This window comes from Xiphophorus couchianus, chromosome 17 (assembly GCF_001444195.1).
Source record: "Xiphophorus couchianus chromosome 17, X_couchianus-1.0, whole genome shotgun sequence".
Lineage (NCBI taxonomy): Eukaryota > Metazoa > Chordata > Actinopteri > Cyprinodontiformes > Poeciliidae > Xiphophorus > Xiphophorus couchianus.
The window spans coordinates 13208701-13473864 of NC_040244.1; the positions used below are offsets into that span (position 1 = coordinate 13208701).

The window sequence follows — 265164 nt, forward strand, 5'->3', positions numbered from 1 at the left end:
GTATAGCATGACGTTGTTTTTTGGACATTTTCAACGTCATACTATAGCATGTCGTTTTTTTGGACATTTTCGACGTCATAGTATAGCATGTCGTTTTTTTGGACATTTTCGACGTCATAGTATAGCATGTCGTTTTTTTGGACATTTTCGACGTCATAGTATAGCATGTCGTTTTTTGGACATTTTCGACGTCATAGTATAGCATGTCGTTTTTTGGACATTTTCGACGTCATAGTATAGAGCATGTGTTTTTTGGACATTTTCGACGTCATAGTATAGCATGTCGTTTTTTTGGACATTTTCGAGTCATAGTATAGCATGTCGTTTTTTTGGACATTTTCGACGTCATAGTATAGCATGTCGTTTTTTGGACATTTTCGGACGTCATAGTATAGCATGTCGTTTTTTGGACATTTTCGACGTCATAGTATAGCATGTCGTTTTTTTGGACATTTTCGACGTCATAGTATAGCATGTCGTTTTTTGGACATTTTCGACGTCATAGTATAGCATGTCGTTTTTTTGGACATTTTCGACGTCATACTATAGCATGTCGTTTTTTTGGACATTTTCGACGTCATAGTATAGCATGTCTTTTTTGGACATTTTCGACGTCATAGTATAGCATGTCGTTTTTTTGGACATTTTCGACGTCATAGTATAGCATGTCGTTTTTTTGGACATTTTCGACGTCATAGTATAGCATGTCGTTTTTTGGACATTTTCGACGTCATAGTATAGCATGTCGTTTTTTTGGACATTTTCGACGTCATAGTATAGCATGTCGTTTTTTTGGACATTTTCGACGTCATAGTATAGCATGTCGTTTTTTTGGACATTTTCGAGTCATAGTATAGCATGTCGTTTTTTTGGACATTTTCGACGTCATAGTATAGCATGTCGTTTTTTGGACATTTTCGACGTCATAGTATAGCATGTCGTTTTTTTGGACATTTTCGACGTCATAGTATAGCATGTCGTTTTTTTGGACATTTTCGACGTCATAGTATAGCATGTCGTTTTTTTGGACATTTTCGAAGTCATAGTATAGCATGTCGTTTTTTTGGACATTTTCGACGTCATAGTATAGCATGTCGTTTTTTTGGACATTTTCGACGTCATAGTATAGCATGTCGTTTTTTGGACATTTTCGACGTCATAGTATAGCATGTCGTTTTTTTGGACATTTTCGACGTCATAGTATAGCATGTCGTTTTTTTGGACATTTTCGACGTCAGTATAGCATGTCGTTTTTTTGGACATTTTCGACGTCATACTATAGCATGTCGTTTTTTTGGACATTTTCGACGTCATAGTATAGCATGTCGTTTTTTGGACATTTTCGACGTCATACTATAGCATGTCGTTTTTTTGGACATTTTCGACGTCATAGTATAGCATGTCGTTTTTTGGACATTTTCGACGTCATAGTATAGCATGTCGTTTTTTGGACATTTTCGACGTCATAGTATAGCATGTCGTTTTTTTGGACATTTTCGACGTCATAGTATAGCATGTCGTTTTTTGGACATTTTCGACGTCATAGTATAGCATGTCGTTTTTTTGGACATTTTCGACGTCATAGTATAGCATGTCGTTTTTTTGGACATTTTCGACGTCATATAGCATGTCGTTTTTTTGGACATTTTCGACGTCATAGTATAGCATGTCTTTTTTTGGACATTTTCGACGTCATAGTATAGCATGTCGTTTTTTGGACATTTTCGACGTCATAGTATAGCATGTCGTTTTTTTGGACATTTTCGACGTCATAGTATAGCATGTCGTTTTTTGGACATTTTCGACGTCATAGTATAGCATGTCGTTTTTTGGACATTTTCGACGTCATAGTATAGCATGTCGTTTTTTGGACATTTTCGACGTCATAGTATAGCATGTCGTTTTTTGGACATTTTCGACGTCATAGTATAGCATGTCGTTTTTTTGGACATTTTCGACGTCATAGTATAGCATGTCGTTTTTTGGACATTTTCGACGTCATAGTATAGCATGTCGTTTTTTTGGACATTTTCGACGTCATAGTATAGCATGTCGTTTTTTTGGACATTTTCGACGTCATAGTATAGCATGTCGTTTTTTTGGACATTTTCGACGTCATAGTATAGCATGTCGTTTTTTTGGACATTTTCGACGTCATAGTAAGCATGTCTTTTTTTGGACATTTTCGACGTCATAGTATAGCATGTCGTTTTTTTGGACATTTTCGACGTCATAGTATAGCATGTCGTTTTTTGGACATTTTCGACGTCATAGTATAGCATGTCGTTTTTTGGACATTTTCGACGTCATACTATAGCATGTCGTTTTTTGGACATTTTCGACGTCATAGTATAGCATGTCGTTTTTTTGGACATTTTCGACGTCATAGTATAGCATGTCGTTTTTTTGGACATTTTCGACGTCATAGTATAGCATGTCGTTTTTTTGGACATTTTCGACGTCATAGTATAGCATGTCGTTTTTTGGACATTTTCGACGTCATAGTATAGCATGTCGTTTTTTTGGACATTTTCGACGTCATAGTATAGCATGTCGTTTTTTTGGACATTTTCGACGTCATAGTATAGCATGTCGTTTTTTTGGACATTTTCGACGTCATAGTATAGCATGTCGTTTTTTGGACATTTTCGACGTCATAGTATAGCATGTCGTTTTTTTGGACATTTTCGACGTCATAGTATAGCATGTCGTTTTTTTGGACATTTTCGACGTCAGTATAGCATGTCGTTTTTTTGGACATTTTCGACGTCATAGTATAGCATGTCGTTTTTTTGGACATTTTCGACGTCATAGTATAGCATGTCGTTTTTTGGACATTTTCGACGTCATAGTATAGCATGTCGTTTTTTTGGACATTTTCGACGTCATAGTATAGCATGTCGTTTTTTTGGACATTTTCGACGTCATAGTATAGCATGTCGTTTTTTTGGACATTTTCGACGTCATATATAGCATGTCGTTTTTTGGACATTTTCGACGTCATAGTATAGCATGTCGTTTTTTTGGACATTTTCGACGTCATAGTATAGCATGTCGTTTTTTTGGACATTTTCGACGTCATAGTATAGCATGTCGTTTTTTGGACATTTTCGACGTCATAGTATAGCATGTCGTTTTTTTGGACATTTTCGACGTCATAGTATAGCATGTCGTTTTTTGGACATTTTCGACGTCATAGTATAGCATGTCGTTTTTTTGGACATTTTCGACGTCATAGTATAGCATGTCGTTTTTTGGACATTTTCGACGTCATAGTATAGCATGTCGTTTTTTTGGACATTTTCGACGTCATACTATAGCATGTCGTTTTTTTGGACATTTTCGACGTCATAGTATAGCATGTCGTTTTTTTGGACATTTTCGACGTCATAGTATAGCATGTCGTTTTTTTGGACATTTTCGACGTCATAGTATAGCATGTCGTTTTTTTTACATTTTCGACGTCATACTATAGCATGTCGTTTTTTTTACATTTTCGACGTCATAGTATAGCATGTCGTTTTTTTTGGACATTTTCGACGTCATACTATAGCATGTCGTTTTTTGGACATTTTCGACGTCATAGTATAGCATGTCGTTTTTTTGGACATTTTCGACGTCATACTATAGCATGTCGTTTTTTTGGACATTTTCGACGTCGTAGTATAGCATGTCGTTTTTTGGACATTTTCGAGTCATAGTATAGCATGTCTTTTTTTGGACATTTTCGACGTCATAGTATAGCATGTCGTTTTTTGGACATTTTCGACGTCATAGTATAGCATGTCGTTTTTTGGACATTTTCGACGTCATAGTATAGCATGTCGTTTTTTGGACATTTTCGACGTCATAGTATAGCATGTCGTTTTTTGGACATTTTCGACGTCATAGTATAGCATGTCGTTTTTTGGACATTTTCGACGTCATAGTATAGCATGTCGTTTTTTGGACATTTTCGACGTCATAGTATAGCATGTCGTTTTTTTGGACATTTTCGACGTCATAGTATAGCATGTCGTTTTTTTGGACATTTTCGACGTCATAGTATAGCATGTCGTTTTTTTGGACATTTTCGACGTCATAGTATAGCATGTCGTTTTTTTGGACATTTTCGACGTCATAGTATAGCATGTCGTTTTTTTGGACATTTTCGACGTCATAGTATAGCATGTCGTTTTTTGGACATTTTCGACGTCATAGTATAGCATGTCGTTTTTTTGGACATTTTCGACGTCATAGTATAGCATGTCGTTTTTTTGGACATTTTCGAGTCATAGTATAGCATGTCGTTTTTTTGGACATTTTCGACGTCATAGTATAGCATGTCGTTTTTTGGACATTTTCGACGTCATATATAGCATGTCGTTTTTTTGGACATTTTCGACGTCATATAGCATGTCGTTTTTTTGGACATTTTCGACGTCATAGTATAGCATGTCGTTTTTTTGGACATTTTCGACGTCATAGTATAGCATGTCGTTTTTTGGACATTTTCGAGTCATAGTATAGCATGTCGTTTTTTTGGACATTTTCGACGTCATAGTATAGCATGTCGTTTTTTGGACATTTTCGACGTCATATAGCATGTCTTTTTTTGGACATTTTCGACGTCATAGTATAGCATGTCGTTTTTTTGGACATTTTCGACGTCATAGTATAGCATGTCGTTTTTTTGGACATTTTCGACGTCATAGTATAGCATGTCGTTTTTTGGACATTTTCGACGTCATAGTATAGCATGTCTTTTTTGGACATTTTCGACGTCATAGTATAGCATGTCGTTTTTTGGACATTTTCGACGTCATAGTATAGCATGTCGTTTTTTTGGACATTTTCGACGTCATAGTATAGCATGTCGTTTTTTGGACATTTTCGACGTCATAGTATAGCATGTCGTTTTTTTGGACATTTTCGACGTCATAGTATAGCATGTCGTTTTTTTGGACATTTTCGACGTCATAGTATAGCATGTTTTTTTGGACATTTTCGACGTCATAGTATAGCATGTCGTTTTTTGGACATTTTCGACGTCATAGTATAGCATGTCGTTTTTTTGGACATTTTCGACGTCATAGTATAGCATGTCGTTTTTTTGGACATTTTCGACGTCATACTATAGCATGTCGTTTTTTGGACATTTTCGAGTCATAGTATAGCATGTCTTTTTTGGACATTTTCGACGTCATAGTATAGCATGTCGTTTTTTTGGACATTTTCGACGTCATAGTATAGCATGTCGTTTTTTGGACATTTTCGACGTCATAGTATAGCATGTCGTTTTTTGGACATTTTCGACGTCATAGTATAGCATGTCGTTTTTTTGGACATTTTCGACGTCATACGCATGTCGTTTTTTTGGACATTTTCGACGTCATAGTATAGCATGTCGTTTTTTGGACATTTTCGACGTCATAGTATAGCATGTCGTTTTTTTGGACATTTTCGACGTCATAGTATAGCATGTCGTTTTTTTGGACATTTTCGACGTCATAGTATAGCATGTCGTTTTTTGGACATTTTCGACGTCATAGTATAGCATGTCGTTTTTTTGGACATTTTCGACGTCATACTATAGCATGTCGTTTTTTGGACATTTTCGACGTCATAGTATAGCATGTCGTTTTTTTGGACATTTTCGACGTCATAGTATAGCATGTCGTTTTTTGGACATTTTCGACGTCATAGTATAGCATGTCGTTTTTTTGGACATTTTCGACGTCATAGTATAGCATGTCGTTTTTTGGACATTTTCGACGTCATACTATAGCATGTCGTTTTTTTGGACATTTTCGACGTCATACTATAGCATGTCGTTTTTTTTACATTTTCGACGTCATACTATAGCATGTCGTTTTTTTGGACATTTTCGACGTCATAGTATAGCATGTCGTTTTTTGGACATTTTCGACGTAATAGTATAGCATGTCGTTTTTTTGGACATTTTCGAAGTCATAGTATAGCATGTCGTTTTTTGGACATTTTCGACGTCATAGTATAGCATGACGTTTTTTGGACATTTTCAACGTCATACTATAGCATGTCGTTTTTTTGACATTTTCGACGTCATAGTATAGCATGTCGTTTTTTTGGACATTTTCGACGTCATAGTATAGCATGTCGTTTTTTTGGACATTTTTGATGTCATAGTATAGCATGTCGTTTTTTGGACATTTTCGACGTCATACTATAGCATGTCGTTTTTTGGACATTTTCGAAGTCATAGTATAGCATGTCGTTTTTTTTTACATTTTCGACGTCATACTATAGCATGTCGTTTTTTTGGACATTTTCGACGTCATAGTATAGCATGTCGTTTTTTGGACATTTTCGACGTCATAGTATAGCATGTCGTTTTTTGGACATTTTCGAAGTCATAGTATAGCATGTCGTTTTTTGGACATTTTCGAAGTCATAGTATAGCATGTCGTTTTTTTGGACATTTTCGAAGTCATAGTATAGCATGTCGTTTTTTGGACATTTTCGAAGTCATAGTATAGCATGTCGTTTTTTTGGACATTTTCGAAGTCATAGTATAGCATGTCGTTTTTTTGGACATTTTCGACGTCATAGTATAGCATGTCGTTTTTTTGGACATTTTTGACGTCATAGTATAGCATGACGGTTTTTGGACATTTTCGACGTCATACTATAGCATGTCGTTTTTTTGGACATTTTCGACGTCATAGTATAGCATGACGTTTTTTGGACATTTTCGACGTCATAGTATAGCATGTCGTTTTTTTGGACATTTTTGACGTCATACTATAGCATGTCGTTTTTTTGGACATTTTCGACGTCATACTATAGCATGTCGTTTTTTTGGACATTTTCGAAGTCATAGTATAGCATGTCGTTTTTTTTGGACATTTTCGACGTCATAGTATAGCATGTCGTTTTTTTGGACATTTTCGACGTCATAGTATAGCATGTCGTTTTTTTTACATTTTCGACGTCATACTATAGCATGTCGTTTTTTTGGACATTTTCGACGTCATAGTATAGCATGTCGTTTTTTGGACATTTTCGACGTCATAGTATAGCATGTCGTTTTTTTGGACATTTTCGAAGTCATAGTATAGCATGTCGTTTTTTTGGACATTTTCGACGTCATAGTATAGCATGACGTTTTTTGGACATTTTCGACGTCATACTATAGCATGTCGTTTTTTTGGACATTTTCGACGTCATACTATAGCATGTCGTTTTTTTTACATTTTCGACGTCATACTATAGCATGTCGTTTTTTTGGACATTTTCGACGTCATAGTATAGCATGTCGTTTTTTGGACATTTTCGACGTCATAGTATAGCATGTCGTTTTTTTGGACATTTTCGAAGTCATAGTATAGCATGTCGGTTTTTTTGGACATTTTCGACGTCATAGTATAGCATGACGTTTTTTGGACATTTTCGACGTCATACTATAGCATGTCGTTTTTTTGGACATTTTCGACGTCATAGTATAGCATGTCGTTTTTTTGGACATTTTCGACGTCATAGTATAGCATGTCGTTTTTTGGACATTTTCGACGTCATAGTATAGCATGTCGTTTTTTTTGGACATTTTCGACGTCATAGTATAGCATGTCGTTTTTTTGGACATTTTCGAAGTCATAGTATAGCATGTCGTTTTTTTGGACATTTTCGACGTCATAGTATAGCATGTCGTTTTTTTGGACATTTTCGACGTCATACTATAGCATGTCGTTTTTTTGACATTTTCGACGTCATAGTATAGCATGTCGTTTTTTTGGACATTTTCGAAGTCATAGTATAGCATGTCGTTTTTTTTGGACATTTTCGACGTCATAGTATAGCATGTCGTTTTTTTTGGACATTTTCGACGTCATACTATAGCATGTCGTTTTTTGGACATTTTCGACGTCATAGTATAGCATGTCGTTTTTTGGGACATTTTCGACGTCATAGTATAGCATGTCGTTTTTTGGACATTTTCAATGTTATAGTATAGCATGTCGTTTTTTTGGACATTTTCGAAGTCATACTATAGCATGTCGTTTTTTTTGGACATTTTCGAAGTCATAGTATAGCATGTCGTTTTTTTGGACATTTTTGACGTCATAGTATAGCATGTCGTTTTTTTGGACATTTTCGACGTCATAGTATAGCATGTCGTTTTTTTGGACATTTTTGACGTCATACTATAGCATGACGTTTTTTGGACATTTTCGACGTCATAGTATAGCATGTCTTTTTTTGGACATTTTCGACGTCATAGTATAGCATGTCGTTTTTTTGGACATTTTCGACGTCATACTATAGCATGTCGTTTTTTTGGACATTTTCGAAGTCATAGTATAGCATGTCGTTTTTTGGACATTTTCGACGTCATAGTATAGCATGTCGTTTTTTGGACATTTTCGACGTCATAGTATAGCATGTCGTTTTTTGGACATTTTCGACGTCATAGTATAGCATGTCTTTTTTTTGGACATTTTCGACGTCATAGTATAGCATGTGTTTTTTTGGACATTTTCGACGTCATACTATAGCATGTCGTTTTTTTGGACATTTTCGAAGTCATAGTATAGCATGTCGTTTTTGGACATTTTCGACGTCATAGTAAAAACTATTTTATGTGTATGCTATGTGTATTGTTACCTCATTTTTGACATACTATACTGTCATTTCATGCCGTTTTCGAGGTAAGACAGTGGTATAGTTGAAAATTAGTTAAAAAGATTCATAGAATAATATGAAATGGGGTGAAATAACACATACTATATTACGATCTCAAACGATGTAAAAAGACACTGTATTGTGTCCGAGGCTAAAAAATGAGGTAAAATGAGACATGGTATAGTTTGACGTCTAAAATGAGAGAAAATGAGACATAGTTTAAGTATGACCCCAAAACTGTCATTTAGCCTAATTTCAGAGATCATGCCTCTGAAATGAGGCAAAATGACACAGTATAGTATTTTGTTGAAATGGAGTCCAAATGAGTCTGAAATGAGGCAAAATGAGTCTACACTATGACTCATTTTGCCTCCTTGTGGAGGTCATGCTAAACTGTCTTACCTCAAAAATGAGGTAAAATTACACATAGTATAGTGTGTCAAAAATGAGGTACAATAACATACTATATTATGATCTCGAGAACGAGGTAAAAAGACAGTGTAGTATGATGTCAAAAACGAGGTGAAATGACAAATACTATAGTCTTACCTCGAAAATGAGATAAAATGAGACGTAGAATATGATCTCTCAAATGAGGCAAAATGAGATAATATAGTTTGACGTCTAAAATGAAACAAAATGGGACGTCGTGTAAGTATGACCTGGAAATTGAGGCTAAATGACACATAGTATAGCATGACTTCAAATTGAGACACAGTATGGCATGACCTCTGAAATAACGTAAAACGAGACATAGTATAAGTATGACCTCTAAAATTAGTCAAAATGACACATAGCATAGTATGGCATAGAAATTGAGGCAAAATGAAACATAGTATAGTCTTGCCTCAAAAATGAGGTAAAAACACACACACTGCAACCTCGAAAAGGGGGTAAAATGACACAGTGTAGTATGATCTCATAAATGAGGTAAAACGACACCTTGGAAAATGAGGCAAAATGAGACATAGAGACACATACTATGACAATGAGACTCGGTCTATACCACTTTTGAGGTATAGACCTCTATACTATGTATTAGGGGTCATACATAGTATGGCATGAACTCTAAAATTAGCCTAAATAACACATAGTATAGAATGGCAAATACATTGAGGCTAAATGACCTCTAAAATGAAACAAAATGAGACGTAGTGTAAGTATGACCTCAAAATTGAGTACAAATGACACAGTATAGCATGACTTCAAAATGAGACATAGTATGGCATGACCTCTGAAATGAGGCTAAATGACGGTATAGCATTACTCTTAAATGAGGCAAAATGGGACATAGTATAAAATGAGGCAAAATGAGACAGTATTTATACTATGTCTCATTTTAGAGGTTATGCTATTTGTCATTTAACCTCAATTTCAAAGTCATACCATGTTTCATTTTGTCTCATTTTAGAGGTCATGTGATTTGGCCCGAATTTTGACATCATACATATTTTAGATCATATAATATGTATGATGTACACTAAGTTGAAAATCAAGTAAAATGACAGCATGCCATGATATTGAAAATTGGCCCAAATGTATAGTATTGTATAAAATGACATAATTCCTCGTTAATGTCATTCTGTACTAAACGGGATGAACTAATGTAGCAACACTTTGAAAATTACACAACATATTATAAAGTTAAACATTTAGGTCAAATTACCCAGTATAATGTCTAAAATGAGTTAAATGTCAACTTCATTCATGACGTTGACATGAATGAAGCAAAACACCACACAACAAAAAGAAGGTAAACTGACACAGTATACTCTGACTTAAAAAAGATGCAACATGAAATAACATGACGTCAAAAATAAGGTACACTGCCACGTATATTATACGTATATTATACTGCCACGTAGTATAATATAATGTCTAAAACGAGGTAAGTATGACGTTGAAATGAAGCCAAATGACTTGTAGTATAGCATGATGTCAACAATGACATAAGATGCCACATATGATGAAAATGAGCAAGAGACGTCGTATATAGCATGTCACAAATGAGCTCAAATGATGCATAGTACAGGATGTGGAAATGGTATCAAAAATCAATGACAAATTAAATGATGTCAAATATCAGCTCAAACTACAGAGAGCATGTTGAAAATGAGCTCCAATGATGTCAGCAATGAAGCCTAATGACAGACATAACACACAAACAGAGCAGAGAGCGGGAAAACAGTTATCAAAGGTGCGAGTTGTGTACATTAAAAGGCAGAAGTGAAATTTAGTGAACTTGCTCTTGAATGAATAGCAATATGGAACATAACAAAAGTGCTTAAATTAATTTTTTTCTAAAGTTGCAAACATGTCACCCACTGGGTCAGTGTTTGTACTCCTGCTGTCCTAAACCTCACAGATTACCAGCCATGCTGAGAGGATCTGAACTGTTTTATAGGCTGAAAATATTGGCACTGTAAAAGCATCCTAGTGAGGCAAGCAGCTGTGTTGGCCGTATTGTGTATCGATCCAACTTGCGCTGTGATGGCTGCACTAAATCAGATTTATATTGTAAACAAAGACTCGTAGTATGAGATGTGAATTAGCAGGTAAATGTTATCCATCAAAGGAAATAATAATATTTTGTGCAGCGCGATGCAGTATTGGTATTTCAGAGATTTATCTGACCAGATAGCAGAGGCAGGATCTTTTCTCCTCTGGGCTCACTGCAGGCTCTGCTCACCAGAACCTTTAACTATATGGACACGTGTGCATGGATTCAGACAGCGGGGCACAGTCGGAACTGCAAATGCGCTTTTACTCAGGTTATTATTAACCCTAACCCTAAAATTTAATTAGTTTATCTGATAGGTTTAATTGTGATAAAAAAAGGAAAAATGTAAGAAATCATTAAGAGGGAGAACAATTTTTCAAAGAGAGCCCCAATCTTTGAAATCTACCGATATTCACACTCTGCAGGTGTCTTTCAAAAACATGGATGCAGATAATAAAGGAACCCCACGATGATCTGTCCTCATCAGATTAGAAGATGACACGGCATAACAGTGAACATTGTCAGATAATCCTCAAACATATTGGTGCAGATAATTAGAGTTCAGCGTCATTTATTAAAAAAATATTCCTACACCACCAAGCAGTCAGTTGAGAAATAGAGAGACTATGACTAAGGAGTAACTTCCACGACTGCAAGGTTTATATTGTCTTCTACAGAATATTTCAATCACATCTATGGTAAAGGGGTAAAACCTCTGCTTCCTAAGAATTAAAGTGCTTATTTTTCTGCATCAAATAACTGACATGTTCTGGGGCCTGAACATCTACAGTGACTGAATCAGAAAATGATTCAGACAACATAATGTATCTCTATGATGCTGTTGTGTTTCTAATCTTTACAACCTCCAAACATCCAGTTTGCTGCAGCCCTCTAGGTTTACTTCTCTTAAAGACTTACTCTATCGACTCATTTTATGTTTTCATGTCAAGTATACAGTAAGCAATGAGTCTACAAATTTTCTAAAGATTACCTTGTTTTTATCCCGTGTCCTAGATTAAAAAAAATGTAGTCAGTTTACTATGCTAAAGTGTTTTGCATCATTTTTTCTGCAGAATTAAGAACTGAATTATTTGATATGCTTAAAGAAATCGAATAAAAACAGTTAAATTCCACCCAGATATTTTTTTTCTCCATGGATTCATTGATAATGTTGTTTACCGTTTTGTATGGAAAGCAATTCTGGTCCAGGGCTCAACTGTTTAGTTTATCTCTTTGATAAAGCCATTAAAACTGTGAAATGTATACTTTGTTTTCCATAAAAGGTACTCCATGCCCAGAACATCCGGTTTGTTTGAGGAGGTGTGAATGTGAGATTGAACTCTGGTCCACCTAAAAGCCATTTGGTTGAAGTGAACTTTGACTCTTCTGACTGGAGATGGTTCCAAAATTGGGAGGTGGACTATAGCGCAGGGCATTCTGGGTAAATACAAACAAAACAATTGCATGAGTGTAACGTTAGCTGTACAAATTTGGGGTGTTTTACCAAAGGCAGAAGAGAAACTGCTCAAATCTGATGCCGCTCCATCGTTGTTTACATTTCATGAAGGAGGAAGTTGCTTTCAGTGTCTTCAGAGGTTTTCGTGCCATTTCCTTTCATGGTGCAGTGCAAGGCACCGTACTTTTTATGACTGTAAAATGTCACAAAAAAGTCATGGATATTAATTATTAGAAAATGCTGACATTTTCAGCTGTCTTGCGAGATCTGGAAAAAAAAAAAGATGAGCTGCCCAGGTCTTCATTCTGAAAAGTAATCTACCTGAAAAACCTGCAAAATGAATGAAACACACATTCATGAACGGAAACCAAACCTCCCACCACCAAAACCACCTGCACATTTCCTGTTTTTTTTCCATGTATTTAATTTATTCTTAAAATATTTCATGATAAAAAATGTATTTATATGACTATGTTTGCAGTGCTTCCTTTCGGTACCGTTCCTCTCTGCTTCCTTCATTGTCCGGATTGCCAACGGAGAGAGGCTGGATTTGTGCGAACGAACACAAGCACCAAAATAAATTAAGAGATCAAAACCCGTTGAGGGGGAAATGAATCAGTATTCCACATCGTGTACAATACAATATCATAGCAAATTAGCAGATTTCAATGGCGTCCACTCACTACCATAGATTTACAATGTTCTGTTGGCTGCACATCAGTCCTCAAGAAATTGTGTCGCTCTCCTGTTTTTTTTTTCTTTTCTTGTCGTTAATGGTTCTAATAAGACTGTGACTTTAGATGACCATGAAAAGAAAGCAGCTACCGAGGTGTGAACAGAAAACCATAGACTACGAGCCAGCAGTAATGAGAACAGCGTTTGTTCACGTTCTACTAAACTGCCATTGTGACCACATTTAAGTCCAATAAGCTTCTCTACAAAGGTACAACATATAAAATTGTTAAATATATAACTTTTTAAGGGCCTTTCAAAATACATTTAATGGCAATTCTTTGCTCTTCCCGTTCCGACTTGACGCCATCCGTCCGTACCCTCCTGTAGACGTGTAGCATTTCCTTCGACATGATTCTGTCCGAAAACCATTGCTACTGAAAAATCACAAATCAGATTTTTGTTTTTTTTGTTTTTTTTTTCGTTGTTGTTGATACATAGTTATACGTATGCAGTACCTATAGTTCCAGTTCCAAAATACAAGTTGTGGGCTTCAGTCTGAAGAAAAGAGAAAAAGTCCAGAAGGTTTCAAAAGGACTCCATTGATTCGATTGTTCGCGTAGAGAGATTGTGTAGCAACCCCTCCCCCCCAAAGAGGAATACGTTTCTTTTGCCACCTCTTGTTCTAATGATCATATTTGTTGTGGTTTTGCTCTTTGGTCTATAAAAATAAAGGAGTTTGACTCCAGCAGAAGGCCTATTCACAGCAGAGAGCGCACAGTTTGGTTTTTACGGCCTCGTCAAGTGGTCTGAAGCAACAGGGTTCGGTCTGTAATGATCCCAGCTGTGCTCTGGAAACTCCAGCACTACAGAAAGACTTGGAGAGGTGGCGATGGTGTTTGGTGGTGTGGGAATCCCTTTTTTTGTTTTTCTTTTGTTCTGAAAATGCAGCGAGCAGCTCCTTAAAAATTGGACTTCCAATGACAAAAAGAACGAAAAGCATTTTAAGGTGTCCGGTCCTCTGCGGCGTAATAAAAGTTTTTCATCAAACAGGCAGATGCATTGACGAGGAGGAAGGCGCTGACCCGGTGACAGACGGCGTGAGGGAGCGGTCGGCGACGCGGAGGTGCGAGTCACAGGAGGTGGGAAGTGTTTTAATAGTAAGTTTGTCCGAAACCCCTCAAGAGCACAAACTCCCACCGTCGGTCACTCCCGTGTTTGGCACCTCTGGTTGTGTTATGACACCTGAAAACACACAGGAGACAAATAAATTAGGTTTTTCACCTCACAAAAGAAATATCTCTAAGCATTTATGTGGCAACTTATTTGCATTTTCAATTTTACTGCGTGTTTGTATCAACAACACTACAGGGATGCGCCACTATCTTTCTGTTTGCATTGTTAAACACGAAACGTTTCTCGTTCTATATGGCAGCAGGTGGTTCTTCTCACTTTATAGTTTCAAATATGTCAGTTTGTAATAGGAGACAAGAAATGTAGGAGCAAAACAAAACAAGTAGGCCTCAATAGTGCCTAGCAAAGAAATTCATACCTTTTCAACACTTGAAACTTCAAAAGTCAGAGGTTTGTAACAAACACATCACCCTGAAAAAACCGTTACCATTGTGGCCTATGATGGTCAAACTTTGATTTTCTTCAGCACAGATAGCTGTGGAGTAACTTTTGAGAAGCTGAAAGGTTTACAGGGAGAATTCGTTGAAAGGACAACTACTATTAAATCTGACTTCTGTAATGCAATATGAAGCCACTTTGCCACAAGACATGTCGGCCAAACCTGCAAAACAAGGCGCTCAGACCAGACGGAACCAACCTGCCCTTTGGCAGAAAACTAACACTACTCCTCGCCCTGACTGCACCATCTCCATGGTGACACATGATGTTAGGATGCTCGTTTTTGGGAGTGAAAATAACAGTTGAAACCAGACAAAGATTTTTTTTTCCTCACTGGCTGAAACACCTAACACCAAATCAAACCCCCTTAAATCAGATCAAACCTTTCTTGATTTAGTTTAGTTAAAATTACAAAAAATATTTCTATTTGCTATGTACTGCAAAACTTTGCAAGAACAAAAGTCTACATATATTTGGATAACTGCATTTTATAACTCGGCTCAATTTGGTGCGATTTAAGTTCAGAAAGTGAGAAAAAAACATGTTTGTCTTTTATTCAGTGTATGTAAAATCTGTTTCCAACTGTAATAAGTTTGTATAGCACTTCTTTAAGCAAAAAGGTAGTTCAAAGTGCTTAGATGAAGGCTGCAAAAGACTTATGACAGAGCTGCATTGTCTGTATGCTAGGTTAAGCTATGGGTTGTTATCCTTAGCCTATTAATTATTCCGTTTACAAAACAAAATGCTGCCATTTGTATTTTCTTCCAGCAAACCTGTTGCCAGTCTGACTCATGATCCATCATCTGATCTGTTAGCGTTGTGTGGAAACAGATGGTGTTGGAGTCAACACAGGATTTCCGAAAGGCCTAATGGATATCCGTTTAGGACTTACAGTTCTCCTTTCCACACTCTTGAGTACAAATTACTGAAAAAATGGCTCACAACACAGTGAGTAAATAATTCAATTTCTTTTTGACAATAGCAGACTGTATATTAGTCAGTTTTTAAAATATTATCAGAACTTTATAAAGACAATAAATTAAAATTTGTATCAGAAATTGTTCACATTACAGGTATTAGAGTGATATGAACAAGTTCTGGTATAACTAGACTAAGTGGTGAGGCATGGTTACTTTTTGTGGGATGAGACAAAATGGCAACATCTAGAAACACAGGATGTTTTGAGCTTATTGTGTCAATTGCCATCCAACTTACTGACATTTCATACCGGCCTAATGGAGATGTTGTGAAACTTTTATACTCGCCCACAAAGAGACATACGTCACATTTTGCTCTTTCTACCCATCTAAAACTTTATATTTAAACTACAAACAAAGATTTTAAATTCTTAAATGGCAAAAACTAGAGAATCAAAATTATGCTCAATGTAGTAACATTGTGCAAGTGGGAAGATTGGTTTCAGATGGTTTGTTTATATGTCTGAAATGTTTGGAATGAAATGACAATGCTATGGAAGCAGAGAGCAGACGTTCGCCGCCTACGCTTTTTCTCGAGGTAACGTCTTAATTTTCCGTTTTCTCAAAATAAGTTAATTTCCCAATGGGTTTCTCAAGGGAGGCTAATTTCCCGAGATAACGAGTCGATTTCCCGATGGTTTTGTCAAGATGAGTTAATCTCGAAAATCCAGATTAGCTCGTCACAGTGACAAAACCATCAGGAAATTAACTCATCTCAATAAAGCCATTGGCAAAACGTGTATGTGGAAAACGTACGCTCTCGGCTTTCGTACAATGCATGGGCATGAAGATATTGGAATTATTTTAAACATTTCCCGATGGTTTTGTCAAATTAATCTCGAGAATTCACGAGAAGAGAGAAACCTCTACTCTTACCTATCAATTTAGGCTAGTTTTAAGAATTGTTCTTCTAAGGAAAATTTTAAGTAAAAACTATTGAAACAATATAACATTTTCAAAATCAACTGCATTTTACATTTACTTGTGAAAAGAATGTGGCAAAATAAAATGTAAATCTACAAAATAGGGGCTGTTTTTACATAAAGGTAATTTCCCTTTTATGTCTCAAAGGACTGCAGTCAGGTGAATGAAAGGAAAAAGCAAGATAGTTTTAAACTTGCAAACAGCTTGCTGCAGTCTTTCATCATTTATATAAATGCCATATTGTTTTTTTTTTTTCTCCAACACTTATCTTGAAAACAAAAAGGTTTCTTTTGTTCCATGAAAATCACATTTAGCCATTGTTCCTGTGCAAACGAGGACGTTAATTACAGCCCTCTGATTGCACTGTAAGAGTGTTTTGCAAATCAAATATTTAGACATATTTAGTGAGTCTAAGCTAATAAAAGCAGTTAGTAATAGTGCAGAGACCGTGCAAAAAACATAATCTACAACAGAGAGCTTCTTCCAGCAGCCTCCTCACCATCTGGCCACTGCCAGTCACACAGTTAACTTGATAGAGGTACCGATGCCTTCCAGGAGCGCTGCAGAGCCACTGAAGCCTAATTCATAATAATAAACTCTTGACGATTTCACAGGGTGCAATTTGCCATGAAAGAGGCAGGTGTTGGATAGAGTACTATCATGTATCACAGATGACAATGTCTTATGCTTTGGGAATATTAAACATCCCACTGACTCTCGGTTTATTGGAGATAATGTCATGGTTTTGTTGGACCTGGACATCAAATGAGCCAAATCATTAAAGGTAAAAGCAAAGTCATGACAGCAAACTGCTTGGCCAGGCAAGTACTGAATGCCACAGTGTTCGTCTTTCAGAGCTTCCTAGTGGGCATGATGACATTTAAATTACACAAATCAAGGGAAAAAAAAGGCTGAATTACTGCAGATGTTAGAGAGAAGAAATGCAAGGCTAGCTGCATAGTAGGTTTTCTATGTTCACATACACACTGGCGTAAATAGTTTACTGTTATTACCATACCCAAATCTCATTTTAGGAAAATGTAGGCGCTCTATTAAAAGCAAGAGCAAAATTTATACAAAATTAAAAGCAAAATAAAATTTTATAATTGCAAAAAAAGACCCCTGAAGTAAGAGTTACTGGAGGTTCATCAGATATGTTAATTTTTAAAAAATTATTATTAGAAGAACCCTAACCCTCAAAGATCAGCAGACCAAATGGCCCTAAAGGTATGTCCTTGAATTTGTAAGAGAAAAAAAAAAAAATATATATATATATATATATACAGTATATATATAACCTACATCAAATAATTTTCTATCTACATCTACAGGACCTAAGAGTCCACGGATCTTTTCAATCCAATCAGAATTGACAAAACGGCAATATCTAGGTGTGTAAGTCAAATTGACCCGACTAAAACAGAAACACCCTGGGACAAAGCAACTTGATACATTCATGTGACAGTAAATGAAACTGTTAATTCAGATTCATAACTGCTGGAAGATTCTTTAGGGAATATGACAAACAAAATTCATCTGTGTTAACATGGAATTTTCTCTTGTTCTCTTGTTACGGAGAGGCCAAACAATTCACTCGATTCGTATCAATACTTGCCTGGGAGGATTAGTTCGATGACGAGGAAGACATTCGATTTCAGTTATGTTACTTAGAGATTCTTTTCCCTGGGGTTTTGACTGATACATGGAAATGTGCATACCTTAAAGCATTGCATCCGCAGTTGTTCTGAGTGAATATGTTTGCAAGTGGATGAAAAATGGACTCGCACAACATAGATGTTGACGGGAGTTCTAGGAGTGAAAATGTGCAAATATGGCAGTTCCGGGTTGACATTTTCTGTGTGAACTCTTCTTGACTCCCTTTCAAAATATCACTGTGCCGAGACGCACGGTGAACGTGTGAATGGACACACTTCAAAGACAACAAATCTACATCGGCTCTCCAAAGTATTCATTCTTGTTCGACGTGAATAATGCAACAGCCGAATGACAAAATGATTTTGTACAATCTTTACAGTTGGACAAATCTGACCTTGCTTTTTGCATCACCTCGTATTGCTTCGTGCGAATCCCTCCTTGTTTTATATCCCAAGTCTTTTTGCACTGAAGCACATTCTCCGTCTTGCTCACACAACAGTTTTCCGGATGAATATTCATAAGAGAACAAGTAAGTTAGGAACGATCCACAGGTTAATAAGGGACGGGAAATTGCTCGTTACATGCTGTGATGTTGGGATAATGCCTGAAGCAGATGCCGAGATCAAAATCCATGAACATGTATGCATGAGCCTCCAGACGCCAGTCCCTGTCTCACATTAGGTTGGGGGAGTTCAAAGCTATCGGGGGTGTTATGTCATTATCAGGCCTTTCATAGCGCATTTCCTCAGAACATCAAAGTAAACACATTTCACTATGTGCATTCGACAATAGGATCAGGACTCAATTCTCAGGAAGGAAACATTGGAGCAGATTTACTCCTGGTGGCATGCGACAGTCGCAACAGAATGGCACTGATTTGTTTAGGACACCAAATAACTTCCTGGAAATGTCAAATATATTTAAAAAAATATATAATTTATTGAGTAAATTGAAGGGTCAGTAATTAATTGCATTTGAATCAAAAACCATATATTTGTTAAATGAGAAACGCTTTCTGGTGCTAAATTATATAATAATAAATCTACACAGGAACTCAAAGATATTTATAGTTTTTAATCTGTTATTTAGATTATTCAGCGATCAGATTGGTGCAAAGTGCTATTGCATTTATTCAGCTTTCAATTTTAACCAACCCGTAATTATTTATCTTTTAAAAAAAGATACTTCTTTAGAAATGTGAACTGTAGATGCTGACATTAGCAATGGGGGATATCTCAGTTTTAAATAACATTGTTTTGGTTAAATTAGCTGTTGCTACCATCACTGATGTAGGCATCAGATTATCTTAATCTGAGTTACAGTCAACAAATCAACAGAATAAAGTTGTATTTTAAGCTTGAATACCTCCAGTGATAGTCTACATTTCTGTAAAACGTGCACACAACAAGCGTCTTTTCCACCATCCTATTAGATTGTGTTTTGTAGCAAAATTTAATGTCAGTGGGCTAAGAAGTGATTTACGGATGTACCAGAAACATGAAAATACAAAGGTTCCAGCTTGAACAGTTCTAAATCAAAAAATAATAATTTACATCTTGCAATCTGTTTCACATTTTGGCTTGTTACAATGACAAATGTTATTGTGATTTTAGATATAAGACCAACTCAGGAGGTCCAACAGAAAATGCAAAAAGGAAGTAAAATGATGAATGAGTTTTTTTATTTGTTTTTTTTTTAAGCCCTTCTGAGTTAATACTTTGTAGAACTGTCTACTACTGCAAGGCTAAAATCTAATTAGAGTATGCCACTAACAACTTAGTAGAGTGAACATCAACTCGACACTGGATTTTATTTAGGGGTCTCAGATTGAAAGGGGTTCAGTGCAGGGTGCACATTTTAATATTTTATTTATGAAAATTGTCAAAAACCAAATTATTTCCCTTACATAAAATCCCAATAAAATACATAAAGTATGAAGTTAAAATTCAGAAAATCTTAACAGGTAAGAATACTTTTGCATGGTAGTGTAAACAGAGAGTGACGCTCTTTCCTGATACTCAATTAAAGGACCAAATGCTTCTATCCAGTCTGAGTAAACAGAGTTGTGCACTACAGCTGTAAGAGTCGACAACAGGAATCGAGCTCTGTGTCTAAATATAGTCTGGCATCTGCTGTGGACACACTCGTCTGGACCGAAAAGCAGCAGGACCAAATCTTTGCTTTGAAAGCGAATCATAACACCGGCCATAAATGGCGACAGTATTGACTCAACAGGCGAGGCTGGCTTTCTCCGTGAGAGCGGCCATCTTTACGACTTCGGCCTCAACCCTTTTATTGTGCCGCATGTTAAATTTACAGCGCGGCTACTCTATTTCCCAGTCGCTTGTATTAATATCCCGGTCTGTCTGGCGCCCTGCGTTGTTTGTCAGCCTGATGCAACCTGTCGCAGCAAGGCAATTGTAAGGGAAAATATAAGGTCTGCCTATAATAGTTGGGGGGGAGGGGGAGATAGGGTTATTAGATTTGCTGCACACATGGATTTTCAGTGACTAAACATACACAAGAGAAAATGAGGAAGCCAAACAAACAATCAAGCAAACACTGTTTGTATGCTTGATGTTGTACTTCTTTCCAAGCTTTTAGGATAAGGCTATAAACACATCCATATGAATAAAGTGCCTTGTAAATGTCTTCAAACACTGATCTCTATCATATCTATAGAGAGGAAAAAATATACCTGCTTTGCAGATTATTTTTTTTATTTATTTTTACAATTTAAATTCTAAAACGTTCATGCAAGCAATTTCCTCCAGTGCTGCCGTAGCCCACTGAACAAAAAGCATCATGAAGACAAAATAACACAGTAAACAGGCCAGGAATAAAGTGGTGGAGAAATTTAAAGCAAGATTTGGTAAGCTGTTCAATACATCAATTAGAGTTAGGTATACACCTGCTGCCATAAAAAGACAATAAATCAAATAATAGCGTGATAAATTAAAATGAGTGCGATAATTTTCAGTTGCATGCTAGTTTGTTTTCCCACCTGTAGGTGGCAGTATTTCTTATCTCTACTACAGTACACTGCTTCCTCAGTCTTAATTGAGGTCATGTTCAGGGTTTTTCCTGGAAAACCTGCTATGCCCTAATGGTGCTGGTGCAGTCCAACAGCAATCCACCATGTTTTTGTGTTAAAAGTTGCAAAAAATCAGAGGTTCATGAGCAGGCATCATAATTTGGAAATAATAGTGTGAGGCCAATAGGCCTCCCAAGGACGGCACAATTTGTGTCGCGTCCAATTCAATGAATCAACTACAAACCTAGCTTATTCAGTCTATACTGTCACTTGAGTATAAAATAAAATAAAATAAGCAATGCTTATCCTTGCAAATATTTTTAAATTAGCTCAACAACTTCAGTGAATTTGATTGTAAAAGGGAAAAATAAAAATTGTGAAAAGATATTCAGCATTATTCATTTTTAAGAAGAACTTATGGAATGCAGAGATTTATTTAGTAATATTTTACCAGGTTGTTAATGGGTTTTACCAATACATTCTGCCTCAATTGGCCCTTGGCAACATTCAAAATCTTGATATGATTCAAAATTAAAATGACTTCAACACCAGACGTTTATATGCAGAAATGTACAACCAAGGCATCATTTTACTTTCACTTCACAATTTTTAATAATTGCAATGAACTAATTCTGCCTGGTCACTGATTTAAATGAGCTTTCTTTAAAATAAAAACATAAGGGTTTTAAAACAGGGTTTTTATTGTACCTTGCAGCGTCAAAGAAGCCCTTGGTGCTGTGCGATCAGGGTTAGGGTGGGGTTGTGGGTGGTGGTGTTGGTTGGTGGGTTTTGGCTGTCTGTCAAGGGGTCATCAATGCTCTCCATAGTGCAAGAATGTCGAGGGGAACTCTTGTCGCGTCATAGAGCCTGAAGGAAGAGAGGAAGAGGGGAAGGGGGCGATGGTTATTTATTCTATTTTAGACAGTCTCATCCCCCATCAACACCACCACTACCAATTTATTTAGAAGGGAAACTGGTGCTTTTAATTTACAGGTTGTTCTGGGCTTGTGTTGGTGTAAGAATGCTAGTTAAGTCAAATAGTGCAGCTCTGGCATTGTTAAAATGTTGATATGCAGCATTGAAAAGGAAACTATTGTTATTCTTGAAATACCTATGGAGATACTATAGAAAGATTAGAATTAGGGAAACTATGTTCTATGTTGTTCTGGTTTATCATAGATTACCTCCAGAATTTGGGAGTAGAAAGGATAGAAAGTCAAGGATTTTTTTCCTCACACTATTCCAATAAAAGACACCAACAAGAGTCAATAACACATAGAGATGGACTGACATGATTGGTAAAAAAGTTTGGGTTTTTTTGTTAAAATTCTTTAAGTACAATAAAGTCCATAAAGAATGCAAAACACTTGGTGTGGATATGAACAGAACTCAACTATAACAACCTGGCCTTAAAACTCATGATCACAACAGGGTTTCCTGTCAGTACAGCACATAAAAAACTAGGGAATTATTTTATTATTGTATTTATGTCATTACAGATCTATGGAAAATCAATCAGGTGCTGTTCTCGCAAAAATGGAACCAACTCCCTGGAAACCTGAAATGTTCGGAAACTGTCAACTCACTTAAATCAAGAAAAAAAGCTTTTGGTTGTTTTTAAAGCAGTATTTTAATACAACATAATGCATAAATGTATTAATTTATTGCTCTTTTCATTTGTTGTTGTTTGTTAATAGGATTTTTATTACCTCTATTTGAATTAAGCTGTGTATGGCTGGTGCAAGCCAAAGAAACACTGCTTGCCTTTCTTGAGCCATTATTCATTTTCTACCTCAGTAGAAACATAAAGGCTTTTAAATAGAGGTTAAATACAACATTTAGATAAATAGTTACATTTTAAGAGCTTATGACAAAAACTGCAGCGCCAACATTCTGACATGTTGAATTATGTTTCAACTCTCAAAAGTTCTTTTCTCAACATAAACTCCACATCAATCGATGCTTGTAAAGTCACTTTCTTTTCATCCACCCTGATGTTGTTAAAGCGGTAGAGCAAAGCAATGTGGACACTTGGCTGAAACACAAAAGTGGACTTTTCCACTCGCTGCACAGAAGAAGCTTAAATTTAAGCTTACTTAGCAGATTATTCCCCCAGGCTCTTAGTTTGCTGATAAGAACTTTAAAAGACGGACTTTACCATGTCCCTTCCTCTTGCTTCACTCCCTGTTAACACCTCCCCAAAAATGGAGGGAACTTGTTCGCTTCAAGACAAAGCAAAGTGCTGAGTTTGCTCACTGCAGAACGGGATGCCGGCAGACGGGGCTAACTGTTAGCGGCAACAGTGTTTCTTTATCTTTCTCCCTTTCTATCAGCCTGTACAGGGGGCGCCTGAGCGCCTGAGCAGCTGTCTGCTTAGTGGTGAGCCTGTTCAGCCCTCCTGTTCAGCTGGATCCATCTGCAGGGCCCAGAGGGATCAATTACCAAGCCTGGTACCGACCCACAACTGCTGGGGGAGGGAGGGCTGCATGGTGATGGAGGGTGGTGGAGAAGATGGGGAAGATCCCATCAGGCCTGGTCCGAACAGGATCCACAAAGTCAAAGAGTGGAGGAAACAGGCTGTAAGTGGGGGCTTCAACACTTGCTTACAAAACCAAGCCTAAGGAGATTTTTTTAGATCAGATTAAAAACTTTTTTTTTTCCTAGACACAATATTTAAAGGGGCAGTAAGTATTTTCCAGGAACATATTGCCATTTTCTAGCACAATCAAGTAACTACATTACCTTCGGTTATAAAAATGCTGTATATATCAAATATGGCTTAAAAGAAATTTGACTTCATAATTTAACACCTTGAAATTGGGTCTCTGTCTCCTTAAAAACTCCTGCTCTTTCAGAAAGTCCTTCTTCATGAAGTCATCATAACATGGTTCCTCTATTAACACTTCAATAATGTTTTTACCAACGTTGCACTGAGAAGTAGCTCGTACAATGAGCTCAAAGATGCGCAGTTTCACCACGTGTTTGCTAATTGCTGCTGGCTAGTCTGAAGGAGCTAAGTGGGGGAAGGAGTGCTCTGTGAGGCAGAAGCTCAGAAGCTGCAGCTGGGAGGAGGAGCTGTGTCCTCAAAGGCGGAGCTAGGTCTACCCAGGCGTTTTGCACAGCTTAATGGTTGCGACGGGATATTATTACAGGATTTCTGAAATAAGCAAGAAAGAATCAAATACACACTCCAGGTATGTTTTTGATGAGGGAATTATAACGATGTAAAACTCAAAAATATTATTTTACATAATACTGCGCCTTTAAGCAGGGATAATAAAAAAAAATCACAGTCCTCAGCTCAGTGCATATTATGCACACAAGAGTGTCCTCCCCCCACACGGCGTCTTGAAAGTCTATGAAATATGCATATGCCAACTCATGAGCTCGTACATTATCAAATATTATAATATCTTCTGCTCACTTGTCTGAGTTGGAGTGTGACAGTTCATCTTGTTTCCTAATTTCTGTCTTCTGCTTTCCTCGCTGAAAAAGTCTTGATTACTGTAATCACCATCTTTCTCTCAGTAGGTGCCACTTTCTGCTCCAGCAAGTTGTTTACATCCTAAAAAACTGACAATCAGAAGCAGCCTAATGGAACATATGATTAAGAACCAGTCAGAGGATTATTACTATGTTTGCTAATGTCCTTCCCGTATTAAAAATGCCGTGTTGTGACATTTGCTTTGAGTAAAAGACACAAAACAGTGACGTCTGCAGCAGTCTATAATGGAAAGTGCATTTTTTTCCATTAAGCTACCTGATAGGGTTTTGCTGCTTTATTGAAAGTTATATAAAAAGGTATAGTGAAGTTTAAAATATATAGTTTTTATTTTACCCATTCTTAAGTCAGATTTTTTCAAGTCCTTTTAAAGAGGCCAGAGAACGACTGACTGAAAGAAGGATGCTCCACTTTTAAAGCTGGCTGTTTGGAAAAAGTTTTACTCTTGGAGAAAAAAAAATTAAACCCATAGTTATAGTGTAGAAACCCAAAGACACAAGGAAGGATGGAAAAAGAAAAGGCCAGGAACAGGAAGGAAAAACAGAAGGAAAGAAGGAAGAAGGAAAGAAAAAAGGAAGGATAACATTTAAGATGGGATATGGAATGAAGTCTTGGACTACAGGTAGTTTTCAAAACTATTTTCTTTCTCCATGCTTATCAAGATATGGAAAGCACTGCAGAAAATTACATAATTGTCCAGACAGTGCTGAAACCTTAAGAATAAATGGCTTCAATAAATGTTAATGGATTTTTTTAATGAGCTAAAAATTTAATTGTGATAGCATAATGAAGCCATAATATTTTTACTCATGGATTATGCTTTTTTTCCAGTTCACCTTTTTTTTGTGAATATATAATATATAAATTTAATAAAGGAATACTTCTTGCACCTTTTTTTAACTCTATATTATTTTTGAAATGAAAATTAATTTGTGATCATTCTCTGACCTCGGTACAATAAAGCCGTTTTAAAACTAAAAAACAGCAAGTGTGTTAATTAGCCATGTCATTATTTATTAGAGCAAATAGAAATCATTGTGAGAAGATACAATGATTCCTTCATTGTATCTTATTTAAGGTACCTTCAAAAACAGAATTTACTTTCTTTTGACGATGTTAACATAAGGTTTACATCTTTAAAAAACATATTTGTACTTTTTATACAGGATCTTGTTTTTTCACAGTGCTATATAGCCTGAAATTATACACATAATCCCCTAGAGTACTGTTGGCTGCTTTAGCAAGACACTGTGTTTAAGCAGAAGAGTACGTCGTCTTCTGCTATACGTCCCCGTCTCAGTGAAAGCCACACTCTCTCCAGAGATGAGCAGCACTGTGTTGTGCCCGCCATCATTTCAGACTGGCAGATCAAACGGTGCAGAGAGCTATCGCAGTCGGCAAGCATGAAGGGAGTGAGAGCTCAGAGAGAAAGGGAAGGGAAAAAAGTGAGAACGGTGTAAAGGGAGAAAAGCAGAATCCCCTCAGGTTATCTGTGGGCCTTTTGTGAAGCACGGAGAGAGAAGCAGCATGGCGGGGAAAGGGTGGCTGTGAGAGGGAGACTTCTAAGGATGTCAGATCTAAAGCAGCGTAAACTGTTGAGCTTTTGAAAGTTGATGTGCTGTCGCTCTTGGGTTGCTGATCAGAGTCTGACTAAAAAAAAAAAAATTTTATTATAAACTGATGCAATTTTACACATTTGATTTTATTTATTTGTTTTTTAAGGACAGGCTGTGTACAGATCTGTCCACAGGAGGCTTTATTTAAAAAAATTGAATCGTTTTAAAAAATTTAATATCCAGAGATCTTTATGTAAAAAAAACAAAACAAAAAACAGTTTAATCATTTCCCGCGAACGTTACGAATTTTAAATTAAAGGTACTTAAGCCGTCAAAAACATACAAAGCAGAATTTGTTTGTTTTTTTTAAGGATCTTAAAGTCTACTCTTAAATTTAGAGCCACAGGAGGCATTGGAATAATAAAGGTTTGAAGTCCTGCAGCTGCGACTGAAAAGGAAGCGCATGTAGGGATGATTATGCTCACCAGGTGGCTGTGGTGGGTGAGGAAATCAAATCAGATTACATTTGCACCTCAAGGGCAGGCCACAGTCAATGATGAATCAGTGACAAGGTTTGGTTTAAAAAACCCAACCTCACACTTCCTTTGATGCACCCTGGCACAAACCTGATGCATTATATTTATTTTCCCATTTGTATTACCTAGTTTCTTTTAGTCTGCTGCTGTACAAAATTTACAAGCAAACACAATTTGTAGATCAATTTGTAGGCTATTTAAATATCCAAAATAAATAAACAAAACAACAGACAACAAATAAAATAAACGCTGAAGTCTCTAAACAAAATTGTCCTTCAAAACAAAAGGTCTAGTTGAGACTCATAAAATAGACTGAGACCTTTTATTATCTGGAGAGAGAAAAGAGAAAACAATAAATCATGCAAATAGAAATGATTGAATTTGGGGGCGTGCTGTGGTGGCGCAGGGGGTTAGCACGCCCCACGTTTGGAGGCCTTAGTCCTCGACGCAGACGTCGCGGGTTCGACTCCCGGTCCCGACGACCTTTACCGCATGTCTTCCCCCTCTCCACACCCCCCTTCCTGTCTGCCTACTGTAGAAAAAATACGAGCCACTAGCGCCGCAAAAACTCTGAGAAAAAAATAATAATAATAATGATTGAATTTATATATAAATTAATAGATTTATCCTTTTGACAGGTCTAGCCACACACTTAAAAGACAGGACATTTATATGAAACTAGTTTACTTTGATCAGATCTTAGTTTCTATTTTTTTTTTTTTATGAAAAGAAAGACTTAGTTGACCTTGTATTGTGTAATATATCCCCCTATGTACTCTGGGAAAATTGACAACTTATATTTTTTATGCTTATTAATAAATAACTATGAGAACTTGTTGCCTTCATACATTTGAATATTTTCATACTGACACTTTCCTGTTGTAGGGCAGTTCAGATTACCAAAATTATTTTTATTTGCTAAATGCAAGAATAATAACTCCCAGATGAAGATGTCTGGATATTGTTAGCTTGTGATTAGTTACTTCATGACATCTGTGGTAAGAGAGGCACACCTCCAACACACTTAATTCCCATCATGGTTCAGATGGCATCAATTCCACAACAGCAGCAAAAGAGCTTATAAAGAAGCAGACTTAAGCTGTTAACAGTAGAATTTGCTGAAATGAGTCCTGTACGTACACAGCCTGAAAGGCCGCTCAGTGAGGAAGAAGCCATCGCTCCAAATATAAGGGGTGCTATTTTCAAGAAGGTATTTCATCATCCATTGTTGGTTGTCTTTTATATATATATATATATATATATATATATATATAAGTCTATCCTCCATGCTAAATAATGCTCAATAAAGCTGAAATTAAATTCTAGTGGTATGTTTTCTTTTTTTATGTCAGATTTAAAATGTCAAAAACAACATAAACCTGGAAAAATCTCTGGTTGTTGTGACAAAATACATTTGCGTCTCTTCGCATTTCATTATTTAGCTCAAAATGTGCTCCAAGATAATTCGTTTAGAGGCTCTTACAACATTTGTTATTGTTACCACATGAATTAATCTGAGCTACTTTTGTTACTGCATGCCCAGTTATTTAAAATACAAAGTTATCGCAGGGCTACAAATTATGTTCTCGGTGGGTCTTGCCCTTTCGCGGCTGCCGTCATAGAGTCCCGCTATTGAACGTAACCTCAGTCAGCCATAAGCCATGAATACATCAATCTTTCTATGTTTCATCTGGAGCTGGCCTTGGAGAAATCTATACGACATGTCTTTATTGACAGCTGTAGCTGTGTGCTCTTCAAAGCAGGGTCAGTACAAGATAAATGCATCACGAGGGAAATGGCAGAAGTACAGATAGGCGAGAAGAAAAGAAAGACTTGGAGGAGGGGGAAAAAAATCAAAAGGAGTCAAGTGAGGAGAAAGCAAGTTTGAGAGGAAGTTATTTTTATCCTGAAACACACAAAACAAAAGCTGTAGAGTGACATTCTGTAGGTTGAGGGAGGACAGGCACATATATCTAATCTGTCTTGCAACTCAAATCCAGCTTGGAGAAGAAAAGGTTAGCAGTGTCATCCTTAAGAACAATTGCCTCCTGTTCAACAGACACAGCAACACTTCATAGAAAATTGACCAATAAACACAAAGACGCACACATAACTGTATATGTAACCATATTAGGACTTTCTATTGATTTTAGTTACTACATTTATGAGTAAACCTAACCTTACACCAGACCATAATCTCACAACATACCTCTATACCAGTGGTCCCCAACCTTTTTAGTACCGCGGACCGGAGGGGGGGAAGCCACGGGGGCGCAAGACTTTGGAAATTCGCGGGGACGGGGGAGGGTTGCGCGTCAAGACGACCGACACCTATGCTGTTGCTGCTGTTTCTAACTCATTCTGCTGCTTGTGGGCTCAATGTTGGCCGGTTAAAGGATGTTCAAAATAAAAGATCCTCCAGACTCAACACATAAAATGGAAGTATTTAATTATTTCTTGCGCGGATCAGTACCAATTGGTCCATGGACCGGTACCGGTCCGCAGCCCGGGGGTTGGGGACCACTGCTCTAAACCACTGTTGGTCAAACTTCTTCAGGCTGAGGACCATTTAACAAACACTCACAGACCACCTAACTTGAAATGGCCTCCGCAAAAACACAGCATCTTAAAATATGCACGCTGAATTAAAAATATTAGTCTCAAAACACTTATTGTCTTCTTAGTTCATCCTAATGAGAAGTGTGGCGATGTTTTGTAAATATGACTGGCCATGACATTTCTATGAACAGGTCTAGAGTGTGGATTCTAAACTTTGCTTTCTTTCAGCTCAACGTAAATAGTTTTTTTAAATTTTAGGTGTTGTACAGATGCAGTTGGTCAGTGTGGGGCGCACTACTGCTCAATGCCTCGTCACCATCAGCGCAGATGCATTATTGCAGCCCCAAGCTGGGCAGACCTAGACCTAGATCTGTGTCCTGGTGGTGTGCAATGTGTTGTAATAGTATCCTAAAGTCACAAGTTTTGTAACTCACCCTAAGAAACTGAAAAACATTCCTGCAGACATGGATTGCTCCAATCATAAAAATAATCCTGGCACTGTTCTCTCTCCACCGGCTTTTCATTTGAATGGCCCGATCTTAAGCTACTTATCAATTATTATTTTTAAACACAATCTGTTGGTAAGCAAACTGTACGTGTCACAGTGTCTCAAAATAACTATTGTATACACGCAGTACCTTGTGGGTGACTAGACTGCTCTAAACCTTATCTAAAATGGGGTGTCCACCTTATTGTTACCAGGTTTTGGTCCCCATAATGCATATAGGTCTTCAGCAACTCAGTGAAATATCACAAAAGAGCCTTACTAGGTTAATATAAACAAATACACATATATACACACGCAGTGCTTCCTGACATTTGTCCAGAATAGCTCTTTATGGGGTTATGGGGCTGAGTCAAATTAACTCGGCTTAGTCAAATGCCCCACGGGATGTCTCTGTTTGTCAGCACTGATGTTTCTTTGCCGAAACACCTGACAGACAGGTCAGACATGCTCAGTGGACCGCGAACAGCCGGGAGTTATTCCTAAATAAGAAGGGCGGTGGGCTTTGGTTCCAGATTGAAAGCCCTCAGAGAAAGGGCTATTCTTTCAAAAGTTCAAGTGAGGAAAAGTGAAGAGTCTCCCTTGAGTAAAACAGTCACATAAAGTCTAAGTAAATTTTTTTTAAGGAATCTGTGTTATCTAATAATTAATTCAGACATTTTTATGGTTTTATTACAAGCTAATACTACACATTTTTGAGCTCAGGAGACAGACACCTTTGGGTATTTAAAAATATTTGTAATCATGAGAGAAACAGACAATATAAAGGAGCACCACCCATTACCAGCCCCTTATTAAGGTAATATACTTACTGAACTACAATTGGCAAGCTATGAGTGTAAAGTTGCTGACTGTGGGCTGGCAACCAAAACAGATGAAGAAGGAACAATCTAACATCAGCTTGTTATGCTTCAAAGTTAGGCATTGAGTACTTTCTGGTATCCAGCTATGTCAGGTTTTACAAATTCAAACCCCTGTGAGTTTCCTTCCCTCTGTCCCTACGGGTTGAGTCACTTTTAATGAGATGTTGGACGTTGAGGTTGCCAGAGTTTTCTTTGACTAACAAGATCAGGAAAAGTGTTGCCCCCTTCCTCGCCTGTTCCTTCAAACTGTTGGTTGGCCGACTGATAAAAAGCTACTACACGTTTCCAGGACATAAAAGAAAGATACATTTGCCGGCTTAGAAATATTTCTGATTGCGAAAACAGCTGACAGTATTGGTGTCAAAACTAAACGTGATCCACCTTTCACTTTACATAAGGTCAACTAAATTAAAGAAATGACATGGCATCCTAGGTTTCATTTACATCTTCCCCTCATGATTTCACACATTCTCTGGCTTCCTCCAACAGGTCAAAAATATGAATGTTGGTTTATATAGACTCTAAATGGCCCTTAAGTCCAAGTGTGTGTATGTGTGTGTCTCTATTACCTCTGTAAACTGGCAACACCTCAAAATGGTTAGATGGATAGATAAAATTAATATAACAATAAGAATAATCAATCTATAAAACTACAGTGGGATAAATCGTTGCTTTCTCATTTAAATTAAAGTTCATACTAAATGTTTATTTCTATTTTATGTAAATACAAAAATCTTAGAAAAATTTGACATTTTCAGTCAAAATTTAAATAGCACGAGAATTTCACAGTATTCCATGCCAGTTGTACTTTCCCTCATGTTTTTCTAATATACAGTATATATAACATTATTTAACACACAAAACACAAAAAATCGATTAACTTTGCAACCAACTGAATATGAGAACATAAATTTAATATAATATATGTTATGTTACATAATACACTATGTTCTAATGCATATTTATGATATAACCAGTTCAGAGACTCCTTGACAGTGAGAGCTGCTTACACACATTTACACTCCCCTATCACACACACACACACACAGCCAGTGGAACAGATGAGTGCGCCTAGCTGTCCAGCCATTTGACTAGCTGTCACCAAGTTTAAAGTAGCCAATGAAGCAAGCAAGCAATACCTGTCACTTTCTGCATATTGTCAGCGTAAGCGGCTGAGAGTTACACTGACTGACACCTCGAGCGGGATGTGAAGTGCGCATGTAGGGCAAAGCTTACAGGGTCCCCTCTCTGCTGTAAAGCGGAGATACATGTCATGAATATGCAAACCCTACACTGGCGTACTCAGAGCAATCAGTGCATAGCACACATGCATTTGATCCATTTGAGCCCATTTTTGCACAATCCACACTGCAACACACACACATTAAGTTGTGTATACAGACGCGCCATGGCAACGCCAGGAACAAGTTGCTAAACAAAAGGAGAAAAAACCCCATAAAAAAAACATACATTTCCAAGGAAATAGTGATTTTAGTTTTTTTTTTTTAAATATACTTGTTTTATAAATCACCACATGCTTTAAATAGAAGTCTCTGGGATTTTAAAATGCTAAACTTTGTGTTCTTATATGACAAAATCCACTAGAAAGAAATAATGCCATGACCACTTGTATGATGGGAAGCATTTATATCTGCAGGAGCATTCCTCAGTTTCTAATGGGGTGAGTTCAGATTTTTATTGTTTATAGAACATAATTACGATACGCAGCAGATCACTGACACCCTGATCTTGAGCTACCTGGAATGCAGCTGTACTGAGAGCACTGTGACGGTGACCAGGTGGGTCTGAGCAGTCCTACGCGCCGTGCCGACTAACTGCGTTTAGCAGCTGTAAAACCTAAACTAAATTAACTAAATTATTCAAGCTGAAAGAAAACATTGTTTGTTATTATCTTCTGCTTATGTGGGGTCAGATTTTGGGGCAGTGATATGACGTTCATGAAGGACCCTTTATCTTCAACTATAGGACTGAAGTCTCAATTACGTAATGAAAGCCATTCTTTGTTTTTCTATGACTTTGCTTGCTTATAATTTTCTGCACACACCAACACCGATTATAATTTTTTTTCATTTAAATGCATATTTATATAATCAGTGACTACATACAAGACAGGTTTTATAATTTATAAAAATACATCAAGTTGAGAAACATAGTCCCTCCAGCTACAATTTAGACATGGTTTAATTCCACTGAACCACTACAGGGTTCACAGATAACTCCATGACAAATATTTACAAGACAGAAGCTCACAGCCTTACAGGAAAATAGTAAATCTGAAAACTAAAATATATATTTATAGCTAGGTAGGCCAGACAACAGCTCACTTTTGTCTATACACTTCCTCTGTCACACCTGTTGACAGCTGATGTTTGGGGAAAGTGGGATTACTGCACAGTAACGTAAATGAACAGCCCTTGTTAACAACCTCAAGTAATCAAGTTTGAGGACAATTTTCTGAAACTTTGAGGGTTGTTTTACTGCCAATGTTGCTGCCCTTCAAATGACAATACCTTCTTTTTAAAAAATTGTTTTAGTGTTTGACATCGCTAAAAAGAATCTACACCTTGTGAATCTGTAAATAACTCAAGACGCCCCCGAGGAAACTTGTTCCTGGTTTTGTCTTGGCCGGCCACGTATAACAAATGGGTGTGAGTGCTCCAATAATAAACTACATTGTAGGCAACATGTGTTGCTTGTTACCAGTCTCCACAGGCAGGCTCATTTTCTGTTTTGTATCATTGCTCAAGACTGCAATTTATATTCATGTATGGGATTTTAGTTGGCTCCGATGTTTAACATATCAAGTCTTCTGTGCTAATGTGCCTGTTTGAGCATACATGTGTGTGTGTGTGTGTGTGTGTGTGTGTATGCAAGACATAAACACTGATGATTACCAAATCATGACAGATGCATTAATGATGCCCCGTTGACAAATGCATAAAAAGCAGCTGCTTGCTGCGGTTTTTGTTGCCGAGTCACATTTAAAGAGATTTCCTAAATTGCCACAGCACAGACAGACAGACAAGTGACAGTTTGGACCTCTGTAATAATGAAGCTGGGGAATGAGAGAGTGTGATGCAAGTTCGTGAAGGGTGAGGAGGAAAAGAAGTGAAGAACGAAGGAGGAAGAGGTTTGGCTCAGTGGATATAAGGTGTGGATGAATGGATGGGCGGAGTTTTAACCAACACAAGCTGCAGCTTCCCATCTGCTGCCATCATTACCATTAAGAGTCTCTAATTTAAACTAATTGCCGCTGATGAGGAAGTAAACAAAGCACATAGAGTTTGTGGGGTTTAAAATGATGGAAGAGAAAGCAAATTCTTTAGGAGGAATATTTGCGACTGTTGCTCAACGATTAACGCTCTCATTGGCATATCTGGTCAGCTACAGAGATTTAAGTCATTTTCCATACGTCACAGAAATATATTGGGAAATATCCACAAGTAAAATATATAAAATGGATCAATTGGAATTTATGTTTTTGTGAGAATTGGTTTGTACGTGAGCGCAATCGGCGTCCGAACTCACCGTGGTGGTTTTGACTCGGCCTCCTGGCTGTGTACAAGTCCATCCAGATTTATTGACTAACAGGTCACAGCCTTCGTCCTCCAAACACGGAACCATCTCACACCACTGCCTTTTTCGAACAATCCCAGCTGCAGAAGGAGACAGAGGAAGAACGGTTAAAGGAGAAACCGAGAAATGACAGGCGGAAGACTGCATGGAGAGGCAGCAATTAGGATAAAGAGGGTGACTTCGGGGAGACTGATGCAAAAACATTGGAAGAATGATGGAAATGTGGAGAAAAATGGAAAACATGAGTGGGTAGAAGGAAATAAAAGGATGCCAGGTGGAGGAGTTGCGAGGAAGAAAGAAGATGAAGAGCAATGAGGTAAAAAGACAATTGAGGAATACGAGGAATGACAGCAAGAGAAATGGGAAAAATAGCCAGACGGAGAAACAACATGGAGAAAGCCGATTCAGGTAAACAAAGTCAGTTAAATAAAATCAACCATCACAAATTGTATTTAGGATGGTTTACAGTCTCTGTTTTCTTCAATTTTTTTAGAGAAATAACATAACCAAGCAACAGAGAGAATATGCAAGTCTTCTCATAAAGGTTACTGGTAAATGTTTGAACGGGATCTTTTTGATAGTACCAGTAGTTAAAAATGATACATTTCAAGAAGTTTAAATCCGTAATTTAAACACTAGTTTTCATTCTTCCATTTTACATTTCGGAGAAAGAAAGAAAAAAAAAACGTGCATAACATCAGCAGTTCTCAGCCCCAAGAAAGTTGCCTTTCAACAAACACCTAAAGATTTATGGGCAGTAATTATACAAATCTGCGACCTTTTCCAAGTTCTGTATAAAGGGGTTTTATTTATTGCTTAAGCATTAACAAATACTTGTTTCACACAGGACTAATAGAGACCTTAGGTCCGGTGGTCAAATAAAGTGAGAAAATAGTAAATGAATAATTTATACAGAGCAATTCAAAATCCTCCATGAAGACGATTTATTCAACAGCCACCCTGTTGAACCTATTTTTATATGTTCGGTGAGTGTTTGCAGGGAACCAATGATTTTTAAAGCCATAAAATGGGAAAGGAAACAGTGAAAATTTTGTGCCCCTTTTTCATATCCATTAAAACATTCAGAAGTGTTGCACCACACTGCTCCTTTCACCGCCTGCTTCTTTTGTAACCGTCTGGAGATTGCCATGAGTTTGGGCCCTAAGCCTTTATTCTGCCGGCCATTGTCTCACTGCAGGCAGTGTGCATGAAATGAAAAGATAACATTCTGGAAGACTGTACTGAACCTGAAATCATCTCTACTTTGTCAAAGTCTGTCAAGATACCAAGAGGAAACAGGAAGAAGAAAATCTGCTTTAATCACAACAAAAGACTTGGGGTACATTAGATAACACGTTTTTGTCTCTTAATAGTGAATAACCGCATTCATTTCAAAAGTAAAATAAAAATACATTGTTTACAACACTGTGCAAATCCATCTCCAGAACGTCACATAGATTCTCAATGGGGTTGAGATTTGCACTATGTAGTGGCTAATCCATGTGTGGAAATCATATCTCACGCTCCTTAAGCCACTTTTTCAGGAGCTGGAAAGGAGTGAAAATCTGGCTTGCCCAAACACTTTTAATTATGTAAATTATATTTCTAATCTGAACTGGCTAAAGTTGGCATTTGCAGGTCAAAGTTGTAGAAAAACGTACATTGGAAACAAAAAAACTCTTATTGGTAAATCTCCACTGCTATTCTAACCGATGTGAAAACTACATCTACCAAAAATGGTAACTTTCTGTTCACAGTACATAAAAAATACCAATAGTACTAAAAAATAATTTCATATCTACAACAGTAATAATGTCAGACACTGTTGAGTCCAAACAGTCAGCAGGAAAGGAAAAACAAACTCCGCTGTTTTGTTAAAAATCAAGAAAATCAAGCTGAAAAGCAACATGAAGGGTTTTAACCGCAACAGCTTGACTGCTGAATATGGCCAAAGATAAAAAAGTAAACCCCAATTTCAAAGAAGCTCTTCAACAGTCTTTAAATACCTACTCCAGCTGAGAGGCAATTGCATCTAAAAAAATATTGTGTTTATGTAAGGCTGGGGGAAAAAATGCAATATGTGGAATGTTGGCCGACTACAAGTTCACAGTAAAACGTTGCCTCTATTACATCATGTAACCTTCAGACCACATTATAACAGAACGAATGGTGATAACACAAAGTATGAAAAGAATTCCTCATAAGTTCTGCGACATTAAAGCTCCCCACAGAGGTTTCATTGTAAACAAACAAGATCATTTTTGCTCTACAAAAGCTCAACAGGGTTCATGAAAATTACGGCTGAAGGGCAAAAACCCATTAGAGAAAGTGAATTCAAGGGTCATTATGTACTGTATGTGGTATAATGAGGTGCTTTTTGGGATAATACGAAAGTTTCTAAAGAAAACATATTTGACTACAGCCTTGTGTATATGGGATGGGTTAAATATTTAATACAAACACAAAAAAGACATTAAGTAAGAGTCAAGAACTTAAGTGACGATGCAGGGTGAACAAAATGCAATAAGACAACTACTCTGCCTTGGAAAAAGTCTTCCCATGTATCCACGTAGCACTTTCATCCATTTTTTCATCCATCCAAACACGCATTTATCCATGCAGCCGTCCTTTTTATAGTCTCTGGTTTTTGCTGTTTGTGTATCCAACTAGTTCATAATTACAATAAATGTGTTTTGCTTTTACTGTGGTATTTTAAAAAAAAATTACCACAGATGTTTAAACATTTCAGTTTCAAAAAGTATGAATTTTTGATAAATCTTCACTTAAAACATTATGCATGACCAGTCACCTAAATTGGCATGCCAGGCAAGTAGAGACAACGATAGGGGTGGTTCCATTACAAATGTGCAGAAATCTTTGTTGACATTCTGCTAACACAATTTTGCAATTAAATTTAGAAATGCAATTCAAATTGCACATGATTAAGTTTCTTCAAGCTATTAGTCATTAAAAACATGGTGTGCCACCATCCTCCGAACACTTCCTGTCGTTGTGTTCGTCTTTTCTCCCAGTAGTAATACCCGGTTAGTGGTAACGACTTGTCTGATGCAAAACAAGTGTTTCTATTGCAGTTTTTTGAAATAATATAATTATACTTTGATTATCTAATTACAGCGGAAACACCATCTCATCCTTGCGCAAAAACCTATCAAAAAATATGAGTTCTTTTTTTAAATTAGAGCATTCCCATTAAGCGAATTTATTTTTGCAATTCCAATATGAACAATTTTAAATACAATGGAAACACAGCTTATCTGGGGTGGGAATACTTTTCTTTACCGAGGACAAGAGGGATGGTCATAGAACCATCATAACCAGGTACTGTTTGTTCTGTGGTGAAGTATGCATCATGTACAGTGAACCCTCGGTTCACCTTTCACGGTCTCGCTGCTTCGCGGACTTGCATCGTGCTTTGTGTTCTGCATTAGGATTGGCTAAACAGTCTCTCCGCTTCTTCTCTACCTGTGTACATATTAAACGTTGCGGTTTAATATGTACACGTACGTAAAACAAATTATAAGCCAACATTAAAAGCATGTCGGTTTATAAGAATCTTTTTGCCCAGAAGAAAAAAGAGCGACAACAACTACAGATAACTATGTTCTTCTCTCGAAAAAACACACCTGCACCGCGGGCTTTAGAATAAAAAAAAACGCTACAGAGCGGAGTCAGGATGCAGCGACTCAGTCAGAAGAGCAGTGAAATAAATTACACTATTTGTCCTACTGTACTTTGTATTTTTTTTTCATAATCATTTTTTATTTTCTCCCGTTCTAATCCAATGACTCGGGTCACGGTGGGGGGGTTGCTGATCTCCGCAATTTGGGCACGGGAATCCGCCTTCAGTTCATATTAAAATTATTATTTTACAGTACAGTAGTTATTTGTAAAAAAAATTGTTTATACAGTACTTTTTATTTGTTAAACAAATGTTTGGGCCTGTAAAAAGGTTTTGTTCTTTGGTTTCAATGCATTATGGAGTATTTCATTGTATAATAATTGTAAAAAAATAAAGGTTTCTTCGCCTATCACGGGTTCTTTTTGGAACGTAACACCGGCGAAAAACGAGGGTTCACTGTATACTTTAAACTCTTTCATAGTGATGGCGTTCTTACACAGTATAAGGGAATAGTCTTCGCCTAAATACCTATAAATTTAATCTAAGGGCACCTTCTACTTCTTTCATCGCCCTGAATGCAAATGATTAGCGAGAGTGAAACTCAAAGCCATTATCTCTTTGCCATAAACAATATGTATATCGCAATCAATCTGTTAAATATGCACACCCTCTCAAAAACTACTTGGCCGAATAATACATGTATCAAGTTCATTGTGTCAGCAGAGTACGGAAAGAGCTTTAAACTGACACCAATATGAAGCATTATTATTGTTGAGAGCATTTTGCTGACATGCTACTTGAGGTTGAATTACTTGGCGGTGCTAGGGTGGTTTGCCTTAAGGCTAGCTCTGCTCACAGAGAGTCAAACCCTTCTCTGCACTGAAGACATCAGAGCAAACACGCCCTACTTAAAGATAATCCTGTGTTTAGAAGAGTAACATACAAGTCATTGTTGTGCTTTATAGATTATGTCATCAAGTCAAAGTGTCAACTTCAGATTGCTCTTTTTTTCAGGATCCTTTAATATCCTTAAATATAATCTCTGTTCGGGTTCCAAATGCTGCAAGGCAAACTGCTTGTAATCACAGTCAACATTTACAGTACATGATTAGCAAATTGGATGAAAAATGGGCCTCCATAATGGTCTCATATTAATTTCCTATAGAGCAGGGGTCTGTAACACCAGCCCTAGCGTGCCTCCCTGTCCTAAATGCGTTACTCAATTTGAAAAAGAAAAAAAGGCCAGATGTACGTAAGGAACTCAGCTAGTCTTTCTGATATGGTTTGTATTCAGTCCTTCTACTTAAATCCCAAATTTGTTGAAATAACTGTTGGAAAATTGTATTGCTGTGAACCATGAACGCCTCTGGGATAAACTGTTGTTCTTCCTACTGACATGCAATTTAATTTCTACTGGTACAAAGCATTTTCAACAAAACAAAATTACCATCATTCCAGTTTGCGTGGGAAAATAGAATCATTAGCCTTCAACCACTTGGCCAGAAGTGGCAGTGCTGTGTTACTGAATTAGCTTAACAAAACTCGTGTCGTTCTAGTGTTTTGTAAGAGACAAGGAGATATTGAAAAGAAAAGGGGATTTAGGTGTTATTAATTTTCTTTTAGAGAGAATAACAAAAAAAACATTTTAAGCGGGAAGGCTAAATGTGATAGCTGTTTTAGTCACAATGCTAAATCAAACTTAAAAATCCTTTTTTCAGGTGGGTTTAATTAGTGCTAGTTTTAAAAGTAATCATAAGGAGTTGTTAATCAGTGAGGTGCTCCAAGATTTTTTATTTTTTGGCAATCTTAATTTTAAGCCCAATCATTTGTCTTCTGACATTAAATTGATTTAAGTATTATCTTAACATATTTGATAGGATGACATAATCACAACCTACAAAAAGAAAGTGCCCACATACTATAAATTTTTAAGCTAACACGCACACTATACCCGACCATTTTAAACTTACCAAACACATTAAAACCTTGTTATTTGCACATTTCCTTAGGGATATATAAAGCATCCATGTCCACCAGAAATGAAAACAACATTCTATGTAAGTTTGGCTCTATGAGAAGCGCTACGTCACCAAATATAAGTGACAGCTGAGGTAGGGGATGAAACACATGCCTGTTTAAATGGAAAAGGGAAGCAAAAATGCACAAGAGAACACTAGAAGAAACACTGAAAATACATCACTGAAGTAAAACGGGGAAAAGAAAAAAAAAAACACTTGTCAGGTGTAATAACCCAAAGTCCGAAAGCGTTTTCAAGAGGTTTCTTTTCTTTTCTTTCATTTTGGTTATTTAATCTGTTGCTGTGAATTCATATTATGAAAGCTGTCAGCAAGGTCACTTATTCATTTCACTAACGGGTTTTGCTTCGCTTCTGAATTGCCATCCAGCAGGGGTGACCCTCAGCTGATGAAGATGTATAGCAATGCCTGGTAAACATCAGTAATGAGGGAATGAGTGCTGTGTGTACAGGCGGTATTGTCTGCACGTCTGCGCTACAAATGTCATTTTTGACATCGAGCCCTACAAACTGACTCCATCAGCCGCGACAGCTGAGAGATATGTTATCACGGCTGCGTCAGATGAGATTTAATAAGGAGAGCGGCGCAGACATTTCAAGCCGACGCAACGCAATACCAGTTGCTCTGAGAAGTGATTAATGGAGATTTGACCTGCTGGTTTTGTAGCGTTTTTGACAATAACGGGGCCCAACTTGCAAACGCTCAAATCAAAAATTTCTCATTAGCAGAAGGTCAGAGGAAGCTGTCTGTAATGAATTGTTCCACAGATTAAAGTCAGCTGTCTAACATATTCGTTTTACAGCTTTATGAAGTGAACATTTGTAAAATTGTTGTTACAGCGTGATTTGATGTTTGCAGGAGAACAACAAAAATCTATTTATGCAACTTTGAGATACTGTTTTCGGCAACTATGCATTTGTTTTGTAAGATATTGGACCTAAACTTGAAAATATAACCAAAAAGCTTTGAAAATGTTGCATTACCAACTTTTAATTCCATCTCAGCCAGATCACTGGCATCTTATGCAATTGTTTTCGCCACCTTTTTAACTAGCATTAGACTTTCAGCAGCTTCTGTTTACGAGAACTATTGTTTAAAACAATGGCAGCATAACTCACTAATATAGAGCTGGCAATGTTCTGACCCAAATGTTAGGAGAAAGAGGAATGGTGACTGCTTTGGAGAACCAGAGCAGAAATTGAAACGTCTGTCAAATTGCTGGAATAATTTTTGCTTTTCTAAATTACAGTTTGTGTCACAGTCATTTACCATTGTGGTGAATTACAGACAGACTGCCAGCCACAGACAGCTTATAAAAACCCTATTTTTGGTCTCCAAACTACCGCAAACATTTCACAGGACTTTCTCCTACCCACTTCACTGATCAACACAAAATCTTCGCCTTATGAATTTAGACGTGACCTGAAACTTTGTCATCACAACTAAGATTGGTCAGAGACAGAGAAGATGTACAACAATGAAACTTTCACAGAAACACTCTGGGTAGAGGCTTGTTACTCTGTACCCCAAAATCTCAATGACCCAAGGGCCGCCCTAAGAGAAGAGTGGGATCTCAGCACACAATGAGTCGACTTGTGAACAGCACGAGGTGTTGTCAAACTGTAATTGATGCCCAAGAGCACACATGATATTGAGAGAATAAAATTTTTGCCATGACATACTCATCACTGTTGTTGGCTTTTGTTTCAATACATTGTTTAAAATGAGGAAATCACAAATGCATGTTTCTACTAAAATGTCTTACTTTAATGTTTTGTCATGCTGACATTAACTTTTCACATTTCTCTAATTTTCACCCAAAAGCCAACTGCCCCTAACTTTTAGTGAGTGGTATTGTATATGTAATGAGGGCAATGATTGCTGGTATGCAAACATGTAAAGGGACTGACTGATTGTAAACAGTTGCAAAGGTGGCAGAGAGCTCAAAAAAGCTATTGTAAGGAGATGACTGGGCACAAGTACAGACAACAATAGAGGGATAATTAAAGCAACAACTACACAAGGTACAATGAATGCACTGAAATGCAACACCTAGCATACAATCTATTCAAGATTGCACTTGCCTGTCACTTTGCTGACAGGCAAGTGACGGTCAATAAAGGATGTTTCTATTCCATCCCCCCAAACAAATCATTTCAGATGACTATAGTGTTAAGGATTGACATCAGAGCTTGGTGGAGAGTATGCAACGCCTTTTGGTCGGTTGCCGTGTGTACAGGCGGTATTGCGTACGTTTCTACATACAAACAACTGATAAGAAGTAGGTCCCAAAATCGTACATACTCTTTAGCCATTCATACAACATGGTGTTTGACTTGAGCCAAACTGTTTTTTAAAAATGCTAATAATTATATATCCAGGAAACTGGTCAAGTAGATAAAGCTATGTACCATTTCTTGAATATATATTTAAGAATACAAATTTTGCAACAAAGCATTTCTAACATTTCATATTAATGTTAGTTTCCATTGCTTTAGACTTTATAGCCAACCCAGTAATCGAAAACGCATCCACTTAGATGCTTTGAAAATTCAATTTCCAAGGAAGTGTAAAGACTGGGGATACTTTTTTTTTTCCGCTAACAGTTGACTAGTCTAATATCACTGATTTACCATACAAGCAATCAGAAAGTGTAAAAGCGAGTTAGGAAAGCGAGCCTTATCTGTCACATTTGGTCTCGCATCACTAACTAAACTCATCTCCCAGCAGCATCTTGGCTCTCAGTGACACTATCTGTTTCCATTTGACCATATTACTGCTGTGCTGCTGGTGTGAGGGCACTGGCTTATGTTGAAACGGATTAGATTCAAGGGAGATATCAAATAAATACATCCCACATGTGCAGGCCCAGCATAGGGAAGCATGGACATGCATAAACACACACACACACGGGTCCAAAGCATCTGTAAGCGAAGGTACCGGCTGTGGTTTCATCAGCCGGAGATAAGAGCGGAGAGGGAGAGAACATTATTAAGCCCTTCTTGGGACATTTGTCTTCCCACCAAATGGTTGATAACGGTCACACACGTCAACAGCCAGCATCTCGGGTTAATAAATTCCATCTAATTCAAAAGCAAGCTTGAGATGGCAGGGGAAACACGAGACTTAAAAGGATAAATGAAGGATAGCTGGCAAAAAGAAAAGATGCTGAAATAACCGATTCAGGTCAGAAAAGCTTCTGGATGATAACAGTTGTACATGAAATAACCCAAACAGGCAGACGCTTAGGACGCGACACCCTCATCAGGATTTTATGAAAGAATATGAATTAAAACATGCAGAAATTATTTAAGACAAGGAAATAAAGGTTTTTACAACTTACTGTTAAGAAAGTTTTCTTTTTCCCCCCCAATGTTTTTCCCACTTATTTTCTTAACTTATTATAAGTCATGGTGACCAGTCGCTCAAAACACCATTCACTACCTTAAAGCTAAACATTTTATACATTTCTACAAATGCATATATTAAAAGTATGACTCACCAGCGGGAAAGAAACGCTGTGCGGACCTGTGCTGAAAAAGGAAACTGACTAATGCTTAGGTTAAATAGTTTTCAGAAAGTGCAAAGAGGCAGTCTAACATACTTAGTTTTATTAAAGTTATTACATAACATTTAGCATATTTTTACATTTTGCTCCCGGCTCCCAAGTTGTGTGCGAGACTTCATCTGCAGTTGTTTATGCCACTGTTTACTTTAAGGCTGTGTTATCTCGATGAGTGCATCTCTGAGTGAATTAGCTTGAAAACTCTCGAGCATTTTAGACTGAATCTAAAAGACCTCTTGTAACTCTAAAGTTTAACAAACACGACATCTTTGTGTTTGTGAGGCTAGGATGGGAAATTATTGTTTGTGACACCAATCCCAAATAATTCTTTTGGCTTGAAAATAGTGTTTAAAAGGGTATTTTGAATAAAGGATAGGTAGAAAACAAGGTAAAATCAAATTTACTCCAGAAATAGGTCCTGATATGGAGGTAGTACTTCTTAAGGTATTAGATACTACTGGATGAGCTTTGTGGAAGAGTGCTAAGCATTTTGAATTGGTTAAATGAATTATTTTTCATTTACCTCACTTTGAACTCCTCCAGAGCTTCAATTTTGTATTAACTTCAGCAGACTCTAATTTATTAAGTGCTGCTTTCAGTACGTTTTATGGGTTTAAACGGCATCTTCCGAGGCACAAATAAAAGCAACCACGACGCTCCCGCGCTGTTATTTTTAACGTAAGAAATGAGAATATTAAATCTCTGTTAACATTAAAAGCTTTTCGTAGACACTGAGGTGATTATAATTAAGTTTCAACCGCTGTGAAAGTATCCTAAAATATGGCTGCAGAACTGGCCAGAGCCCGTTTTCCTCTCCTCAGCGATCAATTCAGAAGCAAGAAAAAAGGACGATTGTGAAATCGATTTAATGGTTTCACAATCCAGTGTTCTGTGGACGTTACGCTTACTTTACATAAGCTTAGGCATAATCACTATGACCAAAGTTTCATAGATAAAAATGATTTCTTATTTTCATTTCTTTCACACGCTGATGCTGAAGACGACATGGGTCAACTATCAGACAGAGAGCAAATTTACCTCATCGGTATGGCAACTCACTTACCTTACCAATATTTATTATGTCATTTATTCATTATTAGGGCAGTTAATCGGATTAATCGATATTGAAATAGTCAACTGATTTTGTACTTGATTAGTCATTAATCAAGACTCAAAAAAGGCAATTAGTTGAATAAACAACATATTCAGAGCAATAAAAATCAGCAAACATGCATATTACATTAAAAAAATAGCAATAAATATTTTTACCTTATAAGTTTTGATTGTTATGATAATAGTACCACAAAATATCGCAATAAATATCGCCCACTTCTTCTTACACAATAATTTACATCAACAATGGAAACATACACAAGAACTCAGAAGAGAAACTGGCCCAAAGCATGACGCATCCTCCACCGTACTTAAAGTGCCTCTATCATTTTAATAATTGATGATCAGCTAAGACAAAAGAAAAACATTTATTTGAAGAAATTTTACCAAGGATTGTACATTTGATGATTAGATTAAAAACAAATATTACAGTAAAACTGATTTATTTCCCTACTAATTAAAAACGTCAAAGGTTGAATTTTGCAATTTGAGCTTTGAAAAAATTAGGCACATTTAATTCACACAAGAGAAAAACGTGGCTCTAACAAGTGATTTTGCCTTTTAACCAATTTAACACCTTCCTTTTTTTTTGTTTTGCTTTGTTTTACAAAGCAGTGGGGCAAATATGCAAAATTGTCCCACTTCAGAACTGCAAATAAAAGCATAAAAGCGTTCATCGTTACTTCCCAACCAATTTAAGATCCCTCTGTGCAGCACTTGACTTCGCCTGGTGGGAAGTACACATCAACGTTTGCACTGCGGATACCCAAACCCACACACACACACGTGCAGAGTAATCTCTTCGCCGACATGTCAGGCAACAAAGTCAAACAAAAGCCGTCTTGAGAAAGGCCCGACTGAGTGCCATTAAGACTGGAAGATTTGCTTTAATCACCAAAATCCCCTCCTATGTCTCCTTTTACAGTGGATCCATTATTGGGATAATTAACCGCACATCTGACCTGCCGTGGTAGGCAGACGTTCTGGAAAACCGAAGAACGCCTTGCAGGAATTAGGAGAGGATGTTCTAATGTGTAAGAAGAAAAAAAAACAATGCAAAGAAATAAATCCCAGTGCTTTGTAATTAGCCACCATCTCTCCACACGCTCACAGCTCAGCTCCTCCTGGCTAATTTTCTCCTCCTCTCTCATCTGTCCTTTCTTCAGTACCATTATTTTCCTTTCTCTTTCTTTTTTGCACCTCTCTTTCCCTTCCTGTCCTGTTTTTTTTCCACCTCTTTTTGCCTCCTTTCCAGTCGGCTGCTTTGCCTGATTTTCATAAGATTATTCCACCCGTTTGGCTGCCTTGATGAGTATCTCCACGCTAAAATCTGTCAAGCCCTCTATTTTAAAAAGCCTGCATTTTCTTTTCCTCCTTTCCCCCCTTTTTTTTGATGAAGTGAATTTGTGTCTCAAATAGCTCCTCTGCACTCATGAAACTTCAAGAGGCAGAAATAATGAGATAGCATGCTGACTGACATTTCCAGACCTTGGCCCTGTGTCTGTGGGTGTGCATGTGTGGGTGTACGCTCCACGTGTGTGTGCACACGCGCATGGCTCACAAAGCCACCTAATTCTCCTTTAAACACCACGAATGGAACAGACATCATACAATTCACAAAAAACATGTAATATGCTATTTATAGCTTCAACATCAATTTGGATAAAACAGACTTTCATGTTAAAATTTGAAGGGAAAGCAGCCAAAAAGTCTGTTTTATTTTCCGTTAACATTAATAATTGCTTCTGTTAAGTATTTTCATGAGCTTAATGAAAATTTGTGATGGGAAAAGGCAGAGCGACATCAGACATTGGTGTTTTAAACTTGAATCCTCTGAAATTTAAAGTTTGATAGAACTGAAATTAAGGTCAGATATCTTTTCAAAAGTGAAATTTTTCTCTTCTTATTTTCCAAAAATTGCTTTTGGTAAATAATGACTTAGGCCATTATTTCAGGAAGGTCACAATATTTGTTCAAACTGTCACCATGTTTGACTGTATAGCATGAGACAGATGATAAAGATCCAGTTCCTTCGCCACATTCCTGTGCTGCGCACACAAGCATGATTGACAATGCCAAGACTCTCCTCGAGGCTCCAATTGATTGTTTCTAGTTAGCACTGGGAGAAGGCAGAGGAGCTTGATTTGTTCACAGATTATCTGTCTCATGCAACAAATATGTAATAAAAAATTTATTTTTTTATAAAGGTCACATACTAGAGCTTTAATGAAATGGTGACAAGCTGAGTTTTCAGTTGGGATTGATGTGAACAATTCCAAACTGCTTCAGACAAAGAAGCAGTTTCTGGACACCGATTGCGCCGACTCCTAAAAATCAAGCCACATCACCACCTGTCAATTTTTAGTTCCTTTGTCTAAGCTACATATATAAGATGATTCTGTTATTTCATAGAGTTCGCAGATTAAAATCTATATTTCTCAAACACTTTAGCTCATACCTTTTCCATTACCTAGCATCAGTAAGACCTCTCTCCATTCCCTTGTCCTCAGTTGTCTGTAGTCCAGCTGTCTCACTGCTGCTTCCAGCTACAGCCTTCTTTCCCTGCGTACTATTTATGCTTGGTGCCACTGTGGTGCATACCTGCCAGGTTGTGGGACATGCCATTGCTTGGGGCTTTCTTTTTCTTCTCTGCAGCATGCAAGCCCACATATGTGCCTGTGTGTAGGTGTGTATTGTCCGCCAGCTGCAGCTGATATCGTTCTTTCGCAGATGGGCTCTGACATTTCCCCTCAGCTGAATGCAACCCCGCATTGGTGGACACGTGCTTTCGCCGCTCACAAACACACACAAAGACAGGAGAGCCCAAAGGCACAGTCAGCCTCAGGATGAAATGTCACGATGAACCGTAGACTGTGGGAAGAGATCATTTACCAGCAGCGTCTGGAGAGACGCAAGCACATCAGCTTTGAGTGGCAAACCCCTGACTTAAACACCTGGTAGCAGCTCACAAACAGGACGCAATACTCTACCGACAATATTTGCATTGTCCTTTGCACCTAAGCCTTGTGTCTCGACGTGTAAAGATTAATACTGCATATATCTGACACCACAATATGGTACAAAGCAAGATTTCCCCTAGAGAACAGGTTAAGTCTGGTGGTGGGGGCGCTGGGACAGTCATCCAGCATCCCACTGTGTTTTTTGAGTTTAGAAATATTTGTATCATCCTTATTTAAGTGTCCAAATTGTTTTTGGTCTTTAATCTGTGACTTGTTACTTTATTTGCTGGAGTTGTTGGAGTGTAGACTGGTATGACAGGAAGTGGTTACATTCCGGTGAAAAATACACAACTCTTAGCCTGGTGGGGGCACCAGTAAAGCATGGAGGCTCAGCAGGCTTATAATGCACTGCAAAAGTGAAAACTAAACAAATTATACCAATTATTTTCTTTCTTTCTTTCTTTTATTTTGCTAAAGCCTTGATTTGATTTTTTTTCCTTTTACAGGAGGTGTCATTTTCTGCATCTCCTCCAAAAGTTTGAAAAATTCCTTGTTTATTCTAGTTTTCAATCCACTAAATTCTGAAAATTTGGCCAAACGAGTTGGGTATAAAACTAGAGTCCCACATCACTGAAGTGGACTCAGTGATGAGTCCACTTCAGTGACTCAGTGGACTCAAAGGTCCACTGAAAAAGTGGGGTACAACCTAATTAAAAGTGTTCATGTAGGGATCAAAGTGGTGTTGTCTTGACAAAAACAGCCACATCTGAGGATTTCAAGGGCCTTTCAGTAATTATGCAGAAGGCACAGCACTAAACCCAACAGTGTGATGCCCCTGATTCCGCAAGTTCATGCAACAAACACTCGATACTGGCCGTTTCAAAAACATTTTTTCCTCTTACTTGGCAGTCATGTGAAATAAATAATAGGGTCTCAGGTCGTACCCTTCAAACTCAAGAGTTCACTTTTAGGAGGTGTTAGCTGAGCTGTTAAAAGCTAATAAGTGTTTGATGTACGCTGTGAGATCCGAGTATGAAACATTTAACACAGTATGTCAATTCAAGTTAAAGTAGAGTACGAAGCTAAAAGAAAAGTATTATTCCTCTGCAAATATTAAACAAACAAGACCTCTTGATGATAAAATGCCAGAACAGTTTTACTTCCAATGTACGTAGAGCAAGTTTTACAAAGCACTATTCAGCATAGCAAAAATAAGTTGAGTCTCAGATGAAGAGCAAAATGAGTGTTTTATCTTGGTAATCCATACTTATGCTTAAAACTTATTTTCAATACAAAATGGAAAATGGAACCAAATAGGGAACACCAATTCTGTAGATATTTTCAAAGTCTGCCTATAATATAAACTAACAATGCTTTCTACAAAAAGATAATGCAACATAAAATGATTATTTTTACTGTGACCAACTTACAAGCAGACAGCTTGTAGAGTAGTAAAACCTGGACTGGAAGCTTTCTTGTGTCTTTGAAAATGCAAAAACAATAAAACAAAAGGTTTTCTTTGTTTTTGTCTTTTCCTCCCCAAAATATTACCAAATTCATATCATATTTTGTCTTGCTTTTCGAGCAGGATGCATACATACACCTTTAATGCACATCAACGTTATATAAGCTAGACTCCTAATCCTACCTGTTTGTTTTGAAGATTTACTGCCTTGTCGGACATGTCGGCACTGAAACAGCCAATCAAAATTGGAAGGAAAAAAAAAAGCAACTCGCCGTTATCAGCAGCTGAGTGAACACGCCATGAACAACGCGAGGAGAGGAAAAAATGACAAATGGACACACACAACAGTAAGGGTAGTGGCAGTGTGGATGGGTTCTGATGATAGTTGTTATCGTGATGTAGCTGACGATAATGAAGGTGACTACATTGATGTTGATGATAAATGACACAGTGACACACATACAACAAAGTAGAACGACGGCTTGAGGCTGCGAGCAAAAATAGGCGGGCTGATATAATTAGTCTGCGTGCGTATAATGCACCTTCTGTTCGTGTATGTAAAGGTTTGTGTTGATGTGGGGTAACGCCACTGCCTGTAAACCGACCTTTGAGCCTGTTCATAAGGAATTAGGTACAGCTGGTGGAGTCCTGGACCCTCAGCATTCAGCCCCCGGTCCTTAGCAGGGGGCATGTTGAGCCTTATTGACCTCTGCATCCTAAGTAATCCACCTTAAATTATGCATAACCTTTTACTTGGCAGAGCTCCCCATAAATCTGTTTATTCCCTGTTTGCTCGCTCACAAAGCCTGCTAAACAAATTCCAATTAAGCAAACCAGCAATACAGCATGAATGATAATTCAAATCAGTGCGGTCCCCAAAGCAGATAAAAGCATAATTATTACTCCAGTTATACGTACGGTGGTTTATACAAGATTGTTAGGTTCTCTCGAATCTTGTTAGTCCTAGTTTTTCTAGGTCATTAGATTTTTATGAATATGAAATGAGCATGTAGTACTGTATGAATGCTGATTGGGTGTACTGTGTGTATTTACAGCATCCTCTGGCGTTCTTGCATTGTATTTTAATGCAATAGTTAAATACACTTTTTCCAAGACATTTTGCTCTTCAGTGGGTCAGAATGTGAATTCATTTCGCTGCATCTCATTTAAAGACCTCGGACACCTTTAAGCATTTGCATAATGTGTGCAAATGCTAAAAAAACAAACAGAAAATAAAACAACAGATGCAAGTACAAAAAGATAATAATTTGGACTACTGTAGAGCAGTTTTAAAATGGTATAATGAGACCAAACAGAGGCTGATGTCAATACCACACTGCACAATAAAGCTGTTTGTTCATGCAGGAACAGGATGTCGCAAATCCCCTATGCATAGACAGGAAATCTGAATTTCAGTGCAGGGATGGCAGAATCCAGCAACAATAATAATAATAAAATAGGTCTGCTGTGCAGAAAGGTAACGACTGACTGTAAAGACTGTGGAGGGCTATTTCAGAGGAACAATGCAATGTATGATATCAGAAATTGGATTCTATATATTTAAAAAATTTACAGATGGGCTTTTGGGGTGAAGATTTTATACAAGTTCATGTTTGAGAGCACACATCTTCATTTAAAGGGGCAGTATTATGTGTTTCTTCAAACACATAGTACCATCTCATAGCACAATCAAGTAACTATCAAATATGACTTAAAAGAAAATTTACTTTGTAATTTCAGGCCTTGGAATTGGGCCTGTGTCTCTTTAAAAACACCTGCCTTTTCTGAAACGTCACCTTCAGGAAGTCATCACGACGTCGTCCCTCTATTAATCTTTTAACATTTTTACCATTGTTGAACTGAGAAGCAGCTCGTATAAAGACCTCAGCGGATGTGCAATTCCACCAGGTGTTTGCTAATTGCTGCTGGCTAGTCTGAAGGAGCTAAAAGAGAGAGTTATGAGGGCGACTGCTCTAACATTATAACATGAATTTTAAAAAAAAGTCAGTTTTACATAGTCCTTAAGCACAGTTGTTTATTTAGTCAATTCCTGTTACTGAATAGTTTTTGCTTTATGTTTGCCCCTATTTATAATAAATTAATTGCACTTTAGAAGACAATACATTTATTTCCTATTCTTGTGCACCTGATATTCACCACTTTCTACAACCCTTCCTGAGAAATCTCTGTATTTACTATAATTTGAAAAAAAGACAGTTACACTCATCCCCACTTCAAAGTTATATTTCATTTTACAAATCCCATTAAGAGACGGATAATTAAACAAAGCATATAGACAACTATGATCTGCTTATAACTTCTTCAATACCATGTAACATCTGACTAAATTTCCCATTTACAGGACTCGCACTTTCATCGCTGCTTTTTTATTTTCTACCTGATTTGGCCCTTTGATTGCACAAGTTTTGTGATGATTCCTGTAATTGCTTAAAAGTGCTTTTTATTCCAGAAATACTGAGAACTAATCAGGTTTTTTTTTTTTTATCCTACCGTGTTTCAACATTGGACATTTTTTTCCACACCTCCTTATCCAGAAGGAGTACACCTTGAAACTGCAGCCTGTCATTAATTTTCTCTGATGAAAGAGCAAGAAGGAAGCTGGATTTTTTTTTTTAAAAATAGAGCACTCAGCTTAAAAGAACATTAGAAAAAAATCATGATAAATCGAACACTTGAGAAAAGAGCGGTTCGGGGTTTGTAAAAGAGACCATGTCATTGCCTTATTATTAACCAACCTTTTATTGCTCCTTTTTTTTAAGCTTAAAAAAGCTTCTCAACCCCGAGTTAAATTATGAAAAACACAAAGTTAAACGGTATAAATTTAGTTCATATCAGACAATAAAGGAACTCAGATGGTGGGCCTTGATTCCAGCACATGTAGTGTGGACCAGGTGTCCTTCAATTGGCCGCATGTGTGAATTTCAAAGGATAAATGCTCCAAATATATCTGTCCTGATACTCTGAATTCTCTGGACCTCTCTTCATTAAGCGTGAGTGATAACGGGGCCCCAGCTGTGCTTTACTGCCCCCCACCACTGTCCCTCCGCCGCCCACCGGTCCTGACCTAGTTCAGACGATGCTGTGACTGATAGCCAATGCAGAAGTCATCAGACAAGCCTTATTGAGACAATAAATGAGCTGGGACTCTAGCTGCTCTGCAAGGGACATTAGTTATGTATTTAGAGTAGTGCTCGGCTGAGCCCCGCTTTTCCCTACTTTTTCTTTCCTCCGTTTCTGTTCGGCCAATTTCTGATGTCATTTCTTCCCAGCAAAGCGTCAGGAAACGATCTTTGTCCTCACTCCTGCACAAATCCTCAGCAACCCTCCTCGCCAAAGAAGTGCTGAACCTCAGATCAGAATCTGGCGAATCCGTCTCTACTCTTGATTTTATCAGGGTTTTTTTTTTTAAAATCTAGATCAAACAAAGTTTAGATTAATGTCTCAGACGGTAAAAATTTTTATTAGGTAGGAAATGAGAGCTGATATTGAGCAGGTTAAGCCGCAGAGGGGAAAAAAACCCCACAATATTTTTGGCATCTTCTTTTGCTCAAGCTTTGTATTCAAACCAAACACTGAAGCACTCCAACAGTTTAGAAAAGGAAATGCACTTTTTGCGCCAAGATTTGCCATTATTGTCTCTTTATTGTCAGACAAAGAGAACGACACAGATTAATGAACAACTGTTGGACTTGCCTCGGTCTCAGAGGTTTTATTAGTGAGAAAATTAGATTTACCATTCTGTGTTGCGCAAATGATTTTTTATTTCCACTCGTAGAAGTCCTCTCCAGAAGATCTTTTAGGTAAATAGATTTTAAATCTGCTTTATTTTTAATGATCAGATGAAAATCAGGAGGGAAAAGAAAAAAAACCTTTTTGCTTTGAGATGACAAAACACTGAATACTTGGTTTGACATATCAGAGCGGCACATTAGCTCACTACTACACCTTACTCTATGAAAAGTCAAATGTGTCAAAGTCTAATGGGGAAAAAAGTCAAATATTTACACATGTAATCATTTCAAGGACATTGGAAATGCATTCAAGTCAAATAAATACACTTTTCATGAATATAAATAATCAAATATGTAAAACAGTTTTTAAAATATAAATGATGTAAATTGACTGTCATCTGCTGCAGCCGGTCAATTTATTTTGTTTGCGTCATGCATGAAAGTCACCAGTGTTAACAGTAACGCTGTAAATATTACGGTTGCTCAACAGCTGACTTGCTTTGCAGTCAGGCATTATAATTTATTTAGGGAGACATGGTGAAAATTGTCATGATGTACCGTACCAAAAGAATATATGAAATAATAGTAAAAAAAATACTAAAATATTTACGTTTTTATCCAGCCATCATTAGTGTATAGCTGTGTATTCTTGAAGGATCCTGGTGGGACTGGTGCCTATCTCCAGAAGATATCGGGCACATACACACATACCTAAGGTCGGTTTAGAGTAACTAACTGAAAGAGAAAATGTTTTGGCTGTCGGTGGCGAGAAAACCATGCATGCAAAGGAAGAACATACAAATTCTGTGTCGAAATACCACAGACCCGGGTTCAAATACCTTCTTGCTGCAAGACAACAATGTAACTAAGTACGTTCTATATTTTTGGTCACATAACTAGTCGGCAGGTGACCAGTACTGGTCAGTATTTGATTGGAAAAGCTTAAACTGTGACCATTAGGCCACCATGAAGATTTTACAAAAAATCCAGCAGACAAATACACAAATTTTCCAATCGGCTTGGGTAAGATTCCATCATTAAGTCAGTCCAGGTAGCCTTGAGGTCTAGAAACTATAAAATTATAAAGTTGTTACTAGAGAACTTCAATTCAATGTGTGGTATATCTGTCATTTAAAAAATACAATAACAAAGAGTCACTGATGTTATCAATAATAAGAATCTCAATTGTACGAACTGTGGAAAATATTAATATGCTACAAACACAGTCTGACAAATGTCAAATTGCAGTCCTTTTTCTGGTTGGTTAACTGGGGACCCTCAAACATTAAGAAAAAATAACTTAAAACTTTAAAACATCCTAAACTAGCATGTTATATTTAACTCCTAAATTCATCTGGTCTAGAGATTTTTCAAAATATATTTTTTACTATATGGTTGCGGTAGTCAATCATCTGGGACCGGTGCCAGAGCGTAAGCTGACCAGTTAGAAAACAAAATAAATGTAACTAATTTAAATTTTTGGTATTTGTTTATTTTTATTTCCTTTACTCAGTGAACATACTAAAGGGTCTGAAACGCTGCAGCAAACACTGGTACAAGTCAGAACATTTTAGAAAAGTTACACTTGGATACCTTCTTTCCAAGGTATGATTTATTTATTATCTAGAAAATATTGCAAAACACTGAAAGCTTACACTGTAGACATATTATCTCTCTTCTCCCTTTACACTGGTGTCAGCTTTGTTTCTTACTTTGAGACTTGCATTAATGCTTAGACCGATATATTACATATTACATCAGTTTAAACGTGAAGAAAGTAACCCAGTGGGACGAGACACTGTGACAGCACCTATGGAATCCATTAGGACAGATGAGGAGACATGTCTCATCTTCCTTCCTCTTGCCTAGTATTTTCTCAGTGAGCTTAGAATCCAGAGACAAAGTCACTCAACTATTCCCATCCACGTCTGACACACACTGTTAATAAATACCACTTACAGCAGTCTCTCGAGAAACCCACATACAAATAAAGCAATGTTGAAGAGTTTTGTGTAAAAACAGCCACTAAAGTAATCTCTTTTGCAAATGCTCATTGAAGGTAATGAACAGCGTTAGAAAGATCTGGAACAATAGGCAGATGATTGCGAGGCTTGTGCATTATTTCACCTTCGCATTTGTACAATACAACAATAGCTATCATAATGAGACGTTATTGTCTAAAGCTAGACAATAACGTCTCATAATTCTACTTTGCAGTGAGCTTTTAAATTATGGCTTAAACTGCTTGAGAGTGTGTTGCCTGTGTGTTGTGTGGGGGCAGAGTATTTAGGAAGTATAGCGGGGGGTGGGGGGGGGGGGTCTTGTGGACTTTTTAACTTGACATTTCCAAGGATCAGCAAGAATCAATAGCAAAGGTCACGGAAGCAATAACCTCTGGCTTGTTGCGGCTTTCGGAACAGGAAGTCTGCACATTGCCGCCCTGTCAATTGGCTAATGCCCTAACAGTATTTTTTTTTCCCTCTACATTGATCAAGGGCTACGGCATGTTTGGCGGCTATGAGCAACTGCATGTGAGCCTGATTTTCAGCTTAGGACTAACGGTAAAAAAGGAGAAACATTTTACAGGCCTCTAGGTCTTAGAGACTAAGAGTCAGATTTTGCAGTCGCTAAACAAATATTCAGACACCTTCTCTTGCCATAGGAAGGACATCTTTTTCAAACCCATATATACTTCCATTTAAAGTGGCTCTTTTTACTGTCACCCTGTACATTAGCACCTATTGGGTAGCCATTGCAAGTTCACAAAATTTCTCCAAATTCACCATGCTAGCAGTAAACCAGAAACCCTGTTGGCAAAATCTTGTTAGTCCTTCTATAGTTATTGTGTGCTGGTATTACTTACACTAGTTTGCATTTCTGTGTGTTTACAAGCGAAGTACAGTTCAATGGTACCATTGCTAGAGGAAGTTGTGTACCTATAAAGTGCTTTAAAATTGCAGCTGCAATAGAGACTCCAGTGTTTGGTGACAGCACTGTCACACCCACCCCAATCGCAAAGCCCTACAAGTCTTTAACACATTAAAATTGGACTGTGCACAATGGGGCCAAGCATAGCAGGTGAGAAGGTAAAGTATTCCCCCATCAGAGTCAGGCCCTCCAGGACGGGACCCATCTGGAAGATTTCAGACGAGCTGCAAGGAGTGATCACCACACCAACAGGAACAACCAGGTCGCCAAGTTGCCCAACCTGCTTGACTGCCCAATTCAAATTCCCACTAAGCCACAAATCCTAATCCACCTCAGTAATGCCCTTTAGCCCCCAAGTCAACCAAGTCACCACAACTAGCAGTTCTAGTGCTAGCCCAAGAACACCAGGAAGACACACTGCCTAATTCTGGAAGATAGGGAGCCACCCCACCAGAAACCGGGCATGGTTGTGGGGCTACAATCTAAGTCAAATGAAATTGATGGCAGTGACATGATTGCCTGTGTATGGGTCCATTGAAGACTGTCTTTTCCTTATTGTTTTGAATATGTGTAAGCTGTTCTTTTTTAGAAATGCTCAATGAGGTGTCTCTAGAGTAGAGATAAAGAGCTGAGCAAGGAGCAGACAGAAGAAAAGAAGTGTCTATGAAGTCAGGGACAAATGCATGGTTTAATATGTTGAACAATATTGAGAAAAGGCACTTCAAAAAAAAATTTCACTCAACGTATATTCATATGCATTTTGGACACATTTCAAAGTCTTAATTTCTGTCATCTTTAAATAAATGTATCTTTTTTTCCCACTGAAATTCTGAGTGAGGTAATAATTCTTGGATGAAAGAGCTATGCAAACTAATCAGAATGAGTTTGCTATATCATATATTTGGACAGCAGATTGTCGCGTTCTATGGTGATCTTTGGCCAAACTGCCTGGCATCGTGAACACTGATGGTAAACCTCAGAGACTCGGCCATTATGAGGTCCATCATGTGCACTGAGGGGGCATTGTGCCCCCCTAGATTGTAAACAACAAATCGATAGCTCATTTGTCATTTGGTTTGGAAGGAAACAAGTTTTTTTTTCATGGGAGAGATCCACTTTTCCAATCCAAATGAACCAATCAATCTTGAGTCTCTCCTGGGGCCTTCTCGCCAGCAAGCAGGGTGAAGAAAGAGCACAAAAACCCCCACTTGGCCTCCCTTTCTCACTCATTTCTTTCTCCACGTCTTATCTCCTTCCTTTGCTCATCTCTTTTCCATTCCGGCTAATACTTGCTCAACCTCTGAAGCATCTCCATGTCTTGTTTTTTCCTCAGACTGTGTCTGTTTCTGCAGTCTTTCTACACCACCACCCACGCTCGCTCGCTCGCTTTCCTGTGGTGCATTTGTGCGCCGAAAAGAGGGGAGGAGGAGAAAGGTATGGAGAAGAGAATGGGTTCCACTGTTCCGCACTGATGGTATTTTGTGTTTAAGTGGGGGGCAGAATGTTCCTGCCAGAGTGCTGCTGATGCTGAACGGGACTGGCAGGTTGATTATACCTTGTGCTGCTTTGTCCCTGGACAAATTTAAAGGCAGCCCAACAACTGGGCACCATGGGAGAATAGGTTCAGAGGGAGGTTTGGCCTGTATTTTTCTTCTTTGCTTCCATCTTTACCTCTTTTCCTTCTCTGCTTTCGAAAGACTGTCTTCTCTCACTGTCTGTTTTGTACTTTTTTTTTTTTTACAACACACATGCACACACAAACACACAGTTTCATTGACACAAACGCTACACATAAAATTTTAATGTCTGCCTGATATCTAAGCCATTCACAGCATTTACTTGGGTATCCTTATAAGAAATCATGAGAGGAAGTTATTTTGGTAGGTAGGTATTTAAATTAAGTTATAATGACTAATGATAAACACAAAAACATCAAAAGATATTTAAAATGTTAACGCATTTTCTTGCTCTTGGTTGTCTGAGAAAACTTTTCAGCTTAAAAATCTTCAAAAATGGTCCAAAACTATTGCAGTAACCAAAACATTGGCCACAGAAAAACTCTTCCCAACTTCTGGTAACTACTCAAAGATGTTCTATTTCGAATATCTGAATATCAAACTTCAAATATCCTCCAATAGAGGCCGTTGCAACGTTCTCCCAAAATACAAGCACACTAAATACGCAACACGAGCATATTTTTGCATGATATACTGAAACTTTCCATTTGTAGAGCAGTTCGTTGAAATCCAGTCATGTTACAAAGATGTTAAGACATTGCATAATTTAAGTGATTACATTTGAGTGGGAGGAGTTTATATTGTATACCTCAGTGAGTTATAACCAACATTATGACACCAATGATATATTAAACTTGTTAAACACAATTACTATATTAAATATTTACTTTGCCGAGGTATTTTAAGTTCGAATAACTATTGGCATTTTTCATTTTTGTGTAGGACATCTGCCAAACAAGACTGTCTGTACTGAAGAGATAGATCCATGTTTTTATGTTCAATGTGTTAATAGTGTTCTTTAAAACACTAAAAGCCCTAAACTTTCTTACAATCACAAACTTCAATTTATTTCTATGGAAACAATGCTCCAGTGAAAAAAATTCTGATGGTGAAGAAAATGACACTGAAAAACAAGAGCATGCCCCTTTATTCCACAAATAGACAGAAAAGTCCCCAAAAATGTATCGCTTGTTATTTGTTGGAGATTTACCATGTATTTTTCTTCATTTATTTTTTTTCAGAAGAACAATTATTCTCTACATTAATAAGTTTGTCAACTAAAGTACTTTTGTTATTTGGTAAATAAAAGCTTTAATTATTGCTGTGAAACCTTTTAGCGTGCTAATTAAGGCCTTGTATTAGCTACATAATTAATCTCGTTAAAAGTAGAAAGTTGCATTTTTGTGAACATTTCAAAGTGTGTCTTATTTTCAATGCAATATTAAATGATTAAAAAATCCATTAACAAATTAAAACTTCCATTATTATGATCACTATTTCAGCAAAGCATTTTAAAACAACCAAGTAGTTGTATTGAGTGCATTAAAGAAAACAAAAACTAGCCACAAATAATTCTTTTTTTATGAAAACGTTCAGCAGTACAACTTTAAATACTAATGGACAAACTTCCAATTATGGAGTGATATAGTTAAAATGAAGTAAAATCTTTTTTGAATTCTTCATCAATCCATTTTCTGAAGTTGTACTTCAGCTTTAGCTAGCTTACTTGTTTTGGAGAAGAACTGCTAAAACCTTCACATTTATCTTATTTACAAGAGAATCTTTATTGTTTGGAAAGTAATTTTGCGTAAATAAAAGGAGATCCACTCATCACTGTTAAGGTAATGCTTTTCTGAAAGCAACGCTCATATTCTAATAAGCTAGCACAGCATTTCTGTTACTTTTAAGCTGAAGACCGCAGGCTAGACAAGTGGGCAAATACTATGGCTAACTATTTGCTAACAGCTAACAGACTCCCAGTGTTATTCTACAAAGCACAGTGAAAAATAAATATTCTCTATGATAAACATGTTTATTTAAACTTATTCTAACTTCAGGTAGATCTTCAAAACTTAAACTTTAAACAGTGATTTCTCAGTACATGTGTCTATGTATTAAAATCACAGTAAAAGGTTGTTTTTTTACTGTAATAAATCCTTGTTATCATTTCATCACATTCCTGTTTTTGTTGTAAATGTTTGTATTAATATCACGGCTAAGTTATATAATCCACCTTGCAAGACTCTTACAGTTGCATATGCAAATAGGAAGTCCTAATGAAGCACATGAATTGGGTTTTAAAGATGATCAGACATAATGAGGAACCTATAGCCAAACACATATTTCCATGTATTGTAAATGATCAAGAACAGTTTAATGGCAACTAAAGACTAATGGAAATTAATTTATGTATTGACATTATTGTAGACAAAATATGGGCAAAGCATCTATGTTTAAAGCAGAACATGCTTTTTGAACGGCCTCTTTAGCTCCTTTGTCCCTCTTGCCCTTGCTTTCTCTATCTCACTCTCTCTCTCTCACACACACACACACACACACAGAAAAAACCCACTGCGCTGTTTGCTCTATCCCTCTTCATCTTTATCAGTCAGTATACGTCTCGCCTCTGGTGGCTTGCTCCCTTTGGGTTTTGTGTAACTCTCCATATTGACTTTGTCCTGTCTCAAGAGATGATCTTGTCTCCCACAGGAGTCATTCTTCTTATGCACATTTATCCTTGCACATCTTTAAAAAAAAAAGAGAGAGAGAGACATCCACCTGCTTGGTGTGAACTGTATCATGTTGTTTTTCACTGGACTTTCCTTATTTTTTTATATCTACAAAACAAAACATATTTATTGATTTTAACAGGTGGACATCATCAACTTTATTAATGTTTTAACAGTCCTGGGGGCAGTGCATGGAGATAGCACATTCTGTGGGGCAATCTGGCTCCCCCTAGTTCTCCTAAAGGGATTTGCAAAAAAAAAATAAACAAAAATCTGCTGCAAATCAAAAATAAAGCAACCATCTGCACAGAGGTAGTTGACTGCCTTCACACCTGACAAACGGTAGTGGATCAACTCGACGAGAGTGTGGAGTGACAGCAGAGCCCCCTGCTTCACACATACACCACCACACAGCCAAGAGACAACTCAGCTCCCTGCTTTGGTGACTGAACTTTCACAAATGGAATATAATTTCAGTGAAGGCGTATCAAGTTGTGCTTGAGAGGTGATGTGTGTAAAGATCTTTGCTCAAAAATTTTCAGTGAGCTGCTTCAGGGCAAAAAAAAAAAAAAAAAAAATCTCTGAAAAGCACAAACAACCAAAATCTAAAATGTTATTTTTGATTCAAGATTTTTAGGAGGTGCAATTTAAGAGAGAAGGTTGCAAAAATATCATACAGTATTTTATATCAATTTGCAAATCCATTTATAGCCCTTCAGTTTTTTTTATGTTATGTAACAACCCTCGAGGTATTTTTGATCCATTTTTATGTTGTAGACTAACACAAATTCAAGTTAAACTTGAAAAAAAAGCCATATTTAAAATCTCCTAAAGTCATGTAGAGGTGCAACAAACATACAGAATTTTGCAAAACTCCGCTTTAGTAGTGATGTGTATGTACAGTATGTCACATGATAGGAAGATGTAAAAAGTTGTTTTTTTTTAACATGTTTTTTTTTTTACTTCCACTCTACAATAATTCACAGCATTTTTCTTTGTCACATTAATTCAAAAGTAAATGTTCATGAATATGAATGCCGTTACTAGGTATAATATTTTGTAGCTCCTTCTCTAATAATACTGTCTTTTGTTAACTTTGGTTGACATGGTCTATGATAAATGTATATCAATATATTAGTAATACTCACTCTGACTGGTATGTATAGTTTCACTATATTTTTACCTCCCTCTCTTCACTCTGCTCCCTTCCTAACTCCTAATGCGAACACATAGCTCATAAATTACACACATTCTGTCACCATGCTAATGAGCTCATTAATATTAATGAGTGTAATTAGTGCCAATGATGAAAGGGTGGGGTCATTAGCTTCATCCAGACACAGCTGGACTCCACATTATAATATGAGGTCTGTTTACTCATACTTTCTTTTATCTTCTCTAGGCCAGTGTTAGCCAAGAGACTAGTTATGGGTTCTTTTAGCCATATAATAGCCTGTCTGAGCACTGGTGTCAGAGCATCGACAAGGGTCAAAAGTAACAGCAAAACGGTCATTTTAAAGATTATATATGGGTCAGTTTGAGATCCTTGTGGAATTTCGTTGAATACAAATGCCACATTTTCACAGTAAAGCAGGAAAAACAGGAAACAAAAATGACACTATTAAAACAATACCACATTATACGTAACATTTTATTTTGACTTTGATTCACCGGTTTAGTGAACACACAACTACAAAATTTAACCCAAGTATGACTATTGCACACTTTATTGGCCTGTTTTATTATTTGTGTTACGTTATGCCATGTACTTTACAGTAGAGCTGATGGAAAGCACAGCTACTGCAGCAGTTTCTCTGGCATTAAATTAAATGGACCCTAAAGTGTGAGAAAGATAGGAAGGGATATTTCAGTTGTTTTAAAATCTGAACTTTTAAAAATATTCATACAGTTGGATACCACAAATGGACAAGAAACTCAAATCTGTGCTGAAAACAACCCTTTTCAGTGTGGAAGTTGTTAGTGTTGGAAGAAGACTCAGGGGTTTAAAAACTAAGTCAAAGGAAGGACAAAAGAAGCTATTTAAAGAGAAATGATTCCCTGGTTTGTGGAAAAATTTAGGCTGTGCAAAATTGGAAAACAGGTAGGCTAAACAGGAAAGAGTAAAGATTTATCCTTTTGAATGTTCAACCTCTGTCTGTCTTGTCTGGGCTTGGATATGTTGGAGTCATTTTGGTAGTATTGACTAGTTCATAGCTATATGAGGTTTGAGCACAAGATAAAATATTTCTCATTGAAGAGGCAAGCAACTTATTTTCTGGTCTTTACACTGCAGGAAAAAAAAATCCTAAGCTTGTCAAATTTTTCCAGATATTAAATATTCTACAAACTAAGTAAACAAAGGGTTAATAAAACAGTGAATATTTCTACTTTCAATGGAAACAGACCCCCCCCCAAACAAGTTTGCATTTCATTTCACAGTTGTCCGAAGTTCACAAAAAAAAAGAAAAAAAAAGAGAGGTCGTATTTGGCGTAAATTCATCGTGATGCGCCCCACCTTTCCCCAGCCCTGGCCTTTAAACTCCTATATCCATGTTAAGTGCTCATACAAAGTGTTGTTCTTGGGACTGAACCTCTGGCTTCACTTTAAACTCGGAGAGATTTGCGGGGAGCAAGGTCGACTTGCCTGCGGGTGTGCGTGTAACACACAATCACCTGATGCGAGGCTTTGCCTCTTCCTCCTCCATCTATCAATCGGGACATGCCCTCTGCTCCCTCAAATCAGTCTAGCCGAGTCCCATTACACCGCGGTGTTTCCACTTTTTCAGGGAAAATAACAGAAGCAGTTTCAGGTTTTGGGATCAAAACAGAAATGTTTCTAAAAGGTTTGTTGAAGTCCTCAAAGTCATCATTTAAATCCTCTATATTTGTCAATCAAAGACGATCTGCTGATATGCGAGTTGAATGTGTGTAATAATGCAAATTGGCTCAAATGGCCAACGTTTAAACACCTAATTGCTGCTTTGAATCTAAAAACCTCTGTTTGTACAGCCGGTTGGTAATTAAATACACAAACATTTTGAAATCCAAAGGCACAAATGGTAGTCAGAGACCTATTTTGCATGTTTTAAAAAAATAAAAAATACATACGCCTAATGTTTGAATTTTACCTTGTGTAGTTATTCCACAATCCATTTGGTTGCCCCTGCATTCGTATTAACCTATTATGTCTCAATCTGCAATGCGTGCGATCCACTTAGATGGCTTTGTATCTGTTTGCTTTTCAGTGGGCATGTGTTGGCTTGACTCCATGTTTCCAAGGCTCAAGTTGTGATTTTCAATCCACTTTAACATCAGGGTGGACAGCTGAGCAGAATTAATCGAATTAGTCGGACACATGCAGATGGACATGGGGGTATCATGTGGATTACTGCTCTGTTCAGAGAGCCAAGGGGGAACTGTCACAACAGGCATATTCTACCAAAGTGCTAGCCCGCTTACAGTTGCGTCGATTAGTAGGAAAATAGAATAGAGCCAAAAAAATAAAATAAAATCAAAATGTTAGAAATGTATAAAAAAAAAAAAAAAAAAAAAAAAAGAATTGTAAAAACAAGAAAGGTTAGAGCTTGTAATGTTTGTGTATTAATCATTTCATGTCAATTACAAAGCAGAAAAACTGACTGATGCAATATCTTAGGGGAGGGTCGCCCAGACTTTTACACACAATCTAAAATCATCAAGTGCAAAGTACTATCAGGCCAAACACCATTTTTATAAGCTGCTGTGACAAAAAATAAATGATCAATTTCTGCTATCTGCACAACAACAAACTAAGTATGCAATGTCTAATAAAACAAATGAATACAATTTTTTTTTCTTTTTGTAGGAAAGCGATCTGTAGATCAATGTTGAGCCAAACCCTGAAAATGAGTTTTGCATCCAGTTTGCTAATTGTTTGGGAAAAAGATGCACAAAAGGTTTGTCTAATCTCAGCACAAGAACAGGATTTTGGTCACCTCTCTCTCAGAAAATGCCTGTTGTCTTTCTTCAAATAAAAATAAATTATTTAAATGCATATTTGGATACATTAAAGCCTGCTTTAAAGTTAAAGTAACTCAACAAACGTGGTCAGACCTGCTATGAAATTAAAATGCAAAAAGCCCGGCTATTTCAGGACATATTTTGTGTTGTGCCGATAGTTTTTTGTCTCTTATCATTTTGTCCTAATGAAATAATTATCCCTGCCAACCAACACAGCTGGTCAAAATTGTTCAGTTTTTAATTGCAGTCAGGGTTTTGTTTTCCTCTCGTTCTGCAGCTTTAGAGGCAGACTTCTGTACTCCCATCTTGTTCTTTCCATTGACACATTAAATGTTAAACATAAATATCAGAGAGTAATGACAACCTGAGAAAAAACTAATTACAGTTTTCAAACAATAATTTGAGAAAAACAAACTGTCTTCAAAGTGATACCGACCTTGTTAAATCATGAATTGCCTACAATGGACGCTAGTTTTTGGAAAGATGAGATCAATATCCATCTGTTCAACCGGGACTGATTACAGTCAGGTGTGTAGACTCGAGACATACTTTGTCCATCATATTGTCCTGTTGGACAACATGATGTCTGCTAAAAGATCTCCAAAAGCAACTCATCATCCATCCATCCATCCATCCATTTTCTGTTCACCCTTGTCCCTAACGGGGTCGGGAGGGTTGCCGGTGCCTATCTCCAGTTAGCAACTCATTATGCTACAGAAATTCAAGAACAGATGAGGCCAAAGCCTTTGTCACCAAGGTGAGCATTCTGTGCACTGTATTTCATAAAAAGAGCAACATATTGAAATCCAATTCAGTTTATTGGTTGTTCTTTTTTTTTTTTAAAAGTACATCCATCCCTTTTTTCTTCTGGAATAAAACAGTTTGGTTAAGACTCTTGATGTGAAAACTGAGTTAAATGTAGAGCCACTGAAGGACAGACTTGAAATCATTATTGAAAGGACTCGATTTGGAAGAAAAAAAATGAATACATGGATATACAGAACCACTAAATGTAACCACTGAAGGTCAAAATACTGGAGATATCAGATTAAGAATGCACCTCTGCTTGTAAAACAAAGTGCGGCTTCAATTATTTAGAAAAGCAGTATTCCACTCAAACAAGTAAACTAAGCGGGAAAGCAATTTACTAGACACCATTGATTTAATAGCTTATTTGTGTTTTCTACAGCAACCTTGCGGACACTATGCAACTGGAACGGGAGAAAAACAAAGATTTTTAAGTAACACTTTACGTTCTGGTTACGGAGACGGCAGAATCTGCTGCATTTCTACATCATGACACCTTGACACGTACCTACAAATACCTCTGCGTTCTTCGCTCCCACAGCGGTTTATTAATACAGAAGGACACTTTGGAAGCTAACTTAATCAGAGGAAGTGAGTCGGGAAATGAAAGGCCACAAAAAAAAAAAGAAGAAGAAAGAGAGCGAGTGTCTTGTGGAGACGATAGGGGAAAAAAACTGTAAAGAGAGAAGGTGAAAGAATTCACCACATTAGTCCACCCATGATTTATTTCCCCCTCTAGGTGAAGGAGACACCATTTGTATTCATTTCCCCTTCTTTTTATCCCAGATTCATCTTGCCTTCACATGCTTGTCACCGCAACGCTAATGTTATTTTGGCCATGTGATGTTCCATAACTGGCTCTTATAAAAATTGTCCCCTTGCGACAGCGGAGGATGGCACATGTGGAGCAGTGGAGGTGTTCTCCCTTAACTTCATTCATCAGTTTTTCCTTCATTTTTTCCCCCCTTTGAACAGCGAGATTAACAACTTCCTCAGGACAGGAGGGTGTGAAGGGTGGAGATAATGATGTCCATCCTACTGAGAGGCACTAGCGTCTACTGTATGTCGCTCTGCTAGCTTTTATCGGTGTGCATGCTTAACAAGATAGGTTTCCCTTTTTCCCCCTCTCATTTTTTAAACTTTCCATGACAAGGTGAACCCGAGGTGCTCCAACCCAAGGACAAAGACAGCCGTGACCATGAGCTTACTTGCAGGGCTTTGCAGAACAATTAGATGAGAGTGAAGGGTGACTGCAGTCAGGTTTCAGGACGGTACACACACATGAACGTAGGACCATCTTGGAGTCCAGGGAAAAGTAAGTAGATCCACATGATGCATTTGAAATTTATTTGCTCTATCAGATTAGCTAAGTTGAATATGTATTGAATCTTTGATTGTGTGTTCAGCATTGAATTTTTAGGTTCAGGTTTGACCAAATTATTTTTAGATTTTGATCAAGGTTAGTTGTCTTCACAATTCCCAAACAAGAATCCAACCCTTAATCTATCACAGAAAGGAAATCTACAAATAAGATACCAACAATCACGCTTGTGTACGCGGTGCTCACATCCTTTCCCTTACTTTCTGCTATGCTACAGCTATTAGCTAGCCTAATAGCTTGTGTGAATGTGTAACTAATTCACATGGTCACCCAACAGTTTTTCTGTAATGGTAAGTTTTGTTTCTCTGCCATTAGCACAATGAGCAGCACATACACAAGCTTGATTGATAGCTCTAAGACCCTCCTCATGGCTCTGATTGGATGTTTCTGACTGGGAGCGGACAGAAACGTGTATGTTTCCATACACATGAAGTATAACCACACGAAAAGGGCAGAGGAGCTTGATTTATTCACAGATTAAATGTCATACAGTCAGAACGGAGTGCGACAGTTTTAACAATTAAAATACTTGTAAAATACTTATTGTTTATAAAAGTTAAATACTCCAGCTTTAAGGAGCTGTTCCTTTAGCAAAGTTACAAGTTTATAAAACAGAGGATACTAGAGACATGAATCTTCTCAAGGCAACTAAGATCTATGTTCACCTTCGAGGTCTTTAGTCTCCAGCAGTTTAAAGGCAAATCTTCATGAAGGGCTTAGACTTCATGAGTCTTACAGAAAACTCCTTTGAAGAGCAAACGACACTACTTTTCTTTCCCACACACCAAATTTTTGCAGTGTTAAATCAACACTTAAAGATAGAAATTTAACATGGTGCCCAAGTCTATTTGGTCCTTAGTAGAACTGGTGTTAATTTAACTCTTTCTACTCAATCTGTTGTTGAAATAACAGTAAAATTTACCGTGTACTACTTTTGCTGCTTCGATTGAACGGCACTCTGGGCGGTGAGTCATATCACCCTATTTAAGAATTGTCACAAGATGGACTTTATGATTAGGCAGTCAAATTTTTTCATTGAGGAGCTACTCTCGTCAACAATGCAATGTTTTCATTAGCCGCAACGCAACAATGTTTTAATTAATATCTAGGAGTGTCGAGCTATTTTATTTTTAGTGCTTAAAACTATAACAACACACAGGGACAGCCACTCCCCGAGGGCCAGACATGAAAGCAAGCAATAGAAAACTCCTCTGTAGCGCAACTATAATGATTCCTTTTTATGAGTGCTCATGCTACTCCTTGATGCAACGGCACCCACAGCATAGAACCATATTACCAAATTTAGATCTGGCCGTTGCATTTCTATATTAAGGAGTTACTCTTTTTACAAAGCTAAAAATGTACAGCACCAGTGTAAGCGAGACATTACATCATTAGCAACTAAGCTTTAGATCAAATTAAGATTAAAGCAACACGGTTTGAAGGAAACAACCAAATTCTCCTGCTGAATCAATTTTTTTTGTTGTCATCATCTTCCTCACCAAGTCCTTGTCATCAGCTGGTGCATCCATCCAGCCGAGTGCACCCAGCTGCAATGCAATTACAGGTGGGTGTCGGAACGGTACACAACAGCGAAACGCATACATTATTAAATGAACCCGTGTTTCTGATGAAATTGCTAAGCCAGCCAATAAAAGGTAAATTACCAAAGACAAAACGGTGCAGAGAATAAGAGCGCGGGGGAGAGAAAGAGAGAAAGGCCTCCCGAAAATTGCATTGCATTAATGAACATCATCATTTCTGAAAATGGAGAGGAAACATAGAGTTGCACCTATCAGGCCAAGACAGAGTGAGGATACGCAAGCGTGAGATGGAACACAACATTGACTACCTAATTATGCATTTTATCATTTCAGTCACAATGGAGTGCCTCCCTTCTTTAGTTGCCCAGTGTGCCCGTGCAGCTGTTCCTCCGCCGCTTTAATGAGGAAGATAAAGAATAATCACAACCGTGTTATATTTACATCCACTGACCAACCAAATTACTTCCTGCTGCAGCGCCACGTGCAAGCAGATATTTTTCCAATCACGCCAAGGCTATACAGTCAAGGTTCCCTCTTATTAGAAGCAACTAAAACACAAAATGCATAAAAGCAATTTATTTCATCTCGTTTTCGTCCATCATTAGGGCTTATGTGTGCTGAAAATGAGCCAACGTGAGCTTAATGGGATCATACAAGGCAGTGGGTAATTGCTTTCACTCTGATGCTGCTTGTGTTTGGACAACATAAAGGCTGGCTCAAATGACCTCCCAATCCTCCTGCTCATGTTGACTTTCTCCACAACATCCCCAGCATTCCAACCGAGTGCAGACTTTTGACTCCACACTGAGGTGTACTATAGAGCCATGCTGAAGCACTCGCACGCCTTGAATCTTTTCATATGTTGTCTCTTTAAAACTCCAAAATTTGCTGCATTTGACAAGCTGCGTTTCCACTGACCATATCATTTTTCAATTTGACATTTTGAAAATAGATTTGCTTAATTGAACACAATTTTGAAAAAAAAAAAATCATTCTATAAAATGTTTTGAGGCTGGGATACGGTGGTTTTTCGGCTGTATAGAAATTAGCAATGGAAACACTTTTCAGCATCACACAAGTCAAATTTATATATATATAAAAATTAACTGTATTTCAGACAAATACCAGAATTGTCTTAGACATTTACAGGCAGAGTAGTTTGCCTGTTCCTCCTGTTAAGAAAAATTATTATTTTCTGGTGCTTAATACAGTTAATCTTACGACATGTGTAAAGGTATAGCCAACACTCTTATTTGGAACAGTTTTCTGTTGAGCATTTGGGAATTCAGCTGAATAAGCAGGCCGAAGCAGGGCCCTTTGCCTCCCCCACACACAGAGCAATAAAATTTACATTCCGATAGGGATCTGCCCGTACCAGACAGAGATGAACACGAAGTGGTCCGCCCTTTTACTTAGACAAAAACCAGACACCTTTGCCATAATGAGGGGAGTTTCCAAGTTTTTCTGAGTCCCTGAGGGAGTTTCTAATTGGTCAAAGAACGGAACGCCTTGACTGCATATATTAAATAGGGAAACACCTATTTGGTATAAAATTACGTACACGGAGCACGCCGAGAGAGAGAGCGGCCGCTATTTTTGCCTTTTTTGTCTGTGTTTTATGTTCGTTTGTCTTCCCCTTGTGTGTCTTTATTCTTATGAGAAAAATGCATATCTCTGTTCCTCTGCAGCTTTGTTGTTCATTGCTTTGTATGAGATTAAACTCTGTGATCTGTGACGTCAACACGCTTTGTTGTTGTTTCGTTTTAGCAGCACGCCGTCGCTGCACGTCGCCCACGGAGAACGTCACTCGCCAAGGACTCGGGAGATTAAAAGAGGAAAGAGCCAAAACTTTTTGTCCAAAGCTAGCATTAAATGATCCTCTTTTTTAATACTCCTTGCAAAATAGACCAAGCTCAGTTAGTTTGGGTAAAGTGTTTTCTAACATCTGTTTTCAAGTCTTGTTAAAAATTTTGATTGGATTCAATTCTGGACTTAATTAGGCCTTTCAAATACGTTGATTTAAACCAATCACTGCAAAAACACAAAATCTTAAGTATTTTTGTCTAGTTTCTAGACCGAAATAAAACACAATTGAAATAAGACAAAACTAGTTAAAGAACTTTTCTGTAACATATGAAATCTTCATATTAGTTCTACTGGCAAATTTGTTCACTTATAACATGGGGAAATAATCTCCCTGTGGAACTATTCGTTCTTATCAAAATCCACGAATGACTGACTTGTAAAAAGCAAATATGTCTTGCAGAAAAGTTCTGTTTAAGCTAGTTTTGTCTTATTTAAAGCGTATAAGGAGATTTTAACTAGAAAATAGACAAAATACTTGGCAAAATTTTGTGTTTTTGCCTTATTCTATTCTGGTTCTGGTCAGGTTTGAGGTTGTTGGCCAACTCCAGCAGGCTTCCCATCCAGGACTGCCCAACATTTGGCTCCATCCAACTTCCCACAACATGAGGATGCCTCTGCCATGTTTAACCATGGTAGTAAAAAGGGTTCTTTTTACCCCAATTTCGTATATTTTCTTTCCATTTCACAATTATGTGCTGGTCCATACAACAATTCAAATAAAAATACATTAAAGTTTGTGGTTTTGAACAAAACGTGGAAAGTTAAAGGAGTATGGGGAACTTTATCACTCTGTTGGTGCCCAACACACCAAAGCATGCATCCAACCAACCGGCACCGCAGTCATCCGATCATCTCTGGCTCTTAAAACAGAAAAGAACAAAAGACTACCAGTAATCACATGAAAGGAAGATAAGTGGGAGCATGAGTGTGGAGATGTACACCGCGGGGCTCTGACACCCATCATATGGAATCAGCACCTCATGAGTAATGGGGGTTAAAAAGAGAAAAGCGGCTCCTGGCTCACGGTGCCAGATGGGCTCGCGTGTGTGTTGGATCGGAGCTGGGAAGTGAGTGAGTGAATGAGTGAGTGAACACTCGCAGCCCCGTCTTGGCAGTTGCCTCCGTCAGCGGCAGAAATCAAATGGCACGCGGGGCTCGAGAGTTGATTGGCCCGCCTCATCTGAGCCTCCATCAGGAGTTGGCAGGAAAAGGCGGCTTTGCGATCCAAAATGCTAACATGCTTCACAAAGGTTGTCACTGACTGACGTTTTGACAAATACAGAAAATTACTTTAAAGAAAGCTGTCTTTCTACGTATGGTATCTCAATGTTTGCCAGAAGGGAACATTTTTACATCTGTGCGAGGCACTAAGAGATTGTAGCACTTTCAAAAATTCTTGATGGCGTCTGAACGACTTGGGGATGACAATGTGACATCCCCGAGGTGAGCTGGGGAAGAAAACATGGGGAAATTGTGCACAAAGTACAGCAACTGCTGCTTTCTTTTTCTGTAAATTGGCTTCACCTTCACTAAAACAGATTCACATTCAATGTAAAAAGTCTAAAATACTTTAATAACAAGGATGCACTAGTACTACGGATATAAACACATAATTCACATAGTATTCACTGTGTTATCAATCAATTTTCAGGCCTCTTGTAAGATAACACTAACCGTTACCTTCCTATTCAGGTCATGCAGTCGTCATATAAAAGGTTTATCTTCGAACATATTTCACATAGTTATTACTGGTCCATCCTGTGCTGTGTTATGAGATTGCTCCAGGAAAACTGTCAATGTAAATGGTTTTCATTTCTCACATTCCAGTGTAGTCACATACAGGCACCTGAGATAAAAACCAAACGACCCTTTATGCTAATTTGATAAAGATATGTGCAGGTATGTGAATCATGCAGACAAAGTGCCAAGGCAAATGGTGGTTTGAGATAATTTTTTGGAGGATAATTTTGAGCAAAGCTCTAGCAAATAAAAATAAAGAAATGATAGTATTTCATCAGAATGTTCAAATCATAAAATGATTTGTTTTTCTGTAGCTAAAGCAAAAATGATCTTTTCTACTGCAGTACTGTTTTATCTATAACATTTATTTCTTATTTTGATACATATATTTAAGTTTAAGTAATATTTCCAACTGTTTATTACAAAAAATATCAATTTCAAGTTGTAGATTTCATAGAAGGGACACGAGTATAACAAAATATTTCCGGTAGCGAATTAAGAGAAATGTTGCGAGTCGGTTTCAAAATACGGGTAACAGGTGGCGCCTCACTGGTTTTCACACCATGACGGTCAGTTTCTTTTTCTTTTCATACCATGACTATTTCCAGACAGTTTTTTAATTTCTTGTAACATAAGTACAGCAGCCATCTTTCAGTCAGTTAAACAGGTAGACGAGGAGCACTGCTTCATTTCTGAAAAAAAACAAAGTCTTTTTGGTACTTTCTCTGGCATCTCAGAGGATTTGAAACCGCAGGACGTGCTTGATGGAAATTTAAGCAAAAATTGCAACTTTGAAACCTTTGTATCAAAAACTAGCTCATCACATAAGCCAACTCACATAAATGTGCACTTTTGGAATAAATACGTTATAATGATTATCAAACAAATAGTCAGTTTTGTTTTTCATCCATAAGTCATATGCATTACTCTCAACAAAAAGGGAACAACCCCTGAACCCCCTGGTCCACATATATTAAGTTACATGCGTTAAATATTATCTTTTAATTTTTTTCTTATTTATGCTGTGTCCTCATGAAACACTTTCGAATTTATATCTCTGGAATAGAGCCAGATACATTTTGTGACGAATGTGGGCATAATGGACTTTGAATTTCATCACGACATTTGTGCTACTATTTTGATAATGATAAAAATGATAAACTATTACGCAAGACCATCAATTCCCAAAACACCACAATAAAAGAAAAAAAACAACTTGTGTAAAAGCGCACGTTGGGTCAGTCTAACACAGTGGGACTGCGCACAGCATAAAAAAACTCCTGGGTTCCAAATGACACTCTCATAAGATGGGTAATGTGCAATTTTAATCACTAAAACACCACTACAGCGTCCTCTAACTTCACCTAATAATTAAAAACATTTTGAGGAAAAACAATAATACATTTCCTTTAATCTATTTTATACCTACTCAAGTTCAATAATTTCTATTAATTCTAACTCGTGTTTTTATATAAATGATACACAAATGTGCTGTTATTTATTCCATTCCTTTGGTCAGTATTGATGGCAAGGATATCCCTACATTTGCTTTATCTTCATCTACAGTTAAGCTTTTTGATTACCAACACTGTTGTGTTTCTTGATGGTTACATAACCAGCGTTCTCACACTTACGAGACTTAACAGGAAGCATAATTTCTGTCAGATGGATGATTTATCTGTTCCTCGGTCACTGTGTCTCCGTGCCGGTTCTGTCTCCCCGACTCGCTTGACACCTTCCTCCTGCTGTAAATCGTAGCCCGGGCCCCGCGTGGGTCCATCGAAGCGGTAATTCTTCATTAATTGCTCACTGCCCGTAGCCTGACGAACAGGCTTACCCTCTCGGACATGCGTGTACGCCAGAGGAGGGAGGGGGGGGACGTTTCCCTTCCAATTATCAAAGGTGAGGCTTCGGTGGAGAGAGCGCGAGCCGTCAACCGAGACGGTGCCCGAGAGCAGACCTGTGGGAGACGCCGAGGACGGGCAGACAGCATTTAGGAAGGAAGGCATGCAGTCATAACTGCTGCCGGATGGCGCTGATGCCGAGGGAGGCGGAGGACATATAAAGAGGAAGTGAAGACATAAAAGACGTAGAGGTGAAGAGTTGTAGAAAATGGGGGTCAGAGGGGTGAGAGTTTGCCTTTTTCAATATTTTCACACATGCTTATTTATTTTACTGCCGTGCTTGTAGGAGTTTCCTGTCTGTACAGTTTATTTCTGTCTGCGGTGCAGTAGGTGGCAGGAGAAGGCCATCAGGATAATTGGAAGCAGTGAGACCTGGTGCTTACCTTCTAGAAATGCCTCATTTCTGACTCCACACCAACAATAATAAACCAGACAAGTATCCTTTCTCCAAATTTTTTTGACTTTTTATTTATTTTGTTACCAAATTTTGTCACACCTCAATAACTCTTGTTTGGATTTAGGTCTGGGATTTGACTAGGTCATTCTAACAGATTTTTCTTCTGGAAGTTCAACCAGTGTTACCGACAAGGAAATGTATCATGAAAAAACAGACGTGTACAAAACAAAACACAAATAAACAAATTTCAAATTACAATGACAACCACACAATTTATAGATATGGAGTGAGAGTAAATAAGTTTGTCTTCTTCCTACTCCTTTTTGAGCTAAATGTATTGTTGTTTATATCCAAATATGGTATTATATGAAACATTAACTGGTTGACATTGTCTTGTCCTTACTGTATGTACAGTATATATACATACAGAGAGAGAGAGTATATTTGGATGTATAGATATATTCTTTGTTGTTTTCTTACTTGTTAAGGGGTGTAGTATGTGCTTTCCTTTTCTAAACCAAAATAACCTTCATTTACACTGCAAAAACTAACCCCTCATTTTTTTGTCTCGTTTCTAGTCTAAATATGATACTACACTTGAAATAAGATAAAACTAACAAGTAGCATTTAAGCAAAATATAGGTTCTTGTCTTAAGTCAACAATTCCTTAGTATTCTTTAAAATAAGCACTAGTTCCACTAGTTGATTTTTTTCACTTTTAACATAAATGAAAAAATCTTCCAGTAGAACTCACTTTTCTTTAAATCAAAAATTAATATCAATATTGATATGAAGTTTTTGAAGTGCAGTCTCAGTATTTTTCTAGTAACATAATGTTAATATAAACTTTAAATTTTAAACATGTAACAGTGGAAATGGAACACATTTTAAATGTCCAAAATAAGTAAACAAAACAACTGAAACAACAAATAAAATGGAAAACTGAAGTATCTGTAAGCAAAACTGACTTTCAAAAAAAGACGCTAGTTGAGACTAATGAACCAAACCACCTACAATAATCAACCAGACAAGTTGTCATCCAGTCTTTGGTAGAAAGAGAAATGAGGACAACAATCACGCAAACAAACATGATGCTGCCACATCCCGATTTAATACACACTGATTTATGATCGTGTTGAGTTGAAATGTGAAAATTTACCTCTCACTCTTTAACTTCGACATTGTAGTGTTACATTAAAAGAAAGCATTTCATGGTTTATACTTTTGTTACATCTGTATTCTGTGAGGACCTTGTGAAAGAAAAAAAATAAATAAATAAAGATGGCGGACAGGTTCGTTCCTGCAGATTTATAAAGCTGCGGTGTCCGGAGGAGTCCGATGGGCTGAAGTGATTGGCGCTCTGGCCTTGCTAAGAATCGTACTTTATGAAGAGCTCTGCAATACTTCAGTGCAATTGCCTGATGGCTCATTTGACATCAGACAAAGCACACGAAGACAATCTACTGAGGCAACATCCCTCTTCATGAACTCTCACTACAGAGTGGGTCTTCAGCAGAGCCATTACTGAACAAATCAGCACAGAGCTAAGCAAAAAAAGGACTTGTAATTCCTTTGTTTTTTTTTTCTTTCTACTGGATAACATTCCCTGTTGCTGGGGAAATATCAAAAGTATAATCTGCAATATAAGGGCTAAAGAAAGGATAGATCACGTTACTAAAAATTTCATGGTAAGTGTTTGGGGCATAGCTAATATGACTGCTTTATTATATCCACTGATGCGTATCAAGCACTTCAAGAGAACTTCAGTGGCCACTTTCTCATTCCGCGTCCATTAATAAAACGCAACATACACAACAATGGCGCGCCGAAGCCCTCTGACGTTATCAACGTCTCGGCTCTTTGGAACACCTGGGCGCACTTCATCACATTACGGCTGCAAATTTATGAATGCAGAGGCTTCAGTGCAGACAGGATGCATGGATAATGCAGTTTTATTAACAGAGAGCGTAACCGCTTTGCCTGAAAGCATTATGGCATCTGTGTGAGCTATAGAGCTGCATCAACGGGGATGTTAAATATTTACTGTTAGTGTGGCAGAGATTAATTATTTCAAGGCGCGCTTTAATGGAGAAGAGTAATCTTCATGACTTTTTGCTCCAAGACCTGGTAGTAAAAGAAAATTGAAAAAAATCTAATGGGAAAAACTAAGAAATTAAAGCATGTAGTTGATTTTTTTTTTTCTGATTGCATGTCAGATGTTTTTTTTTTCCCAGCACATTTGAAACTGTGACATTAAATTTATGTATACAGTCACAACATTAAAATCGGCCTATTTTTTTCTTTTTGTTTGGATAACAACAAAAAAAGGCAGCTTATTAATATCTCGAAAGCTTAAATAATTCCTGAGGAGGAAGCTCAAACCATCTCTTCCAATGCACAGAGCTGAAGTCATAGTCACAGTTTAAAACTGAATCTATAAACTGTTTGCATCTTCCTTTACAAACAGTCATGTATTTTATTATAGTCGAGTGCAAGTTGGGATATTAAAGACCTTTTAAAATGAATATTGTTAAAATAGCTAAACAAAAATATCTGTTGCTATGGAGAGAAATGATTTGTATAGAAACCAAAACTAAAATACAATATATGGAGGATTGGATGTTTACTAAAAGAGGCATTTGCAATGTCGAGACAAAACAATGAGCGGCAAAGAAGCCAAAGTAAAGAGAATTGTTGAAAAATCTTTAGAAAACCTGGAGAACTCTAGATTAAGACTACTTTAAAGAAAAACAGAAAATCTGACTCATTAGAAGGATAAAGATATGTTTTAAAACACAAAGCATTGAGATCCGTGTAGCTTTCCTACAAAAGATTCAGCTCAGAAATGAGCCACACACTTCCTCTTGAGAGCACTGTAGCAAAAATCTTTATACTTACTCACTAATTGTTTTGTTTTGTTGCTAATAAATGCTTTTACTACATCTTTCTGAGTCACCATTTATTAATAATAATGAAAAACAACAGGTTAGTTTCTCAGTTTTTTTTTTCTTTCAAGAAACTGTGAAAAATGGATTTGACTTATTGAGGAATTCAGCAGGGAAGAAGCCACAAAGCAACATAATGCAAGGTTAATGGATGTGAAACTCACCGTAACTCTCGCCACCTTATAAAAGCCAGAGCACAACACTTTGCATTATTTTTATGCTAATGGGCACCTCTTGTCAGCCTTTTTTCACCCCATGGGGAAAACAGAAGCTTTCTTTGTGTTATTATTATTATTATATTTTTTTTTGCTCGTCGCACAGCAAAACACAAATTCAGTATTCGTGTGTGAGCTCGGAAAAACTCACAAAGAGGCGTTTTGATTCTGGTCCCTCTGGAGAGAAAGCCGTACAACAATATTTTCAATAGATTTACATTATTCAGTAACGGGGAAAAAAAGTAAAATATTACAGAAAGAAATGCGCGGTGTTGGGAGTTTCTGTTTTACATGATGTAAAACAGTGGAAGTTGCTTTAGTTTTTAAGCAATAAGCCTGATTTAAATATTAAAAGGAAGGAAAATTACAATTCCTAAGTGTATAAATCATTACTTCTAACTGTAAATAAAGTATTCTCTATCTTGTGAATTGAAATGTGAAATGCAATTCTATACATTTTTTTCATCCATTTTTTCGGTGCATGAAATATTACATACCTGAATTTAAATGGAAGGTATTTCAAAAACACAAAACTGTGTGAAACAGAATGTTTCAAAAACTGGCAAAAATATATATTTTCTAAAATTATAATCAAAATCAGGACCTGTGAAAGTGTTTGTGCCCTTTGAATGTTTCTTATTGGTATATGAAGGCATCATGCTTTTCTTCAAGAATGTAATCAAAGCTAATGCAAAGCTGGACGGAGCTAAATAAACCTGTAAGATGTTACAACAGACTTAAAAATGCGAGTTCATTCTGAAGATAGGACACAGAATTTTAGTTAGAGGCACCATAAAAAAGCTTACTTGTTTTAGATAGAAAAATAAATGAAACTCTTGTGTTGTAGTTCCTTCTACTTCGTAATTAAAATCAACTTTATGTTCATCCAAGTTGTTCCAACGGTACAATACGCGAAGACGTTCACAAGACGGAACGCTAACAGGGGAACCTGATTACAGGGACCATTTTATCCTGCGCGCGATTGGTATATAAAAAGCAGCATGTGACAAGTGACCCCGCTCCAGTTAGGAGGCTACAGCCTGTAAACCAGCACACCCAAGGAGAAGCATCCCACCTCGGGCTGCGGTCCCCATCTGCCTGCCCTCGCGCCCCGTGACAAGGCCACAGCCCATGGTCATCAGTCTTAAGTCGGTGGAGTGTGTGTTTGTGTGTGTTGGGGGGATGTGTGTGTGTGCGTATGTTAGGGTGCATGTGAGGAAACGAAAACAAATTCCAAAAGGGAAGAAAAGGCAGTGGCAGAATGACCTTACAAATGTGTGGCCCTGTAAAATGCTACAAACTTGCTAACCTTTCTTCAAAACTTTTCTTTTTTTTAATCAAAAAAGCTTAATTTTCTGTGGATTATTCAGATTTAAACAGATTCAGTGGAAAGATTTTCAAAAGATTAGTAGTATATCAAAAACTCTCAACTAAAATGAGGACGCATTGACTTGTATGCAAGTATTTTGAGGGTAATATTTAAAGGGATGGTATGTGTTGTCCAAGCACAAAGTGAGATTTTAGATCTAGTAATTATGTTAACTTCAGTTGTTAAAAAATTTCAATATATATCAAATATTACTTAAAAGAATTTTTACTTTGTAATTTACTGCCTATAAATTGGGCCTCTGTCTCTTTAAAAAAATTGCTCTTTCTCAAATTCCACCTTCAGAAAGTCATCACAACATCACTCCTCTATTAACCCTTTAACAATGGTTTTACCAGCATGGTACTGAAAAGCAGGTCCTATAATGAGCTCAGCAGGTGCACAGTTCCACCAGGTGTTTGCTAATTGTGGCTGGCTAGTCTGAAGGAGCTGACTGAAGGAGTCATGGGGGAAGATGTGCTCTATAAGGCTTGGAAACTGCAGCTCTGAAGAAGAGCTGCATCTCGAAGGCGGGTCTAGTTCCATCAAGGCGTTTTCCACAGTTGAATGGTTGCCACGAGAGATGAAAGGATTTCTAAAATATGCATGAAAGAATCCAAGCAACACTCCAGGTGTGTTTTGGGTGAGGGAATAACAAAAATTTACCTCAACACTGAAGGTGTGCCAGATTGGTTGCATGCCTGTGTTTTTTCCTGTTATTGTTACCATTTTCTCCAGTTTGTTCAATGAGAGTACCAACAAATATTAAGAAATTTGAAAATATGACTAAATGGAGTTACTCTGTGCAGCGTATTATAAATGGAAATGTTTTTCATACGTTATGTTTGTTCAGCTATAGTTGCTGTTACAAGGTCACAGCCAAACAGTTACTTAAACTTTAAGTAATAAATAGTTCATATCACATTTGTCGCATTTATTGTTATCAGAAAAGAACCACAAAATAACGTGATAAGACTTTAAGTCCAGACCGCCTATGCCTAGCAGTACATTCATTTTAGTAGTAGCAGGGTTAACTTTACTTTTCAGTCTTAAATTGAACTGAATTTTGTTTTAGCATCTCATCATACGGTATCCCTACCTCAACAACAATCACACAGACCAGGAGTCTGCTCCTAATGTGACTGTCGTCCCAGCAGCCCACTCAAGTAGGTGATTCTACTCCCGCCTAATACTCTCTCTCGGTCTCTTAACCTCCTAATACGAATCAAGATCAGCTCTTTAGAAACTCGTCAAGTAAAGATGTAAAAGGGCTCGAGAGTATGAAATAGTAGTTACCAGAAAATGTACTTTTAGAAACTAGATTGCAATACAGGACATGAATGGGTAGGGGCATGGAAGACATACAATCGGAGAGAAAACAGGGGACCACAGGAATGAGTGTCTGTGTAACAGGAAGAATAGATAAAGGAAGACAAGAGAGGGAAAGAGAAAGGGATAGACACAGAAAATGAAAGAGCACTTTATTCCACAGAGCTGCAGTTCTTAGGGGATTTCTTTTCTTTTTTTTCTCTTATATCCTGAGCTAGTTCCCTTATCGTGTTGACGACTTATCTCCCATTTTCTCCTCCTCAAGGCAATAAACAGACACAAAGGAGCTAGAGGGGTAGGAAATGCACAACAACAAAAGAGCGACTCTTCGGCACTCCCTCTGTTTTCATTATCAGGTGCGGTGTGAGACTTTTGATGGAGCTCCGGATTATCCTCCGTGTGCTGGATGACCGACGCGAACGGCATCTGAAGCATGAAGGACACCGATCATGTCAGCCAAGGCGAAGGCACATTACAACTGTGAGCAGACCTCAAGGACTCCAGCAGATTAAAACTGATTGAAATTCCATTTGTGGCATTTGACGCAGGTTTATTTATTTATTTTTCCTTCCCCCGTCAGGTTCCTCTCTCCTCCCCGCAGTTTAAATGCCCACCACTGTGAGCCGAGCCTGCCCTCCGAATAAACAAATGAGATTGCATTTGTGGAGGCAGCCGACTCCACGTTGCATAGCAATGATATCAAGCTGTGGGATTTTGTAATATCAACCAAAACAAATGAGTGTGTGTGTATCAACTCTAACGTATTAAAATGGCACACACAAGTCCACGGACTCTCAAAATAAAAGACCAAATTCCGACAAGAGCGGAACTTATGGAGATACAACTACAGAGCAGCATGTTGGGCTAGAATGTATTGAATTTCCACTGTAAGCAGATGATAGTAGGCTTTCAATGTGTGATAATGCCAGAGTTTTAAGAGTGACTTCAAAAATATTGCGACCTAAACCATTTGAATTTAACCTTAAATGCCAAAAACAAACATAGGATTCAGTAGATTTGCTTCCATTTTTGCAATCACAGTATTTCCACAAAATAAGAATCTCAAATAAAATCACATGTGAATAAGCTTGTTCACGTGATAAATTATTAAAAAACACGCCATGCGTGTTTATTAATACTACTACTTCCTGTCATCTTCTGAGTGGTTTGTGCCAGCGGCAACATCTGGTTGTTGATTGTGTGACACATAAAAAGTTTCCATTGTGGTTTTACAAAAGGAACCATTTTCGATACGACCACGAAAACAACCTCATCCTAGGCTAGCACTAAAACTTATGGGAAAACGAGATTTTTCAAAATTGGTATGTTTCCATTAAGCCAATTTCTTTTCAAAATGTCAAATTGAACAATTATCTAGTCAATGGAAATGCAACTAGTAATAAAGCGTAACAGGAAATGCTGCTGATGTGTGGACAACCAAGTGTATTCCACGATTCAATAAGTTATACATCCATCTTAGCCGAAAGAATCCAAAGTAGTTCCAAGGACTTTATCAGTCTTTGGTATCTTTGAGGTTTGTACTTTGACTTGACCATTGCAACAACATTTTCTTTTGCCATGTTGTGCATTTGTTGTTGTGCTTGGGGATCATTGTTCTGTTGATTCATTGGCTGTCAGACAGATGATTTCACCTTTGACTTTAAAAACATTCTGTACTTAAACAAATGTGAAAAATACCATCTGTAGGCAGTTAGCCTGAGAAGAGATATGAACTTCACCTTTTAAGACTATTTCCAGTCTTTCAAAGAGTGGATAACCTTAAACGATCAAACTAGATTGCTAAATGTTTACCTCTAAAAAATAATGTTGAAAATTCAGCAGTTTAGAAATATTCTTTTATCGTTTCACAGTTGAACTGTCACCAAAAATGGCTTCTATAATGTCACTGCTGATATTGATATTGCATTAGCATACATTATATGCTCTAAACCAGCTAACTGGCCAAACTGAATAACACTTGTTAATTTATAATTATTCTCTTTTTCAGGCTAATTTTATTTATAGTTAAAGAACTTTGCACATCTCAGTTTTGGTTTTTCAGTGACAGAGTGAAAAGTCTAATGTGTTGCCATTTTTGCTTTTTCTGTATTTTTTTTTTATTATTAATATTTTAAATGTTTCATAATAAAAGCAGCTAAACATTCAATTCAACCAGAGAGAGAGAGAGAAATTACACAATTTAAATTTCCAATTACTGCTCTCTGAGAGAAATTGGAATTGACTAAAATTAGATTCGGCATCTCTAATACACAGAGTAAACATTTTGCAATATGCAGCATAAAACATAAAAATGCCTTCTACTGAAAGCAAGCTTAGTCAGATAACTACAATATTAACAATGCCATTATTTGTTAAAAAGTTTCCTGTACAAAGCAATTATTTCTGACATACAATTTGTAATGAAAATCCAGACATAAATTTGCAACAGTGGTACACTGGCTGGGAGGAAGTGATGGACATTTAGAGGGAAAAGCTTTTGGTGTCAGAATCAGCATAAATTACTTTGACGTATTTTATTTAACTCAATCTATCTGAATGTGACTAGTATGCCCGGAGCCAGTCATGTCTATCACCTCTATGACGCCCAACTCATAAATACTACTTGACACTATTTTGAAGCAATAGAAAGAAAGTAAAGTGAGTAACAGTAATTGCATGTGTATTTTATGTAGAGATGCACTGATCCGATGTTCATATCTATATCGGCCGCGATATTGAAAATAAATTCCAGATTGTGTACACTGACAATCTCCCCAATCCACAAGGGCAGATCTATTCAGTTGAATTCTATGCTTTGTTATTAATTTTACATCATATTTAGAATTCCTAATTGCACTTTCTGAACCATTTTAAAGGTTTGTTGAAGTTCATTTTTACATGTTTCACCAAGGTGGTCAACCTATTGTTTTTGTCAGTTTTAGTTGCTTTATTTTTTTTTTTATTTTGGCTCCTAGTTCCACTGAACAAATCAAGGTTGTTTTTACATGTTTGGCCAAGTTTATGAATCTATTTGTGTATTTAAATGTCCTGTACTGGTGCAGAGTTATCAAATAAATTTGTAATTCAGTACATTTATGTCTGTGTTTATACTTTCCTGTATTGTATTAGTATCGGCCGATAATAAACCTCAGGTATCTGTATCGGTATCCAAATTGGAAAAAAAAAAAAAGTGTATTGGTGTATCTCTAAACTCTATGTGAATTTTATGCTGCTCAAACAGAAAGTAGTCATCTTTTCGTCTGTCTTCCATGCAAATTCCCCCCGCTTAGGCAAGAAGTACAGTGATGTGAGGCCAACTGCTCATGTAATAAGCGGGTAAGATCACTCAAACAGAGCGCCAAGGACAAAAAAACACTTTCAATTGGATGTACAACTGAGAAGTCACAGTTGAATAACAGCCAAAACAAGACATCTAAAGCTACAGCTCACTGCTGGTCCATCTTGGTAATAGAGGCATTTACTCTACCCTCACCTGAGCACACGACATCCCCTCCCACCCTGGGTAGAAGCCACATCACGAGAGAGTGACAGCCTATTTAAAAGGCAGTTGAAGTTGAGATTTTATAGGGTGTTGGAAAGTATTTTCTCCCTTATAGATTTCTTCTGATTTAGCTTTTGGGTAGAGTAGCCAAACATTGCCCTCAAGTAAAAGTAGCACAACTTCAACATATTTTTACTTCAGTAAAAGTAAGAAGTAGCTGTCCAAGAAATGATTAAAGTAAGAAAGCAGAACAACTCCAACATATTTTTACCCAAAGTTAAAAAGTAGCCACGCAAGAAATTATTCAAGTAAAAGTAAAATAGTAGTTGGTAAAAAGGCAACTCAAGTACTGAATAATATTTGAAAACTACATCACAAAATGGAACGAAATATAAAGTTATGCAGACATTTTGGTAAAGACCAATATGAAAATAATTTATGTAAGTAACATAATTACAAAATAACTAAAGTAGGCAAAAGAAACAAATTTCCAAATCAATTTCTTAAAACTTATGAATCTAAACAAAAACTGTGTGTATGTCTGGCGAATTTTTGGTTAGATCAATCTTGTTCTTCATTCAATGAAGTTATTCGCAGTGGGTAAAGTATCCAGGATTTTACTCAAGAATAGTAATACTTCATAATATAATGGCCAAAGTAAAAATACAGCGAAAATAAAAATACTCCTAAGAGTACTTTTTTTCCAAAAAGGTAAATTTTAATCACTTGATTTGAAGGTAGTCTAAAACTGAAATGTTTACATATTGCGGCTGTGCACATCAAGTAAGCCTACCAAAAGGAACCTTAAAATAGGGTCTTGCTTCAGAAGGACTTAAATTAGCCATTTTTCAAATCAGTATTCATCCCAGCTAGCCAATTGGATGGCTCATAAGAATGACAACAACAAGAATGAAGAGAATTATTTCCATCTGTGCAGAAACATATTATTACAGTAATGGTGTCACTATTCAAGGAAAAAATAAGCCCATCTGTTAGTGTGGGATTTTGAAACTCCCCTGAAGCGGCTTTAGCAAGTGACTCAGCTGTAAATAGATTTGGTGCAGGTCTTAGTAACATAAAGGCAGCCCTAGTGATCCACTTTGCTCCTACATTGTTGCAGGTTTATCCAACTAAACCCTAAACTAAATAAGTGGAAAAAAAGAGGCCAAACCTTACAGCAGCTGTGTGAAAAAGTGTTTACACAGTTGAACATTTGGATACGGCTTAGTTTTTACATGTAATCTCAACATGCTTCAAAGCCAACACATTTCTCCGCTCCAGTCAAACACGCCTCGGGAGTAGCATGCTCATGTTTGAGTAATTTTCACTCAAGTGAAACTACATGCTGCATGGAACTACTCAAACACTGAGTGGGCCCTTAAAACAAAGCAAGCAAAGCCAGAATCTCACCCCCGACCTTCTCCCCTCCACCCAACCAACCAACTCCTGGCTCCTACCGTCCACACAGGCAGGTCTGGCTCTTGTAGTTCCGGCGATCTGGCCCTTCTTACAGGCGCAGCGGGCCGTCTGCCTGGCGATGGTCCGTCGTGGTTGGCTGCTGTCCTTGTTCAACGTCACAATCTCACATGTCCCCGCTGCCAGCTGGCCTGGAAATGACATTGCACCACAGCATGGGAGGTCAGAGAGATGCAATCATAAACAGGACAGAATAAACTAGCCTGTTTACTCTGTTAAAACCTCCATTTTGATTCATGTGAGTCCAGGAAGCCCTGGTATTTACCTCCAACTCTACTACAGCTCAGGGAGAAAAGGCGGAAACTTCATAATCTTAAACAATCATAGAGAATGTTAGAAATCTCCACACCCTGGTTAAGTGTAATCTACATAGTATATTTTTTAACTTAAAATCGAACAAATCTCTAAAAGAAGTGTCCAAAAAAAGTCAATTAACCTCGTAGCCTCAGTGTGCAGAATAGGAATACAAGTCATCAATTAATGATTTAATCTAAAGTTGATAGTTCTTATTCTGTGACTAGCGATTAATTGATAAGTGGCCACTTTCCTTTAAGTTTTCTTTAGTATCAAAAGAACCAACCGTCTTTCCATTACATAAAGGGCTGCATTTCGAATATACTGAATTTAAAAAATATATATTTAAACTTTTTTGTGAAGCTGCGTTACATACTGACTGAATGAAAATAAAATTATGCTTTTCTCACATTATAAAACTTAAACAGATCCTCAAAAATCAACCGTGCTTATTAACCCTCTATGGCATGACTTCATTTTTGGGGGACAAAATATTTTTCTGTATTCTTTGAGCGCTTGGTGGTCCCTAATTACATATCAATCATACAAGTGGACCCTGACACCTCCCAGAACCAGATTTGGGTTTGTTGCCTCAGGGCAACTTTGTGCTACCAGGGGTCTGGAACACCAAGGTTTTCTACAGTGATTTTGAGAAATGAAATACAAATCAAACAAAAACTAAATTCACAAAAAAAACTTTTTTTTGACAAAAATAAATCAAACATGGTGCCAACTCACCGAATATAAAATAAACAACCAATGTTCATTAATGAATGCTACATTTAAGCAAATTACTAAAACGAGCATTTGTGTGTTTGTATACGTGTATGTTTGGCGGAGTTAGAATCACTAAGGATGTTGCCATCAGTATTTTCCCCTATTATATGTAAGACATCAGGAAGGAATTGCTCGTTGATGTGAAAAAGAGTGTATATCACATTTCTGGTACTTGATTATGGACATACCTGTGAATCACCATCTGTTTATCTATGGGTTGTAGCAACCAGATTCACATCAGTGACTATAGTTAGGGCTGCAGGTTCCTTTAAGAGTTTAGAATTCTGATTCTTTGGTAGAATTTGAGCCAAGCAAAGGACAACATTTCCACCAGCTCCCATGTCAGGTAGATTTGGTGGTTGCACGACTTGCCCTGTGTAGTTTTAAAGTTGTAAGGAACACTATCTGCACCAGCCATATGAAGTACCCTGCAGCCCCATATTTTTGGTTTTGGCAGGTATAGTCTTTGCCTGCCTTGGAATAGGGCCATTTATTCATTGATGACCAGCTTATCACCCTTTGGGACTGAAGTTAGTTTTGAGGATAAACAAACAATGAAATAATGGTTGTACAGCGGATCCTCATATTTTCATGGAGAATAACCCAACTTATGAACCATGCAATGTCCATGAAATGATCTTGCATCCATTGCTGTCATTAATAAAATTTAAAAAATTGGCTTCATAATTATTTTGTAATCAACTGCACATCAACGCACTACAATAATATTGTCTGAACAAAAGGGTCCCAACTGCATGTTGCCCTGACGCAACAAACAAAAAAAACACAGTTTTATCATATAAATTATATAAAAAAATTGTCTTGAAATGATCTACAATGCTTCTTTACATACTCACAGACATGAAAATATTTGTAGTTAGTTACCCAAAATTTAAACATGAAGAAAAGTTATCTATGACTTACAAGTAGGAGGCAAGGTGTAGCATGCAACACTCCTTCATAAAAAGGACTGCCCCTCTTCCCATACATACATGCATGCATAGATACATTCAGAAATAAATAAAATAAAGGAGCAACGTGAGGTACAGATATGTGGTTTGTTGCCTGAGGGCAACGCCATGCTATCCAGGGCCAATTTGTCAGCGTTTCCCTCTTTTTCCGTCATTACATTCTCACCTTCGCAGCACTTCGCTAATTTTTGGAATGAGAAGTTGACACCGCTCCGTCACGCAGCACGGCTGAAAGAGCGCTAATAAGGTGAAACGTAAATAGTTTCATGCCGAGTGTTTATATGTCAAGACAGAACAGCATAAAGAACGTCTTGTATCTCATACCGGACTCTTGTTTACGTCGTTTGTCTTTCCCGTTCTGGGACCCGCCGCCATCTTTAATTCTGCATTAACCGGTTCTGCTTAAGCTGTCAACTCAGCGGCGCCCTCTGCAGGATGGCGGTCAAACTACAACATTAAAAGAAGGTCAAAGAGGACGGCATCTGTTAAACTAATTTTTATTTAATAAATCATTAATCGACTATTAGTCGTAAATCAATCAATTGTTTGCTTCCTTAGTGCAGACTCATTAACTAATAATTAGATTAAGCCTCTTTTGATTACATTTTAGCACCAGCCATTAATTATAATAAATATGATGACCTTGATATAAAGTACAGCCTAGTTGGATTTTCTTGACTTTCAATTAGATAAAGAAACAGAGAGATTACAAATACTCAAAAGGATATCATTATAATAAAGATACCACTGTTGAACTGTGTTTTCCAGTCGTATGCATTAAGGAGATTAAAAGACAAAGAACAAGTTCAAACAACAATTCCATACCTAACTAAAATCTCCAGAACTTTGTAGAATGATGTTCAGAAACCCACAGAAACTTTGAGGCAGTATTCCTAAAGATAAGTCTGGCACAAATTCAGCACTGCACATAGCTGATTTTCTTCAAGTGAAGTGGGACAATTTGTCAAAGTGGGTGAAAACGTAAATAGTCAGTATGGATCCAAAATATTTAGTGGTTCGCCAGTCAGCTAAAGTTTGAGGGAATTCCCTTTTCAGTTTCAAAGTGAGTCCATGCTTACATTCACGTTAACATAAAGACAAATTAATATGAACATTTTTTAAAAATGAAAGAACAATAGTTTAGCCACTGTGCTGAACTAAATTTGATGACAAAAACACTGTGGGCTCGGTTACCTGTATCTATTCATTATGGAAATACCTCACTTCTTCCGGGAGAGAGTAGAGATTTTTTTAAAACAATAATGTTTTTGAAAATAAGAGACTCTGTTAAATGAATGTGAACTCTGCCACAAAAAAAATAGGAGAATTATTCATTTTAAAAACAACTAGTTTAGGGAACCACATCATGTATGGGTGTATTTTACAAATTAGAAATGTAGACTTTTTTTTCCAGATACAAAGTTTTCTGCTGAGCTTAAAGTATGAAATCATAGCACAACAAGCAGGTTAAAACTTTAAAGAGTCCAGATTAAATCCTTTCTCTTCTATTGCTATTTTAAGAGACTTGAACCACTTGGCTAAGTTGTTTAGAAGCCAACAGAGAACCTCACAAAAGTTGCTTCGCACTTGAAAACACATCTAAAGACAGTAATAGAAAATTGCTTTCCATTTCCAGGGACCCAAACACGGCCTATAAGCTGTTTCCCATAAAAGGCCGCCTCCAATCAGCACACCTATTTCCAGGTAATGTACCCATTACCCATGAAAAGAAACGCATGAATACTGATGAAGTTTGTAATTGCTGCCAAGACCCACCATCTTGCCCACACGCATATTTCCATGTATTCAATCAGGCGACCTTTGACCTTGTAGCCGGGCCCTTGCTGCTCACAAATTAACCTTTGTCTGTGTGTGGAGGCCCCTGGGTGCAATTCCAGAGAGGCTTATCAGGACCTAATTGTGATTGGCAAGAGGATGGAAACTGTGATTAAATCTGGACTTTAGTCCCCGACACTTTGGTGGCTAGCTTAATGAACTGAGCTGTGAGGGGTCACTCCCAGGGTAATGGGGATCTATCAGGATTCATCCACACAGGTAGCTGTGGCCATCGCGGTCACAGGCTAAGAACCGAGCAGTAGAAATGTAGTGATTTATTTTTTATATTTACTTGCATCTCACCAATACAGAGAAAACTTGTGTCTCAGCATTTGAAAAAATCAGAGGAAGGAATTTAATTAAAAACATGTAGATTTAGAGGCGTGCTGCGGTGGTGTAGCGGTTAGCGCGACCCACATTTGGAGGCCTTGAGTCCTCAACGCGGCCGTCGCGGGTTCAATTCCCGGACCCGGCGATATTTACCGCATGTCTTCCCCCTTTCCTGTCAGCCTACTTTCATATACGGGACACTAGAGACCACAAAAGACCCCCTGGAGGGGAGGAACAAATAAATAAAAAACATGTAGATTAGTAGGACAAACATGAAAAATACCAATAGACATACTCCAACAAAACTCAGATTAGCTACTTTTTATGATGTCATAAAAATGATGTCAGAATGTAAAACCTTGGGGAGGCAGTAGTTGTTGTTTGTTTTTTGAGTATTTAAGAATAAATACAAAAAGCTTGACATTTTATTCACTAGGTAAACACACTACATCTGAACTGAGTTTGATTCATTTCATAAAGAAGTCTAGGAAGACTTTTTAAATGTGATTTTACAGAATAAGTCCACATGTTTTACCAAAATGTATCTAGATAACTATGAACTGCTAATTAATGGTTTAAAAGAACGGCATGTTTATTGGTACAAAATGTAAGCAGGTTAGGTTAAAAACAGCAACGTTAGTGTGAAACTGGCAATGGGTTAATTCAGAACAAATCCATCTTCTGATGTTTTCAACAATGTGAACTCTATCAATGCAGATTATATGATTACATTTTTGACTGAGTTTTTATTTTCACGATTAAAGGTTTCACGAAGAAAGAACAAACTTGAAAAGTGGCTAAATGTACTTTAAAAAAAAAAAAAAAAACTCGTTTCAAATAATTATTTATATGAATATTTTCGAAGACAATAAAAACAATCACGCCAAGATTTTTTTTTTTGACACTGGGTGCCTTTTTGTAAATTTCAGACTCAATTTTAGATTATAAAATCTTTAGTGGTACAAAAAATAAAGCAGCTTTATGAATTATTCAAACTTTAAAACACTAAGAACATATCCAACATTGGCAAAACATAGTACAGCTTGAAAAAAGAGCTAATTCTGCTGCAAAATGTAGTCAAGCTACTAGAAATCTTAACATTTCTCTATATGTATTTGTAGCTGCAAATGAAATATATTTTCCTGTTCTGTCGTTAATACTGAATAAGTTGCCGAATTAGCTATATTAGCGTCTAAATCTCTGTGCAAATGGCCCAAGCGGAGGCTTCTTGTTCCTGCTTTCTGTCTCTGGATCCCATCCACTGCGACAAAGTCGACAGACTGTTTGAATGTCTTATGTAATCTCACAGATCGTGTGTTGCTGACGCACCATGTGTGAAGTCAACAGGCTCAAAGACTTTGGCTGATTAGAGACCGCAATTCTCGGTTGTTCTGCTATCTCGAGTTGTTGGAGCTCATTAATAGACTCCATTTTATCAAACACTGGCCTTGTTTTCTGCTGCCACAGACGTAACTACCCGACAACGGCATTCGCTTCTTTTTCATGTTGCTGGATAGCCGGGCAGTCTTTTACACAGAGATGGTAATTAAGCTAATTTTAAACTCGCTAAAAAGCAAAAGAGAAAAAAAAGTCGGTCTGAGCTGTCGCCTTGCTGCTTGGACCTTTTTTTTTTGGAATGAACAGCAATTAAATTTCAAATTAATAATAAAAAGTGATCTAAATTTAAGCCAGTCGACGTTTGTTGTTGTTTTATTACCTTGGGATGTTGAAGTAATTATAATCGCAAACAAAAAATGAAATTTGAACAAATGCGAGACAAACTGTATATATTTTATGGATTGTACAGCCGTGGAGTCCAATTTTTTTATTTTCCACTGCTAGGGTCAAAATTAAGTTGAGAGAACTTGAGGGCCATTTCTTTTAAATTAAAACTGAAAAGACATTTGTTGTTTTTATCTTTAAAAAAAAAAAAAGACAATATTTTAATAAAGCAAAGTTGTCTAAATTTTATAGAAAAGGATTCTGTGAATTATAAACTTGTTCTTGCTCAGTTGCAACCTTAAATGACAGGTAAGTATCAATCAATAAAAACAGAAATATTGTTAATGAAAGAAAAATACTTTGTGTTGTGCTTAAATAAATGCTTAAGATATTATTTAATTGTAGATTCTCTCCATTCTTGAATTGTGGACTTATAGAACCAAATAAAATCATCCCAGGGGGAAACAAACGGGAGGTTGGACAGCCCTGCTTTACTCCACCCCATTGTGTTTATGTGTGACATTTGAAATATGCTGTACAAAAAGAAATGTTATAATTAGCATTAAACAGAAGAGCTCCAACATATCTACACTTAGTTTATGAATTTCATGTTGCATTTCTTAAATCATCCATACCAAAACATGAGTCATAAGAAAATGTTCATCTTCTCAAATACTCTAGATGTTACACAACAGTATGACTCGGTTGGGTTCCATCTGATTTATTCTTCTTGTAGATTTTTTTGTTGTTATTCTCTCCAGTTTGGGATGTGTAGCTGGGAGGGGTTTTGCTCTGCTTTTACTTTTCGGCAGCTGTTATGATGCGTAACCTTGGCAACAAGGTGTATTAAAACTGGGAGCTGACTGGCATCCTGAAACATGACACCCAAAAATTGCAGCAATAAATACATTTCAAGGAGAGAAAATCTTAATGAAAGGCTTTTGGTAACGATGGATACATTTTTAAAAAGTTATTACACTTCTTATTCATTCAGTTTCATTTCATCTCCTGCAACTTATTAGCCATTAAACAGATTTCCATTTCCATGATATGTAGACCAAAAAAAAAAGGAAGTTCATTCCAGATTCAGTTGTGTTATTCCACAGAGTCCTCCGTTTCGGTTAAAATACTCAATGTAACTGTTCAATTCTTTATATTTGAAGGGGGAATTATAAATATTTAAGAAAGACTTCATAGGGGAAGTGCACAATTGAGTGCAGGCACACATGTCTACAACGTATTCCCCTGTTTCAGCATGAGTAAGAACTTCAAGATGGGCTCGTCTTTGTATCCCAGTAATCTGAGAATTGACTCGCTCCTTCTTTTTTTTTTTTTTTTTTAAGTACAAATTGCTCCGAGCGTCCCCGTGGCGCAGCCTCCAGAGCGCAGCGCAAAAGGGGGGCCGCATGCATGCCGAGACTGATATCACGCAAAAAAAAAAAAAGAGGCCAGAATGCAAAAAAATAAACATTAAAAAGGGGGGCGGAAGTGAAACCAGCAGTCGTCCTTCAACCAAAACAGCGAAAGAATACAACCCGAAAAGAGGCCGACCAGATGAAACGCAGCACCAGATTTCTACTAAATTAAAATTGTTTAGTGGCTGTTTACTGCCACTTTTTATTCATGCAAAGTAGCAGGATGTCATCCAATTTATCCACAGCCATCTCATGAATAATTTGGATCGTGAAGACGGATTGAGGGAGGGGCGGAAACAAGGAAGGAAAAAAAAAAAAAAAAAAGTAATCCTGCTTTCTGGAATAGCCTCATGAATCATGGGAAAAATCTACAACTGGCAGGAGTCCTCAAAGTAACCCAAAGCTTGTGCGAGCGGCGCCATGATTTATCATCACCCTTATCGTCTTCTGTTGTTGAGCAGTTGTCAGCTTGGCTGGCCAAATGGCTGATTAAAATGTATGTGTGGCCACCCTAGAGTGAAATGAAAGCTCCGACTGTGGCAGAAGATAGATTCATGTGGTAGAGCATATGGCCTAATACAATGTAATGTTATTGACATGCTCCTGTGCTTTATTATTCCTTCTCCTGTTCCTCGGCGCTGTTGCTGCTCTGCACTACGCGGGAGATTCGGAAGAACATCCAACAAAGTGACATCTTCCCCCACCCCCATCCGCTTCTCGTACGTTTTGCCCGAATATTTCAATTTTAAATGACGCAACGTATCTGATTTTGCAGCCTAATGCGGCCAAATGCAAACAGAATCGGGCTGTTTGAGTCCTAATCTGCTGATTTAAACGCTCGCACGCCGGTGAGGTGTGCGCTGCAGACTTGGCAGGAAAGGTAAGTGGGATTTTTTTTTTTAAACATGTACTTTGAACATCCGCGGCGTGCCAGAGTCATGCTGGGGCGGCACGCTGAGCAACACGGGAAGGAGCAATTTCCAAAATTATTTCCGAGCGTCCTCCCGTATCCGACACAAAGGTGCTGCGTGACGTGGAAACTGCTGCGGCGTGGTTGAGAGAGAAAAACTGTTTAATTATTCCTCATCTTATAGCGATAGTCTTGAGAGCACGAATAAGAAACACACACTGGAACTGGACGACATTTTAAATGTCCAAAATAAAACACAAACACCAGAAACAATAAATAAAAATGAACTTAAAGCCACACACAAGCGAAAACGTCAATAAGATCTATTATGAAGTCTCTGTAAACAAAATTATTCTTCACAATGCAAATTATAAAGCTGATTTGAATTTATCATGCAATTCGTTGATTAGTTACTTATTGTGACAGGCTCATATGGGTTTTTTTAAAAAATAGATACAAAAAATAGTTAGGTTTTTGCTGAAAACAAGACCCATCATAAAAGAAGCGTGTTGACATCATATTAATGTGTTGCAACATTATTTGTCGGAAAGCAAACCAGAGTTTGCAGAAAACCTCTGGTCACGTTTCATAAATCCATGATGGCATTTCCAGCTCACTGTAAACATAAATCAGAGACCCGAGCCGTGACACCAGCTGTATCTACAGTAAACAGTCCCTTCCGGAGAAAAACAGAAGTGGCATTTAATGTCTCAGTTAATTCTTCTCACGGTAATAAACTATTTGAAAAAAAAAGCTTTCAAACTTAACAGTTCGCTTTGAGTGAGAGCGATACCACACACGCAGTCTGAGAGAATACATGAAATATTGACAGATTCGCATGTTAAACTGTAGTGACGCATACATTTAATGCCCTCCATGATTATTGTCGCCTTTAAGAAAAATCCTTAATGTTATCCGATCTTTAATTTGAATAAACTTATTCAACGGGGGGGGAAAAAATCAATTGTAAAGAAGTAATTAAAAAATATATATATTACCAGTGCAACAAGTAGGCACCATTTGGTAACAGACATTTTTAAAATAGAGTTCTAGTTTATTTAATCGTTTCCAAACTTTTAATTAGTCAATAAACTCCCATTCCCTGGAGTATAAATATGACATGATACAGAACTTGGTTTCTTTGAGCACTTCTTCAAAATGGGAGAGACAAGAGAGCAAGCTATTTAAGTAAAATGTCGAGTTGAGTGTCAAACGTCAACAGGAAAGCAGTCGCTGCCCAAAACATATACACATGTCTGCAGTCGGAACAATGGAAAAGCTGAAAATATCTGGAACTGAGAAAAACAATGCTGGATGAGGATCAGAGCACAGTAAGTTTGTGTCACAAGATCTGGTCATACAAGACTTCACAATATATGTTTGTAAAAAAAACCAAATCACAATATTCCTCTTTGAAGTGATTGCCGTCTTGTGATCGCAACTTGCGGTCAATATGGCTTCCTTTAAAGTGACTCTTCATATATTATTCCATAATATATGCAAGGAGGGTCAATTACTGTGGAAGGACCAAGCTAAGATGCAAGCATTCAACCTGTGAAAGTTTAATACAACCAAGCCCGGCTAAAACACTGCACGCTGAAATAAGACATACGTGTGTCGTTTACACAATGCAGCATTAGGTCAAGGAGAACCCACATGACTCATGTAGTTTTGAGTGGCTGTCGCAAAATAGGGACTACTGCAAAGTCAGCGCATAAGTCATTCAAGTTTTTTTGTTTTTTTTACACATCAAAACACACACGTAATGACTACTGCACTGCTAACAGAAATATCTTACCCACATGCTCCCCACTTAACCCAGAAAAACAGCATGGCTGCTTGGCAGAGCTGCAAACAGGCTTCGCATCTGTTCTGCCGGAGAGGACAGAGTTCCTTTGCATGTGTGTGTGTGTACGTGTGTATATTTGCTCATGCCAAACGAAAATGGCATATCGCTACTACAGCTGTTCAGAAAGAGAGAAGGGACCCAGACGCCATGTCTCCCGGTCAGAAATCCCATTTTGGACCCAAACACTGTTTTTACTGGAACCTTGATGTTGTCCCTCTACCCTGGGGCCTTCCAGACTCGTTGTGTTTTTTTTTTTTAAAGAATATTTTTAAACATGCTTAATCAAAGGCTGGAGAAGCCAACAAAACAGCATGGTGGAACAGGAAGAAGAGAGAAGCAGAATAAAATCACAGTTTTAGGGAAGAGGTCAAGGGGAAGATGGAGGGTATTGAATGTATTCTTTGAAATGACGTCCGCTTTAAGGAATCCCTATGCTGCTACTTACAGTGGACCTCAATTTATTAGTATTCTGGACATGTGGATGATTACTGAAAGCAGTCTGTCGATGGAACAATCCGTTCCTTGATGTTTGAAAGTGTGACAATTGACCAATGTAACAGAGAGAGCAGTGTGATGGGAACACAGAGTAAGAGCAAATTAGGGTTAAAAGGGTCAGGGTGGCAGGTGGGCTGTCGAACACATTCCCAGCAAATGCGTTTTGGAAAAGAGGCATTAAAAAGTTTGTGAAATGTGAATACTTTCCTTTTGTCCAAATGACTGTATGAGTCCAGAGGTACTTCATAGTGACTCAGTAGTTTGAAGTCAGAAGCCATTTGGCTTAGAGTTCTAGAAGCAAGTAGCCAAAGTTCAATCGAATTAAATTCACAGCAACACAAAGATAAGTAACAGCAGATACTACAAATACTACTTAAGTGTGTTTTGACATGACTGATCTGAAGAGCAGCTCAGTAGTAATTCAAGTCTTTTAGCTGAACCACTGACTAAAGCTAACATATGCTAAAGGCTAAACCTAAAACGCTGACTCAACCTAAGCTAAAGGTACCTCTAAAAAATATGAATTTTGTGTAAAAGTTCAATATTTTTGTCACTTGCTTTTGAACTCATTCACAGAGAGTGAAATATTTAAAGTTTTTATTATTTGTAAGTTCAATTATGACCATTTATAGGTAATGAGCCATTGAGGATGAATTTAAAAAAATTATATTTTCAACTAAACTCCAGGGTTTCTGCAAAGTATTCTCACTTGAATGCACTTAGTACTTGGCTGGGGCTCATTCTGTTCTGCATGTATTACTGGATAAATGCGGCGTGGCATGGAGGCGATCAGCCTGTGATTCTTCTGAGGTGTGATGAACACTTAGGTTGGTTTCATAGTTGCATTCAGGTCGTCTACAATGATAAGCTGGTTCTGGTGTGTCTTGGCTTCCTCTTGACAATATTCCATAGATTGGCATTGAACAATAATAATGAAAACAAAAAAAATGTTTGTTATACTTCACTCTGTGTGGAATGAATCTATAAAATGCATGAGTTTCACTTAATGAAATGAGTGACGAAAAATATTGAACCTTTTCACAATATTCAAATGTACAATTCATTTAAGGCCAGCTAAGCTAACGGCTTAACTAACTAGCTTAGTAACTAACTAAAGTTAAGCTAAAGTAAAGAGCCATGATACCTATCTTCTTTTTGTATTTGCTGCTTCCCGCTTTTTGCACGTCTTAAAATGAAATGTATGCTAATACAAACCCGGGGAGACAAAAAAGAAAATTAAAAACAGTTTGAAGCTTGCTACATTTAACGCCGCGCCACAGCCTGACACGCTAACAGGTTAAGGGCCCAGAGTAGTGGGAACAGTTTAGATGTCAAGCGAACAGGTGAATGTCGCGACTGAAATTTTATACACATGAAATTGAGTAGCAACATGAACAAGAGAGAAGAATGTGGCGTCCAAAAGAAACACATTACATTGGTTTTTTTTCAAGAGCAGTATTTCTATTTGTGGAGCTATGATTGCTGTGCTGTACAGTCACCTAACGCTACCTAAAAAAGAAGCAATAAATACTTATTATTGTCACTTTTATTATTATCCCAATAGTCCTATAAAGTATTGTGATAAAACCTTAAGTCTATATATTTTTGTTTTTATAAACAAAAATATATATTTTTGACTCAACCTAAAAAATATAGGTTGAAATATATAGGTTTAAATATAAAAATATTTTGTTTATAGCTATAGTTAGGAATATGAACATGCACGTCTCTTCATTCATCATATCACACTTTTTTTTTATTTCATGTCTTAGGATTGCAGATAGTTTGAATGTTTGTATTTAATTTTATTTTTCACCAAGGACTATTCTGCTACCTTAATTTAGCAGTTCCAGATATTGGTTTGACATCTTAGAATAACTTTTGTCCCTGTTAATTGCCTTCACATGCAGCAGCCTTTCACTGTGATGCGAAAACTCATCACACATCTAGCCTTGAAATTATTAGTATCCTACCAACGCTGCCATGACTCAGAGTAAGTTCTGGAGACGATTTTTATTGAGAACCAACCCTCATCGGGCCAGCTCGTCTATTTTGGGTGAAGCAAGCCTCTATGAGCGCTTCGCTTGCTACGTGGGGGAAAGTGATTTGATTTTCTTCTGCTGCATTTTCACTAAAATGCTTGTGCAAGCAGCAGACAGTCCCACTGAAGCACTAACACACACATGCACGCACACCAAGGAATACACACGCATTAAAGCATACAAACATAAGTGCAGCATATAAATGCCAAATATAACCTCAAGATTGACTTCAGTCTTCCTGGCTTTGTCTCACGCAGTACATCTTCCCACAAGATAGTCGACTGAATGTTCCCAGAGAAACCCTGGCAACCTGCTGCCATCTTAGGACAATCGATTTTGCTCTTTTATTTCTGAAGCCAATGTAAATCACCACTTCACACCACAAAAATAAAACAATCTACAAAGTGAATAATTTGGACTCCAAATAAATAACTTGGAAAGGGAAACTGCACGAGACATGCCGGGGGAGGAGGCCTTACTCCTCTTTTAAGTGCCGAGCATTACGTTTGGTTTTGCATCATAATCGACAAATGTTATTCACTTTTCCTGCGTCTTTTTGTATTCAGTAAGAGGTGTTCTGTGCCTCTGATGTACAACTCAAATCTGCTGACTAGCCAGTCTGGCAACAAAGCTGTGGCTGTCTAAGAGGAGGCTTATGTAAAACTGTGCATCTTTTCCCTTCTAAACCAAGATGTGCAAAAGGTTTTTTTTTTCTCAAAATGGTCAGCAGAAGGAATGAAAAGTGAATAAAAAGGATAGATGATTATGCAGAAACATATGATAAAAACCTATATTTAATAGTTTTTATAGCACACGTTTGGTTCATCTTTTGGAACTATTTTCAGACGATCAAAGGAACTGTTCTCCTTTCCAGAAATGAATGTAGTTTGGTCCAAAAAATGCAAATTGACCCTGGAAAAAAAAAAGTCAAAGGCCGCAATGAAATGTGTCATGTGCCGACATGGACTGAAAGGTCACACAGTAAATTACACCAAAAGCCAGATGGCAGTTTGCAATTTACACACAAGGACAAAAATATTTGTCATTTTTCTAGACATATCCTGTGTTCAGATGAAATCAAAGTTTCACATTTGTCACATTTGAATGAAAAAGTGGGATGCTTGCAAATGGGAGAAGTATAACCGAGAACTTTCTTCTGATTTAACTTCGAATGGTGAGGGGGGAAAAAGTTGCTAGATGTAAACTTGTGGTTTCAACTGTATTCAAAGGACAATGAAATATTATTTACCCAAGTTACAAGCAATGAATGCAACAAGTAGACCTGTTACAATAAATTGTCCCAGAAATGATTGGGATAAACGATAATATTATTGTTTTGAGACCATTTTCAAGTGATTTAATGGTAATGGCATAATAATAAAAGTTTGCCCTCCTAACAAGTGTAAAGAACACTTGACACCCAGACTGTAAGATATTTCAAATAAATAAGAATAAATAAATAAATAACATGGAGATCAAAACTGCACACAACCGAAACATGAATGAAATAGATCATCATGTCTTTTAACAAAATTGCCCTTCAAAAAATATTAATCACCAGAATGTACTATATTACTGACCTCATTTAAATTTATCATGTGATTTGTTTATTAATTGATTGATTGGCTGTTGCGACAGACTTAGTGGCAGGATTACTCAGACTAATTTCTATCCATAGTCACTGAAAATAAGAAGATGAAATGAACAAATACAATGCAACCAACAACTTGAGATCAATGACACCAAACCCAGCAAAATTACACAAGACAAAACCAAAACACAAAGCAAAACAAAGGAGCTATAATTACAATGGAAGTGAGGGTATTTGAGAAAAATGCTCCACTTCTTTTGATTTGTGAAGAAATTTTCTTTCTAGCACGTGTAGCCACACAGACTCCAGGATTCTTTTTTTTTTTCCTGCTGTGACCTTGTTTAAAGCACGTAAAAAAAAATAAATTAAAAAACACACACTATTTTTCCCATGAGATGGCCTTTTTTCCTTAGTGTTGGTGTTTTAGGATAATGAACCCTGCTTAATAACAAGCTGTTGCTGAGAAACAATGAATGATCATCAATTAAAACAGCGGGGAGAAAGAAGAAAACGAATGACCTCGGTAACCCCTGGTAGCACAGCAAGGCTTTCAGGAATACCAGACCTTAAACCAGCCGCTTCAGGGCTGCAATTAAGCATGTTTTCCCCTCTCCCTGAGGACACATCAAAACAGGGCAATGATGATAAGGTGAAGTTCCTTAAATTTCACTGTGATTTGGCAGACTAAAGACCTCAGGCTAAACTAGTAGGAGTGCAATCATTTCTCTCCCCCCATAGGCCCCTGGGAGAGGCGAGATCTGTCGGAAGGCGTTAGGCGCCCGATCGGACTCCGCAGGGCACAAATGTGTGCAGATTTATACTAAAGCACCTGTAAGTGCGTCGCGTACGTGGGGTCGGGTCAGAACAAACAAGTTCGAGGCAACGAACGCCACCGTTCGTTTAGAATTTGATTCGTTTGACAACTCACAAGGTGAAAGGACCTGTTGGGAGGAAGAGAGTCAAGTCAAATTCATTTAAGGCCAAACCTTTCACTTTCTTTTCTGTTCTGTCTGGACATATTTTTCTTTTAAACATGACATGAAGGAGCAAAAGATGGCCGGAAGGAAACAAATCTGAAACAGAGAAAGGAGTCCTGAATGGATTTATGTTTGTGCATCTGGGTGTTTCAGTGGCTCTGTTCCTTTGCTGGAGGCGCCTCCGAGTCTTTATGAATGTCCCTGCAGCCCCGGGGCAACAAACCCAACTGCACAAGAACGGAGGGAGTGAAGGGGAAGGGGACCGGTCGACTTCAGCAACTTCCCACTGGCGCCGCTTGCCTAAAATTTTGGCATTAACAGCATCTACGATAATGACTGGGTAATTTCGTCATCAATCTAATATACCAAACCAGATAAAGAAATCTTATCTGGTGAGAACAGAAGGGCATAGCCGGTGCGGTTGTGTACGGGAGTGGCAGAGTGGATGGCTCCTTTCACTGCAGCTCCATCAGCATGCAGGCTGAGGTGTGCAGGGAGAGCGGTGATTGAATACAGAGGCTGCAGGCCCCAGCGCTGCCTTTAATCTCCCCCTGCTCATTTAACTTGGCCTCTGTGCGACCGCTCTGCCGAGGCTCAGCTGGGGCATAAAGGCACCCTCACAAACACACACAAACAAACAGTTATGTCTGCTGGACTTCTACAAGTCCTATCTGTCTTCAGATCCGACCATCCTTCTGTTGGACGCGTTTGTCCGTGCCTCCCCGGGTCACCTTTGAGATTTCCATACATTTTTCAGGGCTTTAAGTTCTGGCTAGCCATCGGTCTTCTTTCAGCCTTATCAACGAATCTGTGCAGAAAGCCAAGAAACGAGCAGGAGAGGAATCGTGTTCCTCCCAGAGGGATGAAGGACGTTTTCTACAAAGTTATCTTTGGTCTCGACTGGAACAAAATTTCCCACCAAGTTGGCGGTCAGTCTCTGCATCCTCGCTTGGTCACGAAAGAGTTCTCGAGTATAAAAAAAATAAAGGACACCTAGTGTGGAACATGAAACTGCTGGCTGCATTAGTAGTGTGAGATTTATTACAGGCCACACACAACACTGTAAAAACAAACAAGCAAAAAAAGATTTCAGAAGGGCATGTTTTTGTCCAGAGAGAAAAGGGCAAGTGCTCTAGCACCACCTAGTGTCTGCTGTGCATGCTCCTCCCTGTGGTCTTCGTAATTAAATAAGGATATCATAAATACAAGTGGATGGAAGGAGTTCGCACTATTGAGTGGCAGGGTTCCCCATTAGCTATCAATATTGTTGACAATTTTGCGAGTCATATCAGCAGTGTGGACAGGAACCAAGTCCTGCTGGAAAATAAAATAAGGATTTTCATAATGTTTGCCAGCAGAAGAAAGCTTGAAGTGCTCAAATATTTCCTGGTAGATGGCTGAATTGACTGTGGTCTTGAGAAAACCAACACCAGTAGATGACACTGCAACCCACACCAACCAACACCTGTTCCACTCAATTTTCTGTCAATATTTCTGAATACACAAATCTGTGAACAACCAGCTTCTTCAGCAATGACCTTTTGTGGCATCCCCTTCTTGTAAAGGTTGCCAACAACCATCTTCTGGACATCTGTCAAGTCGGTAGTCTTTCCATTGATTGTGCAGCCCACCGACCAAGACTGAGAGACCGTTTACATGCTCAGGAAACTTTTGCAGGCGTCTTGAAATAATTTTTGCTGATTATGGTCCAACACGGTAAGTTTCCAACTAACTACCTTTTTTCAGTTTTCTAATTTTCTCAGACTTTGAAATTAGAGTTGGTTTGAAATATCTCACTTTTTTTGAGATGGTCAGTTTTCTTTCATTAGTCCTGATTTTAAAATAAATACGTCTAACTTTTTGTTCACTTATTTTTAGATTTAATCCATAATTTGAACCGGAGTCATCAGGTTCAATTAACACTCATTGTTTTATTACAAGCAAATCAGGATGTACAGAATATGGTGTGTGGTTGAAGACTGGTGTTGTTGACCAATCACAGCTTAGTGATTAGTAACCGGCAGGAAACAACTATCCCACTCGGTTTTCCCGCATTGTACATCTTTTGGATGACAGATGCAAGCATCTAAAAACTGTTGCGTTCTTGTTTTTGACCATCCAGCTACTATCAATGTTGACGGTTAAGATTCTTTGGTCCAGATGGAAAATTACAGGTCTGCTGCAAAACAAATATTAAAAAAGCTGTGGTGAATATCTGGAGGAAAAAAACTAGACTAAAATGAAAGGGCATTTGTGGTTGTTGATTTCGTTTTCCTAAAAATGCTTGTTGACATGTTATTGAAATGCTTTTTGTTTTCCATAAAATTGTGGCATGTTTGTAAGACAAATGTGAAAAGAGAAAAAGAAACGTAAAATAGGGACAACAAAAGATTAAGAAAAACTAAATTTCTGAAGACAGGAATTAGCCTGGAACCGTCTGCCTTGCAAAGTCTTTTCAAGGGTGCCTGTAAAAATCCAATTTGCTGGAGATGGTGACCCAAGAAAGTGCCGGTGGAGGATAACAGTTCTTGAGTGTTTAATTATTCAAAGCTGGCAAGTTAATATATGTGGAGGCAGCAACTTGGAACTTCCTACCCACAAAGAAGAAAACATTTCCCGGATCCAACGTGTGTATCCGAGGAGCCCTATAATTCACTACCCTGTACTGGTAGGAGACAGCGCAATCACACTGAGGACTAAATGCTGCATGATTCTGCAGGTCCACACCTTGAGTGATCCAGCGATTACAATACATGTTGAGATGTCCAAACCTTCAGAAAAATAAATAAAAGAAAACAGATTTACAGTTAGAATCCATGGGACTCCTGTCTAAAGCAGTCCATGTGATGGGCAGGATGTGCAGTTAGTGCAAGAATTTGCCAGCTCCTCCAGACTGAAAGTAAATATTTTTGTGTCCCACAGGGGGAAAGAAAATGGCTATGAGCAGAACTTGGCTTACAGGAATGACAAATGAAACTCGGGCTATCACACGCTGCACTACCGTTGATGGGACTAAGCTTTTGGCTGCTTTTCAGGAAATACAGCTCAGAAGCGGGAGCCTGTATCTATAAGCAATGAAGCTAAGGTTTAGGGGTGGCTGCATGAAAATTTATAGAATGGCCCCGATAGTTGAAAATGTTTTGAATATTTTATGTTTGCAATCAAAACGAAAATCGATAAGAAAAATTATGCGTTTAAGGACTTTGGAAGCCATTCCAATGTCAGGAGGAAAAAAATAAAAGTCAGGGGAATACATTAAACAGCCTATTTATTTCTAACTGAGCTGCAGGAAAAGCCATTTGCATGTTTAGCTAAAAAGACAACAAGAGTTAAAATGTAATGTTTACACAAGTTTCTTTTGGAACTTATGTAGGTTTATAGGGCTAAAGGTGACATTCAACCTTCATTAATTTTGCAGTATGTAACTTTTAGTGACAATGTGTTGTTTTTACATATTTGTTAAAGTTGTCACTATGCCATGACAATATAATACATTAAGATTCTATGCTTTCTTCCTGGAGTCCTAATGCCATCTGCAGAAATACACAGCTTGTTCTTAAAAAAACAATCAGAGCCAGTAGGAGGATTTTATCGCTGTCAATCAATCTTAGCACAATAGAGGATGCTGTGAATGCTTAGGCTCGTCAGAATGAACACCGATGATGGCGGATAAACAGTTTTTCTTTAGTGGTAAGTTGTTTCTCTGCCTTTAACACATACATGAGCTTGATTGACAGCCAAAGACCCTCCTCCTGGCTCTGATTGGTTGCTTTGTGGTGCGATCCTGCAGATAGCTGTAGGAACACAAAGAGGAGGCAGAGAAGTTTGACTTTTTTTTTTTTTTTACACATTATCTCCCTCATGCTATACTGTGATGTAAAAGTTTTAGCAAATGTTTGAACTTTTTTTTAATTTTTTTATAAAAGTTACATACTGTAGCGCTAAGGTTTGCTCTTTACTCAATTTCTGGAAGTTCACAGTTCAGTGGCATCAGCTTGTGTAAAGTATCCAGCTAAGTTAACTCAAGTCAATTGATTTATATTATGTTAAAAGTAAAAACATTTATTTAAAAATACTGCCATCAGAGCTTCTATCTTAGCAGAGGAAAATATACTTTTATCAAGAAACTATGGCTCTCAGACCCCCCCCAAAAATAGCTGGCCTCTAGTCCCACGGTCTAGATAGACCAAATAGTGGAAAATAATTGGATAATGCAAGCTATTAAAATTTTACAAGACCAATGTGTGGCAAGGAAAGTGTGAATCCATTCAGGTCAGATGTTGAGAGTTTGTAAGTCAGTCCTTGCAAGCCAAACCTTCCAGGTCCGGGTTTAGGTATAGAGCTGGCATTAGAAAAGCTCAGAACTCCGTTTAAGATGGCCGACGATCAAAAGTACTGATCTGTAGACATAAGTTGAGACTTGTTCAACCCCAACTGGGTAACCTGGGATATAAAATATAAAATATAATATAATATAAAATATCACTCCCGTTGTGTCTCGACATATAATGTGATGATGTATTCGAAAAGCAAGTAAATAATTTAAAGGAGTTTTTGCCCCAGGAAGAGTCTATTGGACTCATGAAAGCTACTTTGGCTCAATTATCTTACTAACTGAATTAAAAGGTCTTAATAGGAACTTCACCCTTCAACTGGTGCTGGCTAAAAGGAAGCAGACCGATATTTGTTTTCTTCTTTTCCATGATAACAACTGCACTCTATTTTAGTGGAACTGTTGGTAGTAAATGCCAATTATAATTGTTAGATGAAAATTTGCTGTGAACCAAAAAAAAAAAAAAAAACTTGGTAGGCACAGAAACGGAACTAATGAGGGCAGCAATCAGAAAAGGTTTAGTTACCAAAAGTCTTTGGCTGTTTCATGATGGAAAATACTCATAGAGCCAAAACAGCTCCCTTTGTGCTTTGGCTGATTAGCAGCTCACGTAATTACCATCATTGAGCCAAAAAAGCAGGCAGCCCTTTAGGAGGCATGCAACTGTCACTTCACTCTGACTTCAAAAGTTTGTAATTTGTGGGATAGTTTGAGTGTGGACGTCACATTGTCTGAGCAGTAGAAGGAACAACAGAGATAGGCTGAAATGATGAAGGCGAATAAGGAAGTGTGGAAGTAATCATAAAGTCAAAGGTTTCCTGCGATCTTTGGTACCAAGGCAAGATTCATCACAAGTCACGCAAGTCCACAAACCTGGTCGTCTCTTTCCAGACACCCCCTACCTGCTGAGCTGAGAGGATTTGTCTCGTCAGAACAAAAGTCTCCTTTCCTGAAAATCACAAAAGCGTCGCTGACAGCTGAGTGACTGACAGTGAGACTACAGAGGAAACAAAGCACACAGCTCATCTTGAATCAGGCGCTCAGAGTGGCTTTCTTTCATGTCAACAAACTTCTTCTTCTTCCAGCCAACAGTGCAGGCAAGGTTACAGTTTTCAGTTCACAGGAAACTGTTAACCTTCTCTTCTATCCTTGATTTTAGATATATGTATTTTTTGCTTTCATGTTTTACCAACAACCTGCAGAAACACTGAAAATGAATTGAAGAGGTGACAAGCTAAATGAACATCTCCACAGATCCTGATATATTTATATATTTACCAAGCCTTTTGCTCATTAGATTTGAAAGAAAACTTAAAACACGATACGTGTGGATATTTTATGTTTTGTGTAAAACATTTTTATTTAGACGGTTGAAATTACATCTTCTGGTTTGACATTGACTTACCAATATAATTAAAACTTTTATTTACTCTAACCAGATGATGGATACGTCACATATAACCAAAGATACTATTGCTATTAACTGCAACTAATAACATAGTAGAAACAATATTACTATATGTTGCATGTTTATTGTTCACAAAAGGAGTTGAACAAAGGAAAATATGATTTTTTTTTAATGTTAGTAGTGTAGGAAATGCTTTTCACTGGGTACGTTGAACATCCACTACACATCACTACTTTATATCAAAAACTCATTAAATACAATTTTAAAAGCTTGATAATTACTTGAAGGAATGCTTTAAATCTCACAGTAAGTCATATTTAAATGCAATTCACGCATCTGTGTTCTGTAACTCAACTCATGGTATATATGTGGCAACGACTTGTAACTAATAAAAGAATGACAACCCGAGTCTGACAGCCTGTACTTGTGTATGACATGCTGGCATCCAAACTCTTACTTCCTGCGCCCGACATCAGTCTGACATTAGGTTATTCATCTGGAGAAAAGTTACAGAGAAAAAGGTGCTTTTGTTTTTAAAAGGAAAAAAAATGGGAAAAAAATAGCTTTTCTCTCTCCTTTTTTTAGCCTCTATGTGAAATGACATTACAGGTAATAGTCGTCTGCACTATGTAATTTCCATAGTAACAATAGGGCAGCTTTCAACAACAATACACAATTTGTCTTTTAGGATGGAAATATGTAAAGTTGTTCAGGTACCTAAAGAAAATTGCAATAAAAACTACCTTATAACGGAAAGACATCAAGTTTGCTGTTCTGTTTAGGTTGAAAAAAAAAAAGAGTGGCAGTACATCTCTAATTTGTATGGTAATATGTCATTTATTCTTTTGTAACGCTGATACATGTGTGCCATCTCTGGAAAATAAACCTATCAAAACTTGTTACTCGGCTCATTTTTCATTTTCAACAACAAGCCTCGGGACAATTCATGAGAAGTACAAAACAAAGAGGGAAGGGAAAATATGGAAACTACAGCCGTGAAGTCCTCTGCGTAGTTGCAGGAAAACTTCTGCACTCATAATTCTCCTTCCTGGAGACATGCAAATACATAATTTCTTCAAGGAGGAAAAAAAAAAACCCTCTCTCCCCACCCACCGCCACAAACTGCAGTGAAAACAGGCACATAAAATGGCAAACTGGGTCTTATGTTTCACTGTTGTCGAGGTAGGGAGGGGTGGTGTGTTTGGCCAGACATTTGCTCATGAATATTTAGGTATTGCGCTTATGAATATGCATTAGCATGCCAGAGCAGCACTATCAGCACACAGATTTATGAGCTGGGGGAGCAGATAATGATGAGGGAGGAGATAAGCTGCCTACCTTTACTGGGTAGACAGCAAACAGCAGAGCTGCATGAGCAACACAACAGTAACTTTGTGCGTTTTTGTCGATTTAAAGCGGGTTTTAAAGCATGAAAGAGAAACAGAAGAGTGCAAAAATGTAAATGGTAGTGAAAATCGGAGGCTGGAAAACAAATCTACAAAGCAGAACTGTTAATGGGAAACAAAATGAAAAGATATTTCTGTCAATTTTTGAGCATGACTGTGAGGTCTGTTCCCCCTCCTGCCCTAGAGGTGCATCGACACAGAGAGCATCGCAATCTTCTTTATCTGCGCAACACACTACCTGCCCGTGTGCATCGCTCATTGGGGGGGGTAATTGGGGGGCGCTTATGAAAGTGTGTCAACAGCGATAACGCGCCATACCGCCAAACCCCAAGGTTGCAGAGATATCACAAATCTGGCGCCTCAGGTGCGCCGCAACCAGAGAGAAGAAGAAAAAGGTGGCAAGCTGGAAAGTACTGAAACGCCTTCAGAATAATCACCTCCAGCTACGCATCCAACCTGCCTACCCCAACGAGAGGATGGTAGAGATTGACACCGACACCGTGTCGGGAAAACCTTCTAGGATGCAATTTCAGCTTTAAGGAACGGGTTTTTTGTTGTGAGCGGTCTTCATTTTCGTGGGTCAGTGGAAGAACGGCAGATGTCAGCAATTGTGTTCTCGGCCTCGGCTAAACAAAATGTAAATTTTACAAGAATCTGCATGAAAAATCTTTAAGGCAATGGGAAGTATTGCACCATCCCACATATTAAGGTAATGAATTTGGATCACCTCCACGGAGCCTGAATGACAGGTTTGAAAAAAAAATAAAAGAGCAAAATATGGCATACAGCTAATTAAATTTCACCATGTCAGAGGAGGAAAACCTAATTTCTTATGTGCGTGAGTCACTGTGGGATTATTTCTTTAGCTTACACAACCTCGTCGGAGGCAGCCGACCTGGCCTCTCGCTGAAAAACACTTTTCCTCAATCTTTTCAGAGAATTTTGATCAACCATGGCAGCAAACCGGCATAACCTCAGCTCCATCATTTAGTTTTAGCTCTGGGATAAAAAAAAAAAGGAGAAAAAAAGAACCTAAAATGAGATTAGTCTTGCAAAGTTTTACATCAGCAACTTTTAAGAACACTTTTGGGTAATATATCTCAATTTATGGCACTGAGGGAAAAAAAAGATCCAAGTAAACAAAAGTAAAGTTTATCTGTTAAACTGATGGTTTTCTTTAAAGGCTTTTCAGCTTCCTGCCAGAAAAAACGGGAATCATGGCAGATTGTTGGCTGTGGACTCAGCCATTGTTTAAAGTCCAGTTAAAATCACTTGGCAGCTTGCACTTCCACCCTTCTCGTTTTGTACACCACTTGCAGAACTGTGGAAAACGCTCTGGTTCCAAACAGATTTCTTCTCTTTTTTGCTTTTTTTGTGTCAAACTCAAGCAACTTTCAATAACTTCAACAGCCTTTAAATGATTACTGTATGCATAGGAAAAAGATCTGTCAATATCAAATGGACCAATTTGAGGGGGGAAAGTAGCTGCCCAACTTGTTCAAACATTACCTAACTGTGATTATCCATAAGCTCAATGGAATGCCTTTCTCTAAATAGAACCTGCCTGACAACACGAAGTAGGCTGAAAGAACTAAACAAGGCAACATCTTAGATTTCTTGAGAATCAAAGTCTGTAACATCTGGATTCACATAATTAGAAATGTGTCCTCCTTAACCTATTAATGCCTATTAAGCACAATATTGTGTCTTTACCCTGTTTAAAACCATATTCTACTGTAAAGCAAAGCTTTAGTTTGCAATTAATTCATTATAAGAATGAAGAACATCACAGACAAGCATCCCTTTGATGAGACTGTTGTACAATAACAGCGTCTTCAGTCAGAGGCTTCTTCACAGCCAATGTGATGCAGACTACTACAGAAAAATCCTTCCTGCCCACAGCCATCAGCATCTACACCAGCTCTTTGAAAAAACCTGAATAAAATGAGTTTCAACAACCTTAATTTCCCTATGGGATTATTCAAGTATTTTTTTTAATGAAATTGAATGAACTAACAGTCAGCTTGCTTAGCTTAATCCTGTAGCAATGTCTGCATGTTTTCATTCAAATAAACTCCTATTAACAAATGCTAAGTCAGTTATGTCTTCCAATTCAGCAGAGAATGGTGCGTCTCTTCCAAAGTAACCAGATGAGTAGGAGCCAGCTGCTCATCGGCACTTACTTTTTTGGTGAAGTAAGTTATTATTTCACGAAAAAGGCAATACATGGTAACCGACTCCAGAACACACACACACACCACAAAAACAACTATAAAAATCTTGCTTCCTTTGAGAGAAAGAAGGTGTGCAAGAGGAGGGCAAAACAGGAAGAGAATAAAACTCTGCACATCACTGCAAAAGGTGACAGATTGTTGCTGTTTTGGGATTACAAAATAATAATAATAAAAAAAAAGAGCGAGCCGCCTCCTGCGTTCTCCTCTCTGAGGACTTGAGAACATCAACGTCCGTTTCTTTTCTTTATGTTCATCACAACCCGAATTCTCATTCCGCGCCCTCCCCGTTTCCGCTCCTTCAGAGGAAACAGCGCGGCTTACTACGGCGACAGCATTTTGCATAACAAAAGGTAGGGAAAATGGAGATGCGGGGAAAAAGAAGGGGAGGTTGTAGGAAGTCAAGTATGTAGAAGAAATTCTCCATTTGTGAGGGCGCGCCGAGCACACGCGCCCGAGTCTACGCGTATGCGTCTCCGCGTTGTGTGTACATTAGCTATAAAGCCTGAGGCTACGGCTGGAGAAGAGATAGTGAATGTGCTATAATGGAGACTATGCGCTCACTGCGGCGGAGTACGAATGATAAATTATTCATCAAGTTCAAAACCAGAGGTATCATCAGGCAAGTGCTATTATTACCAGCTGATGGTCAGCTGTTGCTTTAAGACGTGACAGCATAGAGTGTGTGGTTCACCTTGTTATGCTTGATTGATCATTGTGGAGAGTGAAAAGATGTGGGTAGAGATATTGTTCATATAGTTAAGAAACAGTTATTTACAGCTCTCTGAAGTTTCACGTTGTCACTGAGTTTCTGCCTCTTGTTTCTTTCTGTCCACTAAAACCTCCGTGGTACCGGAGATTGGGTCACGGTGCTAACAGGTGTTGCTTCCAAGTAGGACATACCAGAAATCCTCAATTTGTGGGACATCCAGGTGGTATTCATTTCAGATACCCCAACCACTTGAACTGATGGCTTTGATGCAGAGAAGCAGCACTTTTTCTAGAGCTCTTTGGAAGATGAAAGGGCTGTGCATGGTCAAGCAAAAACAAGAATCAAATAATTTTGTTATCAACCTGATGCCGTCCGCCCCTTCTTGCCATAACCCCCCTGGTGAAGCTTTTATTCCCCTCTAGATATAAAGCTACTGTGTGATTGGTCTGAATTTCAGGGGTGTGTTTATGCAGGAAACAGCACTACTTAACTTCCAACAGATAGTCAGATGGTCCGGACTATCTGTACAAGATAGGACGGATCGTTGGGTAGCACAGACAGAACACCACAGATGTGAGATGGAAGAACGTCTCACCAACACCTTCCACAACTAACTCACTCACTAACTCAACAGGTTGTTACCTAGCGACAACCTGTTGAGTAACTTGCTCAGCAGCTGTTTCAGGTTTCGCCACCGTGCCTCATAACTGCTTAAAAATATGCAACACCATAGAGTGAAAGCTGTGGATTACAGAGGAAAGGTCACGTCACCTGTTTGGCTGTATTTCAGATATTTGAAACTAAAAAATAACCAATTATCAATTTTAGCTGATATGAAATGCTTGTATCTTGATATGTTTTTCAGCCATGCTGTCCAGCCCAAGGATGGTGAAAGATCTGTGCTAAACGAACATCCGAAAACCACATGACCACGCATCAACAGTTCAACGTTGGTCTGGCCATGTCGCGCCACCGAATCTCTAAGGCTGAGGAAATCCAGCCTACAGAGGAAGTTTGATTGTAACTTGTGAACACATGAAGACAACTGAACTTCTCTGTTTGACACAGATTGACCCACATCTCTGTCAACAAATGCCTGCAATTTCAAGGGGCTGACTTTCATCCCAGGTGATTCACATCCATCCAGCAGAAAGCAGAGATGCTACCTTGAGGCTCCCTAAACAAAGACCCTCCTTTCCCCAAGTATGCTTTAAAATCTTACCCCAGAACGCCACAAACCGGATTAGAGACAAAGGGAACCCTGGGCTCAGTTTAACTTGCACTGGGAGCAAGCTTGACTTTCCAGACACAGCTCTTTCTATGAGCCTCCTTTAAAACATCCCTGGCAGCCAATAATTCAGCAACAGCCTCCACAAAATTCTTTGAGAGGCACAGCCATTATCCTCGTCCAAATCGGCAGAACAAAAAAACTCCCATGACTTCCTCAATAACTCTGAGGGTAAAAAACTGCTTTGCTGTTTTCCAGTGAAGATGAAAGTCAAATTGATATTCCAGAATCCTAGGTTTGACCATCTGCCAGAGATTCCCTGCCCAGTTATGTCTATATAACAGCAGAAGGATGCACTGAAATGTACATAAATCAGATGATGGCAATCTGATGGGGCTGTGTTTGGCTGAAAACTTTGGCTGTCCAGTGTAGAGTTTTACTCATACAAACTGCACAAATAACCACTCTACTTTCAAATTAAGAAAATTATGAAAATCTATGAAGCATTCCATACAGAGCACTTTCATATTTTTGAGTTCTTTGCTTAGACTTGATGACAGTTTAAATATAGCTTTGGTTTTAGAATGGCCTCTACTGAGCTATCAGGACGCTTAGATGCCTTAAGTAGCCCCAGGAACAAAATAAGTCTAAGAAGGAAATCTTTTCTGTATTGAGATTGATTTAGAGATTTCTGTGCATGATTAATTGGTTTTGTATTAAGAAAAAAGAATTAGCCACTCACAAATTTTTGTCACTCCAGAGTTTGTTTATTTTGAAGTTTTCCATTTCCACGTCTGAATAGCAGCGTAAATTCTGCTAGACAGTTTGATCAACAAGTTGTGCTTTGATTTGCAGTTAGAAGAGGTTTTCTTCACAGGTTCAATGTTTCTCACTGGCCCTGGGAAAATTACCACCGGAAGTGTCATCGGTTCAGCATAAGATCACTGAAGATGATCATCTTTCGCATTTTCCAGAAAAACAAACTATAAGAAAGACATATGTAAAATATATGTAAAAATGTTTGCATGTTTCTTATCAATCCTTGGATTTGAGTTGTAAAGGATGAACTTGGTGAAGAGAATTGGGTTTGGTTTGCTCAGTAGGTGTGGAACTGGAGAAGGTTTTAAGACCGAGCTGTTTAATTTAAGCTGCACCAAATGCTAAACCACACTGTCTTAATCATTGAGATAATCATCATGATTTTGAGGACTTTTGACAAATTCATCCAAATGTGAAAAGTTAAATATTATACAACCGAGCGTCCATGCTGAGCAAAAGTCATTTTTGAACTATTTTTGCTGAAGTAATCTTCCAGAGTTCTAATTTCAAAGACTTGTATTCAGTTGCTTTTTGTGTCGACTCTTCAGTTCATAACTTTTGACTTTACTCTTTAATCTACGGAGAACTGGAGAGTGTGCTTTTGTGAAATTTGTTGTAGTCAAAAGCTGTCTGGGTAGTCAGTTTGGCCTAACCATGCATTGAACTGTCAGTACAGAAACGTCAGTAACCTGGCATTGTAGTTGTGTTTGCGGTTTACCAAAAATCTGCAAGTTTGTCATTAATTAGCTACCCAAAAAAGTAATAAAGATTGTTACCTTAGTGAGAGGTGTTGGGTTAACACCACTGAGTTTTAAAGATAATCTCTAAAGTCCTCAGATGTATCAAGATAAAAAATACGTTAATATCTTCACACGAAACATCATTATAATGTATAATGTGTTGCCATTAACTCTCACAATTTTGCTAACAACAGTAAATTGTCTGGGAAATTACATTCCCTGGACAGTGTCAGTTGAGTCTAACAAGAACAATAATTTGCAGTAGTGTAATTAATTTTAATGTGCTAACATTAGTATGCTTCATCAGCTTAGGGCAAAGTGGTTGCAGCGATCTACTTTTCCCGTTTCACAAGATAGATTTTTCCACGTAGTTGATAATAAAATGAATGTTAAGACACCACTACAAAATGGCTGACCCCTATAGTGGACATCTCCAGCAGCATTTGTCACACTCCCTTTTGGTTTAACTATCTAACCTTTACATCTATATACAGCATATGTGCTCTTATCCGCCACCCCGTCCTCTTGTTGCTGTTTATTGCTCCCACCAACCTTATTTTTATGTCTGTCCCAGGTAGAAAACGCAAAGCAGTGTAATTGGTATTCTGGCTTTGTCACAGCCAATGCAGAGCAATGTTAGCAGAATAAGAGAGGAAACATTCTTATCTGGATTTCTGCAGTGTGTGGGAAGCAGTGAGTCTGCTTCACTTGCTTCTCTTACATTTTATTTTTGTCATTTTGGGGATTTCCCCCCCCCAAAAGAACTGCTCCTGTTGTCTGAGGTAATTATTGACTGGTTGCACTGCAGGATTCAAAGTATGCAGGCATACAAACACGCACATTTAACGTCAACATATACAATAAGTGATGTTTTTCATCACACAAAGCCGCGTGTAGGTGCATTTTGAAGAAAATCTGCCTGCATGCATCTGCAATTCCAACACGAACACTGTGCAACCTTGCACAGCCCCCTGGCACACCACTCCCACATCTGCACCTAGCACACTTACTACATGTACACACTGCTCCCTCGGTGTCCTCTCTTCTGTCTCCACAGGGCTGCACTATAAGACACATGTACTTGCACAGCAACATTGTGGGTCTATTTTGAGGATGTTGAGTAAGTGCACCCAAACTCTCGCATCCCAGAGCACTGTGAATTGTGACAGTGGATGGAATGAGAATTAATTAAGGCTACTATTTATATATTTCTTTAAAAACACTCAAAAAGCGGGCTTGGCATGCCGCCGCTAACATGTTTTGTTTTGTTCCTTTTCAAGGGTGCAACGGTTTTTATAGGCCATACACTTTAGGCAGCGTGAATTTACATGATCATTTAGACATTACAATTATTCTCAGCAAAAATAAACATTGACCTATCCTTGAAAACATGAACAACCAGAGGAAGTTCATAAAATGGATTGTTTGGCTCTGTTCACAAAAAGCACACTTAAACATTTGGCACAGGACTCTAGAGAGTTAGTCATTCCTTAAAAGGCAATTTACTGCTATAACAGATACTCAGCTGTAAGGACCTGCTTTGAAGCCGACGTTTTTATGATTCCTAATTTTCTTCGTGGCACCTCCGCCATCTTTTGTAGCATTTTTAGAAGCAACCTTAAAGGGGTGGTTAGCTAGCCCCTTAAAAACTACCCAAAACATTGAGACGGATCTTACAATAAGTCTTTGTCTGTGATGTAATAAACACGCGACAATTTTTGTAGTAAGAAATGTGAAAAAAATGTGAATGGTTTTAACAACTGTTTCTACAAAAAAGGAATTTTTATAGCAGTTGTTTTGAATATCTAGCACAAAAACCAATTAGTCATGCTAACTAGTTAAAGTAATACCTATACGTATGGTTCTGTACAACTTTAAAGGTTAAGTTGTAACTTTAAGTGCTATAGGTATATCTATAGCACCTTAAGTGGAGCAGCTACTTGTGGCTAATGCTAGTAGCCACAAGTAGCTGCTTGTGGCTACTAGCTAATACTAGTAGCATTAGCTGTAAGTGCTGAATAGCAGCACCTATAGTGGCATGCTACTAATGCTACAGCTACTAAATGGCTAGTTTTTTGTATAATTAGAAGCCAAGCCATTACTATTAGATTTGTGGCTATTATTTTGTCCAGATAGATGTTGGACTGACTCTTGCCTTTGCAACCCTTTGTTCATTCTGGAGAAAACAGAAGAAAAGCACCTGTTAGCTTAAATGGCTTTTTAGAATAAACCTTTCTTGTCTTTGACCATTGGGCTAACGCTACACCTTAAGCTTATCTATAGGGAAAAGTACCTTTTGTTGTAACTTTCCAAACAGCAACATTTAACCATCCATTAAGTATTTGTATGCTTTACAAAGTATTGCTTTTAACCATTTTTCCTGAGTAGTATGCCATTTTCTGAATTAAGTAGCTCTTTAGATTCAAATAGATAAAATCAAGTAATGTCTGCGCTTGAAAAGGCCTCAGGGCACTTGACTAAATCTCTTTAAAATAAATGTACAGTTTTTGGAAACATCCTCACATGAGATTGCCTTCAAAATATTGAATGTATTTAGGAGTTTCTCAAGCAAGAAATGGGATATAATTGACTCTGAATGTTCCAAGGTTGTGGGAGCCAGATGGGCTGTTCTGATTGTTCCAGAAATTGCTGATCTACTGAGGTTTCCATGCAAAATTTATCTGTCAGAGAATGAGCTGAAAAAAGTGACAATAGCCAGTGTGGTGAAATGGGAGGTTCGTGTCACGGACGTACTGCTGAAAAAATCTACAGCAAATACGTGAAGCTGTCATATCAAGCTGGAACAAAATGTCGTAGAAAAGTTTTCAACAACTAGTTGCCACAAACAAATGAAAAAAGATACTATTTCTAATAGCCAGAGGGGGTCAAATCCAACACCAGCAAAGTGTACCTAAATGTGGCAGGTGAAGTCAATTTTTTTTCTGCTACAACTTTAATTTTTTGTCTTTGCAATTCACTCAAAGGATGCTTAAAAAACACTATATTGGGTTGTTTGGGGAAAGGTCGATTTTTGTGTCACTTGACATACTTCAAAACATTCAGAAATTGATGCTCTATCATACAGGGGCAACTTATGTGCTCTTATAGCAGTGGGATGTACAGTAAATGTCTGGTAAGATGCTGTACTTTTACGCTACTTGTAGGCTGTAAATAAACACCTCAACATCAAACTTTAATGCAACTTTTTCTTGTTTCTGCTTCTATTTTTAATGATAAGCTTCTCAAATGTTGATTAATTCTCTGTCCAAAGGGAAAACAGTCTGAGTCATCAGCTAACTTGAGAAGAGAGCCAATAAATCTGCCTTTTAATGACACAACACTGACGTCGAAATTGAACAGAATCCTTTCCCCCCCGTCTTTTTCTCTCATTAGTGTTGGTAGAGGTTACTAGCGCCATTGGTCCATGTCTGACGTTACCTGGGCTGCCATGGTAACCCCTCCTTCAAAAAGAAAATTATTTCAGGAAACAAACTATTGGCAAAAACCTGTTACTCGTTTCTTCCTCCCTCTGTCATTCAAATTTCTCCCACACTTTCCTTTGCGTCTCGCTTCCCTTCCTTCCCTCTATTCCTACATTTTATCTGTCTGTCGATTTCCACCTCATTAGCTGTCACACTGTGTCCATATCCAACCACTGGATAAGTTCATTTGTAAGTACAACTGGAGGAAATGGTGCATCAGGCCTGTTCACATCTCTGTCTGTCCTCACTGCCGAGACGGCGTGTGTGAGTGTGTGTCTTTATGCTCAACTGTGGAGAGAAAGTGCAAAATCTAAAGAGTGTCTTGCTAGTGCTAGCACTTAAATGCATGGTCAGCATGTGTGTGCATGCGTGTTGGCGTGTGTGTGTGTGTGTGTGTGTGTGTGTGCCAAATGGGTGCTCATGTGTGTAACTGCTTGTGCCAATTATTTCATTATCGGCTGACAGATTTCTTCTTTCCACTATTAAAGCTTCCCTAGCTAGGGGCAGCAGCAGGAGCAGAGGCAGTGGTCTTTCGCTCTCTCAGACACACACACACACGCACGCCCCCACACACACACCCCTGCACGCGCACACTAGCTAGCTCACTGCTACCAGTTCAAGTCCATCAATTAAGGAGGCAATTTACTCAAGTGGTTCCACCTGGGCCAAAAGGCAGGTGGGTGGCCGTGCTCTGTTTACCCTATCAGAGATTATTAGGGCTGAGATATCACCAGTTTTCCTTCTGCCTCGACTTAATGACGTCAGTTCTGCCCGTGCGTGAACGTGCAAGAGATTATGTCAAGTGTTCGGTTGATAACCAGGAATACCTTGCGTCTGTCAACGCGCGGCAGCGGAGTGACATGTGATGCTAACGTTTCGCAGATGTGATGTGCGCACACGTTTCGTGTCGGCTTATCGAGCTGCTGACGTGGATTTTTCAGTACACCCACCCCCACATACTTGCCTCCAAGCGAAACTCACACGGCTGCAGTGAATTCTGCAGATGCGGATCTTATTCTTCCATCGTTTAGCATCTAAGAAACCGTCTGATGTCAAAGGTAGGTATGTTGTATTTTTTGCAACAGAACTAGTTAGGTTTTCTTCCCAGACTTTAAATCAGGTTGGAGTGCAGCAGAGAAACGTGTGTTTGACCCAGTGAAGCGTTCTGAGGAGCAGCGAAGGGCTCAGGACGATCTTCATTAGGAGGAGGTAAGTATGTAGGGATGTAAGCCTTCCAGCAAGGCGACAGAGTGCGATGAGAAAACCCTTAGCAACAGCGGTGAGAGTCAGGGATCACATAAAAAGTGGGAACAATCATGTGATCTTCCACTTGCTCTCCTTTTATATTCCCTTCTGAGGAACCGTGCTAAGCAACAGCTGGTAAAAGCTCTACCAGTCAGCCACACCCTGCAGCACAATGAGTCCGCTGTGAATCCATCCCTGAAGGTAGCTCAGAGTGGTGAAAAGTCTGAGAAGGTCTCACTGCTTTTTCCACCAACCCACTTCCAGTGCTTTACTGGTTCAAGAGTTTACTAAGCACTGCATCTTTTTCGTTATTTTGACCATTTCTCATTTTCTGCAAATAAATACAAAATTTCTACTTGGAATTTCAGAGACATGTTGTCATTAGTTCATAGAATAAAAGAACAATGTTCATTTTACTCAAACATATATCTATAAAGAGTAAAATCAGAGAATCTGATCATTTGAGTGGTCTTTTTAATTTTTTTGTCCAGAGCTGTATGTTGCAGTAGACACGTGATCAATATCAACTGATAATACGTCTGCTAGAATATTCAATCATTTCACTGAACTCCGATCCAGAACCGCGCTGCATTCTGGGGGATGTAGGCAGAGGAAAGGATTCATCTGCTCAACTGTTCAAAGCCAGATAAGCAAAGTTGGTGACATCAACTAACTCACTCACTCACTAGCTCTTTGGTTACCTAGCAACAACTTGTTGAGTAACATGTGTGGTAGCAGCTCAAGGTTTTGCTACCCTATGTCGTAACCGCTTAAAAAGACACAACAATGACGTGGATAGAACAGGAAAAGTCACTTTACCAGGTCGGTAGTATTTCAGATATTTAAAACAAACAAACAATTATTGATATCATCTGATATGAAACGTTTACATCGTGATACGTTTTTCAGCGACATCGTTCAGCCCGCACTGTGGATGTGAAGGGAAAGTTAGTTATTTGTCTATGCAAGTCGTTTATGAGTCTTCTAAGTAACGACAAAGCAGCAAACTACTGCCCAGTCTTTCTAATGTGTCATTTATGAATAACCTTGTGTACACAAAAGCGATCTTTAGAGCCGCATGCAGAAGCGCACACACACCTGCCTCTGTGGCTGTGAGCGCAAATCGATGCCTGCACTACCTTAAAGAAACCCTGGTACAAACGCATCACAGCACACAAACACATGAACGCATGCAGCATCCCAAACACTCTAGAGCGGCCTGTTAGATGAACTGAAAATGGGGCGGCAAAAATTTGCTCTGCGACGTATCACAGTAAACACAAGACACTGCATACGGTCTGCCACGCTGCATGCCCATATTCATATTACTCAGTGCACCTCCACGTGTTTATGTGCCAACACTCACGGCCTCTGTGCTTATCTTCAGGTAAAAGCAGGCCCATATGCACACACGCCAAGCTCATCATACAGATGTGCTCGGAGGTACGCCACCGAGCTCACGCGGGCGGAAAATTGCGCCACCAGGACCCGTACGCGTCGACGTTTCGTCTCTCCGCCGCTGTTTGATTCAGACAAGGGCATTTTGTTTCCTGCATTCCACAAGCCCCGTTTCTTCCCTTGCTGGATGTGGTTTTATCCTTGGGCTTATGCGGCAGAGAGGGAGAGCAAGAGATATAATTTATTGTCTTGTTCAGCAAGGCAAATGTCCAAACCTGGCATATTTCATTTGTTGAACGTATAATTATTAAAATATGATTTTTCCTCCATCCTTTTTTTTTTTTTCCCCACCATTTCATGTTGTGTGGAGAAATGCCATGTGGGCTGATTCATGCCCTTCATGTGAATTCCATGCAGATAGTAAACTCTGAAACACAAAATATGTTCATGTTGTGTGGAAAAGGTGAAGGCAAGAAAAAGTCAGCGTCGCGAAAGACGAGTGATGTAGACGAACGCGTCAACGCCTACCAAATCGAGAAAAACCTGCATTACTTAGGCTAAGGAAGGCTGCTACCTTCCTACTCTTTTCCACTAGAGCACAAACAGCAAGGAAATAAACTTCAGCTACTTTAGCACCTATGGCAGTGAACAGAGCATGCCTTGTAAATTATTGCGTCTGTAGTGAGGAAATGTGACTGGGAAAGGGGGTTGGGGGCCGCAGAAGGGAAAACAGCACACCATGGAAGAAAGCTTTCTGTATTCATGAGTTTGGTTTTAACAGTCCCTGCAGGTACAATAATGAAGTTCCTCTCTCCCATGTGGAATGGACCGTAATGATTATGATGAAGCAGATTTGCTGTTTGGTTTGTTTTCTTTCTTTTTTTTCATTCCCTGCTGTTGTATCAGCAGAGCAGTAAACAAAAGAATAAAACTATATGTAACAATGATGTAAGTGTAAAAAAAAAGAGCTATTAACTGAGGCAAAAGAAAGCAATGTAGCTGGAACAGATTAAAAAAGAGAAAATCCAACCTACAACGCCAAATTGCACTGCATAATTGATGAATTGCCTCTTGGTTAACTCAAAACCTCCAAATGTCGCTTCCTGACACACAACCAGGAAGTTGCTTAAGATTTGCCTGGATCTGTTGGCGTCCATCTCAAACTCGTTGGTGAGTACAAAAGCACAAGGAAAGAACGATGACAAAATGTGGAAAATAAACAAACAGTTCCAAGTCAACTTGATTCGAAGGCACCATTAGGCAAACTGTGATTCCATGACTTTTTACGTCCTTCAACCAAGCTAAAATAAGTAACTTTTTACATCTAGCTAATGGTATATTTTTGCTTTCCCTAAAGTTATCAGCTTTATCCTCCTAACATATTTTCCACCTGATCTCAAATGAGCATGTACACCTCCGTCCTCTGTACTAAACTCTTTGGCAGCTGCCAACCAGAGAGTATTGAGATGATCTGTACTCATGCCTACTTTAAATCTGTTTAGTCTGTAAAATAAAAGCAACCATGAAAACCATTATTTAAAAAACAACTAATGAGTTATCAAGTAAAGCCGCTCAAATTGTTTGAGTAATCGGCGATACAGCTCCATCCAATATGTCAATGACAATGAGCAGACAAACCTTATGAATTTTCTCACATTGTTGCATGTCTAACACCCATGTCAGCTGTTTTCCCGCTGAACACCTTTAATAGCATTAGAAGATAAATGAGTGGCACTGCCTGTTATGACCCATAATGATACGGCTTGTCCTTTACAGTGAGCTAAACCCATTTTCTTTTACGGCGCTGGGCCCCGCGAACAGGAATTTGGAGACCCACAAGCAATCTATTCAAGGCCGCAACAAGCTAAAGGGATGTGACGTGCCAATGTTTTTTGGTGATTTTCATTATGTGTCATTCCATTCTAATTCGTTTTCAATTGGGCCATAAGAGCTGTCGCCACGAGCGGTACAAAAGGCAAGGAGCGAGCGAAGGAGGATCTCGTTTGGCTCCGAGACATCCTGCGAAAGAAAATAATGATCTTTATGAAATTGCTTTAGACACAATTTGACAGGCGAGACAAAGCAAGAGGCTGGCCTTGTTCGAATCGATGCTGCCTCCATTAGTTTTCTAAAGAGTAGCGTGCGATTTGTTGCGGTGGTGCAGCGTGGCATTGGTAATATTCTGTTGCTCCGACACAAAAAGCTAATCTACTATAGCCAAGCTAATGTCAAATTAAACCTACACTTCTCTCAGATGGAAAAGGAGGAATAGCTCGAACACACTGGATCCATAAAGCATGACCGAGCCTGTTATCACAGGCGCCACATTCGTGTCACAATGGCCTCCGGGGCCACGCTTTTGTGAGGGCAGAAAAACCTCGTTTCTGCATCCATTCAAAGTGACTGTGATCTCATGCGCAGAGAAGATCAGACTTCCTAAGTAGCTATCGATTAGCCAGACGAACAGAGACAAAGCGATTGATTGAACGATGGAATAACCTCATCTCTACCTTTGACACAGCATGAAAGCACAAATTGAAACTGCAGAAGGGTAAACACACTTCTCACCCGACATTTCCTCAAGTACGCGTAGAAGCGTCACGCGCAAGCCTCCCCCCAGCCTCCCCGTGGTCATGTAATCAATACTCAGGAGTATGAATAAAATGGACAGGAGGTTCTGGCTCTAGTCCTTTAAATCGACGCTCTTTGAGATTGTTTATCCCGATGAATCCTGCTGTAAGCTCAGCATTGGATCATCTAAGGGGCGGGACACGCTTTTCTTTGAGAGGTGCCTGTGATGGACATGTTGCCAGTGTAGCAAGAACAGGCCCAACAGAATCTGCCCTCCCTTGGACGAAAATGCTGATCTGAGGGTATCTTTCTCCTCACCGACTGACAAGCCGATAGACAAATGGCCACTAGACTCTAACCTCTCAAACAACCAGCCCTCCTCCCTCTTTTTGTCCTCCAGTCTTTTCCCTTCATTCAGTATATATATGTGCCTGCACCCACATGACTAATTCATACAGCTCAGCTTCATCAGAGCGCAGTGACCAGAACAGATTCCCTGGCTGGAGGGTGAGGTTTTAATTAAAGATCCAGCTGCAGTAACAAAAACCATCCAATCCCTTCTGCAGTTTGCACCGTCTTTCCGGGAACAGAGCAATCCGACTAAGTTTTACTGATTGGTGTTGCAGTAAACTGCACTGGTTTTACATTTTTTATCATTTGCATCTGTGTTAGGTTAATGTGCCCTGCAGATGTAAGACATGGCGTTGCGTGTTCAAGGTTTTACAGAGCGGTTTTAAATCTTTGTCCTCAAGCTTGGATTTGCAGGGCCTTGGGGACTTTAACACGGTACTTCATGGGTGGAAGAGAGGGAATGAAGTGTGTAAGGGCCATGTCTTCTTTGACATCCCTATTTCCGAAGGCCACTGAATCTCTCCAGTAAAAAAAAAAAAAAAAAGCCAGCACCCGCAGAGCATCCACACACGGCCGCCTTTTTATTAGTCTCCCGTTTCAACTGCTGCCATTTTCTCTTTTTATTGTCCCACGGCACTGCCAAAGCAGAATCGATAGAACTTTAGGAAAACTGGGTGCAATAGTGCACACTCTTTACTGTCCCACAATCAATAGGAGCTGTGAAAAACAGATCCGTGAACACACACTGAAGATTTCAACACAGAGGACCCCTGATTGAGGACACAGGGGCGCGGGGGAGATGTTTAGCCCGGTTTAGATTACGCTGAAAAACCACCACAGGTTTCTGCCCCAACTGTGATTGATTCATCAAAGTGATTTAATTAACAAACCCTTTAACTAATGAATCATTAAGGTATTGATTAATGTGCATCGTCCATATAGATTGCAGCTGATACAGGCCATTACAGATAAATTGTGCTCAATTTGAAGCAGGTTACAGCAGATTACATGTGGGAAAAATGCTTACCTACGTGTTTCAGTGCTGCAAGGGGCCCCGAATACACCGAGGACTTTGCCGAGTAAAACACGGAGATTGTGACATTGCGACTGCCTTTTAACGACACCGCCTGAAGTGCGTTCAGCATTCTGCAACTGTGGCACAAACTAAATTAATATTCAGGGGAGAAAAAAAAGAGAAAAAACAAAGACATGGCAACCGCAGATGGCACGATAAAATTAAATAGCTGAACCGAAATCTCTACAGCAGAGGAAAAGGAAGGCAAAACAGAGTGTCGTCGCAAGAAAAAATAGCAACAACTGTCAGCACAATCAGAACTTAGGAGATTTTGAATCTGCTTTTACAATTTGAGAACTCTAGTCTGTCTGGTCGTAAATCCCTCAGGAAAGCATGGCAATGGTGTTGTTCAAGCAGTTGAGTCTTCAATGAAGTTGTTTCCCATTTGCGGAAAGCAAGGAAAGGGGAGCAGTTCATTTTCTGGATGGGACCCCTGCTTTCAGCTGAACTCTTTGGGAAAGGTGACCTGATTAGAAACAGTTTCAAAAGGAGCAAGATGATCAAAGCATGTCAAGAAACTGGCAGAATGTTCCGACTACATCGCTGAAATGTTTGGCATTTGGCTTTTTAGAGGCAAAGGAATGTACCCTTCAATGGGGGTTATGCTCGGGAGTCGAAACATGAGGTGCTTTCCGTTTTAGCTTGCTTTCTCCACAGGCCACAAATGTTCAGCACATGACACCTAGCATTTACCATCGCTTGACCTAAATCTGCCTGAGGCGGCAGCTCTGAGCTGTGCAACCATGCTAAAGGACGTCATTCCAATCCTTAGCGTCTCTCTCTTCTTATTTTTTTTTTAAAAAAGGATTCCCGGGCTAAATTTAAATGAAAACACATTTAAGCTGCCAGAAGTCAGGTGTAGTGTGAGGAAGCACAAAATCTATTTTAGCCCGGCTCACTTTGGTTGACCCTGTGGTTGTACCTGGAGTTAATTACCTCCACTGGTAGAACACAACTTTGGTCTGCCTGGTAAGCCAAACACTGAAAATAGAATTTTTTTTCCCCCAGGCCTAATTTCAAGGTACTTGCAGTTAAACTGTTTTCAAAATTATTTTTAATAGATTTGGCAGAAATTAGTAAAATTACTGTTGACACGACTGTTAAAAAGAGCCGATTGTTTTCCAAAGAAGCATTCTAACAGAGCAGCGCAATCGATTCAAAATTACTTAGCTAGTCCAGCTGTATCAGCCTTCCTCTTATCCAAAGTACTAGACAACCATTAAAAAGGTTAGTGTATGCAACATGAAATATTGGGATGTAATAAAGAAAGTTGCACTCATCAAGGGGGGATGACACTAACTCAATGTTATTTTCCAAAAATGTTTTAATCTAAGTTGATTCTCTATTTGTTCATTCATTTGTAATGAAGCTAACATGCAAAATTTGTTTTTAAAAAAACACAACCCCAAAAAGTTTTTTTTTTCCTCATATGATCTATTCACACAATTTGAAAATGAATAACACTTTGTAGCTGCTTCCTTGGTTGAAGTTTTCCGCCCTTCATTGTTGTCCCTCCAATGTGTGAAAATGACAGAAATCGGCAACCAAATAGTATCCTCCGCTGTGCCCCAGTGTGTTTTTTGCCCCGAGTCTCATGGCCGGTTGATCTGACAGACTGTCTTTCACCACTACATTCTACCCTCAAGCAGCAAAGACAGACGACTTAGCCTTACATAAGACAAACTTTGTGCCGTCACTACCTGTCCTGGAAGCTAAGAGTTGTAGCGGTTTGACTTCAACCCTCCGTACCACTGCGACACTTAAAAATAAAATCTTACATAGATAGCCAGAAGGTGCTTAGGGTTATATATGTCCCTTTATTGTGTTTATTATTTGGGTCACCAACTAGTGATATTCGGTAGGGTTTCATTGACTTAAGGGTATCTTGTTTATGACTAATAAGGCATTGTTTACAGAAAGTGGACAAAGAGTCTGATGGAGAGACGAAGAACAAAGGTATAGAAAGCAAAAACTGCTAATGGGTTTTTGTCTAGTCATTACATTTTGCAGTGATAATTTACTTCATAATTATTAGTTAAAACGGAACAATTTGAATGCTACCAGCTTCAGTATATGAGGTGGACAGAACCGCATTAATAACTTTTTTATTATTTAAAACAAAAACAGCTGTAAACCTCAGAGGACGTAGGGGGCAGGGATTCGAGAATACTGACTTTCAAGCCTCTGATTACAGGAGTCTTGAAGTTTAATCCAATGCTGAACAATTGCCATTAAGAGAACATTTATGTCAAACACAGTCCAAAGCAACCACATTTTTCTTTTACTAAAAAAGAACCAGAATCCACAGAACTTTGAAAGGCATGTGCCCCTTTCAGTTGCGATTGCAACGCCCACGCTGCCTCAACGAGTCTATTTCGGTGAGTAACAACTCAAATTTCCCTTAGATTGGCCTCAATTCGTGAGCAAAGAGGAACAATTCGCCGAGCTTGTCAGGCTTTCCATTACCATGTGACAAATACCTCGACCAATGAAGAGCAAAATGGGATTTGCTCCATTGACTGAATTATTGAAATGGACAGTTTGAGAGAATTATGGTGCAAAATCCCTTCACATTTCAAGACCATACTGTTCCTCTTATCCTCATCCACTATCTCTGCATTTCATGATTGTCTCTCGACAAGATTTGCACCATGTGCAGGAGCTGATTTGATGAGACTCAACACCTGTCTTTTTTTTCTTTCCCACAGCCAATACCCTATTACGACGTATCTTTAGCTCACTAGTCCTGTCTTTGCTAGTTTGAAAATAACTCAGCTGTTGACGGGCTACCATCTGATAACACACCACCCACACACATGCATCTGTACGCTCACCTACATGCATGAGAAACACAGCAGGGGCGATCAATCTGTGACATAGCAAAGAGGAAACTAAAAATACATTTGCTTTTCTCCATCTTTTGTTCCAATTCACAAAGGAGACACTAGCGTCGGACAATCGGGATGTTCTTCAAAAAGGGATGTGTGAGAAAAGACTAAAACGGGTCTGTTCTTTGGGCCTCTTGTGCATGTCTTTTATTATTCTCGTCCCCAAAAGACTGTCACTAATGCAGTCTTTTGAATTCATTTTATCAGTTCGCATTATTAGGCCTCACAGCCAGCTTTGACCTTGCTCATTCTTGCAGCCTAAAGTATGCATTTTCTCAACCCTCCTTTATGTGACTCATCTCCATCTCTCTCCACTGGATTTCAATAAGGGCCATGCTGAAAACCACATTGAAGTTAAAACTCCGTGATTTTTTTTTTGTTGTGCTGCACAGTGACCAGCAGCTTTTCCCCCCCAAAGTTGAAAGCTATTTGATGTCTCGTCAGAAAGCAAAGAAATGCAAGCTTAAGGGGAAAAAACCCTTGGTGTAAAAGCACAACATGATACAGACAAACAACTCAGCACTCAAGGTCAAAAATATTGCATTGCCTGTCAACAAACTCAGCAATGCTGATGGTCTGAATCTAATGAGCACCCGTCACATTTACAAAGCCATGGGCAGCACTTTTTGTACTGCACCATGGTCACAAAGCAGTCTTCCTGACCTCTGAGTAAAACACCAAAATTATCTTGTATCTGATTTTGCCTCTGCCATCGCTACATCCTATCTTCAAACCGCAAAGCAGAGCAAACCTTACCCAAGTCAGCTTTCACGTTGCTGGAACTACCTCACCTTGTGGCTCAAACGTCCAACTGCAACTGGTTGACCAACGATCTTGGTGCCTTGCTCCTATGAGATATATTAGATGCGGAAAGAAGGCATCTAAGACGTGGATTGAAGTGTTCTTTGAAAAATGCTAGATTATAAATGTCCTTTTATTAGTCAGATTTCAGTCCCTGCATGATGGATTAAGGAGCTACATACCTGCTTTTCAGGTATGTAGCTGAAATTACGTTATGTTGTGTTGCAAATTACAACATTATTTGCAAAAGACACGTGCTCAATATCAATAACAAATGCGTACGATAGAATATCCATCATTTCAGTGAACTGCAATCCAGAACCGCACAGCCTTCTGGGGGTTGTAGGCAGAGGAATGGATTTAGCCACTTAATGTCTCACGGCCAGCTAAGTCAAGTGGGTGGCATCAACAAACTTACAGTTGCTAAGCTAGCAACAACCTATTGAGAAACTTTCACAGTAGCAGTATCATCACCATGGCCTATTACAAAAAATAAAAAAGATCAAAATGAAGTGAAGGGAGAAACTTAGTAAAACAGATTGAGAGGAAATTGTGAATAAAAGAGGAAAAGTCACATCACCAGTTTGGCTGTATTTTAGATGTTTCAATCTATAAAACATCAATTATCGGTAGACTGATAAACGCTTGTATCGCGATAAATTTTTCAACCATATCGCCCAGCCCTACTTGTTTTCATTGGCTTATTTAAATAGACTCAGGTGCAATTTGTTCTAAAATAAAGTAATACCAACCAAACATCTAAAGCTTAAAAGGCTAAGCGATCCCAAGGGCATCAAAGGACACATTGCACATTGTCACCATGTTGTTTCACCTCAAGTGTTGTGGGCCGCTATTTTTAAAGACTATCATCGCTACACAGTGCTCTGAAGTCAACTGACTCAACCTTTGTAGCATTGTCAACATCTTTCTTGTCATTGGAAAAGCCAGTTTTTCACTTCTAGCCTGATGCACAGGTCTAATAAAATGGAAGGGTACTACCCCAATCCTTTCATACTTAATGTCTTTTTGAAAGAAAGGGATTCTTTTAAGGTCTGACAGCCGTTATAGCGATAAGGATATGGGGGCCATTCTTGTGTTTAAAGAGTCTCAACAAGAACCCAATTTCTAGGATCATCACAGGCTTTCACTGATGCAATATTTGATGATGAATATGCTGATATATGATGATGAATGAGATGGGCTTACTTTGAGGGAACGGTCTGTCTACAGCCGAGATTGTAGCTTCATAGATAGAATACACTGACTTGGTTGTCGAACAATAGCATATTTTACGTTAGTTTTACTTTGTACCTGAACAAAACTGTTACAAAACCTATATGGAAACAGACCAGACAAAAACAAACGCACATACAGTTCTAAACACACAGAGATGTTTCCAAATCTGGTGATGAGAATTCAGGGAAGCATCCTGACATTTTTTTTTTTTTACAAATCTGCAAAGGCAACAACTGTTTGGTTTTGCCTCCATTTTTCTATGCCTTAAGCCCCTTTTTTTTTAAAGTAAAATCCAAAGCGTTTGCCTGAATATGACCTGAATATCTGCATTATACTGGAGGCGGTAGACTGGACGGCACATCATCTCAAGTCAAGCTTTTCAAAAATTCCACAAAAGAAACCCATGACTGTTCCCTGTAACAGATTGCTTGCCCTCTGGGTGTGCTTCCATCGAGGGAATAATAAGTGGAGTTATTTTTCGGGGATTCTTTTTAGCAAGCTTTACACTGTACAGTAATTCCTCAGCTTTGCGACGTCAGACTTCCATAAGGAGCAAGTGAGCTCAAACCTCTGGCAGGAAGATCTCCCCACAGACAGATGTGATTTGTATTTATTGTGCCGCATTGTAGGTGGAATTAATGACTGGTTGCAGGGAATAATCTGCCAGGCGGAAACATCAGTCAAGTTGTGACTCATTAAACCACATGCCATTCACAGTTGAATGTCAGCAAATGACACTCCATTAATTATCCGATTCCCTCCAAAAAAAAAAAGAAAGAAAAGAAATAAAGGGGACTGAACTGCGCAACCATGCTGTGACCATGTCTGCCAGGCCCAAGTGGACGGGGACGTGAATGACGGAAATAAATATTTGGGTGGTAGAAAGAGGTGAGAAAACACAATAGAGGGTGAACATAAGTACATTAAAACCGCTTGACCTCAATGTTACCCTAAAGCTAGACTCTAGTGCCATCTATTGAAAACGGTTGTGAAGTTTATTGGGCTTCGTTATGAATTCATCCCCAAATTATTCAACGCTTAAAAAACGTGGCGGATTACTTGTTGATGAGGCATGCTTTTTTCTTTCTTTCTTTATTTTTAAATCAAACAACCCCGAATCCCCAATGAGTTGATCGTTTTCAAAGCATAAAAAGCGCAAATCTGACTGCAGAGGACGTCGCACACTTTTTTTTAAGTTAAAAAAAAAAAAAAAGAAGAAACAAATGCGCATGTAGGAGACAGACGAGAGCGTAATTAGTGAGCGGTTTACCTTCTTTGAGCAGGCGTGAGTGGATGAGGAGGATGAGAAAGCAGCAGATCGCCGCTCCGGTCAGTGCCCACGCAACTCGGAGCAGCTGCATCCTGGGCGTCTGTGGGAGAGGGGGCGGGGGGGACGGTTCGTCGCGGACCGACACAGCCGTGCAGCGGTAGTGTTGGCTGGGGTGGTAGTACAGCGGGAGGGTGGGGGCTAGGAGGTGGTGGTGGAGGGGGGATCAGCCCGCAGACACGCACCGGTTCCTTCTCAGATGTCCGTGCAAGTCAACGTTCATCGTGCAGGAGATTAAAAAAAAAAAATTATCGTCCAGTTTTAGATGGGATTCCAGAAAAAAAAGGAGAGAAGAACTAAAAAGAAAACTGTATGATGCGCGCTGGTTTGCGTCAGAGCGGCTTCAAGAGGGGCGATTAACCCCCAATCAGTTGCTGAGCTGCTTGCATCTTCAATTCCTTAGTTTAAAAAAAAAAATCTTATTTAGATAATTCGCCTCTCTCATCGGATCAGGAAAGCGGGCTGCTCCCTCTTCGAGTGCGCACGGCGGCTCCACGGGCGATCATCACCGCTCTCCGCTGCATGTTACGCACATCTCTCCCGCTGCTGGAGAGGTAGAGGCGCACACTGCCAGCCAAAGTCGCCTCGCAGCCCCCCCTCCCTCTCTCCTTCCTCCCGCTCGCTTTTTTTCCGCTCTCTCTCTCTCTGGATCGGTCTCTTCTCTTCACCTCTCCCGCTCTCTTTCCCGTCAGATTCAACTCTTCACGTTTACGCACAGCAACGGCGAGGTCAACATCTCACCTGCATCATCTCCAACGGAGCATCAGAAGCTAAATTTCCCCCCACTTTTTTCTTTTGTTTTCCCTAAGAACAGGTTGTGCCAAAGCTTGGATCCCAGTAGTTACCAGCAGATATTTTGTGTGTGTATTCCTAAGAGGAAAAAGATCCCTCCTGTTCCCCCCCACACACCTCTGCTCTGCTTAGCTCCAGGTTACGTCACGACTTCTCCAAATAATTTCCTCCAGCTATAACGCAAGAAGATCGCGCATTTGGAGCGTTTCCTCCTATAGGGACTCAAAGTGATGGTAGCATTGTTTTGAACGTTCAAAAAAAAAAGAAAGAAAAAGTTTTCCTATCTAAAGGTGATATTCTTGACTTTATACAGGGATGATGCAGACCCGGAAGTAGGGAAATATGGCTCTGATGAACCCAGACTGAGAGACTCTTTTAAAATGACACCCATCACAAGTTACACACGTAGGATCAAAACACAGATCCAAAAACATGGATTGTAAGAACAGAGAACTGTTTGTGGATATTACAACACAATTTTGTGTGTTGTTTTTTTTAAAACAGATCTGAAATATGTGGCAAGGATTTGTATTATTAAACCCTCTTTTCTTTCTGATTGTCAGAAATGAAACCATGCAAAAACAAATGTGTTTCTGTGAAGGCAGGTGTGTGAAACTTATTTTCATGTTGGGCAACATCAGGATGAATGTCCTTAAAGGGCCGGTTGTAGCAGAGAGTATTGATGAAATTACGTATTGAACTCTCCAAATATCAATATCAATCGTTTTGAGTAAAGTTTAATATCTATTCACACTGATGAGTTTTGGCAGCAGTATGCAGACCAAAACTGCTTTGATTGGATTGACAAAATGATATTCATGCACACAACTATTATGTTGTATTCTTTTCATGTGGCCCACTGGCGTGTAGAGGGCCATGTGAAAAGTTACGGCGGGCCGTGTTTGGTCCCCGAGCCTCGAGTTTGACACATGTGCCTTAGAGAGTTTTATGAAATCTCGAGTAAAACAAACATTATTTAGAATAAAGATGAGTTTAAAGCAGGGTTAGATTGTTTTTTTTAAAAAAAAGATATCTCTAGAAGTTCAGTTTATCATCCAAAAACTAGAGCGTCTCCAGCTAAAGGAGAATATTAATCCAGGAGAATATCAAGAGATCCACAGCAACTCTGGAGGAGCTGCAGAGACAAAGAACTCAGGTGGGATAGGTATTAGTCACTTCATAAATATTATCCTAATGAAGGAGAGGCCAAATTAAAGCCATTGTTGAAAGAAAGTTAAAAAATACAACTAACATAGCAATGTCAGTAAGGTTGGCTGCCATAGATAGACCTAATTAGACGCTAATGGTCTCTGTGGGCCCAGACCGAGTGTGTATTTGACTTAGCCTCCTCCCCCCCACCTCCATTTGTTTGTATATGGCAAAGTTTGCACGTTCTTGCAGTGGATGGACGCATCAATTCGTCCGTCCACTGCAAAGGAAGGTAATTAACAGAGATGTAATCTCTGCGAGGATTTGGTGTGGAAAGACTCCGTGTTTGCTTGTGGCTTGTGTGGGAGTGAGAGCCTGACATTTACACATGCTGAGCCTATAGCAGCCCGGCTTCACTGGGAGAGCAACGAGCTATAAATATGACTTCATGCATGTGGAAAAAAATAAATAAAAAATTTCTAATTAAGAGGGAGAGATGAGAGAAAGGAAACGGTTTGATTCTCCTCAGTAACTAATCGCAAGATTTCACAAAGTTGCCCTCTTTCAATAGTGACAAAATAGAAACATGTCAGAAATGTTGTGCTATCTTGTCTTATAAAATGTTACCAAAAGAACTAATGGATGGAATTAATCGTGATGATCCATAGCAAAGCACAAATTGTTTTAACAGAATATTCAAGTGATTCACAACTGACAGAAATCTATTTTTTAAAAGTAAGCAGAAGACAACAACACATGAATGGTAAATTCAAATTGTTAGCCAGCTGATGACGTCTAAAACTGTTTACACAAAACACAGCAGTACTGTGAACAGATATTTGCCCCTTGCAGATTTTTTCATCTGATTTCGCTTTTTTTTGCCAGAGCTAAATGTTATAATACAAGACAAAGAGTAAAATACAGAAAGCTGTCCCAGCTGAACATTTTCCTTTGTGAGAACTAAACGTTCCCCACAAACATAACAATTTGTATCAACCTTTGCAGCCAAAACAGGCATTAAGTGTTTCGGATTATTAAAATGGCAGGCTGGTTTACAGAATTGTTTGAATTCAGTTACGTCAAAGGAGTTTTTATTATTCTGAAGTATTTGTTGTGGATCACACCACGGCATCTCAATTGAATCTAAGCCCGGAAGTCAAAACCTTCATTTTGATTTTGCTTTGTTCTTTAAAACAAATAAAGTATTTCAATTCAGAGGTGTACTTTTTGGTGTAAGTCTCAGAATTAACAGCTCTATCAAATACAGCAAGTCTTTCAAATGAAGTGGCCCCAACCATGACACCACCATCCCCATGTTTATCAGTATGATGCACCTTTTCTCAGATGTCGCGGTAATTTATGCTAAAAGTAACACTGTGCAGATGTTCAGTGTCTGCCTCCATCAGCTCACTGAATGTGTTTTGCCAGAGGTTTAGTCACAGTCAAGATGTCTTTGACCAAAACGACATCATTGGTTTCATCTTGTAACTCTATGACCGATGAATAATGAACTTAATTAAGAGAAACCTGAATCTGTAATGCTTCAGATGTTTGTCTGGGTAGTTTTTTTTATCTTTGTACGAGGTTTTTCATTTGAAAATGGTTAAATTCTGAATCCATTTTCTTGCATAGAAAGCTGAACATTTGCTCGGAGTCCTTGAGGAACAACCTGGCTAGACGTTGTAAAGTCGAGATGGCTCTTCTAAAAATTATTTACTAATTACACCTTATTCACCTTCAGTGCTTCCACGTCTCCTCTTACTTTCTCCTGCCGTACACCCGAGCCGTGTTCCTGTGCTTTTCCTTGCCAGGAGCCAGGAGAGGCGTTACTTTCTTTGTCCTTTGTGCAGGTCACTGGCTGTGTGCCAGCCAGAGCTCATGCCAATAAAAGCTGTGAGTAATGGCCTAAAACTTCTCCATTCACTGTGTTTCCCATTATTTCCCTCAGCCAATAAATCTGAAGGTCTTAATCAGGGGAAAAACCTGGAACATGCAGTCTGTGTCCTGCAGGGTGTCCAACAGCAAGATCCTTAATTTTTAATCGAAGATTTAAAAAAAAAAGAAAAACAGTTGAGGTGTCAGGGAGTCCCGTCATCCAAACCCCGCCAATGTGACTTTGTCCTCAGACAGGTGGCGGTAATATTGTTTAGGCAGATGAACACACTGCTGCTGTCAAGAAACAAAACTGCCTTTGGGCCTCTGAGATCAGCTCGTCTCTGCATAAAGTCCCCGAAGAACCTAATAAACTAATAATTGAATAAATGTTACAAAGACCCCCAATTACTGAGGAAAGAAGTCGCAGCAGGGTGGAGCGCTCTACTGGGGCTCCAAGTGTAGCTAGTAAATCTTGGATGTCCTGAAAAAGGGACTCAGCATTCTCCCGCAGGTTTTAGCCAAAATTGATCATCTAAAAATAACCAGATGGAAGATAAACGTTCCTATAAACCAAAGCAGGAATATTTATTGCTCTCCCCAGTTACTTTCTTATTCTTTTAAGAATTTAAGTGCCTATAAATTTTGTAATGTTTGAAACTATATGGTCATCAAGAAAACATAAATGCCAAATTGCAATTATGTGGAGCTTACCAAGCGTACAGTGACAAACTGAAAGTGTGTGCTTTGGCAAGGGAAAGCTAGGATTGACATTTTCAGCAACGATCACTTAAAGGTGGGTTTGGGCTGAAACCAGGAATGAATGTGTTTAAGGGAGCATTCACACCAGCCCCGTTTAATCCACTTTAATCAAACTCTACCTCGTTTGCCTAAAAAGTCTGGGTTGTTTGAGGAGGTGTGAATGCGCAATCGAACTCTGGTCTACCTAAAAACCCTGGTTCGGTTGAAGTAAACTCTGATGTGGTTCGAATGCATATGGAAATGCCACTTAGACTGGAGACCACTCCAAAAACAGGAAGTGAACTATAACGCGGCGGATTCTGGGCAAATTAAACCCAGAAAAACGCACAAGTCTACCGCTAGTTGGAAAAATGGCTTGTGGTCTTCTACCAGTGACAAAGGAGAAATCCTACAACTGCTAAAATCTGCTGCCACGCCATTGTTGTTTACATTTCATGAAGGAGGAAGCTGCGCTCATTTCTTCTTCAGAGGCTTTGGTGCTGTTTCCTTTAATGGTTGTTGGTGCATCGTCACAACAGGCGACGATGCACCAGGTGATGATGAATAGGTTTTTCAAAAGGTTTGGTTCATTTGAAACTGCACCAGCTGAAAATGTAACAAATGTTACAATTTTGGTCCCTAATCAAACCAAGTGCTGAAAGTGCTTTTAGGGTGTGAAAACACCCTAAAAGCACCTCATATCAACTGTTAAGTATTTGTGATTCTATGGGTCTTTTTACTCTCCATAGGGATTGGTACCCCCTTTTTGCTGTTCCCATGTGTTTAACAAAAGATCAGAATGGAATGAAAGGTTGAAATCTGCCCAACTCCGCTCCTTCACTTATTCACCAACTTAGGTCATGAAACCTCCACATTCACTGGCTTGTATAAGACCACGGCTTCCTGGATTCAGAGTGTGATGCACTGGCGATGTATGGTTTGTGCAGCAGCTGGAGATAAAAGCATGAGCAAGACTCCAATATCAGTTCCTACAACAAAAACAAGAAGGTGATATGTATATTTTAGATTTGGAACAAAAGTTGCATTGTTACACAGATTGTACGCCTACGTAGTTCTGAAAAAAAAGAAAGAAAATGGCATAGGGACGCTCGGGGTGCTGATGTGACGCCTACAGCTGATCAATTGTTAACAACTCATCTTCGATCAAACCTCTACTACAACCCCTGGCAAAAAGTATGGACTCACCAGTCTTGGATGAGCACTCATTCAGACATTTCATGCTGTAAAACAAACTCAGATCAAAAACATGATACAATATTAAGGTCGTTCCAAAGTGCAACTTGTTGGCCTTCAGGAACACTCAAAGAAATGAAGAGAAACTATTGTGGGAGTCAGTGAATGATACTTTAATTGACCAAGCACAGGGAAATAAATATGGAATCACTCAGGTCTGAGGAAAAAAGTGTGGAATCACTCAAATTGGAGGTAGAAAAAAAAGGACACACCCAGTCTATTTCCTTTCCCTAAATGGACACCTGCCCCAGATTAGATGTGCCCGTTAGTGTGCAGTTCAAAACACCTGCAGTCATGACACCTTGGAGGGCTGCTGGACGAAGTGGAGTGGTGAGAACCATGGCTCCAACAAGAGAAATGTCCCTTGAAACAAAAGAGAGGATTGTGAAACTTCTTGAGGAAGGTAACCCTTCACGCATGGTTGCTAAAGATGTGGGCTGTTCACAGTCAGCTGTATCCAAGATATGGACCAAATACAAACAGCATGGAATGGTTGTCAAAGCCAAGCGTACTGGTAGACCAAGAAAGACATCAAAGCGTCAAGACAAACAACTTAAGGCCATTTGTCTTGAAAACCGAAAAAGTACAACTAAACAGATGAAGCATAAATGGGAGGAAGTTGGAGTCAATGTATGTGACCGAACCGTAAGAAATCGCCTAAAGGAGATGGGATTTCAATACAGGAAAGCTAAACGAAAACCAGCATTGACACCTAAACATAAAAGAACGAGACTCCAATGGGCTAAGGAGAGGCAATCATGGACTGTGGATGACTGGATGAAAGTTGTCTTCAGTGATGAGTCAAGAATCTGCATTGGACAAGGTGATGATGCTGGAACTTTTGTTTGGTGCCGTTCCAGTGAGATTTATGAAGAGGCCTGCCTGAAGAAAACAACCAAATTTCCACAGTCCTTGATGATATGGGGCTGCATGTCAGGCAAAGGCACTGGGGAGATGACTGTGGTTAATTCTTCTATCAATGCACAAGTTTACATTGACATTTTGGACAGTTTTCTCATCCCTTCAATTGAACAGATGTTTGGTGATGATGAAATAATTTTCCAAGATGACAATGCATCGTGCCATCGGGCAAAAACAGTGAAGGCATTCCTTGAAGAAAGACACATTCAGTCGATGTCATGGCCTGCAAATAGTCCAGATCTCAACCCAATTGAAAACCTGTGGTGGAGATTGAAGAAAATGGTCCACAAGAAGGGTCCAACCAGCAAAGCTGATCTGGCAACTGCTATCAAAGAGAGTTGGCACCAAATTGATGCAGAATACTGTTTGTCACTCATCAAGTCCATGCCTCACAGACTGAAAGCTGTTATAAAAGCCAAAGGTGGTGCAACTAAATACTAGTGATGTATGTTGAATGGTCTTTTGTTTATGCGTTTTTCATGATTCCATACTTTTTTCCTCAGAATTGAGTGATTCCATATTTATTCCCCTGTGTTTGGTCAATTACAGTATCATTCACTGACTCCCACAATAGTTTCTCTTCATTTCTTTGAGTGTTCCTGAAGGCCAACAAGTTGCACTTTGGAACGACCTTAATATTGTATCATGTTTTTGATCTGAGTTTGTTTTACAGCATGAAATGTCTGAATGAGTGCTCATCCAAGACTGGTGAGTCCATACTTTTTGCCAGGGGTTGTACTTTAATCTACCACTGGATGAAATAATCCAAACTTGTGGAAGCCGATCAGCTCCATCATCCTAGTTTGAGTTATGCAACTACATTATGTAGAAGGCATTACGTAACTTGTGAATGAAATTCTATGACATGTTTTCTAGGTTAGAATAACTAATCTTGGTTTTGACTTCAGTTTTTGGATGTTTTACCTCTGCGAGAAGGCCGGAGCACGCCAGAGGAATAAGACCGAGCATCTAAACCAGATCACAAACCCATTTTACTACATGACTGGCAGTGTGTTGCTCGTCTTACTGTCAATCATTTGATGCACACAGGAAAGAAAACCAAGATTCTCACAGGAAATAATCAATCAAGTTGCCTCACGTCAAACATCTGTCATTTTCATGTCTTTGTATATGAGAAACATATCTTAGGAGAGATGTCGGTTAATTATTCTGCATGGTGTGTGTGTGTGTGTGTTCAATTGTCTGATATATCTTATCGGGGAACAAGACAAAAAGAATGAAATCTAAAGATAGAAAGATGAGCTCCAAAAGATACAACCGTAGAAGATGGCTTATTAAGTTCGGCGAAGGGTTTATTAGCTGCCTGACAGGAGATTCAAATATATAAAAGGAGAAAATTTTGAAGAAGTGCACAGCACGAGTTTATTATGATTTCTTTCTCCACATTGAACCACAAATGGAAATAGATACTGAATAATCTGCAAGAAAGGCAGTTATTATATTGATTCATGCATACCTATCTGTGTAAACAACTTGTCTCCTTTCAGCTAAAGCACTCTTTTCTCAGCTGGCATTAGCAAAAAAAAAAAAAAAAGTGAACACATTCACTCATTTTCTTTTACTAAAGCTCATAGAAAATTATATTCTATCCAAGTATTTGCCAGTGGACATTTTCTGGGAATCCAGAGCCGAACTAGTCAGGATTTGGAACAAAATTTAGACCTTTCTGTGAGTAGTCTGCAGGTTCTCCTGGTTTATGGTTTCATTTTTCTAGCTAGTTGGGGTTCCTGTCAAACACATGAATGTAAGCTTAAACGGTTGGCTGCCATTCAAGTGAAAAGTTTAGATAGATTAAACTGAAACTCGAATATGCCATGAAACTTTCTCTAATACACAAATGCAAAAATTTTTACATGCATATTAGATGGTTAAAACTTGGACACACAAATTTATCGCGATAAATGATAAATGATGCAATAAATGCCCACCAATAATTAGATACAACGTAACTATTGACTTCAGGGGGGGAAAAAAATTCTGAATTCAGCCGCCCTTCTTCATGATTCCATCCATTTTATGCAATGAAAGAGATCCACAGACAGCAAAACAACTTACAATAATGCAACCAGCACCTAATAGTCGCACAATGCTCTCTGCTGTAAAAGCATCACTTTATCTCTATGAAACATCTTTGTTGTTATTGTCAGAACCCTCCACAAGCACGTATATCACTTCACTATAAAAAGAAAAAGTAAAAAAAAAAAAAACAGAAAACACAACCGAGAAAAGAAATGGATGGCACAGGATTTTATCCTATACTAATGTTTTACGTCTATAAAACGATGAACAGAAAGAGTTATAATTGTGGTAGGATTTTATTTACTCAACAACCACATGGATTTTGAGTGTGTTTATTTTTTTCCTACAAGTAAAGCACTCGAGAGGGAATCGACTTTGGAAATCTTGGACCACATGTGCTTTTTATGGAACCACATTATGGCCAGATAATGGGTGGATGAATGGTAATGGGCAGTCAGAGCCCCTATGTTATGTTTTCCTTTCTCATTGTAATGCAGACTATTAAAATACTTAAATCAGACATGTTTGTACTGTCAATACTGCCAGGGTCTAAACAGCTACATGTGTAGAAATGCAACATGAGATATCCAGATCTATGCTGTACAAAATAATGTACATTTTCAATAAATACTGGCAATATGTCCCTATTCATAACAAAGAACAAATGTTTGAACAGTAGAACAACCATAGAGTGCAATATGCACAGTGCAAGTCCAAAAATGTGGCTGGTGTTTATTTCTGATATTAAAAGGGAACATTTCAGTACAAAAATTACATTAAAATGATTTATATCTTATAGTGTTTCAGAAATATCTTAACTTCAAACGCTGTTCAATAAATCATAACCGAGGCAGGGGGGGGAAAAAGCATTGCGCAGCAAGGTTATCATAGTTCAGTTCACTTTCAAAGCACACAACTCAAGCGTAACGCTGACTTCATCATTTAAATATTGATCAACTATTGTAATGAAAACGTCATATTCAATCTGTTACCATGTAATGAAAAATCAATACTCTATCAGGATTAAATGAGCCACACTTTTCATGATATTCTGAATTGACTGAGAGAAAGTTAACAGATGCGGGTTTCAATTTTCATACCAATCTTTTATGTGTGAAACGTCTTCCTCAATCAGAACCGGGGGGCTTCTGGCAAGGGAGGGAGGAGAAATATGTGCTTTTTTCTGCACCAGTATTTGCATATAGAAATAAAATTAAGAGGTAAAACATCAAATTTGTTTTGAAAAAACAAAACAAAACAAAAAAAACTATCTAAACCTTCCTTTTCTGGACTAATAAATGGAGTAAGGGAAAGTGATATTTGTAAAAGCAGTATTTAAACATGATATAAGAGAGATAATAACATTAAGAGTAATAGCAAAATGTAAGCATAAAGTAAAAATACATTTTTTAATGATTAATTAAAGCATATCTAGAGTTCACTACTCTAACTGAATGTCTCACCTGAGGAGCAAATCTGAAATATATTTCCTTTATAATAATCAAATTTCCTAAACATAAGAAAATTCTGTGTCCTGTTTTAATAGGAACCAGTTCAATCCATCAATCAAGTTTATTTGATTTATTTGTGCCGCACATTTCAGCATCAAGGCAGTGCAGGTATTCCATTTTGAAAACAGTGTGAATGATGATAATATTTAGCAGCAGCATTGTCTGGCACAAGATAAAAATAAAGAAAGAAAGAATGAAAAAGAAAAGAACAGTCCTCTTTCTCCAGATTGCTGTAACCTTGAGTAACCCTGTCACAAGTGAATTCATCTTTGAGGGAACAGAAATGCTACATTCGAAAGAAAAAAAAACATGTAATTATTAGATGGCTGCAAACAGACAGAGAGAAATTTAAAAAAGTGAAATAGAGACATAATGGAGCCCAGTAGTCGAAGAGTAGGTGAAGGGGTGAGACGTGAGAAAACTAATTTTCATCTCTTGGGGCGTGAGGGGAGACAGCTTATAGAGTGACACCAAGATGATTCACAGTTTTTTAGCAGTGCTCCTGTAAAAAAAAAAAGTCAGACTAGCAGTGCCTGTTTGTCACAGCAGACGACTGATGGACAACTGGTGCAAACTCAGGCTTTTAGGTTAAGCTGGTTTAAAAATAGGCACAATAACATGGCAACCCTTTTAAACTAGGTCTGCACATAACCCATTACGTGGTACATTTGTCAATTTTAGGTTAAGCAAACACAAAATTAAATTAAATTAATGGCAAATCCATGTTTTGAACTTATTTTGACAGACCAATTGTTACACTGATGATACAAACTACAACATTTCAGCCCATACAACAATTTACATGCAGATTTATTTTTAGCTTAATCTGGTAGATGTCATGATTCACTGATTGGCGTACCAACATTTAAAGTGTACTTACTAAAGACATTTACCTGGTGTTGTATTCTACTGTATTTTTATTTTAAGAAACCAGCAAGCATTCCGAAGTGGGCAAATTGCGACACATTTGGCTTTCCATTTACAATGGAAACAATGTACTTTAATACATAGTTGAATAAAAACAACCTGGTCAGTCTTTTAGCTCCTTCAAGTTGTCTTTGGATATTCATCATAGGAGTTGTTGAATTGCTTTGGTGTGGAGTGCACCTTGGATATTGTACTCAAATTTTAGATGTGACAGTGGACACAAAGAAATTAAAAACATATTAGCCATCATACATTTGTATATAATTCATGATCCAAATTTAAACTGAAGGGCCTAAGGAAAAACAGTTTGATAGAAAAGGACAAATTAGCACAAAAAAAAAAAGTAAATGTCTGCATTAAAGACTGGCAAACACATTGCACGATTAGCACCATTTTAATGTATTATTCACGCTAAAAACGCATGTTTGTTTGATTCCGAGGTGCCCTGTAAAAACCCATTCATGCATGGAGAAAACAAGGCAAGCCTACACAAAAATGCACCGCCTAAGATTTGAACTGGCAACCGTGTAGCTCTAAGGCAGCATTGTTAACCACAGGAGTCATCGCGCTGCTCAAGGGTAAAATAAATAAAAGAATACAAGGAAAAGGCTCAAAGACGGCGCGCCATTCCCCGGCCTCTGCAGGGTTCAAACTCTCTCTGCCAGCACTAAACAGACAAGGGGATCAGTCGCTGATTCCAACTTGGCTTTGTCTCTGTATACGGTGAAAATATGGCCAGGAATCCCATTATCCCCGGCTACAGAGATGTAGCGGCTCCACCTTCATATCTTATTCCACAGCACAGAAGATGCGGTGCCACCTGCACTGCAATATACTGAAACTCTGGCTTTAAAAAATAAAGGAAAAAAAAAGAAAATTCTCTAATTCCTGGGTTGTCAAGAGGCTATTTAGTTGAAGGGCAAACATAACAGTGAATGATACTCATTTCAAGCAGCAGCCACAATCAGATTTTTTTTGTATCTTTCTTTTGTTACTAATGACTACAAAAACACTGCAAAAAGGAGTCAAGAGTAAGTTTGGAAAGCCCAGAGAGACTCCCCTTGAAGTTTTTTTTGTTGTTGTTGCATTTTTATGCTATTCCCACAAACGTTTTCTTATGTGTTTTAGAAGGATTTTCTAAAAACAAAAAAAAAGAAGAAATACACAAGCACAATGTAAAAGGTAGCCAATAGATTCACCTTATGTTGCAATTAAAATTGCAGGGTTTTTGGGGATGTGTTAAGGGCTATTTATTGACTAGATTGTTCAATTTGGATTGAACAATCAAAATTGCTCCAATTGATTAGACAAACAACATAATTGGATAAAAAAAAGAATATTTTTTTTAGCGTACCGTTTCTTTTTGTACGACGGTCCCTTTAAAAGCTGAACCAGCGCGCTTTGGGTGGTCTGGTTTAAAGTGTGTGAAGTCGTGAGGAACTGGCAACCTGTCCAGGGTGAACCCCGCCTCTCACCCAATGACCACTGGAGTCAGACATTTTGGATTTGAAGCCAGACATGTGGATCAAAAACAGAACACGTCGGCCTGTCCCCGGTGTCTGAGATGCTTAATGCTAAAAAACTACATGCAGCTTTCAGAATACGGTGCCTGGAAAGCTTTATGAGCAACTGATACAAAAAATGATTAAAAGTTATTGAATATATATCACCAAATATAAATACATGTCAATGATCTTTAAGTAGCTCTGCTAAAATAAAAATATTATTGGTTGTGAGGATTGATTACTTTCTTTTTTTACTTACAAAGTATGTTTTGGGGAAAAAAACCAACATTTTTATTTATTTTATTTTTGTGTTTTTCAGAGATTGGTGAAATACAATGCATCGCTGACTTTATGTTGTTGAAGATTTTTACATATGTATCTTTAAACTTACTTTGTCGCTTCCAGGGAAAAATTCAACAAGAAGTTACTTTATGTTTAGGCTAATTAACCGGTTAGTCCAATAGAAACATTGGTTTTCCAAACTAAGTGAATAATTATTTCAAATAATGAATATTTTTAGTGTTCGTTAAAATGACTGAGATTGAATTTTTTCCATATCCAAGCAGTGCCAGGTCATTTCCTGCCAGTTTTGCCTCGAAAAACATTTCTACTTGAATCGCTCTGTTCAGTTTTCCCTGCTGACCAGTTTCCCTGAAAAAAATAAAATAAAATAATTTCCACAACATAAAACTTTCACCACCATGTTGTATTTTGGGTTTTCTCCCACATGTTTTGAATGTGGGCAAAATAGAAAGTTACGTTTTGGTCTTATCTGGCCAAGATGCTTCTTCTAGATGCAATGTTCAATATTTATTCAGGAGTAAATATTCATGCTTTCTTATTCATACACACATTTCAAAACCATAGACTGAAAAAGTACAGAACATGAAGTTTGTCATTCTAATTCTATAAAACGTATTTCAATAAAACTGAAAGGGGAGCTAGTATTTATATATATATTTTTTTTCTGACTGCATTTTTATTTCAACATGGGTTTCATGTCACTAACGGACACCGCACTCCGAGAAGCGAATTGATGACAACAGCTAGATCTGATTCCACACCACGGCTGCCCTTTGGGTCGCACAGCAGCAAAAGAAGATATGAGATTAGTTTTGGAAGGTGCTGGCAAGGGCCACATGTTTTCTTGTTGGCCCCTCACCATCTACAGCCTCTTGCTGTAATAAATAAATAAATTACACACACACACACACACACATATATATATATATATATATATATATATGTGTGTGTGTGTGTGTGTGTAAAGAAGAGAATTCTCACAATTTTTATATCGACTTATCTCTTCCCTTTCACTCCACTCACCTGCCAGCACACTTAGATGTACAGGAGAGGAGGCACATAAGGTTGAATCCCGCATGAGTCAAAGGCAGCCTCAAACAAATTCATCATCATATTTCTCCTACACAGTCACGCACACACACACACAAACAGCATGGGTGCTGTATTTATGGACACACATGCAAACACACACACACAGAGACATCAGCTCGATCTCTGATAATCATCTCCTTTTGTAGTTGCCAAGGGCACAAATGTCTGGTCTTGTTTTCACTGTAGGGGCTGATGCAGGAAAAGTCAAGGTGAAGTCAAACTGAAGTCAAATGTTTCAGTTTATGTGGCGCATAGAGATGTTCCACTGTATGACACTACAGAGCAAAAACAGAGGGGTTTTATTTTATTTTTTTAAACAAAAATATTTTTTAAAAGGTACAATATGTATTATCTCCTGTATTTAGAAGTGAACATGCTTACCTCATTGTGATCGTTAACTAAAAATACTGGTTAAAGCTGTAGCATCTAACTTATGTCTTTTTTTATAAATTTGTTAAAACTATCACCATGTCAGGACATGAGAGATAATCTGTGAAAAGGTCAATCACTCCCACTTCTTCCCTGAGGTACTATGCCCCTCCCAACCAAAAACAACCCATCACAGCCAGGAGGAGGGTCTTTGCGTTGTCAATCATCCTCATGAATGCGCTGCTAAAGGTGCTAATGGCACAGAAACAACTCCCCATTACAGGAAAACCCCTTTGCCATTATGGTGGCCATGCTAACTACTCTTAGCATTCATGACAGGCTTTGCTGGTGCGGAGAAGCTGTATTTTAGGAGAAAGCAAGTGGGAGGAGAAATAGGGAGTGAGTGGCGCATACATGGAAATGCTTGACAGCGCTAAGATCCTCCTCCTGGCTCTGATTGGTGGTTTCTAGTAAGCACTGGGAGAAGATAGAGGAGTGCTCATTTTTCAGATTATCTGTCTCATACCACTTACTGTCAGCACATAGTGACAGTTTCAACAAATATGTAAAAAAAAAAAATTTTTTTTTTTAAAGTTCCATATTGTACCTTTAAGCACACAGCAATTTGTAAATTGTTCCACATACAACACAATGCACTGAGAGTCAAGGAAATGTAAAAAAAAAAAAAAATCTGCATTAATGCAATATTTGTACAGCAAAATAAAATTTATGCAAATAATGCAAAGAAAAACTGAAAGTAAATCCACGTTATTTTTTTTGTGCCAATTTTGTTCTTGTGTCGTCTTATTCCACGGATCTTAAAGTGGAATCAGAAGCATCTACAGTCAGTATAAGAAGGTCAAAGCTTCAAACATACCAAATATCTGTCTCAATTTGGGATTTGTAACTGGCAAATATGTACAGAGGAGTATGTAGTTTATATGAATACAGGCCAAAAAACAAGAAAGCCAACTTTACTGCATGTGTGAGGAACGTAAACTCAAGTCGGAAGGTTGACGTGATTAGAGGAAGAAAAAAGGGGAAGAAAATAGAGTGCACGTCATAAAAGCTTTCCGGAGAAGAGCGTTATCATGCAAAGCTCCGTCTCTGATCACTCATGTGTTTGCATTTAAAGTAGGCCCAAACTGCTCCGAGGGTGACGACAAGGTTTCACAGCAGCACAGAGCATTTACATATTTATTCCCCCAACAGTATTCTGCTTGCAAAAGCACATTTGAATTAAAAAAAAATAATAATTTTTTTGTTATTTATTGATTGATTCAAGGCCTGTAAGCATAAAAGAATTACATAAAAATGGGTTGAGGTGTGTGCGTGTTTTTTTTATTCGCTTTCTGAAGGCATTTCAACCAGCTCACGTCGTACAGTATAGTAAAAACAAATACTCCCTTCCGTCTTGGCGAAATCCCTTCAGAGACACTCCCGGAAACACAATGAAACCCTTCAGACTAATAATCCGTTGTTCGGATGTGGCCTCACACCCGAAAATTCCTCGCATACGCATCTTTCACAGTCTGCAGGCGGCTCAGTCAGTCCGGAGCAGAGTCAGAAAGGAGGAGATGGAAAAAAGAGGAGGAAGACGAGGAGGGGTGGGGGTGCTCCATCTGTGCAGGGGAAGTTGGGTGCCTGGCAGACTTTTCAGGCCACTCGGCCATCCACCCGTCCCCCATCGGTATCGCAAAACCCCATTGTTGCCTTAGCAACCCCTGTGTTTACCCCGTGTTCACCCCTTCTCTTTAGCATGGCGTTTTCACCCTGCCTCCCCTTGGTGAGTGGAACGGAAGTGTGGCTGGCATTCGTGGTTGTTGTTTGATACAGTCGGCCGCATGATGCCCGAATGGCTGCTTGGCTGCCGTGCACACACACACACACACACACACACACACACACACACACACATGCATGCAGGCAGCTTGTGCTGACTTCATACTCTGGAACTTGTTCAGCAGCAAGCTCTTTCACGGGGTTAAAAAGAGGTGGCATGAAAAAAAACTAACAAAAATTGATAAGAAGGGTGAATATGGTGACTGCTGTAGTGCCTCAAGTTATTCTTCTACACACTACATTATTACCTTTGTGAGATTGTGGTCCTGAATGTGTGGAGAACATCTCTTAAATGTTTGGGGATTTTATATTGTCCACAGAGTCTGGTGCATGCGTCGTAACGCAGGCTGTAGTTTTGAAACGTCTAAACCTGCAGTAGTGAATTCTATATTTTTTCTTTAAGGTGCAACGTTTTCATAATATCCAACTTACCAATATACCAGTGTAAAAACATTGATTTTAAATGTGTTTTTTTTTCACAAAAAGTATCCAATAAATAGTTTATTTTTAAAATCTTTAAATACAAAAGCATTGTATTTTAGAGTTATTTTAGCACGTAATGTTTTGTCTAGTTTTTTTTGTGCATGAGAATTATGTACATAAAAAAAAGACATGCAGTTTTTAATTTCACTAGCAATTCGTTCATCTAATTTAAATATGTGGAAAAACAACAATTTAAATGGTTAAAGATATTAAACATTGATGTTGAAAACTGATGGCCAGCATTTCCCAATGATTAATGAAGTGTTTACGAACACTACTGATTTCAAGCCTGGGTTGCCACAACCAACAGAAACCAATATAGATCTATTTCAGGAATACAACTAGATATGTTCCCTAAAATGCCAGTAACCACAACCAAAAGAGAGAAAAACCCCCCAACATAATTCATCAAAGATTCAACAGTGCCACAAAAAAGTCAAGGCAGTGATCTATAACATGTTCCTGCTCTCAGTTCTAGGTACTTTCATCAAGCCTCCTTAGAATAAATCAATACCTTTGTTAAACATTTCATAATTTACTAGAGTTTTTATTATTGAAATGAGGCCAGGAGTAATTTTGACACATTGTGTTTCAACACTAAGTAACATAATGTTGAGCATTGACGGCCCTTTTCATAAATTTGAGTTAGAACAGATTGGTATGGGCACGGATCAGTGTGTTTAATGCTACTCTTGGCAGCGACAGTGTGAGTGTTGTCACTGGGAGCATTCTGCAAAGGTTTATGTACTTCACACAGCCGAAAGACGAGATGTGTGATGGTTTCAATGTCACCGAAAAACTGTTCTTATACAACTTTAACAAACTAAAAGTCTTAATTAGCTTAAATTCTCTGGCAACCTGATCCCTAACACAATCCCAACATTGAAAATAACTCAATGTTGCCTCTAAATTGTAATCCCAGTTTTAATCCTTGATATTACAAGCTTTTTACTTCAGGCTTTGACTACGAGGAAGAGGCCAGTTGTAAGAGATGCAATCCTCAGGCTGCTTCATTGGTAATCCATCAGCACTTTGAAGACTTTTCAAGACATTTGCTCAGACAGACAGAAAAGCTGGCAAGGATCCACGTGGATTCACACCTTGCGCCCTGGATCATAAATTACCTCATGGGCAGAATGTCTGACTGAGTGACTGCACATAAGAGACTATTACACAGCACTGCAGCGCCACTGGGGATTGTACTTTACCGTGTTCTTTTTACATCACCCTTCACAACTCATAGATGTGCCTTGTGCAGCTGTCAGACAACACTGCCACGGAGGTGTGTTTTAGGGTGGACAGTGGGCCTGGTGGGTGGTTTAAAGACCTGTGGCTGGAAGCATCAAAGACAAAGCAGGATCATAGGTAGATTGAGACAACTCCTCTTATGGATGCAAATGTAGGGCTTGTACATCAAGCTAATGTAACAGATTGGATCTGAGCTTGGTTTGCATATGCTTTTCCAGTCTGCGGTTGCCAACTCTCTGATCTACGCTGCCGTATGACAACGGGGCAAAGTTAAAAGGAACGCTGCTTGACAGCTGTACAAGCAAGACACGATAGAGGTGAAATCTCTCTCAATGGTGATGGGAAGGAACAAGTGTGAAACTTTGGCTTCTTTCAAAGCTCTCCTGCCAACCTCCAGGCAACTCCGATTCCTAACAAATGATTCAATATGCCCCGCTCGCTTTCCACAAAAGAAAAAGGTGATCTTTCCTTTTCACGATACAATTTGGTCTTCTAATGACATCTGTTACCATTTTATGCTGATGACATTAACATTGAATACAATTTTGTACCAGTTTAAGATGTTATTGAAATGGCTTTGGCCAGGTTTTTCAAATTCCAGTAAAACGGAGGTAAGAATTGTAGAACAAGCTGAAATTCACTCGATCGTTAGCCAAGCAATTCCCTTCTTTTGCACATCCATGAAGTCCAGTGTTGTCTTTTTCTAATTTAGTGGAAGACTTTGAATACCTTTCGCCTATGTCTATGGATCACAAATTCTGATTGACAAGTTGGATACCTTTGCTGATAAGGTCCTTATGGAAGAGGATAAGGTTTTATCCTCAAAGAATATTTGAGGATAAAACCTCAATAAGTTGGTTGCTACTTATTGCAACCAAACATGCAAACATGCAATAAGTTTGGAGCAATAAGTTGCTCCAGGAAAATGACAGGAGGTCAAGGCCACAGATATATTAGAACTCCTCAGATACAAATCCTATTGAGAAACTCGGATGCATTGGATCAAACCAGAGGCCAAACTTATGGCCAACAGGAGCAGATGGATCTGCCGCCAGCAGAACAAGAGTCCACATGAAACCACACATTTTTATTTTTTTTTCCATACTCTCAAGGTTATTAGTTTTTGACCCACACATTTACAAGCAGCTGGTTGGGCTGCAATGAAGCTAATGAAAGGTACGTGAGAGCCATGTAGAAAAGTGAGGAAACAATAATCACAACACAATCTGATCATTTAATATTAGAACAAAAACCTTTGCTTTATAAAAATAAAACCTTTGCTGCTGCTTAGATTCTTTCATGCCGGTTTTTCTCATGTGGCTTGCAGATAGTCTCCACAGTGCATTTGCTTCAGATTGCCTTCAGCTAATATAGAGAGTAGAATGTACGGGAATGTCATAAGCAAATTGAAAATAAGAAACTCCCTAAATGTACTGTAGCTAGCTCCAAGACAACAAGGGGAGGTAGCTGGAGGTGAAGGAGGTTTGAGGAAAAAAGTCTCAGTTAAAACTCAATATGGGGTTGAAAGTCTTTTATCTCTGATTTGCTTCTGATTTGTGACTCGAAAACTTTATTATTTCAACTTAACCGTCTTAAACCTAACCAATGTGATGTCAAACTAATGTGCTTCTTTATTTGTGTGATTGGTAAATTCTGTCTTACACTGGAGCTAACAACTTATAGCCACAAACAAATGTTTCAAGCTTCATGAAGTTTATATGAACCTCTGTTGTTTATTCCTTATAGGATTGGAGTAAATTTTAATTATGGCAAGTCACTAAATATGACTTTTATACATTCATGAAATGACTTGCATTTTCTGAAACATCCACCCAGTCACTTCTTTGAGAAATTATTTGTGAGAATGTCACAATGTACATTTGGGTTGTCATTGGTATAAATGGAGTGGATTTCACAGTTTACCATTTCAACTGGTACAGTGCCTTTGCCACTGTGTTGTTTATGTTTTGCCCTTTTCTCATACCTGATAACCAACTTCTTTTCATGGGCTGAAAATTCAGTTCTCCATACAGAGTTTGTAGGCATCTCTCGGTTGATGAGTATGTACTTACTGAAGCTATCAGAAAATAGGTTGAGCTGCTGTCAGTTGGAGCCACAGCAAACATTCAGCTTGTTAAAGTAAATGAATTCTCACCAAAAACCTACAGAGCATCTGCATGAGATTAAGTTTGTGGGGTCATTCCTCTGGCATTTGGGTAATTCTTGAATAAGTTTAGTAGCAGTGGTGCATATGTGTGGTATTTAAGTTGTCTGAACAAAAACTTTTGTTATGTCTATGAGAATATGCTGCAGTTTGGCTTAAATATTGTATAAAATGCTACAGTAACAAGTGCACAGGAAAGTGATGGTAGAGCAAAGACATCTTATGAAATTGACTCCAAGGCAAAGATTGAAATCTATCTGTTGACTTACGGTACAAAATATCATAATTGTTATTGTGCTTTTGCATAAATTGTGCGATTTTGTTGTTTTAATTCCTTTTAGTCCAAATGAAAAGATAGATCTTCCTCTCTTGCTATTCTAGTTTCTGCCTCTGCTCCATCTGTCAGTCAGCCTCATCCTTCTTTTCTTGGCCCATCCCTGGATGCATGCTGAGAGCTGCGACCTGCTCCTTTATCAACACAGAGCCAGGTGCACTCTTGGTGCTTCCTGTTTGCCCTTTATCAGCACAGGGTACAGAGATGTAAGTATATGGTCGGTGGGCGCATTTGCCCAACATGATGGAAGATCACATTTTAAATCTTTTTTCGCCCTGTGTGTGTGTGTGTGTGTGTGATTGAGCAGGAACAGATAGTGAAAGCGTGAACGTGAATATGTGCACATTTCGATTCTGGCAACCGTGCGTATGATCCCAGGGATCAGATCCCAAGCCTCTGCCTGGGGACCTGGAGGGGGCCTTTCACTTCAAAGGGCCGCAAGGGCCTGCTGTGCCAGCATGGCCGCCAAGGTGGGGAAATCCTGTTTGTGTGTTCGGGGGCTGCCTTGGCACAACCAGAGGCTGAAACCAGAGCCTGGCATTTGCACAAACCGCCACCGCCCATGCAGGTTTAAATCTTCGGCCGAGCTGCGAACTAGGCTTCAGAGCCTGTTTGTTGAATAATGAATCTGAATTATAGAGGGGTAACATTTTAGAAGGCTTTGATATGGAGACCTGAATGTTGTAAACAGAAAAACGAAGAAGAGGAAGAAAAAAACACTGACTTTAGAAGTATGAAATCAAAGTATAGCACGTTAAGTCTATTGTCTGATGCAATGATACAATTTTAGCTACAACATTCAGCATGCTGACCTCTTGCTGCTTCCTGCTGCGCTCAGAAAATGAGTGGCCCACTTCAAACTCCTCAGTGTAGTCAACGGAAGATGAGGGGTGGGGGATCTACAAGGCGGCTCATTCAGGACTGAGACGAAAAGAGCGTTGCCTTTAAAATGTTTTGAAATGCTTTTATCTCATTATGCTCGACTGATCATAAAGAAAATTGATCTGTGCCAGGAAAAAAAGCTTTTCAATGCACTTTGCCCTCCTTGAGGATTTGTTTGACAGATTTCTGCTTAGGGATTTAGTTTTAAAAGGATTCTGGCGAGGATGAAGAGTTTATAATTATGACGATGTAATAACTTCTCTCTCTTTTGCTAACCATGATATTATATTAAGTTGTACCAACCTAACGTAATTCAACAGACTGATTCGACTGGGTTAATATGGACTTATGAAGTCGTGGAGTGGTTTAACATAACAGGGTTAGGTTTGACTCACCGTCAAGGTTTAGTTTTAACACCAACGAATTGGCTAAAATGGTTAATCCCAGATGTCAAGGCCATCAAGGATATCTTTAGGTTAAAACATTCGTCTTATTCTCCTTTCAATTAAACAAAAAATAATAATTCTTCAAATAAAGAAAACTTCTGTGGATAAAATTTTTTACAAAAATAAAAAAATCAAGCTGGACATGCTAGCAAAAAAATATCTCAAGGCATTTCCACATTTTTATTTAGAAACTATTAACTCAGCTCTTACACCTGTACATATCAACTACGACGACAATACGCAAAGCGTGAATGTTGAACATAACTAACTATAATCGGCTAATGCTAGCTGTTTAATGGATGACAGGCTGTGAGTTTAACAAAAACTTTTTTCTAATGTGAACTAAAACATTGAAGTGACATATAAAGTCAATGTCAGTCGTTGCCACTTAGTTAAAAATTGCAGTTTGTAAAAAAATGACAAATTCCTTCCAACCGTTTTCCTAACATATCTAAACGCTAATATTTAGCTAAAGCTAACCAAATTCTGCCAAAGCAGCTAGCTAGCATTTAGAAAGGGCTAAAGACGTAACCCTGCAGGTTAGAGATTTTATGACAACATGCCTTTCTTATGTTAATTTTATGACCAGTTCCATGATGAAAGTTACAATGTTAGCTTAACAACAAAGGACATGGCAGGTGAAAGGCTAATGTTAGCTCAAGTCAAAGCTAGCATGATTGATAGCAATCATGATGGTGATCTGCAAAAAAGGACAAGGATTTTCATCAACCCAACTGACAGAGTAACAGTTTTTGACCACCTGTTTAGCAAAAACTACCCCAGCAACATAAATGCAGCACTCGCATTAAAGAATAATCCAGCAGACTTTACAAGTTGATACTTGTGTGCATGTGTTAATATTCCACACCGTTTGTCTCATCCCAGTTTGACACTAGCAGCGAAACCCTGTTACTGAGAACAAATTTCAACACCTTAACAAAGAAAGCATAGTTGGGAATTACTGTAATATTTAAATAGAAGAAAGCAACGAGGCGATCAAGCCCCCTGCGGTGTATATTTATAGTATGACCCAGTAATGTCACGTAAAGGCTTGGAGCTGGAGCCGCTGTGAGGAGGGAAGCTGAACGTTTTTGGGCCAAAAAAAAATGTGTATTTTTTTTTAATGGTAAATACAAAGGCAACAGTTACCAGAGTCAAATATACTGGAAAAAGGGGGAGATGATGTGAATTATCTGACTTAATTTACCTTCAAAAATGTGGTCTCTTCCAGATTATTACAATTTTATCACCACAGGGGTCAATTGGGATGTACTATAAATCCAGTCTCCCATTTTCAATCTGTCCCCTTGCCGTCATAAATATGCAAAGCATATGAGAACACTCAAGGCAAAACGCAGAAAATAAATCTTTTTCTAATTTCTTGTCTTCTTAGCTTTAGTCCTGCTTTACATCTTTCACCCCACACTATACCTCATCTCCTAGATGAAGTCTAGGACTAAAGTCATCAACTGTTTGTCAAGAAATAAATAAAAACAAAACACTTCAGAGAGAAAAAAAAATCAGCATCCCATAGGTAAATCAGGTAGGTAGAAACACAGCTTTGCACACACATCAAACTTTTTGGTTTTCCATGTCCAATTTAAACTGGACATGATGCTTTTCTATAGAAGGGAAAAGAAAACTGGTCAGATCTGGAAGGAAGAAAGATAGAGGTAAATAAAAGGTGTTTCTGGAGTTTAAACTTCCAGAATAATGATGACTCTAGATTACAGTGCAGTCCCTTTCCTCAAATAAGCAATTCCATGCTTGTATGTTTACATTGTTATTGCAAATTCAGTATTTCATGAGCAACGTTTGCAAAAAAAAAAAGTAATGCACAGAATTTTAGTTTGAAGAATAAAAATATAAACACCTACCACACTAGTTAAAATAAATCTTAGATGATACATGGAATAAGTAATTCAGACACAATAACATAAATCAATGCCTTTCTTAAGGCTACATAAGAACATGTTCTTTTTTTAAAGATATTTTTATAGTGTTTATGATTCGGTCTCATGAACACCAGGAGGTCAGAGCCTCAGTCATTCAAGAGTGACTAAGATCGAATTACAGTGAATAAAATTGATTAACATCGTTCTGATCAATAATTCACAAAGACAGAAACATCATTTCAGCGATAGTCAGCGACCACAGTATTCAGTAATATCCAGAGGGCCCATCAGTACTAGTGTGAAACCTTAGAAAACAAACAAAACTCCATGAACCTTATCAATCCCATAAAATATTCAGAGTTTCAGAAGTACATGCAGCTGGAGATAATTATTTATTTTTTTTCTTTTTACTGCTAATAAACATCTGCTTTGGTGAAATGTAACAACGTAAAATTGGAATAAATGAACAAACTGCAAACAACAAACTTACAAGCTAGCTCAGGAAAGTTTTTTGGTATCAAAGCAGTCCGTTTCAAGGCAGCGAAACTAAAAATATTCTTCAGAATCTATATTTACAGCCAGAACAGAACATCCTGCAAATACTGGACTGAAGTTCTTGAATAATTCAACAGATGAGTTATTTTCAACCTTCCTACTCAAACCTCTTTTAGTGTTTTTAGCAAAAAAAATAAATCCTTTGCTTTCTCGCATGAAACAAAATGGGAATTCCTCAATCTTGCGTAGATAGAGAAAAGTCATTTTTTTAATGAACGCCCCGCTAAATCTTATTGGAAGCCAAAATATAATTCTAAAAGGCCCTTTACAAGACAAAACGCTCCAATTTATATCTAATAAAACCTACTTTTACAATGTACTATGAACCCTTAAAGGCTTAAAGACACACAATGACATGTGTGACTGATTTACCCAGAAGCCACCTTGGCATTTTTGGCAGCACTGGTGCTCCCTTCCCACTTTCATTTTCATTCCATCCAGAGCTATTCAATAAAGATGCTTTGGGGATCTCAGAAGAGCAAGATGGGGAAAAAATAAGAGTGAGCATTTGGTTCTGCCTGACTTATTCCCACATTCGTGCTCTAACCCTGATAAAAAAGAAAGTAAAAAAAAAGAACGAGTAAATTTATGGCTCGCACACTCAAATCCTTTTCTAAACAAGGCCTAAAGTTTAAATGATCGCCGGGGAACAACTTTTGCACTTTACAAGCAGCGTAGCACATTGTTAAGTGTGGCACAGAGTGTCGGGATTTCTCGTCCAATTGTGAGTACAGAACTGAGGTCGTCTGAAATTAACAGACGTGTGCATGCGTGTGTGTGTGTGTGTAGGGGGGGTGGAGAGTGTGCTCTTATATAAAGGTCACATCTTTCAAGTGGGAACATTTATTACTCTCAGACAGTCAGCAAGGTGTTGGTTTTAGCTTCTCTGTGCACAAATGGTAAAATGAACAAAAGTGAGGTGATGACTTTTTTTCCTGAGTATTAATGGGATTTGAGCGGTTTGCTTTGCTGCTTGTGAAAAAGGGACGACAAAAAAAGCTGTGCTTTTGAAAAACTGGATGTAGAACAACATCCAAGAACTTCAGATGTTAGGTCAAAATGACACGGAAAAGAAAACGTGTCAGAATGAAGGACGCATCGCACTGTTGACCATGCTGCAACCACAAACCCTCAACTTAAGTTTTTGGATTTTTACACATTTTGCACAAATGATTAAATATGATTTTAATTCATTTTTGCAATTAGAGTTCTGAAATGTGTGGCACATGTTGGACTTCACTCGCCTCACTCTGATACTCCTAAATGAAATCCAGGCCAACCAGTTTCCTTTGGGCGTCACTTAAATTGTATTGTATGCAACATCTGTATTAAGTGACTGAACCGTTTGTAAAATCATCTTTATAGGCAATTAAAGCTTCTCTTCCCCACTCGACATCTGAGGTAAACATAGAAATCCATAGGAGTGAATACTCAATGAAATGCTCAGAAATTATAATACTAATGTGTTCTTAAACAGTTTTCTAATAACGTACCCGACGAGGCAAACATAAAACTCAAAAACATCTGTTTAGATTTAGACAACTATACTAATCCAAACAGGGACTGAGTTACAGCCTTTTATTACATAAACTCACATCTACGAGTTTCCTCAAACCAAAAACCATCAGCGAATATGTTTATATTGTGTAGACTGTATTTTAAAAAGTGACAACAAAACCCGCATGCAATTCAAAATTATCTACTCCAGACAACTCCAAAGCACTTTACAAGCCCATTTCCTATATGTAACATATTTCACTTGAAATATTTTTTCATTGATATTCCAATTTATTGACTTTCCTTTTCAGATGATGCTCTGTGTGAACTTAATTTTTTTGTTTCGAACTGATATATGTAGTAATTAAGAGACTTTTTATTGCAGTTTTTCAAGACATACAATGGCATAGATTTTATTCCAGCACATGAGAATAAAAAGGGTTGAATACAAATGGACATTTGTTATTTTTTTTATACATACAATAATGTAAAACAAGGTATTTTCATTCCATTTTTCAAAATTTTGCAATATTTTGGCCTTTCGAAGAACGGGGTTTGACACGTTAGGCCCGACGCGTAAAATCCCAATAAGATACATTGAGGTTTAAAATTGTAACATAATAAAGAGCGAAAAGCTTCAAGAGTCGGAAACGTTTTCAGGTTGCACTTAAGGAGAAGCGAAGCAGCCGGCCGTAAAGCAAACCAGAGACGTACCGGCGAACCTTGCATTTAATTAAGCAGGTCCCACCAAGCCTCTTATTTTCCCTCCATCTCAGAGCCAGCATAATCATTTCGTAGACGTCGCGATATCATCTGCTTAATGTGCTTTTTTAGCATACAGTTAAAACCAGGCGATAAATCTTGCAGGGCTCTCCGCTAATAGATGCGGGACCTCGCTGAATAATGTGTGCATTAGATTAGCCGCAGTACAGAAACGAACCACCGTGGCGAGAGAAACACAGTTAATCTCTCTTGGTGGTTCCCAGAGGAGGAAAACTTCCCCTGGCCGTAGGTGCAGCGTAGAGAGAAGCGGGGTGCAGGGGGAGGAGTGTGTTTGTGGCTACAAAATAGGGCGGAAAGAAAAATGGAAAAGATGAAGCAGGAAAAGGCTGCGTGTCAGCATCCCGATTCAGAGGAGTCTCCTTAGTTAAGGTCCTGGTTGTTCATTTCAGTCACACTGAATCCATCTGCTCCGAACACCAGGTGGAAAAGCCCCAACAGAAACAGCTTTCGCACGCTGCCCAGCGAGACGCGGGGCCACAGGTTAAAACACGGCTTTACAAAAGGTATCAACACATTCGCGTCCAAATCTGCACAGTAAGGATTCGCTTTAGAGAGGCCCGAATTTATTCATCTTTTTCTTTACTCCTGTTCCCCCTTTTCTTTTTCTCCCCCCCTCCACCCTCCCAAGCGTGCAAGGAGCGATTTAAGGTGACCTCGTTACGCCGCAACAAAAGAACGGGGTTATGAAATCGAGAAATTCCATTTCCACCCTCTTGGCAATTTATCTCGCCGCAATAGTGGGAGGAGGATTCATTATTTGGTACCCTCTCTCTCTCCACTCTCCTACACATTTGCATACTCTTTATAGGTTTGAACTGTGTATGTGTGTGTGTTTGGGCGTGTGTGTGTGTGTGTGTATCTGTTGTCATGTTTGACTCCTCATGTGAGAACAAAGATGAAGAGTGTAGGTGGGGTTAGAGGTAGAGTTGGACTGGTGTGTAAATGTATGAGTATTATGAATATGACGTAACAGAGAGATTTCAGAGAGATCTTGTGTGATTAACAATTTTTTGAATACACTGAAAAAAAAAAAAAAAATCTTACCAAGTATTTTTGTCTTGTTTCTAGCACAATCAAGTATTTTAGTACTCTGTAATCAAGACAGGAATAACTTAAAAACAGCTTTAGCAAGATATATAAGATTGTTTTAAGCTAATTCTTGAATATCGATAAACTGGTTGCACCAGCAGATATTTTTTCCTCTTTATAACAAGAAATGTTTTCCTGTTTTATGGGGGGAAAAAATTTGCCAGTGAATCTAGTACTTTTTGTATTTATATTTAAGAATTATTGGCTTAAAACAAGTCAACAAAAGTATCCAGCTCCTTTTACTGTGATAACCCTAAGTGAAGTCCAGTACAACCAACTGCATTCAGAAGTCACCAATTAAAAGAAAATAGAGTTCAGACTGTTTAACACAGGATTGTTTGAGCGAATTATGGCATTATGGAATGACTGACAAGAAGCTGCTCTATAAACCTATAAAAGGTTGAAGAACCCAGCAGAACTGCATGTTAGGTATTTAGGTTTGCAATCTTTATAACTTGCAGAGTCAAATAAAACTCCTTTAGAGTCACAAATGTCACATGACTATTGTAAGAAAAGGTCATGCTTTTTACAAGCGTCTACTTTAGGAAATGTTTTGACTCTTAGTTTTAAAAAAACAGCAATTTGTTTACATTTTTCAGATTCAAAATAAAGACAAAGAAAACAGATCTAAAAATAAATCTAAAACCCATCTTATTAACGAGACTGTCGTTAGTCAGAGGCTTATTCAATTTTGCTTCAATACAGACCTCTACAGGAGCTCTTTCCTGCCAACAATCATCACCAGCTATAATAACTTGAAGTAATATGAGTTACGACATCATTTAACTTCCTTTTGGGATCAGAAAAGTATTTTTAAATTGAATTTAGTGTCAATCTTTGTGGAATTTCAGTGCAAATATTACAGAAAAAATTGAAAATCGGTCAAAAACCTGTATTTGTTACTAAATCCATATTTAAAAACATTAACTGGTTCCATTTCATTTTAAAGTTTTTAAGAGCCATTGTGAAAGGTCCAAAGAGCACACCTCACATACAATCCCAATAAAAACATTCTGATCGAAAAAGTTCAAGAGGCGCTGATGTCTCTCTGAGAAAAACAGAACGTTTATTTGAACATAAACAGAACCATCAGGGTGTGTGGGCGTGTGTGTGTGTGTGTGTGTGTGTGTGTTCCAGTGAGCTGCAGCATGGCCAGCTCCCAGTGATGGGCTGAGTGGATGTTTGCCCCCCTTCAACCCCTGATCTGACACTCAAAGATGAGTCAAATAAAGTTCAGGCCTAAAAGTGAATGTCAACTCAAAGACCCAGAGGACATTATGAGTCGAATCGACAGCACACACACACACACACACACACACACACACACACACACACACAAAAGAAAGAAAGAGAGAGGGGGAGCAGAGACTCCGAATATTTTGTACGACCAGCTGCTGGTTGTTGTATGTCAATAATTAAAGCATTAATGAACATAAAGTGTAAGATGCCATATTAAAGCTTGAAAAGCTACTGCAGCATTCACTAAAGTTGAACAGAATCGCATGAAGACGTTGGAGCTAACTGGAGTAAATACTAGAAAGTGAAAAAAAAAATTCAATCAACTTGTTTAGTAATTGTTTAAAAAACGTCATGAAAATGTCAAGAGCAAACATTAAAGTAAAGATCAATGCAGTTGGAGAAACCACAGAATCTAATGTTTTTGTCCATAGCAGTCATATTAAATAACTTAGAATATTATTAGAAATGTATTTATTTCTGTAAATGAAACATCACATGGATTATTTATACTCATACTGACAATTTCAAGCCTGTATGATAATTATGATTTTTCTCTTCCTACTAGTGAAAACATGACAAGATTAGATTATTACATCAGGGCAATGAAAAGCACTCTTTAATACAGAAATGTGGACTGAAAACATAAAAGTATGACTAATGCTGGCATTAAGGTTGTTATTTTTAATTTGGCAAATAAGCCTTATCGGAACGCATATGCTAATTTATTGAATCTGGCTGTACGCTGGTGGGAGAGGAATGCTTCCATGACGGTCAAAAGAAACCAAGTAATTTCTTTTTATTTTAGTAGCTTGTAGCGTTTTATTATTTTTTTTGTAAAAACGTGAAACTGACAGTTGAAGAAAACTGACAGTAACAAGCAGGAGGACTTCATTAAATCAATCAAAAGAGGAAAAGCGAAAATAAAGTGTTCGACTAACATTTGAAGAAGTTTAAAAAAGGATATGTTTATGAGGGCGGTTTCTTATCCTTAGACGTTCTTTTCTCTTTTTTGTGCAGTAAAAGTCGAGATAAAACTCTTGCTAGCTGTTCGTGTACAGTAGAGAAACCTCGGAGCGTCACTCAGCTGTGATGCAGCCCATCTCTGTCAGCCATTATGAGTTTTCTCCTGTGGGAGAAAAGGGCCGCCGTCCCCGTTCACCAACGCCGAGCTGAAAATGTCATTATGAAGTTTTTGCCGATTAACATTTTACATTTAGCCATTTAGAACAGGCTTTTATCCAAAGTGTCTTCCAAGAAAGGAAACGTTCAAGCTTCAGCGCGGTCGCAGGCTACTGCCAAACGCATTAAGCGCTGAATCCATTCAAATAACAGGTCAGCTGGAACAGATACAGAAGTGCAAAGTAAATGCAAGTTAGCAATGTTTTGTTTTTTTATGTCTTCCCAATCTGTTGGAAGTTTCTAATGCGTTGTACGTACTTTTTGAAGGTTAGGGAATATAATTTTACACCAAAATATAAAACAAAGCTTTTCTGAGATGCATTGCATTGCCACCTGGATGCTGTTACTTGCAAAATACTTGACGTGTCCAAAATGTATGCTTTATTGCCTATTAGATGAAACAAAACATAGGTACGTATATGTATATAATGTATAAAACAGATTGGACTTTTCTAAGTACAATGGTCTAACATCCAGAATTTACTGACTTTTTTTGAGTCATTTCAAACAACTGATACACCGCTAGCATATTCACACTGAATCCGGTTGTACATTGCCATCAACCGCATTGATCTAAAATAATTCCCATCAAGTATTTCTGATAAGTGTTAATTAATCTTTTACATTGCTGTGGATAAATTCTGTCCAACTCGTTTTTCAGAATTGTCTTAATTTGGTCATTTCAGTCCTTAGGATTAAGATTAATGTCATGAACTGATGGCTGAACTTACGCCAAGAAAGTGAAAGTCATAATTTCATCAGTTCTGATAAGTTGTCTAAGTCCTGACAAAAGGAAAATAGTCCTAGATCACCACACTACCAACATCATGTTTGACTTTGCCTGATTTCTGTTTATCTCTAAAAGCATGTTGGCATATCTCTGTTACAGTAGGCTTGATTTCAAATTCAAATCAAATGCAAAAATACCTCAAGGGAAATTAAATTTGTTAATTTTGTTCATATATATATATTTGTTCTAAGGTATTCCTTTTTTGGGGGCAAGTATTCCCTTTTCTTATGACATGTAACCATGGGAACAAGGTTTTTTTTTGTTGTTTTGCTTTTACAACTGGGAGCAGATAATTAGCATCTCAAGAGTTCAAATAAGTCCTAAACTAAAACCCCAAATCCCAGAGGAGTTGAGAAAGGAGCTTCATGGATGCAGAGCAGGACCAAAGAGCAGAGAGAGGAGGAGGAAGTTCAAAACATCTTTTCCATCGATCATAATGAGCAAAATCTCTGACTCCGGAGTCTCTCAGCCCAACTTTCTAACTATTCAGCCGGAGAGACTTAAAGAGGAGAATTAGCAGAGCTTCCCCACAACTGATGGTGTCACCCAGGACACGCTACTGTGGAATATGGTGATTGCCGTCTGCATATGGAGCTGCAATGATAGTCATAAGGCTGTCTAACAGTGTCTTCAGTCAGAGGCTTCTTCAGATTCACTGCAAGACTGACAGCTACCATAACTCTACTGCTACCGGAGATTTTAATATTTACTCAAAGTTATCTTTGTCCAAAAGTAGCAGAAGCTACAAGTGTGACTAGGGTTGGACAATAAATCAATAATGTATGTTGCGATAGATACGTGATCAATATCAATACATAATTCGTCTGATATTCAATCATTTCAACAATCCACAACCACACAGCATTCTGGGAGATGTAGGAAGTCACTCAACCTCTCACAGTCAGCTAAGCAAGGTTGGTGCCATCAACCAACTCATTCACTGTTTGGTTAACTAGCAACAACCTGCTGGGTACGTTGTGCAGCAGCAGTTTAAGCCCCAGAGCTCCTTAAAAGGTTTAGCAGTATTTCATTTAATTAAAACCAAACAAAACGAATCAATAATTATCTATAGACTTATCTAAGCATATGAAATGCTTATATCCTGATTCCAGTGAGCATCTCAAAGGGAGAGAATGGATAAAAATGTGGAAATATCCAACGTGGGCTCATAACACGACACTTCCCTGTGATGTGAAAGTGCTGAAATCTGTTAACCGTTATCTGACTTGCCCCAAAGCCACATAATGTGGCTTCCTCACAGCATATACAATAAAGAAAAATGGCGGACTATGATAACACGTTGTTTCGATAGGAAGCAGAAAACAATCCACTGCACCTCATCTCTGCCTCATGTGTCTCATTTCACTCCGAACTGTGTCACTCAAAGCGCTTGGGGATTAGGTGGTGGTGGTGTTTTATAGCGCCAGGGGAGGATGAAAATTTGTACACACACACACACCCGCATGCACATGAGCAGCCACGTGTTGACGCTCGCGTATTGATATACTGCCATCCAACAAAACATCTCCCTTCCCTTCTGCAGCCCCTGAATGCAGAGGAGATCGTTGACGACGCACGGAGATTTGTTAATTAGCTTGCCAACATCTGTCCTCTTAACGCGAGATGAGATGGGAGCAGAATACACAAAATTTACACCCATCAACCGAACGCCACCGTTCCCCAAAAGCACCCTCGACAGCAGATGTCAACCACCCTCCATTGCTATCGCGTCGTAGCGGGGGAAAATGGGAAAAAAAAAAGGACAACCATGTGATCTTTCTTTAATTGAAACTTGCATGTCATTGAATAATGCATGCCCTTTGTTGAGCCAGAGCTGCGCCACAATAAATTGTGCATGCACGCTTCCATGTGGCTGAAATCAGGGCACCGTCTACTTTGATGCGAATCTCAAAACGCCGCATGCGGTGTTCTCCGAAGGCCGAGGGAATTGATACAAATCATAAATCCTGCTCTTACCGAATGTTTACCGTTGTTCGTAGCTTGTACGGGACAGACTCTGTAGGAGATAAAGCGGGCGAGGTGTTCTCTGTGCTCATTTCACTGATGTGGTCCCCACAGACAGTGACAAATGGAGTAATCAAATGTACGCGCGTGTGTAGGATTGATTCATCAACTAACATTTGGAACCGAAAAGCCTCTGATGTAATAGGGGGGAGAGCTGGTGACAAATGCATCATTGATGCAAAATGAAACAATAATAGTAGCTTCTAATATTTGTGAGGATTTCATGACGGCCTTGAGATGACAAGGTACAATATGTAGTTTATTAAAGCCTGCTGCTAGATCTGTGGGTTACAAGACAAATATCATCTACAAGTATAGAGACAATATTCCTTCAAAACCCTGAACAATACCGCTGCTGTCTTCACAACTTGAATCTGAACCTTTGAGGACTTGAAGATTTCACCTAAGCTCTGTGGTGAAGGTCGTTTTCCAGAGGGTTCTACACTATAATATAGAGGTTCAAGTTGTGGAAAGGAGGGATTTGAAAAGCTGATAATGACATCTTAGAGGTGCAGTACTATGTAAAAATCCTTATTCCCAATGTCATCTTCATTGTGCAAAACATTTGTTTTGATTTCTTTTGATGTGTGGTATTTATTTGCTTATTGAAGACATTCAATGCAAAATCCACATCAGTAGGCACATTTGAAATATATTTACTGAGAAAAAAGTTTCCCTGGAAATTTTCCAATCTGTGACCTTCCTGCAATCATTTTGTTTTAGTGATCTTTGATCCTTATTCAGATACACAAACTGTGCTTTTCTACCCCCCTCCCTCCCAGAAAATAATGAGTGATGTTTGTGTTTTGGGCCTAAAATTGCGTGAAGTCATTGGCTCCACAATAAACCATTTACACACTTTAGAGTGTTCCCAAATGAGAAACCAGAAGGTAACTAAAAAATAAAAAAGAAGAAAAAAAAATCAAAGGAAAATCAAAGGCTTTTATTACTTTGCACAACTCCTAAAGGTAGTCTCATTAAAATTCTGGTTTTCACATGACATGGTGTTTTTGGAGCAGGAATTACAAAGCACAAAAGGTCCAACAAAATAACACGCAAACGGCTGCAACGGCAAGAATTTCAACAAATGTGTGACATTACATAGAGCAATCTGTGGCCTATAGGCTCCATGCTGAGGAGCCATAATGAGCTCTTCAACCCTAAAGAGGGAGGCATAACTCTTATGTTCTGCAGTCAAAATGACAAAGGAAGGGTTTATCACTGCCAAGGGCTTAAGAGTGGGGGTGGGAGGGATGAGTGAGCGGGAGGCGCAGAGGAGAAAGGGGGTGGAGGGAGGAAGTACTCGACAGAAAGAAATACCGAGATAGTAGGAGTGCATGAAAGAAATAACAAATCGCCTTCAGCCCGCCATGCATGCATAACCGAGACATGTTTCAGCATGTCTGAGAGTATCAGCTGGAATTACACTGCTGCAGCTCACTAAGCACTTTCAAGAGACTTCTCCGACTGTATCCCTCGCAGCGGTGCTACCCTTCTGTCCCCTTCCCATCCTTCTCGGTGTTCCCTGCATCTTTGCCATCTCTCTCTGTCTCTCTCTGATTTTTTTCTTTTTACCCTCGTGACAGCAGGAAGTCTTCAACTTAGTTCATACACCAAGCCCACAGGTAGGAAGGATCATAGGCATCCCATGTGGGGTCACTAGCCAGTCAAACAAGCATTTAATCAAAGGCACTTACAAAATATGGAATGTTTTGGTATAAACTATAGCATGCAACAGCCTTGTTGCTTATCAAAGCCACTGTTAAAAACAGGAAAGACATATAATTCAAATGAGTTAGATGGTAAGATTGAAAATACTTGAATTTTGCATTAAAAACAAAAGTAATGAAGCGCAGTGAAAACCAACAACTTTTGGCCAATAGTGTAACTATTTGGCAGCACAGAAGGTTTATAAATCCATTATAGTGGCTGTTACACTGTTTCCAATCTTGCTGTGTTTGCTGGTGTTTTGAAATTTGTCTAAGGATAAGAAGTGAAAGACATTTCTTGACAGGACTTCAAGTCCTGCCAGGCTTTCCAAATATCAGTCTGTTTGGTATAAAGCACCTGTATTGGGATCAAGTGTGTGAAATTTTCATTTTTCTACTGTGATGAGACAAGGAATGGTTTCATGGAAACCAGTCGAGGTATTTCAACAGAACGTCTTTGACCCAAGTCTCCATTCTCCGTAAATTTCAGATTTACTACTACGATAAACAGTAGCATCTGCTTGAAAGCAACATCGTAAAGAATTGGGATTCACTTCAGCCTAAATCTGATACATTTTAAATGACAAGCAAAATGTTCCCATATCACAATTAATTCAAGATTTAATTCAACTGGTGTTGCTCATGGATTTGGGAATGCCATTTCACATCCTCTCCAGCAAGACATTGTGTTTTTTTAATTTTTTTTATCTCTTTTTAAAAAATAAAAATAATTATTTAAAAATTAGTCCCGTTTGAGGAGTTCCTCGGGTCTTTATGGAAATAAGTTTTTAAAAAGTGATTTTTCTTGATTTCTCAGATCAGATTTGTATCTGCTGTGTATGTGGACTGAAAGACACCAACCCGACGAACAGATGGCTTCATTAAATACAAGACTATTTAACGTAATTTATTTAGTGAATCCTGTGAAGAAATAAAGCAAACAGCAAAAAGCCAAGGTTTTTATGGAGAGGATTGTACTGCTTGGCTCTGTTTTTGTCACTTTCAACCTTTGAGGATTTGGGGTTTTTTCCACACTATTAAACAGTGAAACAAAAACCTGATGGCTTTGATCAAAGTCAGTTTAAACCACGACGACAAAACTTTGTTCTGTATTTCTATCTCGTGAAGAAAAAAGAAATCATACCTCAAAACTTATTATAGTTTCAGGCAATAATCTGATACATTCAGCATGATTTAATTTAAGAAAAGTGCATCTATCAAAATAAGATCCTGCAACTGTCGTAAAGCTCCAAGGACGCTTTAGCACTCTCCCAAGTAGCTGAAACAGCAACAGTAAAGCTCAGCTACTTACTTCATCTGACTGCCTCGTCTCTTTTCAGGTAGAAACGTCCACCTGAGTTTTCTGTCGTAACATTAGCCTGATCCCCTACTGCCGCGTGATCTGGCTTATCCACTCTGAGGCTTTTAAATCTCAACTTACTTATTCAACAACCCCAAAGAAAACAGAGTTGGGAGAGTAACTTTGTTCACTCCTAAAGCAAAGATGGAATATATAACAAACTATGGCAGTTTTAACCACTCAAGCATCAGATTGTTTTGAATACAAATGACCAATGTATGTAAGGCAAAATAAGATTTAAATGCTTTTTTAAAGGTAAAATTTTAGTCTTAATTTGACATTCATCAGTATATGTCGCTGACATTCTGGGTGAAGTCTTTTTCTGAAAATATTTGTTCCGTTAACATGTTTTTTAACACAACAACCACAAGCTTCAATGCATTTCATTGGGATTTTACATGAACACAAAGTAGTGCAGTGGTGAGGTGGAGAAATAAGGATTCATAGAAAAAGAAAATAGAGTACTACCTGCTTTTTCTTGAGAAAACTTTGTCCTTTTGTTCCTTGCAAAAAAAAAGAAAGGACATTTTGGGCTGGAAATGTTTGAATATCAACTTTCAAGTGTTCCTACTTTCTCTTATTTAAGTTTATTTCTGGAATTCGGACATTTGCAATACAATATTGTGGTTTGATCTAAACCTTTCCCCTGTAGTTCTAGCTATATGTTATCGTTCTTCTTACAGGTAAGCATCAACCCCAGTACCAAGACCGTTGCCGTCTTTAACAGGTTAGCTCCATCTGTTTTCAATGAATACAATGTTATATTAAACTTTTCAGTCTTTTCTTTGAAAAACCTTTGAAAACATGCAACATTTTCGCTACACTTCCAAAATTGTATGTGGCATCACTAACAACCACCATACACACACATACAGAGAGACATCATGGACCAATTTAGTGTTGCCAGCTGACTTTATAAGTCTTTAGGGAGTCAAAAAAAACTGGAGTGAAAATATACCCAAACATATTAAGGGTACCATATCATTTGTAGCCCAATCCTGGTTTGTGTCATTAAAATGAGAACTGCATGTTCATTTCCACTCTCTACCATAGCAACTGCAGTTACTTCATTGTTGCTGCATTGCAAAATGGTTGTTGAAACAGCAGCAAGCATTGGCGCATGATAAATGAGGCCAAGCGCTTTGCAATTTCCATATCAATCATGGAACATGGCACCAGCTTCAGTTAGGAGAGAAGGACAACGGTGGAAAAAGGGATGGTAATATAAATGTTTTCTTATGAACCTACCCCAGCTGTGTTATTAATGAAACCCATGACGAATAAAGAAATCCACATTAGGAATCAAAAGCCAAAAATGTTAACCGACCAACCAGGCGACTGGCTAAAAGTCACACCGAATCTCGGATGTCTCTGCATCGAGAGTGCTGCTGTCTTTGGAGTCGTGATCCTCCAGCAGATTTACCTTGCAGCGAGATTAAGACCGAATCGCAGTTGTCAGCGCGCTTGTCACCGAGTCTTGATGTGGCCGAGAAGACGGCGAGACGCGGAGACGAGGGAGGACTAAAAGAATGGTGGACAGAATCGAAAGGAGGCCCTCAAGGCCGCATAACAAGTTCTCAGGAGTTCAGGGCGGCAAAAGTTTGCGCCAGTGTGATCTTGTTAAGTGTGGGAGTCACCGAAGGACACCGGACAATTGATTGAACGGAGTTGACTTCAGCACAATTTCCTCCTGGTGGTGACATGCTTCAGAAGGGCGATGGGTGCCTACGTTCTGCAGCTTAACTACCTCTCAGGCCTCACGCTGTGACAAATGGCTTCTGTCTCTTCTAATGTAATATTTGTCTCTACTTCTGAGAGCCTCTTGGCTACTCTGCGGCACGTCTGTCTGCCGACTGGTTCATTGTGTTAGCCGACTTCATTCCCCAATCGGCTGTCAATTGGTTGAGTGTCTGAGTGTTCTCAACTGTCTGTCTTTTGTCTCATCGTCTGTGTAGTCCCTCTTACTGCCAGGGTTTCTCAGTAACCTCCAACTCCGTCTGTCTCGCACTCTCCATTTTCTTGGTTTTCCTCCAACCACTCTCTCTTTCTAATCCCTTTTCCTTCTTCTATTCCCTCGTTCTCATTCCCTCTCTGCTCCTTTCCCTCCTTTCTCCCCTCTCTCTCTCTCTCTCCGGTTTGCCGCCATGTCTGTGCTCCAGATGCTAGCTGTCTCAGCTCCATGGGCTGTGTCTCGGTGATGGGCCCCTCCAGGAATTCAAAGCACCATTCTGGCATTTTCTTCCAAGCAATTGCTTTTCTCCCAGTAATAAAGGAGGAGTAGCTTTAGCGTTTCCCTCTGAATGGGTTTAGTGGCCTTAGGCAAAAACAAGCACAAAATGCACATCCTCGAATCCTCTCGAGGCAAGTGCCCGCCGCGAGTCACTGTCCAGATCCAGAGCCAATTAAGCCATCTCAAACGGTTTTTATTTAATTTATTTGTTTCCATATCTGAGTGCAAACAAAAAAAGACTTTGCTGCAAAGCTCCTGACTTTTATAAATTCGTTTGTGATTTTTTAATTTTTTTTTTATTTTAAGAAATCCATTTTCTTTGCTCTCATGCAACTGGACAACCAGACAGAGGACATTTGCATAATCCTGCTTACTTTGACTGTGACCTATTGGGCCTCGCAGTCACAAACTACTTATGATATGTAAATATTATACACACGCTTTTAATGGTAATTAAAGTCACATTGACACATAATTAATTCACAGTAGACATGGAGCATTTAAGGTGCAATTAGCCATGGAAGCTGGTACGGTGATACTTTGCCTAAATGCAAACTCCAAACACTCTGCAATTTGTTTTCACATTAAGTAAATGTCACAGCATATTAGCATGTTATTATGGGTGTGCTGGGTTTCTCCTTTCTTTGGAGAGAAATGTCTGGTTGTGAAGGTGCAGAAGGAGCAAGAGAAACAGCAACAGGGAATAATAGGAGCTTTGATAATCCTCGTGCTATTTATGTTACACAATATTTCACATCAGACAAATGATAATGTTAAAGATAACCCGAGTAGTCTATTAAGAGATCTAAAAAAGGAACAAGCCATGACAAAAAACCATCTGGAAAAAAAAAAAAGGTCACCTGGCTTTATCCTTACTGATGGTGTTCATCAAAACAATAATAGGCATTGTGTATGCTCAGAAAGAGGAAAAAATTCTAAGTTCTTCCTCAATACAAACTTTCACTTTTATTCCACTGATATCATACCCGTTACCCGAAGAGAGGCTACAGCCACACAGACATTAGCCGTTAGCGCAAATACTTGCTAACTTTGCCTGACTATTCCAGCCTCATGACTGGTCCATCGCAGAGCAATTCTCATTGGCCATTAACCTTTTCTGCATATTGAATGTCTATGCTAACATTTCTCATACGATAACAAGGAAATATATAACATAAAATATAATTTGCAAAATATATTGCAATTATTTTATTGCCCACCCATGTCAGCAAGCAGCAGGGTCTCACTGAGCGTCCATTGGTGGCTACAAATAGTGTGTAGAGTTTCTCTTTATCATACGAGTATGAGCACACAGTCATGCATGTTTTGTTCTTTTTTTAAGGAATAAAAAAATGAGAATCTTTGATCTCTGGAAAAGGAATTATTGGGTTCTCCTAAAAAAACAAAAAAATACCTTATTTTATTCTTTAACCAAAAGCAATAAAAATTGTAAGAACTGGTCCTGTACAAGGTTTTAATTGATGGATTCTCTTCTACGTTGACCAGCCCTGGTAGTCCAACCATCTGAACGACCAACAAGCTAGCACTGACAAGTACAACATTTGACTACAGCTCACGTCTTTTACTGTAGATTTTTTCAGCTTGATCAGTTTGTCAAATATCTTCCATGAAGATATTTCATGCACATATTTCAAGCAGCACATAAAGATCTCATTTCATGTCTAAATAAGGAAACATCCACACAAAAAGAGCACCACAATGACAAGAGTACCCCACAGATTACAGGAAAAAGGAATTGCCTTTGGCTATGCTGCATAATTCTTGAAGAATCCATGAACAAACAAGGGCCCATAGCATCTTAATATTTTATAATCTAAGGCACAAAATGCTTCTAATTATTTCTAACCCTTATCAAAGCTACGGCTTTGTATGGTTAGCAGAGTAATGACGAAACACGGTATGTTCCTTCCTTAGTGTAAATAGTGCTCAGTGATTCCTTTTTAACATATGGAAAGGATTTTTAAAACCCTTAATGGAGTTTTAATAATGTAAGTTTTTGCTTTCTTAGTAGAAAACTAAACCTGCTGACTGTGTTTCCTCAGGCTATATGCGGGTCTTTCTGTTGCTGCCTGACAGAAATCTGTCCCTCTTCCCTCACAGATAACATATATGCCCAAGACATTCTGACACATTCATGCTCTTACAAGTTTCACATTGGCTTCGGCCAGTTGAGCACCAATTCTTTGACTTTTCACAATTTGTCATATTCATACCACAAATTTGATGCATTTCATTGAGATTTTATATGAAATCAACACAAGTAGTCCATATTTATAACGCAGAAGGGAAGTTGAAAAATTGTCCATAAAATACCAAGTGCAACCTTTAGATGTAAATCCCCTCAGTCAGTATTGTACAACATGGTGCTGCACAGATCTTTTGGAAAATGTAGTTTTGCAAATCAATACACTAAGATTATCACTGATTCCAAGTGAAAGCATCCAGTTTTCTACTCTTGCTATAAGTTAAGTAGATTTAGTTCTGGAGTTTTTCTTAAACTCCAGAACTAAAGTGCATTGAAATCCCATGTTACATAAATAAACTGATCTAAACTAAGGATCTGCCTCAACAACCAAACTGCCCATCTTTCCACTCCCTCTTGTCCTTCTTCCGACTTGTTCCAAAGCTTCCAGTTTTTTCAAAGATTAAAATCTTTCTCATGGGCCGATTACCAGCAGACGGACCAGTAGCAGTCCACATACTGATGGTTGGACGCCTCTGATCTAAACTGTTCAGCTATTCAACTCTGCTGAAAAGTGATCGTCTTCCCCAGTCCAGTCTATAGAAGACTTCCCCACAACATGATGCAGCCACTGCCATGTTTCACTAAGAGAATGGAGTAATTTGCTGTCTTAATTGTGTGCTACACATGGTGGTTTTTTATGTATTTAGTTTCAGTTTCATCTTACAAAAGCATTGAGGTCTAATACTTGTATACTTTGCCCCAGAAGTGCCCAATGCTTAAATGCTGGATATGTGAAACAACGCGATGCTTTCCTGTCAGTAGTTTTCTCCCTCCTTTGCTGCTCCTCAGTTTTTACCATAATCTGCTAGCCATAAAAACGCATACCAGAGTTTCACATTTTTATTTGCATAAATATTTTACCTCCAACTTTAAGTCTATTGCTTTACATCTCAGTAAAATGCCAACAGAAAAGTTTGATATGAGAACGTATGCAAAGCAGCGCATGTCAGAATCTATCCACAATTATTTGCTTTAAAGGTCTCATAAAATGCAAAGACACAACAGGTTCAACATCATCTTAACATCGTAGATGCCCCTCAGCAGCCATTTTTGTTAGTAGTCACCCATCACTTTTACATCAGCTTGTAAACAGTCACGCAACACAAAAGGCCACACTGCAAAATGTGGTGAATGGCAATAGAGAAGGTTGCAAGTTTGCATCTGTGTCTCATTTTTTCTATGCAGGGGAAATTACCCAGAAAGTATTAACTTTAGGCAATTTTAAGTAAGCATTTCTTTTTTGGGCTGTCACATTGTTGCTGATACTTGAATCCAACATGATTTCTGAGGCTGAAATAAATCAGGAATTGGTAAAGACAAAAAAAAAGAGTTGTGAATGATTTCGGTTTTTCTCTTCACTTTCCCTCTCAGATCTTCTCCACTTGTTACTCTTCCCTCCTCGGCGCCCTTCCTCTTCCTGCCTGTCTGCGGCTCGGATCTGAACCTAAGCCTTCCTACGGTCCTCAGCCATCCTGAGATAAGATTAGCATACTTATTAGCTATGTGTGATCTCCCTCATCCGCTTTCTCTTCAGCAGTCACATGCACGGGCTGAGGCCTCATGAATGCATAATTGCACCGTTGGCAAACAAGCCCATGGCTGCGAGCTGCCAGAGGAGGGAGCTAGTGCACAGAGGGCGGTGTTGTTGACGTTGCTTTTTGTTATTGTAATCAGCGGGTGCAGAAGCGGTTCGCTGTGATTACTGTATTCAGCGCCAATCAAATGTTAGAAGTGGAGTTGTTGGGATTTATCTTCTAATTTTTTTTGTTCTGCCCTCTGCTGCACTCCTTCTCTCTACTCTCTACTCGATTCCTTCAAATTGCTTCCCCATCAATCCCATCCTACCTCTTTTTTTTTTAAACCTGCATCCTCCCAGACTCAAGTGCGGACGTCAAGTGTCCGTGCTTCCTCCTGCATCTCTTATCCCCTCACTGCCTCCCTCTACTCTGCTTAGTCTCTCCCTTTCAGAAGGGCCTGAATGAGAATGGCAGACCATGTTAAGTTAGACACTGATGCTGGATGACAGGCATCATATGAGTCATAGTGGTAATCACAGAGATTTCTTCTATGGTTGTACGACACACTGGAGGGGAGGAGAAGTAGCCTTTAGTTACAAACCATGGCTCAGCATCACCAAACGGTATACTACTATGTTTATAGTAAGTTTCTGGCTAGTCATTCAGAGCAATATGCTACCCAAAAGTCCAAAAAAAAAAAAAAAGTCAAGACAAAAATTAGCCACAGTTAATGAATTACACAAGTTATGTTCTAGTTCTAAAATTGTAGAAAAGTATTTCTTTGTTGAATTTAAGCAAACCTATGTAATAAAACACTGTCAATTTGTTGTTTACCAAAAATCCAAGCCGAAATGATAAAGATACATTAAAGAAAACTGCAACTTAATAATTAAAAGTAAGCTATGATTCAGCAGAATTCAGTAGCACTGCTAGCAGCTACAACCTGAACAATCCTGTTTTTATTATCTGAATGGTCTCACTTTATCACATTAGACTTTTTTTTTTGTTGCTCCTTTTTACATTTAAACTTTTTGGAGCTGAAAGAATGTACAGCCAGAACACTTCAGTGAGTTTCAGGGATGTTTTCATTCATGTTTACAGCATTTTTTATTTTTTTTGTATACTTTGATTTTGACATTTTGCTGTTTTAAGACCCAGTTTTCTGCAGGCAGACAGTGAATCACATATTAACGCCGACTTTGTCAAAAACAGGAAGTTGAGAAATGATTAATTCTATGACTAACAAAGATATCCCACATCATAACACTTTCACCGTCGTGCTTTACAGTTAGTTTAAGATATGTGCCCTATTTTTACCAGGAAATTATTGAAGATCCTTTGGACATTAGCATTTATAGCATGTAGATACTTCAACACTCGTTATTTATTTACGAACAGCGAGTCATTTCGGAACAAAAACAGTCATCAGTTTCAGGTTTGTGTTCTTTCATTGGGTTTGCAGGCATCCTGTTGTAAATGTGATGCTCTTTGGGATCACTGACCTGTTTCAATCAGTGCAGTGCAAACAGAGCTTCAGGGCTGACTTTTCCAGAAAGATATAAACAATTCAATAACTCTGGGTAAAAAAGTATTTCACATCAAAATAATCCCAATGCCTGCTTGATACTTTGTATCAAGCAGGCTGAATATTTGAATAGTTATCTGAATATTTCTGAATATTTTAGACTTTATTAATTCTGAATTTCTGCTGATTGTTCTGTTTTAGAACTGATAATACTGACATATTTATCAATATTTGCAAGACATCTTGTGCTTGCTTTTAATTGCCAAATATCAAAGTGCTGACTGCATTTCAAATATATAATGATTAATTTAGCAATATAGATTCATTTTCTTCCATATTTTAATATTCTGTTAAAGAAGCATGAGCTCTAATGTAAAAATAATGCAATCAACTGAAAAACTATTTATTTGACGTGAATTTTTATTTCCTCAGCAAAAATTACAGTTTACTGCTCCCCTGTTTTACATTACAGTTCAGTCGCCGCTGTTTACAGCATTTTATAAGGAAAGTAATAAGCTGCGCCTCCATAAATATAGAGACTGATTAGGGAAGAAGAGGAGAACAGAGAGCTGCTGAGAGAAAGGGAGACGCTGGGAGAGCAGCGACCTCCGTCACAGCGACATATATTCACCACAGGTGGGGCAGCGGTCAGCCAAGCGCCGAGGATAAAACTGAAATAAATGGAACGTGGAGGAAACGAAAGAAAACGCAACCCTGCGGGAACCAATCAAATTAGGAGAGAAATCATAGTAGAAAAGTTTGAACATGAATTATGTCAGCTTAATCTTTAATAAAACGATCCAGATTAGCTGGAGGTGGAGTGGAGTCACTGCAGCCGACTACCGAGCTCCATAAAGAGTAAAAGGTGTTGCTAGGTGAGAGGTTGAGGTTTCTTGCACTGAAACAAACATCCAAGTTTTATTGATTGGACACAAGCATGGGATCAATTGGCATGGCTAAAGGCACCACAAAGGAAGAAAAGAGTCCACCTCCTTCCTCTTATCTAAAGGCTTTGCTTCTCATAATCCAACCCCAACCCTCCACCACCATTGATTAACCTGAAGCTCATGTGATTGCAAAGCAAAAGGAATCATCTGCACACCGTAAATAGGAAACGAAGGAATGAACGATGAGGTAAAACTGTGTGTGTTTGTGTTAGTGAATAGGATCTTTAAATTGCACAGTTGTGTTTGGTTGGCTTTTTTTTCTTTTTCTTTTTCAGCTGGCCTCCGTTTCTCACATGTAGTAGACTGAGCGGCCGTGTGCCAGCTGGATTTCTGCTCAAAAGTGAGTCACATGCAGCTTGAGACAGATAGGGGAGGCAGGCAGGAGGGAGAGATAGGAAGGTGGAAGGATACCAGAAAAGTAGCCTAAGGAAGTGTAGTATGTGTGTGTGCGTGTAAGTGTGTGTGCCGGGAGGGTGATGGTCTGCATATATTTGCCTAATAATGGCTTCGTTGGAACATGCAGTCTTTACAGCTAAACGAGGCTCATTCAGAAATATAATATCTTCCTGATATTAGTTCAGTGTTTTAGAAGCTATTTTAGAAGCATTTTTATATGGTTCATATGGCTCACCGCCCAGGATGACATCACTCTCGGGCCACAACAAGTAGTTCAGCAGAATATTGTGTTACTTGTTCGCAAATCCAGACACTGGGAAGTGACAGGGTGCACCGACAAACACTCTGAGAAAACATTTGGGATGGATGAATTTGTGAAAACGAATTTCAAAACTAAAACAAAAAAGAAAAAGAAAAAAAAAACGGTATAGTGATCACTAATAGTGGTAACTGCAGCAGGTAGCGATCAAAAAAATGTTTTGCATGTGTCTGGATGTTCGTTGTAAACCTGCACATAAGCTTTTTCGTTTGATTCTAGAGTGTAACTCCATATACTGCCACCTACTGTCCAAGCAAACAGCTACCTATGTAGAAACCGTGCACATATCTGGATGGTTCTATAAATGAAACGTTTCAAATTTGGACACTAAATTATTACCTTTTTACAAGAAATACCAATTAACCATTAATCTGTTAAAGTGGACGTCATGTTTCATTGGTTTTATTTGAACAGTTTTATTAATATTTAAACATAAAAATATTCCTGCTTCGTAGCTTTTCATAACAAGATATACGGCAAAATATATTAAAGTCATTATGCTTTTTTTAAAGGGCCAAACTGAAAAATGTCAAATAAATAAATAAGTGGGGTGTGGATGCTAAGTGAACAAACACAAACCAAACAAAATACCTAGACATCTGGAAGCTCAAACACAAAATGTTTCAAAGACGACGTGTTTTTGTGTTGCTATAGCGATCGTTTATCACTGGCAGATAACAGAGATGGGAGGACAGGTTGAGGAATCAGAATCGAGGAAAAGAAATGTTGCATAACAGTGAAAGAAATTAGAAAAGGCTGAAATTTTAACAACAACGCTACATATTTTGATCCATTTTTCAAATTTGACATGTTGATGTTTTAACGTGTGAATTCTTGACGCCCCCGAAGACGTCCACGACGACATCCGTAAAGTTGATTGAAAACCCCCGGGGAAATTCCAAAGCGAGGTTGTCATAATTCATGCATGAAAGGGTGATAATGAGGAACAGTGCCAGATTTATGAGGATGCAAACCTCTGGGTTAGTCGGGTTTTGTCCCCTGCCTTCAAGAGATTCTTTTACACATGCAGGTAACATTGATTGGCGGGTGAAGATGAACTTTTAATGTTTCTAAGTTTTGTTCTGCTGAAAAAGTTTAATATTTCTATTGGCATAAAACTCACACCATGTCTTGGTAAGAACCTAAACATTCAATCAAAGCAGATTTTATCCACAAATGAAGTTATATGGAATGACAGGAAAGCAAGTATTGAACATACATTTAGAAATATAGTCAAAACTTTGTTTTAAGGCCTTTTCTGGTAATAACGTCTTCAAGATGACTCCAGTATACTGACAGTTGTTGAGTAAATTGCTCCTTAGGCGAGATTTTGGTCTGTTAAAGTGTCTTTAACATCTTCACCTCTAAACTTTGGTGCTTTCCAAAGATTTCCAATTGGATACAAGTCAGGTGATTGACTGGGCCATTTCTAGCGGCTTCACTTCGTTTCTCTGAAGCCAATTAAGAGTTTCCTTAGCTGTGTGTTTGGGGGACCATTTCTTGCTTGGAAATTCGCACTTGTTTTTTCTCCACGTTCTTACCGGACTCTCTTACCAAAGACTCTCCCGGTAGATTTCTCCATTCGTCCTTCCTTAAATTCTGTCTGCCAGCACCATATGCTGTCTGGCAGCACACAGCACGGCGTTCCGACCTGCACACGTCACATTTCGTGTGGTGTGTTTCCTCCAATAACATTCAAAGCTTTGGTCTCATCTTACCAGACTGTGTTCTCTTTGTTTATCACTGGCCATTAAGCTTCAAGATGCTTTTTATTCAGTAGTGGAGTCTTGTGCAACGAGTGCGCTTAGAGACCATTTTGGTTAAGGTTATTCCTTGTTGTCGTAGGAAAATTGTGCCTACCTGACTTTCTGGAGTTCTCCCCAAGTATTCAGTGTCTCTTGGACAACTCTCAATTTTTTGATTCCTCAGTCAGAAATCTTACATGGGAGGCCTACCATTGGCTGGTTCATAGTGAAATGTTCTTTTCATGTCCCAACTGTGGTTCTTAAAGGCACTTTATGGAACATATAGAAGTTTAGATGCAACATACAATTGCTGTTACTATATTTTGCTACAGTAAGACATTGTGCGAGTTTTTCTTTGCTTATGCCCAAAGTGCCACTCAACAGTACTTTGGAATTGAGAGGGATTCTTTATGAGCCATCAGTTAATACTAAAATAAATATAAATTTGTAAGTAGCAGAAGGAAGGTTGTTTAAAAACAGATTTAAGGTGGTTTTCTGACTTTTCACGCCTTTTCGAATGTTGCTCCATGTGTTCAATACTTATTTCTAGAACCATCGTGTAATGTATGTGTCTAAATTATTTCTGTATTATTGATTTGTATAAATTTGATCCGATTATAAATGTTTCTTACATTACATTTGTTGCAAATTGGCACAGTATTTACAGCTGAACTGAATAGCTATCCTTTAAAAACAAATTTTTACATGAAGCATAACACAGACTGAGATGAACATCAAAACTATCTGCATAGACTGGTCAAACATGGACCAAATTGTTTTTGCACTGATTAAATAATATTTAAATCTTAGTACAGCCCCCACAGTATGATACTGACATCACCTTAAGCTGTGGCGATGTGGTAGGGACAAGGTGATGTGGAGTGTTTTCTGCAACATAAAGCACGCTGAACAAGAATCCACTCATCCCAGTGATAATCAGAGAATTTCATTTTATTTAATTTAACTTTTTAATGTTTCTAATAGCTTCCAAATCTGAAAATGCATCTATTTTTTTCTTCTTTGGCGAGATTCCGTGACCTGTGTAAGGCTCGCCCTGGGTACTACACATACAAGATCCGCCACTGCGCGTTTGGTATGCGTGTGGCACATCGTGATCAGGCACGAATTCACGCAAGATTTTCTCCAGCTACAGCTGCTTTCAGACGTACAGCATGGAGCCCAAAACGCTCTGCTGGTAAATTACTGAGGGGTTAGGAGAAATCATCACTATTCAGAGTGAGTCGCCAGAATCACTTGCGTGATTTCCATGTGAAATCCTCCCCACATGACACAGTCACCCCCACTGCGCAGCGGTCAAGTAAATAATAAAGAAATCAGCGAGGGGGGGGGGGGGGGGGAGAGACTTACCGCAGTAGAGAACCAACAGCGCCGTCAGGAGCACCACAGCCCAAAAAGTTGACGACATCCTCGGCCAGCGAGTGGCATCTTTGCGCCTTGCCGACCTCGGCACCGAAGCCATTGATTACCACAAAGCAGCACTTCCCGCTTTGGTGAAAAATAATAATAATTTAAAAAAGGAGCAAGGGTTTTTGTTTTAAAGAATGTATCTCAATTTTGTTTTACAATCCAACTCGATTTCTTAGTGCGCTCATATCTCCGTGAGTAATCCTGCAGAAAGGCATGACAAAGATCCAAGAAATTGGTAGGAAAGCAGCCACCACTGCGCAAAAGAAAATGTCATATCATCCTTTAGGAAAGCCAGAGGAGAATTTTTTTTTATGTCTTCAACAAAAAAAAAAAAAAAAAGGAGGGGGGGGGGGGAAGCTAACTCGGTCCGCTTCAGTTATCACAAAGTGCCGCGAAAGACTCGGCTTCTGTCAAATCAGGCACAGATTGCGCTCATGGAAACCTTAAACTGTTCAATCATCAATACCGCAGCGTCGTTAAAGCTCCATTCACCTGTGGTATCTTTCCACGGCTCTCCACCAGCTCGACTCGAACAGAATAGAATCCCAAGAGGGGTCGTCCGCGCGCACACGCAAAAAGAAAAGAAAACTCCTTTAAGGTGACCCTTTCAGCTGGGAATGGATTAGGATCTTTGCGTGAACGCCGGAGGAAAGCAAAGGGGACGAGCAGAGAGACGGAGACTGGGAGAGGGAAAGAGCGCAATGTGCGACTCTAAGTGATCGTGTCCAAAGTAAACATTCGGATCAGTCAATATTACGTCAGCGAGAAAGCCGCAGATATCACTACAGACTGGTGCCGTTACGCCAATATCCAATGAAAGCTGCGTAAAATACGGCTAGAAGGTATTGAGCTGGTGTGTGTGTGTGTGTGTGTGTGTGTGTGTGCGTGTGTGTGTGTGTGTGTGTATTTTCCCAATACCGCTTCCAGCCAAAATCAATATAAAAGGACCACCCAAAAGTGGCCCGTCGATTCAAATCATAATTTCGAAAGATTATTGCGTCCGGACGACGTCATGTAAGTCTATTTTATAGGCTAAATGTAATTGGATAACACCGATTTCAGCTCTTAGTTCACTCGCGTTCGGCTCGAACACGTAAGTGAAAGTTCAATCATGTCCACCGGAGAACTCGCTTCGATTAGAAATAAATCTTTTTTTTTTTTTTTTTACTGCCGTTTACTTGCGGTTACCAGTTCTGACGCACTAAATCTATTATGTTTTTTATGATCGATGGGGGCAGTCCCACCAGCTGAGTCTGGGTGCAACTTGAGGGCGATGGAGGCAAAACAAACAAACAAACAAAAACCACAACAACAAAAAAAAGAATATTTCACACTGCAGTGCTTTACAATATATTCAAACCCTTTGAACTTTTTCTTCGATTTATCCCCCAATAAACACACTTGATTGAAGGTCTTAGTGGTCCATGGAGCAATAGTGAAGGAAATTTAGACAAAGATCAGTGTTGGGTTATAAAGATCCAGCTTTTATCCACCCTCTTTTCTTCTTCTATGGTACATACTTGCCTCGTGTCCTCCAGACACCTTTAATGATCTGTGGCTGTGACCAAGAGTAGCTGATAATGACAGTAACAAGGCGCATGCTTGACAAGCAACTTGGACCCTTTAGTGCTTTATGGACCAAAAACCAGAAATTGAAGTCTCTTTTTTTTTTTTAAAGAGGAAGCCGGTGACACAAGAACTGATGTGCTATTGAAAACAACTTTTTAGAAATTATTGTTCTCCTGCAAAAGTGGAAGGTGGTTGAAAAAAATAAATAAAATGTTTATTCAATTAAACTAAGACAAACCAAAAACTTACAAAAATTAAACCACAAGGCTCAGGAGACATATTGATAGAAACAACGAGCTAACAAAGAGCTGAGTGAGAAGCTGGAGAGTCGATTACTGAAGGAGGAACAAGTGGCTGGTTAGAAACTGGGTGCAGCTGTGGAGTTGAACTAGACTCCTGGCTGGAAGAACTCACAGGAAACAAGGAAGCGGAACATGAACACCAAAATAAAAGGGGGGGAGAAAGAGAACATCCTGAAGCTCCTGACAATAAGCGCTACCCAGGAATGCGGTATGCAAATGTAAATATACTGCAGGCTCAGTGACATTCCAATCAAAGCAAACTATATCCAGGTCTAAATACATAAGCCAATTTTTTTTGCCCACCTAAATTAGTAATTTTGCTTATTTTTTTGAAAACCAGCTGCTCACACATACGAGAATTAAGTATTCTAAAAATCGCCAGACCTTTTTGTGTCGCTTTAGGACGGATTATTAATTGGTACAAAAGTTCATTTTAATTTTAGCCCTTTGGTTAGCGTTTCCCTTCCATTTGAATTAGTTGACACCAACATGAGTTATCTTGGGTTTAAACTTTTCTGAAATCAATAAAGAAAAAAAGAAAAAAGGAAATGATAGACAAATTGAAAGCTGACACTTTATCCATGATTGGCCACATTATTGCAGTAACATTTTTTGCTCTGCCAAGCTTCTTGTACCCGTTTCCAGACCCTATTTCCAGGGTTTTTGAGCTGTTTGATTCAGTGGTACCGTCATTAATCTAGGCATAGAAACCCACTTCAATTTCTGAAAAGGTTCTTAATCACTGGGGGACGTGGTAGAGGGCGGCTTGGTCTTCCTGTATTTAAGCTCTATAGCTGGGCTTCAAACACGACACAGGAACTCTTTGCTTCTGGCAGGGGGAGCGCCCTCTGGGGAGGACGGGTTGGATGTGCCTCCATTAAGGCTTTCAAATCAAATCTGTGCTTGGCTGCAAGGACTTCCATTCATGCACTTTCCTTTTGGTTGGAGGGGTGAGGGGTAGTCCTCCCATAAACTGCTGTGTTAAAGTTTTGCTTTCAAAAACTCTTTGAAGATGAGTAATCAAATTGGATAAAAAATATATATATATATAAAAAAAAGAAAAGGTGATCCAGCACTCATTCATTCCAGACAACCAGTGGCAGATGGCTAAAGCTTTTACAGACTGGAAGGGGAAACGTCTTCACTCTACTAGTGAATTTTACTCAATATGTCTGTATCTTGTTCAGCTTTAAGATCACAATCACATGTTTTGCGTTATGTAGGGATTAGGCATTTTATCTAGCTGAATGAATCAACACACAGCAGAAATGCTTTTCGTTATGACCCACTTCGTCCTAAACAAATTCCAAACGAATGATTCCTTTGCTTTGGTCCTGTGTTTTCTATGACAATCCAAATAGATTACCTGAGGGGGGAACGGAGCCATAAATCTCGCTGAAGCGGAGCTGGAAGAACTACAGGCGGAAAACTAGATGCAGAACTCCAAAACTAAACTGAGCAGTACAAATGAATCGCTCCCTGTTATGTGTGTCAACACATTAATACTGGGAGAGTCCAGGCTTGTGTAATTGTGGAAAATCTTATTCTGCTTATTTTGTACAATTTGGGTCCAATATTCACTTAGAGTGAAATATTGGGATATTTTAGTGGCTCATGAATTCTTAAAGCAGGCATGGAACGAGTTGGATGCCGGGTTGCACTTCTGTTTGATGGCACTTTTGTACAGTATAACATAGCACAGGAAATGAAGCAGTGCTATTTTTATTACCTTAATTTTCTTGTGTATTTTTTGCTTAGGTTAGTATTTGTTAATGTTCATCTTGGGAGTTTGGACCACCTACAAAAACAGGAGCAATCCAAGACTAACAAAAGACTCTATTGGATTCAGTCCAGTTAGTGTTGTACTTTCTGCTTTACCTCGTCTCTCCTAATATCTGAGGTTTTGCAGTTGAGCCCTTTTACAGAAGTCTTTTTTATTATTATTATTATGTTTCTTTGATCTGGATGCGTTTGTTTCTGACAGGAAGAATCCTAAACATACTGGCAGATGTTTTTGTATTACATCTGTTTAATTGTTCTTTGCCTAGATGAGTGTAAATACAAAAAAAATCTGCCTCAATTTATTCCATTCTCCCTGATTGGACCTAAACAGATGAGCCAAAGAGGAGCACAGTAATCAGAGAAGCAGCTAAAGGGCCATAGGAGTGCCGAAGCATCTTGTTTTGCAAAAGAAAACAAAAAAGGAGACCAAAATAGTTCCCAGTACCGCCATTAAGTCTACCATGTGACAAACTCAATGCCCAGGACAGATTAGCCTCTAAAGACAGCTCCCACTACTGGTGAAGACTGACTATTAACCATTTCATGCACAAATTATGATTCTTTATGTCAGGATTTTGTTTTTTTCTAAAGTGTTTTGGTTTTCTTAAAGCATAAAAAAAGGTGGAGAAAGAATTTTTTTTTCTAGGTGATCAGATGTAATTTTCTCTAAATACAAGGTTGTTATTTGGAAAATACATCAGTATTATTAGTCTTTAGGGGTTACTGGATGTCACAATATTTTTTTTCATCTGCAAGAATCCTCTACAGTAGAAGGAGGGACTGGATATTTCTGCTTTTTCATCCGTCTGCCATATTGGATTTAACTAATATTTTCTTGCACTTGCAGTGGATGACCAGTAGTTGGCAGTGTATGGCATGATGCAGTAATGTCTACTTCAGTGGTCTGTGCGCATTTATAACATAAAAATCCAGTGATAAAGAGTTCGGAGCATGATTCAGCATCGCCAAAGCTCAGAACTGAGGACAGTACCTTCTGCTGGCAAGACGGCCGATAAGATGCAGTCTCGGTACCAAGGAGAGCGCCAGAACTAGATCATCCAATCAGAAAACTCACTACCATGGACAGTTCCAATCTCGACAGAAGATGAGAACAAGAGTTCCTATTGCTAAATATGACTCGGTACCAAAGACAGCTCCAGAGCTCCGTATCAAAGAATCCAAACCATGGAGAGTTACTAATGCTGGCCTGGGATTCAGCAGCGCAAACGTTCAGGACCAAGGAGAGCGGCAGAACTGGGTTGAGAACCACGGAAAGATTCTCTCTAATGGTTAAAACTAGAACTTCTCATCAAAACTCAAAATAAACCAACTCAGCTAACTCAGTTTTTAGGTGAGTCTGAGCAAAAACACTCATGATGAGCCTCAATCAGGAGGATGTTTAAGAGGAATCTTTATTGAGGGAACGGTGCAGATTCAGCACCAAATCTCTCTTGCCAAAGAGAAGTAGTCAAAGATCTCTGACTGCTTCTTTTTTTAGCAAAAATAAATAAATAAAAATTGCTCTTGTAATTGAACAAAAATTATTAGCAAATCCCAGACCAGAGTTTGATTCGCTATGCTACCCTTAAAACTATCCACAAAGAAACATAGAGAGATTACTTTTGTGATCCGTCACCGATGTGTGAGAGCTGGGGTGTCACTTGAAGCAAATATTCCGATTGAGATTCCAAGTTACCCCTGCTTAGCGACGCTACCATAAAAGGCGCAAGAGTAGCGCTCTTGTGGTGATAAAACACTTATCACTTTTAGTCCATCTAAACCTCCAAACTCCAGTGTAATGGCTTTAATCTGTAACTTGAAAAGAAATATTTTAAACAGTGAACTTTCCAACCTTCCACCTAAAAACAAAAAGCAAACTAAATGAGCCTCCCGATCCCACGCTGTCGTCTTTGTCCTCTTCAGGGCGGCTCTGGCTGATTGTAAAAGCAACAGACTCAGAATAGGCAGAATTCAAGGCTGATTCGGACAGAGCTGGCGTGCCGCCTCCTACGAGGCGGTGTGTCACTAGTTGCGGAAGCAGGTCCACAGACGGCCGTTTACACACACACTCACACACACCTAATAACTCAAAAATACAATTTTAAACCATTTTTCCCCCCCTCATTCTGCCGCAAATTCTAAATTGCTTTAGGCATAAGATATAGTTGAAGCCTATATATGTTATTCTGTTACTTTCCACTTTCCAGAACCAAAATTAGACACACAAGTGCTTTAAAATGACAGTCTGAGTTCCACTACTCCTCTTCATAGTGTTTTTTTCCCCTTTAAGAGGAAAAAAAAAAAGCATTTTCCACCTCTGCATCAGCAGACATTTGGGCTCTAGTCGTTACTATTGTCCGTGTTCGCCGGTACTTAGCTCAGAGATCAGGCCTCTATACAGGAGTTCAGATGGATTTGTGAGAAATCTGCCGAGTTTAAATGTTTCAAAATCGAGGTGAAGGCTTTAAAAGAGACATCTGTAAGCCAAGCGGTGCAGCTTTGAAAATATCTGATAAACATGCTCCTTTTTAGTGAAAGTGTGATCCCGGCTCAGAGAGGAAGAAAAAAAAATCAACAACAAAAAAAAAAGAAAGGAGAAAAACTCTGGACATCTACAGCTGAGATGTGTGAGAATTTGTCAAAAAAGACAGAAAGCTGAAATATATTTTAAAAGTTCCCAAGCATCACAGAGATCACAATTTCTTATTTAATGTTTTAAAAGCTAAATAAATCATGAGGGTAAGACTGAGAAGTATTTAAAGTGTAGGAATCTGGCCTGTTTTTGTTTGGCAAAGTGATCAATGTTTCCTGTTATTCAGTGTTTAGTCACAGAAACATCTAAAGTTTATAATTCACCACAGAATTCAATTTGTAGACGGACAAACTGTCAGTGCTGGATGATTTTAGCAGCTTTTGAGTTTGGTACAAGACCGAAAAAGAGGTTTAAAATATTACAATCATCTATTATACTGTTGGGAAAGTAGTCTACGAGTGTAGAACATTTAAAACAGCTGTCCACTTGACCAGGTCTAAAAGAAAAAACTAAATGTCATCACTGGATTTACGAGACAGAGAGAACTCAAGTCCATCTAAGTATGATGGATGAAGAAAAACTTTTTCCCCAGAAAAAAAAACCCCAAACAAAAACTAAAGTTTACCCGAATGTGACTTAAGAGTTCTGAAAATATGAGTCTAAAATAAACATTATTTTGGCATAAACCAAATCACTATTTTCTAATGGTAGCAAAAAAAAAAAAGATTAAACACAAATGTTGACAGAAATCAATATTTAATGGGATATCTTCATTTTTGAATGAATCTATATAAAACAATTTCTTGATTCTTTTTATTTTAGCAAACAGAAGAAGCCGCAACAACATACAGCCAGCTGCTTGGGCAGGAAACTACAGTTTTAAGTAATTCAAAAGGAGAAATGAGGGCAGATGATTAAAAACAAATGAGACGCGGGGGAAAAAAAAAGAAATGGTCTCTGTATCTATTAAGTAGCCCATTTCTCTCAGACTTTCTCTCGTCTTTACAATCTACACTATTTCCTTTAAGACGAGGTCTTTGTTGACAGCTTGCCGGCAGAGTTTGGTCAAAGCCCAAAAGTCACAGACTTCCTTTAGTTTCAAAGTTAAACAGCTGAACACCTTTTGTTGACAACTAAAGGAACTACCACCCAACATAATGCATTCTCACGCAAAATTACTCACTTTTTTGTGGTATTTTCCCCGTTGTTGAGTACACAGTTTCTTATCCGAGGACTAAACCGCCTTTCAGGACGGTTTAGGCAACAGGCACGCAGAAGGTTTCACGTCTCCTCGAAGAAAGACAAATGAGCAATGAATGTCCACTTTCCTTTGTGAAGACAGAAATGAATAAAGTTTGCCTTTTTTTTTTAGCCCTCATTATATTTTCAAAAGGCTGTTTTCCACATTTCCATTTATGTTGGGGCTTTGCAAATGCACATCGTCACCTTCCCTAAAATAATGGCATAAGATACTTTCTGCCATTATTAAAGCAAAAAAAAAAAACCTTAAGGAAAAGTGGGTTAGGCCATATATTACAACAGGAGATATTGAAAGAGTTTTTGTAAAATAGTGAGTATATGATGCAGTTCACAGTGTTCAACTGCATCATGATGAGGTGTGTTACTTTTTTTCATGATGCTTACATCTTGTATGATTTAAAAATAGTAATTTAAAAAATATAACTCAATTGACAGGGTGACAGAGAATTAAATTTCAAATTTCTGAGTGCCATCAAGTGGTCAACATTATCTTGATCAGAAAGTAGGTCTTGCCGTCAGTATCGCTTTCAGTAGTAAGCAGCTAGAATTTCAAGATGAGTGATTGAGTATCATATCTAAGATTGTGTGTTTCTGTGCCACTGAAATGCAATAGACATGCAGTAGAGATAACAATGATTTCATCTGCTGTTCATTGGTTTGGGAAAATCCTTCACTGATTGCAAATGATCACCTCTGAAAGACGGTTCACCTTCAGTCTTACATAAACCGAGTTGAACACATGGTTGACATTGGCTGCATGGATGAGACAGAAAACGGCTCTCCAGTTAAAGTTCACCACCACGTCATGATCCATTATGGGCTAACGTGACACCAGATGGCGAGAGCTGCTCCAGTCTCAGGAGCGAACGGTGACATAAACGTGACCTTCTGCTGGCCTCAGTTTGAACCTGAACGCAGCACGAGACAGCGATAGATGCATTACTGGAAATAATACAATGAAGTTAAAAAGAACAGTCTGTTTTGACTAGGCCCGTTGCTATAACCCATAAATCAATTATGATATGATAACTTAAAACAAGCTCAATGATTTCTGTTTGCATGATTTATCATTTTTCTCTTTTCTCTCTATCAAAAATTGGATGACAAAAGTCTTGAGCCTGGTGCTTTGGTCTCACCTGGCCTTTTTTTTGAAGCATAATTGTGACCTCATAATTTCATATGTCATTTATGCTGCTTTGCCAATTTATTTTGGATATTTAAAATGTCTTCTAGTTCCAGTTAAATATTCAGTAGGATTTAAAGTTTTGTTCATCTTTGAAAATGTGTCTTTGCATTATTATGCAACTACCATTATTATACTCGAACATGGTCTAAAAACAATAATATTAAAGTTTATCGCAACAACATCTTTGTTGCCCCTTGTGTTCGAATGAACTATTTTTTAATTTGTCTGATGAAATGATTATGACAAAATGATTTATTTTTACATATAGTGTTTGTCTTTATTTTTGATTCTTTTCCCTGTATTTTTAATAACGGATCAAAACCACAGAACAGAAAATGTAGCTGTAAAAATATCTATAAAGGAACATTTTTCAAAGTATTAAGAGGCAATTTTAAGATTCTGCTTGTAAATTCTGGATTTTCCTTTCATCTGGGGCAATAATAAATTGTCACCGACAAATGTAATAGCATATTACTTAGCATGAGCTTAGCACTTATTATGTCAGTAATAGAAAACTTGGTGGGGAGCTTCGTGTTCTCCCAGCGCGGCGATGCAGGAGCATCTAAAACCCTGACCTTTCTTTTTCTCCTTCCCTTTGATCTGCCCAGACAAGAACTGCTTTCTCTCTGTCGGGCCAGTGAGAAAGCAGGCTTTGAACTTAGCCTGCCACTCAGTGATTTAAGCGAACAAAGTCCTCATATTGGCAACCCAGCAGGCTCCTTCTTACTGTCATGGATTAAGAGAAAGCGAGAAGCCTTTTCAGCTCCCTGAATATCTGGGAGACAGTGGCTCACTACGGAGAAGAGACAGAGGAGAAGAAGAAGAAGAAGAAGATCGCGCGCTTTAAAGCGTAGCTAAAGTTTCACGGAGTCAGCCGGTTAATTGTGGAGCTGATTAAATGTCAAGCCTCACAATGACATATCTCATTGTAGCCTCCAGCAATGGGCTGTAATTTTTAGCTATAAGTTAAAAAATTTTTTTTTAAAAGGCAACACAAAAGCGCTGCTATATAAATATTAAGCTTTTATATTGCCATTGGCAATTTTTGACAACCCGCTGACAAGTTTTATTTTGTTTAAGACGAAAAAAGAAACGGTTTATTTTCATACTGAACCAATTAGACAGGAAAATAAAGTTCAGTTCTCTTCTAACAGGAGGCAAACTAAGACCTGTGAAGGGTTTATTTTAGTACATCATCATTGATAGTTCAAATTGAGCTTTGTGTGGCTCTTCTTCACATTAAGTGAGTTAGAAGCTCACTTATTACGCTGGAGCATGTGGGTTAATAGCATTGATCCTCTAGGCGTTCCAGGAACTATATAATTTGCCGCTATGGGTTAATTTACAATAACCCTCGAAATTAGTAACAAGTTTAGAAACAGACGTTGTGTCTTATTTTTGACAGCCACTGAAATCTGTCAGACTTTGAAATTGACTTTGCTTTCGGTTAAATATGATGCTTTGTATCTTCAGAATATTTTTTTTTTAAAAGTTGTTTTGCAAGAAGTCACAACTACAATTAAATGTTTTTCACTTACATCTCAACTCATGTCCCAAGAAAATACATGCAAGTTCCACGTTGAGTCCAAAGTCAAGACATGCAAGTCTTTTACTATACATGTCAAGGTTTAAGCTTTATTTCAGACTCCTGGTCCAACTGAAGAAGGAACAACCAACAAACAACTAAACAAAAATATATACATCTACAGAATCTAATAATAAAATTACATAAAAGATTCAAGTTAAAAGTCACTAGTCTTTGGTGTTGATGCCCAGCTCATGTCTCAAATGTGATGGCTCCAGCAACACATCTCTACTTCAGAATGGAAGTATTCCTTCTTAAATATTGGTCATGTTACCAACCAAAATGGAGGTTTTATAGTTTGGAAATTCTCCATTTTCAGTGCCGGGGGATTCATCTCTACATGCCATCCAACACAGAGTTTATGAATCCTTCATGATTACTGTCAGGTGTTTGCATTCACTGCAAAAGCACAAAATTTCACCAAGTATTTTTCTCTAGTTTGTAGTGCAAATATTTGCAAACATATGAGCTTCGATTGGAGTTTAGTATTTTTTGTGTGTGACTTTTTGGGGTTATTGTTTATTGGTGTGCATGAAATATTTTATTGTTTTGCTATTAGGAATTTTATGGGAATTTGAAGCATCCAAAACACAAAATTTCAACTAAACAAATTGTCTTACAGGAGAAATTATTCTCATTAAACAAAAAAAAATCATGTCCAATTAATTACAACATGCCACACTCCTTTCAGAGAAAACATCTGATTACTGAAATGAGAAATCATTAAACCCCTGATGATTGTGTTTAATAAACACATTTTACAGTAAATTTGACAAAACTACCAAGTCCTGCTGGAGAAAGAAAAAAAAAAAACAGAACATATTTGTTCTGTTTGGAGAAGAAAAATAAGGTAGAAATTGAGCCGATGCAGTATCCCCAGCCCGGAGATGATTGGATGATAAGGTGGAATCATCCACTCCACTTAATGGAAATGTCTGACTACAGTCAAAGCATGTTCCATCCTGTCACCTCATGCCGACATCTCCGATTGCCTTGGACCCAACATATATTAGTCACCTGAACTCTTAATGCGCGCACACATGTGATGCAGTCCATGTAGCTTCTCCTCCCCTCAACATGTGGGAAATAACCCAATCTCCACAGCGCAGCTTCCGTTGTCCACGGTTCAACCTGAACAGAATTTATTTTTTATTTTTTTGCCCTTGCAGCAACAAATTAACATCTCAGCACAGATGTTTGAGTACCAGAAACAGAGCGTTGGGATAACGCGGCTTCATGCGCCCGGCAGGGAGTGAGTGCTGATCCCTAGCAAACAATATGGCGGGAACTGAGTGACCCACCTGTTCCACGCACACATTGTTTCGCTGTCTTTTACAAATAGAGAACAGGTGCACTTGTGTGTTGCCACCTGGCTCGCTGAGGTGCCCAGTGCTAAAAGATGTCTAAATAAAAAAGAACAAGTGGCATCATATCTGCAATTGTTATAAAAGGGCCAAAAATTACCTGAATGTATCTCTAGAAGGAAAGATAGATGCAACACTTTTTCTGTTGCTTTTTTACACATTTTTATTCCTGTTTGAGCCCATAAGATGCATATTCACACTTGGTTCTTTGTTGAGTATGCGTTATATAAAAAAAGACCAAAAATATTACAATACGGTGCATCTCTTTACAAGAGCAGCATTATGTAAAATGTACTTTTTTGAGCTTTACGTCATACGGCGTTACTCCCACGTTAAAACCATATTTGGAGTGTTATCTTCACTCTTTCATCTCCCGTGGCAACCATTAAAATGTGCAAAATGCCTGGGTGGATCTAGCCCCGCCTTCGAAGATGAAGCTCCTCCTCTGAGCTGCAGTTTACAAACTTTCGCGCTTCTACGTTTAAACTGGAAGTAGTTTTTGTATTACCAGTCCACCATGAATAAATTATGGTTAAAAGACATTATTAAAGGTAAACATGCTCCTCGTGTAAATTTCTCACCTTAATTGTATGCAAAGATTAGCAGTTCGGAAAGAAACAATATGCAAATGCAACAAGTTTCTATGTAAAAAAAAACATATGAAAGCTAATTGGAAAGAATTGTCTTCTTACTGTGAAGCAAAAGCAAGAGAAAAATAGAGCAAATGTAAAATGTTGACATTGATTCTCTATGCAATGATGATTATTTTTGACAAAATCAGCATTAAACGTTATGCCCAAACGCCAGCTCCTTCTTTACTTACAGTGTTTATAAAAGAGGAACTACTGTACATTCCCACATAATAATGCTGCCACCACCACATTTCACTATGAGGATGGCAGTTTTGGTGTGTTAGTTTTCACCACTTCTAGAGTTTTGGATCAAAAAGTTTGTCTTATTCACGCTTTAATATAATACACAATGTAAAAAAAAAAAAGAGTGCAAAATGAAAAATCTGCATAAAATTAAAACAATGATCTTAAAGATGATATGCAAGTTATACATATTAATTAAACAGAAAAAAAGTCACCTTTGAGTTTTAAACATTACAGCCGGGATAATCAATTTGACCAAAACCTTGCATGCCTTTTGCGCTTGGAGGGGAAGATGTGCAGAGCTGCGGCGAGCGTCGCGTCGCAGACTCTAACTCCATCTGGATTTGCTGCAGGCTGTTAGTCTGTCACCTGCCTCTGACCCCTATCAGGCTGGATCACACATTATCACAACAGCGATAGAGCAGCCTCCCCAGTTTTAGAAATGGTGACTCATCCGATTCCCTCTTCACCGTTATCCCCCAACCCCCCGAGGTATGACACTGCTGCTTATATGAAAACACACAAAAAAGAATAGAAAGAAAGAAAGAAAGCAGTACAGTTTAAATTGAAACACTCCCAAGTCTCCACCAAGCAGGATTCCTGACGCCATCCATTGCGGCAGGTTGCTGATTCGCAGATTGTTTGAGGCCGTCATTGAACGGGGCGCTCTCTGAAATCATGTCAAAATCATTTCTGTTGAGAGTTTCACCATATACGAGGCTTTATTATCTTATTACGGGGGCCGTGTTATGGCAACGAGGTGGCTAGTGGCCCCTCTCGGCTCCTCAGTGAGACTGGAGGGAGAAACTTCTAAAACGGGGCTCCCTACAATGACAATTACCAACCGGCAATTCTCTCCTTCTTGTGAGCGTCCCCCCCAATTAATCGCACTTACATACTCTGAAATGAACTATGACGAATGCTTTAAGTCAACAACTCCCACACTAATTTGCATGGTAATGAATACGTCTCTCTGGGAAGCTCAGAACGTCAAGCTGGTACCAGCTCTTTGGGAGCGTCGCCGCGGACTTCCTCAGAAATAGAAGTCTGGGAACGGGGAGGTGAGAACGAAGAGGAACGGCTCTAATCAAATGCTTTGTGAGGAGATTTCCCGCTGGTTGTAATCTGCCCGGCTCAGTCTACAGCCTGTAAAAAGGCCCATTTATAATGGAGGAGCTGTGTCTCCCTAACAGATGCATTGCTGAGGGGTATTGTTTCGCTACAATCAGACCCCCGTCTCGGTAAAGACAGATGCCTTTTTGGAAACATGATTGATTTCTAAACGAGTTAGGAAGTTTCGAGATTAGATCATAAATAAATACAAAGCTGAAATTTTGGTTGTGCTGCAGAGGAAGGTTTTTTTTTTCTGTTTTCCCTGCTATGCTTTTGGCCGTTTGCTTATCACTTTACTGCAGTGGTGAAATAACTCATGAGGATGATCACCAAAAAGCAGCTTTTCAATGTTTTTTCTCCTCTGGGTAGCTACAGGAAACCGACTTTTACAAGGAAAATGGACAATACGCCTGATAAACGTATCACAATATAATCTTTTCATATCCGTTGATGTGTATTGTGGATTAGTACCAGATAAGTTGAAGTCCTATGTAATTAGCACCGTAGCTATGTTGATAACTGCATCAACACCACAACATGATCTCCCAAAATGGCTGTTCCACAGCAAAAATCATGGTCAGGTTTAAATGGCTTATTTTCTAACCTCCTGTACTAGCTAGAGCCTAGCTGGTTAATGCTAGCTTGTACAAACAAATGAAAAAAATTAAACAAAACAAAACACAAATAGATATGAAGTTTTAATGTGTGTTTGTTTTATTTCTATCTTTAACTGAGTTGCACCTAAGAAATGTTTGGAAATCTGTAGCTGCCACACCCTTCACTAATGATTGCCAGTCATTTTTATCGCACGTTTGCTGCTTTTCACACCATCTTCATCCAATCTTGGTTCTCTCATTTACCTCCTGTTTTCATTAGATCATTCCTGTTATTTGCTCCCGGTGTCATAATATCCTCACGTTGGCATCTTTTTCTTTCTTTCTAAGTTTTCTCATGGCCTGCTGAATCTTAGCTTTCTTAAGCATTTCATTCCAGCTGGATCTTCACATCTACTTTGACTTGAGTGAATCTTTCCCCCCCACACACCGCTACCTCCACTTTGTGTGTGAAGTGTAAAAGCGAAGCATGAAGGGCAGGAATTAATGCTCTCATGAGGAAAAAAAAAAAAAAAGCCCACAAAGAAGACACAAATTGTCGGCCTTAAATCTTTAGGGCAGCTTTATGGATTCTCAGCACAGCGTCAGACGACAGGCTCATGCAGCCATGCGAGACCAGCCACTAGCAGGCTAAATCTAAAAAGAGATCCTGGGATATGTGTCTGCTGCATCTAACAATCTCAGAGCAGCAATACACAGTAAACTCTAGGGGGAAGAAGAAGTAGAAAAAAAAAAGCACATGGGAAGAATTGGCAGCTCGTTGAGGATTTCTTGTTTATGTTGCAATGATTGGGAAGGTGCAGGGGGGAGAAGGGGGGGCTTGCAGGTGTAAGCACTTTCTCGTGATTTTGCATTGGCGCCCAATAAATCCTAACCTTGCAGAGTCCTAACCTAAATTGTTTGATAAATGTAAATGGACTGCTAAACAGCCTCGCCGGTGAGTGCGGCACAAACTGGCCCCGCTCCCAGGTGAGGGGAGGAAAAATCTGCTTTGATGCAAGGTGCACGCAGTGCCACAGACCCTGTGTATGTATTGGATATAATGTGAAGAGGCGCAAAGCAGCACAAGGGACTTTGCTCGATAATCTACTCGGGCATTCACAGCACCTTTTCTAGCTCAGCCTGTAATACCCCGAAATGGGCTTCGGCGCCGAGGCTCACGGCTGGCCAGGCAAGCTCCAGAGACACGGTCCAGTTCGGATAAGAAACGCCCAACAGCCAGCGACACAGCGCAGAACACACACACACACAAGATGTAAAACGCAAAGTCTCTTCATCTGCCAGGGAGCTAATTAGAGAAGGTTTTAGCTGGTGAGCGGTGCCGCTGGCATTGGAGTCTATGGAACAGAGGCGCCATTCCTCCGTGAAGTCTGCTGCCAGTGGCTGCGTTTTCTCCCAGACACAATGTACCGACATCTCAGAGTCCAAATGTTACCGAGCATCTGGATGAACGGCTAAAAGCAAGGATGTGAAGCTAAATGATATTTCACATTCAAAGTAATGACAAAATATTGCAGTGGAGTGAGTGATGGAGCTATGTGGGAGGGTTTTATTTTTATTCCCCTAATTACCAGAATGATTAATGACTGCTATTAAGGCTTTTTTCTTTACAGCAAGAGAGATAATCTCTCAGAGGCTATGGGAAAGATTTTGGGAGGTTTGGAATGATTGGCATGTTGTGCAGTGTCCAGCCCAAATTCACAGGCCTGTCATATCTCCAGGGCTCTCTACAGGAGAATGTGCAGTGCATCAAAGATCTTTGTTTCTGCAGAAAGCTGCATAATGGACACGCATTAATGTGGGAAGAGATGGGTGTTGCCGTCTGCCTCTGGATAGCCAGTGCAGTCTGTTTGCAAAAATGAAATATTAAGGTGTGTCAGAATCCAATATGCCCTGGTAGATCATGTTGTAGGTTTTTCTTTTCAAAGTCCTGTGAATATGCCTAGTAATACACAAGCACTGCATTTTTAGTCTAGGTGAGCCTACACTGAGAATCTTATGCTGGACCACGCCCAATACACTATAAAGTTATGAATTATTGCACATCTTTGTTGTGGTTGGCAAGTATAAATCAGAATTTGTATTGAAGGGTTGTCTAGAGTTGTTAGAATGCATTTAAATGTTTTCAAACTGCTACCAAGTCTTACTGCAAGTATTTTGTCATCAGTCAAAGGTTTTAACAACTTGCCTCTTCAGGAAATTGGCAGCAACTATTGATATCTTCCTCATTCATCCAAACGGTGGGGTAGCTGCTGTTCCTTTAACTCTGATCTTGCCAAATCTACTTCCTACTGCGTCTCTAGGAACTTCCAGGGTCTCTGAGATATTTCTCTATCCTGTTCTTCGTTTGTTCAAGGCAATAATCTCTTCTCTGAACTTTTTGGACTACTTGGTTAACCATATTTCTAACACGCAATGAAGTGTCACTTTTGCTCTATTCCAAACACACCTAAACCACATTATGGACTTTGATTGCTTGCTTTTTGGTGACACTGCACCTGATTTGCAAATGTGTGTGTTTATTATGAATTCTATTCAGGAATTTAAACTTTTTTCTAACCACTAAAACTGGAGGTGTCAAATGTAAGTCATTAAAGGTCAGTGGTCATGCAAACTTATGATCTACACATGACAAAAATGTCTTAATTTTGAGATTTCTACAGAATGCTTCTCATTGCCTTATTTGACGTCAGTCTGTGGAAGCAATAACATGTCCTAAAGTCAGCTTGACACCAATTACTTAACTTCTTGTAGAATTTGTTTATTGGAAATGATTAATTTTGGCATTACACCTAAACCGAAGTGAGGTTTGGCAATTTTTGGGGCAACTCTATAATCTCCCCCTTCTTCCAGACAAACATTAAAAAAAAAAAAGAAATCATACATTTGACCTGCACAGTGGGAATAAACATCCTGCCATCCTGCAGCGCAGACACAAAAACTTGCTTTAAACTCAAGTCATGCACTTTTTAAATCAAGTCATGCTATTCACCACGCCTCATGTTTTAGTTAATATATTAGCACAGAGCACAGTCATCGGCCTCACAGTTTTATTGTCAGATGCGAACCTCTGCAGTTACCGCAGTTAAGAAAACAAGAACGTGTGTATGTTTATCCTGAGGAAAGGTTCCAGCTTTTTCACTCCGTAGGTGGACAGCTGATAGGATTCTTCTTCCACCTCATTTGGCCCTGTGAGTGCGTCTGCGTGGGTTTTTGATGTGAGCGCACCCACTGGCATACCTATGCTGACGGGTGCACAAAGTGTTCATATCTGAGAAATGGTTGTGTACCGGATTTTACAGCTCGTATGTGTCGGTGTGTTTTTCTATGTGCAAGCCTCTCTTGTGTCTGATAGCATCTACATGTTCAGGGACAGTCTTAAGGCTGACAGCCCATGGAAGACGCTACTTGGGGGACAAACATTGTTGAATTTTAAAGGTTCATGCTTGCAAAGTAAAGTGAAAGATTAGAACTGTCAGGTGTTTGTGTCTTTTCCTGCCCTTCACTGTTTCCTCTAAAGTCTCCACATCTCATTGTATTCTGGATGATAAGTTGCTAATCTAGACTCGGCCTCCTGTAACTCAAGGTCACCCAAAAATATCACAAAAAAATTCTAACCAAACAGAAACCTAAAGGCTTATGCTAAATACAAATATTTTAATATTTAAAGTATTTTACAATAAATAGGTCAGATGGTTTGATGGTTTTTCATGAAGTCAGCAGTGGCAGTGCACATGCAAAAATAAAGTGTTTCTATTCGTCAAAAGTTAATTAAATTACTAAGAAGTGGATCTAGCAATATTAAAAGTTAAAGGTGAAAATATGTTGACAAAGATTTCCACGGATGCTGAAATAAGGTTTACAATTGGGCGGAGGAACAAAAGTTAACTAAGCCTGATTTATTTGTTTACAATTATTGGGACAAGATTTATGGACTCAAAAAAGTAAAATATTTATGGACTTTTCTACAATAAATAAAGACAAGGAAAGAATAAAGGGAATTATACAGGGACTTCAAGAACCAGGAAGTGAAGATAAAGTTTTTTTTAAAACCTTTTAGCCTTTAGCCAAGATGACTACTTTAGATTTTGTTTTCACACACTGTTTTTATTTCTTTAAAGTTTTGAGACTCACTTTCATAAATGCTTTGAATGTAAAGTTAGCAAGTGAGGCTACTTAGCCAGCAGTTGTGGAGGAATGAGCAGTCAAATACATTTTGACTTACTCAAGTAAATGTTAAAAATATTTGTTCAATCTTAGTCTCTCCACCATTTCCTTCACAGCTGGTTCATTTGGAAGCATCAGATCGCCTATAATTTTAGCCTTAGAAGTAGTTATGATTTTGACATTGGTGAATCATGAACGCTTATCTTAAACGAGGCAAGTGAGGCCTGCAGTATATTGAAGGTTCCAGGTTCCTTTGTAACCTCTAATGTGTTCTGGAAGTACTTTTGGTTGGCTGGTGTAAAGGAAAATGATTATTTAAGTGCTAAAATACTTACAACATGTGTAAAGGTATAGCCAACACTTTTATTTGGAACAGTTTTCTGTTGAGCATGTGGGAGCTGACAATAGCAGACATTTAAACAAGCAGGGCTTTTTCCTCCCCCGCTGAAGACAGAGTAATAAATTTACATTCCGATAGGGGGCAAGAGACTTCTTGGCGCCTCTCCCCGTGCCAGACAGAGATGAGCACGAAGTGGCCCTCTTACTGAGATAAAAACCAGACCTCTGAGCTGTATAGGGGAGTTTCCGGGGTTTTTCTGGGGCCGAAAACAGGTCTCTGATTGGTTGAACAACGGAACGCCTTCTTTGCATATATTAAAATACGGAAACTCCTCTTTGATATAAGATTACTACACGGAGCACGCGAGAGAGTTTTTTGCCATCTTTTTTCTCTCCACGTTGGGCGCCTTTGTCTGTCTGTGTGTTTCGTGTTTGTTTTTTGTCTCTTCTTGTGTGTTGTTATTTTATGAGAAATGCATATCTCTGTATCTCTGCAGCTTTGTTGTTCATTGCTTTGTATGAATTAAACTCTGTGATCTGTGACGTCAACACGCCTTGTTAGTTTCGTTTTACAGCTGGCCCGCTCGCCAAGAAGAACCCGGCTGTGTTGAGGAAGAGCCGAGCCAAACATTTTGTTCAAAGTTTTAAATACATTCTTCCTTAATACTGGCTACTCCTGGGAATGTTCACCACTTTTCCAATTTTTCTCCATTTGTGGATAATGACACTCACTGTGGTTCACTGGAGTCCCAAAGCCTCACAAATGGCTGTGTAACTCTTTTTAGATTGATAGATGTCAATGTTTTGTTCTCTGTTATTTTATTTCCTTAGATCCAATCATGACATGTGTGTGTGTGTGTTTATTCCAAAGGTCTGGCAGTAATCAGGTCTTTTTGTGTGGCTATCAAAACATTGTGCTTAATCACATTTGATTCATGATTGGACAACTGAAGCGCTCCAATAAATGAAATGTACCATTAAAAGTGCAACTGAATTCATCTATCACATTTGCAGCACTATCATTTAAATACTTGTACAACTTCTCTCTATATTGTAGTTGCTTTCTATTCTTCTTGTAAATTAGAATATCCAGCATCCCCCTTATTAAACTTGAGTACTTCATATTGACAATTCAGGTAAGCATCTTATCTGTTGACAAAAGCTGGTTTAAGGTAGTATAATGCAATATAGCTTGAGGATTATATTAATGTTTTTAGAGTAACTTCTGCCTGTAGCAGCATGGTGGTATTGTGTGTACCCTTCTTACCCTAACATACCTTTTCAAGTGAAGTGATCAAAGATGTTTTTAACTGGGAAATAACAGCAAGCGTACAAAGAGGCTGAGCGCTGGGTCCCTGCACATTAGCTAAATGTCTTTGGGGTGGAGGGGGAAGATGGTGCATCAAGAAACTAATCAACAGGAGAGAATTCAAGCTACAGGTTGGAGAAAAAAGGCAACGGTGAGAACCTAAACACAGTTAATGTTTGGGTCAGCCTCCAGAGCCAGAAGCGGTGTTGGATGCAGGTGCAGCTACTTGGGTTGATTAAAAGGGGTGTGATAAGTGATTGGTCCCTGTGTGTTTAAGTGAAAGGAATACCAGCTCTAGGCCTGGTTGATTAGATGAAATTAATAAGGGAGGTGTTTCCTGTTAGATTTAAGCTGATGGAATAAGAAAGGAGAGTAGCGGCACTTGAATAGAAAAAGCACAAACAGGGGTTGCATCAGGCTTCACAAGGTTTATTCCACGTTTATATGATGTTGTCAGAGTGTGTTCAATTGGTCTGATTTAAATCCAGGAATAAGGAAGAGAGGAAAAAAGAGCTCCCTTTGTAGTCCAGCTTCAATTGGCAGTAATGGCACAGAAAGCTGAAGTGACATTGCTTTGAATGAGGGTTTGTGTATTTGGGGTGTGTATCACATCAACAGTGGAATAAATGGCCCTAGCCATCTGTTAACAAATTACTCATATATGCACTGTTTTGGGATGTTTTAATCAGGAAGGGGGGTATTGTAAAATATTAAATGAGAAGTGGATAAAGATATTAGATCAGAGGAAGAACTCAAAGGAGTAGTCAAAGTAGTGCAAGGGACGTTGTATAAAACATAAAAACAACCTATACTCAATGGAGTACACCACAAGACAAGACATTTTATGTCCAAACTTTATTGTGGTTTTGCAAATATTCACTCATTTTGAAATTTGACGCCTGAAACACGTTCCAAAAAAGTTGAGAAAGGGGCAATAAAAGACTGGGAACGTTGAGGAATGCTAACAAAAAATACTTATTGCTAACATTCTACAGCTGAACAGGTTAATTAGAAATAGGAAAATGCTGTGATTGAGTATAAAGGGAAAATTCCCGAAAGGCTCAGGCGTTCACAAGCAATCATGGGGCGAGGTTCGCCACATTGTGAAAAACTGCCTGACAAAATAGTCCAACAATTTAGGAGAAGGATTTCTCGACGTATAATTAGAAGGAATTTAGGGATGTCATTATTTTTTTAACTTTAAATCAGGTGTCTGGTTTGTAAATGAACATTTTCCCTATGGATATTTAGTATTTCTGATTCTGATAAAAGGTCCTGTTGGTATTAGTCTGTTTGGGTTGGTTAGATATTTTTACTCCTACCCCAGCATTGTGCTTGAATAATAATAAAGTATAATTAAGGTAAGGAATGCATACTTTTGTAAGGTAGTGTATATTTCTAAACTGATGAAAAAAATGAAATTTATACATTTTTGTATAAATTAGCTTTTGCAGCTACTCTGGGGACTGTACTGCAGTGGTGCACACCCTGGCAAGTTCAGACGAGATGCAATTCATCTGTCAGTTCTGCCAACGTGTTTATGATTTTATTGGACCACAAGCACACTCTGTATCCACAGATGTCCCCTTGAACTCCAAAGCTTCTGTTATCTTTTACAGTTCGCAGTTCCGCTGTGCACAAGACCATCTGCTCTCTGGTTTTCATGTATTTACATTTGTACCAATTAGACGTACACCATGTTGGACGTCGCGCAATGATACACAGCGAGAACGGTATCAGTAGATTGATTTTACAACACTCTCCAAGTCTCCTGAAGAAAGTGATCACCGTTCTCTTAAGCTGTAGATTTTTTTCACAGCTTAACAGTAAAATAATAATAATAAAAAAGAATCAGATTCTGTTTAAATGTTATGGGTTTGTAAAAGTAATAATTTAGATTATCTCAACATACTTTGTAGCTCTTGTAGCTCAGTCACATTTGGGCAAAAGAGCAACTTGGAGATAAACAAGAATTTCAGAAAAAGTTTAACTTTTTGTCTAGTATACCTGTGTAAAAGTTGTTTTTTCCCCACAAAGAATACTTCAGCAGTAGAGGTCAACAGAATACATAAACAGCAGCCCTGGAAGGCGGTCATCGGTGTAATGACATAGAATGAACATTAATCCATCCATTTTATATAGCCACTTAATCTTGTTCAGTGTCGTGACATGGGCTGGCCCCCGTATCCACGGTTCAATGGGCGGGGAGGCAGCGTACACCCAGAACAGGTCAGCAGTCCATTAGGGGGAACCAGAAACACACAACGGACAATCACACACACGCCGTCATACCTAAAGGCAATTCATGTTAGCCAGTGAGCCAACCGTGAATGTCTTTCAGCTGTAGGAGGAAGATGGAATATGTACAGAACATGTAGAAAGACTGACCTAATGCAAAACTTGGGAAAGAAAATCCAGATGGAGAGGTGATAGGGCCAAAAGGTCATCAATATATGAAATACTTGGTCAAAGTGGGAACATTGGAGTCGAAAAGCATGAGAAGTCATTTAGTGATCAGAACTGAATGATTTTCTGCTCATTTGGACCCGACTATGGACAAGCTCTTACTTAAAAACACCCTTCTTCTTCTGATCAATAAACACCATTTCTCTGCTCTACTGAGTTGTGGTGATAACAATACTTCAGTGTAGAGGTCCTGACTAAGTACAGCACATTCCAAGTCAGAGGTAAGAAGATATTTAAAAGGAAACTGTAATTACAAATTACTTTACTCTTACTTTACTCTCTACCTCAGAGTAAAGTATGATAGCATCTAATTCATAGTAGAGCGCCCCTATTGTCATGAGACAAACATTAAAACAAGTTCTCTGAATGCTTGACATCAAGTGTCAGTGGCAATTGCAGGCTAGTTAGTCCTCACCCTTATTGAGCTTATAAAACTACTGCATGTATGGTTGGTTAGCTCATTTGTTCAGCCCTTACAGCTTTTCGACTAAATAAGGACATCCATCTTTACCCTAGTGCGTAACAGCAAATGACGCCTTTTACCACACTTTTGAACATCATAACAGCTTGTTCTGAGACAGAACAGGATGCCATACTTCTGCCTTAGACAATTTTATTACAAATGTTACCACTTTTCAATGGAAGAGATCCAAAAAAAACATCGGTGGACGTTCAGTAGAATGGCAGTCACCAACTAGATGCCTCTGGTGTGAATCACTTAAGAAAATAAGAGGGGTATGATTTAAAGACGTCTTATGGCACTAATGTGTGTTACACTTTAGGATGATTATCTGTCATTTAGAAGAAGCTTTGCTTAAGTCTCACAAATTGCTGGAGGGCATAAATATTCCTTTTTGTGTCAAGACACATTGAACCTCCTTAAAGCAAAAGTGGAGGGAGAAAGGTCCTGGAGCAAACTTTAGATTAATGAAGGGAAGTAAATAGATGAAGTAAAAATTTAGAGTCCAGTTCATAATAAATTAACTAAGCAATGTGAAAAGTTTCCTTCTACAAGAGAAAATTAATACCGACATCATTTTTACAAGCTGCCTTCTGCAGTTTTCAGCCAATTGATTTACAATAAATAGGTCTGCAAACTTGACTCACAACGTCATAACAGCAGCACACTGCTGCAATAAGAACATAACAAACAGCTAAATAAGGTCTTTTAATAAATAGTGAACCAAAACCTGCCTGCAAATACAAACACATTCAAAGATCCAGCTCACAAACCACTCTGGTGTGCTCTGTCCAACAAAAGGCAAGCAGCAGGGAATGTCCAGAGTAATGGGACAATCCATCACAAGCTGTTGCATGGTCTTATTTAAAGAGACCCACCCATGGAGACAAGAAGCCTTCAAGTGGGCAGGAAACAAGTGGAAGGAAGTAATTTGAAGACCAGAGGTGAGAAGTGGCAGGCGGCGGCCGACAGCGGTGACAGGATAATGATTGCCAAAACTCAGTAGTTCGATCATGGTCAGGGTGTGTTTGTGGCGGTGCTTGTGAGGGGAATTAAATTTGTCAAGAATCTATGCGTATGCTTTCGCTTTTACTGATTAAATCTATTGTTTCGTGGGTGTGCTGTGGTGGCGCAGGGGTTAAGCACAACCCATACATATATGGGAGGCCTTAATCCTCGACGTGGCCGTCGCAGGTTCGATTTCCGGCCTGGTGACCTTTGCCACATGTCTTTCCCTTCTCTCATTACCCACTTTCCTGATAATTAACTATCAAATAAAGGCCTCTAGAGCCAACAAAACCTTTAAAAAAATATATAAAAAATAATAAATCTATTGTTTCAGGTTTGTATGCAGTCTGTTATTTGTTAGATTTTTTAGTAAAATATAAAAAAAGTTTCTTTCTAACTGATACTCTGATATTGTTTTATTATCTTTTAAGAGAAAAAAAAAGTTAAATCTAAACCTACCAAGACGAAAAATATTTTGAGTCTTAAATGTGGATCCAATTGATTGAAAGACGTTTCCAGTATTTTTTGACTATTTATTTTTAATTAAGGACACGGTAGTGCTCTAAAATCAGGTAATGTTGGCAAACATGTTATTGACAATCACTATGAAGCTTAGAAAGCATTCTCATTGAAACAAAAACTACCCTAAGCACCTATGAACTGTGGTAAGACGCTTCTTACCATAGTCAAATCAGACATGCAGACATGCCACAGAAAAGTTCCAGGTAAATTTTATCTGGTTAGAAGCTAATATATGTGGGTCCAATTCAATCTTGACCTCAATGAGACCTGTGTGCTGGAGACATGTGGCTAAATCGGCCAGGAAAATACAATTAGAGCAGATTTAATGGAGCTCCACCAGGCAATGAAGAGACCCATCATGAAAACAGCTCGTCATTCATCATAGAAATGGAGGCAGGCGATTTGCTGTGACTTAAACCACAGATGGAATAAAAAATAAATAAAAAAAAAAGAACTGAAATGGGAAAGCTGAATGAGCAGCAGAACAATAAACCTCAGAGCACCGCATTGAAATCAAAGTAAGCAAATGAGCGCGGTGTAATAGGTCATGTATGCAGACGGCACCCAGGAAGATCTGTGCAGACAAACGCAGGAATGGCTGCACCGCACTGATCCCCCCCCCTCCCCTCTGCATTCATGCCACGAATGAGTGGATCGATTCTAACCCAGGGATTCGATAGTAACCACATTAATCCACCTCTGGGCACAGTCGGCGTGTCTGGCAGACAGGCACTCAGTCAGCCACTCTGCTGCTTAGGATCAGCTTTTGGTTTACATAGGAGCTGCGAAAGAGAGCAGGAGAGGAATGGGGGATAAACGAATGACTGCAAAGCACTCTGAAATGTCACTATGTTCATTCTGCATGCCCTTTGCAGAGATGCCTGGTTCTGGGCACCGACTCAAACTATTGCACAGAGCAAAGTTTATCCAATTAGATTACACTGTTTGTGTGGGATTTCTATATTCCTCCTAGGGCTGTGGGGTCTTGCTTAGAAATCAAGGTAAAAACTATCGTTAGAAATACAGAATTTAAAGCAGACATCAAAACTTAAAAATTAAGATGCACAACTTCCTTGAGTTACGTCACTGACAACTCTAAAGAAATTAGGCAACATATCAGGTGGAGAATTGTGGATTTCCACAAGTCTGGTGCATTCTTGGATTCAATTTCCAGATATTTGAAAGTGTCAAGATTATCTGTTCAAACAATAACATGCATACATAAATGTCATGTAAATTTACAGCCTTTATGTTGTTTGGGAAAGAAGACAGGTTCTGTGTAAGGGTGGACATTCCTCATATCGTTTATCATGATACATCTCTTGTCATATGAGTTTTGATACATCATTTTCACAATAAAGTCAAATTAATGCTATATAAAATCCCCAAAACTGTCCTTATTGTCAGGATTGATGGCTTAACCATTTTTGCCACAAGATCTGAAAAGCTTTAACTTGAATGCAACTTCATTCAACAAAGGGCAGGGCAGAGGGGAATCCTACCCCAATCTACTTCAGATCGGGTGATCATTTTCTTCTTGGAGATAGAAATGGTTTGAGATCAGCAGTGATGTGCAAAGTTGAAACTTTGACTCACTGAGATTAAACCTTGAAAGCACTAACACGCTACAATAGCAGCTTGCCCAAAACTAGTTCAACATCTTCCTATTCTAGCTGCGTCTCTCTGGGGTCGCCACAATAGATCTGCTGCTTTATTCTCACTCCGTCTCCCGGATCCTTCGCAGTCATGCCAACCCTCTGCATTTACTCCCTCATGAAACTGATTCATAGCCAGAAGTAGTACCCAAGTAAAAGTAGCATTGCTTCAACATGCTTCTACTCAAGTAAAAGTGAAATGTTGTCTTGCTACATGACATTAAATCAGACAACTTTTATGTTTTATATCTCCTACCATAGATAAAGTACTAAATAACTTGATTTAAAGTCAACCTTTTGCATACATTTCCTTAGTAGTTGGTAGAATTTCGTCTTAAACTGTAAGTGATGGGACAAAAGTTTTGCTTGCACACATTTTTCCAGCTCTGTTTACAGATGTTTTATGAGTTTTGTAATGGCCATACAAAAATATTAACTTTGTTGTATTAATGCAGTTCTGTTAGCAGTTTGGTGTAGCTAAATTCATTGTTCATTTAGAAACTCCATTTACGGATGCTCTTGAACTTCCTGTTTGATATCTCCAGATGTTGCCTCAGTAGATCCACGTTATGATATTTCCTCTTCAAGCTGTTTAATTTCTGAAGCGCTCCAGTCCTGCCTGCTGCAGAATACCCACAAAACATGATGTCACCTCTGCCATACTTCAGAGCTGGGATTGTGATTCCAGTTTTGATGATGTTGCGCCATGTTTTTTAACGACTTGTCACAATGTTATGCTCCAGCTAATTAGATTAGAACGAGGAAGCTTGAAACTGCGCAGAAATGGGTTTTACCTGCGCTTCCTTTGACCATGTAATTGGGCAAATTGGAATTCTGAAAATAAAATAAATTTACTTAATGGAAACACACCAATTAAAAAAACAACTTTTTTCTGCCAGGATGAGGTTGTATCAGAATTAGTGTATTTTTGCAAAACTGCAATGGAAACACTTTTTCAGATCAACACTGGATGTTACCACTGGCGGAAGAGATGAAGAAGACAACAGGAAGTGGTAGGCGAATGACGGCACGCGTTTTTGTGTAATGACTTATCGTGTGAACAAACTTATTCACATGTGATTTTTATTGCAACTGCAATTGCAAAGTTGTGATTTTTTTTTACATTAGCAGTATATTGACCAAGATTTACACACATTTGTACTAAAAACACAGCTAATGATAACTGCGTAAACTCAAGAGAAACAAATTTTCGGAGACGTCTTGAAGAACACAATAAGGCTGCTGCATGGAATGGATTACACTTTAAGATGATCAGCTTTACTGACGTGCATCAGCGGAGTTTGAGTAAGCTTCCATGTGTAATCACACATTTAAGTTGTCGTCTAGGGTCCTGGTTACGCCATGACTTTTTCACAAAATATGCAAATCCAACAGCATACAGAACAACACACACCTGTGTTACGGATCAAACCAAGTATTTGAAAGCTTTTATCCCGCTGCATTCTTTTGTCTTTCATCTCCATCTCATCGCACGTGAAAAGTTTAGAAGCTCAGCTATTTAATGTCACATCCATCGTAAAGGAAGAAAAAAAAAACCCCTAATTCATTTATTCCTTCACTGATTCGGTCCATCATATTCCGAGATAAAAGCCTGGTCATGGCGATGCTGCTAATATAGCATAATGTGGAAGTCCCTTGAAGCTAGGTAACAGCTTTTCAGGTGTTTATAGGGAATAGAAATCAGCTTTCATACTTCTGATGCCTTCAAACCACTTTAAAATTGGACTGAGTAATGAGGCCACTGCATTTCGTATTCGCACTTCTTAAAATTATAAATAATAAAACAAACAGAGGCTGTGGATTATGAGAGACGGGATGTTTAATATTTGGCGGGGGATAAAATAGGGATAAAACGATATGAGGACTGCCGTGGCCTGACACAGCGGAATAGTTTTGGGGATGATAGTGTCAGCAGCTCAGTGTATTGTTTGAATTGTTGACCAGAAAAGACACTACACACTTCTTTCAGCCGTTTCATAAAAGTAAAAGAGATGCTGGTTTAATAGAGGTGCAACATAATGACTCAAATCTATATCCCTTCAACAAAAGCCTATGTGTTGGATACATGGAACTGATCAATAAATGACAAGAAATGGTGTTTTTGTGAAATGATTATCAAGCCACAGCTCTAAAGTACCTGCAGGAGTTTTCTGCACTGTCAGGTTATCTACCGTGGTTGCAGAAATCTAGCTCTTTGTGATTGGCAAAGACCTATACTTTGTCTTCGAAAGTTTAAGGTAGTACAGGTGTTTTCTTTTTTATAGAAATTTATCTAAACACTAACAAAGTTCAGTCATTTTTCTAAAGAAGCACATGTAAAGAATGGATTCATTACACAGCGACATGTATTTTTGTATATTTTGTGGACGTTGTAAAAGACAGGAGCTCATTTTGCACAATTCACTGTATCGCTGCAGCTTGACATGAGGACAATGAGTTCCTGTTCTGCTTTTCAGGACGCAGCTTTCTGCTCATATGCATTGCTACTTCTGGACAATATTCCATAGATTCTCTGTAGATTTAAGCTAGGCTAGACTTTGAGATGAGACTCTTAAAGTCCCAACTATTGGCACAGTCCAAACCTTGTGAGTTGTGTTGCTTATAGGCCTTTCTATAGACTATAACTAATTTCTTTCAATCCATTGTAATGCCAAGATGCAGCCCTCAAACAGTTTTTTAGTACTGACCCTTGGTTGAGGGTGTCAATGACTGTATGCTGGACAACTATCAACTCAGCAGTGTTCCTAATAATTGTCCAGGCCAAGAAATTTCTCCAGTAAAATTAATTGTTATTGGTCTTATGTAATATTTATATTTTCTGACACTGAATTCTGGGTTTTTAATTAGCTGTGCACTGTAATCATCTAGATTAACAAAAACAAAAGCTTGAAAGATATCACTAATTCATTTATATATAAGTTTCACTTTTTACTGAATTACAGAAGCAAACTTTTCAATGATATTTGAATTTATTGAGATGAGCCTGTAAAAGGCTGGAATCTACCCACTAGCCGTTAGCAAAACTAACTAACATTTCTGTCTGCTGGAGGAAGTAGTGACTACTAATGACCATATAGCAGAATCCCAAATGACCATTTTGAATAATTGTGTTCTTAATCTGATTTGTGTTTCTGGTCAGAAGTTGAACTTTTTGGAACCGAGCGAGGGGAAAACATACAGACTCTGGCTGCTTGGATGCAGGTGATGTTCCTCTGTTTGACACTTTCATGAATTCCGTTGTTATATACTGAACATATTTGGGTGATTCATGTGCATATAAAGTAAAGAAGGGCCACATTTGAGTTGAAAAAGTGGAGAAGTTTTTGCAGATGCTGTCCCCTAGGATTGCCATCATGGCAGGTTGCTGTGATTGGTTCCAGCCCAGAGCTGCCTGAGCCCATTTAGATAATAAAATGGCCCGGAGTCTCAGAGCTCATACATACAGATGCAAATACAGGACATGCACAGCCACACACGCAGGCAGAGATAGGAAGACAATATTTTCAGAGGCTCGTGTGCACACAGGCACTGAAACACAGCTTAACAGCCACAAGACTGGCTCAGCTGAGCACTAAGAGTGGATGTAAATCAATTGCAGCAGAAGAAAGAAGGCATCTAGTTTTAAACAGCTACACACAGGGAATACACTCCGGTACGAGATCCCTGTTGATAGCAGATCACCTGTTAGTAAAGCAGCGCTTCCCCCTTTGAAATCTCAAAAAATCTTAAAGAATATATCAAGATTGTCATTCTTCCTCAATGAATAACTAAAGCTGTATTCCTTGCAGTGGGGTAAAACAGCATGACTGAGGTCTCATGAATCATTCTCAATCTTGTTAGGAGCAGTATAGGGTGACCTTTAGTGGAGTGTCTGTGTTTACCTGCCAGCTGCTGGGTCCATTGTTCTGTTTATAGGGCATGTAGCTACTACATAGTGTCAGAAGAGACTAAGGTCAGGCTGAGTCATTTTCTAAACCAATGGGTGTGTGACTGGCTTCATGCGCTCAAACACAACACAGCAGCAGCAGCGGGCAGCGTCTTTGCAAATCCCCACTGGTTTTCTGATTGGACACCTCAGCAACCCGCTCTCTGATCTAGTCACATGAATGGAGTGGAAATAACGAACGGAAGTCGCGTGTAAAATTGAATTATGGCACATTTTGTGCGGCTTTTCATCTCTAAACAGAACTTGATAACGTTGTGATTGGAGAATGTACATTTAGTAAAATTCTACCTATGCCCCAGGATTTTACAACATGCCGTCTGTTCATTGAGATTATTCATTCAGTTTTACACAACTCCCTCAAGGTTCCACCTCAGCATTTCAATAAGCCATTTTTTTTCCAGCTAAAGATATTAAATTGCACTCATGCTCAAAAGTGGTTGCCAGTGCCAGCTAAAACAGCAGCTTGTTAAACTTTGTTCAGCCGGTGGAGTACCAAAGCAAACTTTACAACTCTATCCAACATGTGCTTATTCCAGCTTTAGGTGAAGATGACTATTGCAGTCTTTTTCATTCTGCTTTTAACAGATTTACGCAGAGTCCGACAAGCTAATATTAGTTGGTTAATTAGTCAGGCTTGGTTAACCAGCCTGCACTCTGTTGCTTACCACACTTCCCACTCTCACCTCTTGCCATCTGTCCTTTCACAATACATTATCTTAGTGTTATGTGAGATGGCGCTTCTATCGTTTTATCATGAAGGCTTTTCAAACCACTTCCTGTCTGCCATATTTCTAAGCATTCTTGGAGAAAACATCAAGCACTATGCTACCTACAAAGAGCACAGAGTGCAAGTATTGAGCATGACAATAGATGTCTTGCAATTGGATGGATGTAGGTTTGATCACAGCTTCCCCCAATCGCATGTCAACATGCTCCTGGGCAAGTCACTTTACCCCGAGTCTACCAATCTATGCATTTGAGCGTGTAGATGGGTGATTGTGACTGTACTGTAGAGTGCAGTATAATTAGAAAATTACTATACAAGTTCTGCCCATTTAACATCCAACAAACTACCAAATCTCCTGCTAGAGCTGGTCAGAATGTCAGTGTGCATAAACAGAAACTGGAAAGAATTGTGGAAAAAGTCCTAAAGTTTGTTTTAAGGCAAAATAGGTTCACAAATAACCTGGTGATGTTCTGCCTTCTTTCTATTCTGCTTCTAACTTCTATCAGTATCTTCCATGGACAGAATATAGTTTTCTAAAAGATAATGATGTTTTTGCAAAAAATTGTAACATCACTATATCCAGCACCAGATCGCTTTCAGAAAACAGACACAAAGGAATAAACTTGCCCATCAAACAGATGAAGACAATTTCCCCCCCCCCCCCCCAAAAAAAAACAAGCTACATGCAATTTACATAAACAGAGATCAGACAACTTTAGTGATGCTGACATTTCTCTGACATTTTGCTAAAAGCCTCCACTTGAGCCCGAATGAACTCTTGATATAATGCTTTAATCAAACCGCTGGATGACAGATCCTGGTCCAGAAAGTGGGAGTAATTGCAGGAAGGAAGCATTTTCCAAAAGGTGGGCAGTGGATTTGCAAAAAAATAAATAAAAGAAAGGGAAACATGCTCTTGCGGTTAGCTACATTGCTATGTTTCTCCATGCTTACATTTCCTGGAGTTCTAATAAAACAATGCAACCTGAAATTTTCTACATGTGCCAAACATTTGGCACATTCAGAATGCTGTTACTTTTTGAAATGGTAGGCATTTCAGAATCTCTGTCAATGAATATCAATCCATTGTCAATGAACACATGAAAAGATGACAACAACAACAACCTTAAAACTTTTATGTACAACTGTTTTCCACACAATAACAGTCACATCTGTACCATTACCCATTGATTTTGCTAGCATTTTTTTCACACTTCTACCACAATGAAGGTGAATTTTGTGTGTTAAATCAACATAAAGTAGATACATAATCAAGGAGATGTTATAGCATCGTTTTCTACTCAGCTGCCTTAGACAATACCATGTGAAAGTACTGTTTGCTGCAATTACAGCAACATAAGAGGCTCATTGCAATATAGTAAAATAATAATGATACATTGTATTTATAATACCCTTTATGTCCTTAGATCTCAAAGGGCAGAAAATGGGAACAAAAGCAATTGTAATGGATACAAGTAATTAAATAAATGAATAGCTACATAAATAGGAGATTAAAACCAATATCTAAGAAAACCAACCAAAACTTTTGCTAAAAAGAAATGTCTCAAGATCAGTCAAATTGGATGGAGAGAATTCAAAAACATAAAATTTCTTGCTTGCATTTGGGTCTGGACTTTGATAGGGCCATTTTAGAACATATATAAGTTATGGTTCAGCCAGGGTAGTCTGCTTAGGGTCGATGTCCTGCTGGAAGATAAACCTCCATGCACGTTTTCAACTACCACTGAATGGTGACAGACATGGGCAGCATTACAACTGTTTTAATAAAATGTTTTTCTATAATTTTCTAATGAACAAAGCTAAAGACTGTCGGTAGCTGATGCCTCAAGACCCAGCGATCCTTTCTGAACCGGTTCTACTTAGAAGCGTTAATGTTCCTGATAAAACTATTGAAGGATAGGAAGAGTATTATGTAATATATTGACTAACAACTACATATGTCTTTAAAAATATCCAATTGATGGTTGACAATATGTGGGTAGTATTTCATACTACCCGCTTTGGTAGAACTTTATTTTAAACTTATCTACAACACTACTGACCCGTCTGCTGTGTTCCTTGGTCTTCATAATATTGTTGGTTTTCTACTAGGAAGACATCTTACCAGTCCTGATGGTGCAACAAAATGTATTTCAGATTTCACTTCGTATACTGAAGAGTATTTTTCTAAACTAAACCCCCAGTTATGGATTGTGATATATACAGTGTTAAAGTAACACTGCATTTGCAGTACTTTGTTGAGCGATTGCTGACAGAATTGCTTGGACAGGCCTCTAGGCTATTTTTGAAAGATGCTGCTGTCAACAAGTCTTGTTTTCGCATCCAATACATAACCCAGTAAAAGAAAAAAAAAAAGAAAGAAAAACACCAGGCATCTTACCTTTGCTTTCAGGACTAAATTTGGTTTACAAAGTTATCCAAACAGCAGACAGATGTGACAGGTTATATGTCAGACAAAAATCAGTCTTGCTGCACGAGTCAGTCACATAAAAGTTAAAACCACCACAAATTTGTCTAAAAGATGAATTTAACACCATTCAATTAACAGAATGGAGTTAACTGAAGTGCACTAGCCGTCACTTTAATATCGTAAGAAGTTGCAAAATGCTTCACAATAATCACTAGAACTCATAATGTTGAGACAAACTCAACCAGAATTTTTAAATGTTCTTATTGAAGGGAACTGTGTTCCAGCCACCAAGAGATTACTTCTTCCTTGGCGAACAGAGTTACTTTGAAAATCCACCCCTACCCAGACACTTTCTTGCTCATTGACACACAACACACACTTGCATTGGAGACTTGGCAGTCTAAGATGCAGTGTTGATGAGAGACGCTGATGACCATAACAATGCTGTGGAGAAGGAAGCACTCATTGGTTTGTGTGCCTCTGCTGATTTAGTCTGCTCTGCAAACACACCAAATCTGCTTTATCAGACTGCATGAATGTGGTCTGCATTAAAAGCATGGTGTGCGTGTGTGTGTGTGTGTATGTCTAGGTCTTTTGAAGTTACATTTTGTCATGACAAACTTCTATGTACTTTTGTGGCTTTATGTGACAGAGCAATACAAAGTAGAGGTAGGATAAAAATCTGCAACATGTGGCATGAAATTGTACTTTGTCACTCTTATCCTGATGCCATGAGGTTTGTGGTATTTTTGAGAGAGCTGCAGTAAAGCTATTGGTCCTGCAGTCCACGAATCTGGCCTTTATGGAAGAGTGGTGAGACGAAAGCCTTTTGTTGAAAGGCTTGAACTGAGATAGCATTTCTACAAAACAAGACGCCTGTAGTGCAGTGCATCACTGTTTCTTGGGAGAAAAGACCTTTTAAATGGGAAAACATTGAATGGATGTGTGGCTTTTTACTGGCAACACAGAAAAAAGATGGAGTGAGCACTCTTACTTTCGCCAAAGACCTCTACACGCAAAATGTCGGGAAGATTAGTGAAAGTAGCAATGTGACTACGGTGGATTTCTCAACAATTACTAAAAACAGCTTCTACATTTAAAAAAAGTTGTTGTTTTTTCTAGGATTTTGTGAATTGGAATTTTTCCTTCAAGGAATTGCTCAACCTAAAGCTGAGAGGTCGATAGATTACTATATCTGCGCCAATGGGTTCTATTGGTTAGCCTGGTGTTTTTCAGGAAAGAAAATGTGTTGTTTTTCTTAATTGCTTGTTTTATTATTGTTTTTATCTCTCTTTTTTCATCAATGAGAGAACCTCTATGACTGAAGGTTAGAAAAAAATAACATCACTGTTGTGCAGCTACACCCTCATTAGCCAAACATGTATTAATAATTAGAATCATTATCAGCGGAAAACGTCACATGCTTCCATTTATCGCTCGGTTTATAACATTCAGGGGACTTAGTTGTTGAAAAAACTTCTTAGAGTAACAGAACCCTAGAAGAGATTACAATATTTCCCTGAATGCAACAGGAATTGACTTTAAATATCTGAAGGCAGTTCATCCTCTTCATGTTGTCATCTCCTAGAAGCTACACTTGTAGGTGAATCTCAGTTTGTCAAATGACATCTAAATGTTTCAAGGACGTCTTGGGAGAGTTCGTTTGCAAACACTGCAGCCATTTGAACCTATAATAAATCCAACTTAAAAACATAGAGGTTTAGCACAGCAGTTACTCCTGAACATGTTTTCATCTGTTTTTTTTTTCTTTTTCCTCTGAAAATTAAGCACATGTGGTGTAAAAGCAACAGTAGTACATGCTTTGTGTTCTAAATTTTAATACAGAAGGAATTTAATAACTTGAATCCAATTGACAGTCAAACTGGAAAATAAAGAGAACATAAATGACATAGCTTTAGCTCTGTGTGAAATTAAAGCTCAATCTACCTTCGCTCCTTTTTTGTTTTCCCACAACACGGCCAAATGAGTTCCGGTAAAAAGAAAGACAAATCAAATGGATTTTAAACAGCCAGCCCAAAACCTAATTTATTTAACAGCATGTCACTCATGTCTTGCCCTAGAAAAGGTTTGAGCCAATTCTGAGATCAAAATTATAAAGAGACGGTGGGAAACAAAGCAGTACAGAATTACTTTTCTTTTACTGCATGTTTGTTAATGTTCAGACAAAAACAGCAGTCTTCTGTTTTAGTAACAGTATGAAGATTAATTACTTTTAGTGGGTCAAAGATGAAGCAGTTATTAACCTAAAAAAGTGTGTCCATATTACGTTTTCTCCACCATCTTTAACCTTTCCTCTCTTTACAGCGTTCAGTCGTTTCCTGTGTGAATGTACTTTTGCTTAACTCACAAACAACTGGTTTCAGTTTCATTAAAAGTCTACATGCTGACACTAGATGTGCACAGAATTTACAATTTTGTGCCAAATTACTGTCTACACAGCTGTAGTTGTCAGTTGTTGCTCATCAAGCGATTTCTCAGGTTCAGTGCTGAAAACCCAACGCTGTGATTTACCACCCACTCCTAAGGAAGAAGAGGTAACTGTATTTGGACAGAATATTATTGGTGTGGGAGTTGTTCTTTTTTTCCGCACTAATGCATACAGAAGGAAGATTTTTGAACATGAACTCAGACCAGTACACAGTTTTCAGTGTGTAAAAGAGGATTTGTTCCTTTACAAGTTTCTCATGTCCTTTGGATCTTAGTGGTCTTATGACCACTGTACAAATTTTAACAAAACAAAACATAAAATAAACACTAAGGCACAAACAAATTATGGTTTCACTATTTAAGGAGGAAAAGAATTTCAAGCAAAGTGAAATCATGAGTGATTAACCAATTTTTTTTCTTCAACTTCTAAAATTGTACAAGCATTATTTTTTTCAAAACATTTGGGGTTTTTGTCTTCTTAGTTTTCAATGCAGAAAAATACACAAAAACCTGAGGATGTTTATCCAAAGTTCCTGCCCTGTGTTGAAATTCAGAACTATATTGTAACCAAAGACACCAAAATATTGTGATAATGAGTCTTCTTCCACTACTACCTACAAATAAAATATTATTTCCAAGGAAAGTAAGATTTTATATCTAAATGTTCACATTACAATAGGAAATCAGCTGCATTTCAAGAATAACAACATTAAGAGGCTGATTTATCTCAGTAGTTCAACTTCAGAATTAAAGCTCAACTTGTTTTGAGAAAATTCACTCAATAGTTTAATTTTGATCACGATGGCTATTAGCGAAGATCGACAACAAAGTTTTTTTCACAACAGAATTGTGGGTCTACTGAAAATTATGTTCATATATGCCAGCAAAGCAACCTAATTGACTAATTTAACTTATTGTACAGTTGATAGAGTCCTTACAATATGAAACCATTAAAATCTGCCCAAATTCAGTTAATTCCTTTTTCTTTTTTTTTTTGCTGGAAAGAATTCAAACAATCTGCCAGTATTTTCTGGTAAAAACATCGGCACGTCGACCAACTGGACTGCAAAAAGTACCTGTGAACGGTACCTGTTGATTCTCGACAACTCTGTATTGTCCAGGTGGCACTTCTGCTCGCGTCACCTGATAATTATTCTGCAGGCGGTGTGAATGCCACCAGCTTGAGCTTTTGAAATGTGAGATTTTTTATTTTTATTTCATGCTGCTCCACTATGTAGCTAGTTTTTTGGTCCACAGTTCTCCTTTTCAAGTGGACACCAGCAGCATGCAAAAGAATGACTGAACCAGAAATCTCACATTGACGCTGAAATACCTCAGCGAGATTACGGCATCAAGGCTGAAGTTCCAGAATCAGAAACATAACGTTACTCTATTATACAAGTAGAAAGCCATGTAACAGTTCTGCACTGAAACAGGTGATTCCTTTGCACTGGAGTTCATCGTTTCTGGACAGAAAGACATGCGGACATATGTTCCCTCAGAGGAGTCCCAGTTTCAGCTTCTGTCTGGAGGTAATAAATGCTGGAGTCTGTGAGTCAAATATCATTAAACCATCAAGGCTGTTAGCAGCAAAAGATCCAGCAATCATTACGTTTGACGCAGTGGAACAGTGACTTGCTTACAAGAGCCTGCTATAAAAAGTTATATACAGTGGCTTAGAAAATCATTTAATAAAGCCAATAGGTCTGGGCTTTTTAAAAACTGATATGCAGAATTATTGTTAATTCAAAAACCATTCAATCATTCAGAAGAAAATTATGGCCACTGCAAAGAAAAGAAATAAAGAAAAAGAATTCTGACTTCATTCTCAAAATTCTGAGAAAAAAAGTCAGATTTCCTCTGTTTTTCAATGCAGTCAAGTTCAGTTTATTACTTGTATTGTGAGAAGTGTCTCTATATTCAAGGAAACCCAGACGGAAGTACAGAGAGACTGACTTTGCAGCCATCTCTCCTCCTGAATGAGCATGCAAAATGGATAAGAGGTCAATATTTTATAAAAATCACATTTTAGCACAACTTTCTCCATTAAACTATATAAATACCAGTATTGTGCCATAAACCAAGATACACATGACTGGTTTATTTCCAGTAAAGATTGTATATGTAATGTTAGTTATGAAACGGAAACCTCAAAACCATGAAGCCGTAACAGAAATTCCTGTAACAATCCAACAATTTCTAATATTAAATTCTTAATTGATTAAAAAGAACATTCTTTAAAATACAATGATGTGTTCAAATGCTTCCAAAATTTGCCAAACCTTTTTTTCATGCACCAATCTTTACGTTCATAAGTTCCACTTTATTTGCACATCTAAAAGTGACTGGTTCCCCAATGTATTTTTTCATTCAAAGCCACTTTCTTGTCTAATTTAGGAAGCCTCCTTCTTTTTCGCCCACTAATACAGTATCCCCCATCTTTTCCCTTGGAAACTGGCAATGTGTGCACATGCATAATAATTAGTTCCACCCATGCATGAAACTACATTTAGGGGGATTGGGACACCAGCCATGCCTTTCAGTGATAGACAAAGAATGGCTTCCATTAAATAGATGGGCTTTAGAACATGGAGACACACAGACGCATCCACGGACACACACCCATCCGCACAAACACAATCCAGCAAAACTCCAGGTGTGCAGGGGTGTTTTTTTTTGCTGTTTTTTAATTCTAACCAACTGTGCATTTTTAGTTTCATCCCCTCAAACTTCTATTTAGCAAACGCTGAAGATCTTGGTGCAAGCTTTGTGCCAAATATGAGTCTTCAGCAATGTCGCCGGCTCTGTGGCTGATGGAGTAAAATGGCTGAGTCCGTCGAGGGATGGAGGCACTGTGTAACCTTGGACAGGATCCTGCAAAGGGACTCTTTATGCCGAGTTATGCTTTGAGGTGTGCGGAGAAAGGAAAAGCTGTAGCCTTTCCCCATCTGTTGACTTTAATGGAGCTCTCTGAGCCCATATGTCGGCACCAAGGCCTTGCGCTAAACATATTGCCAGAGGGAAGGTGATAATGCTCAGTTTGCCTTTTCTCCTCTGAAATAGGAAGTTCAAATGGGGGAGACAGCGTGGTAAGGTTTTGTTTAACTCTTACAACAAATGACGTGAGCACACCTCTGGAGCCGAGGAGAGAACATGGAGGGCCCGCAGGAATGGGTAGAACTCTTAAAACCCAAAACATTTGACAAAGTCATATAGTTCAAAGGCAATGCAAAGGGGGGAAAATGAGGAAATGTATGTGAACTTCTGATTTTGAAAACATTTCTAAATAAATCTAATGTATTCTCTCAATATTGTGGCAGTTAGGTAATTTTAAAGTGGCAGTATTATGTATTTTCCAGGCATACAGTGCCGTTTTACAGCACAATCAAGTAACTATGTAAACTTCAGTTATAAAAATGCTGCATATATCAAACATGACTTAACTTTACAATATGACAAGGTGTTAACTTTGCAATTTAATTCCTTGGAATTGGGCATCTGTCTCTTTAAAAACTCCTGCTTTTTCTGAAACTCCGCCTTCAGGAAGTCATCCCAACACCCCTCCTCTATTGATCCTTAAACAACTTTTTTACAAGCATTTCACTGAGAAGTAGATCCTTTAATGGGTTCAGCAGATGTGCAGTTCCACCTGGTGCTTGCTAATTGCTGCTGGCTAGTCTGAAGGGGTTGAGTGGGGGATTAATGAGGGGCTGCTCTGTGAGGCGGAAACTTGGAAATGTCTCATAGTGGTTTCTGGGTCCAGCCAGGTGTTTTGCACAGCTGAATGGTTACCATGGAGAGTAAAGGATTTCTCAAACATGCATGAAAGAATCAAAGCTGCACTCCAGGTATGTTTTTGATGAGAGAATAACATTATAACTTGATATAAAGCTAAAAAAAAAAAGTCGATTTCACATAATATGGCCCCTTTAAGTAACTTAAAACAGAAGTTTGGTTTTATACATTGAGTCTAACAGTGTTTGTCTTTATATTTGATGTATGTATACCTCTGGTTTCTACTGTATGCTAGTCATGTTAGCAGTTTGCTAAAATAGGATAAAAAGTATTTTAGAAGCAGATAAGGGCTAAATGCCACATTTCTAGTTCAATCAACACCATATGTAAGATATTCCTAGAGGAGTTTTTTTTTTCCCCAACTCCACACTCATACTACTATAAGCCATGTGCTACTTAACATTTGAAAACATATTTTGTAATTTAACAAGATGGAAGTCATCAATTAAAGGTGGCACACAGCATCTGTCCCTTAAGCTTCCAAAACATGACGGATTAAAATTGGGCCAAATATGCCAAGTATTTTCCACCAGACTGCCACCGACTACAAGTCGTGAGTTGTAAATGGTGACAGGTGTTATGCCTATTTTTCCCTTCTGACTGTGTTAAAACTTGGATTAAGTGACAGCAGGCAGCTTGTAGCACAAGTGCAGTTTCTCCAACAAAGACATCAAACTGGGTTGTTTTATTTAAAAAGAGCAGAAAAGTGCACGGCTGCTCGAGAGACTGTTAGTAGATGTGACAGTGAGGACGCAGACTGAGACGAACCCTAACTGCTCAAAGAAAAGAAAGTCCACTGAGAATAATGGCTTTCTTTTTGTCTGCAGCCACATTACAAGCTAAGTTTTTTGAAGGAAGACTCAAAGCTTTTAATTAAAAGCACTATTATATAAAATTGTCCTTTTTGAGCTTTACATTATGTTATTGAATTGATTGAATTGAATTGATTCCTTCATACATGTTGAGAAATCCTTTATCTCCCGTGGCAGATAAAGCTCTGTGGAACACGTAGTGGGATGCAGCTCCACCTTTGAGATGTTTCCAAGCTTCTGCCTCACACAGCAGCCCTTCCCTGCGCTCCACTCTGCCCCTTCAGACTAGCCAGCAGCAATTAGCAACCACCAGGTAGAATTTCACATTAGCCAAGTTACTTCTCAGTGCAACAGTGGTAACAGGTCTTAATAGAGGATTGATGTGATGACTTCCTGAAGGCAGAGTTTCAGAAAGCTGAGTTTTTAAAGAGACACAGGCACAAATTCAAGGCGTTGAATTATGGAAACAATTTTCTTTTTAGTCAAATTTGATATATGCACCCTTTATATAACTCAAGTAACATAGTTATGTGATTGTCCTACAAAATGGCTCTATGTGGCAGGAAAAGACAATACTGCCTCTTTAAATAGAAAAACTGCTACACATGATGAGAGGTTAAAAGAGACAGAGGCCAATTTCAAAGCATCAGACAGGCATTTACCACATGTAGTGGGACAGGGGTCAAAAATACACCAGAAAGTGCCCCTCAGAATTGTTCAAGGAAAAGAAAATGAAGGTTTTGGATTTACCTAATCTTACTATGAACTTAACCCTTTCATGCATAGTGGTCACTACAGTGGACAGCTATCTAAAAGCCATTTTCTTGTGCTTCCTGTGGATTTTTATGTTATAAATGCACACAGACCACTGAAGTGGACACTAATGCATCATAAAATATACCATCAACTACTGGCCATCAGCTGCAAATGCAAGACATTATTTTTGTTAAATACAATATGGCCGACAGACAAAAAACCATGAGAACCGACCCGGTCCCTCCTTCTACTGTAGACGACTCTTGCAAGTAAAACAATATTGTGACATCAGATAACCCCTAAGGAACAATACTACTGATGTATTTTTCAAATAACAACTTTGTATTTGGACAAAATGACAATTGATCACATAAAAAAAAAAAATTATTTTTACAAAAAAGATTTCCTACCTTTTTTATGCCTTAAGAAAAAAATTTTAAAAATGGAAAAAGAATTCTGACACAAAGGATCATAATTTATGCATGAAAGGGTTAACATCTGATTGCAATGTTGTCATGTCACCCAATACTGCTGAAAAACAATTCATTAAAACTATCCAGCAAAGGGGAGACATTTTTCCAAAAGCCTAAAGACAGTTCAAATTTGCACACAACCAACTATTAAGTTTAGCAAATTAACTCATCATTTGAAAACCTCTTTTTATATTTCCTAAAGTTATCTCCATTTTGTTTTAAAAGTAGTTTACTGATCTCAGATGTGACAAAAAAACAAAAAAAAAACAGATGAGATCACTGGGGTGGGAAATACGTTTTATGGCACTGAACCTTGACACCATCATGGGAACAACTAAGTCATAAAGGCTTGAAGTTGGTTTTATCAGGAGTTTTCTTAAATTGTGAAGCTTTCACTTTTTCCATGCACAAATTCTTCACATAATACCTGTAGAAGATTTTCCCTATTAAATCTTATCTGCTCATGCAAAATTGAATTAAATCCGACGTCGCCCACGAGGGAGTCTCGGTTGATGTACGCTGAAAATAGATGTAATAGAATCTGATTTTGGCCCTTTTGGGTGTCTTAAATATGATTGACTTCTTCCAGGATTTTTTCTTTTTTTTTGATGACATGGAAAGTCGTATATGAATGTGGTCATTATGAAAAGTGGGGAAATTCTGTACATTTCAACTTTTAAAATAGCCTGTGGCCACTCTATTCATTAACCTGCATTAATATTACATTTCTAGAATAAATAATGCATTCCCCTGCTCTTTTATAGAACAAATTGGAGTTAAATTGAGATTGTTCTTTTGCTGTTGTATTATTTATTCATCGTCAAAGAACTCATTATGCCCCCTCTGTAGATTCACTTACTTTTAATGTCCAGTCATGGGTCTGTGTGTATTTATAGCTGTACCAAAGTGCTTTTAGGTCATATGAACATATATAGCTCCCTAGAAGTCACCACTTTATCTTCTGACCCTCTCCAAGACCCAGTTTCAAGCTGAGTCTTATCTTGGAGTGGTTACAAGATGCAAATTAATCAGTTAGTTGCGTAGAACATGACATTCATGAATAAATTTTGAACCAGAAATGAGTAAGGCCAACTACAAACAATGGCTAGCCCAACACACCAAGCTCTTAATTGCAATCTTTGACTTTACCTGTCTGATCTTTTACCATGAGAATACTTTCTGCAGTAAAAACTCTATATAGAGCCAGGACTTTATATTGGATTGTTTTTCTTTACCAACACTCAAAAATACATGCACTGCAAATACAGAGTGGGGGAAAAAAAGACGCTTTTGTTTTAATGCTACAATTGGAACTTTTAACAATGAACATCAACTCTGAGCTATAATGATGGCAGCATCATGTCTTGGGGATGCTTTGTCTCAACAGGGATAGAAAAACTAGCAAGGGATTATTAGAAAACATGGAAGAACAACACAATGGCAATACTGGAAGAAAACATGTTTGAGGTTGTGAAACTGGGGTAATGTGTTGGATGACACGTCTGCTTCATGTTTAATTACAACGGAACAATCTGATACATACAGCTGGAGCTCAATATTTGTTACAAAATTTTTAAAAAGCTTACTCAAATCCATAACACTATCCTTCAGGAATTTTGAAGGAAGTCTTGAAAATTGCTGCTGGCAAATTCCCTCCATCTCACTAAGACATTGATCAAAAACATAAAGTTGATTCTACACCATATTGACTCTGGGAGGAAATAGATTCTTACCACATTGTATCTCTTTTCCTTCACTTCACAGTTACAGCTGGTCTATCACATAAAACTGCCTCTGAAAATTATTTTTAAATGCTGCAATATTAGAGAACGTGACATTGAAACAAGGGATTTGTATTAATTTTGTAAAATCACTGATATAGCAGACTGCTGTGTTAAAGGGGCTGCTGTCCTTTTTAATGTAAACCTGTGTCTGCAGCTTCCTTTCTATGATTGGTGGCCCCAGACGACCGACTGAAATGGATCGGTTACCTAAGAGATGATGACATAAAATGAAGCTACCACAGACTTCTTCCCTCCTCTGCTTTTCCCGACCAGCCACATATTCACCTGAGAAGCGTTTATGTAAATACCATCAGTGTTGCCGAGGGGTCGACTACCTTTTATTTTGATCCTAGCTTTCGCCTTTTTTTTACAGAAACAAGGTCTTGTCATTTTTGTCCTGTTCCATTTACGATAAACATTACTGTGAAATCTATTTAACTTTCAGGTGAAATTCATAATTTCGGTTTGGTACAATCACACACATATACAGACGAGAATCAATGGATCAAAAAGCCTCATCACATCAGTGTCGCTCTTCTGCAGAGCACAATCCGACTTCTATGAACACACACTGTCTTGTCCCCTCTTCCGCTCTCTTGACTCACTGCTCGGTTTAATCGATTTCCATGGGGACTGTCTCCTAGCTACACAAAGACACACATACGACTAAGCGTACTGTACACTTGTCTCATCCTATTTCTCCCCTGGCTGGTCGAAAGCAAAACACTGTCGATCATATATATACACCCATATATATACACGCACGCACGCACGCACGCACGCACGCACGCACACACACACAAGAGATTGTTTTCTCTTAGAGAAAACAATCTCACTTTTGCTTCTTTGGTTGCTTCCGTTTTTTTCCCCTCTTCACTCCTGGCCTCTCTACCCATCCTGTATCACAGCCTGGGAGGACAGCTGTCAGACGGTGGATCTAAGCAGCATGTAGGCATCAACAGAGAAGGTAAATTGATCCCATTTGCCATTTTAAACCTTGAGGCCCCCTTTAAAACATTACATCTGTCTAACTCGCTGTATTTTCACCGGTTAACACCTCGGGCTCTGACAACAGCCACAGTAGTCTGGTGCTGTCTAACAATATCCAACAACAATATAGATGATTGCATCTGTCAAAATTTGATTGAAAAAAAAAAAAAACAAGCAAAAAAAAAAAAAGACAGGTAAATAATTTCAAATTGGATTGTGTTTCGATGGGTTATGAGAATTTGCTGCTTTCAGGAAATATTTGTTTCAGCATAGATTTTAAAGGTATCTGTTACTTTACCATACGTTACTAACCAAAGTTCTGATATCTCCAAATGATAGTTACATCTCTTTAGTCAGACAGGTTACAGCGAACAGAATATCAATCTCAGTACGCTTAAGAGTTGTAACATCAAAATTTCTTTACGTCTCATAATTTGAACAAACAGGCAAGGAAAAGTTTTCAAATAAAATGTAGCTGTAAACACTTGGGTTTATTAAATTTAATTGGTGTATTAGTCAGCAAACAGCCAACACAGCAAAGAAGAAAAAGAAAACAAGATCAAATGTGGGATTACTTAATGTACGTGGTGCACATATACAGTACATTAACACAAAAAAAGTATTGTATTTCTTTAATTTTGAAAATTCAGAGAACCCCATTTAATAAATCAAAACGATCCCATGTCATTCAGTTGACTTTACCCAAATCCTTCTATTTCAATGCCTTTTCGTATCCCTAACCTACACACAACTCTTAGAAATCAAATAGTGGTAAAAGTTTAGTCTGTCAAATGAAACTACATTTCTTACATATTTCTTATTGTAAGTCATTTAATTGAAAGTGCAAATTTCACCTGCATCATGCGACAGTGATTTACCCGACTTTCTCTCACCAATCTTGAATGACTGGATAACAATCCTAACAAATGACTTCCAGACAAATAGGATTTTTGCAACATCACCCCCTCCCTGCAAAAGAAGGATGAAGAAATATATACATTTCCTTACTTGGCTGCAACTCAGCAACTGAGCAAACTATTCTTTCTCATTTGACTGGCCAGATAAATCCTTACTGTATGTTCCCAACCGGTCTTATCTGCATGCAGCTCTAAGAGATCATTATTCAAAGTCAGGTCACTGGACCAGAATCCAGGCACGCTGCCCAACATTTAGTTGCCTGGGGGACTGTGGCAGAAGAATTGATTAAAGTGAAAACAGATAAAAACAACCAGTCCACCAAGTGGAATATATGAAAATGCCATAACATGCGTTAGGTCATCAGATTATGGCAGCCTTTTGTGGACCTTTTGCATGTGGTATGCAGACTCATTACAGTAGATATTGAGGAGATGGCACCTTGTTGCAGGTAGGTAGTTCGTCATCACCGTTAGCAACGTCGGTTAGTTTTTCATCGCACTGCTTTTCTGGGTATTTAGAGAGACTTATCAGAGAGAGGATCAGATTCAGTCGAGGTTATCTCAGTTGGCTTCAGAGACTGTGTGTATAGACACATCAATGAGGATTTGCAGGCAAAAATCTATACAAGACATTGAAGCAGGGCGAATGTGCAGGAAGATAAACCCTCACAGGACCGCAGCGCCATTGAGAGCAATACTGTTAACACGTTCTATGTTTTCCAAATGGCTTTCTTGGCTTAGTTTGATTCAACCCGATATAGCCCCAGAGAAAAGTTTAAATACAAATTGTAACTGTAGTTCCAAGCAGCTGTGTAACTTATTTTTTCTCCCTATTCACCACAAACACAATGTGCATATGGCCTGTTGCTGTTCTGGCACACAAAGAGAAACTAGTATGACTTTTCTTGGCTGGGACCGCCGCTGATAGAGAGCCCTATGGCTTTCTGGCTGGACGCGGTGATTGAGAAAGGCCAGTTGGCTTCCTTCAGGTTTGGATATGAACTGACAGATGAAATATGGTGTTAGAAACCGCCAGGAAAGAGAGGGGTTCTGTGAGAGATATTCACCGTTAAAAGAGTGGCCTTTCATGGCTTTAAAAGTGCGGCAGGGTGAAATGATGGGGTGGTGCATTTGGATTAAATTTGACCCGGCAGGTGGAGGGTTTGAAAGCCAAGACGAAAATTGTAAAATAATCTGACTTAAGCACTAATAGAGATTAAAACCCATTTGATGAACCTTGGAAGAGATTTATCGAAAAGACAGAAAAGAAAATACAGCTGATAAAATGTTGGAAAACGGGGCCAAAATGGATAAAAGAATAAACAACAAAAATTATGTGTGGTGTAAATGTGTGATTTAGATGTTTGTGTGCTAGAAATCACACCAATAATGGAGCCGTTTTTATGTTTTTTATTCAGTTTTTCTCACTCCGTCCTGAATCTGTTTCCATTAAACTTCAAATAGACAGAAAAAGGTGAAAGCTGACCATGTACACTGTAAAAACAAAATACTACTAAATATTTTGCCTAGTTTCTAGTGTAAATATCTTGGTACACTTGAAATAAGACAAAAAATAACTGTTTAGCAATATATAGGAGCTTTATTACAGTCCATTTTTAAATATTTGTAAATAAAGTAATTGTTCCATTGGCAGATTATTTAATTTATAACGAGACATTTTCCCCATGTTGTAAGTGAAATAATCTGCCAATGAATGAAGTACTTTTTTATAAATATTAAGGAGTTATTGACTATAAATAAGCACTGATTTTGCTGAAAAGCTACTTCCAAGTTAGTTTTGATTTATTTCAAGTGTACTAAGATATTTGCATTAGAAACTAAACAAAAAAAAATACTTGGTAAGATTTTGTGTTTCTGCAGTCATCTTCCACTTCAATCCCATATATGCTATAGATACACATATTTTTTCTAAAAAACGAAAGAAAACATATATGCTTAAAAAAAAAAACTAAAGTAGCTGGAGCCTCAAGAGAATTGAAAAGTTGTAATTGGGTAAACGATGTAACCAACACTGGCTTTCAGTGTTTTAACTACAAAGTAAAGTTTTCAGTGTATTATTCTGAGTCAAATATAGGATAGAAAGGTTCTGTTTGAGGTTTCTTCTTATTTGAAGGGAGTTTATTCTTTCCACTGTTCCCGAGTGCATAATCAATATGAGGGATTGTTGCAAAGTCAACAGCTCAATGCAATTGACCGTTCACTGTCGCTACATGCTCATCCAGGAGGGGTGAATGCTCCAAGTCAATAACTCTGTGCAGTTAGCTGGGTTTCCTTTGATAGACTTTATTTTTTTAACCAATTTGAAAAATGAACGCAACTTAATGCATCATTTGATAACAAGGTTCAACTGGAATCTGTCTGATTCAAATGAAATGACTGATCTGGCGCGATTTATATAAATTTAACTGAATAAAGAATAAATTAACCTATAACAAACCTAACAATAACCCAAGATGACAAGGTTATCATCAAGTATAGGATTAATAAAAACATAGCAATATCACAATAAAAGTAACTTCCTTTGCACTGATACAGAGCATACAGAAAAGGTTGGACATTTCAATGCAGCACATACAACATTATGAAAGATCAATAAAAATACACATTTCACAGGAGCTGATGCTTCACAAAATGGAGTTCAACATGCGTGACAAGACAGAAAAATAAAGTGTGTCAGCAGCTTGAAAAACCTCCTAAAAATACTCTTCAGCATCAGTCTTTATCAAGCCTGGAATTCCAACTGAGCTAATATGTGAAATTAATAGGTTTGGATTTCTCAGCTTTTCTGCTGCTTTGCATCAGTCCTCTTTTTATGAATAGTAGAGTACATCTGCCATTTCATATTCAAGCAGCCGAAACGAACCACTGACTGGTACATTTGGATCTGTCATGAAGCTGCTGAACAAGCAGCTATTAATTCTCACTTTGCAGCAGTGTCCACTTTACCAAATGTAACTGGCTCAATTGACTTCACTCACGTCAAAACAAGAGCATTTTAGGACCAGGATCAGGTTTTGTTTGATGAAAAAGGATTGGTTCATTATCATGCTAACGCAATGCGATGCCAACGTGGTCCCAAAAAAAATGTGGGTGGTGTGTGTCTGTGCAAACTCTTAAGTGGATCAAATTGAATGTACTATTCCTCCAGCTTAGACAGTTCTTGAAAAATACAATTTATTTTCTCTGTTTTCCTTTTTGTGCTCGAGCAGCAAAAGCCAGTCAGCAAATCTGCACACGCCACTGCTTTCGTAAAAGGGGAGATAGTTGTTCAACTAAGTGAGGTGAAGATGTTAAATCAACCAGGAAAGACAGATTATATTGATCATTTACAATGATTTATTTACAAATGTATGAATAACTAAGTTAAAATGTGCTGCGCAGAAATCAGTGACTGGCTGAAATCTCCCTGAAATTCTTGACGTTTTGTCAAATCACAGCCAAAAACAAATGTATTTTATTGGGATTTTATATGATAGCTAAGCAAAAAACTTGTTCATCATTGCAAAGTGGAAAGAAAGTGATATGCGGTATTAAAAGGTTTGAGGAGTGTGATACTTGATCTTCTGATGAAATTGGTATCAATCTGATTTTCGTCAGAATGTAGCCAAGGAAGGAACAATGCTGGTTCATACTTATAATTTGAGGCATGTTGAGAAAACATTTGTAACTTTTAGTTTGTGACATTTTTACGACATCAGGCAGTAAAGGACTATAAAAGGAGTAATTGCATTTCTGGCAAAATCGTAGAAGCTGAAGTTTGCAACAATGAATTAAATGAGTAACCAAGACGACAAAATATGAATAATAAAAGATGAATAGATTAAAATGATTAGATGATGGAATTGCATATTGCATATACTGTACATACAGATTTTTTAAATTGGGCATATGTGACAAAGAGATTTTCTAACACTATCGTAAATTTGCCTGATTTTGCTAATTCGCATCAGACCCAACTTCCGACTAAAAGTCAGTAATTAAGTAGGCACCTGAATGACAGCAAAAATGCAAATATTCATCTAAATAATCATAAATTTAGGGAACAAAGTGGAGCGCGGAGTTACTGGGAAACCACAAAAAGAAAAAGAAAAAAAAGCCACCAGTGCAACAAATTCCCTTTAAAAGTGATCAAAATTGGTATATAAAAGTTCTCTGTGCACAATTTACTCACAGTATAAATAACAAGTGGCAACATGAGACGGAGCTTTTCTATAGCTCAACAAGTTCCAAGCAACAATACGGGCATGTTCAGTATGAGTTATCAGTGCCTCCGAGAGCGTTCCAATCTGACGTCTTTTTTTCTGCTTTAGGGTTATAAGGCATATTTCACTAATTCAAAGTGCTTTCTTTTCTCTAGTATAAAAATATTTAATGAATTTTACTTCATAAATGTTGGAAGCTGGGACATTAATTCGCCACATAAAAGTACAAAAAAATTATTTCTTTGTGTCCATAATTCTGTCGTAGTTAATATGCGAGATGGAAAAAAGTTAATGCAAAGGGAAAATAATGACTTGACATGCAGTTTGAGTTTTTACTCATTTTAGGAGTTGTCTGATTAAGTATTAAAAATAAAGCTGAAGATTTTATGACTTTAGTCGTATATATTATTGAAAAAGAGAAATCAGTCACATAAAATCGAATCTAATTCATATCAAACTTGCTTTGAAATGATTGAATGCATAAGTAATTCATTTTTCATTCATTCTTTTTACACAAAGTATAAATTTAATATGCTTGACATGTCTTTTTGTAATTTTCTAACTTTTTCAGTCTCAAATAACTTTCATCTACTTGTTTATGATGCCAGTTCCTTTGCAGTTTTAGAAATCATACAAAAAAATCATGTTTTACAGAAATACCATTCTGTGATCTTATTAGGTTTGCATTATTCACCTCAGCTGATGCCAACATGTGTTATGTTTAGCTGTTAAAGTTTGTATGTACACATACTCACTCTGACAGAGCTTTCATTATTCATCTTTCGTCATTGATTTCTTGACAAATTCAGAACTTGTGAAGCTAAATTATTTATCAGTGCGAAATGTGTAGGAATACTTTACCTTTTGTTAGGTCAACTGGAACTGAATGTTTTCATGCTTACAAACCATGTCTGTTAGGTGCGAGTTAAATTCAATGTTGGTATTTATCACTCGTGAAAAACTGGATTTTAACTTACTTTTGATTACTTTCAATTAAGGTCTGTATTATTCTCTAGTGGTAATGAATTAATCCCTATTGAACTTTTTCACATTTTGTGACATAATTAACTTCTGTTTTTTGTGTGTTTTATTATGAGTTTAAGCCACAGACCACCACAAAGAAGTACAGAAAACTGAATCATAAAACAAGTTTTGCAAATGTTTTGGCAGCTTGAATCTGAAATCTCGTTCCTTTGATCACTACCCAAAGCTTGCGACCAATGATGAGTGTAGAAACTTCACTTTTTGGTTCAGACACAAGAATCTGTTTAAAAGGAAAACTGTTAGTGTTAGAGGAAAGTAATTGTTGAAAGAAAGGAATTGGAAGTTGCAGTTTACCACAAACCATTTAGGAAATACAAACATGGAAGATGCTGCTCTGATCAGAGACCATGTGAAATGTATAAATGACATAGAATGTCATGAATATCCTCAGTAAACCAGCCCCAGGGTGAAACCCAGTGGGGTCAGCATCATGTGTTAGGGGTAATAGATAAATGTGAATCCTGGAAAAAAACCTGTTGGAGGCTGCATATGAACTGACTGGGTCAGACATCGGCTTTCTAACAGGACAAGGAGTGTAGCCACACAGCCAAAGCTACTTTAGGATTGTTTAGATTAAATCAGATTTATGTGTTAGAATGATCTTGTCAAAGTCCAAATCTGAATCAAATTGTGAATCTGTGGCAAAGCTCAAAAAACCAACTGTGAGACTGAGAGCTTTTGCCATTTTGCGAAGAATGGACCTTTCAGTTTCTAGATGTACAAAGCAGATTGAGATTTGCCCCAAAAGATTTGTAGCTGTGATTTTAGCAAAAGGTTCTCACCACGTATTGAAAAATGTATGGCACATCTTATTTACTATTACTTTATAATTCACTATTTTACTCATTAAAAATTTAGAAAAGCAATATATCGTTTTCATTCTGCTTCACTTCTATGGACCTGTGGCTTCAAGTGATAAAATGGAGGATAAAGGAGGGAATAAGAATTGTTTTGCAAGAAACTGGTGATGAACTAAACAATCTTTGACTTGTTTATATACGGCTTGTTGAGGAAGTAAAATCCAACAGGCATTGTTTAAAAGCTGACACTTTCATCTCCCTTTGCGAAACAAGAACGATTGGCTGATCAACATCCATTGACAGATTGAGTTTTTTGGTACAATAACTCATGCTCTTATTGCCACGGATAAGAGGGTTTTATATAATGCCTCTTGCTGTTAACTCCTAGAACAAAGCAGAGCCCCTCCTCATGTCTCACTCTCCAATCTGCGGGTGAGCTTGTGATTAATGTGTAATTGACTTGATGAATGGGTTTCCCATTCCTTGAATCCATCAAAACACCGCTTGATTAAGCGTCCTCCGCAGCTCTGATTAAAAACCAGCACGATCAGCTTCATTTGAACACAAGCATGGGCCTCATCGTGTTTCAAAATCTGGTCACACCCACTGATTATCTCCTGGCAATGTAGGGTAGTCAATGCAAGCAGCGGCTGGTTATTGAGGGCCGGCGTGGTTGCGACTTGCGAGAGATACTTTTTGCAGGCAGCAAAGCGGAGAGCCGGCCCGGTTTCAGCAATCAGTCATGCCAACAGGAGTAAAATAGGATAGATGGGGGGGCGGAGGTAGAAGACGGCTAGAGGTGGGTGAAGGTTTGAGAGGTGAGAATAAGATGGAATGGGATTCGGTCGGAGACGGGGAGATGGATGCAGAAAGTGTGCCATGTGGTAGGGAAGTTTGATAGGACTGGCAGCAGGTATAAGTGTATGAAAGTAGAGATGGACAGGTGCTGACAGAAGAGATGATGAATAGACACTTTACGAGGTGTTACGAGGTTTCACGAACAGTCCAGGCACTCCATACGACACTTTCATGTGTGCTTCCTCTACCCGCAGGACTCTATATCTTACGCTCCATCTATGATCAAGGTATGAACACGATGTTATTACCAAAAGTAAGAGCTTGCACCTTGCACTTCCAAAAAAAAAGAAAAAAATACATGGCTACAAATGTATTTTTAAACTTATATGCAACTTCACATTTCCCTACAGAACCAGCTTAACTTGAAGAGAACTTTGTCAAATGTTTGCAGCAGTCGAACAGGTTACAGCTCTCTCGCTTGTGATTAATCAGAGATCAAGTATGAAAGTTGTATGAAAGCTTTCACTCCCAGTGAAAGTTGAGACAGTGAAATTATCCCAAGAAGTCAAGATGTGGTGAGGTAGTCCAAGTGAAATCACTATCATTTAAATTAAGAATCTATTTGAAACTGTTGTCTTGTACTAGCAATTGTTCGCTTCAAAGAAATCAACATGGTCTATTTATGCAAGGATATTGCTGCAAGAAAAACTACACCTGACAAAACCGCTTTTAGAGATGTTTTTTCCCCTCTTACCTCTTACCCAGAACCTCTTACCTGTCAGGTAAGAGGTTCTGCCATACTGAGGAAGACTGCAGGATCTTTGAGATTTTCTCCTTTGGAATGTGTAGCGGACTGTTGAGACCACAAGAGCAAAGCTTGACCACAAGGATGCTTGTGTATCTGCAGTGAGGCAAAGAGTTGGACAACAGCCTTTTGTCTGGGTAGGCAGCAAAGAAGGAACTTCTGTCCAAGAAAAAAAGCATCAAGGACAGACTTAATATTCTGCATAAAGTTAAAGGATGGAGGTTATTTCGTCTCAAAGATTAGAAGGCATTTCAAAGAAAAAAAAGTTCAGTGCAGCAATGCCAACCGAAACTACATACAGGTGAAACGTCTCCTGAAACTGCGTGACAACCAGTGACGTGCAGGTGAAGCAGAGCCTCACCTGTCATCATGGAAAAATAATATATGATGATAAAATTATTTATATTGCTATTTTCACCCTGTGGTTTGTATTTTTCATTTAGCTTAACCAATTTTGATTATATTTTCTTCAAAAATCGTCGAATTTTCTTAATTAATTTCTGAATGTCCAAGTTTTATTGAGTTAACAGAATTATTCTATGGCGGCAGCGTGGCTGTGCATGACATGTTAAGGAATAGTCTTTTTGCCCTGCAGCGTTGTCCGCATGCGGAAAATTTTCTTATGTAAATAATAACATTCAGGGTGTCTACATTTGTAAATATGATTATGATTAAGTCAGTGCCTCACCAGCTATGAACCTCAACGCACGTCACTGGTGAAAACATATTGGTTCCTCTTAAACTGTAGGTTGCTATACCGTAAGAAAACACCGAGTTACACTGGCAGACAAAAGAACACCTGCCACGTTTCTACAAACATAACACGGCTCTCTAATTCTCTGTAGACCAGGATACCTACAGTATGTAAGGGCACGAGCCACACAGGGTAGACATGTCTCCTATGCAGATGGTGTTCTCTTCAAAAAGGTTGACAGGTGGGAACTTTCAGCCGACCTGGCGTACAGCAACCACCATTTATGTGATTTATTGTTCATTATGCGCCGGTCACATCATCCCTTGCCCGGCCATTGATACACTGCTGACAGGTCCATTAGTGATTTATGTTCACCAAGTCCTTGTAGCTGTCCAAATGTTTTTGCCTCATATTCAAGTGTGTCCTCTTCTGGGCTGCAATCCCTAATGAGTACCAGAAAGAGAGACTTTTTTTTTATACCCTTTTTTTAAATACATAGCAATTAAAAGGACACTGCACAACAAGCCTTGCTAAGTCGGCAGATAAAAAGACAGATTATCTCTAAATGATTTCAGAATATCCATGGGTGTTCGCAGTTTTCTAAATATACAAACTATTCAGGAGACACATAAGACATCTATACAAAAAATATTTAAGTTGGGTGAAAGTTGCAGTCAGATGCATTTTGTACATGTAATTGAAGTCAGATCTTTACATATTCTGCAAAAACACTTTTCTTATTGTGGTCTCTTAATACCTAGTTACTTTATTCCATTGTTAAAATGGAATAAAGTATTAAAGTATCTTATGTTTTGCTGTAAAGTCCTTTTGTAATTTATTTTCTTAATGGTGCTATTAATTAAAGTTTTATCAACTTTCTATCTCACAATGAATCAGACGAAGCACATTCTGGTTAAAATCAGTTATTTTTATTAAAGTTTTTATTCCAGGCAAACAAAACTATAGTTATAGCACCTTCTTCCTGGTGGGGCATCATGGGAAAATCCCAAAGAATCCGTCAAAATTTCTTAAAGAATTGTGGACAATTTTTCAGATGCCTGAGGGTGCCATGTTCATCTGTTCAAACATTTTTTGACAAACACGGTAAATATATCCAACTATCATATTGTTCAATAAATAAACAGGTTCTGTGTCCAAGAGAAGAGCGCAAGATGTGTGGATTAACCCCACACTACTGAAGAGCATGGTCAGAGATAAAGAAGCCATTATGCCAAAAGAAGTATAAAAAACTTAATTACTGGTTGGCAATTCAGTCAAGAACATTGTATCTTCTGGAAGACTATTACTTACTAGTATTGTCTTCCAAGTCATGTAGATTAGAAGAAAATTCTATCAAATACTTAGGAAAATAACCTTCTGATTTAAAAAAAAAAATGTTAAAGACTCTCTAAAATATTTATTATTATTACAGCTTTTAAGTTTGACAATCTAAAAATATCTAAAAACAGAAAAAGTTTAGCCTGATTCAATGTTGGATAGAAAAAAACAGATTGCAAATCTTTTTGTACAGTGTATGTAAATATCTGGTCTCGGCTCCTTGCGGCTGATCGTTTTGTGTGACTTGAATGTCTATTGGTGGAGTTCACATATTGATTATTTAAATATCTGTGGCGGTTTTACTCACTAGAAGTTAATTGCTGACCCAACAAGGCCAAATTCAAGAGCTCCCACTAAATGATTATTGATTAACCTGATCTGAACCAACAGAAGAGCTAATCAATGCCTCAGGAGGATCTGAACTTGGGGTTTTTCGTTGTCACACATCAACCTCTTGTTTTGGCAAAACCACAAGCAAAGCAGAGCAGGGTAAAGACGGCCACGATGGTAAACGGCCGTCTTTAAATATTCTGCCATATAAGAAATAGGAGACAATTTTTCAACATTGTAACATTTCCCTTTTTTTGGTTATTTTTCAGCTCAGCAAGTCATGGATTTACAGCTTCTAACAGGTTTTCTTCCATTATTGCCCTTTATTTAGCTCCATCTATCTTCTCATCAACTCCAAACAGCCCCACTGTTGCTTCGGAAGAAAACAGCCCCCTAAGGATGATGCTGCGATCACCCATTTACACTGCAGGAACTGAACGTTGAATGTGATCTTTTTTTTTATTTCGCCACACACAGCTTTTAGCATCCAACCAGAACATTTTCTACCACAGGGTATGGCAAACTGCAAACAGGACTTCTGATAAGTTTCCATCAACGGTGATTGAAACAAAGGCCAGATTTGTGGAAAGAACAACTAATAACTACTCTGCCGACAGATTCTCCCACCTGACCTTTAGGATCTTTCCATCTTCTCCAAAGATGCTGATTAATGCTCGTCTTGCCCAACCTGTCAGTTTAGGCGGAAGGCCTCGTTTTGTATCTTTGCTTTTGTTCCTCTTTGGATTTCCAGGTGATGGATTGAACAGAAACTTGTCCAGAGATCAAACGTCCCCCAAATCTTTTCTCCGTAACCTGCCTGATGTGTTCCTTGATCTTCATGAAGCTATTGGCGTACTAAAACAAAACCTTTTTTTTGAACAGCTATGTTGATAATGAGATTATATCATAAAGAGGCAGATTAACTAAGATTAATAAGTGACTTAACTGGGTGATTCTAATGGAAATGTCAGAGTGAAGAAGGCTGAATACATGCGTCGTCTTTTTCTTATTTTTATGGGGGGGAGGGGGGGGGGATGGAAACCATGTATTATTTACATTCTACTTTACAATTATGCTAAATTTTATGTTGGCCTTTCGCAAAAAGTCAATTTCAGGACAATTTTCAGTAGGTCATGCAACACTAGTTACTATAACTAGCTTTGCAAAAAAAAAAGAAGTACTATTATGTTACTCTATACATCAATTATCCATTAAAAGATTTTAAAATGCAACAGACTATATAAAAATTACATATATACTCTAGGATTGAACCAATCCTATGTTTGAGGTCATCAATTAAAAAGTCAACAACCTCAAAATTAAGATTTTGAAAGAGGAGAACATCCCTCTACAGTACTCCAGATAACTCTGCTCTCTGGCTTTATGTAGCTGCTGTCTCTCCCACAACAAAATTAGACATTTCACCATCCTAGATTTTCAGTAATTAATTCCCATTGTGGTTGTCTCACGTAATTTAGTTTCCTGAGCCTTGGAGATAATGAAAGTCTCGCTTGTGTCTGCATACAAGAGCATTCATTAACACTCAGAAGAATATTAACATCAGAAAGGTATTTCCATTCTCTCCTCACACCTCCCACTCAGTTAGAGACGTTTGTGTTGCCAGCCATTAGGTAGAATTAGATTTCTTGCCTCACCTGTAGTTTTTCATTTTGTTTTCCTCTCACCTCAAAAGTTTCGACCTTTTGTTTGATCGGCATTAAAAGCGCTTTGTTGCGGTTCGTTATCTCTTCCTGTTTTCTCTGTACCGCTTTGTTATACTTGCACTTTAACTGAACTTCGAAATTTACATTTTCAACTTATTAAGTCTGATTAACACTCACACATGAAAGCCGTAGTAATAGAGAGGAGATCCCACGGTGAACACTATCGCACTTCAAAATAAATATTAAAATTTTTCACGGGCCAATACCAGCAACAAAAATCACTTGGACCTTTAAACTGTCAAGAGCAGGACTGATCTGTTTCAGCTGGTTTTGACGTCAGTCTGAACATCTGTTTGGCAGCTAACAGATGAACCCAACTAGCAGGACACACGCAGACTTTCCAAACACAGCAAGGGCAGTGCAGCTGTAACCTCTGTCATGAAGCAAGACCTGCGCTGGTCTTTTAGATTTTCAGAAACATCGACCATTTGTTCTTCCCACTGATTTCTCGCCTCTTGTTGTGTGAACGCTCATCACGCGGCGCGACCTCTGAACCCAGACGACAGAATTGCTCCGAGAGCCGTGGAGTTCATAAAATATGCAAAAAAGTCAAATTGAGAGCGTGCGCGGAAACGTACGGCTACAAACGATACAACTTGAGTTTGTGCTGGTTTTGGTGTGACAGCAAAACGCCTTTCTGGAAGACGCTCATCTTTCACCGCAGCACAGGAACATTTGTATCACTGGAGTTTTATCTGTCTGCGACATCAGTTCACCGCACCTCCCAACATTAGCTTTAAACAGATCCCTGAACAGCTCCCAAAGCTCCTCTGCAGTCTTGCAGCGTATGAAAAATTCATAGAGATCCCAGGCCAAAATCCCATTGCAGTTCAGTGGCATAAATATTTATATTTCAGTTAACCATTGTTTTAGCTGGAGGGGGGAGAAAGAAGACTGCAGGAGCAAAGGTTAAAAAGCCATATAAAATAGCTCTTTTTGGCGACTTAGACAATGCTACGTATGCAAAACACGAAACAAGTGAAGCGAAAGATCATTTTCACACATTAGTCCCATGTGGTTTTATGGTGGGTGATATTTGCTTAAATATACTACAGGAGCTAGTTTACCTAAAGACCAAAAGTTTTTTGTTTTTTGGTAAATTATATCCATTAACTAATAAGGAAACTGGAAGTAACACTGAAGGAGCTGCGAGGATTTCTAGTTTGTACCGTTACCAATAATGTTCCTCTGTGTCTAGAAAAGTGAGTAGGACCAAAAGACAGAAGCTTTTTCATTCTAAATAACATCAATTTATTGCTAAAATCTCCCAAAAGCAGGCGAAACATAGGTGTTCGTGATGAACAAACTTTTACGTTTTTTTACATTTGCAAAATCTATGTTTTGCTGTTATGAGTTCTTTGTGTGCCATAAAATATCATATCGGCACTAAAATATGGAGGGGGATGAATGATACTGTGGGGTTACCCTTCTGCCTTTGTCTTTGTGGATGAAATAATGAACAGCTTTACAGTTTTATATACAAATATTGACCAAAGTCATAATTGAAGGATTGAAATACCTTTGTCAGAGTACAGAATCAGCCCAGAACATCAACTGAGTCTCAACAAGAGAAGATTTTACAATCTGATAGAATTGGAGAACATTTGCAAGGTAGTGTTGGTAAATATTACCAGGTCACGATGTGGAACATTAAAATCTTATCAAAATGAGCTTCAGCGAAGTATTAGCTGAAGAGTGTGGACAATATTTAAAACTGAGTTTTGCTTTCTATTCAAATTACAGAGAACAGATGTCAGTGAAAATAAGGAAAAGTGTTTAAAAGATTCACCATGGTCTCATTGTTCTCCCCCTCATAAAAATTTGACATCTAAAATGAGGTGTAAACATTTTTGAAAGCCAATGTGTAGCTGCAAAACTGTTAATAAACTAATATTACATGTTTTAAAGCAATGGCACAATGTTAGCATTGGGGCTGCCAAATATCTTGAGCACTGAATGCTTGATGTGCTAGCTGTTTCCATGTCAGCAACAAAAAACAATCCTCTTGGCTCAAAGGATCTCATGAGGCTAATATCAAACATGCTAACATGGCAGATTTCTCTCCAATGTGTTGTGTTGCAGCGTTGCTGGTGGTCAAGGGTTGCAGAGTTGTCTGAAGAGTCAGCAAAAGATTTGACAAGTTGTGAAATAAACCGGCCAGCTACCACAAGACATGTTGTAATCATCATTTTAAATTCAAAATACCACGTTCTATTTCAGACAGCACTCCCAAGTCGAGATTACTTCCAAGTACATAATGGATGTGTGCTAACACAAGTCTCTGACTTACATGCAGTGCTTCTTCTGTTCTGCAGCTTCAGTGAGCTGTGCATGTAAGCTAAGTATCCACTTTTCTTTAACCACATCTAGCCTGTAGTATGCTTCAGACTTTCAAGAGAGAAGGACAAAAACATTCCATAGCTCTAGCTGACAACTTAGCTGTGATGCGTAAATGTTGGCCGTCTGAGAATAATAATAATAATAATGTGAACTGATTAGAAATTTGTGTGCAATTTCTGGTAGGAGATTCGATTTTATTGCATCTCCAAGAGGCACATTAAGACCTAGATGACATTTGGATTGAAAGAAGTATGAAAGAAAATATTAAATTTTTCTGGACAAAAACAGGGACTGGAGCTTACGACTTAAACAGGAGTCAATGTAAAGCTACAAAGCAAAGAGTTCAGATTTAAAGACTGAAGATTCAAATTGCTAAAAATGACTTTACTTAGACTCAAACTTAAAGACTTTAATTTTAAACAAAAAAATTCACAGGAAATAGCAATCTGGATTTGAGGATATTGTTTTAATTTGGAATGCTATCCAGAGCAGTTTATGTGAAAGGTTTCTGGTTCAAATCCATCCAGATTTCCTTTCGTCTTCAGCTTCATGTTGAATAAAACCAAAGAAAAGTCTTCAGAACATTTTTGTTTCCACTTACTTCATTTGCAGTCATATTCAATAACTTAGAGTATGCATTCAGAAGATGCTCGTTCATCAGATTACAAAGGTCCACATCTGTGTGTAATTAATCTATATACTGTAGCTAATGTGTTTGACTTAGTGATCAAGTTTCTGAAATAAATGGGCCTTTCAGTAATATTTCTTATTTATTTAATGGGCCTGCAGACAAAGTTGGGCACCTCCCAACTGACTGACCAAAAGTGGCTGTCACCAGGACGCCAGGGAGGTTGGAGGAGTATGTGATGGAGTATCATGACTCTTTCTGCATTATAAGGTAAATTAATCAGGCGTGAAGGACCTTGACCAAGACGACAAGCAGAGTCTTAAAGTAGCAGGCCAGCTGCTTGGGAAAAATGAAATCCTAAGCTCAGAGTGTGACACAAAATATGTGGTCTGAAGGAACAAAAATTGACCTTGAGCTACTGTTACGCCGGAGAATCCCCAGCACAGCGAGGCTCATCGTTCATCTAACATCGTCACACTGTGATGCAGGCAAGTGGAAGAATGAGGCTCAGGCCATGGTTGTTTTTTTTAAAAGTTTTATTCCCCTCAGAAGTAGACTTTTGATTCCTTTTGAAATCATATTGTTTGATTCCATTATAATGCTGCACAACTAAATAATAAAAGATAAAGTTTAAGTGTATTTTCCAATCAAAACTTTGGAGTGTATGCAGTGCATTACTCTTTTGTTTTTTTGCACAGATGCATTTGGCTTAGCAGAAATACAGACTTTCACTGTCCTCGCCACCTGGAGTCTTTGGATGTAATTTTTTACCGTGTCATCTCACTGATAATTTATGAAGCTAAAAATGGGTTGGCAAAATTACTATCGTCACAAGCGTTTGTCAGACAGTGAAAAATGATTTCACATGCTGGCTTTCTTAACCAGAGAAGGCAAAGTCACTGATCCAGAAAAAATATTTTAGAAGAGTACTCTGTGCAAATGCCACTCAGTAACATGGCTAAAAGATGATCTTGTTGAGCACTGAAAGTTTTACTGCAAGGATAAATTTTGGTTTCACCTGACCAGGGCATCATCTTCCACACAATTTCTAATCTTCTGCATCACTTAAACATGACTGTCTTTTTGTTACATTCCTATTTCCATTAATGATTCAAAACTTTACATCTTGTTCTATGAGCTAACCCTATTTTAAAGGTCTCCAGACATGTTATTCTTGACTCATATGATGCGTTTCTGGTACTGCATCGTGTTTTTTGGTCAGTAGTCTTCTTAAACCTGTAAGGCCTTAGGGGAAGTATTTTCTAATCATTTGGTTCCAAGGAATATCAGATACAAGTGCCCTGAGTTCAAATGGGTGAAAAACCTCAAGGAATAGGAATACATTTTCAAGGCATTAAAGTATCCAGTCAGCCTTATCCTTTACTTGTTAATTCTCCTGGAAACTACCAAGTTGGTTTTATTTTTTTACTTCCACAAATCACTTCCCATAATTACAAATATCCTTATGTATGCTAATGCTAATGTCAGGTTCCATATGGTTCATCCAAAAATGTCCTGGTGAATTACGTCCACTTCATCCAGACATATTTTCTAAAGGTTTTTGAGGTGCTACTGGCCTTTTAAGTTGCAGTATTTAGGACAGAAAGATGGTAGAGAGAGAGAAGGGAAGACATACAGATAATGTCCCAGGGTTGGGAATCGAATCCTGGACGGCTGAGTCAAGAACGGTCAGCCTCCATATGTGGGACATATTCTACTGCTACACCATGCACCAACCCAAGTCACCTTTTAAAAAGTGGCTGCTCTTGTAGCCAACTGGTCCCTAAAACAGTTTTTGGAAAAAAAAAATATTCTGTTGCATCATGTCATCCTAAGTCCAAATGCTAATCTGCTGTGCCCTGTCTCATGTAGCTAAGTCTGCAGAGTCAGCTCAAACAGGGGTTTCGGAAAGCAGCCATCTGTAAGTAAGTCTTTATCTGGCTGCAAGTATACATACACAGCACCAACCCTAAAACCCTTTCATATCCCTAACCCCAAGTCCAAACTCCATTTAAAAATGGTATTAGAAAGTAAATAACCCCTAAGAGATTTCTTCTTTTTTTTTTTTTTGCTTTTTTGTCACAACTGGTTCAGATGTTCCATCTTGACTAACCTGACTAAAAATAAGGATTTTGTTTTTTAAGAGATATAAGATATAAAATACATTTTTACGCTGCACAACACTCAAATTAAATGTTTTGCTTAATTGCTACTAAAGACCTATAAATGGTCATATTTGAGAAAATATTTGACTTTCATTTGAAACAAATTATTCACACCGTGTTTAGAATTGGTAGAAAAACATTTCATGTCTTAATGTAATGTGACAGCATTGGGATGATAAAATGAATTAAAACTGAATTCATTTATATTCAGCAACATATTCAAAGGTCATGAATAGTGTTATTTACCAAAGGGCCAGAGGAACAGAGGAGATAGCTAAGAAGCAAGTAGGGGTGTATGGGTGAGTGTCAGAATGAGCTAGCTTAGCTGCAGCTACACATCCACAGAGAGGGAGAACATCATCCTCCTCGACAAAACACCTCCCACACAGAGGATTGACACACACCTACACTAACAGGGACAGGGACAGGCCCACACCAACACACACACACCCCTGCGTACCCACACAGATATTCACACTCCTACATAGCATCTGGCCTCTGCTGGCTTAAGCATCTCACAAGGTGCTGCAACAGCAATTTGAGTGACAGCAGCAACAAAAACAACATTTCCATGTATATGCATCACAATATGTGCATGAGAGCACAGTAAACTCTCGATTAGTCTTAAAATACGATTCATTTGGCATGAGTGGGTCCACCAGATATACACTCACTTCACTGAGCTCGGCAAAAGCTGGAGTGACATAAGCTGCTTTTTACATTTACCTGTTTGTATCTGTATATAGGTATCCATGCAGCATATTCAGATGAAACCAGATATTTACACAATTTTAGAAAAATAATTAGTTCCCTCAATGTTAAAATCAAATTTACTGGTTTTGGTCAGTTAGGATTATTATGCTTAAGACATTTTCTACATGCAGATGAGAGTGGGATGTTTATTACTTCATAAAGAAGCAGTATGATGTATTACAGCATTAGTCTGAATGGATAAATACTTTTTTTTAAATGAAGTCTAGTATTTCATAAAGAAGTAATAAACACCTTATAAAGTAATTTAATTTTATTTATATAGCACATTTTCAGCAACAAAGCATTTCAAAGTGCTTTACATGAATTAGAGGAAATACAAACAAAACAACAAAAAAAGAAAAAGAAAAGCAAAGCAACAAAAGTACTTCACAATTATAACCTAATAGGAGGTTCTCTAGGGAATATGTGTAAAATAGAAAAAAACAGAAGAATAAAACTCTACGGGAAACATTTAAAAATAAATATTTAGTTATAAAAAAAGAATAAAAAAATATGAAAAAAGTTACAAAACCTGAATGTCGATTTGAGCTTTATAATACAGACTATTCACAATTAGTGACAATTAAAAAATAAGATTGTGCAACAGTAAAATTGCACAAATACTAGCATGGAGGTAAACACTTAGTGTGCTTGGTGGGAGCAATGATGGTTATAAACAAACAGCCGTTAGGAGGAAGGATCTCTTATAACGCTCCTTTGTGCATTTAGGATGCAGCAGTCTCAAATGGAAGTACAGGACAAAAAGTGGAAGCTTCATAGAACATTGGATATGTTTAAAAATGCAATTTTACCAAATCCCAAGGAAATGAATGTCAACAGGAAATACAAAGTTTGATTTTATATCACAGAGTGAGGGGAAAAAAAGATTGTGTGTTTTTTTTCTCCATGTTCTATGTATGCTTCTTTGCTGTTGGAGGTCATTCATTTATCTTTCCTGCAGCATTTTACCCAGAGGAAGCAAAGAGTTGTTGTGGACATTATGGCAGAAATGGAGAAAAAGCAGCAACATAGAGCAATTTACCTCTGTTTACTGCACTGCTCACACTGACAGAGTTCAAGCATGGCTCAAAGTACATTACATAAATGTACCATAGCAACCGTGGCAGAGCACAGAACACAAACTGTTTTCATGCACTTCTTTGACTAAGTTTGTTTTTCATGAAGTGTGGTTGAAATAGCTACATTTAGAGATCTAATTACAGATACAAGGTACAAACGTGTATCATACATCGTGATCTTTTATTTTTCTGATCCATGTTAGACATCATTGAACCTGAAATCTCTGCTCAAAATATGTGTGCATGAAGCTTACAGTACGTAATGTTATGTTACATGATTTATTGGATGCAGGTGAAATCACAGAAATGGAAGGGCTTGTTTGTCGCTGAATGAATAAAAATAATTTTCTTATTTTGATGCTCGGTCTAATTTGTACTTGGCCCTCTGTTGCATCTGTTTTTACACATAACTAGTTATTATTAGCAAGGAGAGCTGCGGTCAAGCCACTCTGTTATTCTTAAAATTGTATTTTTTAAAATCTGAAATAATACTTTGCATGTATCCATTTGTTGACCACTTTCGTCTCTTAATGCCATTGTCACTGCTCTTCCCTTTTCATTTGACTGCTTTACTGTAAAAAGCATTTCTTTCCACAGAAACTGGGTTTGTGATGAAATACAGGAGATTATAGCAATGTGGATGCTGAGTGTCATAGTTAAAGATTTAACAAATATGTTTGCTTGTTTTTTTTTTTTTTTTTTACATATGTCATGACAGGATAACATGAGACAGATAATTTGTGAAAAGATTGAGCTCTTTCATCTCCTCCCACTGCTACTATTGCCATTTGAAGAAATGCACCATTCACATTCTAAAACAACCAATCAGAGCCAGGAAGAAAGTCTTAACGCTGTCAATCATGCTCATGTACACGCTGCTCAGTTTGCTAAAATCGTTTATCTATAGTCATTGGTGGCCATGCAAACTAGCCTTAAGATTCACAGCAGGCTCTGTTGTGGAGAACTAGCTGTAGCATAGCAGAGAGAAAGGAGGATGATATAAACACTAGGGTGATTGTCAGCGCTAAGACCCTCCTCCTGCCTCTGATTGGTTGTTGCTGATTGTGTATTTCTGCAGATGGCAGCAGGACCAAAGAAAGGAGGCAGAAGAACTAGATTTTTTCACAGATTCTTTCTTATGCTATCATACCACAGCAATAGTTAATATGTTTAAAAAAGTTATTTTTTAAATAAAAGTTACATACTGCCACTTTAAGGTTGAAAGTAAATATAAGCTGATACAAGTTAAAGTGACCAATAAATGGAAATCCTCTGTCATAAGAAAAGCTGAGTACTGGAAGAATTGGGAACCTGTAAGTGGACAGAGGATGGACACACTGCCTTTCGCCATGAGTTCTGATATTGAGGTCTGGCCTGTGAGTCACTTGTACATGGTATTCAGCAACACAACTCAACCCGTCTGTTGGAAAGACACAGCTACAATGTGTTGAGGTGGTACTGGGGCCTCAGCTGGAGGTGGTGTGGGACAACCAGAGACCTCCTGGTGAACGGGGTGGGGCATGAGAAACCAAAATGGTGCAAGCAGGGTTCCCCCCTTGAAATGAATAGACAGCCACTGCCAGGGTCTGACTGCAGGTCATTTACATAATTCGTAAATGATTCTTCTGCTGGTTCTTCTGTGGGAACTTTGCTACTCTCTTGGAACAATACCAACCCTGGCGGGACAGATTCAAAGATTCATCCAATTAGCCGTAGTGGCAGGCAGTGTGAACAAAGGGCAGACCTGCTTAGCTCCTCAGTGAAGTTTAAGTCAGTTTCATAACCAAATATCCCTCCACAGATGCAGTCAGAACAGTTGGAACTCAGTCAAAAATCAAGGCACTTAAATCAGTGTAATTTCAAATCAGATACCCTGATAGTGAACACCTTCCATATTACAGCCCAGATATCATCAGAAAATTCTATTTTATCCCACTACCAATCGCTGTTTTGTTCTTGCCTTTCCGTGTCTGTCTGTTTGTTATTTGACTTTGTGTCATTGTCATTCCCTTACCTCTTTGCCGCCTGTTTCATCTGTCATTTTTAGTCAAAGGCATCACCTTTACCGTCCAACCCTCCCAGTAGTTTTTCAAATCTCCAGCCCCTCCCACGCTCGCCTTCCCCCTCCACGCTTGTTTGGTCTCCCAAAGTCATCCTAATTAGCGTTTAAAGCTCCCGCTTCCCCACGGCGAGGTCGTCCATGCCCGTGAGCCGCCGCTGCCTCGTCTTCCCCCTGCTAACTATAATGAAATGTCCCCATCGGCTGCCATCGGTGATTTTGCGTGCGTGTGTCTCCGTCTGTATGTGCGAGAGAGAGAAGAGCCACCACTCAAACGTCATTAACAGTATTACCCTAAATTACACTGGGCTGCAATGGGAACTAGCAGCAGGAGGCAGGGCGCCGTTGAAAGGAGAAAAATCTCTAAAAATGCCAACTTGTAACCTGTCAAAATCCGGATTAAAAAAAAAAAAGCCAAATGTCCCATCAGAGCTCAATTATTTTTCCTTTTTAGCAAACACTGCTTTTACAGCACAGTTTCACCGACTCTCCCTCAGGGAAAGAAAAAGGTATATCTGACAAACCTTGCATGCATCATATATTTCACCTAAAGTCCTCTGCTTCAGCTTGACAGTACTTTACCTACAGCTCTAAAAACGTTAACTAGATTTGAATACCGTTATAGTTTTCTCAACCCACATTTTTTTCCCCCAAGATGGAAAGAGACGGTGTGAAAGACAGGACACAGTTTCTTTTTCCTCTCCTATCGCTGAATTTCCTCTGGGATCAGGAGTCAAAACAACAAAGGCTGGATCAAAAAGAAAAAAAAAAGAGAGAAAAAAACACAACAAGGAAGTTAAAGGAGATGTGATGTTGGAGGAGAAGACAGTGGCTCAGGGAGAAAGGCTTTCAGATCAATGTTGTGAATCTACAGAGGATTGGAAAAGAGGGCCCGGAGACAGTTTAGGAGTTGACCATCTAAGACTCTTATGAGCCTCATCTGAGAGCTCAGGGCGGTCGGGGCGACTCAACAAATATGGCCCCCCTGCGTTTCACGGTGTGCGCGCCACCCTTAAGGGCTGTGTGAAATACTTCCTGGGAAAAAAAAAATGTGCAAACAAGAAGGTTGCTTTGTGAGCCAGTGGTAAATAAATGCTGCAGAAAAGGTCCTGAGGTCGATAGAAAATGTAAGGGATTTTTTTTAGTGGATATGGATTTGGTGTCCCTCCACCCCAACTCCTTTTGGAAAAATGGAGCTTTGAAAAGTTATTGCTGTGGACTGAGTGAAAATACATATACAGGCCACTTTATTAAGTACACCTGACGTTGAAACACTAAAACTCATCGCAGCAGCTTGATGCGTTTAGACCTCCTAACAGGAAGTCTAAACTGCTAAAGTTCGAACTGAGTGTCAGAATAAGGGGGGGATGGGGGGGGGAATATGGGTTTACAGTAAGTGACAAGCTTAGTAGAAAGTTATTCTGCTATGGTTTTCATGTAAAAAAATAAAATTAAATTAACAGAAAAGCCCTTAAAAATTATATTGAGATCAAGTAAAAAGGCAAGAGCAGCTCAAATTACCACTTACTATCACAAAGAAATGAAGAAAAAACATTCAGCACTAAAGCTGTGTTACGTAACTTTTACTTAAAAAAATGTTTTTTACATCATTTTACACCGTCAGATGGTTATAAATAACAGGAAACTGAGGATACAGATCGCACAGGCTCGCCAAAATTGTACAATAGATTGGAAAAGGTTTCCTGATGCAATGAATCTAAAACAATAAGATCACAATTTGACATAAACAAATAGTGAAGCAATGAATAGATGCCATGTATTCTCATGTTACACTATGCAGAAGCTCTGTTTGCTCTGGTGAAGACTCCCTTACCCTCAGCATTCCAAATGCATAGAGTCGAAGACATGCTAGGCTTTAATCCCAAATTATAATTTGACCGTGCTCAGAGTATGGGTGGATATTTTAACTTACAGCCCAAGATAGGAGATTCAAAGATTTAATAAACTCTATATTTCCCCACTTTTAAACCCAAAAGAACATCTCAAATTGCCCATCTAAGTGGTAAGGTTATAGAAAAACAGATTGTGTTTCATATCAGATTATGAATATGTCCCTGTTTAGATAGAATATAATGTTTTTAAAAGCACTTTGCATACTTTTAAATATGTGGTTTAGCTGTAGCTTGTGAAGCCAAACAGTAACATGATGTGCAATCCAAAAATAAAACGGAGAGCCAAACATTTGCTTTATCTTTTTCTTACTTTCAAAAATGGGTCTTTACATTTGTTAAATGCCTGTTTTAGGAGGATATGCACACTAAACCCCTGAATTTCTGTGCTTTTATTGAGCAACAGAGAACATCAACATTGAATCCACAGCACTGCCGTTGAAGCAACATTTTTGGAAATGAGCTTCTCAGCAACACAACCCAACTTCACACTCAAATGAGGCAATACTGTATGCTCTTATGCCTATCCCCGCTTGCAAAGCTGCGGTAATTAGCATACTGTACTGCAGGCAACAGCTGGCGCTCCATACTCGAGTGCTTTATCTGTAAGCAAGGGAACAAACAAGTGTACTTTGTTGTTGTTGTGCAAGTCAGAATCATTATTACTGCAAAGCTAAAAAGGAATATAAAGTAGGCGAGACTTCTGAGGGCATTAACGAGTGAAAGCATTTGCATGTGAAGTTTCTAAGATTGTTGTATCATTCTTTTTAAAACGTTACGTGAAATGTAAACAATTCGTTAAAATTGAAATTGTGGCACAGCTCTTTCTGTGAAGTGCTTAATTGCACTGATATCAGCCATCAAAGAGACTAATCAGGAGGCGCCGTTGGATGATGTGTTTCAGTAAATCTGCTAACATCCATGGGTATTTCCTTTATTTATAGAACCAGGCTTTTTATCATGAATAACACCTGCTGAAGTTTGGTCCAAAAGAAAATTGATATTCAGATCCACGTTTTTTTTGGTCATGTTGCAACCACAAACTTCAGGGTATTTTCTTAGGGTTTTATGTAATGGATCTTCGCCTAATTGCAGGTAATTATGAAGTTAAATAAAAAGGTACACACCTTTCAAAGTATTTTTAAAATACAGATATCAATGATCAGAGAAGCTTCATACAACCCCGAGGTACCTAGAGGGTGTGGAGAAATCCAAAACCATGCTGAGAAAATAAAATAGTTGATAATTGCACCTTAATCCACAACAACTGAACTTCTTGGTCCATATGGACAAAATAGGAAATTACCAAAGTCTGTTGCTAAATCTAATTGAAAACCTGCACCAGATTTCAAAACTGATGCTCCACATTCAGAAGAATGTCAGATTCAGGGTCAGAAGATTCTCAGTGTTTACTGTAGATATGGAAAGCTGGAAAATACACACGCCAAACACTTGTAGATGTAAATTCAGCAAAAAAGTAGATTGCATTATATAATATGTCAATTAAAATACAGATTTTTGTTGTTGCGACATTATAAATGTGAAAGTTCAAGGGGGATTTACTCATTGGCAAGTGACTGTGGATTAATAATCCATATTGGGCACAAAAAAGTTGTAATTAAATTTGAAGTAATTCTTGATTCTGTCTTAGACATTATTAAATGTCTACATGATTAGAAATTCTAATTTGTGAGGTGCAGCAAAGTATTAATCCACAATTAAATCCACAATCTCAGCTAAGGCTGAGAGTTTTACAGAATTTATTTCCTTATTTTTGGAATCAAAATCCAGCTAAGGGATTCTTGTTGTATGGGGCTGACCTTTGTAAGAGTAGAGAAACATTAAAATATCTACATTACAGAATCTTTTTTGTCTGCCAGGTACATACATACACTCAAACTAAAATTTCTCCATCTTATTTTGACTCACAGCGAACACAATACCTTTCCCTTTCTCCCGTACTTTCATTAAACTGTAGCATACTTTATTTCTCTACTTGTACACCTTCATTATGCACTATAAAAACAACTGATTTCTGTTGTCTGCTCTTTTGTCATAATGTTACCAACAGCAGTTAGAACAACTGGCCCCAAAGTATTTATTTGCTCATAATGGTTCCCCATGAGCTCCAGCCTAAGGACAGGCCTTTGGGGAAATTGCAGCAAGTTGTTGGTTGAATAGAGTGTCTGTCAATCACTATCCATCATCTTCGGCCATTTCATAAAAACACGACACACTCGTTTATGTCAACATGAACCACATCCAGTCAGTGTAAATTCATTGAACAGGTTTGCCGCTGTAAAAACAGGAAATATCCTGTGGCTGGCCTGATAAGTACTGTCTGATGCAACAGAAACCGCTGAAACGATAAAGGCCATCGGTTAAAAAATCACACACGTAGTCGTGACCTTTTGACTCGTCTACAGGCAGAATGTGACAAAGAGAGGAGATCATGACATCCCGCTTGTCACATACACACACTGATTAAACCAGAAACCCTCAAGCTTAAATTTTGATGTGCTCCTCCCTTCAGTCTACAAGATCTAGTAGGATGAGGAGTTCAACGTAAGGTAAAGGGGAAAAGTGTAAAATTTGAGACAAATGAAGAAAGTGGCATAAATGAAAAATAAATCTCATTAAATACATTGGGGTTTATGGTTGTAGTGGGACAAAAAAGTGAAAAACTTCAAGAGTTAAGGAACAACGCAGTATTAGGGCCGTGTTAGATAAGAGAGAAAAATAGTTGGCCACCAGAAATAAATTTGTCAAAAAATAAATAAATAAAACTTTGAGATTTATTCCACAAGGCTACTTTTGCAAAGTTGTACATTTGTGAGGGGAAAGGAATAATTTCTTCTGATTAAAGGCATTCATTTACAAGATTAAAATGTGGATTTTCTGCAATATTGTAGAGTCGTACGTTTGGACGGAAAAAAATCTGAAATTTTCAGATATAAATCAGGCATTTGCAACATAAAGAGATAATTCATCTAAGACGGAGATGGTAAATGTAATATACACACATCTACATATTTCCCAAACTAAGTAAAAGAGTATTTTGATATATTTTTAATCACTTAAACTTCTATTTCTTTTATGTCAGAACATTTCTTAGTTTTAATATTGTTAATTTATGCTTCTAATCATCAGTGTTTTTTTTCTTGTGAATTTATGACTTTTCGACAAAGAATTTCAAAACATTTTTTGTGAAAATATGCTCTCAAAGTTGGGTTTTTTTCTTGACCCAATTTTTCCTTTTATCCATCTTGGCCTGATACTCTATTGTAGGAATAAATATTTTGCATTTTTTGCTAATAAAAAAATTCAATGATCAAAATCTAAACATTACAAACTGCCATGACCAAAATGGAAGCAAAAGAACATCTAATAGTTGAATTAATGTAACAGAAATTACATTTACGACTCTAGAAAGGCAATAAATTTCCTCTAGCTGATCAACAACTCAAATTTGCTTTCACTAATAAATATTACATCGACACTTGTGCACAATTTTCCACAAATTTTATGAATGTTTGATGTTTTTTCTCCTCACAATCTGTTGGAAATAAAAAGCTGAGAATGATACAAAGTTGAGATAAATGAACAGCAGATTCCCTTGAAATTGCATATTATGCCCTTTAAAAAAATCCATTATTAATTTATACAGACATGCAAGAAAAATTAAAACCCCTGTCTGTCACAGTTAAGTACAAAAAAAATCCCTGTCCTCCTGACACCTCCTTGTGTTTCCCTTTTAACTAAATGAGGTTCTGTGTCAGAGCAGCCCACACAAGAGACTCAATGAAGGCAAAGAAAAAAGGAAAACTGGAGGTCTACATTTAGAAAAGTACCCACATTTTTAACGCTCGTGATTGAAATACAGCTTCTGTTGCCATTTTCACGTTGTCACTTTGTGTTCCCTTCAAACCCAAGCTGCTTTGACAAACTGCAGCAGGCAGAAAATAACGCTTTGGCAGTAAGTGCAAAGATCGCGGCAGGACTTAAAAATTAATGAAGGAGGGGGAGCTTTTCAAACGGGGAAGCATGAGGGATCAGAATGCGGAGATTACTGAAAGGACTTCAAGTGTTTCTTCAAATGCTTGACAAAAAAGAAAAATGAAAAAGAGGGGTGGGGGGCTTTTTGTACACAGATCAAAACTCATTTGGAAAGTTTGACTGTTTGCTGTAGCCTGCCTTACTTGCCAGATGGTCTCTGTTTGTGGTCTGGGACCGCCTCGGAACAGTCCATAAGGCAGGCATCTCTCAAACCCATGTAATAATTCCCATGCGTTGAGTCGTTTTCTTGTATTTTGCAGATTTTCATTGTCAGAGTGTTGATCCACAGTCTCACCGCCTAAATAATAGAGAAGGTAACTACAAGGACAGGACCCTGCTGGTAGAGTCAGAGGAATAATTCTATTATTATGAAGAATAAAGTGCGTTTTTTCTAGGAGTGTGGCTGTAAAATTAGGTCATTATCACAATATGTCGAAGTGACAATTCCTAAACGCCGCTCATTTAACTTCAAGAGCTCCAATCACCGCTGAGCTGCATCTGAAAGTTTTAGGTACCCTTTATGTACATGCATAATGGTTCAATAGAAAGGAACAAATTACATATCTGATGTGCATTCAAAGCGATTTTATCTTCTTAAAAGCAAAGGACAGAGATGGTGGTTTGTTGTTATATATATTTTTTTGTTTAGGTAAATATGAATAAACTTGAATATGTCTGCTTGTTGCACTATTTGCTGCAGCACCAATAAGTGGAAAATGCTGAACATGTGCCCAAAGTAAAGCTGGGATATTCCTGTAACCAAAGAACCATTATCAATCAGTACGCAACAGATGAAGAATCAGAATGACTGAGGCATAGTTTTGTTTAGATAACCAATCAACCAATCATGAGAGAAAACGACAATGTCTGAAAAGGATTTTCTGCACAGGTAAAAGGAGATCAGGTAATATTTTAGCTGTAGCAGATAACTTAGTGTTCATATCTTCATACACAGTTCGAATTGGTTAAAACAACTAGAATTATGAAGGTGCACTGTTCTCCTTTTTATGTCCTAGCTGATTTCTTTACATTTTTTATTGGTACACACAGAGGCAGTGTGTTTGAGGTGTTGTCTTAAAAGTACACTACAGGTATGCCTCTATTTACCTCTAAATATTGTAAGAAGGATTCTTACAATAGCTGCAACTGCACATAACTTAAAATTTCCAATGATTTTTTAAGCATACAAAATTGAATAAACCAAGAAAAACATCAATAGCCAATAGATAAAGGGGAGCTGCCTATTGTTAAATCCACTGCACCATATTCAAACTTCCTCCCTCCACATAATACCAGCTTTGTTAGGTGAGAACATCTGGCAGAGTGGAATCTAAACTGAGAAAAACAGTGAGCGCTAATTTGTTCACAAGTAGAGAATTCACTAGTGTTTTATTTACACTCCACATCGACTGGTGCTGACTTGCATGGAAAGCCCTAGAAGAGGACTCCTGAAGATTGCGCTACACCTCATGAAACAGGAAAATAATTGGTATTGGCTTCCTGGTTAGTCTGTGCTCCTTCTTATTTTCCCATTTTCTTCCTCCTGCTTCTTTACTCCATCATTCCCTCTTTGCTTCACTCCAATACTCTGTGCTGACTCTTAACCATTTAGTTGTATTCTCTTCTCCTCCGTCTTCCATCTCCTGCGCCGACAACCATCCGTCTCTTCAGTTGTCAGATCCATGCCCTCCCCTCTCTCCCCACATCGCTTCCCTCCGTTCTCCCTCAGGAACAGGCCACCCTGACCTGTAACTGTCTGGCATGGATGAATCCCACGTTTGGTTTAAGTGCTCCAATTATCCTCCTGAATTATGATGTCCTGCTCGGGGGCTGTGTTGCTCCATCTCTGTGGCTCTCTTATGAAAGTTGGCACGGCACAACAGATCCATTTACGGGGCCCACATTTAGAGCTCTTTTACCCAAGCTGCTCCGTAAATGCACCGGGCTGTGAAGAAAAGCTGGCTCCACGTAAACCGCCTGACCTGTTCCGAGAACTCGTTCTACCTCTTTGTGTTTGGAAGTATCAGATGTAATAATATAAATAAAAAAAACCTCTTCCACTCTGGCGCAAAGAGGAGAAAGACAAAAATAAATACCACATAAAAAGCCCCCCCGCAAAAAAAACACACCTTTAAAACAAATGGCTGTCTTTTTATGACTTTTTTGGAAGAAAATTCTTTCCCGACCAAATGAAACATAGGTCACGTGAAAAAGTATTTCAATAAATTGGAAGCAAAAAGGGGGAAAAAAAGACAGTTAACGGTAGTACTATCAATTTGAGAATTTTTTTTCCATCTATCCAGATTAACTTTCTCAGGATAGCAAATAAAACCAAGAGAAACATCTATAGCAATCCACAGTCTCCTCAGAACACATTTCACAATGTGAATCTTGTGCGACAGACCAACAAAAAGTATTGCAAAATGAATTAGCTGGAATAGAAATGATGTGTCATGTTTCATTTTTGTTTTTACAAATAGGAACCTATGTGGTGTGAAAATGTGTTTAGATCACTTTACCTTGGATAAACAAAATTTCGCAAAAAAAAAAAAAAAACTGCCTTCATAAGTCCCCTTATTAATAAAACGGGTCCACCTCTGTATGATGTAATCTCAGTACTTCTGGTTTAAATCAAAGCACATTAATGGGTTATGATGGCCCAGTCAAAGTCCAAGCCTGAATCCAACTGGAAAACTGTGACAGGAGTTGAAAATCAAATATTCACATCTTATCGTGCAAAAATCTCAAACAGCAAAAAGTCATAATGGCATCATGTGGGAAGTATGTAATGGTCCCGTGGTCGTAAGATATGGTGTCAATTGGACCCAACGAGCTTTTAACCCCATGCGCAGTCTGGAAGGGTTACTTTAAAGAGTGTTTTTGGTAAGTGTGTATGTGTGGTTTCTGGAACTAACGTTCTGACGGGATACCCATTCTGCTTCCCCTCTGCCTGATTGACATCTGCCGCGTTGTGCCAGGCCATGTGAGGGTTAAATACATATTAGGGTGTACATATTTTTATCTGCATAAAAAGTAAATAAATTTACAGCTGAATCATTTTCCTTGCACTTTATAGTTGTGTGGTATTTTATCTACTGCAGTATTTACATCAAAACATTAAAGTCTGTGGTTGTAATTTGATAAACTGAGAAAAAGTTCAAGGCTTATACTTTTTTTTTGAAGAACTCTACATACATTCAGGTTGGATAAGGCATTGTATGACTTATCCAACTGAGTTCAAATAAACTCAGCTGGTAAAAAAAAACTAAATACATTTAAACTACATATTTGAGTTTAAAACTACAAAAGGTGGAATAAGCAGATCCCAACATGTGCAACTCTGACTCTGCTCTTTTTAGCTAATCATAATGGCATTTTCTGTTTTTAGCTCACTTCAAACTCCAGCCAAACTGCTTACAATCAGTAAATAAATTGCACCACCTTTTTTCATTTTCAATTTATCAGAAGATGCAAAATCCTGTCAGATTTTTATGCTAATAAAGATGCATCTAAAAGCATCAGTGGATAAAGAGTAAATTCTGCTCATCAGATCCTGTTCAGGGTTATTAGGAGGATGAAGAGAGCCCATCCATGCCGGCGCTATATTAGAGGTGGGTCATTAATTCATCAAAAGGCCAGCAGATAGACAAATGAGAGAATCAACACTCGAGTCGCTTCTGAATTGTTGATTAACCTAATATGTAGGCTTTTGCTGGACTGCTGAAGAAAGATCATTTCTAAAAGAGAAAGCACTCCTTTTCTATTCAAAGATGAAACGATCTTTTGTCAAGTTTGGACAGCTGCTCCTGTACTGCAGTTAATGTCAGATGGAGACGGCTGGTAAACACCGTTGTCTGGCTGTCACCAGTAAGTAAATCATTTCATTGTAAAAAGTCTGACTTTAGGAGTTGGGGGTGTTGGTCCTTTGAAGCAGTCCATGCCGTCATTCTTTGAAAAGTTTTATTATTAGAGGTGATCACTTGGAAAAACACACAACTGAAGGCACTGGAGAATAATATCTGGCATGGGAACCGTCTGCAATATCTTCTTCTACCAACAGTGGCTTACAAATGTATTTATATGAAAAAAAATTTACATTAATTGTATGTTTTTGGAAAACAAAAACTGCAGCAAAGTGACAAAACACTGAGGAATGTAAGTTCATACAAAAAATATTAAAATGTATACAAAGTACATAGTACACTAAGGACAAAGTTACAACAAAATACCGTGTAGTTATCAAAACTATCCTCTGATCCAAAGGAATGTGCAATTCACTAGCATCACTTTAAAGAAGGTATTCTACATTACAGACTTTTTATAATATATAAATATATTTTATAAAAATACCAGCCAAATACCAGCAGAAGTGTTCCTTAAAATGAATAAAATTATGCAAATAAAAGCAGGTGCAACAGGAAATATTTTTTTACAAATGCTCTGCATGCTACTGAATAACCACCACCTACAGCAACTCTATATAATTTAGCTATTTTCCTGCAGATGAAATAAGTAGACACTAAGAGAGCATATTTCACAAAAACATTTAGTCTTTCTATCCAATTATTGCTGTTTTAAGATCGCCATTCTTAGTTCACTGTAAAAGATTTGGCTTCAGAACCAAAACAAGTTCCACTCTGACCGAAAGATGACCTGCTCCTACTGGGCCGCGTCAGAAACCAGTGAACACATTCAGCTCATACTTGGCTGATCCCAGCGTATCCCTGCCGTCCCATCGTTTCAAACCAACTGTGTAATCCAACCTCCATGGCTACATCCCCCATTTTACCATCAGTGTAATCCTGCATTTACAAGTGAACCCACTAAACCTCTGGTGACATATGTTCCACAATCTGAAAGGTAGTCTAATCATCCAGCTCTTTTTCTTCACCCTATAATTGATCATATCGCATGTGGCCTTGATTAAACACCCACTCGCACTTCAGAATTAATCATGCGTTGCATGAACTTAGCATTAATCATGGCATAACCCCGCTCCGTCTCCGTTCCCTTCGTCGGACTGTAATGGGATATTCATCTCTTCGACAATTAATAACATCAGCATGGGGGCTTGTCCCATTCTTTCGGTTCCCACAGTGTTATTTTAAGCTGGTCCCGGGCGATGATTGAGGGGTCGCAATGAGAGCTTAAATGGGATTTATTAGCGAAGATGCCAGAAGGTGAAAGAAGGGGAGACGTGAAAAAGCTGCAGCAAGACCGGGAATCTAAAAGAAGAGGAGAAAAGGTGAATAGAGGGGGGAGAAGAAGGGAAAAAAAGACCTAAAGGTGATAGAGTCGCTGGCATGTTTTACCACGGGTCCCCATTGGAGAGGTATCAATCTTCTTTATCTCTTTTAGATCTTTTATATCACTGTGTTTTTCTCTCTGTAATAACCTCCTGCCACCTTCCAGGTGATTCATCTGAGACACTCTGTGACAGAGCTCTTGTTTGGTTCATAGAAAACCTGCCACTACGATCCATAACACAACATAACCATACAAACGCACACAAAGGAATAATGGAGGTGGAAAATGGATTATTATACGGCTCTCAAAGATTCACTTCGCAACTGCAAAATAAAGAGTAGCCCGACCAACACAAGTGCTGGTGTGTGGAGCAAGTAAAAGGTAATCGGCAAATGCAAGAAACTGTTTTGTAGAACACATATTTACAATAAAATGTCAACCTCTTACTAAACAAAATACAGAACAGTAAATTAGAATCTGAGTAACTCAATTCACTACATGAAACATTAAATTAAGTATCTACTAAAACCGATAATTTCAATCATTTTTGTCAATTAAAATTTTCTCCTTAAAGCTTTTTGCAAAAATATATTTGACATATTTGTTACAACTGTCACCATGTTGTGACAGCATGACATGAGACAGATAATCTGTGGAAAAAATTGAGCTCCCCCACTTCCTCCCAGTGCCTTCATTGGGATTTGTCCCACTGAGCTGGATTTCCCAGGATGCATTTCATCGTGGACAATCAGTAAAGAGAAATTTTGAACAATGATGTCAATTTTCTGTGCCGTTTTAGAGTTGTGGTCTTCCTATGGTTGTAGTTTGACTTCGTTCACTTGCTGCACTGCCATTTAATCCATGTTCCAAATATTGTGCAAGAGGAAAGTTTAAGGCATTTTATTGCTGGCCAAGCTGTGATTGGTTATAGCACTTGTAATTTCCGGTAAGCTGGAGCGTTACATATTTCAAGGCCAAAAGTTAGTGATTCGGTAAAATTAGAGCCAATTTTTTTAAAAGCTCAGAGTCGACATCTCCAGCAGGGAGGTAATTGTTTTTCAATTCAAATTCAATTCAAAAATACTTTACTGATCCCAATGGGGAATTTAATGTTGTTGTATCTCCAAATTATTCAGAACATTATTGTAGATGGTGATGGGGAATGTATGTACCGGTATATTAGCTGCTACACGTTGTAAACAACCCTGTTGCTGTGGTTACGCATCATAACAAAAGATCAAAGTATATAAAGTATTGGCAAAAAACAGTCCAGCTACACAGAATCCAAAATGAGGACCAGTTGTACAAAAATAAGCAATTTTTTGACAGGAAGGCAGGATTGATGGTGTGAAAAAAAGAATTCACATCAAAATCTAACATCAAAAATTACTTTGGTTTCAATAAGTGTAAATAAAATGAAAATATCTATATTCACAAATGCTTAATTGTGTGGAAGTTTCACTAGAATTAATAATGGCAGCTCTTTGTTTTGGACAGATATGCTTCTGGCAGTGAACACATTCTCTGACGTGCCAGCTGATGTCAAAACCATGAAATCTCCTGGCAAAGATAAACAATGCAATTGAGCATCAAAGGCTGCCAGATTCTTTGAAGTTTTTGGCATTGGTCAACCACTCCAGATGTGCATTGCCAAGTCTCAAGTGGATGTGTGTGGAAGGCACAGAGACAGCTGTTTACCCCCGTTTGCAGTGTGAGGCTGTAGAACACACTAAACCTCCAAAGATTTACTGATATATCATCAAACTGAATGTCAGAATTTGCAATTTTATTTAGCGAAATAATTTCAGTAACCAAAAGTACGAGCACGCTCTTTGACCTAATCAAATTTCCACTGCAGTTAGACGCTTCCACTTTATCCATTTCATCCTGTTCTCTGCTTTTTTCAGTCACAGTTCGATAAAAACATGAGCAATTGTTGCAAAATGAAAGTGTTTCAGAAAACACTTGCCAACAACTGAATGAACGAGGCACAACTTGAATAGGAGCACAGCCAGTTAGACAATTGCTGTAGAGATGGACTTCACTTGAGGAAAGTGAGCAGCTTTATACAGTAAAAGAAAAAAAAAAGAGTGCAGTGGCTGAAACCAATTTGTTGTTATTCTTGAAAGTGTTCATGACTGGCTAACCCTACACCAGCCATCATAAAGATATCAGAGGAAGTGCAAGAGGAACTGGACTTTTTCTGGCTTTACGTTCTTGTTCTGCACACTGTTGGTCATTTGGCAGAAGAAAAAAAATAAAAAACACTTTTCTTTTGCTTACAGAAAAGAAAATATTTCCTGTTCCAACAAACGAAGACAGCCACAGTAAAGAAGCACCACTAGTCACTACGAGATGATGCCAATTTAAATGGATGCTAGTCACTTTTCCTTTGCAGTTTTGCAGCTTTAGTCATTTCAGATCAAATTTAGATTTTTCTGAATTCTTGCACACCTGTGCTTTAAAATCCACAGTAATCAGAAATGCTCAAAATTTTTGTTCAAGAAAAGGAAAACCATTGGTTGTACATCATCTACAGGCTTCGTTTACTGTGCAAACAACCAATTCAAACACGAGAACTGCTTGAAGGTTCCAAAAACAGCATCGACTCAAACTGGAATTGCATTTTTTGGAAACTAAAATTGCTCTCAGACAAGAACTCTACTTCAGAATTGGACCCTCTCAGACATTATCTTTTCTGTGAAGTGCCAAATTCTTCGTCATCCGCAAATATATTTATCTTCTTCAGCAGTAGACAAATTATATTTGTAATTACTGCAACATTGACTGAGGGTTCTGACATGGGATGCGAAAGGGGCTGCCTTCAAAATAAAAGCTATCGTAGTTTTTCAAAAATAAAAGCAACCTTTACTATTTTCAAGCGGGCTGATCAAGGATATACAAATGGCAGGAAGTGTCAGGCATTTAACTTTCATCTAGATCTTCAAGCAATAGTTAGATATGGGGGGAAAAAAGCCTCACAGAACAAAAGCATTATAAGCCGCATTTTTATTACGAATGTAAGCAAAACTTGTTCGATATTCTGCTAATGTCGAAAAAAGTTTCATTACCGTGTTTCCATTAAATAACGTGAAAAGGTTTAAGTCAGTAAACATGCCATACCATAATTGTTCAACCACTTCCTGTTGTCTGTGTTTTCTGCCAGAACTAACCTCTGGTTGTTGATCACATGACTTGTGTGACACGGAAAACATGTTTCCATTACAGTTTTGAGAAATGCATTTATTTTAATTTTGCCAAAAAAAAAAAAAAAACTCAACCAGGGCAAAAACCTCAAAAAACATGATTTATTCAAAAATCGATATGTTTCTATTAAGCAAATTTATTTTCATAATTCCAATTTGCCAATTATATGGTCAATGGAAACGCTGCTACTCTTGTAATGGTGCAAATAGCAGACTTTAAATTTCAGTGAAATACAAGCACTATATAAAACAGGAGTGCATTCAGACTCATTTTCATAACATGCCCTGCATTGCTTCATCTTTTAAATGTGTTCTTTTTAGATACGTCATAATGAGATAGGAAGTAATGTGACAGTAGCTTTTAAAATCAGAAAATAATGACAGCACATTGCTAGTATAAAAACCTGCTTCTGTGCACGTAATGAACGTTTGAATAAAAACAAAGTTCCACTTTTTTGTACGTCCCATCATCTTTCACATTATAATGGAAAAAATAGAAAACAGTATGCACCATTACTAATATCAAAGTCATCAACTTCAACAGCAGCCGATTTCAGAGCCCTGGATCATCCGTGTGGCTGATTTGCTGTAATTTTTCCCATTAGGCCTTTATGGAGTCTCTTTACGAGTGGCACAGGAGAGATAATCAGCTGAGTCGAAGTTAAAATAAACCCACGAGTACTTTGAGTGCTCCCTGTTCGCTGTTTGGTTGTGTGTAAGACAGCGTTGCTATTGCTCTACGCTGTGTCAATGGCACTCGGAACAGCAACCTACAGTGAGCGCGCTCTGCACTCTTTCATGCACGCTACCATGCCACAGGGGGCAAAAAGACATTCAGCCTTCACAGGAATGAGTTCAGCTGTAATCTTAGCAGCTTGAGGTATTTGAATTTAACTGTATCATGCCTTGGGAAAAAGAAAAAAAAGAAAACGTGTGCACAGCAGTGAGCCACAAAGCTGTTTTACTCTTACATTAGCCTTTAATGTATCTACAGAGTTTGTACTCATTTAAATGATGCATTTTTTGAATACAAGCTAGAAATTTAACCCGCTGTCTGAGTACTCGAGTAATATCTAAAACGGTTCTAAAGTAACCTGACATTCTCAGAATAAGATGTTCTCGGCTGTGATTACAGCCCCAGCAGTGAAACTGTGATGCAGTTTGCGTGCGTGAGCTCGCGCAAGTACCAATTATGTAACAATGGAGCAGTCAAGCAACAGGAGAACTCGGCAGCCTTTTCAGCCGCTGCCATGTAATAGCTTTAAAGCCTTTTTATGTCACGAGCACCAATTAGATCGCACATGCTCACCTACTCAGAAAATTCTTATCACGCTGTTTCGAGAAGCAAAGTTGAGTTGAGCCCTTCGTTATTTTACTGACATGTTTCCATTTTTGTTACACATTAAAATATCTGAGGCTTGCTTTGTGGAGAGTAGTACATTTTCAACTACTATTGAAATGTACATGCCGTCTTTCAATTAGACTATCAAAATGGAGAACAGAAGGAGCACACACATGTTGACCAGTCTAAGTATTCTGACAGTGTTCTTACTTTTAACCCTAGAAACCTAACTATTTCCGTAACTAAGATTACATTTCAGACAGATTTTTCTAAATGAAAAATTTCCAACTTTTTTAGGCTCAACAATAATGAATTCTACTTTATGGTTTTAGTTTAAAATATGAAAACTACTTACTATTTTTAAAGGGGTAGTATAATGTATTTTCCAACCACATAGTTCAACATTATAGGACAATCAAGTAGGTTACTTTCAGTTAAAAATGCTACATACAGTTCTGGAAAAAATTAAGAGCCCACTGCACTGAATCCCATTGAAAACCTCATGGTTATTCCACTGAATATTGATTTCCAAACTCTTCCTGAGTTAAATCATTAGTACTGTTGCTTCTAAATGAATATGAACTGGGTTTTTTTTTTTTTTTTGCATTATTACATGACCTAAAGAATGTAAGCAACACTCCAGGTATGTTTTATGTGGGGATTCATCATAATGTGATGCAAAGCTCAAAAAAGTTCCTTTTACATAATACTGCCCCTTTAACAATTACAGTTTTTATGGTAGCTACCGTTTTTCAACAGGCTTTCAATATCTCTAGACCACTGTCTAGAAATACTAGAGACTAGATAGACGGATGAAAAAAAGGATGAAAGGGAGGAACCAAAGGAAAGGAGGATAATGTAGGAGGTCGGAAGAACACAAGGAAGCATAGAAAAAAAGAGGAAGGAATGACACGTAAGGAAGGGAAGGATTAATTAAGGATACAGAACAAAAGCATAAACAGAAAGACAGATAGATGATGAACAGAAGGAAAAAGTTAAAACTTTGAAACAGTAAGGAAGGAAAGAAGGAAAAGGATTGCAGACCAATACATGTTGATAAATTGCTCAGGTATTCATGTCAATTAAGCTCATACCTCCATTCAGTGCTCTCTCAAAGTGGAGCAGAAATGCTCCAAATGAGCTGCTTGGTTAAATCAGGAGTTAGCTTAAACACCACAATGGCAACAATCTTTGGTAATCACAAGAAATAAGATGCCAGAAATCCCTTGTTGCCTCCTAAAACAACTGGCCCTGGTCTCCATCAGTTCTGGTGGGCCAGAACCAGCGCCGGTGTCAGCTCCGCTTGCCAGCCTGGCTAGGAACGGTCCGATAATGTCTGCTACAGATAACGACGGAGGGATTCCCTGAGCTTGTGTCTCTCATGCCTTCCCAGTCCATTAGCCAGCCGTGCGGCCCATGTGGGAAGACAAATGACTGAATTGGATGAGAGTGTCATCCAGAGAGGGGAAAATATCCTCTCTCCACTTTTAGATCCCTGACACATGCTTTCTTCCCACCCTGTCTGAGTTGCATTCTCTTTCCCTGTGATGTTTTTGCTCTTTCTGAAGTCTATTTCTTTCCTCACATTTCCCTTTCCCTTGCTCCCTAGTTTCTATTCCAGGAACTTTTTGCATTTCTTATATTCTCTGCGACACCACACCATTGATTTCGCTCTCTTTCCCCAGTCGGGATTGCGTCTCCAACTCTGAAGTAGTTTGTGCAGTTAGTTCTCACAGTGGAAAAAAAGGGAAATAGAAGTTGTTGGCTGCAGCATGTGCGAACACTTGGGATTATTCTTCAGTGAAATGCAATTTCATATTAATCCAGTGTATTTCCCAAGCATCATTCCTGACATGAATCACCGGAGGACAAATGCAAAAGCCTGGAGGATATTCAGTCACCGATTTACAGTTAATTTGTATGTTTCATTTTTAATTAAACACACACCATCGTTAAGGGCTCTTACATCTGATCTTTAAAGCACTTCCAACATCAACAACAATTAAGTGATTAATCTCTTTCAAAGCAAATGAATCAAATCATAAATGTGTTTTTACATTACTTGTAATCAAATGAGCACTGCTCCCTGCTCCTCTTCGCAGTCATATTTAGTTAAGTGTTGAGGACATATTTGTCAAATTTCCAACCAATTGTGGATTTATACTCGTATGCTTCAGAAATTAAAGTAAACATTTAAAGTAGACGTCTTGGATTATTTTGTTAAGGCACAAGGAACTGAGACAAATAAGGAATTGATCGACTGTCGGCTTGATTGGTCTATCAGGAACCCAGAAGTCCAAAAATGTCCACATTTAGGTTGAATTCACACTCTCAAAGCTTAATTTATATTTTTTTTTGTATGATGTGACAGCAAACGGACTTCTGTGTGAGAGGTTTGCAATCCCAAACATGTGCAGAAGAAGAACGTTGACATCATGCAGCAGCGCCATGTTTATGGAAGTAAAAATGGATGCGGCTATATACACACCACTGTCATAAAATTATATAGTGAAGGAAGCTAATAAAAATGAAGTACAACTAAAAGCAACAACTTTGTGGAGCATTGACTGTAGCTTTGAAGACAATCAGAGACGTATCTGATTTAGCCCCACTTATGGAAGTGGCTCATATCAGATACTTTGTATTGGGAAGATCAGTACTAGGATGATCACAGCCATGAAAGACAAACATAGGGTGAACGTAGCCTTAGTGAGTACATGGAAACAGTTAGTTTTAACAACACTGTTCTTAGAAGAGTTATATATATATATACAGTTTGTATATACAGGGGCATGTACTGTATATATACACAGGTGTTTCAGTTTCATTGTCCAACCCCTGTATATATACAGTATATATATATATATATATATATATATATATATATATATATATATATATATATATATATATATAAAAATATAAAAAATGCAGTTTTACTTCCCACCCCCTGCATAGACCCGAACAGCTACAGCCTCCTCTCACACTCCTGCCAGTAGTGGCCTTCATGTTTCTGAACAGAGAGATTAGTTGAGTCAGAAGGACGGCATTTGAGCTCGCACTCCATCATCCGATCCCGATACTTGCTCGACAAACATTTATTGTAATTTTCCAGACATCACTCTCATAGACAAGAGGTACTCTCAGAGCTGCTCCTCTGTTCCAGCCCAAACTTTTAATTATGTTTGATGAGCTGCCTTAAAAAATAATTTTCTCCCAGTGTCTGCAGGCCCCTTTGTTATTGCTCAGTTACAACAGCATAAAACCCATCAGCCTCTTGCTGCCTCTCCTCCCTCCATACTTCTCTTGCTCTCAACATCCCCCTCCCACTGTCATTCAATTTATTCTGTGGTCTCCTTATATGTACATCGCCTCAGTCTTTATCTTTTCTTTTTTTAGCATCTATGTAGTTTACAAAGTCCCTTCCACCCCCCTCCTGACCAGAAGTAAATATGGCCCATTACATTTTAATGGTGTTTGTAATTGCTTGGCACAATTAACATATCAAGAGAAAATCAGTTTAGCAGAGCGTTAGTTGGTTGGGTCGAAGGGGATCTCAATCAGCCCCTCTGCTAGTGCTGAAGTAAACATGACTTTAAAGTTAGCTGAATAAAAGCTTAATCTATTTCATGAGGCCATCACAAGTAAAGACAATTTTACTTTTTTGATGCATAGTTTCATTTCACATTTCACTTTGGCTCCGTTTACACAGAGTCACTCTTCAGGTAAGTTGTAACATTTTTGTTGCGATCCAGTCGCTTGTTTACACCACACCAGCGATCGGAGTCTCTTACACCGACGTGTTTTGAAGCGTTACAGAAATGTTCAGAGTGAAACGCTGAAATGCACATGTGCTGAACGCACGGCTGTAGGGATTATTCTACGTATGCACCAGCAGATTAAGAAAACCCCCCCAAAAAAACCAAAGGTGTGGTGTGCTAATTCAGCTGTTCAGTTTAACAGAATTTCTGATAAAGAATGTGTTACATGAACACTTCATCCATTGAGATCCAAAGGGCAACAGTGCACGTGCATTTGATGACTTGCCAATATCACAGTGCCGTCTAGTGGCCTGGTATGACGACTACAGCTGACTCAAAGTGTCTTGGCGGCGCCATCTGCAATCAACATCCAAAAACACTGGCAATTTCTAGGCAGATTTCTCGTAACCATAACAGCCTTTTTATTTGACATGTTTGGATATATGGCTATTTAATATGAATTTTAATGATACTGAAAAATATGTGCAATTTAAATAAAAACTGATGCAAAAATCTTGAAATTTTTCTGCAAAATTGCAATTCTGGTAAAGGATAAATTCTCCCAATTTAAAGAGGCTCAAATTACAAACAGGCATATCATATCAGGCATCAGGTGATGAGAACAATATATATGTGCAATTTACAGCAGATTTGGCATGTTTAAACTTGTCGACATTTATGATGCGCTTGTATTTGATGTAGTGGGAATCAACACCGGCAGGATGGAAATATCTAGCTAAGGTTTTCAGAAAGAAGACTGAAGCCGCTTATGAGTCTGGTAAGAGATTTAGAGAGGTCTCAAGTAATTGTAAAAATCATAAAAAATTATGTATATGTAAAAACTGCCAACATGAGTACGGCTATCCAAGCCAGTTCACCGCGACAGCAAAACACACGATGCTAAAAGTCTTCAAAAAGCAATAAATATGAGCCCATCACACACATCTGTGTCCCGCCAGATCAAATAGACAGCTTTCTTTAAAAAGAAAAAAAAAACACTTATGCATATGAATTCTTTCCAACCGTAGGAGTTAGTACTCCTAAAGTCAGTCTTTCTTCTCAACTAAATGCCAGTAAAGTCTCGTGATTACATTAATCAAAAAGAAATCCATCCCTTCCATCACATTACAAAATGTGAAGTTTATCACTCACAATTGGTGACTTGATGTTTTTATAATGTAAAGCATTTTGAACTGCCCTGCTTCGAAGTGCAACACAAATAAACATGAAACTTGAAAATGTAGCATTTAAAGCAAACAACACCCCGAGGTACTTCAGGCTAGGATTTGAATCAAGGAACTTCTCGCTACACCAACTGCGGCCTGCTTTTAATATTTTCTTGCAGAATAATAACATTACTGTCAGTAAAAGGTGAGCTCCAGCACAATAGCCATCGGAGGAAAACAGCAGTTGATGCAAATCCAGCGTTACCGCATTGCGTAAATGAAGGTGAAATGCAACACATTGTTGAACACAACCTCTGTCTTCAGGACATCTCAAACACACGCTGAAAAAGAGACTCAAGAGCTTAAAAGCAAATAAAATGCAACAAACCAAAGTATTACATCATTTCTAATCATATTTAACTTATTCTTATTTCATGTGTAAAGGTCATGTCCTTTCCACTGCATTGCACATGCAGATGTCCTCCATATAGCACAGACACAGAGGCTCAAAGGGAGTGTGAATGCCAGTGCAGAACCATCTGCTGCTGCTTATTTTTAAATAAAAAAACTTACTGTTGTGTATTTTCTGTAAGTCAGCTTGTCTTATGGAAATTACTCATGCATTTTTTTTTCACCCCTTCCCCACCAAGAATGCAGCAGTACGTTTCAATCACCTCCAGCAACTGAAGGGAAAGAGGTAATTTAGCTTTGTAGCTTAGATAGAGAGAAGACGAGCTTCTGATGTGCAGGTACACATCTCTGTGGGTGGGTAAGTGACTAAAAAATATATAAATAAATTAAAAAAGAGAAAAGAAAAAGAAGACGGGTATTGGATGGATGGGAGGTGGGGTCACAAGGCCTCAAAAATATCCA

At 38.3% G+C, this 265164-nt stretch overlaps 1 protein-coding gene across 3 annotated transcripts; it reads right to left on the minus strand.

Moving 5' to 3' along the window:
* Positions 1–13003: 13003 nt before the first annotated feature.
* On the minus strand, positions 13004–178427 carry LOC114161216 (protein FAM19A5). 3 transcript variants are annotated; one of them, XR_003598960.1, is made up of 5 exons: positions 177555–178422; positions 84767–84916; positions 34562–34689; positions 22200–22358; positions 13004–14513 (listed from the first exon to the last, which is right to left on the minus strand). XR_003598960.1 is itself a non-coding variant. In XM_028044388.1 (4 exons), the coding sequence occupies exons 1-4, from the start codon at positions 177664–177666 to the stop codon at positions 14505–14507; spliced, it is 399 nt and encodes a 132-aa protein (XP_027900189.1). In that variant the 5' UTR covers positions 177667–178427; the 3' UTR covers positions 13004–14504. The 3 variants fall into 3 exon arrangements, 1 of the variants encoding a protein (XP_027900189.1); XR_003598961.1 differs by lacking the exon at positions 177555–178422 and adding an exon at positions 129189–129840; XM_028044388.1 differs by lacking the exon at positions 22200–22358 and having other exon boundaries at positions 177555–178427.
* Between the last annotated feature and the right edge of the window lie 86737 nt (positions 178428–265164).

Bases quoted from the DNA above. Each gene is read 5' to 3' on its own strand.
- LOC114161216 (XM_028044388.1), bottom strand. From the start codon at position 177,666: ATGGCTTCGGTGCCGAGGTCGGCAAGGCGCAAAGATGCCACTCGCTGG. The intron at 84,917-177,554 runs GTAAGTCTCTCC...TGTCATTTCCAG, and splicing joins GCTGTTGGTTCTCTACTGCG to GCCAGCTGGCAGCGGGGACA. The intron at 34,690-84,766 runs GTAGGAGCCAGG...CTCCTTCTGCAG, and splicing joins CAGACCTGCCTGTGTGGACG to CTGGGATTGTTCGAAAAAGG.